At 35.5% G+C, this 217435-nt stretch overlaps 5 protein-coding genes and 4 long non-coding RNA genes across 14 annotated transcripts; 5 read left to right on the forward strand and 4 right to left on the reverse strand.

Moving 5' to 3' along the window:
* The first annotated feature begins 19905 nt into the window (after positions 1-19905).
* Positions 19906-95753, forward strand: LOC121736493 (forkhead box protein P1-B). Of its 3 annotated transcripts, none has more exons than XM_042127715.1 (18): positions 19906-20599; positions 52363-52542; positions 56559-56585; positions 83168-83256; positions 85979-86081; positions 87239-87442; positions 87570-87681; positions 87807-87938; positions 88117-88225; positions 88387-88556; positions 88673-88750; positions 88994-89070; positions 89309-89410; positions 91879-92048; positions 93237-93312; positions 93404-93495; positions 93583-93731; positions 93933-95753. In XM_042127715.1, the coding sequence occupies exons 2-18, from the start codon at positions 52501-52503 to the stop codon at positions 94091-94093; spliced, it is 1893 nt and encodes a 630-aa protein (XP_041983649.1). In that variant the 5' UTR covers positions 19906-20599; positions 52363-52500; the 3' UTR covers positions 94094-95753. The 3 variants fall into 3 exon arrangements, with proteins under 3 accessions (XP_041983649.1, XP_041983651.1, XP_041983650.1); XM_042127717.1 differs by lacking the exon at positions 91879-92048 and adding an exon at positions 89656-89798 and having other exon boundaries at positions 87807-87923; XM_042127716.1 differs by having other exon boundaries at positions 87807-87923.
* Positions 31155-32123, reverse strand: LOC121736752. Its single transcript, XM_042128136.1, has one exon. The coding sequence runs from the start codon at positions 32121-32123 to the stop codon at positions 31155-31157; it is 969 nt and encodes a 322-aa protein (XP_041984070.1).
* LOC121736494 lies at positions 90808-95787 on the reverse strand. The gene is made up of 3 exons (XR_006037029.1): positions 95738-95787; positions 91736-91741; positions 90808-90817 (listed from the first exon to the last, which is right to left on the reverse strand). It is a non-coding gene; the product is annotated as an uncharacterized LOC121736494 (long non-coding RNA).
* Positions 95788-111010: 15223 nt separating this feature from the next.
* Positions 111011-114467, forward strand: LOC121736612 (transcriptional activator cubitus interruptus-like). The gene is made up of 5 exons (XM_042127922.1): positions 111011-111986; positions 112126-112224; positions 112371-112489; positions 113290-113451; positions 114209-114467. The coding sequence occupies exons 1-5, from the start codon at positions 111053-111055 to the stop codon at positions 114437-114439; spliced, it is 1545 nt and encodes a 514-aa protein (XP_041983856.1). The 5' UTR covers positions 111011-111052; the 3' UTR covers positions 114440-114467.
* Positions 114468-118017: 3550 nt separating this feature from the next.
* On the forward strand, positions 118018-124656 carry LOC121736817 (vitellogenin-like). Its single transcript, XM_042128226.1, has 7 exons — positions 118018-118117; positions 118543-120763; positions 120904-121114; positions 121206-122205; positions 122298-123188; positions 123290-123467; positions 123572-124656. The coding sequence occupies exons 1-7, from the start codon at positions 118087-118089 to the stop codon at positions 124392-124394; spliced, it is 5355 nt and encodes a 1784-aa protein (XP_041984160.1). The 5' UTR covers positions 118018-118086; the 3' UTR covers positions 124395-124656.
* A 10925-nt stretch (positions 124657-135581) lies between these two features.
* LOC121736605 lies at positions 135582-142000 on the forward strand. The gene is made up of 3 exons (XR_006037044.1): positions 135582-135592; positions 141127-141136; positions 141945-142000. It is a non-coding gene; the product is annotated as an uncharacterized LOC121736605 (long non-coding RNA).
* Positions 142001-152545: 10545 nt separating this feature from the next.
* LOC121736399 (trehalase-like) lies at positions 152546-212812 on the forward strand. Of its 4 annotated transcripts, none has more exons than XM_042127566.1 (15): positions 152546-152663; positions 175625-175932; positions 182793-182930; positions 183353-183465; positions 185169-185324; positions 186511-186676; positions 187451-187603; positions 188327-188404; positions 188702-188814; positions 189851-190017; positions 191061-191231; positions 192109-192324; positions 192932-193040; positions 195016-195148; positions 212073-212812. In XM_042127566.1, the coding sequence occupies exons 2-15, from the start codon at positions 175859-175861 to the stop codon at positions 212200-212202; spliced, it is 1917 nt and encodes a 638-aa protein (XP_041983500.1). In that variant the 5' UTR covers positions 152546-152663; positions 175625-175858; the 3' UTR covers positions 212203-212812. The 4 variants fall into 4 exon arrangements, with proteins under 4 accessions (XP_041983500.1, XP_041983501.1, XP_041983502.1 ...); XM_042127567.1 differs by having other exon boundaries at positions 195031-195148; XM_042127568.1 differs by lacking the exon at positions 212073-212812 and adding an exon at positions 195948-196026 and having other exon boundaries at positions 195016-195153.
* Positions 176118-198743, reverse strand: LOC121736401. Its single transcript, XR_006037011.1, has 3 exons — positions 198733-198743; positions 190950-190954; positions 176118-176315 (listed from the first exon to the last, which is right to left on the reverse strand). It is a non-coding gene; the product is annotated as an uncharacterized LOC121736401 (long non-coding RNA).
* LOC121736400 lies at positions 206089-208062 on the reverse strand. The gene is made up of 3 exons (XR_006037010.1): positions 207988-208062; positions 206889-207001; positions 206089-206409 (listed from the first exon to the last, which is right to left on the reverse strand). It is a non-coding gene; the product is annotated as an uncharacterized LOC121736400 (long non-coding RNA).
* Positions 212813-217435: the final 4623 nt, after the last annotated feature.

Here is a 217435-nt window from a genome sequence, read left to right on the forward strand (position 1 = left end):
TGATAGATCACTATGTCAATCAGTCAGTCACCTTTGAGTATATATATGTCACAGCCGACTGGTTTAAATAGCCGTTCAATCAAACATCTAGCCCTTTGACTGAACAACGCCATTCAATCACACGTCTAGCTTTTATATTGAATATTTTAAGTCGCTCAAAACGTTCAACACTAAAGGTGATTATAAAGCCGCCGTCTAATTGAAGTAGTTCAGCGCGCACCGCTACGGCGCTAGGTGCGTTTTATTTACAATATGGCGTCAACTAGCAGGTGATTGTTGGTATTTGTGGTTGTTTTTCGGACAGAAAGTAGTTACCTAATAAAAGTTACAAGTGTTATTAAAGAGACAAAAATTGTGGAGGCACATACGAGTGAATTAAAATTTCAACAAATATTCGAGGAGAAATTATGAAATGGATGGACGCAGCCTCCTCCGAAAGGGGGGTTCGGGGGGCACAGCCCCTCGCCAAAACAAAAACAAACCAGTTGGCTAAGCGTCGTCTAGCTGTAGTGTTGAACGTTGTAGTCAACAAGTCGGCTAAACGACGTATAGCCGTGTGATTGAATGGCGTTGTTCAGTCAAAGGGCTAGAGCTGTTTGATTGAACGGCTATTTAAACCAGTCGGCTGCGACATATATATAGATTGGTAATCTCATAAATCATTGCTAGTAGACTGCCACAGACCATAGTTCTATTATGTATACAATAAATAATACAACTAAATACAATACAATATAACTACTTAGGCCAGTATAAATAGTCAGTACTCAAGATGCATCTCGATCTCAAGACACGGTTCAGGCTCTGTGATTGGTTGGCTGTCAAAATTTGGACCAATCACAGAGCCGAACCGCGTCTTGAGACCGAGATGCATCGTGAGTACTGACTATTTATACCGGCCTTAGGGTGGGTTGCACTAACTTACTTTTTAAAGTATAACTGTAACTTTAACTATAACTACAGAGCAAAATGTCAAATTTTGCTCTGTAGTTAGTTTGGTTAAGAGCTCACCTGACCCTAACTTGACTACATACTTTAACCTAGATCTCAAAATCTGTAAGGTCTGGAAAACTGATTTTTTGACACAAGTAACTTCAGTTCATGAAGATTAAATTCTTAAGACGAAAACACGATTACTGAAAAAAATGCTCGATAGTTTCTTTTTTACAAAAAACCTTGTTTTAGACACATTTTTACTTGGATCTTCGAAGTTTGCTGTCTTTTCTTTAATATTTTTTAATATCTAAAAAAAACACTTTTTTCATAATCATTATAGTTCGTCTTTTATTTAAGTAAAACTTAAAACTAACTCGGCGATGATACCGCGCCGTCCTTTTTCACTTGGCTTAATATGAAAGACGGGCGTGAGTGTGAAGAGAGAAGGACGATGTTTGATTTTTAGAGTCAGGAGAGCTCTTAAGGACGCCATATTTAAGGATAACCTTAACCGCTCATTGTTTTCTAATTTTTTTGCGTGAAAATTTACTATGGCTCAGTGTAATAATTGTTAGGTTTAACAAATATTTATCCTGTCGATTCTTACGGATAATTCAATTTTTTATACTCTCAATCCACATAACCATAGCTTTCATAAAAAAATAAACGCATCAGACATCAGTCAAATTCTGCGGTCAAAGTTAAGTTTAAAGTTAAGTAAGCTTTAACTATGACCATAACTTTGACCATAACTGTAAACTTATAACTACGCCTCTGGTGCAAGTCAACCCACTCTTAACTAGGGTTGTTGAGGAAGTGATTATGAGGAAGAGGAGGAGGAAGAGGAATTGTCACGCGCAAATTAAGAGGATGCGGATGAGGAAGCGGAAGAGGAAGTACGTCCATATAGTACAGCGTCTCAATGTGGGCAATAACGCCCCCTTGTGGGCGCTGAATCTAAAGGGGGGTAGTGTGGGACTCAGAAAAAATGGCGGCGTTTTGTAGAGGCTGGGGGGGCTAATATTACCGACAAATTTGTGGCAAATGCCCTTTACTTTAAATTAGGAAAAGAAAGTAGGTGAACCGTGAAACAATGGGGGCGCTAAAACATATTTTGTTCTCAAAGTGGGCAGTGGAGAAAAAAGGCTGGGAACACCTGATTGAACCATTTTCTGGCTGGCTTTGAAGGCTGGGACCATTTTCGATAAAATAAATCAAATTATTAGATTATTCGCAATGCGTGCGTAGCTGCGTACACGCGTAAACAAAACAACGCTTGCTAATAGGTATGTCAAATTAAAACAAACAAGCATGGAACAGCGCGGGTGGCGAGAGGGGAGGTCTCGCTCGCCCGTTCGGTCCGGCATCGCGCTCTGGCGTGTGCGTTGCCGATCGGATACGCGACGCGCATGCGCAGTGAAATTCCTCATAAATTCCTCTTAAATTTTGAGGAAGCGATAGCGGAAGAGGATTTTTGTATTTTTATTTATGAGTATGCGGTAACGGTTGAGGAACCCAAAATATTACGGAACTTCCTCATTATGAGGAAGAGGAAGAGGAATCCTCAGCAACCCTACTCTTAACCAGTTGACTCCGCACTATATTGCATTGCAATTAGTGTAGTGTGTAGTAGACAGTAGTGCCTCCCTATAAAGATAACATTTTGCCTAGAGTAAAAGAGACATAATATTTTATCTGGGGGCACGGCAGTGCCCCAGCCAAGCTTTTTAGCAAAGGCACGGCCGTACCATACTTTTCTCGAAGCGGTTCGCGGCGATTTCACACAATATTATCTACTTAGTATCGTTTTTCGCCTTTTGGATCGAACAAGTATATTTAATTATTATAATCTTATATCTTTAAACGAGCAATTCTTGTATATATATATATATATATATATATATATATATATATATATATATATATATATATATATATATATTTCCACCCCGGAGTTGATATTACGTCCTACATGGCGGTTTTTACCGATGATATTGCGTCCGACTGACTTGTTGCATCCTGTATACGGACGCAAGATTGACAATCTCTCAAATTTAGCCAGAAGTAGTGTTAAGGTTAGTACAATGGCTGGGTGAAATATTGGCATGGACGTTGTTTTGTCACCGGAGTGCTTTTCGGCGTATTTCTTAGTTCCGCTATTTGGCGCGCGAATTTTGGAGGTCGCTACTGTGCGCCGTATATCAGTGGCGTATATTCGATACTTTGTTTACGTATAACACGCCGATAATGAGGATTCCTGTATATAATAAAAGTTTTTATCAATTCTAATGTGGGATTTAATTACGTCCCACAAAACGACATCGTCCCAGAGGAGACGCGGGGGTGACAGAGGCGAGGGGGCGGAGTTCGCACGCGACATGCAAGGGCAATGTTTTTGTTTATATTTTTTGCCGGCCAGCGCGGACGTAATGACGCTTGTGGTATAAATATTGTGTAGTGGGGCGAATATTTGAGAGAGACTAAATTCATGTCTTCGTAGTTGGGTTCAAAACGCCTTCGTAAATTTGATGTAACATTACACATTTCAATGTCTAATTAACTTACGAAAATGCTGCTAAAACTATTTGAAAGTAGAGTTAATATTTCAAAAGTTATTATAAAAAAAAGTACCAAATTATGAAATTTTTGCGTGTCGTTTTGTTACTGCCGCTTACAATTTATTATTTATAAAAAAAATGAGCTAGAAAGGATTAAAAATTTAATGTGAATTTGAAGATAAAGAACTAATAAACTATCCGATACCAACAAATAACACATCAACTTACATTAAATAATTAAAAATTATATTTTTAAAATGTTCATAAAATTCGCGTCATTGTCCTGCGCATTGTTTGTTTTGAATGCCTTGCCGATATACTCAACGTGACGGGTTGAAACCTATTTTGCGATAAAATCTGCTGGCTCACTTGATTTGATCGCAGTGCTTTGGTGTGGATAGAGGTCTTCGTTTTATGCAGGCGAGTCTTTGAAATACGTTCTACAAAAATTTCCAAATAAGACGTCATTTACATTTCTCGATGTGTGCCAACATTTGTCTGTTTTTCACTACTTTTTTTTATACCAAGTTATAAAGGCCCGCAATATTTCTAAGTTCTTAATAATTTTCTTAGTTTTCTTTAGTGTGATTTTAGTGAATTCCTCATTTTCCTGAACGTCTTTTTCCTGAATAGCCCTAAAAACATAATGACGATCATTCAGAATAATGATCAAATCTGTAACTGTATTTCAGGAAAACAGGGACAAATATATCGAATCGATGCAATGTCGATATTACAATTAGGTAGTTATTTGACACATTTTCGAAAAATAGTAGTAGAATAGTAAGAAAAGTAGTAAAAATGTTATCTACACTTCAATATTATAAAGCAGGAGAGGTTGTTTGTTTGTTTGAACGCATTAATCTCAGGAACTACTAGTCCGATTTGAAAAATTCTTTCAGTGTTAGATAGCCCATTTATCGAGGAAGGCTATAAGCAATATTTTATCACGCTAAAAATAATAGGAGCGAAGAAATAGAGGAAAATGTGGAAAAAACGAAGGGAAATTATTTGAAAGGGCTTATTTGAACGCGCTTATCTCAGGAACTACTGGTCCGATTTGAAAAATTATTTCAGTGTTAGATAGCCCATATATTGAGGAAGGCTATAAGGAATATTTTATCACGCCAAGAATAATAGAAGCGAAGAAATAGAGGAAAATGTGGAAAAAACGGGGGGAAATTATTTGAAAGAGAGCTTATTTGAACACACTAATCTCAGGAACTACTGGTCCGATTTGAAAGATTCTTTCAGTGTTAGATAGCCCATTTATCGAGGAAGGCCATAGGCTATATTTTTTTACGCTAAGACTAATAGGAGCTAAGAAATAGAGGAAAAAATGGAAAAAACGGGGGAAATTATTTGAAGGGGCTTATCTCACGAGCTACTGGAGCAATTTTTCTGTTATTTGGTACAGATAACTGATAAGAATTAAGAAATTGACCACGTGAAGGATCATAGGCTATTTTTTGTGCCCTAATTTGTCTGTGAAATATCTAATTTACGCGAGCGAAGCCGCGCGGAACCATTGATAATAAAATATTATTTGAGAATTAATAATAAATAGGTATCAGAATTATTATTAATTAACAGGTGTACATTTTTATTGCAGGTGACTCGAAAAGGTAGAATATATTTTTTTAAAGGCAGATTTTGGCATTAGCTATATTTTAGGAAATACATTTTTATAATAAATCAACACTTTTAGTAACATACAAGTTTTATTGAAAATCCTATTTTTTACTTATAATAATAATAACCCCCACACCAGTTTCGGTGACGGTGGCTGGTTTCATTGAAACCAGGCCAGTTACGCAGGAGTAATTTTATAGTGCCCAAGTGTGTGCGCAGTACACATGAGCACTCTCTATTCCTTTTAACTCACATAATACGTGGGAGAGCCATGCTTCGGCACGAATGGGCCGGCTCGACCGGATAAATACCACGTTCTCACAGAATACCGGCGTAAAACAGCGCTTGCGCTGTGTTTCGCCGAGTGAGTGAGTTTACCGGAGGCCCAATCCCCTACCCTATTCCCATTCCTACCCTCCCCTATTCCCTTCCCTTCCCTACCATCCCCTATTACCCTATTCCCTCTTAAAAGGCCGGCAACGCACATGCAGCTCTTCTGATGCTGCGAGTGTCCATGGGCGACGGAAGTTGCTTTCCATCAGGTGACCCGTTTGCTCGTTTGCCCCCCCTTATTTCAAAAAAAAAAAAAAAAAAAAAAAACATAACCCAGTGGGACGGACGACCGACACGACTGGCGAGAGATGCACAGGACCGACTTTTACATGCCCATCCGTGATCCGACGCATGGATCATCTTACTTGTCAGACCTTATTTTCCTGTTCTGAGTGTCAGACAATCAGGTGATCAGCTTGCAATGTCCTAAGTCCTTACTAAACTTGGAAATAACAATTAACAATATGTTTCCAACGCGGGAATCAAACCTCTGAGTCAAGAGTCACGCTCTGGACCACTGGACAACGGAGGCGTTTATAATAATAATAATAATATAATCAGCACGAATATGGATAAGATTTTTTAAATAATCATTATTCTCAACAAATTGTCAATATTCTAAGTAAACACGTCATTTTCCACAAATTTTGTCATTGTCATGAACAACAGTTTTTACTTAATATTAAATATCTCTTAAATTATTTAATTTTTTTTCGTGACTTTTACAGAAAGGGAATTCTATTTCGGTGTCTTTTAACACCAGTAACATTCAGAGCAATATTTAAGGGTTTTTTAAAAAAACACAATTTTTGGCCTAAAATAACATTTTGAGTAGATAGTAGTAGTAAAATAACAGGCACAATGAAAAGAAGTGCTAGGATACTCTCATTAGTAAGTAAGTATCCCATTAAGTATATTAAAAATAATGAATTGGTAAGTACCTAGTAGGTTTTAATTTATACTTGGTTGTAAATTTAAATTATGGTTATTATCTATAATAGTACCTATTATTTCTGTTTATTTGTTTTGTACAAAAAGAGGACGGTATTTGATTATAATACAAGTTCACAATAATAATAAATTTTTTCGTAAGTAGTAGGTTAACGCGCGCGCGTAAACAAACACGACGCGACGTTGCGTTCTGTGCTGTGATAGTCATAGTCAATCATGGTTGTCGTGATTGATGTAGATCGTTTCGATCGTTTTTTGTATTGTTTATTGTATCAAGTTTGATTAATTTTAAACATTGATTTGATTTGTAATCTAATTTTAATTGCCTGAAATGTAAAATCAGCGATATGCGATCAGTAGTTGGGAAAGGGTCCGGTGGCTTTCACACAGGTTATACTGTACAAACAAAGTATATATATTGTTGTGTAATTTTTGTGTAGTTGTGTAATTTTTTGAGATTTTGGACTGATTTATCTTATTTTTGATAGGTACGTTAATAATTTTTTAAGCGTTTTTATTTTTCTTTTCGACGCCTAAAGGGCCTTTTTTTGAGACTTTTTACTTATAGGTATGTCTGATATGTGATTCTTCAGGTTAATATTTTTCTAAGCATTTTTGTTTTATTTTTTTAACGCCTAAACGGCTAATAACGAATTTCAATTTGTTAAATTTTATCAACTTGTCACGTGGGCAGAGCCACGATTGAAAACTAGTATTGCTTACATACACAAGTTAATTATAGTCAATGTCACAGTAAATTAGCCTCTCAACTGGTCGTTCTTAAAGTTGTTAATTTCTTAAATTACTTTTATGTTCCTATTTCGGTGTATTTGATTTGTCCGACACTTTGATTATTATGACTATGGGTTTATTATTGTACCTTCTTGATTTTAAACAATAAAACTTAAAAATACCTACTACCGAAACAATTGTTTTATTTTGTGTTCATACTTAAGTTCAGAAGAAACACGCTCACATAAATAAAATGCTCCCACATCATATCTATCATAATTATCCTTAATATTTTTTAGTTAGCCTAGCGGACTTACCTAATTATAATTTAAAATTTAATTAATCTATGTAATATAGGGATAACTTGTTTTTAATGTCTGTTATGTACTCCAAGTTATAGAAATAAGTATTTCATTTTAATCGACTTCATAAAGAGGGATGATTCTCTATTCATACATACATATCGTCACTCCTGTCCCTCATTGGGGTAGACAGAGACCACATCACGCAATGAATTTATTGGGATCTATTATATAGGTACCTATGTATATATCGATATAACATATAAGGTTAGGAGGAAGCAACAAACTCAACAGTTTATGGCGTACATACAAAAATAATATACGGTACCGATATAATCTCAAATATAGTAAGGAGTCATTTAATTAGTAGAATGCATGGAATTAATATAGTACAATATACGGTATCAATATATCCATACATTTAAATGGATGTAGGAAAAACGATTAAATGCATGGAACGAATACAAAAATATACAATGTGTCACATGATTTCCATCGAGAACGGAAGCAAAAAACCAGCGAGAATTATTTCAAATTGAATATCTAATTTTCGTACGTAAACAAAATTTCTCGTCGACAATAGAATTCACATGACAGCAATGTAACTATATTCGCACGAATAACAATTAAAAAGTCATTGGAAATGGGAGACGCCATAGGGTTCGACTTTGAAAAGACGCAACAAGTCTTCGGCGATTTAAATATATATATATATATATATATATATATATATATATATATATATATATATATATATATATATATATATATATATATATATATATATATATATATATATATATATATATATATATATATATATATATATAATTGGAATCTCGGAATCGGCTCCAACGATTTTCATGAAATTTAGTAAGTATATAGGGGGATTCGGGGGCGATAAATCGATCTAGCTAGGAATCATTTTTAGAAAATGATTCCTAGCTAGATCCGAGCAAAGCTCGGTCAAATAGCTAGTAATAATTATTGTATATTGTTAATCGTACTTACATAGCATTGTCCTTGACTATTATGTCACTCGCAACATTTTGGCGGTAAACAGAATTTGTACAATTTAGCAAAGGTGTTGCTAGCCAAATCGTGCTAATTTACGAAAACAAGTTTAAATCATCATTATGATAACTCGTTTCCAACTTACGGAAGAATTGTGTAGATAACATAAATAATAACATAAATTCTTAAGTATTTAGCACTTATATTTATAATAATTTATTTTAAGTAGAAGAATGTGTAAACGGAAGGTGTTTTAGCAGGAGAGTAAACCCCCAGGTTACAGGAGACATAAAAATTAAAAAGCCAACTAGGGGTGGTTGTAAAGTATGGCGAATTATTAATAAATCTTAATAAAACCTTTTAGGGTCACAATTACTGTCCTCACTAGCGGCGACCGCGCTTCTTCAAAACCCAATGCCCATCATCCATTTAAGAACTATGAATGAATGACAAACGGCCGCATTCAGAGACATTTAATGGCCTGTTTCACCGCTTCCTGTAAGGTGCCCCATAGGGTTATTTGACAGATTTTCCATACTCCATCCTGTCAAATTAAGTGGTGGATAGCTTTATCAGGAAGCGGTGAAACAGGCCCTTAATGATGATTAAACTTCAATTTAATGTAAAGATTGACAGATAATATATATTGTATGGGGCTTCATTAAATTACACTTAAGTAATTAATATTCGTGTCTGAGTGCGGCAGAGGATTTTTCAAAACTCGCCCCAATTTCACCCACAGAAGATGAAACCCATTGCACGAGGGCCTCGAAAAAAAGCTAATTTAGATATATTTTTGGATACTGGGTAGCGCTTAAAATAAGTTCGTGAATATGTTATGTTACTTTATTGTACTATCAGAGAAGTTGATTCCTAGGCAGATGGGAGACCTACGTAGTTTGGTCGCGTTACGTCAAACCTAGCCGACAGGCGACAGATCACAATTAACATTGAATTTACCATAAAGTTAATATACCTAGCGGAATAGAGAAACAAAGGCCTGAGCAAGAGAGATGTCACTATCAGTAACACTGCGTGGTAAAAAGAGACGTATGATACATGACAGTAGCATTCTTTTTTGACGTCCAGTCGGCACGTGCCGCACGTTGACAATTTAATCTCATAGAATTCATGTTCAATCATGCTTGTGTATATGTACGTACACATATTTTTCACACAGATGAAAACGAATTTCGGTTACGTTTGACAGCTCGAGATTGTTTCTCTATTCCGCTAGGTATATTAACTTTATGGAATTTACATGATCCGACCAAATAGCTTTGGTCTGTCATCTGTCAACTGCCCATGAAGCAACTTCTCTGATAGTACCTAGTTACCTACCTACTCGGTGTACTTTATGACAAATGTCCAAACGAATTCAGCCTCATTGGGACCCAAACCACGGCCATTTTAGCATTCCGCACACACTGTGGCCGTGAAATCGCTAATACAATAAATAAAACTAAAATTTTAGTTCACAGCACACGTTTTTTTTTATGAAATAAGGGGGCAAACGAGCAAACGGGTCACCTGATGGAAAGCAACTTCCGTCGCCCATGGACACTCGCAGCATAAAAAGAGCTGCAGGTGCGTTGCCGGCCTTTTAAGAGGGAATAGGGTAATAGGGGAGGGTAGGGATGGGAAGGGAAGGGAATAGGGTAGGGGATTGGGCCTCTGGTAAACTCACTCACTCGGCGAAACACAGCGCAAGCGCTGTTTCACGCCGGTTTTCTGTGAGAACGTGGTATTTCTCCGGTCGAGCCGGCCCATTCGTGCCGAAGCATGGCTCTCCCACATCTAATGTGATCTCACTCTATATGTGATCATAATATTATATTTTCCACGATCAACCTTTGCGCCCGTAATTCTGTTGCGCTAAAATTCGGTTACCACTTACCACGCGTACACTTTTGATAAAAAGTATCCTATGTCCTTTCCAGGGTTTCAAAGTATAGCTCCATACCAAATTTCAGCAAAATTGGTTCAGCGGTTTGCGCGTAAAGAGGTAACAGACAGACACACTTTCTCATTAAATATAATACTACTAATCCAATGGCTTGCAAATAACGCAAGCTTTTAGGACCTCCAGTCTTTTCTTGGAAAGCATTAGGAATGATTAATTGCTTTATAAAAATGACTATGTTAAAACGCTATGCTACGTGTTTGCATGCCAGCACTATTTTATTTATGTACACACTACACTGTGTACTAAACACTATTGTATTAGAAGTCAGTGGCTCCCAAAGTTTAAGTAGCATACTTCTGGGAGAAAAAATAACGACAACTTCGACAAACGTTGAAGGTCAAAATGGCCCCAAACCTCGATAAGTTTTGTCTTGAACTACGGTCATACAGGGTGCAATTAAACCTTCCTGCCAAATTTTTTCCAGGGTTTAAGTATCATTAGGAGAGTCCATTTAACCAAAAAAAATTGGGTGTATTTTTTTCAATGACATATTTATCCCATTTAAAATCGTTGCAGAAGGGTCACTCGCGGCGCGGGGGAATGCGCTGGGTTACGCGGGGGGAGGCGCGCGCGCGGGGGCACGTCACGCGCGGCTGACGCATCGTGTCCATTAATTGTAGTGTTTTTTAGGATAACTTTCGGAAGCTATTTCATAACATTTTAGTACTAAGTGATTATAAAATAAAAAATACGTGTATTTTTTTTCACATGGATCAATATATTAAAATTTGGCAGGAAGGTTTAATTGCACCCTGTATATACGGTATAAGTATTCATCTTACCGGATATCACCGTGATTTGGTTGTCCCAAATGAAATTGATTCATTGATGGGCCGAACGCTGATTGGTGAAACGAAACGGAAAAACGGTGGACCTACCTAATTTGGTTGGATTGTGCTGTCAGAAAGCTAACATTTATTTTGACATTGCCTGATTAAGAAGTGGAATGGCGTCCACCATCTTCCTATTAATCCATTTCTCTGACGGTACATGGCCTGGTTGTACCCATAAAGTTAATATATCTAGCGGAATAGAGGAACAAAGGCCTGACTCCTGAGCAAGCGAGATGTAACTATCAGTAACACTGCATGGTAAAAAGAGACGTATGATACATGACAGCAGAACCCTTTTTTTGAGGTTCAGTCGGCACTTATCGGCACGTTGACAATTTAATCTTATAGAATTCATGTTCAATCATGCTTGTGTAAGTGTTACATACGTAGGTACACAATATATTTTTACATACAGATGTAAACCAATTTCGGTTTCGTTTGACAGCTCGAGATTGTTGCTCTATTCCGCTAGGTAAGTTGTACCGTTCTCAGTTCCGGTTTTATATTTTTTATGAGTGTAGGCCACTTTATTTCCGCCGCCCCATGTACGTAACCCTGTAGAGCCTTTATAGACGCTGCCGCCCCCTAGGACGCTGCCGCCCCCCTAGGCAGCGGCTTATACCGCCTATTTATGAATGCAGAGCTGACTGTCCTACGTAATGAAATAGATAACCACTTGTGCCATTTATTTTAAATATTATAGCTAGATGTATTTATCTAAATAATTATTTTAAATTTAGCTGTTTACTTCCGCAATATTTGATTTATAAGTACATATAATATTAAAACGGGTTTGGATACTTCATTTAAATTCTAACATGTTTTCGCATGAGTATTTTGTTTGCAAAAAATTTCCTTACGAGGCCTATGTTGCCAAATTTTCCGGTTATTATTACATATTTACTTTAAATTGATGATAACATAATCATAACATTAAGAATTAAGTAGCGGTTATCTTAAGATGCTGAAATATAAAGTTAAAAAATTAAAAGCAACCCAATCAGGAATGAAAAATATTGAACCGATCAAATATCATTGTCTTACAAACTTTCGTAATTTTTTTCAGTACTGAGCGGGTTGACGAAGATCTAAATGAGAGAAATAGTTCACTATTTCTCGTGTTTGCATGCTACGATGCTACGGACAGACACAAACACAGATACGTCAAACTTAAAAAAAAAGTGTAGTTATTAAGTGTATAATAAATATAATTTATAATATGTATGTTACTCTATATTTTACGACCTCTGTGGCTCAGTGGTGAGCGCGTTGGTAGCTCAAGCCGGGGGTCGCGGGTTCGAATCCCGCCGACGGAACAAAAAGTTTTCAATGTTCCCGGGTCTGGATGTGTATTAAATATGTGTATGATATAATAAAAATCTTAAATATATGTATAGTATAAAAGTATTAAATATATTTCCGTTGTCTGGTACCTGTAACACAAGTCCTTTAGGTACTTAGCACGGGGCCAGACTGACGTGGTGTGAAGCGTCCATAGATATTATATTATATATTATATTATACTCATTAAGGTATATATTGTATGGGCCTATGTTGCCTGATATAAATATAACACCCCTATTTAATTTTATTCTCGTCGGGGGCTAATTAGAAAAAAATATTAATTATATTTATTTATTTTTTCTTTACGTAATGTTAAGGTACAGGTTCCTTGGAACAAACTTTTTTTTATTAGTATAAGGCTAATTTTTCGCTTTATTTTGATAAGCCTAACAACAATAATTTTCTCTGTGAAAATTCTCGAATAGCTTCAAGCTATTAAAATCATAGTATGGTAATCAAAATCAAATCCTAGAACAAATAAAAAAAAATGTTCTAGGGAACCTGTACGAGGCCCTACAATTTACATTATGTCAACAAACTATTCAGGGGTAAAGCAATCATTCCTCAAATAAAACTCAATATATTAAAAATTTGAGAGGCACTGCTTTAACATTTAGTATGGTGACCACGTTTTCGGGCATCACGGCGTACATCAAGCGTTTGTAATTGGACACTCGATTATCATTCAAATATTTAACACACCTACCTACATTGGCACCGGTTATATAATACTATACATTTATACCTAATATTATAAATGCGAAAGTGTGTCTGACTGGTACCTCTTCACGCCCAAACCGCTCGGCTCTAACGAATTTGATAAAATTTTGGTATGGAGATGATGCGAGTCTCGGGAAAGGACATAGGATATAATGTACGGTTCCCGCCTGATAAACTTTCTACCGCGCACTGTAAAACTCTGGAACGTACAGCTGTCGGTCACCAGCAGTATTTCCGGACCAATGCGCCTGCAAACCTTTAAGAAAAGAGTGTATTCCCTCTTAAAAGGCCGGGAACGCACCTGCATCTCTTCTGATGTTGCGAGTGTCCATGGGCGGCGATAGTTGCTTTCCATCAGGTGGCCCGTTTGCTCGTTTGCCCCATAATTTTATAAAATAATTAAACAAGCAAAGTCACGACTCATGGATAAAGGATGGTTAAATAAAATCGATTTTTGTGTTTATCTACTGTATGTTTGTTTGTGTAGGCGTTAATCTTATCACGATAATATTGTATTGAACCGAATATGCCAATATGCTATGCTTTTAATAAACATACTGTAAATAAGTACATGAAAAAGTTTATTGTATTGATTTTTAGTAAGAACGAACGATACGATATTGATATTTTCACAAAGGTCTTAAATATATGTCTACTTCAATATTTAAGGATAATCCATACTAATATTATAAATGCGAAAGTATCTCTGTCTGTCTGTCTGTCTCGCTTTCACGCCAAAACTACTGAACCGATTGCAATGAAATTTTGTACACAGTTATTCTAGAGTCTGGGAAAGGACATAGGCTACATTTTGATATGGGAAAATATCTTAATTCCATGAAAATATCGATGAAAATTAATTCGCATTGCGCGTGGCCAGCGCTCATCCCGGGTCCTGGGTTCGAGTCCCGCAGGCGGAACAAAAAGTTTTCAATGTTCCTGGGTCTTGAATGTGTATTAAAATAATATTTCAAAAATCTTAAATATATTTTATGTATAATATTATAAAAAATCCAGAAATATAACGATTAAACAGATGGCGTTTTATTTTTTACTTCATTGTAACATAGAACTAATCATACTTATTAGTTATTATGTTTTTGTTTATAGTTTTTAATACGTTAGAATATTATGTTTCATCACTTGGTATAATAATATTCAATCTATCTTATCTTATAGAACTCTTACCTACTGCATTTCTAATATATTATGTGACAAGTTGACAACGGAAGGCGCTCTAAAATAAAGGAGTTCGAGTGTACCGTGTTGGCCTATATTCCATCCAAAAAATATATCAATGCAATCAACATTTTAATTCTAATATATGAAAACAGATGGCGTTTTATTTTTACTTCATTATTATAACAGAACTAATCATACCTACTTTATTATATATATATTGTTTTTATTCATAACTAGCTGTTGCCCTCTCTGTCTGTCTGCCTGTCTGTCAGTCTCGCTTTCACGCCAAACGCCAAAACTACCGAACCGATTGTAATGAAATTTTGTATACAGATAGTCTAAAGCCTGAGAAAGGACATAGGCTACTTTTTTACTGGAAAAAAGGGTTTGTAAGAGGGTGAAAATGCGTAAATTTGTTCAAATTAAGTTAGTTCCAAAAATTCATAATAGATGGCGCCGTGCGTCTTCTACATCACGCTGACGCTTGCTCAAAAGTCTTTCTATAAGAGGTGGTATCATCTTACATTTGAGTTTCGTTTTTTTTTCGATTGTTATATCTATTCTACGGTATTAAATAACTCAGTGCTTTATCTGTGCAGTGACGTAACCTTAAACCTATCAATGATAAATGGTTAAAGTTGTGTAATTGGGGGGCTAAATAAGCTTTAACATTTGGCATAAAATATAAAGTTTAATATAAAAAAATGAAATACTTATTGTGTGCACACTGCACAGCTGTATTGATATAAGGGGTACCAGGTTTTTTTTTATAAAAGCTTTTGACACAAATTTCTTGAAATCGCGCGCTATAAACTGAAGTCCACGCGGACGAAGTCGCGGGCAACAGCTAGTATTAAAATAAAATAAAAAATTAAAGGGAGCTCCCATACAAAAACACAATTTTTCGCCTATTTTTCCTCTATAACGGTATGGAACATAGAATTAGAACGTATTTTGATATCGTTGGTATGGAACCCTTCGTGCGCGAGTCCGACTCGCACTTGGCCGATTATTTTCATACTCTACAGATATATATTTTCTCTATTGGCGTTATTTAAACATGTATAGAGTATACATCTAAATTCTTAATACATGAAAATAGTGCATTGTATTGGTTTTAAAAAAGCATGCTTGGCGCTTGTACACCATAGAGCTAGTAACCGATAATAATCGAATATAGAGCCACTGCCACGCCACACGGTAAACTTTTTCATAGTGTGAGATATTTCTCTCTTGGCATCGTTTTAACTTACTTCGAAATAGTGTATTGTATTAATTTTTTTAAAGTAAGAACGTCATAGAGTAACCAATTCATTATTATTATCGAATGTAGAGCTACACTACTACATTACAAACTTTTTTATAGTGTGAGAAGTTAGCTACTCTCTTGGCATCGTTATCAAAAGTACCTGGATGACCGAGCTTTGCTCGGTATAGCAAACACTCATTGACTTCGTGTTACTTAATAACGCCATCTGCTGGTCGTTAAAACAATTAGTTGCTCTTAAAATAGTATTATTATTTGCCAATAGATGTCAGGAAGAGTCATATTTATCAGTTTATCGATTATCGATAAAACACGAATAAAAAGACATTTTCTGAAAATGATTCCTAGCTAGATCGATTTATCGCCCCCGAAAGCCCCTATATACTAAATTTCATGAAAATCGTTGGAGCCGATTCCGAGATTCCAATTATTTATATAATATATATATTATATATACAAGAATTGCTCGTTTAAAGATATAAGATACTTACCTTTCTTCTTTTTATACAGGCTAGTATTCCTTTTGAAGAAGCCGCCCTTTGCCAATTCCTAGGACATAATATCTTAAATTACTGTAAGTAATAATAACTTATGGCACCTTCATACCTAATTGGTAAGAAATTGTGACTTAATAAATAAAACATAAGCACACCTTACTGATAAGATACGGAACATGACGCATTGTACTTTCAGTTCTAGGCTGTGACAGACAGACAGAAATATATAAATTGCTGGACTGTCTTTGGATTTTGGAATCGTCGTGTAATAGTAGTACTCACTTAGTAGTTAGTAGTAGTGGTAGTGGTAATTGTAGTAGTAAAAAAAACTCCCACACCGCTTTCGGTGACGGTGGCCGGTTTAATTGAAACCAGGCCAGGTAATTAACGCAGGAGTAATGTATAGTGCCCAAGTGTGTGCGCAGTACACAAGAGCACTCTTTATTCCTTTACTCTCATAACCCAGTGGGACGGAAGACCGACACGACTGGCTAGGAGATCAGGCGCAGGACCGACTTTTTACACGCCCATCCAACGCATGGATCATCTTACTTGTCAGACAATCAGGTGATCAGCCTGCATTGTCCTAACCAAACTTGGAAATAACATGTTTCCAACGCGGGAATCGAACCCACGACCTCCGAGTCAAGAGCCGCGCTCTATACCACTGGACCATAGGTTGTGACAAAACTAAGTTATTTAAATACTTTGGGTAATGTGGTGTGTTCCTTAATAATATGTACATACTTACCTAATTTATTAAAGTACCTACATAATATTATCACTTAGTTTTGTTTCACCCTGTAGTGTAACAATTTTTATGAGTAACACTACACAACACAACAGTAACCACTGCGGGGCTAAAACGGTCACATTTAGCAATTCCTCTCAATCAATTCAGCAAATGAATTGTCAAAACTGTCAAACTGACAAATCAGTGCAAAATCAGTGCAAAAATCTGAAAAATCAGTGCAAAAATACAGAAATGAATTGCAAGCAGAGTTGCATTTTGCGATTTTAGAAAAATGAATCATATTATGATTCATATCATGATTCTTCAAAGCGACCATTTTAGCCCTGCTGATTGTATGTTTGTTAAATTGCATTATATCAGTTAATTTAATATTATTATGTCCTATACTAAATTAATCACTAGGTTAATTTAATAACCGCCATAAAACAGTAGTTACTTAATATTACATAAATACCGCACATTTTTATTAAGTACTAGATTAAGTAAGTACTTACTAGACTGTAGTATGTACAGAAATAGTTGAGATTTAGACGAATTCTGAAAAAGGCACTATTATAGAGTAAGAGTTATTTAATACGTTTTAGTTCATATTATTATTGTTTTTACCTTGGAAGTCGGTTTTAATTATTTGTTAAAAATAATAATAGCTAGTTAATTAATATTAGATAATACTTGTATTAAGTAACAACACAAAATATAAATCCTAATTTATTTTATGGGTGTAGATTTGTGAACACTAATCAGTAGGTTATCAGTTATCACTTATCACCGACGTAGACTTTTCTTTATAATTATAAAAAAAAATTAATAAAGAATAGTACACTATTTAATTTTAAATTCGAATTAAGTAAGTAACTAATTTTAAATGCAAAATAATTAAATCTAAACAATGCCACATTATGGCGCGCGTTTGCAAAACACCTTCGATTTTAAAGTGTACAGTCACAAACAAAAGTGTTATGTTACATTTTTGTTGGATGTGATTTTGGTTTTTTTTTATAATTTTATACTACTTATATTAATAATATAACGTGTTTAGTAAGTACTAATGCAATCATCATATTAGCCTATAGTCGTCCACTGCTGGACATAGGCCTCTCTCAATGAACGCCAAGATGACGCCAATGCAATACAAGGTATAATTTTATTAATATTGTCGATAACGGTTAATAATAAGAGCGTGTCTTTTTTGTTTAAGTAGTAACATTGGAAACTAATAAACACACGTGTCCCACAAGTGTTTGAGTTTGAATATTTGCGGGTAAGGGTTAACGTCTACCATTAGGTTTCAAGGTTAAGGTATTAAGCCGGTTTAGACACGCACAATTTAATTCCTAGGCACACTACAAAATGATAATATTATGCAAATTCACCCTTGCTGTAAAATATTGAAGAGTTTAGGTGTTACGTGCATGTCATCATCACTATCATCATCATTATGAAGTGCTAAGTTGTATAATATTTTTTTTTAAATATTTGCAGGTATTCTAGTATTGTTGTAATTGTAATTTTGCAATGAATACATCAGTTAGTTTACTTTCAGCTTACCTATTATACGTTAAAAATGAGTACAGCATAATAATTATGCCATATCTAATTTGTTTGCTCGTATATTATTTTTGTGCTAAACAGCGTGTATCTCATAGACAATGTGCTGGCCATAACCCCGCGATATTAAAAATAAATCGCGAAGTGTATGGCAACACCGCGTCCGCCCAGCCTGCGTTCCACATTCGAAATAATAATTGTATTAAGGAAACATGAGCGCGGCGCATGTGTTTGTTTGTTTGTTTACCAGTCGGTGACGTCATGTGTTTATTCTCGCGAGTGAGTTGGGCCGCATTTAACCTGAACCATTTCTTTTTTCTTTTTGACAATTTAGAAAAGTTTTTTTTTTGATCTTTTCTTAGGTGTAAGACTAGAAAATGCAGATAAGATGAAAAAGAAAGGATTGTATATTTAACTTGAAAGATCATGCGCAAAATTATACTCTTTGAAAAAAGATGTATAGAGTTTCTAATTTCTATACAAAGAACACATACATATCCTAAAGTCTTATCACTATATTGTTTTGTTACACCTTGTATAATACAAAGTTTGACTTTTATAGGAAAACGAACTTATTTTTTTAATTACTTAATATAAATTTTGTAGTCAAAAATTATAACAAATCAAAGCAAATTGATCTCCTTTTACAATTTTAATGCGTATATTTTGTAAAAATATAATTATTATGAACTTGATTTGTTAAATTTATCAACAGGTAAATTAGGTTCTTTTATATTATTATTATTATTATTATTGGCCTACTGTGTCCCACTGCTGGGCAAAGGCCTCCCCTCTTTTCTTCCATAATTCGCGATATTATACATACTTACTTGGTAAAATTTTGTTTCTTGCTCATAGCACTACTAAGAAAAACTCCAACAATGAGTGAGATAGTACGGAAGCCCTAGAATAATTTCTTTTTTTACCACTTTCAAGATTTTTCGTAAATAAAAATGTTGTTCGTCTTATCAAAATGAAGCTACTCACAAAAAATTAGCTTACTGGTAATAAAAAAAAAATGTTCTAGGGCTCCCGTACTAAGACATTAAAAAGTTTTGTAGGTTGCTAGTTGCTACAAATAATAATTATTGTGCTACTTTTGCAAACTTAAAATAACCCTTATCGTGCAACCTTATTATATTTCAGTGTGAGGTCACTGATAATCTCAAGTTCGCGAATTAAAAAATAAGATTTGCGATTGTGAGGTCGTGGTGCGCGGCGCCCCAGTCGCCCCTTGTTTACACACGCACACAGCGGCGCGCACGCACACACGACCGCGCCCGTCGTGCCGCTTATTTAGGTATATTGTTGTTTATTTTATTCGGCGCTATGCTCTACCACGGGGCGAGCCTTTCGACTCAGTTTTAACGCGCACGTTTTATGAAACGACAACTATGCCTCGATGTTCGCTCGCTGCCGATATTTATTCATATCGGAACCTCTAGCTACGAAAATAGCATCGCGGTAAATAAATTCGCGGTTTTCATTGGTGGCACGGAGTACTGATAATTTTTTAATTTTTTTCGCACACGTTATTTTTTGTCGCCCGCCAGTGTTTTGCAAATCTTACAAGTAGTTAATCATAGTTTATTTATACCGCGCAACGTGTGTTAGTAAAATTGGGGCCTCGTGATTTGTTTTTACAACTACATTGCCAATTTATAGTGATAAACAATATTTGAAATAAAATTTTTAGTTAAACCAGGGATGAAAAACTAAAGCTATAATATTTTGAAGTCTAGTTTGAAAAAAAATTTTTGGCCGTAAGTTGTGACTTGTGAACTATCACTAAAAGTTTCCCTTTAAATCGGTGTATTTTATATAAAATTGTAACTGAAAATTCGCGCGTTTTAAAGTTTGAAATTTAAGTTTGAATTTCGGCGGGAGCGCTCAGAGGTGCTAAGGAGTTCGGGACCGAAAGTTTTAAAAAGTGTTGAGCACACATCAAATACGAGTGTTTTTTCAACGCGTTTTCGAGGCTAAGCGCTAGTTGTTTGAACAAGTGTGTTTTCTAATGGATTTATTTTAAGGTGAGTTTAAATTTACTTGTGTTGGTGTTTGTATTGTTTGCTCTTAGTGTTTTGTGTGTGTGTTCGCCGGTGGCGGGAAACCGAATACCTAGCCGGTTCTATGGCTGTGTGCGTGCACAAACAATGCGTGCGTGTGTGTACTTATTGTCACTTCATGTGAGAGGGGAGACGGAGGGAGCTAGTTGTCATGTATTTAGGCGAAGACGAAACTTTGATGAGTTGACTTTTTAATTTATTATTTATGTGTCTGAACAAACTTAATAATTATTCAAGAAGATACATCGAACAGGCTTTAATTGATGTTTTGTTACTTCTACATTTATTTTCTAAACTTTTCACGATAAGATTGTAGAATTGACAATACGTATTAAGCCGAATTTTATATGATATAGATCTCGTATTACAAATAGATTCTAAATGCATAATATTTTATCTATCGATATGTACCTACATTTGCGGTGCTACTGAGAACACAGTAGCGAAATATATACCTAGCTCAATAGCTCAATGACTTCATAATATTGTTTTTGTGCTGTGTGCTATGTGATTCATATTATCTACAGTACTATCTACTTCAGTTTTTGTAACTGTACGAGGCTACGTCAGGCTTACAACAATCTATGTAGATCATTTCGTTTCACAGCTGAATCACACGTGTTTAAGGACGGAAACTGCAGCCTCGTTGTCGTTTCTTTGCAACCACTTAAACCTTTTTTATATACAGTAAACATATTACATAGATAACGCACTTTTCTTGAGTACTTTATAGAAAATTTCTGGCGAGAAAGAGACGAAGCGCCAAGTCAAAGCAGGATTATTCCATCTCATTTTAGAGTCTAGACAACAGCTAATTCTATGAAGGTGTTCCGTGTTATTCGTTATACTAGCGATAAGATAAGCCAATTTACTACAACTCTTAATGCAATACCTCGAAGTAACTAAATAATTAAAAAAATGACTAAATTAAGCATAAGCACAAAGAAGATTCAAATTTTATGCAATGCGGAAATATTCGTAGAACAAGTTTTTGTTGAATAAAAGATATTCGCAAACGTGTATCATAAATAATTAATTAGGTTAATCCATATTTTTATCAAATCCGCACATGTGATTTTACGGATATATTTAGAATTTTCCTCTTTCCTCCTTATTTTTAAACAAATTTAATATATAAATAATATTACAAATACTCAATAATTTGTATTTACAACCAACATGAATATAGAAATACTCTTGATTTTCAATCAATCACATCAGGAAACGAAGTTCCGGAAGCTAATCTTTTATTACTTACACTATATTATTATATATCTATTATTTTTTGTATTTGCAAACATTAACATTATTTCAAGTATTATTTTGGCTATTAAAACGAATTAATAACAATTCTAAAAAAAAATATTTTTGCCAAACTGCTTTGGACGCGACTGTACCTCGAGTTGTCAATGAGTTGTCAAATTAATAAAAAGTGCAATATAATATTATATTTTTTACTTGTTTTTTATTACTTTTATTTATATAAATTAAAATTGTTATAATTACATTTTTCTAATGTTTAACCTCTCAGCTCGTATGTCTTTTCATTGTTGTAAAAAAAAGCCGTTTAAAATTTATTCAAAAATATTTTTTATCACATTTAAATGTATATATAAGTAATTATTCATATTTGTGAATTTAGATAGAACACATTACAACTACCTACTATCTAAATTTATAGTGTTCGCTGAGCCGTGACTTAGGTTTAATTTAAATTTGTAACTCACAAATTATAATAAAGTTATTAACGATAAAATATCGCAAATGCGAAAGTGTGTCTGTCTGTCACCTCTTCACGTCTTACCCGCTGTCAGCCGCTGTACAGATTTGGCTGAAATTCGGTATGGAGATACTTTGACTCATATAGGATACTTTTTATCTCGGAAAATGTACGGTTCCCGCACGATAAACGTATTTTAGCGCAACGGAGTTGCGGGCGTTTTTTTTACTTATCAGCTACGAATAATAAAAACTACTTATCAAAAATGCCCGTACCGTTTTGAGACTCAAACAATCGGCCGAGAATGCCGCGTCTCTAAAAACGTCATTACACGTTTGTTAGAGTTGGACGCAACATTCTCGTACGATTGTTTGAGTCTCAAAACCGTTTCGAGGTACGGGCCCTGTTCGATAGTTTGCAAAATATATTATTATGTGACGTGAGCTACGTCAACAACTTGTACAGTGTGTAACAAAACTAAGTGATAATACTTTAGGGTGTGTACGTGGTTCCTTGTAGAGAGTTCACTGTGAAAGTAGCAGCGCTCAAAGACCAATTCTTTTCACTCACTTTTACGGGCAAGGGCCCGAGCGTATAAGTTTCCCCATACAAAAGTGAAAAAAAAATTGTTTTTTGGGCGCTGCTACTTTCACAGTGAACTCTCTACAAGGAACCACGTACACACCCTAAAGTATTATCACTTAGTATTGTTACACACTGTATAATATATTATCGAAGTTGAGATATTATTATCACTAGCTATATGACCGAGCTTTGCTCGGTATTCGATAAAACACGAATAAAATGACATTTTCTAAAAATGATTCCTAGCTAGATCGATTTATCGCCCCCGAAACCCCCTATATACTAAATTTCATGAAAATCGTTGGAGCCGATTCCGAGATTCCAATTATATATTTATATACAAGAATTGCTCGTTTAAAGGTATAAGATTAGATCGTATCACACATCATGAGTAAATATTATTTGAATGTCTTTAGGCTTTACAGGTCTTCTTAGGTAATATAAACAAAACATATTTTGTGCCTCGTCTTGTGTTCTGGCATCCTATGCCACTGACCATGATGGTTGAATGGATGAACGAAATTAGATACCAAAAATATAGAAATAAACTGACCTTCGCGGTCCACACATAAAAAAAAATATCATGCAAAGTTTACAAATCAATGAAAAATGTCAATTTTTGTAGCTAATTATCTCTCTGATGTTAGGAGTGAAATTGGTGTAAGCTATTGGAATTTAAGAGGATACCACAGCGGCTAGAGAAATGAAAAAAAAGTACGTGTAATATCTATAGCTGTCTCCCTTACCTCAAGCCTATACCGCAGAACGCGATAGAGACAACTGCAGAAAATCCAGAAAATCAACGATTCGTTGTCCCCTGATTACTTCTCCAAAACTTAACCGATTTAAGTACTTTTTTCATTAAAGATTAAAAAAAGGCTTGAGCTGTGTTCCTATGTTTTGCTTTTTTTGTATAATCTATCCAAATCTGTTTTCTGGACGTTTGAACACAGTGGAAAATCTGGCCATTTTTTTGGGTTTTTGAACGTTCATATCTTATTTAATAATTAAATTATGAAAAGAAGGAAAACATAGGGACATTGTATTAGTGGCCGTAGATATTCAGGAAAAAAATTATAACTCTACTAGCATTATCCAGGGAGGAAACAGGGGACAACGTTTGTATGGAAAAAATGGCGGTGTGGACTCCTCTTAAGAGCTCACCTGACTCTAAAAATCAAACATCGTCCTTCTCTCTTCACACTCACGCCCGTCTTTCATATGCCAGGTGAAAAAGGACGGCGCGGAATCATCGCCGAGTTAGTTTTACTTGAATAAAAGACGAACTGTAATGATTATGAAAAAAGTGTTTTGAGCAAATTTAGGTTTTATCAATACCTTTTTAGATATTAAAAAATATTAAAGAAAAGACAGGAAACTTCGAAGATCCAAGCAAAAATGTGTCTAAAAACAAGGTTTTTTGTAAAAAAGAAACTATCGAGCATTTTTTGAGTAATCGTGTTTTCGTCTTGAGCATTTAATCTTTAAGAACTGAAGTTACTTGTGTCAAATAATCGGTTTTCTAGACCTTACAGATTTTGAGATCTAGGTTAATGTATGTAGTCAAGTTAGGGTCATATGGGCTCTTAATCCTGGAGATGTTTATCGAGACCGAAATTTATTTTAAACGATTAACTAAGTTATAATCTTTGAAAATGCTTGGTCCGCACACAATGGGTCCGGCGCGGCGGTCCGGACGCGGACCGCGGTCCGCCATTTGGTGACCCCTGATATAGAGTATTGTTGAGTAGACGATGTAGTCTTGATTTTGAACTTTAACAAGAGTTTATCTATTCAACACCCACGTTAATTCGTAGATATTTTGACGCAAGTCGCAAGCCAATCTAATCTAATAAAAAGATAATAATCTACAGTTAAAAAATCATTACTTTTTTCTTCTTTAACTACTTATGTACTTACTTAACGACATTAAAATATAAAGTACTTAGATATCAGTAAAGTGCGAGGCAATTGCCAATTACTATGTGCTTCGTCCATGAAATGATCTAGCATGTATTATGAACACCACAAAATTTGCTAAGCAAACCTTTTTTTTCGCTAATTAGTATAATTTACTTAACTATGAATTTTCCTTAAATCCTTGAGTGGAGTTTGTACAACAATATTTACTCTACAAATAAATAACATACCTATTTTAAATAGGTGGGTGTTAACGTAAAACTAAATAGTTTTTGTGGGCGATTTTACTGGCTGACATTAAAAATCGTTGTCTGTCTGCGTGAAGGCTCTACAGCACCTAAAGTAGGTGATAGCGCGATAATATTATGTACTTAGCCTGCGGGGCTAAAATGGTCACATTTAGCAATTCCTCTCAATCAATTCAGCAAATTAATTGTCAAAACTGTCAAACTGACAAATGTCAAATCAGTACAAAAATACAGAAATGAATTGCAAGCAGAGTTGCATCTTGCGATTTTAGAAAAATAAATCATATTATAATTCATATCATGATTCTTCAAAGCGACCATTTTAGCCCCGCAGTAGGTTGACCCGACCTCTTACGGGAACGCCCAATATTTGATCTATCTCTGGTTTGGCCCTACTAGAGATAGGAATAGTTCACATTAGACATTAGATACATATATTTTATGTCAATTCAATGTTAGCTGCGATCGGTTGTATGTCAAACCAGAGATAGATTGAATATTGGGAACGGCCGTTAGTGTCTAAACACTGCACTATGCCGAAGTTCCGCGGTGGAAATTCCGCATGATTACGTCAGCAATGTCAAACGCATGTTGTCAGTTGTGCCAGCGAATTCGTCATTTCATAGGTCATTTTATATTATACTAGAGATCGCCCAATAGTCGAAATTCGACCTTACTTGCAACGATATTAGGACTGCTACCTATATTTTGTAAAAAATATTGATTTCATCATAGTTTTTTTCAATTATTGTCTCTGGGACTCAGCTGATCTCAGACTGGCCGTTTAAGCATTGTCTAATAGTATCTAAAATTAAATAAAAAAAACAATAATCCATTTTCAATTTGTCAACTGGTTGTCAACAGATTTCAACCATAAATAAAAGAGTATAATTCGTATGTATAGGCTTGTCACTCAAAAATCTGTTATTTTTCCTAGTAGTAGTGTCGTAGTGTGTGTAACGTTTTATTTGTTAAAAATATATATTATAAAAGCATAATTTTAAAATAATATTAGCTCGATGCACATTCACCTTCACCATATAAACTATAACAGTGCGAAATTTCATGCACCTACGTTTCCCCATTTTTCGTAAAAATGGTTACAAAGTTTTTCTCTCACGTATATAGACATATATACTAGAAGTCCCGCGCGGCTTCGCCCGCGTAAATTAGGAATTTTACGAAAAACGTACATTTTCCCATAAAAAATAGCTTATATTCTAATACACGTTACGTTGACGTAAATTTTCACGTCACGTCAACGTACCGTGCCGTGTTACCGCACCGTTCCACGTTGACGACGTCGTGACTCGTGACGTGGAGATGTGGACGAGCCGTATGGATGTGTGTGCGGAACCCATACCTATTTTTTATTCGAGAGCTAGTCCAGATTCAGTAAATAGTCTATTTCGTTATCTGGTAATGTTTAGTGTTTACTTTCACAATCTACGCTTTTATCTATTGCTTATCACCATGTTTTAAAACATCACATAACAATGATTCTTGTTTTATACAAACAATGTACTTATTAAATAAATAAAAACTGGGGTTTGCCAAAATATGTTATGACTTATGAGTTACAACTTATTACATAAATTTAAGATTACGAATCTTAATCAAAAGTAGCTTCGCTAAAAAATAAAGGAAATGTACTTAGGTACATGTGGCACTCAGGGACTGCCGCGGTAAAGATATTGCATGGCATTTTTTATCAACTTAATATTCAACTTAACCCATCAATCCCCAAGCGGCACCCGGCTGTCGCACAGGGCTGTAGCTAGAGTCAAATTTGAGGTAGGGCAGCGTCGGTTACAGGTAGGGCGGAAGCAAAAAAAATCGGTCAAGTGCGAGTTGGATTCGTGCACGAAGGGTTTCGTACCGTTATAGATAAAAAATAGGCCAAAATTGTGTTTTTTGTAATTGAGCCCCCTTTAAATATAAATGTTATTTGAATTGTACTTATTATTAATTAATTTAATTATTTATTATTAATTAATTAAGTGATTTCGCAAAAAATGTCCAGTGCCTACTGTTGCCATTAATATCAATATGCAGCAAAAAAGGCCAAAAAACACGAATCCTTAAATATTGATTTTATTTTGTTTTTAGTATTTGTTGTTTTGATTTATCTCTAGGTCAATGATGTATTCAATTCATTCAATAGTTATTCTTAGATATTTTAAAAAAATCTGTTACAAAGCATGATCACTATTATATCTAAGAACTACATATTATTAAATCCTCAATTACGAAGAACAAGCGAACAATATGGTTAAACTTCTGGATGTACTCGTAGCGATCCACGTGTGAGTGAGAGTGAGGAAATAATAATTAATTGTTGGGTTGGGTGATACGAGTCAATAGATACGACTAAAATATATTTAGATTATTATTGTTTCTGCAAACTTATTAAAATAATAATTAATAATAAAATAACATAAAATATTTAAAACAGCTGAATTCTACGATTCGCCATATTATTAAAAATGCGAAGAACTTCGTTCAGATCAACTTTTTTTGTTCTTTTTTTTTCAAAGGCCAGAAATACCATACCAGCCATTTTTTCGTGACCCATTGACAGTCTTTGAGGCCTATTAATCGCAGTTAAAGTTGAAAACGTGGACTCGCACACTGCAGTACTACATCTTTTTTTTTCATTAAGATTATAATTAAATGGACGCATCGCTTCATGTAATCGTGATTCAAATGCCATCTATACACAGAACAAAGAATTATTATCGACGACTTCTGTGGCCCAATGGTTGGGCGTGTGGCAGCTTAATCCGGGGGACGCGGGTTCGAATCCTGCCAACGGAACAAAAAGTTTTTAAAGGTATAATAAAAATCTTAACTATATAATGTATAGTTTATATAAGAATAAAGTATATTTCTGTTGTCTAATACCTGTAATGCAAGTCCTTTAGGTCTTCCTTTTTAGGGTTCCGTACCCAAGGGGTAAAAACGGGACCCTATTACTGAGACTTCGATGTATGTCCGTCTGTCCGTCTGTTTCCAGGCTGTAACTCAAGAACGGTAATAGCTAGAGAAATGAAATTTTCACAGATTATGTATTTCTGTTGCCGCTATAACAACAAATACTAAAAAAAAAAAATTAAATATTTAAGGAGGGCTCCCATACAACAAACGTGATTTTTCTAACATTTTTTGCTTAACTATCAATGATGACAACAGGTAGGCACTTGAAATTTTCACAAAGGCCTTAATAATATATGTAATTTAATAAATAATAATAAAAGTTAAAAAAAAATTAAGGGTTAGGTAGGTAGGTAGGTCCCATACTATTTTTGCTCTATAACGGTACGTGCGCGGTATAACCCTTCGTGCGCGGGTCCGACTCGCACTTGGCCGATTATTGGTATTTTTAAGGTAGGGCATTGTGATTTTAAGGTAGGGCATTGCCCCACTATGCCCCCCCCTAGCTACGGCCCTGCTGTCGCATAACAGTTGAAAATCTATTGTGTCTGCGATACCCATGCAATTATTATAATTCGGCATTTTATATGCGTCCACCCGAACGCGCGGTTTCAAGCAATTATTTCATGTAACCGATTATCGCGCCGTCATCTTTTTCTCTCGCGGTGTAGCCGCCAAACCGCGCGTTTGGGCGGACGCATAAAAATCGAACCATAAACTGAAAAATCTGAGAAATCATAGTTTCAGGCGTAGGCACACTGATAAGCTATCGGCGTTGCGGATACAGTATATGCAAAATCGCAGATGTGACACAGGTGTTTGCGCCCTATTTGATAAGGAACGGGGATTGTAGGTCATTGCCGCTTTCCTGTTGTCTTTCTCCCAAATCTTGGTGATAAGATGTGTTTGGATGATTGGCAACTTTAAAGTGCGTATAAGCTCGAGATAGCTTAGCATAAACGGTAATGAATTTTAAATTTTGTAAACATTTTAAATGACTTTTTGTTAGAATCTATTTTAGTGAATTGGTAAATGTTATTTGTAAGTGCTAAGTTATCCTCATACATAAATATTTTTTGCAGGGATTTTCAACATAGGCACATCTGTAACTTTTTTAATTCTGCGGTAGACGTACATTTTTCCGTAGTAAAAATATTATCTTCATCTTAGATACTAAGTTCTTTCCTATCTTCATAATAGGGAACATGCAAATATAATATGAATTTATGAAAATTTTGCTATTAAAACGTAAAAAAAAATTAAAGGACGGCACTGCAAAGTTAATATTTTACAAAATATTGTTTTTTTTTTTACAAAAAATACGAATTAAAAGTAACTTGAAATGGAACGGATTTCAAAACACCAATCAGCCTTAAGTGACGTCGCATATGATATCCCCGCGTTCCATTTAGCGTTAAAAACGATCAAAATACCTTCATTTTGAGCGTTTGAGTGAACGCTAAATGGAACGCGGAGCATGACAACTTTTTGAGAGCTACGATCAGGTAGGGCCATTATCAATAATTGTCAAACAGTAGTGACGTCCGCGTCATACAGACTATAGATCCGTTATGGCGCCAAAATTTAAATTGACAATTTTAAACCGCACTTTTTCAGTAAATTCCAGTGTTTTAATTTTTTTAATATACTTGTGGTCTTTTCTACATGGAGTTCTTTAAAATATACACAAAAATGGAAATATCGCATCTTCCCTATTATTTGACTTTACGAAAGTTGCTACGAGACGGTTGCTGTTTCTGTGATAAGGTTACATTTAACATAAATAATAATGTCATGCAATTAAACAGTTATTTTAATACACAAATCGTAATTAAGTATGCAGAAGCATTTTCCTTAAATATGTGAATTAAAAAACATTACTAATTTTACGGTTGTAAACATATGACAAAAATTATTTTATGGGTAAAGAATACAGTAAGTATGTAAATTACAAGAATAATGATACTTCAGTTTTTAATGTATAGGTATTATATTAAAATGTAAATAAAACATTATTAATGATAAAATATTTTTAAATACTCGTAAATACGTTTTATAATATTGTGGACTGAATAAATCAGTTTATCCGACTTTAATGACTCCTACACATCTTGAAACTTTTGATCTGCAGTTTAAAATACTTTTATTATAAAAATATTATGCAAAATAATATTTAATTTTTTTTGCTAAAATTACTGTAAATGCCAAAGTGCACCTACTTATGTGACTTTCCTTCTGTATCTTCAAACGTTTAAGCTTATAGAGGTAACAAAACACCACAAGACAGACAGAAAATTGTTTAACCAGTTTGACACAATAATATTTTTTATACTTACTTAAATGAAATTTAATAGTAGTCAGTAGATAGGTACTAAGAACCCTCTCATTACCTCTTAATACTCATCCGGAGATACATTAGTTAATTATAACCTCTAATAAGTATCTCCGGAATCCGGATGAGTACGAGTCGATGAGAGAGTACGATATGAGGAGACAGATGTCTGAGTCTAACCTATTGAATGGGATACACAAAGGAGACATAATAATATTATATTAGTCTTCCTCAACTTAGCAGTTAGCATCGGGAGTTATAACATCCGGGGTATCGCAGGTGTCGCACCGCGAGACTTTATGGCTCCCACACATAACTGCAAATTCGCATCGCATAGCAAATATCTGCGACAAAACTCATACTAAAAATGACATTGCGATGCGATGCGATGCAAATTCGTAGTTTTGGGAGCCCTTATTCTATATTTTTAATTTTTGATATAGCTTTTTTTTTGCCGTTGGGAAATGCTTCATGCATTCCCGACAGCCTGGGGGAGCCGCCTGGATATGTGGGACTCCTCGGGTGCTGCGGTAAGGAGGAGCACCCTTGGCTACCCACTAAAACCCAACGGTGCCTCCTCTCCGCGTGTCGCTGAGCCGCTGGACCCGCGTGAGGCGATAACTGCAGCAGCCCAGACAGCGGCATCTGCTCTACCAGCAGAACCATCCGCGCGGCTTCTGCCGCTTTCTCCGGGAGAGCGGTCCAGGGCTCCGGCCGCTCTTCTACCGGAAGAGCTCGTGCAATAGGCGACGGATTTCCCAATCCATCGCCCGAGCCCTATTATGGCGGGAGTTGACGCTCATGTTGAGCGCGTCTTCGTCCTCCGCGTCTTCTCCTTATTGGGTCAGCAGCTTCATCGGCTTCCCGATTTCTCTCAGCGGCCTCCTTCTGCGTCATGATAGACTCGCAGAAAGTAGAGACCGCCTGCCAGGCTTCTCTCGACCGGACTAGTGCTCTTATTATGTCCGGGAGTGTCAGGTCTGGTCCTATAGCGGCGCAGAGTCCTGCCCGTTGTGCGACCCAGACTGGGCAGGCAACGAGCGTGTGCTGCGCCGTGTCGTCCTCCTCCGTACAGTAATGGCACTGAGGCGTTGGCTCCCGTCTGGCCGTATGATGCAGGTAGTGACCGAAACACCCATGTCCTGTCAGCATCTGCACCATCCGGTAGGAGAGAGTCCCATTACGCTGCGCCACCCAATCCTCCAGTACTGGCTGAATTGCTGCAACAACTCTGTGACCGGCAGTTGGAGATGCCATTTGGTCTTGCCAGGTGCGCATTATCAGCATTCGCGCTTGGCGACGCCATTGGGCTGCCAGATCTGGTGGCACCCGTTCCCCTCTTTCCTTTGCTGCTGCAGTGCGGGAGTAGATTTCCGCATGCACACGGGTTTCCAGGTCCCATGGAGGGGTACCGGCTAATGCAAACGCCGCTTCGGTGGCCACCGTCCGGTAACCGCGAATCATCCGCAGGGCCATTGTTCGCTGCGGACTCCTCAATAAGGCTCTTCTCTGCGCATTGAGATTATCCGCCCAGACAGGAGCCATAGGGGATCGGGGGTCCTTCAATCCATAGAGGGCCATGGATTGAAGGACCCCCGCATAAAGTCTCCTGCAGGCGGATCCCGGACCCCCCAAGTTGGGCAGGAGGCGTCCAAGAACCATGGCCGTCTTTTTTAGCTTTGGTGCCAATCTGCGGAAGTGGGGCGTGAAGGACCACCTGGAGTCTAGGACTAAACCCAGGTACTTCATCTCCCTGCCAATTTTTGATATACCGTTACCATTTGAAAAGTAGAACACAGTTATTCACTGAATATTTTGTACACTTTGGTGTAATTTTGAAAACTTGACTATCAGATATTAGTGAAAATAGCCAAGAACAATTATCAAAAGTATCGAAGCGTAATGAGAACAAAATGATAATAATTTATTATGTTAATAAGTTTTATAATACAAATGCACAAAGAATAAAACATTTGTTTTTTTTATCTATAAAATATTTGTATACTTAGTATTTCTAACCATAGTTATATTACACATTCTTTTAATCGCGAAAAACGGTAGATTTTAATATTTATAAGCTAAGTAGGTATACAAATAGTCTATAATAAAGTAATAAAACAAAAACAAGCGTGTTTCTTGTACGGGCGATGTTAATATGTAAATTATGCTAGACTATTTGTAAGCTGTAGCTATGACAGGTTGCTTAGTAAATATTTTCGTAAAATATTACACTTACTACATCGAAAATATGAGAAAAACAATAAAATATAAGCTGCAAAAATGAAATGAACAATTTTTATAGCAAATTGTTTGAGGCTAGATGGGTTTTAATTTAAATTTTTAAAGCGTTATTAGGTACTTTGTATTTTACATTGAAATTTGAATGTAAATTCCAAATTGTTTCGAATTGTATTACATTTTAGCCCGTATAGGAATCAGGAAGTAGCAGCCAATTTTAAATACTTAATATATTTTAAGCGTCGACAGTTATAATGATGGAAAATTGAAATTGGAAACAGCAATTATTTTATTTTAAAAAAATCGGCCAAGTGCGAGTCGGACTCGCGCACGAAGGGTTCCGTACCGATACAGAGCAAAAATGGACTGAAAATTGTGTTTTTGTATGGGATTAAATTAAATTTTTACTATATTTGAATATTATTATTATTATTAAATATTAAAGTACACATATAAAAAAAGAATGTGTAAAAAATTCAAGTGCCTACCTCTTGCGATTATCGATATAGAGCGAAAAAGGCCGAAAAAATCACGTTTATTGTATGGAAGTGGCCCTTAAATATTAATTTTGTTTTGTTTTTAGTATTTGTTGTTATAGCGGCAACAGATATACACAATCTGTGAAAATTTCAGAAGTCTAGCTATAGCGGTTCTCGAGATACAGCCTGAAGACAGACAGACGAACAGATAGACGGACAGACAACGAAGTCTTATTAATAGGGTCCCGTTTTTACTTTTTACCTTTTGGGTACGGAACCCTAAAAACAAACGTGCACGGTGAAAATGTTAAACCTGATGTCAAACAAAATACGACTACCCCGTGAGTGATCTGTGTTCTGAGAGAAGTAACTGACGAAAGTCATGATTTATTTAATGTTTTTAATTATTGACATTTCCTAAAATATGGTATATTTTAAAAGCTTTTATTTAACTTGCTCTGTATGTAAGTATGTATGTTCGGGTGAAATCTTGGAATTCAATTTTGGAGTAGATATATTTAACCGACCGAGCTGAAATTTTGCAGGCACGTTTAGTTTGGATGACAATACATGATATTGTATGTGACATCACTCTAAATCCAATATGGCCGACCATCCAAGATGGCGAAATAGTTATTTTCTATGCAGTTCTACAATATGGATATTAAATGAAAGGGCTTTTTGAGAGTAACTCGAAAACGAATGTAATGTAATACTACATCCAATATGGCGGCTCATCCAAGATAGAGGTATAGTTATTTTTAATGCACTTCTGCAATATGGATATCAAATGAAAGGGCTCATTGAGAGTAACTTGGAAACAAATGTAATGTCATTCTACATCCAATATGGCGTCTCATTCGAGGTAGGGGGATATAGTTATTTTTAATGCACTTCTGCAATATAGGTATCAAATGAAAGGGCTCATTAAGAGTAACTTAGAAACGAATGTAATGTCATTCTACATCCAATATGGCGTCTCATTCGAGGTAGGGGGATATAGTTATTTTTAATGCACTTCTGCAATATAGGTATCAAATGAAAGGGCTCATTGAGAGTAAATTGAAAAGTCATGTGGTTTACTGTCGTGACGTGTCGTGTCGTGTCGTGTCGTGCCGTGTCGTGTCGTATCGTGTCGTGTCGTGTCGTGTCGTGTCGTGTCGTGTCGTGTCGTGTCGTGTCGTGTCGTGTCGTGTCGTGTCGTGTCGTGTCGTGTCGTGTCGTGCCGTGCCGTGCCGTGCCGTGCCGTGCCGTGCCGTGCCGTGCCGTGGCGTGCCGTGGCGTGCCGTGGCGTGCCGTGGCGTGCCGTGGCGTGCCGTGGCGTGCCGTGGCGTGCCGTGCCGTGCCGTGCCGTGTCGTGTCGTGTCGTATCGTGTCGTGTCGTGTCGTGTCGTGTCGTGTCGTGTCGTGTCGTGTCGTGTCGTGTCGTGTCGTGTCGTGTCGTGTCGTGTCGTGTCGTGTCGTGTCGTGTCGGGTCGTGTCCTATCCTAAATCCGGTCATTTTTGTTAAGTGATATTAAATTTTTTAGTCGTAGAATTAAGTACGGTTCCTTAAAGACTTAAATTAATTCTTGAAACAAAACAAACTACAATCAAGCAGACTTAAGAAATCTAGTCAGAGATTTAACTAAAAAACAAAAAATAAATTATAAGTAGTGTTCGGCCGAAACTGATTTTTCAGCCGAAACCGAAACCGAAACCGAACTTTCAGCCTTACTCTCAGTTTCGGCCGAAACCGAAACCGAAACCGAAACTTGGTAAAACATTTAAAATTACGATTATTTACTGAAATTTATTGATTTTTAACATAAATTACATCTTTTGAAACTAAAGAAAAAGTACCACATTGAATTTTTTTACTTTTTGCGACATTCTTTAAAATAAATATTATTAATCTTAGACTCGAATATGTTTCCTAGAAACTTTTTTGTACTATATTCCTTCTTTTATACGATTCCAAGTAGGTGCAATTTCACCAAAGAAATTGAACGCGCTTAGCACATACTAAACCGGTACTAAACGTATTTAAACACGCTTATATAACACTTAATTGCATTTCACCAACATATTAAAACTAAACACGTTCACAGCAAATCCGATTTTTATCTTCTGAACGCCCAATATTCGAGTTTTAACTTCATAAAACACATTTAAGTCCTGTCAGTGTAGTGTCATGACCGATCGAAAAAAATAGACGAAAAAATTGTTAAGATGACAGTTTTATAAATGCGTTTAGTTAGCTTATTTATCGTTTCTTGCTATTTTGTAAAAAAGAAACAACGTGACAAGGCTCCAAGATGATAAAACCATATAAAAATCATCGCGTGATGTACTTAACGTAAACTTAGGTTCATTAATCGCGATTAAAAGAAGAATGTAAAATCTATTTGAAACAAAACGAGATTTGCGTTGCCATATAAACGTGTTCATTGTTCAATGAGAACTTAGTTTAATGAAACAAAGTTTTAAATATGATTGGTAAAATTTCCCTTAATGTATTACAACGAATGATCACCCTAAAAACAAGAGCAGAAGTTATTTCAAGTCATTTTATTTAGGTGCGATTTCACCTAAGAAATATATCGCGCTTAGTATATACTAAATCGGTTCTAAACGTATAAACGCGTTTGTAGCAGCAAATATCATTTTACCAACATAACGTTCACAGCAAAATCGAATTTTATCTTCAGAACGTCCAATGTTGTACGGACAAACTTCATAAAAGCCGTTAAAGTCCTGTCAGTGTAGTGACATGGCGAATCAAAAATCATAGACGAAAAAAATATCAAGATGACAGTTTTGATAGATGCGTTTGGGTAGTTTATGTATCGTTTCTTGTTTTTCTGTTGATAAAATAACGTAACTAGACTCCAAAATGATAAAACTATGTAAAATCATCGCGTGGCGTCACATAAACTTAGATTTATTAATCATGATTAAGAGAAGATTATAAAATTCATTTATATGGGAAACATGAACACGATCACGGTAGAAGTTCAAAACGAAATTACTAAGCAAACTTGAAGTTGGCGTCACATTTTTTTTACTCCAGAAGGCGTTTTGCCACTAAACCTGAAAAATATACTGAGGGCCGCAAGAGTGAAGCTTACGGGTAAGTGGGCTAGATAAGATTCTAGCAGGGTAGGAATGGTCTAAGAGATTGCGTGTCCATAGTTAAATGTTAATTTTAAATATTTAAATAAAACGCGTGGTAAAAGGAAAAGAGTGAGGCGAGATGATTCACTACATAAATCTCGCAAGATAAAAATATATCCTAAAATCTCACAGTCAAACAAAATTCTTAAGTAAATGAAGTTCATACTCAATTTAATTAATTTATCATAGCATTACTAAATCAATTGTTTGGGAAACATTGTTAAAATAGCACGTAATTTGCCAACAGTTATGTATATTAAATAAGCCTGCGTTTTTTGTAGAAATAAAATTCAATAATATAATTTCGATAACAATAAGTTTAGACAATTTAATCAAAATAAAACGAAGTGCTAATTTTTGATTTGGGAAAAATCTGGAAAACATAATCTCATCATTAAATAAATGGTGCCAAAAGCACGAGTTAACTGCGAAGTTTACCGAACGACGCATAAGTTTCGGCGCGGCCGAAAGTTTCGGCTATATTTTGGCCGAAACCGAAACTAAGGCCGAAACTAGATTTTTTGGCCGAAACTGGCCGAAACCGAAACCGAAACCGAAAGTTCGGTCGTTCACTAATTATAAGCAAAAAACTTTTTGAAAAAAAGCTTTTATTTAAATACTTTAAAAAGAAGAAAATAAATTTCCCCTTAAAAATTTTAACTATTAAGTTATAACCTCAATATATTATACAATTTGCATTATAATAAAAGCTTGTCGCGAGACTTAACAATCTGTCAATATTTAATTACTTACTTTAATAAAATAAAAAATATAATATCAGTTTACTCAGTTAAATTGGCATTTACTAGTTTATTATTAACAAATCACGCGACAAGCTTTTATTATCATGCAAATTGTATAATATATTGAGGTTATAACTTAATAGTTAAAATTTTTAAGGGGAAATTTATTTTCTTCTTTTTAAAGTATTTAAATAAAAGCTTTTTTTCAAAAAGTTTTTTGCTTATAATTTATTTAATATATTTTTATTATGGTCTTAAATTGTTAAAATAAAGAACAAGATGACGCCCGTTATAACTCCGTTGCTCTAAATTTTGTTCATCCCTTAGGTACCGTACACTTTTCCGAGATGAAAAGTATCATATATCCTTTCCCGGTACTCAATAAGTATAATCTTCGTACCAAGTTTAAGCAAATCGGTTTAGCGGTTTGGGCGTGAAAAGGTAGCTAGATACTTTTTCGCCTTTATAATATTAGTAATTTAATATAAGCCTTTAATATTATTAAAAAATATATAATCTTATCTTATCTTATCTATTTAAAGTCTCCAATTATAGAAAAAGTAAAAACAAATCAAAATAAACACCTACAATAAGGACGTTTAAAATGTCTATAATTTTTGCGTTATCTGATATTTCGCGTGTACTATTTACAGTACAAAATTGCGCCTTGCTGATAAACAAAACAACCTAAATAAGCGGCCTCGTACTCCAAATGTATGACTATATCTACACTTCCGACCCCGATTCTATCATTAGTGTTTTAGCCATTTTTAGTTCCATATTTACCTACACCAAAGTGCTACAAATTGGCCAATGGGGGAAATTGGAACTAACGCCATTAACTATAGTGACACTATTAGCTGTCTTATGACTGCAGTCAGGCGTCTTTTGCACGCAGCTAAAATATAGATCTACTACATAAATGAAGCCCGATAAATTCCATTCATCGCGTAGGAACCGTTCACTTTTCAGGATAAAAAGTGTTCTAAGTATGTGCTTTCCGGGACTCAAAGTATCTCCACACCAACAGCAAAAACGGTTCAGTGGTTGGGCGTGAAGAGGTATCAGACAGTAAGACAGATACTCTTTCGCATTTATAATATTATTATACTGTACTCGGCGAAACATGGAGGTAGCGGTCATTGACTCCCTTGTCATTTTCTATATAAACCGCGATTGACAATGGAGTATCTGTACTTCTGTAGCCCTAGCACGGTCACCAGTAGAAATACGAAAGTATGGACAAATTGTGGAGATAAACTTAAGGTAGCGTTCCGATCTTTTTTCGTTCCCAAAAATTCAATTAAAATGCTACTTTATGACAGACTATAGTCCTAAAAATTCAAATAATATCCTACTCTATGACATATACTATAGTCTGTCATAAAGTTGCATTTTAATTGAATTTTTTTCGGTTGCGATTGGCCGCGGTAAAGATCGGAACGGCACCTTTAGTTTATGTCCACAGTTTGTCTATACTTTCGCATTTCTACTAGTGGCCGTGCTAGGGCTACAGATATTGACAATCGTGACTTTGTATAGAAAATGACAAGTTTTTGACAGGGAGTCAATGACCGCTACCGCCATGTTTCGCCGAGTGCAGTATAGTATGGATATGGATGCTGGTTCAAATTTGAGAGACAACTATTTCGCAACCACTTTCGCGAATTCATAAAATATCATAACAACGTAATCCACGCGTTAAAAAAATATTTTGTAAGGATCGTGCAGAAACTATAGGATAATAGTAAATCCGAAAATTAAAATAGATTATTTACTTGTCTAGTAAATAATCTATTTTAATTTTCGGATAGGTAACAGCAGTACGCAGCATCATCCTGGCGCTTGTTCTCTTTATAGGCTAGCAGGGGTTTTTTGGTGCGCGATGACTTTTAGAATTATAATTTCGCCGCATTGTAAAGGTTCGCGCACATTGTGAACGGAGCGCAGCGAGGCGGTTGTACGACCAAGACGTGCGCGATGGGTCAGAAAATTTGTAAAAAATGCGGCCCGCTGTCACTTTTTGGACAGTGGTTGCTTAAAAAGCTAAGGCACTCACCCCATGACAATCATGACAATGTCTTCCAAGTGTCACTTTGCCAGATCTTAAAGATTGCGTCAGTATTGTAGATTTTCATTCCTTCGTTCCTCATTCAAAGTTCAAAATGTCAATGAAACGGAAGTAAGCTAGAAAAAACTATTAAGTATGTACTTAAAAGTAGTTTTAAGACAATGTTTGTTTTATATTTGTCATGTTTTTATAAATATTCGTTATTTATTTAAATGGTCCTTGATCTGCAAATTAAGTTTAGATAAACTGTAAGTCAGGGACTATTCTTATCAGCCAAAAATTTGCACGAGAGGTTTTAAGGTTACGCATCTGTACTAATATTGTATTGAGGAAATGTTTGTTTGTTTCGACCGAAAAGAATTTGAAACTATTGAAAAATGTTTGGACTTTATCCGAAATTTTTGAATTGTCTATTTAATTTATTTATGAAAAAATCGGCCAAGTTTTTCTCGGACTCGCGCACGAAGAGTTCCGTACCGTCATAGAGCAAAAATAGGCCAAAAATTGGGTTTTATGTATGGGTTAAATTTTATTTAAATATTAATTATTAAAGTACACATAATATATTTAAGGCCTTTGTGAAAATTTCAAGTGCCTACCTGTAATTGACATTATTGATATCGAGCAAAAAAGGCTAAAAAAATCATGTTTGTTGTATGGGAGCCCCCCTTAAATATTAATATTATTTTGTTTTTAAAAGCTTTTATTAAACTTGCTCTGTATGTATGTAAGTATGTATGTTCGGGTGAAATTTTGGAACTCAATTTTGAATTAGATATATTTAACCGATTGAGCTGATATTTTGCATGCACGTTTAGTTTGGATGACAATACACGATATTGTATTTGACATCACTCTAAATCCAATATGGCCGACCATCCAAGATGGCGAAATAGTTATTTTCTATGCAGTCCTACAATATGGATATTAAATGAATGGGTTTTTTGAGAGTAAGTCGAAAACCAATGCAATGTCATTCTACATCCAATATGGCGGCTCATCTAAGATAGGAAGTATTTAAATAAAAGTTTTTTTTCAAAAAGTTTTTTGCTTATAATTTATTAGTATTTATTGTTATAGTCTAAGCGATAAGTTGAGAATGACGAAATATAGAGATAAGGGTCATAAAAATACGTGCGATACCTCATAAGATTCGGGAAGACGTCTATAAAAATGTATCGGAAGCGTGTATTAGCACACAAAAAATTGCAAAAGTTTTAAGCAAATTAAGTTGCAAAAAAAGGTATTATGTTTTTTGTTAAAAACTCCGAAACTATTAACATTTAAGAAATTTAAAAAAAAGATTCTTAAAGAAGAGGAAATTTCCATAAAAAAATCCCAACTCCCGGAATTCTATCTCTATTATTTATAATTTAAATTTAACGCTGAAAGTAAGCCTCCGCGCGGCATTTTTAGGTAGCGCGCGTGGCTTCAAAACCGAGCACGTCACACTGATTATTTTTTTAAAGGCATTAAATATTAATTTAAAATTTTCAAAAACTTATGGTGTATTCCGAACACTTCTAAGAATTTGCTCCCGTTGGAAATTCTTTTTAACTTCTTAAATGTTAATAGTTTCGGAGTTTTTAACAAAAATTGTAATACCTTTTTTTTGGCAACCTAATTTGCTTATAACTTTTGCAATTTTTTGTGTGCTAATACACGCTTCCGATACATTTTTCTAGACGTCTTCCCGATTCTAATGAGCTATCGCACGTATTTTTATGACCCTCATCTCTATATTTCGCCATTTTCAACTTATCGCTCTGACTATTATAGCGGCAACAGATATACACAATCTGTGAAAATTTCAGAAGTCTAGCTATAGCGGTTCTTGAGATACAGCTTGGCGACAGAGAGACAGACAGACGGACAGACAACGAAGTCTTAGTAATAGGGTCCCGTTTTTACCCTTTGGGTACGGAACCCTAAAAACAAATTGGAATTCGTCATTGTTTTCTGTCAAAGACGACCTCTGTGGCTCAGTGGTGAGCGTGTTGGTAACTCGAGCCGGGGGTCGCGGGTTCGAATCCCGCCGACGGAACAAAAAGTTTTCAATGTTCTTGGGTCTGGATGTGTATTAAATATGTGTATGATATAATAAAAATCTTAAATATATGTATAGTATAAAAGTACCTATTAAATATATTTCCGTTGTCTGGTACCTGTAACACAAGTCCTTCAGGTATTTAGCAGGGGGCCAGACTGACGTGATGTGAAGCGTCCATAGATATTATTATTATTATTGTTTTCTGTCAAAAGATTATCGGCTACCTTATCACGTAAAAATAGCGATCAACAATCCACTAGCAATGATCGCGCGAGTGATTGCTGGATGTCATGAATGGCACAAACAATCGTGTCATGTACCTACAGTGATCGATTGCAGTCGTATTGTTTTGGCTGACACGTGATACGAAATTGCGATTTGGAGCAATTATCGCGCAATATTTGCTATCGCATTGCTCTCGCAAGATACGTGATACGGGGGCGAAATAAACAAAACTCTTAAGATAATAAAAATATGGTAAACTAGATGAAATGGGAACTTCGTATCACTTACTTCCTAATTGCCTAAAACTAAACTAAACTTTAAAAAAAGGGGAGGTTTCCCTGGACTTCCTCGAACAATTCAGGACTCGAATTATCCAAATCGGTTCTGCCCACATATTTTAGAAGTAAGTTCTGCCATTCTCGAGTTCTAACGAGACTAAGAAAATAATAAAAAAAACCTCAATATGATTTTTGAAGACCTATTCAATATACATAGATACCCCACACGCATAGGTTAGATAAAAAAATAAATATTTTTTGTTTCAGTTGTACCTATGGGTAACCCTAAAATTTTTTATAATTTTTCCATTTTTGTATCAAAATCTTAATGCGTTTCACAGACTACATGACGCACTTACCAAGTTTCAATAGTATAGCTCTTATACTTTCGGAGAAAAGTGGCTGCGCATACGGAGGGACAGACAGACAGACATGACGAATCTATACGGGTTCCGTTTTTTGCCATTTTGGTTACGGAACCCTATAAAGATTATTTATGTAGAGCGCTCATAATATCGTTTATATTATTACAAGTTCTAACTTCTAACATTTAATAGATTTAATTCTAAGAATTAGAATTAAATTATCAAGTGTCTAAACTCGAAACTATATTTCTTAAGTAGTAACAGCTCAGAGACAAAAAAACCTAGTATTCTCTTGTTTAAACAAAATAACTAGTTTTCTAACGAGTTACCTATAGCAGTATGTTATATGTGTAGTCATATGATCTGTACAGATAGCAAAAAAATATACAATTATGAATTTTTAAATTATTAAAATGTAATCAAGCTTTTAAGGAAAGATACACCAGTACCAAACGCTACTTGCTCGCTTGTTTTATATCTAAGTACATGCAAAGATTATTTAAAATAGTACTTAAAAAAATCGGCCAAGTGCGAGTCGGACTCGCGCACGAAGGGTGTCGTACCGTTATAGAGCGAAAGTAGAAAAGACAGACAGACAGTCTTAGTAATAGGGTCCCGTTTATACCTTTAAGGTAGAGAAAGAACCACGTGAGTTTTTGTAACAAAAACAATCCTAACCAATAAATTATTGTATTATTTATTTATTTAACTCTTTATTGCACACAAAAAAAAAACATAAACATACAATTAATATGGAAAGACGACACAAAGGAACTGCTTATTTCTGAAAGAAATCTCTTACAGCAGCCCTACTAAGAGAAACAATGTAAAAGACAGCAGTAGCCCTAGCACGACCACCAGTAGAAATGCGAAAGTATAGACAAACTGTGGACATAAACTAAAGGTGCCGTTCCGATCTTTACTGCGGCCAATCGCGACCGACATAAATTCAATTAAAATGCCACTTTATGACAGACTATAGTATATGTCCATAGAATTTTTAGGACTATAGTCTGTCATAAAGTGGCATTTTAATTGAATTTTTGGGCACTTTATCAGGAAATGGTGAAACATACCCTCAATTTCCTGAGAATACAAGCAAAATGCATGCTTTTTCTGCCGACTCTACCCGCGTAATGTAAAGTTATTAAGAAAGAACAATTTTCCCAACGCTCATTGTTTTTGCTGTTGTTACATCAGCTAGCCTGAATGATGTTTACACAATATACTACCTACTTTTTGCAACTGGCATTTTTTTTTTCAAAAAATTATAATTGCAAAGATTAAATGCAGAATATAAATGAACTTGTTTAGTTTTGGCTAGTGTAATTTATTTGTGTAATGTAAGTAGGTGTATAATGTAAGGCGGTTTATCGCTTATAGACTTTATTACATGGTGATAAAGTTTAAAAGTGCTTAACCGTCTATGTATTCGACTGTACATGTAGTTTTCGCCATGGTACGCTTGGTTTGTGTAGCGAAAAATTGCGCTAAGCGTACTTACTTTACTTATACTGCTAAATGACAGGAATCTACACTATAATACACTAGATGTCCCGCGCGGCTTCGCCCGCGTAAATTAGGAATTTCACAGAAACCGTACATTTTCAAATAAAAATAGCTATAAATACTCCTTTCACGTGGTCTACTCTATATAAGTGCCAAATATATGAAAAGGCTCATAATCATGGGACGATGCATGGTATAATATTATAGTAGTGATGATGATGATGATGAATGTAATTTGCATAGTAGCAAATGCTTTCCGTTCTTAAAACAACACCGAAACTCTCAAACTTGTATCTATAAAGAATCAGGAGTTCTCTCAGCACCTTCCGAACCACGGTATACCAGGTATACCTCGGTGCAAAATCTTACTTGTTTGTAGCATATGCTTAGAATACTTCTCACCAAACCGAAGTCAACACATGTTTCTCCATAAATTTTGAGGAGTTCCCTCGAATACTTATGGATCCTTCATCAGATCACCACTTTTGTGAATATAATACCAAATTGGGATGATACCCTATATACTAAAAGAAAAATTTTGAAAATCGGTTAACAAACGGCGGAGTAATCGTTGAACATAAGAAAACGAACATAACACCTCCCCCATTTTGAAAGTCGGTTAAAATTGTAGCCTGTGTTATTCTGATTTATAAGCTATATTATTGTAAAGTTTCATTACAATCCGTTTAATAGTTTTTGCGTGAAAGAGTAACAAACATCCATACATCCACACATCCACACATCTATACATCCATACAACCAAACAAACTTTCGCCTTTATAATATAAGTAGGATGTAAGACAATATTCTAGGACTAGCTTTTGCCAGACATACACAAAATCCAGTTTTTATATCCAACTGTAAAGCTGAACTTACCTGAGGTAAGAGGTACCAGAATAATATTATTTAAGAACACGAATCCGATTTTTTACTTGCATTGATACGAAGTGCGAAAGAGATGGTTAGATATTAAATAGGCTACACAACGACAGGAGAAATTGGCAATCAGTTAGACATACATATATCGGGAAAGGACATATGATACTTTTTATCTCAGAAAAATGTACGGTTCACTCGCGATAAACGTATTTTGGCGCAACGGAGTTGCGGACGTCAACTAGTATAATGATAACTAGCTATTTGACCGAGCTTTGCTCGGTATTCGATAAAACACGAATAAAATGACATTTTCTAAAAATTATTCCTAGCTAGATCGATTTATCGCCCCCGAAACCCCCTATATACTAAATTTTATGAAAATCGTTGGAGCCGATTCCGAGACCAATTATATGTATATGTTACGCTCAAAGACCGAAATCGCTCAATGAGCGAAAAAATGGCTCACACAGCGAAAAAACAACGTCACAGTGAAACGGCCACGACGCGTTCTGGCAATCACAAAAAGACCATAACGCGAAATTCGTGTCGTGGCTGATATGTTATTCGTTTTTCTTCTTGATTTGTTCTTGATTGATTAATCGTTCATAGGTATGGAAGATTATATTTGAATTACCACGCGTACTACAAAATATTTTTTCTTTTACTAAATCACGGCATAACGTGTTTTTCATTATTATTTGAAAATATCCATAGTTCCATAATATCCGTGTTAATATTATTACTGTCTGTCTGTCTGTCTGGCGCAACGTGTTATTGTTTGTTGTTGTTGTTTTTTTAATATAAGGTAATCTGATCTTAATAAATTATAAAAATTTAGCTTTATTTTTATAATTTAAATATATGTACTACTAGTTGATGCCCGCAACTACGTTGCGCCAGACATACAGTAATAATATTAGTACGTATAGTATGGAATTATGGATATTTTATAAATAATAATGATAAACACGTTATGCAGTGATTTAGTAAAAGAAAAAATATTTTGTAGTACGAGTGGTAATTCAAATATAATCTTCCATACCTATGGACGATTAATCAATCTTGAACAAATCAAGAAAAACGAATAGCATATCAGCCACGACACGAATTTCGCGTTATGGTCTTTTTGTGATTGCCAGAACGCGTCGTGGCCGTTTTCATTAGAGCAACGACGCGAATTTCGCGTCGTCGCTGTTTCACTGTGACCACAAGTAACGCGTTGTGAGCCATTTTTTCGCTCATTGAGCGATTTCGGTCTTTGAGCGTAACATATATATACAAGAATTGCTCGTTTAAAGATATAAGATAAGATAGCTTACTCGTATGTTTTGACCAGAGACATAGATCATGATAAATACCGCATGTGTATGTACTTCGCGTGCCATATCGCGCTCCCAAACGACGAGCAATGCTCGTCTTTCGAAAGTCTGTTCTTCAGTCTGCTATCGGAATCGGACGTCAATCAGAATTTTAATAATGCCTAAATGCCTAAAAGTGCCGTACCGAGCTGTAGAAATTTAAATAAAAACGTTGGCCTAGATAATGGGCACTTTTCTTATCATCGATACGATACAGTAGCTATAAAAAAAGTGGCATGCTCATTTACATAGAAATGGAACGACATGCGGTATCTATCTTAATCTATGTCTGTGGTTTTGACTGAAATGTTCGCTATACAGCACTTGAGAGCAACAAAACTGCCTGTTGAACTCTTCTTAACATAATATTGTGAAACGGGTCCATAGGCAAATTTTAGAAGCCAATATTTTTTATTATGAAAATAGATCAAACCCTTGTGCGTTTAAGTCCTTTGGACCATTGAAAAAAATTGCGAACACAATATACAAGTCGGTCGGCATATCTTTGGTTGATAAAACTGTTTATTATACACAATCTTATCTAATTGTTTATATAATCTGAGTTTGTTCGCGAATAAAGAAGAGATATTTACATAAATATTCGATAACACCGGTTTTTGAACAAATAGTTCACTGGGACATGTCTTAAACGTTATTTCTGACAAAAAATGGAGTGCGGTAGGTAATCTGGTCATACTCATACCACGAGCCTTAGATATTATGTACAAGGCGAATTTTTTTGAAATAATTTTATTTTATAATGTTTTGTGACGTGGTTTAGTCCATAATATAGTAACAACTTACACCCCAAATAAATAAATCTTAGTTACTCAATGAAGACAATATTTTTGCTTAGAATATAATAGTAGGGGAGGGGAAGGTGCTAATTGTGTATTCACTCGAGTCATGGAGACCTAGTAGGTTTTTTACATTAGGTAAAGTGTTTTTTTTATTTTAGCGGTGGGCTCAGAAACGACAGCCATTTTAAAGTTGCGAAAAAGAAAATATATTCAGAAAATTGCTTACCTATTTAGGTAAGTTATAAATATATTTTAGACAACAAGGATCGTTTAGTTTAGTGCAAAATAAAATATCTTCGAAGCTTAGTTAGGAAAACATGAAGCTTTATTTTTTTATATTTTAAAATGTAGGAACATTTTAAACAAGCTTACCTAACCTTTGAATTGTCAGTGCTATAAATGGAAGCTTCTTTGGGGTATATTTAACATTCCCTATCTTAATCTGACTGATCCGATGACATTTCAATATTCAAAAAAAAAAAAATAATAACCCACCACGTGAGAAATCTGATTATACCATGATAACTAGACACATGTCGGAAGCCTATACGGCTATACAAGCTTAATCTGAGACGCTCGAGCTTGTACCGAAATCCCCTCTGCCCCTCCCCAACTTTAAGTTTATTTATACTTAATTGCGAATCATGCTACAGATTCTAGATAAAGCTACTTGTACTATTATCTATTCTGTGATAAAGCCCGAATTCACTGAAAATGTTTTAACACACCTTCTTGAATATAAAATAAAACGGTCAGTAAACACAGGAATTTAATTATGTACGTATCTTAGACACACAGAATAGCGCAAAGTAAATAATTTTAATTGAATATTCAAAGTAAAGTTTACATAGAAATCCGTTATGAACACGTTTGGTAAAACAAATTTTGTCACACTGATCGATAGCCGAAATGCGGCCGGTAAAATATATACTAATATTATAAGTCTGACAGACAGACAGACAGACTTATAATATTAGTATATATTACTTACCACCATACCCAGCTGGGCGTCAAGACGCCCAGCTGGGTATGGTGGTAATTTGAGTCACGGGAAAGGATATACATTATACAGGGTGTAACAAAACTAGGTGATTATACTTAGGGTGGGTTGCACCAGAGGCGTGGTTAAAGTTTAAGTTATGGTCAAAGTTATGGTTATAGTTAAGGCTAACTTTAACTATAACCTTAACTTTGACCACAGAATTTGACAGATGACAGCTGATCCGACAAGGCTCGAAATGAACGTGGGCGGGGGCGCTGCTGGTAAGGAAGAACTGTCAAAAATGACAGCGTTAGTTCCTTTTTTCGCCACGTTCATTCAAAAACTTATCGAGCTCAAGGTTATGGTTAAATATGGCGTCTTTTGCATTGTAGTTATAGTTAAAGTTACAGTTATAGCTAAAGTAAGTAGGTGCAACCCACCCTTATGGGCGTGCATGTTTCCTCGTTCCTGTCCAAAGAGTTCACTGTAAAAGTAGCAGCGCTGAAAGACCATTTTTTTTTTTTTACTTTTGTATGGGAAAATTCGTGCCCATACAAAGGTGGAAAAAAAAATAGTCTTTCGGCGCTGCTACTTTCACAGTGAACTCTACAGAAGGGACCCATACACACCCTAAAGTATTATCACTTAGTTTTGTTACATTCTGTAGAATACTTTTAATAAAAAAATAAAGTGCAGCAGTTCAGGCGTGATAAACTAATTATAGCGCAACTAGTAAAAAATAAAATTAAGTAAAGTAAGCTTATTGAGGTAACCATATTCTATAATAGTAATATTATGAAATGTACGCTACATAGATATATTTTTTAAATAACATCGAGGGAAACAACACACAGGTCAATCAGAGGCATAAGATTCCCTTATTTTTATCCATATCTTTATGAAACAATATTTTATATTAAAATATTGAAGAAATATTAAATCTTAAATCTATGTTAATCTATACTTTATTATATTATTATAAAGCTAGAGAGTTTGTTTGTTTGAACGCGCTAATATCTTAGGAACTACATGGGAACTACTAGTTCGAATCAAAAAAATATTTTTGTATCGGATAGTCTATTTAAGAAGGCTTTTCTCTTGGACTAGGTGTAAGAAACTTTAGACATATATTAGTCTAATTAATAAATAAGAAGAGACTTATTATACTTATTGTAGAATGTAGAGCTTTAAATACAGGTTAATAGAGTATATAACTATTTTAACTTAGTAGAGATTCGTTCATTCTATTTAGAGGATAGAAATTAGAATAACACTTTCCAAATTCTAGTCTCACAAACTTTTTGTTACATAGTTAAAAAGTATAGTACTTTATAACTGTATTAAATTGGTACTCTAGTCTCTACCATGGCCCATGATAGTTTATCTGTGAAGTCTGAACTCTGTACTAAATCTAAAATAATAAATATCGTTTCTCAACTAAACGACATGCCATAAGCATAATGAGTAAAAACCATACGACCTAATGTTACAACACAAAACTACTCAGTTCAGAGGGAATTTATTACCAGCTCAGTCGTGCAAACAACAACACAACATATTGTGTACAAATGAACACATAGCCGGCTGTGAAAACACACACACTAGCCCACATACACACAAAACAAACCAGGAAACGTCTAGCGAAAAACAAACAAGGGTCTTTTGTGTTCTGTAAACAATCGAATGGCCGTATGCAACAGGCGTGACGACGAAAAAATCCTAGTATAGGTTAATTTGGATAGATGGCGCTGCTATAAGTAAGGTAGCTGACGACGTGATGCCGAGATAAAATTGTAGATAGCGCTCTTTAAAATTAAGTATCGTTTTGGTCCTTCGAAACTTAGTATTGATTTTTCAGGTGACGAAAGTCTGAGCTGGACTAAGATTCAATAAAGGATGAGGCATCGACGGATAGGAGATTGATAAAAGTTTTAAGGATTCTTTATCATGTAAAAAGAGCTCGACTTTATCTTGATCGAATGACACACATTCGATCAAATAATCTATAATAGTTAATTCCTTTTTAAATTAGTTTTATAGTTCAAATACATTTTTAGGCCCTGAAATATCTTAGGCCTGACTCGTAAGATATTTTGCCAATGGCATTAAATGGGTGATTATGTAACCTTTTCGCAAACGATTAGAATAATAAACATGTGTGTCTGGTTTTGTTGTTTCCGGACAAACCGTATGCCGTACTCGAATTGCCAAACGGAACATAAAAAATTGGAAGGCATAATATATTAGTAAAGGTTAATTTTGTGCTACATAATATCTTATATCTTTAAACGAGCAATTCTTGTATATAATATATAATTGGAATCTCGGAATCGGCTCCAACGATTTTCATGAAATTTAGTATATAGGGGGTTTCGGGGGCGATAAATCGATCTAGCTAGGAATCATTTTCAGAAAATGTCTTTTTATTCGTGTTTTATCGATAATGGATAAACTGAAAAATATGACTCTTCCTGACATCTATTGGCGAATAATAATACTATTTTGTTAGCAACTAATTGTTTTAACGACCAGCAGATGGCGTTATTAAGTAACACGAAGTCAATGAGTGTTTGCTATACCGAGCAAAGCTCGGTCATCCAGGTACTGTTAATTTAATCGAATAATTCGAAGTTTTTCGTTTGTAGGTATACCTGACCTACGGGTCACGAATCACTGCTGAAAAAAATACAGATTAACACACAACATAAAAACAATAATAATGATATAACATGTCTTACTTAGTTTCGTGGTAGCTGGTAACTTTCAGAAAACTCTGAAAAAATGATCTGCTTTCACTTATTAAGGTTGGGTTGCACCAGAGGCGTGGTTAAAGTTAAAGTTATGGTCAAAGTTATGTTTATAGTTAAGGCTAACTTTAATTTTAACCTTAACTTTGACTACAGAATTTGACATGTATGACAGCTGGTCCGACAAGGCTTGAAATGAACGTGGGCGGGGGCGCTGCTGGTAAAGGAGAACTGTCAAAAGGCGTTTTTGTATGATGACAGCGTTAGTTCCTTTTTTCGCCACGTGCATTTAAAGGCTCCATTTAAAGGCTCCATTTAAGGCGTCCATTTTTAACTTTAACCAAAGATTTGACATTTTGAATTGTAGTTAAAGTTACAGTTATAGTTAAAGTAAGTTGGTGCAACCCACCCTAAGTACCTAGGTATTCCAATAAAATTTTAAGGTTCGTTAAATTATACCGTGGGAGAGCCATGCTTCGGCACGAATGAGTCGGCTTAACCGGGGAAATACCACGGGCTCACAGAAAACCGGCGTGAAACAGCGGCTGCGCTGTGTTTCGCCGAGTAAGTGAGTTTACCGGAGGCCCAATCCCCTACCCTATTCACTTCCTTACCCTTTCCTACCCTCACCTACCCTATTACCTTTTAAAAGGCCGACAAAATGCACCTGCAGCTCTTCTCATGTTGCGAAGGTCTATAGGCGACGGCAGTTGCTTTCCATGGTGACCCGTTTGCTCGTTTGCTCCTTATTTTATATAAAAAAAAACTATAATGAAAACTCATGTTTTTCGTTGTTTTCAATAACCTCACGTAATGTTTTAATTCGATGTCTCTGTGCGATGTTTGTAACTCGGCTGTATTAAATTACGGTTTTGTTTAGAAAATATTGTGCCGTTTCAAAATAAAACAATCCGCTATCGGGTGGCAAGTTCAGAAGGTTCAATTAATCATCATCACCTCCATTAATGCTAAGTACTCACGTACGGTTTTGCTCGATAGTTTTACTCGAAATCGAGCAAAAACCACCGTGTGGACCGCAAAACCCACAGCTCGAAGGCTCGCATCGAGCCAGTTTGAAGGCTCGATTCGAGCCGGCATGACAAATTTTTTGAGTTTTTATTATTCGTAACTAATTTCCTTCGAACTGGAGTAAAAGTATCGAGCAATTTTGAATGTGTGGACGAAAGTCCGAGCCGTGATTTTTACTCTAGGTGACTGCTCGATCAAGCAAAACCGTATGTGAGTACTTACACTTAAACGTTATAAACACCTCCGTCGACACACACACAGAAACGTACGTTTCTGTGTGTGTGTCGACGGAGGTGTTGTGTCAAGTCCAAAGCATTACTTGAAGCTCCCAGACATCGATATCACAATAGACATATAATTCTGTCTACTCTGTCGATATGGAGTAAAATGCTATTGCATAGCTATAGGCTTTGAGCGCGGCGAATGAATAAAGACATTCCGTAACGAAAGAAACCTAACACACCCTCACCCCGACCGGCACGGTGTTTGTGTGCGTGCGACTATTGCATTGGTTGATAAAAAAGCTATGCAATAGTTTTACCGCGGCAGTCCCCGAGTGCTACACGTATTTTATAAATTTAGATTTCTTTCTTTTTTAACGTATCCACTTCATATAATATTTTTGCACCTCATTGCATTCAGCATTTTATGTAGTTTTTAGATTTTGAAAGCAGATGTGATTTGATCCTTAGTTGTAATCATCAACAACCTGCTAACTGCTTGACGATTCCTCCTTTTTAATAAAGTACGATTTTCGCCAAGTTTCTTCTTTTGTTCTGACATCAATAATTCTAATTCTAATTTTTATTTTTATTACATCAATAATAACATTACCAAATATTCCGATTTTAATAGATATGTTATCAGTTATCACGTAATTTAATTTGTGCTAAATTCTATAAGTAATACCTTATACCACATGGTTACTGCTAGAAACTATTTTAAAATATTAAAATATTTAGATGTAACTATTTGTTGGAAATTTCAAGCCATAGAAGAGTTTTGTCAAAAAAGTTTGTATAACATTGGGTTAAATTCATCACGGCAGTCAAGTTTATTATTATTCTCTAATGTTACAGATTGATTTCAAAACATTCGAGACGATCCGCGCCTCAGTCAGAGCTCGGCAGAGGTGCGCCGCAGGGTTCCATACTCGGACCCTCGTTCTTCCACGCGTATACAAGTGACTCAAAGGCTTCAGACAAATCTGAAATTGGATGTGTCATCGCAACGATGTCGAATCCAATATAAATGAAACGGTGGGTTATATAATTTTCTAAAATATATGTAAATAAAAACACGTAAGTCAAGGATACATGTTTTGATGAATAGTTTTTACGATTTCGCATTCATTATTGAAATTTCCGCTTTAGTATTTTAATATTTGTCACTGGATGACCTTGTGAGTCGCCTATTGCCGATATGTGTTTACTCGTTTTTAGCATAGCTTTGAATTAATCATGTGGGTGTCAATATAATTTACATTTATATCTAACTTCAAGTACCGATGTACAGTGTACACCGTTGTTTCTATACTGGCGGGTTAATAATGAAACTATCATACTGATATAATAAAGGCGAAATTGTGTATTTTTAGGTTATTTAAGCTAAAACTACTGGACGAATTTTGAACGCCTCCGTGGTCCAGTGGTTTAGAGCGCGGCTCTTGACTCGGAGGTCGTGGGTTCGATTCCCGCGTTGGAAACATGTTATTTCCAAGTTTGGTTAGGACAATGCAGGCTGATCACCTGATTATCTGACAAGTAAGATGATCCATGCGTCGGATGGGCATGTAAAAAGTCGATCCTGCGCCTGATCTCTCGCCACCGTGTCGGTCTTCCGTCCCACTGGGTTATGAGAATAAAGGAATATAAAGTGCTCTTGTGTACTGCGCACACACTTGGGCACTATAAAGTTGCTCCTGTGAAACTGGCCTGGTTTCAATGAAACCGGCCACCGTCACCGAAACCGGTGTAGGAGTTATTTTATATTTTTTACTGGACGTATTAAGTATTATGTAGTAATTGCCGGAAAGGCTATCCACCAATTAACTTGATAGATAAAGTATGGAGAATCTGTCAAATAAGTTGTGGACAGCCTATCCGGCACTTTATCAGGAAGTAGTGAACAGGCCCTTAGAGTTAAGACGATCTTGTAACATTGTTAGACAAGGGCACATAATGTATATTAGTAGTACCAAACAAGGGTGACTAAACTTGATAAGTTGTTGTATGTTATGACAGGTGGGCATGTATTGTTTATGTACTAACTCACTAGTCTACACCAATATAATAGACCAGCATTTCCCAAAGTGTGGGTCGCGGGTAGATTTTGGGTGGGCCCTGAAACTATAGGACGATTGTCGTACTTACGTACGGTACGTTTTTTAACTGAAATGGGTGTGCTGAGGAGTTTTAGAAAAGGTCCAAGTCCAGCAGTGAACGGCAGTAGGCTGACGATGATGATATGGTCAGCGGCAGCAACATACCGCTTTTTGTCTTCATGACACAAGGTGGGCCGCGAACTTTAAACTTTCTTGTAGATGGGTCGCGGTCTCGACAAGTTTGGGAAACACTGTAATAGACCAATCACATAAAATGCATGGTTCCAGTGGGATTTCTTACCTTGGACCTTATTTAGGCCTTACTTTATTAAAGGAATGGCAACGCACTTGCGATATTGGAGATGAAGATTTCATCAGGCGAAAAGCTCGTTTGTCCTTATTTTAAAAATTAAAACTATACAGGCATATTTTATAAAGCTCTAACCATCTGGCTTACGGCACCGCCTAAACAAATATTGAGCTAAAACACTATGTTCAGTGTTGCCAACTTTTGTTGCCGGATAAAATATGATTTTAAGTGACATTTTAGAAAAATGTGACAAGAAATAATAAAGTAGGTATGTTAAAAAGTGGAACCGAACAATTTTTTTATTGAAAATTGATATATCAGACAAACGTTTTTTTTACTCAAAACTCAGCCTACGATGATTTCCACTTTCCACTTAATTGTGGGAGTAAGAAGAGCTACAAACTCTGAAAAGTACGAGCAGGACTTATTAAGGCCCTGTATTCCCAGAAATGGACGATTTTCAAGATTTAAAAGTGACAGTAGACACAAAAATATAGTAATTTAAATTCTGAAAAAAATATATGTTTTAGTTCAGGATGATCTAACACAGTGGAATTTATATTCCATTACACAATATCATGAACTTCACTCGATAGAAAAAAATCCCAAAGTTACCTCTTCTTTTAACGAAATTTCCATACTATGTCCAAATTATTTGGAATTTTCAGATAATTTTTGCACTGAATTAAAGACAAAGAATATATCTAGGGCGATTCGTTTTTTGACTCCATTTAATTGATGTATAAAAAACGACGATCAAAAAACTATAAAATAGCAGGCGCAAAGGTTCGGCTGGTATGCTTTCAGTCACACACTTTGCGCCTGCTATTTATTGTCTAGTGACAGACAGACGGACAGACAGATCAAAAGTGAAATAATCAGTAATAGTTCGTAACGGTTCAGTCCTGTTCGGTCATTAACAACATAATTGAAGACGTGAGCTATTGTGACGTGAGTTTCGATAAGTGATTGATGATGATAAGATTCGACATTTTGTAACATACGGACATTCACAATTTTTTTCCCTTATAACATTTGGAACAAACCTTGTATAGTCCGTCAAAAAAGTGAAGAAATTAAAAAGTGGCAACATCGTAGTGTCATCCCTTTCAAATCAATCTAAGAAAAAAGGGATGTCACTACGACGCGATGTTGCCACTTTTTAATTTCTTCACTTTCTTGACGGACTTTACTTATCTACTTCATCGCTATTTTTAATGAAATAAGAGGGCAAACGAGCAAACGGGTCACCTGATGGAAAGCAACTTCCGTCGCCCATGGACACTCGCAGCATAAGAAGAGCTGCAGGTGCGTTGCCGGCCGGGAAGGGAATAGGGGAGGCCCTACCCTCCCCTATTCCCTTCTTATCCGGTTTTCTGTGAGAACGTGGTATTTCTCCGGTCGAGCCGGCCCATTCGTGCCGAAGCATGGCTCTCCCACGTATATCCTGGCCTCGCCTGGCTAATATATCGGTATAGATAAAATGCGGTGTTTTATTTAGAATCATTTTCCGGCCCTCAAGCATCTATTTATGCAAAAAAAAACGGCAATTCTTTTACTGTTAATTATTGTGTTCTTCCACTTACGACTTCAATTTTTTTTTGAAGTCATGATTTTTCATATCGATTTGAAACGTTTATTTACAAATTTGTTCGTCGCGCTCTTTTCATTGCTTTTGTTCGATTTCTTTTTTGTTTCAATATTTGCATTAAATTTCAAAACAATACAATATTTTTTAGATTTACACGTCTCGGTACTTGTGTGTTTAGATTATATTTCCAAACAATAGGCGTTGCGTATCAAAATGCTTATAATACTGCCACACTCAGAGACGAACGTTAATAACTTAACTGTTATTAAATTAAGATTTTTTAAATTTTTTTTTTATGATATAAGGGGGCAAACGAGCAAACGGGTCACCTGATGAAAAGCAACTTCCGTTGCCTATGGACACTCGCAGCATCAGAAGAGCTGCAGGTGCGTTGCCGGCCTTTTAAGAGGGAATAGGATAATAGGGGAGGATAGGGATGGGAAGGGAAGGGATTAGGGGAGGGTAGGGAAGGGAATAGGGTAGGGGTTTGGGCCTCCGGTAAACTCACTCACTCGGCGAAACACAGTGCAAGCGCTGTTTCACGCCGGTTTTCTGTGAGAACGTGGTATTTCCATTCGTGCCGAAGCATGGCTCTCCCACGTCTAAACATTGACATAATCCCCATACGTAATCCGTCAAACTATTCATTAAATAAAAGTTTAATGAAGTTTAATGAAGTTTAATCTTTGAGTGCGGACCTAAGATTTTTAATGCATTTATTTTTATATTTGAACTTTAACTTTTTTCCGAATAAAAAGAGGTTTGCTATATTCACCTAAAATTTTTAACAGATTTTATTCACCTAATATTTGCACAAAAATTACTTTAGTAAAAAAGAGATTTTAGGAGCTACGGAAAACGTAGCCCGTAGCACGCTCGTAGCACATCGTAGAGGCATCTACGAAGGGCGGCGTAGAGCCCTATGCCTATAAAATATAAGGAACCGAAAGCCCTCATAAGCTTGCATTGTATTATAATTATTAAGTTCAGTTACTATAAATATTATTGGTTTTTATTTAAATTTAATTAATAATGTTGTGTTTTGTTTCAGACGCCAATGGTGCAAATACCTTCACGGGTAAGTTAATTTAAGTTTTATGAACTAATCGTAATACATTGGATTTTCAAAATAAGTATAGATGTTATAATATAGTAACAGATCAAATGTTTATCATGGTCCATGGAAAATAATTCATACGTACAATTTTTTCTTCAAAAACCAATATTAAATAACTAAGTAATTTAGAGAATTACATTTTTTATATCTTAGCGACATAAAATTTCACATATTTTTTTGCGTAAAATATTTGCAAGTTAATTACTCGTATAATTATTATTATATTTACCATAGTTAGAATATTTTTATTTTTCTGTTTATGCTTGAGTTATTACACTACAAATTCTTAGTTGAAAATTCTAAACATTTGCTAATCAAAATACCGGATTTTGACTTGTAATTATTAATACTACTTATTAAAAATATAAATATTTTATACACATAAAATATACGAGTACTTAGTAATAATTATTAATTGTTATTCTTGATGTTATCTTATAGGCTGTGTATACAGCTAAGATAATGAATATCAATATCCTTATTATGTAACTTTGATTAACTGCATGAACTTGATTGGTATGATAATATGGTCACAATTTTGACATTCCAACTTATTAAAAGTCATTTTAAGAAAAACAAATGTTCGAGAATGACGAGAATGAACGAGATAATTATATTCAAAATAATATAACTTTTTGAGAAAAACTTGAAAAGTTCAGACGTCAAATCTGACCATAAGGGCCGGGACACAAAAACACGATACGACGTCGTGTCGTACCACGACGCGACGCGGCGTCGTTTCACGATGCGACGTCGTGTTGTGGGAATCTACGACAAGCATCGTAAAAAACTACGACACGACACGGTACGACGTCGCGTCGTAGAAACTCACTATGCGTCTTCTTTGAATTTTTAATAACAACTGTCGTGAGTTTCTACGACGCGACGTCGTGCCGTATATTGTAGCACGTCACGATGTAGTTTTTTACCGTGCTCGTCGTGGTTTCCCACGACGTGACGTCGTATCGTGTTTTTGGGTCCCGCCCCTAAGCAATAAATTTCATGTTCAGTAAAGTTGCATAACAAGGGAGAAAGCCTAAATAGAAAATATGCTAAGCTGTATAATGCATAATCTGCAATATATCTGTATAATGAATAATCTAAATTTAGTTTGTTATTATTTTTAGCAATATTCCGGTTTTCGCGGAATATTGCTAAAAATAATAACAAACTAAATTTAAACTATGGATTTCCGCAAAGTAACGCTTGATCCATTAACTAATGAATAATCTATATTGTCAAGTCGTAACTTTAGTGTAAAGGAGCCCATGTTCTTGCCGTATGCCTAAGTTATAAGAAAAAGGATTAAAGGAACTCTAAAAGCTTTACAAAGCTGCCGTTCTTAACCTATTAAGGGTCTGTAAGTTTCTGAATGAATAATTCATTAACTTTTTAATCGTATGTGATAGATTAGGTTTTGTGGTTAACAGGTCAAAATTACTCATAATATTCGTGTTTTTTTATTTATTTTTTAACAAGAAATAATCTACTTACTATTTTTATTGGCGAATAGCAAACAAATCAACAACGGTTTAAAAAAAACTCGAAAAAGAGAATAAACTACAGAAACGCATTTAAGTCAATAATTTATTTGAATAGCAAAAGAGAGGGCGCTACTAGCAGTACTAACTATTAGCACATCCATATTTCCATACTAATATTATAAATGCGAAAGTGTGTCTGTCTGTATGACTGTCTCAGGTCTGTTACATCTTCACGCCCAAACCGCTGAACCGATTTTGCTGACATTTGGCATGGAGATACCTATGAGTCCCGGAAAAGGACATAGGATACTATTTATGTCGGAAAAATGTACGGTTCCCACGCGAGTTGCGGGCAACCTACACATAACCTATATACCATAACCATAAAGTTAATATACCTAGCGGAATAGAGAAACAAAGGCCTGAGCAAGAGAGATGTCACTATCAGTAACACTGCGTGGTAAAAAGAGACGTGTGATACATGACAGCAGCACTCTTTTTTTGACGTCCAGTCGGCACGTGCCGCACGTTGACAATTTAATTTCATAGAAATCATGTTCAATCATGCCTGTGTAAGTGTATACGTATACAAATGTTTCACACAGATGAAAACCAATTTCGGTTACGTTTGACAGCTGCTCGAGATTGTTGCTCTATTCCTCTAGGTATATTAACTTTATGACCATAACCTGTCATCTAGTACATTATATACGAGTACGACAAAATCGGACATGTTGCACACGTCATATCAGAATATTGACAGAAACGTTTTCAAACATCGAACAAAACCTTTGCTGGTGCTGCACTCTAGCGTTCTCTTGAAATTACGAAGCAAAAAGCAAGCATTAAATCTCTCTGAGTATTAGGTCGTTTAGTTCTAATCCCAGAAAAGTTTCTATACCAATATACCTGATTAATCAATATCCATTAAATCGGTCACATCGCTAGAAGAAAGCAGTAAAATTAAGTTTTTATACGCAATAAATCCAAACGCTCTATCAGGGGATTGGCTAAGCAGTTTTTTTACGATTAACCCGGGAAAAACATGATCACATAAAACCACCAGTCAGTCCATTTTACGTTTATTTTCAACCGATTGCGGAAAAAGTGATTACCATCTACATTAGTTACATGTACTCTCGAAGTACCTAATAAAGTTTTCTTTGCCAAAACCTTCACAATAAAAATTCACTCGTCACAAAACAATTGGCAATAGCAATAATTAACTGCTTTCTACGCAAAATAAAAACTAGTCTAAACACACCATGCCGAAGTTCCGCGGCGGAAGTTCGGCGACGACAACGCGACGCATACAATATAACGCGACGGAATTTCGGCATGGTGTGTCATCGGTAATTTAAAATACATCGTAAGTAAGTAGGCGGAATCATGCTGGATTTCCGCCGCGGAAATTCAGCATAGTGTGTTTAGGCAAAATTTGTTCCACGAGTGTACAAAATGTGTACCGAATACATGCACACTTTATTCATGTATTCGGTACACATTTTGTAGACTCGTGGAACAAATTTTATAAATATGCGAAGTGTATCTGTTTGTCTGTTACCTCTTTACGCCCAAACCGCTGAACCGATTTTGTTAAAATATGCCATGGAGATTAGAGTCCCGGGTAAGTAAGTTATTAGGATTATTTTTCCGACCCAAATATCGACCAAAATAATTGCACCATTCGACGTCACGTGGTTACATGGTATTATACTGATAATTTTTTGAAAATTTTCTCTGGTAGTTGCTATATATAAAAGACAAACACGTCAAACTGACAGGTTGAATTCAATTGTGTCTCATGGTGCAATTATATTGGCCGACATTTGGGAGGGAAAAAATATAATCCCCCGAATACCACACGAGCTTCAAAATTATCTGGCATTTCCCTCAAGGTTCCCTGCAAACAAATAAAGTCGTCAAGTTTTTCAGGAAAAATCACTCGCGCTTCGCGCTCGTGATTTTTTTACCTGAAAAACTTGAATCCTTCATTTGTTTGCAACGAACCTATCGGGAAATATCCGATAATTTTGAAGCTCTTGTGGTATTATTAGTGATACTTTTTATTCTGAAAAAAATGTGCGGTTTCCGGGTGATAATCGACTTTAGGACAACGGAGTTACGAGCATCGTCTATAATATAACTTATACAATTCCAATAAGATGCATTTCAAACGATTAGCATTTTCATACAATAGTTTCCTATCAACGTTAATACAGATTTTCTTCTTCGCGTTTCCTTTAGATTGTAGAAAGCTTTGAATGTATATTTCCGTATCCGAGCTAGGTTTAAAGCTACCTACAGTATTATAGTGTAGGAGTTGCGTCTTCGCTTTATTATTCCCAGCTCGCTATCTCCGCCATTAATGAATATAGACCGAGAGCCAAGGAGATAGAATTTGCTGCTTTTTTTTTACATTTTTTTAATGCTAAAGCACAAACACTTGTTTCATCCTGGTATACCTTATTGCTTGTTCAAAGTGAATAATCTATGAAAAACGTTTATACTCCTCGGTAAAAGTACCTAATAGAAAACCAATGTGTACGTAAATATTTTTTCAATTTCTTTATCTTTCCAAATTACAATAAATGAAAAAGGTTATAATTGCGACGACCATATTTTAATTCAGTAAGTATGCTCACTTTATCATGTTAAATTGAGCAAAATAAATTGCTCAAAACATTATAAATATTAGAAAATTAATCATCGTTAGTAGGTAAATACTCGTAACATTAGTAATTGACACCTAATCCTCGTTAATATTTTAAATATGAAAACGTGGATGTTTGTTACGCTTTCACGCAAAAACGACTCGACGAATCATCATGAAACTTTGTACACAATATACTCTTGGGGGTATCAAAATTAACATAATTTTTATTAAAAAAAAAAATTACGAAAAAAATATTGACGTGGATGCGAACGAAGTCGCGGGCAACAGCTAATATAATATACCTAAAGGTTTAACGTATCTATCAAATCACCGAATTGATGTCGATATTTGGCCGCCATATATATCATACATTCTACGATGACAATAAGTATATATACGATAACTGCCCGATTAATTAATATTTTTAATAGCACTTACCTATTTATATAAAAAGAAATTTTAAATTTTGTAAGTCTCGATAAAAGTGAATATTTCCTTAAGTTCAGCCATTATCTTATATATAAAATTCTCGTGTCACAATATTAGGCCGCGTACTCCTCCGAAACGGCTTTACTGATTTTAACCAAATTTTATATGCATACGAGCTTTTGCCCGCGGCTTCGCTCGCGTTAAGAAGTATTATTATAATTATACAAACTTTCATCCCCTATTTTAACCCCTTGGGGTTGGAATTTATCAAAATCCTTTCTTAGCGGATGCTTACGTCATAACATCTACCTGCATGCAAAATTTCAGCCCGATCCGTCCAGTGGTTTGGGCTGTGCGTTGATAGATCACCATGTCAGTCAGTCACCTGTGACTTCATATATATATATATATATATATATATATATATATAGATTCAGTGGGTCTCAGAATGGGCTACTGGGTACTTTTTATATTGATAAGTGCATTTGTTTGTGCGACGGGATAGCGATGGACGTTGCCATGGTGACATACGTCTTATTTAGTCACTTCAATAAAATAATATGGGCGAAAATTGAAATACTTTATATATGGCAAAGAAACGTTTGCCGGGACAGCTAGTTGATTTATAAAATTTGCAATAACGGTTCAGCCGCTAAACCGACGTTAATGACACCGAAATAAGTGATGGGAAGTTCACCAGGTCATCTCGTATAAGTAGCATATTCAATAGCAAAATAGCTCCAAAAATATGGTCATTTTCAGTCTCCTAGACTATAAGGACTGCAGCCTGAATCAATTTCAGTAGGGCGGTCGCTGTACAGCGGCGCTGGGCGTCGCTCCACTGGCCCCGCCCACTCATAAGCACCGAACTTTCACACTGATATAGCGCTCCTATAGCACCTTAATTAAAAATCCTCCACCTTTTTACGGTGGCTTTATTAGATTTGTAATTATGATTTTAATTGTTATTTTGTTATACTTTTACGCTTGAGTTCTATAGAGGACTGAGGAGCTAGGGGCGGAATGATTGATATTGATCAGTAGTTTAATATACTGTTGAATTTTTTAGCTTTAGCTATACATGTTTTCAGTAGATAGTCAAAGACTTGAAAGTTCGAGATATTACGGCACCACTTAAAATATATTTTGATAGCGATAATCTTCATGCAAGAAAAAGTAGAGAATTTTTAACATCCTCACTTTGGCATGCTTTGAAATTGCATTGAAATTATCTACATTTTTAACTACTTGGGATAAATATTGAACACATTATAAATATTATGTTTACTTTTGTTACGGCTATGAAGTTATATCCCTATTTAGGCAACGAAAATACGAGCAATATGACTAGACTTATGACTTATCTGTAACACCTATTCGTACCATATTCTAAGCAAATAAGTAAATTAAAATGTTATTATTCAGATATTATTATCTGATCATAATATTATTAATTGGGTTCCTTATTTTCTTTAAATCATATTTAATCTACAGTAAAGCTTGATACGACTTTATGAATAGTGTGAATTGTAAAACCTTATCAACTTTATAACAAAAACAAGAGAACGAGCTAAGTATGTGATTTTTGACAAAATATTTAATTTATCATTTTATTGTCTAAACTGGAATTCATATTATGTTCCTAATATTTAATTTTACAAGCAAAAATTAAATTCAAGGTGGTATAAATAACAAACTTTGTAATTGTTGAAATATTGATGTGTTAAAATAAAAACTGGGTTAAAAAAAAATGTGTTAAAAAAAAAAGTATTTGTAAACGTACAAAACTTCATGCCTTTGATTTTTAGCTCTATCTTTTTCTTTAAAAAATGTGTTTTAATTCTTGTTTCTATAAGGAAACTTATATACCAATATCTTGTTAGCTATTTAATTAGAAGCAATTATTTAAATTTGTATATTAGCAAAATTTTCGTGAAAAATTCACCACTATAAGGAAGCTATTAGTATTATAACGGCTTTTTGCGTTCGCATACATTTGCCTAACCTGATTTAAAATTAAAAAAAAACGCAATGGCGGGAAGATCGAGGTTCTAAATTCAAATCGCATGGCGAGCGGCGACGCAATCGATAGCTTTAAATCATCGCCTTATAAAAATGTCAATGGCCTACCGTACACTTAGCTTCTGTCACACCGAGGGATAACGGATAGTGGTAATCATTCGTGGTGATCATATAAGGGCGAAAATTTAATTTTGTATGCTTTTTTCCAATGATGAATGAAAAAATATAAAAAAATACTACTATAAATATAAATAATACTATTGTTCCCTTATTTAAGCTACAATAATGTGACGAGAAAATAAACTAAGTATGTAATTAAATGATTTTTTATATAGGGTGAACATGACTTGTGAATAGTGATTGGACAGTTCTAGTCATTGGACAGAGCACACAAACTACCAATTCGCACATTAAAACTCGTCCTACAAAATAATTCATACATCTAAAAATAATTCCTAGAAATTATTTTTATATAACAAAATTTCAAATTATTATGTATCCGCAGCCAAACGTAGGTTTTCGTCTTTTTTTTATGGTCAGTTAAATGAACCTATTCTAATTAGATTTTATAAAAAAGTGATGATAATTAAAAAAATAACCTATTTATTTATGATAAACTTTCTCTACACTTTACTTAATTGAAAGTTTTCGGTGTAATAGGCACCAAGCGCATGCGCAAAAGAAATCGTTCATAATAATTGAAATAAATTTATTTAATGCAACCGAGTCACATCATAATATTATGAAAGCTGATTATTTTATCTTCTGCTATATAATAGCAATTTATAAGCCATATAATATTTTCTTCTATTAATTTTTCTAATGTAAAATATTGTTCTAATTTTGAACTTTCAAGTTGAAAATACAAAATGGCGGCTTTTCCGTTACAGCCGGGAGCTGCGTCGGTATTGCGCCAAAAAATAAATATTTTGCATCGTCAATAACATTTTGCGCTCTCGTCCCCGCGCATGCGTACCTCCATTCGTCCTCTGTCAGAAATATGCAAATTAATCTATAAAAAAGCAATTTAGGAACTCCACTACACTTACACTAGTTTATCTAATCAATCTTTGTGTTTTTCTGTGTTATTGCTATTTTATTTTCCCTCTAATGTTGCTACGACGTGTCGAGGAGGTGTAGCGGCGTCCCTGTCGGCGGGCACGGCGCATGCCCGGTCGCGATGTTTATATTATTTGTATTTGAGCTGTGTATCTCGTAAACTATAACTACCACAGCCGAGCGCCAATACTGAGGGCCAGCGCCGCCCCTCCCCGCCACGTAGTTAAATATTTCTTGCTTATTTCGACCTAGCATTGTTGTTGCCGCCGCGCTCAAGGCTGTTGTGTATTGTTTAGACGCGCGATACTCGACAAATATATTTTTTTGCACCGGCGAAGCGTTACGATAATGTTGTAGTGTATTATTATAATTATTTATATTAAAATGCAGTAAACTGCAGTGTAAATAAATTGCATATGTGACTGCATTTTGCGGAGAACTCATAAGTGGTAATTTTCATCGCTGTTCAGTGTTGGACTTTTGTGTATTGTTTTATTTTGTTTTGTGATTATTTTTTATTGCGTCCATTCGTTTACGGAAATTATTTTAGTTTATCGATCATTTTTGCGTGTTTTATGTATCGACATGCCATCGAATCGTAAGTAAATTAGATTTAATATTTCAGTTTGGAATCGGAACATGCTATTTTAAATAATTGTTTACACAAAAACGCTTAGATTGGACAAAATGTGTTACCGTTTAAATTATAAATGTTCAATTTGGAAACTTTTTATAAAATAGTTGCATAGGTGCGAAAGGAAAAGTGCGTAAAAAGTTTTTTCAAGTTTGGAACTGATGAGCACGTGGCCGGGCGCTCATGTGCTCCGCCAATCAGCGCGTCGCTCATAAGCGGGGGCCAATGGCGCGCTACAGCGCCCGCTCTCACAGCTGATAAGGGACATTTCCCGCGTTTTCCCGTAATCCAACTTTACGAGAAGTTATTTGAAAAAGTGATTTTGCTTGAACCTAAAAACTCTAAACAAATCTTTTTTTTATTGCATCTGCATATTTAGCCGAGAAAAGTTAAAACATCTAGCCGTTTTATCGACAAGGAATGCTATTAGATATAATTTGCATATTAAATACATACTTAATTTTTAACTCTCTTAAGTTAACTGTATTCATAATAGTATATTTCGTAGTCAGTATACGACGTTTATTTTATTACATTCTTAAACATTCTTTAAAAATATCATGTACAAAATAGACAAAAACTTCTGCGGTGTAATTATAAACCAAATTACAAAAATGTAGGTAGGTACTCCATTTAAATGTAAATAAATTTAAATAATTCTCGCATTATGTCCAAATACTGTTTTAGCTTAAAAAATAAAAATAATAGTTATTTGTTAATTTTTGTTACTTAAATATTGTTTTGTACAGAATATTAGTACTTATCCCTTTTTTTATATAATTGTACTGTTTACTACTAATCAAATACTAATAAGTATATAAAAATATTTATTATCAATCCAGCATCACAATAATAACTTATTTAGCTTCATTTATCTGGATTTATTTTTTATGGTTTTTATAAGGCTTTAACCGAAAACTTTTTTTTGCACTTTTAGCAAATATTATTTCTATTGCATAATATGTCCAATAGGCGAAACAATTAATTACGAAACAAGGACAACCTATATGATTAAAGTTTACCTGTTTTCGTACCGTAAACATAGAATTAGAACTTTTGATATCGTTGACCGTAAACATAGGAAATACAACAATAACAGGATGTGACATTTTACCTTTCGTATATCAGTTATCACTACCAAACTGAAATTCAAATACTTAACACTAAAGTCACTTTAGTTCGTACGTTTACAAATTAAGAAGCTTCTGCTGTTTCTTTCAAGACTTCCTATTCGTAACGACGTATGGCTAATGGCTCCCCCAAATTTGAAATACAGCAAACTGAAGGAAAGGTTTTTTTTCTTTATTTAAAGGCCTTACATCGTAAGAGAGTCGGCCATTTGGAAAGGTTTATTATAAGCAAAAGTGTATTTTCGGTTTGCTAAAGATTATCTTAAGAGGTGACCTTATTTTCAAAAACTTATATACTTTTGTTGGTTGGGTGTTATGAAATGAAAGAAATATTACATATTATTATTTGTTTAGTCATAAATATTCACCATCCTCCACAAATGTTGTACTGTTTGGTAGGCATACATATTTTTGTTTATAATCCTACAGTCATAAAAATTATATTAGCTAGTTACCAAATAAGTTTGCTATTTTGGTGATACATAAGGAGACCATGTAGGTACACCATCCTTTGGCAAATAAATCACATAAAAAGAAACACGGATATGAAATTAAAGTTCGATAAGGCTTTAAATCAGCATTTCCCAAAGTGGGCGATAACGCCCCCTTATGGGCGCTGAAGGTCTAAAGGGTGTGTTGGATCCAGAAAAAAAAAATGGGGCGTTGTGTAGAGGCTTGAGGGGTGATTTTATCCGGATGCATTTTAACCTGAAGCAATGGGGGGGGGGGGGGGGGGGTGCTAAAACATAATTTGTTCTCAAAGTGGGCAGTAGACAAAACAAGTTTGGGAACCACTGCTTTAAATGAACGTGGGCGGGAGCGGGAGGTTTTGGTACAGGAGAACTGTCAAAAATGACGTTTTTTGTATGATGACAGCGTTAGTCCCTTTTTTCGCCACGTTCATTTAAAGCCTTGTCGATCTGTAGCTAATTACCTATCACAGTCATTTATACCGTTTATGTCGATGGTTTATGTACCTATCTAGGCGTCGGATGGGCATGTAAAAAGTCGGTCCTGCGCCTGATCTCTCGCCAGTCGTGTCGGTCGACCGTCCCACTGGGTTATGAGAGTGAAGGAATAGAGAGTGCTCTTGTGTACTGCGCACACATTAGGGCACTATAAATTACTCCTGCGTAGCTGGCCTGGTTTCAATGAAACCGGCCACCGTCACCGAAACCGGTGTTGGGGAGCTATTTATGTACCTCCCTAAAATTGAGATCCAACAGTTTTACATTTAGCAATCAATCAGAAATCAAGCAAAAAGCAAAAAAAAAAATCTTAACAACACTAGTTATGTTAGAACAAAATATACTTTAGTATCGTTTGCTGACTTTTCCCGTTGGACTCGTGAAAATTTACACATAATAAAAGTTACTGCTGAGTGTAGCATGTCATTGTCAAAACCACTAAGCAAATAGTAAAAGAAAACAGAAATATAAATACTATATCTCCAAAAATACAGCTGATGTCATCTATGCATAACGGAACTAATAATCGGCCGAGTGTGAGTTGGACTCGCGCATGAAGGGTTCCGTACCATTATAGAGCAAAATTAGGCCAAAAAAAGTGTTTTTACATTTTTATATGGGAACCCCCTTGATTGTTTTTTTTTTAATATTATTATTATCAAATATTAAAATACACATATAACTAAGGACTTTGACAAAAAATCAAGTACCTACCTGTTGTCATTATTGATATAGAGCAAAAATGGCCAAAAAATCACGTTTGTGGTATGGGAAGTATTAATTTTATTTTGTTTTTAGTACTTAATATAATTTTGACTCTCTAGCTATTACCGTTCTTGAGTTAGAGCCTGAAAACAGACAGACAGCCAGAGGGACAGACATCGAAGTCTCAGTAATAGGGTCCCGTTTTTACCCTTTGCGTTCCGTACCCCAAAAAGTGTAAAGTAGTAGGGTTCCTAGTAGGAACTTCCTACCCTAAAACGTGTAATTAAATATTATTTATCATTACAGTATGTTTTATATTTGCATTTTGCAGCAACAATCAACATAATATTGTGTATTTGTCGTCTCAAAATAAAACAGGTACACCGCGGTTTGGTAAATTATTCAATGAGCCTGCGACAAGTGCGCATTCAACTTTAGTCGATTTTTACTTCTTAAAGTTAGTATTTTAACCGAATACGTCTAAAGATGGATTTTAATTTTACCGTGCCCTAGAAATAAACATTTAAGGGTGGGTTGCACCAACTTACTATGACTATAATTTTAACTATTACAACGCAAAATGTCAAATCTTTGGTCAAATTCAATAATGGACGCCATATTGAACGATAACCATAACCGCAAACTTAAGTATACTTATAGTTATCGAAATTTTTTCGTGAAAATTTGGCTCACAGTGTTGTTATAAAAATATTTTTCCTATCGATTTTTACGGATAATTTATTTTTAAGCTGTAACTTTAACAAAAAAATAAACGCTACAGACATCTGTCCAATTCTGTGGTAAAAGTTAAGTTAGCCTTACCTATAACCGTAACTTTGACCGTAACTGTGACTATAACCACGCCTCTGGTGCAACCCACTCTTAGTTTGACACATTTGAGTTCGCAAAAGGTAAAGTACGTCGGGCTGACGAGGGTAGCACAAGGTACATCAAAGCAATTAAGTTTTTTGTTTCTATATTATGTTAACTTTATTTGCAACCAAGTACAAGCTATATCAAAATACTGTATACATTCGTAACTTATAATGTTGCATAACTATTAACTTCTTATCTTTAGCAGTGACGGATTAACCTTTAATCAAATTTAGCAATTGCCTAGGGCATCACGTCTGAGGGGGCACCAGAAGAAGGACAAAAAACATCCGTCCTTAGGGCATCACGTCTCACTCTCACTTCACCAAAAACCTCACCAAAAAAGTGTCTTAAAAAGAACTAATGTTTTTAGGTGGTAAAAGCTTTAAGACAGATTCTAGTTGACATACGGATGGGGGGGGGAGGGGTACACAGGCATGGATTGCTTAGGGCATCAAGTAGTCTTAATCCGTCACTGATCTTTAGGCCCGCAACCGGTTGTTTTTTCCCAAATATCACAAAAAGGTTATATGCGGTCACCAGGCAATTAAATTATGAGAAGTGATTAAAATTGCATAACTAAAATAACTTTAGGCAATTTCAAAAATTATAGAGCATAAAACGTACTATTAATGAGGACGCATTTTAGCCTAGATTACTCTTATCATGACAGCTTTTCAACAAAAAAGTAGACATTAACTTTTAAGCCTTGTAACAACTTTTTTCATTGGCATGGCTTCAGTGGCTGTAGCCATCCAGCCGGTTAACAGTCTAATTTTTAAACAAAATAATTTAGTAGATTAATTAGTGATTGGACAGTACTGGTCATTGGACAGAGCACAAAAACACAATATTTATTACATAGGGTTGCTTTAAAAACTACCTGTTTTTCTTTAAAATCAGGCGTTCCTAAAACAGGCAGTTTTAAAGTAACCATAAATATTATTGTTTTTGTGCTTTGTCCAATGACTGGTACTGTCCAATCACTAGTCATTTACCCTACCATAGTTAGTACCTACCCTATATTCCTCCCCTGACGAGGGAGAGGCATGCTTCGGCACGAATGGGCCGGCTCGACCGGAGAAATACCCCGTTCTCACATAAAACCCGCGTGAAACAGCGCTTGCGCTGTGTTTCGCCGAGTGAGTGAGTTTACCGGAGGCCCAATCCCTTACCCTATTCCCTTCCCTACCCTCCCCTATTCCCTTCCCTTCCCATCCCTATCCTCCTCTATTACCCTATTTAACGTAAGGCATTAATATAATTTAGGCAACGCAGCTCTTCTGATGCTGCGAGTGTCCATGGGCGACGGAAGTTGCTTTCCATCGGGTGACCCGTTTGCTCGTTTGCCCCCTTATTTCGTAAAAAAAAAAAACAATTTTATCGTTTTTCATTTTTTTATCAATTAAGAAATTAAATGGGACGAGTTATCCAATGAGCCTAATGATTTAAGGACGACATAACTAAAACTAATATAATTCAGTATTCAGTATCAAGACATAAGAGACTTTCTTATAGTTGGGGAGGGGATGAGGGGATTTCGGGATAAGCTCGAGCGTGTCAGATTAAGCTTGTATAGGCTTCACAAGCACTGACGAATCAAAGGTTAAGTAAGCCTGTAGGGACATTTTAAAATATAAAAAAATAAAGCTTCATATTTACCTAACTAGGCTTCGCAGATATTTTCTTTTGCACTAAACTAAATGATTTAGTCCTTGTTGTCTAAAATTTATTTATAATTTACCTAAATAAGCAATTTTCTGTTATATGAATAAATTTTCTTTTTCAAAACTTTAAAATGGCTGCAGTTTCTGAACCCACCGCTAAAATAAAAAACGCTCTTATTATTTTTTTATCAGTTTTACCTAGTGTGAACTACTAGGTCTCCATGACGTTCGAGTGACTACACAATTAGCACCTTCCCCTCCCCTACTATGTCATGATACTATTATTAAATTATTAGCCAAGTTTAAATTGTTAAATGGGACGAGTCGTTTTGGGACGAGACTGAATCTGTAGTATTTACGCGAGATGTACGTGTTTATTTGTGGTTTCCGTGCGTGCTGTAAGTATTGTTATTTACGTCAATGAGATAATATCTGATAATGCTCAATTGATATTTATCACGAATTTAAAACGAATTCTTTCTCTCGTATCTTTTGTTTCATCATGAACGTAATATATAAAGCAATGTGAACTACAAGGTTGATCGAATGTGAGGTAATAATTAATAAAAGTTACACTATAAAAATAATATTTTTATTTATGATAAAAATATTATTAATTTAATATCTCTTAACTATAATGCGGTAACGTATAATATGTAGAGAATCATATTTTATAGAGTTCATTTTATTATTTGTATCAATATTTTTGTTGTAATAATGATTTTGAAAAATATTCCGGTCGATATTTTTTTCTAATCATATCTTCATTCTATGGAAAAAATAATCTACAAACGTGAAATTTTGCAGACGCGTTCGTTTCATGATGCTTGGACCCTAAGGCTTAAATAAGAGATCAAAGTTTGTACGCTAGAAATACTATTGTACCTACATCTATTCGTCGACTCATATTTTTTATATTTAGGTCACAGGCTGTGTCACCAAGTACCAACTAAAAAGTAACCGACATATTTTTGCTTATGGATTGTTGTTTGCAATGCAATCCTTAAGCAAAAATAACCGTTTAGGCTCTATATTTTTTTTTAGTTTTAAAATTATGTCACTAGAGTTATCCGTAGAAGGCTTACAGGGGCTAAAACTTAATAATAATAATAATGATTTATTGCATAAATGTGGTACAAAAAGGTCTTACAATATACTTAAAAGACATAAGTATAATACAGATGTAGAGATCTAGGAGCACAGCAAACAATTTAAAAGTGTTTTTTTTTAATCTTATGAAAATTGGCAAAGATATAGAGTTGACCACGGGAGAGGACATAATAGGTATATCATGATAATATAGCCTGCTAAAATTATGTAAATTCCTTTATAATCATAGTCAAACATTTTAGCCAGAAGCCTCTACAATATCGGGTTTTGGTACTTTATTCTTGACTACCGTATCACAATTGTCGGAAACCTATATAAGTATATAAGCTTCAACTATCTTTAAGGCCATTTCTCTAGATGTAGGTAGGGATGAAAGAGACACAAGGCGTCTCTCTTTAGCGGCTGGGCGTGTCACTTTTCAGCGGGCGCCGCCCACAAGCCGCCTAGCCGGCGCTTTTGAGTGGGCAGGGCCGGAGCTTATCATGCGAAAGCTCGAAGCTTTTCATAATTTATAACTTTATTACGCGCTTTTAAAATCAAAGTTTCATTATATATTATTTTACAGCCAATTCTGGACTTTGTTTTATTTATTAACAAGTATCGTTATGAATATAATTATATTTTATTTATATAGAAGCTTAAACAAGTCGAACACATAATGGTAGTACCAAAATGCCGTGTTTTTAATTTAGTATTTTGTTCCATATTGTTTTATTTCATGGATAGGATTAATATTATTAATACTAACAGTTAATTATTTATTTTTGTCTGTAATATGTTACTCGGTTTCGTATAATTGTAGAGCTATAACTGTACTGCCATAGAGTTCATCAATTGTTGTTATATTCAAATTAGAAATACTCGAAATAGTTGTTTATAAAATATTTTTAGTATGTTATATATAATTTGTTTTCTTTTTGAAGAAAACTGATATTAAGAAAGTTAAATTTAAGAGGATTAATAAATAAAATAACAGGACGGAGCGTTTTTTGAAAGATCATGTATTCGCGAGAGAGAACAAAGAGAACATAGAGATCACAAAGACTATTATAGATGCGTACACGTCAAACACCATCAAGATATGCGTTCATTATAAAACATAAAGTAATATTAGGATGCGTTCATATTTCATCACTTTTTGCATTAAGTTATGGTTTACCTAATTCTTGGTTGTATTACTTCGAAGGACCGTTAAGAAAGTCAACCAGTAGGTAGCATAATATAACATGGTATGCAGTATTTTCATCTTTCCCAAATTAAGGAAAGGGGAGACGAAATAGTTCTTATGTCAAAATGCTGTATATTTTCTGGCATGTAAACTTTGATCGCCTTTTTTCCCGGGGGTAATAGGGATGAAATTTTGAAAAAACCCCTTTCTTAGTGGACCTACCTACATTAAAACTTTATTCGCCTAAAAAAAATATTAGGAAAAAAAAGAAAAATAAAACTCACTTGACTCTAACATATTATAACAGAATCATTTAACCTATTTTTGCAAGCCCGAGTGGAGTATAGTATTTTGTAAAAAATGCGTGTGTACTGTGTATGTACATTAGTTGCATAAAGATTTTGCCTAGGTGCGTTGATCTGTCAATCAGCCATTTTGTATGTAAGATACAGTATACATATAAGTAATTATTTATTTATGAATACCTAGAAGGTTGCGGGAAGTTTACGTTATTAGTTATTACAAAACCTAGACGTATCTAGACAATTTGTTAATTAACCTTGTTTTGGCTAGAGAATAATTTGGCCACCTGACGGTCGTGTAGATTGTTCGAACAAGTGACCTACATTGTTTATAATGAAGGTTACATTAAATAATACAAAAAGTAATAAATTTTGGCTTTGAAGTTTTTGGTCTCAGGATTAAGATGTACCTAGTAGTGTCTCATGTTACAAACTTCTTATTTTTTAACGCATTACTAGAACGATAAAGGAGTTACTGTGCTATGTGTACATACCTAAACTAGGTACATATATAGCACATTTCTAATTGGCATCCACGCACCAAAACATCCCAGAGGTCTTTAAGCGAAATAACAAGAAGATGTCATCTTGCTCTAGGTTATTCCGAATTTAGCTCCTAGATTCTTGAATTTAAGACACAGCATCCACATTTGTACCAAGTTTTTATTTTACTATTGGATACTTTAATTATTTTTTAACAGCTACGGTTTTACCCTTCGTTCCATTTCAAACTGAAATACAGGTTTACATACTTACACTGCTAATTTAGTAATTATAGACCTATTTAATTAAATATTGGATTTACTGTCAATTTAAAGATTATTTTCCCTATACAATAATGTTATCTCTTGCATTATGTCACAGATTATTATGGTCCAAACGACGAGGCAAAGCGATACACAAAACTGCATAATATTAAAATGTTATGTCAAAATTGAATACAACATACTACTGGTGTAACAAAACAAAGTGATAATACTTGCGTGCGTATGTCGACTGTGAAAGTAGCAGCCCTAAAAGAGTACCATTTTTTTTCGTTTGGGCATACATAACGCCACGCTGGGGCACTTGTCCATACAAATCACAAAAACTAATCAAATATGGGACACGTACACACCCTATATTATTACATGTCACTTTGTTTTGTTACATCCTGTATGTAAAGTTTCAGTCACCAATACTAAATAGCGTTGAAAATTTCAGACATAATGGTGATAACTAGTGTAAATTTATCATGGGAGTAATATTTGGTGATATATTGTAATTACTGGTGATTAATATTTGGAATATTAGTGAATCGTGTTGGAGAAAAAGGAAGAATCGACGATGTTGTACGCTGTGAGACAGGTAAGCTTTTAGTAAAGGGTTTACACATTAACAGTCCCCCTGCAGGCTCTGGTCGGCAGGCTGCCTGACAGTCATTAACTATGTCCACACATTGCGCTTTCGTCTTCAATTTTCGTCATATTCTTTGTATTCAACTTTCGTTTGGCGCTTTCAATAATTGCGTGCGTCAACGAACGCAACGCCAACATTGTCATTTTTGTTCAGTTGCAGTGTCTATCAGCTTTGTAACATGTGCGATGAGAACGTTCTACTGGGTGGAATATGTGCGGCTTATTTGGTCAAAACTCATAAGAAATTCCAGAAAAAATAGAACTAAGCGATAGTTTTGGGTACGGTCAGAGCGCATGCGTCGCGGGCATGCCTCACGTACGCTGTTGACTGCGCTATGACGCACAAAAAAAGGCAGAGTGTGGACAAAGCTAATGGTATGTAATATCAGAGAAGTTGATTCCAAGGCAACTTTCCCGGCTAGCTCATATTTCCCGGCACTCAAAGAAAGGGCCAGCGGGCCTATCGCCAGCGCTTAGGTATATCCATCCAGACTCAGAGACAATAAACTATTCAGAACGTAAAAGGCATAACAAAGGAATCACTCAGGTTTTGTAAAAGATATAGATAGACGTTAGCGTAAACGTATAGATTCAATGCAAAATTGTAAATATTATAGAGTTCTTATGAGGACTTCCGAGGAATTATAAGAAATATTTCCGAAGTACTTTGCGACAATCGATCTGCAAGGGTCCACTTCTTCTCTCTTCTTCTTCTCAGCCCCTAATTCTTCGGAGCTCGTGCGTGGAGTATGTCACATTTAGCTGCTGAATTTACGCGTAAGCAATTCTTAACTGTAACACCTTTACCCAGTGTTCAATTTCACAAAACAAGCACCATGATTCAGTGTGATTAATTACACAGGCAGGTTAGGTAAATAAAGTTTATCGTTTAATAACATACCTTTGTTATTGTTGCAGTATGCCCACTACAGTATACTTCACATAAAAAGACCAAAACATTGAAACCCAATAACTACCCAAGCAGCAAAACAGTCGAATAAGGATTTTTTTACTCAGCCTTTAATCGTATAAGAGCCGGGTAACCGTTCATAAAACACCTATTTATCGTATAATAGCGGTTATCTCGACTGTTTGGCAATATTTGCTAATGTGTGCTTTAAGGATGTCGAATAAACGTTTACAGCACTATGTTTTAGCCCTTTTACTCCACCTTTTAGCAGATGCTGAATTAGTATGGCTAAAATACTCATTATTCGATCGTTTGATCTCTAACAGTCGTATAATAGCTGTAGAATAGATGATTCGCTGAATTGGGTGCTTTTATACAGCCGTTACTCAGCTATCTTTTATGTTTCTATAAAAGCTCTATAAACGCAATCGAATTGCTTATGGCAACATTGCTGCTGTTACTGCACGCTTACAGACTAACTCTTATAGTAGAATTAAAAACGTTCGTATAGGAGCTGTAGTGTAAATAAGAGCTGTTATACGATATTTACGAAGCGAACCCTAAATCCTGTTATCATGGCGACACCTTGTGCTATAAATGTGGTGACCAGCACTCTTACTCGACTTTTAATGGAATAAGTAAGCTGTAACTGCAACTAGATTATCAATGTGGACAATGGCAGTAAAAAAATATATTTTAAGTAAATTTAATTATATTAATTAGTCTTCAAATTTAAGAAAATAGGCAGCGCATGAATGTTTATGTAAAAATGCCTTTGGGTTTATCAATAAAGCTTGTTGCGCATGATGTTTTGGAGTAGCTACACGAACAGTAAAAATAATCACATATTGATTTCTCAAAAACTTGATAATATAAATAAGGATTGAGATGTAGTTTAATAACTATAATTGTTTTACATTAAATTTATGTAGCACACAAGCTCGCACTCTTTACAGCACTAATTTGTCGAGTAAAAGCATTATATTCGCTGTTATAGAACTAAAAAGGAGAATAAAAGCAATTCGTCTGCTATTATAGCACACTTTATCTGTATAATAGCAAATCAATTGCGTTTATTGAACTAAATATCCTATATACGCATTTTGGTTACTCTTAAAACTCTTTTAGTGTTTTCTACCACTTTTACTCAAATCTTACAGCATCTTTTTGTTGCTTACTCAGCGCTTATTCCACTTTAATAGGACTTTAGTCTGAATAATTTGCGCCTTTTTCGCGTCGAGTAAACGTTTACAGCACTTTTACTCGACTGTTTTAAGAACTTTTATAGAACTTAAAGCGAAAACAAGAACGTGCTCTCGACCATTATAGCACGTCCATTTGCTGCTTGGGTAAACATTCGATTCATCATCATCATCACCGTCCTCTGGCACGAATAGGCTTGACTATACCGCGGCCTTATACAAAAACGGTGTGAAACAAAGTTCGGTTACATAAGAGAATATAAGAGAGTGAGGAATAAGGATTTCTAGGATCAGGCTCTACTCGCAACATCGCAGGATTTCATATTTTCAGTTGCCACTGCTCTGGGTAGTCGTTAAATAGTTTTTTTTTAATGAATTAAGGGGGCAAATGAGCAAACGGGTCACCTGATGGAAAGCAACTTCCGTCGCCCATGGACACACGCAACATCAGAGCTGCAGGTACGTTGCCAGCCTTTCAAGAGGAAATAGGATTATAGGATAGGAGAGGTAAGGAAGGGAATAGGGAAGGGAAGGGTAGGGAATTGGGGCTCCGGTAAACTCACTCACTCGGCGAAACATATCGCAAGCAATGTTTCACGCCTGTTTTCTGTGAGCCCGTGGTATTTCTCCGGTCGAGCCATACAATTGTATACGTTGTGTTTGCTAGAATAAAGAAGTTAGAACTTAGATATCCAAAATGTAATAGGATTTAAAGTAACGCATCTAAATCGCTATGACATGTTAGCGATGCGATGCAATGCAGCCACGGCTGTCACCGTCAAATGATCTGATTCCTATTCTATTCCATTTAATGTTTCGAACTGCAGCTTAGTTTTACCCATAAAGTTAATATACCTAGCGGAATAGAGCAACAATCTCGAGCTGTCAAACGAAACCGAAATTGGTTTCATCTGTGTGTAAAAATATGTGTACGTATACACTTAGGTACACAAGCATGATTGAACATGATTTCTATGAGATTAAATTGTCAACGTGCGGCCCTGGACGTCAAATAAAGAGTGCTGCTGTCATGTATCACACATCTCTTTTTACCACGCATTGTTACTGATAGTGACATCTCTCTTGCTCAGGCCTTTGTTTCTCTATGCCGCTAGGTATATTAACTTTATGGTTTTACCACAATATAAATCCGAAAGAAAATAATCACTGACATAGATTTTTGGGAAAAACTGACAGATTTCCATTGATAGATAAAACAAGTTAAGTTAAGGATCGAACCTGTATGAGCATTAGCTTTGTCCACATTGTGCCTTTTTCTGTTCATCAAGGGCATGCCTTATAGCGCTGTCAACAGCGAACGTGAGGCATGCCCGTGACGCGCGTCAAAATCCACCCGCGTTGAAAGAAAAGTGTCATAGCGCGCGCTACGATTTCAACGCGCGTCACAGGCATGCCTCACGTTCGCTGTTGACAGCGCTATAAGGCATGCCCTTAAGAGGATACACCAGGGGCTAGAGAAATGAAAAAAAAGTACGTGTAATATCTATAGCTGTCTCCCTTACCTCGAGCCTCTACCGCAGAACGCGATAGAGACAACTGCAGAAAATCCAGAAAATCAACGATTCGTTGTCCCCTGATTCCTTCTCCAAAACTTAACCGATCTAAGTACTTTTTTCACTAAAGATTAAAAAAAGGCTTGGGCTGTGTTCCTATGTTTTGCTTTTTTTGTATAATCTAGCCAAATCTGTTTCCTGGACGTTTGAACACAGCAGAAAATCTGGCCATTTTTTTGGGTTTTTGAACGTTCATATCTTATTTAATAATTAAATTATGAAAAAAAAAAAGAAAACATAGGGACATTGTATTAGTGGCCGTAGATATTCAGGAAAAAAATTATAACTCTACTAGCATTATCCAGGGAGGAAACAGGGGACAACGTTTGTATGGAAAAAAGGACGGTGTGGACTCCTCTTAATGAACAGAAAAAGGCACAATGTGGACAAAGCTATTGCAGTTCAGTACAGTTTGGGTACTGTGTTAAAGATTTGCGATTTGACATTCTCCGAAAGGTACCCGACAGTCACGTATTTAAACTATTTACATACGTGCTCCATATAATAATATTATGTTATTGTTTACCGCATGTTCGTGAGCAGTATATCTGATATCTAGCCTTATCTTTCACTGTTTATATTTTGTATAAATTGTAATATGTTTATATTTATTCCTACTTGCTTCTGTTACTAGGAGTGCGAATTAAAAAATAGAGTCGAACCTTGTAGTAAAAATGTGAGTTACTTAATACTTAAGGTACAATTCAGACCGCAAAGCAACGCGCGGATGTACTTCTTTTGTACTGAAGTGACAGATTTCAATTGCGTGAGACGCTTGGTGAGACGTCTTGCAAATCTGTCAATTCAATACAAATTAAGAGGATACACCAGGGGCTAGAGAAATGAAAAAAAGTACGTGTAATATCTATAGCTGTCTCCCTTACCTCAAGCCTATACCGCAGAACGCGATAGAGACAACTGCAGAAAATCCAGAAAATCAACGATTCGTTGTCCCCTGATTCCTTCTCCAAAACTTAACCGATTTAAGTAATTTTTTCACTAAAGATTAAAAAAAAGCTAGAGCTGTGTTCCTATGTTTTGCTTTATTTTGTATAATCTAGCTAAATCTGTCTTCTGGACGTTTAAACACAGCTAAAATTCTGGCCATTTTTTGGGTTTTTGAACGTTCATATCTTATTTAATAATTCGTAGGGACATTGTATTAGTGGCCGTAGATATTCAGGAAAAAAATTATAACTCTACTAGCATTATCCAGGGAGGAAACAGGGGACAACGTTTGTATGGAAAAAAGGGCGGTGTGGACTCCTCTTAAGGTCGCGTTGCGGTCTGAATTGACCCTAAGCCTTCATTGAGTATAATATTACACTGACGATTCCCTGAAGTCTTGGAGTCTTAGCGCTAGTAGACTACGGACAGAATAATTTATCATCAACTTAGATACTAATCTTACTGCTTACAGTTGCTTACGAGTAAAGTTGTAACATTTAGGGCCTGTTTCACCACTTCCTGATAAGTGCCAGATAGGCCATCCGCTACTTAACTTTACAGATACGAGTATGGAGAATGTGTCAAATAAGTTGTGGATAGCCTATCCGGCACTTTATCAGGAAGTGGTGAAACAGGGCCTTAGTTAAAAAACAGTTTTGTAGAGATCATAGCTCAGTGTTCTTAACTTTCAAATTGAATATTTTGATGCATCTTGATCTGATTTCAGTATGGGCGTCTATAATACTTAGTACCCATTTGAATGACACATATTATAATAAACAATAAAGAAATGCAATAGCACATTCATTTAGTATTCGACGTTTCTTTGTAATTGAACCGTATTATAGAGCACTATTAAGTTAGAATAATATAGACTACTAATATATACTGTTATAGGTGTGTTAACTACTGTTTTATAACACTTGGTAAATTAAAAGAGTTAAAGTAATAATATGTATAATCGAGAGCTCCTTCATGTATCATTTGCCTAGCCCAGTTAGTGTGTAAACAGTGGACGGATAGAAAAATAACAGTATGACATAGTTTACATTGAGCACTTGTTGGTCCTATGTTGACTTAGCGACATCATAACACTGTGAGCTCATACGGCAAACATTGACCACAATATAACAATATAGAGTACACCTTCTTCATGCGAGAGTAGGAATGGAGGCGGCAGCAGCTTGAAACTTTAGGCGCGAGTCCGATGTTGTTGGACTCGCGAATGGTAAAAAGTCTTCAATTTGAAATAAAGGACTAAATAGTGATCAGCAGGGCTAAAATTGTCAAAACTGTCAAACTGACAAATGTCAAATCATTACAAAAATACAGAAATGAATTGCACGTGATAACAATATTAAATTGTGATGTCTTTACTAACACTTGTTTTTGTTTTAGGTAAATCAATTTGTAAATTATAATTCACGTAACTGTACCCTTGTTGCTTTACCAGACCTGCATTATACGAGTATGTAGAGCAAAGTCTTTCTAAACCACTCTGACATTGGCAACTCACGGAGCTAGCCATTAAAAAAGAAGAAGAAGAAATGAATTGCAAGCAGAGTTGTATTTTGCGATTTTAGAAAAATGAATCATATTATGATTCATATCATGATTCTTCAAAGCGACCATTTTAGCTCCGCAGTGATTACTGATTAACTAGATTTTAATCCTTGGACCGGGCGTGCTAGGCTCGCCAGATCGCATGTACATAGCGCGAATTCAGGATAAAAAATTAAAACATACGTTACGCGCATCAGAGTTACCTAACTGTATTCAACTTATACTGGGCATGATGTATGAAATTATGATTATACTACGGTCTACGAATTACTATACACTGTTTCTTATTTTACATTAGGGTTGAACAAACTGCGATAAAATATTAAAAAATAAAACTTTTCTCTAAGATGCAATGAGTTTAAAATTTATGCCTGGCCTAAAAAAATACTTAAAATTGGCGATACTTTGTAAAATTTACATCTTACGTTATAAAGTGATTATCATAATAAGTGTTTTAGTATTACGATTGCCAAATAGTGTATCTAAATTTACTTTAAGCAGTAAACTAACCCAATATTTTATTACCTAATTATACACTTAGTGTGTACTCTTAGTGCAAAATTTATTCAATATATTCTTTGCTGTTGTTAAGTGACAAGTGACAACCCTAACTAAAAGCACATAAGCGGCACTCGCCACTCGCCAGACGTAATAAAAATAAGTCAATAGTCAATATGTTAAATACTGAGTGTTGTTGACTTAACGCCCACTTGATACTGGCCGGTCAAAAATCTGACACGATTTTTACTGATTTCAGTACAATAACGCCGTTTGTGCACTACAAGGTTTACCATCTAGCACCGGCGCGGGCAGGCGCGGCGCGGGTGTCCCGACATGTCCCGATTTCTTACGTTTTGATATAGCAAATGTAAAAGTTATGAACGCCGGACATTAAAATTCTGTGTAGTGCACAAACGCCCTTATTAATAGTTTAGAACTGGAACGAGCTATACCAGTTGGGTAACCAATTAGTTTCGCTCGGGGTCCATTTTCGACCTTCGCGGCCCACACAAATTATAAAAAAAATATATAACAAAGGTAAATAAAAACCCATCAATGAGCAAAGTGTCAATTTTTGTTGCATGTTTGGAGTTAAATTGGTGCAAGTTATTGACATTAAGAGGATTCCACACCGCCATTTTTTCCATACAAACGTTGTCCCCTGTTTCCTCCCTGGATAATGCTAGTAGAGTTATAATTTTTTTCCTGAATATCTACGGCCACTAATACAATGTCCCTATGTTTTCTTTTTTTTCATAATTTAATTATTAAATAAGATATGAACGTTCAAAAACCCAAAAAAATGGCCAGATTTTCCACTGTGTTCAAACGTCCAGAAAACAGATTTGGATAGATTATACAAAAAAAGCAAAACATAGGAACACAGCTCAAGCCTTTTTTTAATCTTTAATGAAAAAAGTACTTAAATCGGTTAAGTTTTGGAGAAGGAATCAGGGGACAACGAATCGTTGATTTTCTGGATTTTCTGCAGTTGTCTCTATCGCGTTCTGCGGTATAGGCTTGAGGTAAGGGAGACAGCTATAGATATTACACGTACTTTTTTTTCATTTCTCTAGCCGCTGTGGTATCCTCTTAAATCCTGGAGATGTTCAGCAGTAAGTCGAGATCGAAATTTATATTTAAAGAAGTTCATCTTCGAACATGTTTGGTCCGCACACGATGGGTCGGCGCGGTCCGGATGCGGACCGCGGTCCGCCATTTGGTGACCCCTGCTTTACCATGTTACGTGTGACATTTAATTACGAATCTATTGAACAAGGAGGAGGTTATAAATATGTTCGTCTGAATGTTTTATTAGAATCAAGTCAGTAGTAGTAGGTGCACGGTCTCACAAAATGTGAAGTTCGTTGGTTCACATTTTGTTAAACCGTGCACCTTTGTATATTTTACACTAAGGGTGGGCTGCAGTCTGCACCAACTTACTTTAACTATAAGTAACTGTAACGTTAACTATAACTTTAACTACAATGCAAAATGTCAAATCTTTGACCAAAGTTAAAAATAGACGCCATCAAGACGCCATATTTAACCATAACCATAGAGCTCGACAAGGCTTTAAATGCACGTGGCGAAAAAAGGAACTAACGCTGTCATCAATCATCATACAAAAACGCCACTTTTGATAGTTCTCCTTTACCAGCAGCGCCCCGCCCACGTTCTTATAAAGCCTTGTCGGACCAGCAACGTCTTCTGTTAAAGTCTGTGGTCAAAGTTAAGGTTAAATTAGCCTTAACTATAACCATAACTTTGACCATAACTTTAACTTTAAGTTTTAACCACACCTCTGGTGCAACCCAACCTTAGACTGCTAAAATAATAATTTCCACTAGTTTTGTCTTTAGATTTTATATCGACTTATCGTCAAATTATTAATTTGAGGAAGGGACGTTTCCTTTGAAAACTTTATTGTCCATATTTGCTAAAATACTATAATAATAATACTTACTACACAGAAATACGTAAAATAAAAGAAAAATACGTATGATGATTGATGATACATCAACCGCTATTGCACTTTGATTTGTTTACTGTACCTTATGGGTTAATCAGAAGGATCTCCCAGTGACTAACCTACAAAGTTGTATAATATTTTAAGGATTGTAAAATCTAGTTATACAGTGACTCCAACGAAAATATAAAGCTGTGTACTATCGATGTGATTAAAGATCTGAAGTAATGTAATTGGTATCTTCATAACTAAGTCCACGTTTTTGTTCTCAGGGTCCCGAGCCGGCACTGAACACAAGCCCGGGTGGTGCAGCCAAGCCGCCGCCTCTTAACTCATTCGAACTGGACCGCTGTTTGGACAGGTAAGTCGTAAGCGAAACTGCACTATACGGCGGCGGTAGCAGCAGCGACGCGACACGACGCTAATAAATCTTCTATAGGGAGATCGCAGACGGCACACTTTTTGTGTGATCGAGTCTACGGCGCACATACAGTCTGGCATGGCCGCGCCATGCAGATTGCAGATTGCAGACTGTATCTGCACTCTGACTCGATCACACAAAAAGTGTGCCGTCTGCGATCTCCCTTACAAGTCGAGGCCCACGACTCCGTTGCGCCAAAATTAATTTATCGCGCGGGAAACTACATTTTCCGGGATAAAAAGTATTTTAATATGTTCCACCGAGACTCAAAATATTATACCAGATATTATATATAATACCAAATTTCAGCAAAATCGGTTCAGCGGTTTGTTCGTAAAAGACAGACAGATATACGCACTTTCGCATTTATAATATTATAGTAATATTCTTACTGTAAGAATAAAATAAAATAAATAAATAAAATATCTTTTTATTCAAAATGGGTATCATGATACACTTTTTGAAAGTCGAACGAAGAAACTACGTTGCCTACCACCTTATATAGATAATATGAAAGCACGTACTATGGGAAAGAAGTGTCGCGGGGGTCTACTGCAGAAAGTAACCCTTCAAATACTGTGCTGCCTGGGACAGGTTTTAATTTGTCCGTATTACCCAAAAACTATAATGTATTCTCGCAATGTAGGCGGCTAAATCCAGAACAGCTAAGAAATTATCAGATCTGTGCGTCTAGGACCAGCCGTGTGCGGGTTCCTTACGATATTTTAACATGACTGGCAGACGTAAGAAAGTTATGGAAAATACGTGTTTATTAATGAGTACATAGATATAGAGTCACTTTAAACCTGACCTTATACCACATGTCTCCTCTAGACTGTATTTCACTTGTTTCAATATCATTTGGTTATGGTATACTTTTTCCTCAAAGGCTGATTTTATGACGCAGTGCTTTTACTAACGTCATACAAACACTCACTTTCAATATGTCACTGAGAGTCGAAACGAACTTGTGTCTAAGTTGGAGAATTCATTGGAGAAGGTCTCTGAATGGGGTAGACGTAACTTAGTCCAATTCAACTCCGCCAAGACACAAGTCTGCGCGTTCACCACTAAAAAGTCACCAATGGTCGTTTATCCTCGTTTCGAGGGCACATCTTTAACCATCTCCCCTAGCATTGAGATACTTGGCGTCAACATATCGAGCGAAGTCCAGTTCCGATATCATCTTGAGGGTAAGGCCAAATTAGCCTCGAAGAAGCTCGAAGAAGCAACTCTACAAGGCGCAGGTTCGGCCTCATATGGAATATTGTTCTCATCTCTGGGCAGGGGCGCCAAAATACCAACTGCTCCCTCTGGATCGTATCCAACGAAGGGCTGCTCGAATTGTTGACTGCCATAGTGTTTCAAACAGCTTGGACCCCCTGGAATTACGCCGAGATGTTGCTTCACTCTGCATCCTCTATCGGTTGTATCACGGGGAGTGCTCTGAGGAATTGTTCGGAATCATACCACCTGCAACTTTTCGCTATCGTCCCACGCGAAAAACATACCATCCTCATCACCTTGATGAGTGGCAGTCTTCCACAGTGCGTTTTTCGCGTAACTTTCTGCCGCGCACTGTAAAACTCTGGAATGAACTGTCACCAGCAGTATTTCCGGACCGATACGACCTGCAAACCTTTAAGAAAAGAGCGTATACCCTCTTAAAAGGCCGGCAACGCACCTGCAGCTCTTCTGATGTTGCGAGTGTCCATGGGCGACGGTAGTTGCTTACCATCAGGTGACCCGTTTGCTCGTTTGCCCCCTTATTTAATAAAAAAAAAAAATACCTAGTTCAGCTTTCTTAGGATATGCCCCAGAAGAAGAGTTACTCGGTTGGATTATAGTAGCTCTGTAATATATTTTTCAGGACCTTTATATCGACGATGTAAAAGGTTATCTGATATCTAATGGGACGTTCAGATTCAGCTACAGCCGCTGTTCCTCGCGACTTCTGCGGCAGTAACGACGCTAGTGAACGTATACACTCAGCCCTCTACATTACACATACTCTGCCGCATCGGCCAGCTGCTGCAGTGGCAGCGCTAGTATTTACATTCTCGCGCTGCTCACTTTTCTGCCCGACCGCGACAGGGCTAAATCTAAACGACCCATTAAGTCCAAACCGTCAGTATTTTCGTCACTCTTTGACTCACGCTCACTGTAAATTGTAATCCAACTATATTTTAAATGGAGACTTTTATTTGATTAATGTCTTTATGCTGACGTTCTTAATTAACGACGCCTGCAAGTGACGATCACTCGTAGTTTTACTTCGAGGTTGAAACAGGTGAATTTGTTATAATAACTAAAATCTAAACAGTCCAATGAGTCTTCTTACTATAAAATGTAATAAGTTACAAGTACTGAGTCGATTAACATTAATTGCTTGTACTGATAGCGAGAAGTTAATCTGATCGCACATTTGTCAGCACCGTACGCGCCGTACACGTCGAACGCACCGCATAGTTCACGAAATGCACTTCTCATCATTTCATCCAAAAATCTAGATGTCAAAAATATAATCAATTGGTAGATTGGACATAACGCATCGCAAACGCCATGAAACTTAGCGACGCGTTATTTCAAATTACATACATTTTTTATATCTAACTTCATTCGACAAAGCACTCAGAGGTCATAAATGTGTGTTTTTCTGCAGAGACGAGTCCGGCAGGTGGGGCGAAGCGGCGCGGCGGCGCCGACGCAGCTCCCCACCGAGACGATCGCCACCACGCGAAAATGAACCACTCTCTCTTGCCAGGGTGAGTAATATAGAGTTGTGAATTCCATATGCAAGAACAGCAAGTGTCACACTTGCTGTTCTTGCCATGATTTTTTTTTATATCTATGGAATTTAGAACTTTCCAGAGATATTCAAGATGCAGCTAAACCGCAGAAAGAAGTAGATAGATGTCTATACAGTATTTTTGATAAAAAAGAGGAGATAAAAGATTGAGGTGATAAGCGATAGCCGCCGCCCATAGACACTCATTCACGCTGTCACGACTTGTTCTTAATCAATCGAAACTTAGGTCTCCGTTTACCTCACCCCATTGATATTGTCTCACCCACTGAAACAGAAAATTAAAATTGTTTTTCATTGGTTTTCTGTCAGGTCGTGACATGCCGGATGCCGGACGTTCTCAAAGAGGCTTTTGATAATATGTTTGTCTACAACGGCATGTTATGGATGCTTTTCAAGAAAACAGTCCCATAAAGATTTCCTTAGAATTATGTTCATAGTAACCATTCGTTTATGCCGTTATCGATTACAAATACCATCGCGTTAAAAGCAAATAAATTTATTGAAGCTATAAAATGACGATGAATGTAGAACCAATTTGCTATTTTCCGAACCAAACAGCAATTAATTCTGCTTATCTGACCAATTTTATCAGTTAATAAGTCTAGACAAATAACCAAGCAAATAGTAGAATGTACACAAACGAACATAGCTTAACCAACATTAGAAACGTTTGTTTTAGTTATTAATGTGGGTATACATAATGGAAATATAGTTCGTATATTGTGATTACTTGCGATCCGGTAGATTATAGGTGCTTATCTTTCACATTCTCTTTTAATTTATTCATAGGATTATTATTTTATTTCTTCTATTACATTCTGTTACCTACGTTTACTTTGCTATCACATTAATCTTCACTACGTCAGTCCGTAAGGCTGCGTTTCCACCAGATATGTGTTGCGAGGGATGTGATTTTGAGAACCAATTGAATCGCTTCATTGACATGACCTCGCTTAGCACGACTATGCTATTGGATCTTAAAACCACATCCCTCGCAACAAATCTCTGGTGGAAACGCAGCCATAAAATACACTTTTTCATACTTTTTTCAAACATTTTTTAAATCAATCAATTGCTAACTTCATCAATCAGTTAATCAACGATTGATTTTAGGCGTCGGCACCAACATCCCCATCGGCTGGGTCACCACAATCCAGCCCAGCCCCGGTTTCCCCAGCTGGCAGTAGCACCACACCCAGGTCGCCACTACCGCTGGTAGCTCCCGACCTCCTGGCGATGCAGCTGCTCGACCAGCACTCCCAATTGCAGGCGTTGATGAAACAGCGGTTATTCCACCAGCATCAGATGCAGAAACAGGTATTGTTCATTTATACATCTACATTTATAGGAGCCGATTTCGACCCTGTCAAAACAGTTCTATAGTGAAGTACAAAATCACAGAGGCTTAACACAGTTTCATTATAAATTGTTTTCAATTTTAAAGCACATGTCTTCGGAGGCGGCTAAGCGGCAGTTGGAGCAGTCAAGACTTCAGGAGCAAATCAATCTCAACCTGCTCTCACAGTCTCATCTACAGCCTCCAGATAGCTCACCAGGTAAACTACTATACCAAAGTCTAACTGAACCGTCAACCTTTTCAATCTTATGCGGAACAAAGTGCAGATACCGTGTATTTAGTAGGTTCCAGCAATTTTAGTGTAATTGTTTGTTTTTCATACAGGATCTCTCCAGCAACAGTTGGGAGCTCAACAGCAGCAGCTCGTGCAGCAACTGCAGGCGGTGCAGCGACAGTACCTCATGCACGGACCACTCTCTGTGCCACCTAACGCTCCACCAGGTACGGCAATTAATGGTAATTCTTGTATTTATTCAATACTTGGTGTATTTGTAGATGGTTCTTTATACTATAGCCATGTTTTTAGGGAAATCATAACTGTGGTATATTATGATAGTATAAAGATCATCCGAAATCATCCAAATTGTAAATTCTTTGTGGCTTTTTATTTCATGACGCAACTTCTTCTTCCTAGGTTTGATGCTATGGGGCAATGAGTTGGAGGAGCATCCCCTGTTTGGTCGCGGTGTCTGCAAATGGCCCGGCTGTGATGCATTGGTTGAAGATTTTCAAGCATTCCTCAAGTAATTTTTACTACTTGTCTCTAAAACTTACTACTTGTCTGTTTTTGCCTAAAGCCGAAATCTTTAGACGCTTGCAATTGCATTTGTAATAACGGTAACCATTGACAATTCATCTGTAAAGTGCAATCATTGTCTTCATCATATCTTTAACCATTTCTCAGGCACCTGGAAGGCGCTCACACTCTCGACGACAGATCGGCAGCTCAGGCTCGTGTCCAGATGCAGGTGGTGGCTCAACTGGAACTGCAGCTGCGGCGGGAGCGCGACCGCCTGGCCGCCATGATGCGTCACTTGCATGCTGCTAGAGACCACCATCACAAGCATAACCATGGTAAGTCTTCATCCTTGCTGTGTTTTTGTCTATTTTCTGTATAGTTATGAAATTTTTAGTTTTTTAATTATTTTCTTTTCAATCTTTAGTTTTATGTTTAATTGATATTTTTACAGGTACTGCCAGCGAAGGTGCCTCACCTGGCCCAGTGAGACGTCGTGTTTCTGACAAGTCTGGCGTCGCCATTGCTGGTGGTAAGTTCTCCATAACTTATTTTGTATGAAATTTTTTTGGACTCTCATGAAAAATTACCACTTTCACAATCCATATTACATCCCTCGTATTTTCTCAAAGGTCTTCCGTATATGCTCGAAAGAGCTGGATTAGATGTTCAACAAGGTAACTGTAGATTCTAATGTAATATGACGTATCCTTCTCCTTGCAGTTGTTGGTTAAATAAATCTTGCAGGACCTAACATAATTTTATCGACTTACAGAAATCCAACGCAACCGCGAGTTCTACAAGAGCGCGGATGTTCGGCCTCCATTTACCTACGCCTCTTTGATCCGACAGGTCAGTTCATAGTTTACTCTCTTATCATGCTCCTTTAATACCTTTAAACTCTTCCCACCCTGAACCCCTTAGTCTTCTCACAAAATCTCTTCTAAGCATAGCTTTTAATAAATTGTGAACAATATTTCCATCCACCACAAATCCGTAGTATTTTAGGGATGACAGAATTTTATGCTTAATTTTTATCAGCTTTTGCAAATTAAATATCACCATAATGAAGATTGTCCTATTATTTTAGGCCATCATTGAATCTCCTGACAAGCAGCTCACACTGAACGAGATCTACAACTGGTTCCAAAGCACCTTCTGCTACTTCCGACGAAATGCTGCGACGTGGAAGGTATATTTCGCACCCATTTATCTCTTACATAGTAAATTAAACTGTGAAATAATAATTCCACTTTACATTCAGCCATTGATGTAAAACTGGAGTAAGGTAACCAAATGTTGGCTTTTTATACTTTTTTGTTAAAAAAGATGGGGTAATTCTACCACATTAGTTAATTTAGCTTTAGTGGTAGGTTTGGGGTAATTTGTACCCCATAGTGTTGATTAGGGCATATAACAAGTGACAAGTACAAACAGAATGCGGTGCGCCACAACCTGTCGCTGCACAAGTGCTTCATGCGGGTTGAGAATGTGAAGGGGGCCGTTTGGACCGTGGACGAGGTGGAGTTCTACAAGCGGCGGCCCCAACGCGCCGCGCACGCGCCCCCGCCACTAGCCGGGTACGGCCTGCTGCGATCCAGGCCGCTTCTAATACTCCACTCAATACTCCACTCGATATTCCACTCAATACACACCAATACTCTCCTACACTTACACTTTCAATAATTTAAGCACCTGTAACTTCATATAAACACCTTTCATACGCCACACCAGACTTCTTAAAATACTCTACTCAAATGCCACCAATGCTCTACTTATCACCGCAAAATAAAGGCGAATAAGCACAAAACACCAGGCTGCTTCTAATACTCCACTCAATACACACCAGTCACCAACACGCTACTATACTTACACTATCAACATAAGAACCTGTAATTTCATATTTAAAACACCTTTCATAAGCCACACTAGACTGCTTCAAACACTTTACTCAACGACCTTACTAAAACTTATTAAAGCAAAACAAAGGCGAATAAGCACTAAACACCAGGCTGCTTCTAATACTCCACTCAATACACACCAATATTCTACTCAAGATACACCATACACTATTCAAATTGATTTTGATAAACCATGGACGCATGATCATAAAATATAAAATACCTATAATTCTACTGATGCCGCAATCCAGGCTACACCTAATACTCTACTCAATACAGACAAATGCTCTTATCCATAGCACCGACAGTATCATTAACACTTACGCCAATACACCAGACTTCTTAAAATTCTCTACTCAAATGCGATGCCACCAATTCTCTATCCAAGCTACACCTACACGACCGATGTAAGCATCTTACTAAAAAAGCAATTATAAAAGCAAAATAAAGGCGAATAAGCACAAAACACCTGCTTCCAATACTCTGCTCAAATGTCACCAATACCTTACTCAAGCTACACTTACACTATGGATATCTGCACCTCGACTATCATAAACACGTTAACCACCTACCAAGTCGGTTCTCATCTTATACCTCTACTCATATTGCACAAAAACTCTACTCAAGCTAAAGTCGTTTCGTAAACCAACTATAAAAGACTGCTCTAATACTCTGCTCAAATATTATCTATTACTCTACTCAAGCTACACACTATTAAGTATACTAACAATACTGATGACACTGCAATCCAGGTCAAATTCTAATAACTCTAATGAACCCTAATCAAAAGTACACTAGCGACACAACTGCAAAAATTTTAGCACCGCATGACATTATTAAAACCTCACAACTTAGAGCCTTAAAATTTTCACATAAAAAGGTACACAGAAAATCATTTTACGAATGTGCAATATACGAGTGAACTGGATTAAGAATACTTGAATTAATTTATTCGCCAATTGTAGTGATAAAGTAGCAATCTAAGTGAATCCAAAATCACTTTAAATTATATATAAAAAATTCACACTGAAACATTTCAAACCATAATTTAAAAACAATAACTCAATAAAGGCATACTGAAACAAGGAAGACATGTTACAATAATTCAAGAACAGTGAATTAAATATTAATACAAAATCACGGTCTGTGACAAAATGAAGATAGTCAATTGTCACAAACATTAGTATTTAGTAATAAACATTTTTTACTGTCAAAGGTCTGACTACAATAAATACAATCCTAATAAGTATTAACACATCACAAAGACACACTTTACATATTAATCTTTTTTCTAATCATTTTCTCTCTAATTTGGTTAAGTGTATTAACTCCTACTGTAAAAATACATTTTTATATTTCAGATATAACAACTATTTGTGTAGTCGATTTTAATGGATTGTGAATAATGTTGCAACCGATGGCTATGAAAATTTCCGTTGCAACATTACCTATGAGTTTTTGTATTTTATGGTATTTAGGTTTCATTATATGTGTGTGTTCGTGGATTTTAACGCAAGGATCAATAAGACTTTCTCGCTTGCCTTTTAACCTGGCTCCCTTCGTTTCCTCCCCTCGGGTACAACACAGATCCTGCATGCCATGGTCTACTCTTCCACGACGATCTTAATGTGCTCCTATCATTTTTATCACTGTTACGTAACATAACTCCTCGTTTAAAAGCGATACGGGCACATTGTAAGCAATGGAATCTAGCGGAGTATTCGATTTTTTGAATTTGCTAAAAAGAGATGAATTATAGAATGCGATCCGGACGAACCTGTCGCTCCACAAATGTTTCGTGCGCTACGAGGACGACTTCGGCTCGTTCTGGATGGTGGACGACGCCGAATTTGTGAAAAGACGACATCTGAGTCGAGGGAGGCCGAGAAAGTATGAGCCATCGCCCGGGACCAACGCAGCCCCCCAACAGTAAGGGCGCAGCCGCACTCCAAGCGACCGTCCAACGAAACTATACGCAAAAATTTTATGAATCAGCATCATAATATCTTGATCTTTGCCGAATGCTGAATAATTTTAAACTTTGTATATTTAACTTTCTTGTCATACTTTGTATATTTCTCGAATTCTCTTGTAATCGTTGGGCGATCGTGTCCAAAGCATTTGTATGTTTTAGTAGCGACTGACAGTTATCAAGGATGAGATAACTTTCGGTTTCACATTAGATCGATGTGATCATTTTGTAAAGTGTATCACTCAGTGTAAAATTAGATTGAACCAAAATGGTATGTTTTTGGTTGTAAACAATCATTTTCATAACAAAGAAATAGATTCATTGTGTGTGTTTATTTTTTGATTGTAAAAATCATTAACACATCGTCTACAAAAAATAAACATATCACTTGTTAGAAAAAATATTATCGCAAAGTCATAAGTATTTTGTTTTTGCAAATGTATTAACCGTTGTATTTTAATAACTATCTACTTGATTTGAAGCTTTAACTGATATGTTGCGAATATGTTATAGATATTTTTATTTGTATTTGGTACAAGACATAATCTAAATCGAATACAATTGTTTATGAGATACGAACTGCATGATTTGCACTTTATATCGTTAGGAAGGATCGTCGTTGGATATCCAAGTAAGATTGTTTTTTGGAATCCCATTTACTACTCGCATGATTCCTTTTACAATTTCAAATGTTTTGGTAAGTGTTTCTGCATGAAGCTTAGCATTCGCATTTTCATCGCATGCTAGATAAACTTTTATCTATTTTAACATTTTATACGCTTGCTTTTTTATCTTTTTTATTCTATTTATCTTTTCACTTTTACATACATACATACCCACAATCACAACAATATATACGAACACAACCTAATTGGACTTCATTCAAAATTGTACACTTCACTTTTCCTACACTTACACTATGAACGTCATAAATGTTTAGAAGAGGTTTGAGATGGCAGACAGGGTATGAATTTATACATTTTTATTTTAACGTAGTAAAATATATTTATTTAATCGAAGCCTAATTTTCGAAATTGAAAATAACTTATTTAAAATTTGTTTCTTTTTTTCACCAATATTATTTGTTTCACCATATTATTCATATGTTAGTTTGCAGTGAACTATAATTAAACGTATTTCTACAGATTCATGGGAGCTCAAAGTCCTCCAATGATGACAAGTCCTCATGGATACAGCGAAGCGTTAAAGAGAAATCTGCAGGTAAGAGCAATCTCTTTAAAAAATTGCAACTTAAAAATTGCTCAAATTTATCATTTGCTATCATAACGTGGTAAATAATTTAATTTTACAGGGCATGATGGAGGACTGCAATCTCTCTTATATTTCTGGCGACGACCATATGATGCAGACTGATGATTACGCATCATCACACGAAGAATACAGGTAATTATTCATATCTGAACCTTATAAAATTGTTGTAAATTACTTTAACACTTGTCAGAAAAATATTCGTAAACTTTTTGTTTTTAGTCGTCCACCAATCATGAATGGTTATGGAAACAGCAGCTCGTCCCACGATGTCAAAGCTGAAGATCTGAGTGCAAATGAAGTTCAAGATATCAAACCAAACTTATACAATCTGAAGAATGAAATGCAAGCTTCTGATTACTCCAACAAAGGTACTTATGTAAAACTTGCCCAAATAATTATTTTGTATCAGAAAGAGTTTTCGTATTTCTAATTTCATAAATCTATTCGTATCGATAACTTATAATCTGAAATTATTGACATCAATAGGTTCATTAAAGTTAAAAATGAATAACTTCGTAAAATACCATTAGCTAGTAGAAATCATTTTGAGATATAATACAAATTTTCAGATTACCCGAATTCCAACAAGGAATCGTCCAGCCACCGGCCCAGTGAAACAAGTCACTACAATGAATACAACCGCGAGGACAGATACCGCGCGTCCATGTCCCACAATATCAAAGATGAGGCTGAAAACCTTTCGCTTAACGAGCAGAGATCTGACAAATAAACCAATTGGACAGAGCATCCAAAAAAGAGGCTGAATACACTTCTAAATTCTTTTCGGAGGCTTGTTCTTCCATTGAAGATACCAATAATTTCAACATTGTAACAGCATTTATTTTAAAGAATGCTAATTTTAAGCGAAGTGACCATAGACGTGTTTCAGTCTGTGACTTTGTGTATAGCAATAAAGTGATTTGTGGAAACGAATTTCTTGTGGAATCAGTAGACTAGATTTAGGTCTAATATCACAGTATATAATACAATATTAATATTTACGGGTTTAGCTCTACTTCATGTTATTAGGACGTTTATGTGTTCACTGTTGGAATTTTGTATCGCGAGTTAGGTAACCAAATATTTTTTGTTTATTTTTGCCCGGTTTTATCGGGATTCAAGTATTATAGGTTAAATTTGTTTCTAAGGACATTCTCTAGGTTATAAGTACTAGACTTAGATGAGAGATCAGCATAAACCTTAAAAGGTCCATATCAATATTTAAAATATTATATAATACATGTATAAGAACAATAAGTAGACGTATTGAATATGAATGATTCGATTTGCTTCATGATTTGCGCCTAGCGTTTTAGTTGGAGTGTTTCCTTGAACTCGCTACTTATCAACATTTATGTAATGTGATCTCAATATTTTTTCCACAATTAATTTGCGCATGATTTTACTTCCTCTCTAAATACTTTTTTTAGTACTTGTTTAAATGTTTTTCTGATTTAAATATAATATATTGGAGAATTTCTGTATAATTTTGATTGCTGGACTACAATGATTAAAGTATGTCTAGAAAATCACATATTTTAATTTATGTCACGCTATCGGATTCTTTTGTGGTTTCTGTAATGTCATTTAATTTTCGATGATTAAAATATAATTTAATTTTGTCAAATCTGATTTAGATTGGCCATTAAATTCATTTTGATTTGGGGGGTAGTTGTAAAATAATGCATTTCGTTTTTAGGTTACATAAAACATTGAGTTTGTAGGAATTGATCGATGATCTGAAAGATGTTTAATAGTAGTTTAGCGTGCCATAGGACATGGTATTTGTGATTCTGTGGAATTGTTTTTTAGGTGTAAATATTCGTTTATCGAGCGATGTAAATTGTTTAAGAAATTTAAATCCTAGCCATAAGCGTTTACTTATAAATATTGCATATTAAATCGTTCATGTTGTAGAAAATTTAGAATTAAATATTATAGTAGTAGTAAAATTTTCACTGTATTTCGACGATTTTGTGATTATTTGAAGTTTTTTTATTGGTACACTTAGTGACGAAAGTGTTCATAATAATTATTAAATTTTTATTCTTGTCCTTGTTAAAGTATGGAACAATATTTTCCGACATTATTTGACATTTTTTTTTTGTTGTTAACATAATTTGATTTGCGTAACCATCAAACAGTCGTCACTATAATAACTTATACCAATTTATTCCATAACTAAGGGTGGAAATAATCATATCACAGTTATTATGTACTTATAGAAATAAATAGTACTAATCGACTTTCAAATTTGCATTTAACTTTTAGAATTACGTACTTTCATAATGAAAGTTTTTAGCTGGAGACACAATGTAAAACAAGATCTGATACGCGTTTTAAAGTGAAATCAAACGTTTACGCATGTCGCGACCTACCGGCCTAAGATGCGCAAACGAGAAAATCTCGAGATATCTCACTCTCATTATATTGTCGATAATAACATAATGTCAAAATCATTTTTTGACATTATGTCGCTAGATTTTGACGACAGATCTACACGAGAAAAATGTATGTCATGTTAGGGTCAATAGATATGAAGAGAAAAGCCATCAAACATCGAGAATACGTGTAGACAAAATTTTCTCGTTGGCGTATGCTAGAGGGGCTGGCCTCCTTATAGGAGACATATTTGGCTGTGCATTGTATGTTAATCAACCAAATGGACGGTCAACACTCCAAAAACGTACGTTAAAATGTAACGTACGTCCGTTTGGATGGAAATCCGGAAAGAAAGGACGATACGACCTTCTAAGCTATCTGACTTCGCGTTGGATCTGATCAAGTTTGGCAAATGTGTTTCTAGCTTATTCTGGGTGATCGCACCCAAAACCGATTGCCGAGCACCGTAGAAGCACAAACTGTACTTTAATATTTTATTATAGGTGTCGTTTAATTTATTTTTTTAAACAGAACATGATTTATGTTGTGTTACTGATGCTTTAAATTTGCTTGCAAAGTTATTTTTTTATTAATATTTTTTCAAACTTTTTGTTACGATTGTACTTTTAAGTTGTGTAGTGATGTTAAACAGAAAATTATGTACAGACATGAATGCATTTTTCAAACATGTTTCATTGCTGTGGGTATTTTTTTAACCAACTTCCAATGAGGAGGAGGTTATATTATGTTGGTCTGTATATTATTTTTAAATTGTAAGAATACTAAGTTACGCTTCATAGAGAAACATTTATATTTTTTATTTTGTAACTTAAACTTACTCTTATAATTTTTAATTAAATGGAGTTCTTCATAACCGATGTCTCTGTAAAAGCAGATTTTATTCATAACAATGGAGCATGTTTGAAAAGGAAAACATCCCGAAAAGAAGCCATTAAGTCGTTGTAGAAAATAATTATTTAAAAAAATCAAGCTTAGATTACAAGAAAGAAGCAAAAAGTTCTATACAAAACTGGAGTACATTTTTATTTACACACAATATCTATTATATGCCATTAGATTTTCTTCCTCGTTTAGAGATTATTGGCAATGTAATGTGATGAAAAGAGAGTATAGAAAGAAGAAATCGAGTACAACGACTAAACTTCATATTTTTTTTTGTTTATTCCATACATTTTCAACATTCGCTGTAAAACCAACGGTTTCATATTTTTTGGCCAATTTTGTTGCCTATGTATAACGAAATATTTAGTGCTAGAGATTCTGCCTCAGTGATGTAAGCGGGCAGTACATTTATCAATTGTAAATTATACCTAATTAGTGTTGTAATAAAGCATTACAAGTATAATATCGATATATTTATTTTACATCCCTTAACACCTTCACTGCGGTAAGTAAAATCTTAAACCTTCATCTGGTGCGGCGGCGGGTCAAAGTGTACCCACAATGATTTTTCCGCCAGTGTGTGGTAGGCCTTTATCGACCCACCAGCACAAGGTTAGATTAAATTACTATAACTTTGCGAAAACATAATGTAGGTGTAGGTATAGATTTTGAACTGTTGGAATAATCTCGAGGCTTGAACCCAACTTCTTTAGATTTGATTCGCCCCGCGATCTGCCAAACAGGAAATGAGAAATAAGCCAGGGAAATTGGCGGGTCGATATCGACCTGAACCGCACTAGAAAGTATTTTTAGTAGTGATGGGAAAGACGAAAATAAGGGTATATCGAAAATATTTATATACTTATTTAAATGCCTGTCTTTAAAACACACAGTACAAAGATTTTGTTTGCATCAGCATGCTGATAAGATCTTAAAAAGCACTTTTATTGGTGACGGTACACAAAAAAGGTTTCCGATTACAAAATATCTTGTGATTAGTGTGATTATTACATAAATCATTTTTTAAAAGATATTATCTACACATTGCTAGACGTAGGCAGTACCTAGGCATTGGGCGTATTTTAAATTAACATCTAATTTAATTCAGAGAAACATTTCGGAAATTCTCGCTACAGTATGATTCAGAAACATTTGCTTAACACCCGTCCCAGGGTGATTAATACTATCAGATGATTTCTACTACTCATTTGTCTGTCTGTTGACTACTCATATCCTGTTATGTGCATAAAACGCATCATCTTTTTTAGCAAAATATTTTGGTGGTTCGTCATAGTGCTTAGATAAGATTTAGTACTCAGAATGTAGTTTTCAGCCGGCCTATTCTTGCCGAATACTTATAATATAGCTCTACCACATAACAATAAGTAGTAAATGTTATGCTTCTGAGTACTGTAATAAACTCTTCTTAATTCTCCAAATTTCTTTTTATGAGTAATATCTACGGCTTTTCTCGGTTCGATTTCCGCTATGTTTCTGTTTGTGAAAAACTTGACTTTACGTGGGTACGTCGTACATACTATGCCTGCAAAGTGAAAGTCGCTGCATTGTCAATTATAAATTTTTCTTGACTTTCCTAACATCCTGAAACAGTTTAAGAGATCTCTATATCAATATTTCTGTACCTAATAATTTATAAGAGCAGCAGCCAGCAGTTATAGACTTTTTAAAAGAAGCAAAATGACAAATACCAAGAATCTCTTTGTTATATTCAAATCTATCGACAAAATAATCAATAAACAAATAAGGAGTGATTATTTTTTCATTTGTTCCATCAATACATCGCGTCGCGCTTTGAAGCGCTAGTTTGAGTAATGTCACGAACAAGTGCGCGGTAGGGATGGGTAAGTTGGGTATCGATATCAGCAGGATTTTTATTATTAATATCACTTTTATATTTTAATGGATTATTAATTATTAGATAGGTAGATAAAAATACCTAAGCTTCCATGAACTTGTGAAAATCTCAAACAAAAGTAAATGTAGAGTCAATGTAGTATAATTCAGCTAAAAAAAAACATAAAATATACTTTGCATTACAACTGTTTGTAGAAATTAGTAATATTTCTAATACAGGAGAAATAAAAAATGTAATCAGTATTTTGGAACCCTATAAAAATTGTATAATTCTTTAGGATTTTGATAGAGTATTATAAAAGACCGGTGACGAAACACGTACAAACTCGCTAATTGACCTGTAAGTACTTTTCCTTACATGTGAATAGGCATTTCATTTGCGTGCGAAAACGTCGTTATGGCGCTTGTACTGTGTAAGCTGAAGTTTGCGAGTAAAACACTAGTAGCGTTAGGCTAACAATCTAACAATCGATAATGTGCTATGATGTAACGATGGATTTTATCGATATCGTCACATCCCTATACTTTGACATGTGGCCCCTCAATCATATCGTACGCAACTACAGAACCACTGAACCGACAAAAAATCTAAAATAACTGCTTTTTTAATCCCGATCTGGTTACTGAACTCTGATGTTCGAAAAAAAATACTTTTTTCGAGCACATGTCCCCGAGCGGGTTAAATTTTTTCACTAAAAGTGTCATTTCGATTCGAAATGGAAAGTTAGGGGTTAATTTACTATTCCCAAACGATATTTTATTTTTTTAAATAGAAATAACGACATGTGTCTGTGATTAGGTTTTGTGGAACACGTGGGAGTGAGGTTTTTATAATCTGTTTATTTGTTAGATGATAGTCTGTTGAGTGGTAAAAATTTGAGGCTGGAGGATGGTGCATTCGAATTTTACTAGGGAAAGCGGTAAAATTAAAGAAAAGGACATTGCGAATTTTCGCAGCTGTGTTGTCCCCAAACTCGACTAATCTGCATCTTTCTCTTTTTATTTTCTATTTTTTATTTTTTCAGTCTTTAATATCATTGATTGATTTCTTTGAGAGGTGGTGGAGGTCCTCTGCCATTAGTGCATTTTAATTTTAGTAATTGCAATTTTGTGTACTCATACAATATAATAAGCAAGTATTTTATCACTAACTCAGTTTAAATGTTAAATATTTTGTTAAATAATTATTCAGGTAGGCATTGGCGACAATTTATCTTCCTAGTTATTTACTATTGCTACTCCACTTATATTTTTAAATTCAAGTCTCTATTTTCATATAGCCTACTTTCGTTATTTAAATTACCTTCCGACTATTTCAGATAATAAGCCCAACCAAACCAAAAACCAAAAGCCAAAAAGAAGCAAAAGCGCAAAAATGCTCGCGAAAAACTGTGTCATCTCAAAATAGCAGCGGAGCCTGTATCACCTAGTTTAGCATTTTTATCTATTAATACAGATTAATTAAGTTTAAACACATGTGCTGTATCACGAGGCACTTCAAAACGCGATAACATAAAAAACAAACATCTAGCTTTCAAAGAAAGTTTATTTATACAATATTTTTTCCATGTGCAGTGTGGGTCGTGCGGCACAATTACTCTAACATTATATTTATTTCTGTGCTACACATCTGCGCGTGCGCCTATATCGATACCAGAGATGACCAACTTGCGGCCCGCTTTTGTTTTATCATTTAAAAATTTTTTTCGTTCGAAACTCTCAAGAATAAAACAGTAATTTGAAGACAGTCTGGACAGATCCGCAAGCACTGGTTCCGACTTTATTCAAAAGTCAAAACGAATTTAATACCCCCCACACCGGTTCGATGACGGTGGCTTCATTGAAACCAGGCCATGTACGCGGAGTAATTTTATAGTGCCTATAAGTGTGTGCGCAGTACACGAGAGCACTCTTTATTCCTTTACTCTCATAACCCAGTGGGACGGAAGACCGACACGACTGGCGAGAGATCAGGCGCAGGATCGACTTTTTACATGCCCATCCAACGCATGGATCATCTTACTTGTCAGACAATCAGGACGTGATCAGCCTGCATTGTCCTATCCAAACTTGGAAATAACATGTTTCCAACGCAGGAATCGAACCCACGACCTCCGAGTCAAGAGCCACGCTGTTAACCACTGGACCACGGAGGCGTCAAAACGAATACTTTTATCATATTTATTGATACTTATATTCTACCTTGTTGATTGTAAAACGACAAAATAGGTCTCGATGGTATGTCCTAAATTTTATTTGTTTTGACTCAAAAACTTATAAATAAAAAAAATAGGGATATCATATTTAAGGTAACATTAATAAATAACGATTTTTTCAAATATAAATATAAAAAAAATAGGTCTTAATTTTTTTTACTTGCATTGCGAGTTGCGACCCGAAGATTTAGCTTCTATGGAACAAGAGTGTGTTAATTCTGTGTACCACCGCGATGATCAGTGATTTTCAAACTTTTAATCTTGACTATTTTAAAATGTGCTGTTACATCATCACTGTTTTACTGTGTTTTTGTCAGCTTGCGCGAAAATTTCTACAAAATTGTTATGAAAATGATTTTATTATGCCAAATATCAATATTTTTTGCATTTGCTATTTGCTAAAACATGATAAGCGTTGCGTGATCATGTATTATAAATATAACATTGCATTCTAAATTTTCTATTTCAAAAATAACTTCTCTTGATAATAATTATTATTATTATTAGGTAATCATTATTGTCAACGACAATTAATTCTGTCTCTGAATTTTGGTAATTTTCATGTCCTAACATTAACCCATTGCGGCAAGCTGCAAGCTATTCATTCGTTTGAAAGTTTTTTTCTATAAAATATGTATCATTAATATTATATTCTTATGAAAATAAATGATAAATAAATATGAATTATTCTAACGCCATAGTTCTTAATATAATATAATAATTTTTATTATGTTATTTATATTGTTTAAGTATATTATTTCATATAAGTACCTACTAGCTATTTGACCGAGCTTTGCTTGGTATTTGATAAAACACGAATAAAATGACATTTTCTAAAAACGATTCCTAGCTAGATCGATTTATCGCCCCCGAAACCCCCTATATACTAAATTTCATGAAAATCGTTGGAGCCGATTCCGAGATTGCAATTTTATACTTATATACAAGAATTGCTCGTTTAAAGATACTAGAGATAGCCCAATGGTCGAAATTCGACCTTAGTTTCAACAACATTAGGACTACTACCTATATTTTGTAAAAAAATATTTATTTATCATATTTTTCTCAACTCTTGTCTTTGGGACTCAGCTGATCTCAGACTGGCCGTGTAAGCATTGTCTAATAGTAGCTAGAATTCAATAAAAAAAAACTATAATCCATTTTCAATTTGTTACCTTGTTGTCAACAGACTTCAACCATAAATAAAAGAGTATAATTCGTATGTATAGGCTTGTCACTAAAAAATCTGTCATTTTTCCTGGTGTGTGTGTTGTAGTGTGTGTAATGTTTTATTTGTTAAAAAATGTATGATAAAAGCATAGACTTATGGATAAAAGCATAATTTCAAAATAATATTCGATGCACTCCTTCACCATGTAAACTATAACTGTGCAAAATTTCATTCACCTACGTTTCCCCGTTTTTCGTCAAAAGGGATACAAAGTTTTTGGCTCACGTAATATATAGATAAGATATAATAAGTAATAACATTGCATTCTAAATTTTCTATTTCAAAAATAACTTCTCTTAATAATTATTACTTATTATTAATCATTAATGTCAACGAAAATTAATTCTGTCTCTGAATTTTGGTAATTCTCATGTTCTAACATTAACCCATTGCGGCAAGCTGCAAGCTATTCATTCGTTTGAAAGTTTTTTTCCTATATAATATGTATCATTAATATTATATTCTTATGAAAATAAATCATTTATTTTCTATGAGTGTTCATTTTAGATCTGCTAAAATGAACAATCATAGAAAATAAATATAAATGATAGTAACGCCATAGTTCTTAAATAACTGCATATTTTATTACGTAATTTATTTTGTGTTTATTTATATAATTATTTCGTATAAGTACCTATTTTTAAAAAGTTTGGGAAACATAGTGCAGCGACAAGTGTAAGCATTTCACGTCATATCGTTCCAGATAAACGACAATACATAGCACACATTCATCATTCACTGACTTATTAGTTATTTATGTATCGAAAAAAATTATAATCACAGATGAGCTTTTAAACTTTTCCTGTTATAGAAATAGAAATATTTTCAAAGTCTTATTATTGTTTTATTGATATTTTGAATAACATTTCTCTATATTTTTCCACTCTCAAAGAACTGAAACTGCTATGGTTATAAGCAAGCGAAACTACAACGCTTCTGGTTTTAAGCTTTGATTAAAACGTAGGTTAATGTAAGTTAGTTTACCTACCTTATATCTACTATGTGTGAAGCCATCAAGGTACATCAAAGTACAGTAAACTTTAATGTTCCTACCTTTTCGTGGCTATCCTTAATTTTAGTAATCAATACAAATCAAAAAAATCGGCCAAGTGCGAGTCGGACTCGCGCACGAAGGGTTCCGTACTGTTATAGAGCAAAAATTGACCAAAAATTGTGTTTTTGTATGGGATATATTTATCTTAATTATTTATTTTATTTTAATTTTATTATTAAATTTTAAAGTACGAATATAATTAAATATTTTGTGAATATTTGAAGTGCCTATCTGTTGCCATTATGGATTACGAGCAAAAAAAGCCAAAAAAATCACGTTTGTTGTATGGGAGCCTCCCTTAAATATTAACTTTATTTTGTTTTCAGTATTTTTTGTTACACTTAGCGACAACAGATATACACAATCTGTGAAAATTTCAGAAGTCTAGCTATAGCGGTTCTTGAGATACAGCCTGGAGACAGACAGACAGACGGACAGACATCGAAGTCTCAGTAATAGGATCCCGTTGTTACCCTTTGGGTACGGAATCCTAATAAACGAAGTGACAGGGTATATGATATTATAATTAAGTAATAATTTACCGTGATTTTTTTTTCTACGTTTAAATTAAACTAATTTACCGTGCAAATACAAATTTACATTCTTTCCGTCATGAAAAAATTCCAAGTTTCTAGAAAACACACTTTCCAATTTTACTTTTAGGAAGCTGTTATTTGTAATGCTAGTAATAATTGTATTACTAATTACTTGTCCCGGAAATTAGGGATCAATCAATCAAAGTCTGACGTCCCGATGACTCATGCTGAAGTCTCAAATCAAACGACTTGTCACTTGTAAAATATGGATATTGGTTTTAACATGGAGTCAAGAGTCACGCTCTAAACCACTGGACTACGGAGGCGTTTTTTAAGGGTTCCGTACCCAAAGGGTCAAAATGGGGCCCTATTACTGAGATTTCAATGTCTGTCCGTCTGTCTGTCTGTCTCCAGGCTGTAACTCAAGAACCGCTACAGCTAGACTTCCGATTTTTTTACAGATTATGTATATCTGTTGCCACTATAACAATAAATACTAAAAACAAAATAAAAATAATATTTTAAGGGGGTCTGCCATACAAGAAATGTGATTATTTTGCCCTTTTTTGCTCTATATCAATAATGGCAACAGGTAGGTACTTGAATTTTTCTCAAATCCCTTAGTAATATGTGTACTTTAATATTTAATAATAATATTAAAATAAAATAAAAAAATAAGGGGGCTCCCATACAAAAAACACAATTTTTGGCGTAATTTTGCTCTATAATGGTACGGAACCCTTCGTGCGTGAGTCCAACTCGCACTTGGCCGATTATTTGTTTTACACTTGAGGGGTAAACTGGGTACATAGTGTAAGATGATAAAATGTAATTGTCGGCTAAGCAGCAACCATTAAATCATATCGACGCGCACACGTGTCGCGCAAGTGCGTCCGGATAACACAACATAGTCACCGGCTGCATTCACAATCACTGGCAGGTTAATAAAGAAGATCAATTAAATTTTGTCAAGTCCCTCTTACTTATTAAAAGACACCTTGGGGGTGTGCCAAAATCTTTTCGTTTTCGCTTCGTTACAGAATCGCCGATGAAAGTGTATGAAATTGACATAAGCGTTCGTTAATATGACGTTGACGTTCGACTCGTCTTATGTCAATTCCATACATTTTGATCGGCGATTCTATAACGAAGCGAAAACGAAAAAGTTTCGGCTACTTAAAATATGGCTTTGTGTATAAAGACAATTAGGTACTACTTATGCAATGTTTTATATCGACCCATTCTTATTGAATAGCCTGATTATAAATATCGAGGAGCCAGATAGTGCCCTCGGCCGAGCACTTCTGAAAGCAACGTCTCCCCACTCTATTCGGTATGTGTAATCAAGTCCTGTATTATGGAAAAGCGGCTTTACCAACAAGCACAAAACATTATAAGTACCTAACACAATATTATGTAAGCAGTGCGGATCTCTTCATAAGCAAGAGAGTATAGCAAAATACTGAAGTGCAGTGCAACATTACAATGGTTGAACGACAACACAGCCTTTCTTTAGAAGGAAAATGATAAGATGAACTACCCATGGAAACAAGTAGGAATATGGGCGTAGCCACACTGGGGCAAGCTGGGGCGCTTGCGCCACCCTGGCTCTGACCTATAAGGTGCCTAACTAAACAAAAAAAAAATTATCAACTAACTACAATCATAATACCCGTACAGCTCGACAAGGCTTTAAATGAACGTGGCGAACGAACGCTGCCATTACACAAAAACGTAATTTTTGACAGTTCTCCTTTACCAGCAACGCTCCCGTCGCTTTGGTAGGTTGACTGCTGTCCCACCCTGAGCCCAAGCCTGGCTACGCCCATTAGTAGGAAAGTTATGTTTGTTCACGTAATTTGGTAGTGTCTGGCTATCTGTATGTCCTTTGGTGGAGCTTTATTTTAACTGCTACAAAACGCAACATTACCGTGTAGTATCAATGAATTTCTTGTTGTCGCTAATTTTGTTTGCATGAAAAGTCATTTTGACCGAAGTAATAAGTGGAGGAATTGCACTAAGTAAATAATAATACTGTTTTTGAACGATTTGCACTAATTATATGTTGGCATCGGCAAAAATTATGACGATCATCCATGATCCAGCTAATGTGAATGTTACCTCACATCTTGTTGTTTCTATAAGTGCACTTTCATTTTCTTCCTTTTCTTATTATAACGTTGCATGGTAATTATTAATAAGATACGATCAGAAAACAAATAAGTAACCTTTCAATAACAATACTGTAACAGATGTTAATGTTATATTTTCAAAGACAATTTATGCATTTAAGCCTAAATACAGACTTTTGTATTACCAAATTAAGGCAGAAAATAAAAACATTTTTGCCACCATGTTACACCTCTTCTGAGACCATATTTCAATTTCACGTACAGTACTCCAAAATTAATAATGCGCATGAATGGCCGTGAATAACGACCGTGTTACAAAAGCTACAGGAATATCACGACGAACTTTGACTAATACATGTATCTTAAACGCAATGCAATTAGAAAATGCAATATGGTCTACCGTCGCTCTGGAAATACGACCGTTGCCGAAAAATTTCGAAAACTTCTATACACCTTGGGAACACTGTACAAACCACGCACCTGAAATACAATGGCAGTATACATTCTGTAGTCAATTTTTAGATTGAAAAAATCAGAAAAGCGTTTTCCAAACACTTTTGAAATTATAATACTTACTTACCTGATATCTACTAAAATCCTTTAATAAAATATCTACTTATCTACTCTACTTAACGATAAAATCATTTATTAAGGCTGGCCACATACAGAGGTATTCCGTACCTATTCGATTTCCGAATTCTTTTTCCGTATTCGGAAATCCGAATGCACGGAGTCTGTAGAAAATACGAAAACTGACGTTCGTTTCGCGTTCGCTTTTTACCGAACGGGACGAATTTCGCACATACGTTTCGAGTGCGAGCCAGCGCGTTCGCTCGTGAAGGAAAACGCCCGTTTGCGCTAGTCTCACGGAATCGCATATCGATATTCCATATTAGGAAATCGAATTCGGAAAACGTGTATGCGGTCAGCCCAATACGAAACAACGCAGTCTGACGCAGTGGACTGTTACGTAAGAATTTTCCACGTGGACATGACAGTAGATATTAATGTAAATATAGTGATAGCAACTTTGTTGATGAGTCGTCACTCATCAGTGTTTTTGGGTCACGGATCTAGATTATGACTTGTAAGGCCACAACGGAGGTAGCTTTGGTCTGGCATTGCCTAGGACCTAGGTTCTTTATTTATAATAGATTATATAGGTTTGGTTTTTTATTTATAATAGATTAATTATAAATAAAAAACCAAAAACAACTCTTTTTCTAAATAATGCATATACAATGTGTGTAAAGATTTATAACAAAATACCAGATCACATAAAACACTTGTCTAAAAAACAGTCTATTAGAGAACTAAAAAGAATGCTAATAAATGAATCTTATTATGATGTAAAGGAATTCTTAAACAGTTGACATTAACTTATTTTATTTTATGACAATAGTTTTTAAATTAATTGACATTTTTACTTTATTTAATTTCTTGACATAAATATATAGATTTCTCATTACTCTCATGACATGTTTAATTATTACTAAGTATGTAAAAATTGATTTGAATAGGTATTGTTAGCGTAAAATATATTTTGTATGATTATAATTACTTATATTATAACTTTATGATAATATGTTTAATTATTACTATTATTAATGATGATTGATAACTTATGTATAAAATTGATTTGAATATTTTTAGTGTAAAACATATTTTTGTACATGATTATAATTTAAATATATATTTGCATGCTATTTTATACATAGCTAAAAGTGTTAGATCTTAAGAAAATAACCATTACCACCTACTGTATTCACCACTTTTATAGCAAATAAACGAATTGAATTGAATTGAATTGAATTGAATTGAATTCTAAAAATCTGCCGAAATGTTCCCTTATTTTAGTGGAAGTACTTATGAGTTATACCGGCCGGTCATGGAGGGTGTCCTGTGCTAGACAGATCCGGGATACTCTCCTTTCAACGGGTGATGGAAAAATCCGATGGTTTTAGTGGGTCGACTTCTCGTCGGCCAGTTCCACATCCCCGGGGGCCGGGGTGCTTCAGCTAGGCTCTAAAAAGCTGTCTAAGACTGAACTGCTCCTGCGTGATTAGTTTAGTAGTAGGAATATGATAAAACATTTTTTGATATCTCGTTTACGTATTAGAATTTAGAAGAAAAAAGCCTTAGCCTTAGCCGGCCCCTAGACGATCAATTATATTGTCAATATCACGCTTCAAGTTAATTGAACAGCTCAGATAACGCCGCTGACGATGACATCAGAGCGAAACTTTAAAAATTTATTGAGAAAAAACTAGCCCAAGAATTTGAAAATTATTTAATTTATATTCTTAAAATACCCTATTTTAACGAAAAAAAATATAAAAAGTACATGTGAAATTTTTTTGGAAAATGCCCATTACATTGATGCGCGATGCTCAATATCCCCATCCCTAGACGTTCAATAATTACGCTATGGATACGAGATATTGCGCCATAATATTGCTCGTCTAGGGTCCCACGATACGAACAAGCTAGATAGCTTCAAAAGAGTGTTCACTGTTGGTATTTCAAGTTTTACAAAATGAACTTTACACGCAAGTATCAAAGTTCATATTTGAAATCGTACCTACAAGGTACACTACTAACTGTAACTACCTTCCAACTAATATTTAAGAAGCTCATAACGATTTTCTTAAAGTGTAATAATCGTAAAATAAATATGCCCTTATGCTCATATTATTTGACTAAACGACAGCAAAAAGTAGAGACATCTACTCATAAAGGGTAATAAAAACCTGTAGAACATTTAAATAAAACCAATGGTAATATTTCATTGCCGTCTGAGGCTGAAATAAAAAAGACACATGTCAAACTGACATAAAGATGCGGAGAAATGATGTTCGAAAATTTGAAAATATATTTTTTACTCTACATTTTTTCTATTTGAGGGATAAAATTTTGGTTTAACAAATGAAGAATTTTAAATAGTATTGTATATATTAGAACACAAAAAAGGTTTAGGGTATCGACAACTTATCTGACAGATACTCCATGGAGTACGGTACCTTTCAGATAAGTTGTGGAATGTGGATAGCCTATCCGGCACTTATCAGGAAGTGGTGAAACCATAGGCCCTCTCACTCGACAAAATCATGCTCTAATAAATTTAAATATGTAACATGATGATAATTATTTACTTAATATTTGATTTAAAAAATATTGCTTAGTAATAATAATTGAGATAAGAATATTATTTTGAAAAAGCCAAATGATAAAACATCTAGGTAATGAAAGTATTAAAATTAAGTGATCAATAGATGATTGTTATAAAGAATATCTGGTACATAAACCTTGGGGATTATCTTATAAGAAAGGATTAATTAGAAACAACTGCCAATTATTAATTTTACTTGAAAAATTAACCCCCGTGTGAACTTTCAACACCACTGTTTCAGTCACAAAAAAGGTCCAATTTAGAAAGAAAATGTTTACCTATTAAGCGTGTGAATAGCAAAAACTCAATGAAATGTTATATGGTGACGTAAAAACTACTTATTAGAGCATTATTGGCGCCAAAAGATTGTAAAGAAGGACGATTTCAGCGTCCTGCGTAGAAATCTAAGATAGCCACGCCATAATCCACCTTAAATACGAGGCAATAAAGTTTATACGTGGTTTTCTCGGCGCTATGTAGAGATATTTAAAATTGTAAGAGGCACATGTGTAGTTTTAGGTTTTTGCTATCCCAGTAGCTCCCGTGTTATTCCCAATTGGTGTTCCAATCAGTGTGGACCTGTCCTTAGTGAGTGGATAAGTAAAGTGTCAATTTGACGTCGCGCCATTTTTGTGACGTATCGAGGTGTGAATTTGACAACTTTTTTGGCGGTAAGTATTTTGAAGTGTTTCTAAATTAGAAAGCAATAATTGTTTAATTTTATATTTTGTTGATGCATAAAATATTAAAAACCTAGAGTTTTCTCTAATGAATAACCATTTATAATAACGATGGCAATGGTCATATAAATTCCTTATTTATTGTATTGTGCCTGTGCCTGTGCCTGTGTGTTGGTTCACAACTTGAAACTTTTAGCACTGGTCAAGATACAGTACTAAAAAATCAGTCCAGGAATCGATTAAATATATACTTAATTTAATTTAATAATGATAATGTATTTTGTTATCATTTGTATCCATTATAATACAATTACTTATTGCCTGCAACTTCGTCACACGACTATTTATTTATTGCGCGAGAACAATAAATTTTCCGCGATAAACTTTTCTCTCCGTACCGAATTTCATTTAAAACGGTTCAGTAGCTTAAGTTTCAATCGGACAGACACATTTTCGCGTGTCTAATATTAGTGTATTTTCAATATTTTTTTTGTTTTTTTTTTATACTTACTTAAATCTAATGTTTTATATGTACATGACAAAAATTATTAAATAATTCGTGACGCAAACTACAAACATAAATAACGATATATCATATTATATTTTATTTGTAGTTCCGATAATAGTAACGTACTATGTGCATTCTACGTATTTTTAGGTATTATGAAAATAAAATAAAAATTAATGACAATTTTAACATATTAATATATTTTATTGTATTATTGAACTCCGAAATTATTTTTTAGAGAATCATAAGAATTTATTTACTTAAATTCAATCGTATAAAACAATATTACAACATTTAACTATAATATTGTGATATTGCGTCAACAACTTACCAACGCTCAATTGTTTGACTTAAAGTCCTATAACGGTATAATAACTGTATTTTAAAAAGATAAAACCGACTTCAAAAGTGTACGTAATTGAGAATTAAAACTCTCCAAAACCAGTGAACCGATTTTGATGAAACCTGCACTAAGTTGAATAATACCTATGTACAACAAAAAAGAATAACTGAAATCGGAATGGTAGTTCCAGATATATGCGAACACAATTACACAAACATAAAAACATACATACATACATATTATATATACATACCTAAATACATACATAAATACATACATACTTGTATACACTTTTGAAATTCGGCACATTTGGTCAGACGCTGATGTGAGAACATATTAATTATACGAAAATTGGGAAGTTCTGGAAATATTGCATACATACGCGTCGAATTGATAACCACCTTTTTTTGAAGTCGATTAAAAGAAAACACTTAGAAGTAAGGTAGCCATATTTACAACACGTGTTGCAAAATGTGTAATAACAATTGTAATTAAATTTCAATTCGCAGATGCGACAGCCACGCGAGATGATGCCCGGAGAAAGTTTATTTTTATAATAATAGCAAAACCATATGCGGCGAACCGACCAGGCCACATGTCAATTAATTACACCTAAACCCGGGGATTACTGAACTCTGATAGGCAAATGAACTTGTAGCCATGGCAGACTATGATATCATGGCGTACGACACCGAGCTGTTCCAAGAAAAAAACGATGTAACCGACCTACACGCGTACTACATGTCCCAATTCAATTTGGAAGTAGAAAATTGTAAAGCCAAACCAAAAACCGACAGCTTCAAATACGGCGTGGAAGAAAGCTTCGATTTCGAGGTCATTGAAAATTGGAATACTACAGAAAATGTCAGAAACGATTTAGAAAACACGAACGAAGTAGTCGAATATAATATTAGCGAGCAGAATATCAAAGATGTCCTTTTAGATTTAGATAGTATAGAATTTGACGACAGCAGCTTCAAATCTGATTCATGCGACGGTAAAAATAACAGTGACACAAACTTCGAATCACCTCCAGATTACATAGATGACGAATCCCTAATAGACGAATTGTGTAGGGAAGATGGCGAGTCGTGCCTAACTCCTGAGTTTAATGAAGACTTTTTGAAAATAACTAGTAACGAAGCAAGCCTGCCGTCTATAGAAACGGCGTTTTCAAAGCGGTATTGCAATTACAATAATAAAGAATTCACAGTACAGCAAGACTTTCAAATACAATCAACAGTAGTTCCTACAAATAATGCACCCGTTGTGAGCAGTATAGAGCAATACAGCTATCCCAACAACATTCTGTACAATTTAGACGCTGAAAAGAATTATATTCTACCTGACACACCAACGAGTTGTACAGAATTTAATTTTGAAAGACACGAACGAAAAATATCAGTATGCGATTCAATAGAAAGCGACGTTCAGAGCAATTGTTACTACGATGATAACTCTGAAAATTTCGATGAAGACGATTTATTTATAAATTTGGACGACTTCGGTTTGCAATTTGATAAAGACGAAAGCAGTAATGACAATGTAAGAACTCATTTCCAACACAAGAAGCCTGAAAAGGATAAAACGCAAGGTAAGATAGGTATTCTTAATAAAAAATATAAAAATTCTAACTCTAAGATACATTAAAACAGAAATCTAATGTTTTGAATAGCGTAGAAAAGACTTTTTTCTCGACGTGTTCTCGATAAATCATATTGTTTATGTTTCAGGTGAAAGGGTATGTTTATGGGAGCTGTGTTATGAAAGATATCCTAATCAGAACACCCTGGTGGAGCACATAGAGCGGGCCCACGTTAACACTTATAAAGGTAACATAAATATTTAGATTTTCGAACAATCGTCCATTAGCTTTGTTTATTTTTTTAACTTTTGAAGATAATCGTTAACTTTTTTGTTCGTTTTTGGTGTGTCACTGAACTTTTTCTTATCTTCAATTTTTTTCTTTTTTCTACAGGAGATGAGTTCAGTTGTTTATGGAAAGATTGTGCAAGAGGCCGAAGGCCGTTCAACGCGCGATACAAGCTGCTGATCCACATGAGAGTTCACTCTGGACACAAACCTAATAGATGTCATGTGAGTATTGTAACTATTAAGTAATCGATCTAACTTAACTTAACAAACAATAATGGGATTTAATGGGGAAAATTATTTGTTAATTGAAGCTTGCTGAAGTAAAGCTTGCTATAGTCAGTAGCTCTACCATGAGTTTTTCGATACCGACTACGTAAATTTCTAGTATGGCAAATTTTACAGTGCCTCTAGCGGTTATTTAAGGAACTAAAATCGCCATACTAACTTGTTACGTGAGAGAGCCATGCTTCGGCACGAATGGGTCGGCTCGACAGGAAAAATACCACGTTCTCACAGAAAACCGGCGTGAAACAGCGCTTGCGTTGTGTTTCGCCGAGTGAGTGAGTTTACCGGAGGCCCAATCCCCTACCCTATTCCCTTCCGTACCCTCCCCTTAGATTACCCTATTCCCTCTTAAAAGGCCGACAACGCACCTGCAGCTCTTCTCATGCTGCGAGTGTCCATGGGCGACGGAAGTTACTTTCCATCAGGTGACCCGTTTGCTCGTTTGCCCCCTTATTTCATTAAAAAAAAAAACTAAATATTTACGTAGTCGGTATCGAGTATCGACAAACACTGTCTATAGCTTTAAACTCATGGTAGAGCTACAGTACCATAGCGAGCTTCACTTCGGCAACTAAGTTGACGCTTCTGCAATTCAAATTAATTCACATTATAAACGTACGAGCTACTGTATAAATCGCATAATCAAACATAAAGCTTGATCAAGTAACAAAACTTTAGACCCGTTGCAAGATTTTCGACCGAAAACAAAACACAGCAATAGCCTCAAATGTTTTCAGCATCCCGGCTGCGGTAAAGCCTTCTCCAGGCTAGAAAACCTGAAAATCCACGTTCGCTCGCACACCGGCGAGCGTCCCTACGCCTGCCCAGCGCCGCATTGTAGGAAAGCCTTCTCCAACTCCTCAGACAGAGCCAAGCATCAGAGGACACATTTTAATGCTGTAAGTAATTCATACTTATACGATAGACAATTTTCACCAGAAACACCAGCAGGGAAAATACTTTACCTGCTGGTGTTTCTGGTTGCATAGAGCATGTTTTTTTTTTTTTAATGCAATAAGGGGGCAAACGAACAAACGGGTCACCTGATGGAAAGCAACTGCCGTCGCCCATGGACATTCGCAACATTAGAAGAGCTGCAGATGCGTTGCCGACCTTTTAAGGGAGAATACGCTTTCTAATAGAAGTTTTACAGGATTTTTTAGCTTTTGCTGTTATTAACAGCAAACACCAGCCTAAAGTTTAGAGAAAACTTGATTGTGTGAAGTCAGATTATGTATCATCCACATCATTTATAATTAGGGGGCAGTCAAGCAAACATCGTTTACTTGACTGTCCCCTAATTTTAATAATACCCTTATTCTTAACCCTCGGTTGGCCGCGTGGGGTCTTTAAAAGCCCGTTAGCGAAAACGAGAAAAAACTATATTTAAATTAATCGTAGCAACTCCGCGCTTCAGGTAGCTTCCTAAAAGGAATTATATTTCGATATAATTGCCACTTATGACTTATCTGAACTCGCGTGCATGTATTGTGTATTACAGATATGTTTTTTCACTCTGAGGTCTTTAAAGACCCCTGTTATATCCCAAGCATGGACACCAGTAGAGTGGATGGATGGATGTATGGATGGATGGATGTATTTAGGAAGTGGACAAAAATGTCAAAACGCAGAACTAAACTAAGTTAATTCTTTCAGAGGCCCTACGCATGTGGTGCTGTCGGTTGTGGCAAGCGGTACACCGACCCTTCATCCCTTCGCAAACACGTGAAGTCCCACCCCCACATCAACGTGCCGCGCACCTGCATACCACCCTCCAGGCCGATCAGAAGAGTGGAGGAGCAGCTCGTGCCAAGTTCACCAGCTAAACTCGCCACATTGAGGTGTATCCGGGACAAAATTGCGGTACCAAGGTTACAGAAAATGTAGAGGTTTCGTTTAAAATAATTTCTGTAATTTTTTTACGCAGTAATTGACCAATAATAAAAATCTATAGGAACCGTGCAGATTCTATATGTGGCAGCACTCGTCTGGTAAATATAATAATCAATTCTATTTTTCGGATTTTTCACGTCAATTATAGGTATCATGATCTCTACAATTAACGGAAGAAATCGCAAAAGATGTTATTCGTGTTTGCTAAAATCTAAAATTGCATGCTCAGCAATCGAGTGGAGGCTCATCAGACAAGGAACAAAATAATTAATCTGTATATTTTGGAAACTTCTTAATACTTAATCAGGCTTTACCTATATGTAGAAACATATAGGTATAAATTGCTCAATTTAATAATTGAATTGCTCAAAATTGTTAAATTTTTGCTCAAATTTGTGTTGTAACAAAATAGTAAGTACCTATAGGTTATAAATTATAATAGATAGCTATAAATATTAGTAACGCTGATCGACGCGAGACCAATGTTCTATTTTTATAGATTTATATAGAAAACTACTAGAATATATAGGTAATAAAATGTGGGTACAAGTTAAAATAAAAGACTTTCCCTGACTTTAAGATATTAAGTAATGTTTTGTTATTTAAGATTTTATAAATCCAGTCGTCGATTAGAGAAAAACTCGATCATTATCCTAAAGCTTATCCAGACCAATAATAATATTACCTATAGATGCGAAAGTGTGTCAAACCGCCGCGCGCCGCGCTGAACCGATTTTGCTGTTTGGTATTGGGATACTTTGAGTCCCGGGAAAGGACATAGGATACTTTTTGTCCCGGAAAGTGTACAGTTTCGGCGCGATAAACGCTTAAACGAAATATATTTTTTAAATATTACAGACGTCAAACAAGCAGTAATAGGTCAATGAACGAATAGTTCTCTGTTCACGGCCGGACTATAGTAGGTAGTCTAACTACAGACAACACAACATGTTCTTCCTAATGTTAGTGTATAACACATAGTTATTATTGGACCAAAGATACAATGTAACCAAGTGTAATAAAATTATATTGTATTATTTTAAATATAATAAACGTACAAAATATTTTATTGTTATTTTGTAAAAAATATAATTAGCAACTGGCAACAACTTTTTAATAAAATATATTTTTATAAATGTACAATGAATTTTTAAAACATGAGTTTGTAAAACAAATTAATTTTTGAATATTTTTATAAGAATCCCAAGGGGACATTTTCCATGCACCTATTTTTGCTCAATAATTTTTTTTTGTAAATATTTTTAGTAGATATTTATGTACTTATTAAATTTGTTAAATTAATTATAGATTAGGTATTGATGTTAATTGATTTTGTCATGTCATAACAATCTTGTTTTTTAATTTAGATTTCCATAAAAAATGTTTTTCTTAAACCTTACTAATTGCGATTTAGTAGGTAAAATAGAGGCAAATATCAAAGAAGATAAAATTACTTAATTTTAATAATAATTTTGTAGTTTTAGCGTAATTTTAATTTACAAATATGCATGCTTTCCAAGGTATCTCCTTTTAGTATTCGTAAGCTATGTTCCATTATAAGATCTCTTAAATTGCTCATTTATTTTAAGTAATAGAGGCAGAAACTGCCTTATAATGCTCAGTTTAAATAAATCTTTAAGTATTTTAGAAGTTTGTTTTATTTTAGATTAGCTAATTTATATTAGTGGACAATTTATTATACCTAGACACTAGTTGATGCCTACAACTCAACGAATTCACAGGCATTCACAGAAAAAAGGACATAGGATACTTTATATCCCAGAAAATGTACGCTCCCCGCACGATATTTCTGGGATAGAAAGTATCCTAGGCACGGGCGTACCTAGGTTCTTGGGGGGGGCAAATTACTCAGGTTCTAGGCCAGGGGGGGGGCGCAAATTACGGAGATTCTGGGCCAGGGGGGGGGGGGTCAAATCAGATTTTTTATAAGCTAGGTGTTTATAAAGAATAAAAAAATAATAATTTTTAGTTGTATTGCAAACAAATGGCAAAAATTCGTAATTTTTATAGATGAAAGTACTAGATAATATACTCGTATACGACGAGGTAAATAGTGCTCTCTCAAAAATAGTACATTGGTTTAATGTTAATAACTTACTTTTAAACTCTAAGAAAACCAAATTTACTATTAAATGATGAGAAAATGAATTTGGTTGACTCCACTATATTCTTAGGCATTACATTAGATAGTAAATTACAGTGGGGTCCTCATATTGCTAATCTTGCAGGTAAGCTCAGTTCTGCAGCATATGCAGTCAGAAAAATTAGGGAAATTTCTGATGAAGACACGGCAAGACTAGTTTATTTTAGTTATTTTCACAGTAGAATGTCCTATGGTATCCTTTTATCAATTTTTGTGCTGCAGAAGCGAGCTATACGCTCAATTTATAAAATGTCAGCTTTTGAATCTCTGAGAGAAAAGTTTAAAGAAATTGGTATTCTAACTGTTGCTTCTCAATACATTTTGGATAATGTATTGTACGAGTATGTTAGAAAGAATTTAACTAAATTTAAAACTAAAAGTGATAGTCACGGTAGAAACACTAGAAATAGGCACAAGCTGGAAATACCAGTGATCAGACTTAGCAAAATAAGTAAATCTTTTAAAGGTCAATGTGTACTCCTTTACAATAAAATCCCGGAAAACGTTCAAAATCTATCAATTAATAAATTTAAAAAAGTAATTAAAGAACGTTTGTGTGCCAAAGCCTACTATACGGTCAACGATTTCCTAAACGATAGCACACCTTGGGAGTAGGATGGCTGCTTGCAAGGCTGCTTCTACATTTATTATATGTGACTTACAATTGTGTATTCATATTGTATAGATTAAGTTATTTACATTGTAAATTTTATTTTTTTAAAAGACAAATTTTCCACTTTTTTACTAAAAAGTGGCCCCGTGCGAGTTTCTTACGCCGGTTCTTCTCGCCGGGTTAGTTCCCGATCCTGTGGTAGGCAACATGTAGTTCAACATTCTGAAAATATTTGATTCAAATTTATTCAGAAATAAAACTATTTTTATTTATTTATTTTATTTATATATTATCCCCTTACAAATTTTTACACAGCCAATAACCTTGTCTGCTTGTCTTTGTCCAATGTTATGGAAAAGCCACTTATCAGAATTTCATGGCATACATTTTGCCACAGTAACGTCTTTCCTATTAGTTTTTGTGTTTTAGTTTGAATTAGACTTTATTACCCTTTCATCATTCCTCGTAGACAGGTGCCGAATGTAATAATTTTTATGAGTGTTGGCCACTTTATTTCCGCAACCCTGAAATGTCCTGACGTTTTACTTAACAATGCCGAAGATGGTTCCTTGGTTCATCATGCATCAGTTCCGTATGCATATCTCCTTGTCCCTCGATGCGACACATGTCACTTATCAATGTCAATAACCCTCCTATTTGTGTCTAATTTGCCCTCTGATCCTATCAGATCCTAGGCTTATCGCCGCCCATGACATCAAATTGATACAAAGTAAGCTATCTAGACTTAGGGTCAGACTTTACACGTGTGCCAGGGGGTATATAAGCCCTAGGTCTCTGGTGGATTTTCAGAAGCGTTCTTCTCGAGATACCAATAACATCTGACTGGATTGGGTCCTATTAATCATGAAAGTTTTGGTCTTTGCGGCCATACTCGGTAAGACATTTTCTTTTATTTTAAATTCTTAATTTTCTTTGAGTTTTGTGTTGCTCCATCGTTTTTTCCTAAGTTTATTTCAAAATTGTCTTTGCCGCTAAGCTCCCCATGCTTACTTCGTTTTTAAGGTCTGCTGCTTTACAATAATTTTATTATTTTGCCGTTTCTATAATTTTAGTTACATATATATGTACCTATTTCATATGCATTACATTTCCTTAACTTTTAATAATATTAATTGATAAGTTTTTCAAAATCAACCAATTCTATAAGACTCTACCGCCCGATACATGAAAATGGGAAAAATATATAAGGAAAAATATTTCAACATTGTATACAGTATAAGTAATATTATCCTATAAATCTTTTTCAAGGCATTAGGCTAATAATGTGACAACATTGTCAAAGCAATCGGTTTGTTACAGTGGCCGTTACCTTTGCCAGTAACAAAGGGCTAGAAAATCAAACAAGCGACTCCCAATGGCCGTGGCGAAGCGGATACATCTATAAATACGATGTCGACTCCCGCACCCTCGCCAGCCTGCCCGGCAGCGCAGCCACAGGATATGCATTTAGAGCACGGTTCATCATCCGCGTGAAGGCACCTGGCCAAATTCAAGCCCGTCTTGAGAAGCCAGAGTACGCACAAGTTTACCAGGAGCTGGTAAACAAGGACTACCTTCCGGAGGACTTGAGCTACCAAGCGGTGCAGAATCTCGAGAAACCATTCGAGGTTCGTTTCGAAGGTGGAAGAGTAGTTTCTCTAAATCTTCCCACTTCAGTTCAGCTGCCGCAAGAGAATTTGCTCAAGGGTCTCATCAGTGCTCTTCAAGTAGATCTGTCTACCCACCGCAATGTCCACAGCTCGCATGATACATACGACAGAGAAATCCAGCAAGGCTTGTTCCGCAAGTTCGAAACTGACGTAACTGGTGACTGCGAAACACTTTACACCATATCGCCCGTACCGGCTGAATGGCGACGTGAACTTCCTAACTTCGTTGACCAAGAGGAGCCAATTGAAATAGGAAAAAGCAAGAACTACGGCCACTGCCATGGCCGCGTCGACTACCACTTTGGTGTTCCAACTGGCGCTGAATGGACCGGTAACGCTCATCAAGTATACAAAGATCAACTCATTAAGCGAGCTACTGTATCCAGAATCCTCGCAGGAAAGACTGGTCCCATCTACAAAGCGGAAACCACGAGCACAGTTAACGTACACCCGCAAATGTATGGCAAGCAAAACGCTGAAGTTCTCAGCAAAGTGACACTTCATTTAGTGACATATGAACAGGATAATGAGTCTGAATGGGAAGCGCCCGAGAACTACCGCCAAGTTCAAAGTTTGTTGTACTCATTGACCCATAAGCAAGTGAAGAATTGGGACAGCTCATCTTCGTCATCATCATCGTCCTCTGAATCACATGAGAAACACCACTCTCATTCGCACGCCCATGTTCGCGAACGTCGTTCTGCTAGACCAAAAGTTGTAGCTATAAACAAAGTTGTCGTCAAGCGTGGAAAGGACAGCTCAAGCTCATCAAGCTCTTCAAGTTCTAGTTCTGAATCTGCTTATGTAAATGACGAGATTCCATCCAGCGATGAACCAGCATACGCAGCTTTGTATATGAACCCTCAACCTCACAGTGACAAGAAACAAAACACTATGAATGCTCAGAAACTTCTTCAAGAGTTGGCTCAACTTTTGCAAAACCCGAATAACATGCCGAAAGGAGATTTCCTGTCTAAATTCAACATTCTTGTGCGTGTGATCGCTTCCATGAGCTCCAGTCAGTTGAGCCAACTGACTCACAATATTGAAGTTGTTAAGTCAGCAAATGAAGTCGTACGTGACGATATGTGGATGATCTACAGAGACGCTGTCACTCAAGCTGGAACCCTGCCTGCTTTCAAACAGATCAGAACATGGATACAAAGCAAGAAAATCCAAGGTGAAGCAGCTGCACACGTCGTATCCGTCCTGTCTCAATCACTCCGCTATCCAACGAAAGAAGCTATGTCTCAGTTCTTTGAACTTGCAATGAGCCCAGAGGTTAGAGAGGAAAGCCCTCTTAACACCACACTGCTTATTGCCGCTACAAGGTTTATTAACATGGGTCACGTCGACAATCACACTGCTCATCACCAGTATCCTACTCATATGTACGGTCGCCTGGCTAAGCAACACGATCGTTTCGTCATTGACGATATTTTACCTCGCTTGGCGAAGGAAATGAATGAAGCTATTGAACAAGGTGACAGTCACAAAGCTCAAGTTTACATCAAGGCTATTGGTAACCTTGGCCACCGCGCTATTCTGCAAATCTTCGCACCATACCTAGAAGGCAAAAAGCAAGCAACGACTTACATAAGGGCGAGAATGGTGGAAAACCTGCAGATCCTGGCTCTACAAAAAGACGGACATGCACGTGCAGTGCTTTACAGTATCTTAAGAAACACTGCTGAGCCCTACGAAGTTCGTATTGCAGCTATCCGTAACATCATGATATCAAACCCAAGTGGTGCAATGATGCAAGCCATGGCTGAAATGACACACGATGATCCAAGCATTCAAGTGCGTGCTATGCTGAAATCCGCTATATTGACTACAGCGGAATTGAAGAACTCAAACTACTTTATGCTGTAAGTACCAACTATAATATTACATTATAATTACGCAAAAAAGCAATCATGTTTATTACTGTTCAGTAATTCTTATAAATACTTATAATATTGTGTGGTAAAGATAAGACACCAATGTAAAACTTATATTAATTTTACAGGGCAAGAACGGCTAGGTCTGTCAGAGGAATGCTTACCAAAGAACAGTTTGGACCACAATATTCTGGAAAGAATGTGATGGAGTTTGACAATGATGACAAGTTGGGAATTGTAAGCTTGTACTCGACTGTTGGCAGTGAAGATAGCTTATTCCCCAAGACATTCAAATATACCAAGAAGACCAGGATTGGAGGATGGCAAAAAGTTGATATGGTATGTATAATCACATAGTAACATAATAATAGTTAATATTTCATTTTATAAAACAATCGAATATTATATGCCTCGTTCTATACAATTTTAGTTCGGAGTATCAAGCTCAAGCTCCGAGAGACTGGCTAGCTTGTTGATGGATACATTCATGCAAGTGGTATCTAACAAACAAAGCAAGGACTATGGCAGTGGCCCGAACCACAAATACTCGGCAAGCAAGATCTCAGAAATGCTCCAAATCCAACGCCCAGAGGAAGAGCCCTTGGAAAGTTCTATTTACATGAACCTGCTAGGCCAACAGAGACTGTATACCTTCAATGAAAATGAAATGAACGAAATTGGCAACATGATGAAGCAATATATATCTGAACTATCACAAGGCACAACGAAACATTACACCAATGTCTTGAACCAGAACCAGGTATCGATCATGTTCCCAGTTGCATCTGGTATGCCTTTCATATATAAGTACAAGGAGCCAATCGTAGTACGTGTCAGAGGAAAAGCGATCGGAGAAATTGGAACTTCTGACAAGAATGAGTTCAAGGCCTCAACTGACAGAGAGGTTCACTACACTTATGCTCAGAACTTTGATGGAAGTGTTGGATTCCTGGACACCCTTGGAAACAGAATCGCGACTGTGGGAGTAGTAACAAAACTGCAAATTCATGTTCCTTACAAAATCTCCATACAAGTTCTACCTGATATTGTGAAATTCAGTGTACAACCTCTTGACCCTGAGCAGGATACAACTATTGCCCATTACAGCGTATGGCCTTATGCAGCGAACCAACAAAAAGATTCACTAGCAACAGTTTCTCACGATCCTACCACGAAACTTATCAGCCGACCAAACAAGGTTGTGGCTTTTGATTACAAGTTCGGACAGAAAGTTGGCATGCTCTTCCAAGGACAAGGCTACTCATATTCTGAAGATTACAGGAACATTGCCAAATTATGGAGGTCGGACAACGTTTGGTACAATCTGATCACCGCTCTCAAGCAAAACGATGTTGCTCAGACTCACTACAACTTGAAATATCTTGGAAAGCAGTCTAGGACTAAAGCAGTGAAATTCACAGCCGTCTATGGTGAGTTTATTTTACAAAATATATAATAAGTATTCGAATAGGATTTTACATTAAGAAATCACTTTTTAAAACACTTTTTTTCATGATTTCAGACGTTGTTTACAACCAAAAGCAGGAAGGTCAAATGTCTCCAGTAGCAAGTGAACAGCAGGACGTTTCACCGAACAGCGAAAATCGTCGTGGTCAACTGTTGAAACGCGTTTCTACTGGAATTAACACGTCTAAGTCCCGCGTATTGGATTTGGCTTTAACTTTCGACGGAGCTCAGAAACAGGACTACGTTGCGACGTTTGCATTAGCTCATAGCCCCGTCGACCCTAAGGTGCAATTTGCATTCTTCGCCGGCAGCAACCCCGACCAAACGGGAATGGAGCAAATCAATGTTGTGGGCACGTTCACTAAGCCTTCACAGATATCTCCGCTGAACTTCCCCGAAGCATTGAAACAGAACCCAAAGATGAGCTTCGAAACTGACATCCGATTTGGCTCCAAACAAAACATCAATATCAGGGGTAACGGTGAAAGAAGCCAGCAATACACTGAAACACTACGTAACCATCCATTGGCCAAACAGTGCATTGAACAAGTAGCAAAGGAAAATTATTACCAAGAGGCTTGTCAACAAATGATCATAAGAGCTCATGCGCCTAACAACTTTAGATTCACTGTGTCATACAAGGACTTGAGCAACTCAGTAAGGGGCATATGGACCCAAATGCTTAGAATTTCACAAGGCTGGACTCTCTGGAAGTCTATGGTAGATGTATTGAGGGCTCCACTCGCCGCTGATGGAAAATTAGACATTATCGCTGAGGCCTCATACCCGACAAACACATTAGACTTGAAGCTTAACTCCCAGTTTGGTGAAATGCGCTTCAGAGATATCGCCATTCCACGTGGTAGTGCTTACGCCTTATCCATCTACTGGCCAATCCAGTCCCATGAAAATGTACTAAACTACTTTAGCAGATCTCAATATCTACGTAAGTACTTATTCTTTAAATTATTTTAAAAAATAAGTTAAATTGTTATTTGATATAAAACATCGTATAAAATATGTTCTTACCTTAATTTGTTGTTGCAGCCTATTGTACTGTTGACGGATCCAACGTAAGGACTTTCAGCGGTCGCAGCTATGACTACCCGCTGAGCCGATCATGGCATGTTGTTCTGCAAGATTGGAAACAGAAGGAGCAGGAGCAGTTAGTGGTTTTGGCTAGAAAACCAACGCAGAAGAACTTGGAAGTTTACATCTCATACAGGTAATAATAATTATTATTTAGTTATGGATATCTTGCTACAACAACTCGAACAGACCAAAGTTTTTATGTAATACTTCGAAATCAAAATGCTGCTTTATTTACAGAGCTCCAAGCGGCCAAGACTTAGAAATCGAAGTACAACCGACCCAAGGAAACAATCCCCCGAGTGTGAAAGTACAGACCAGCGCTAACAAGGTTTCCGAAGGTGATCTCACCGTATACTGGGACGGCGAGGCCGAGAGGCCCATCCTCGACTACTACACAGACAAGAGCGGCGTCTGGATCATGAACATCAGGGAAGGCCGTCTCCGCATCATGTACGACGGTGAGCGACTCGTCACTCTAGCCAGCAAGAACCGTAACAACAACCGCGGTATCTGTGGATACATGAGCGGGGAACCTCGCGACGACTTCTTTACGCCAAACGGTCTCGTCGACAAGCCCGAACACTACGGAGCCTCGTACGCCCTCGACGACGGCAACAGCGACCCGCAGACCAGGGAGCTCCAGAACCAAGCTAAGAGCTCAGCGTACCAGCCGCAGCAGAGATTCACAGCTATCCTCCGCTCCGACGAGCAGTGGAGAGCGGGCATGCAATCCTCATCATCGGAGGAGGAGTGGGGATCGCAGGACGTGTACAGGTCCAGGAGCTACCTTAGGGAGCAGGGTCCTTGCAAAGTGCAAAAGCAAGTTCAGTATTACGAGAACTACGGTGAGATCTGTATCTCCACCAAGGCCCTCCCGGCCTGCCAGTCCCACTGCACGGGTGACAACTATAAGGTGCAGGGGGCGCAGATGGTGTGCCGACCGAAGCTAGACCAACAGTTCCAGGCGTACAGGGACCAAATTCGCCAGGGTGGTAACCCTAAGATCAGCGGAGTGCCCCAGCCCAAGCAGTACAGGGTACCCGGATCTTGCAGAGCGTAAACATCACAAACTACAAACCAACGACGAGGCATGTTAACGATAACGAATAAACATAATTTTGTATCATATTATTATAACGTACTTATAGAATATTTCGGCTTTATAGTATTTATGTATCCAAATTTTATATCGTTTGTATATATATTTATTGTTTATGTATTTATTTGTGCTTATTATAGTATTATTATGAAAACTTAGAATAGACATAAGCAGCAAATGAAAAAATACCAAAAAAATAAAGTAACTTAGGAAATATGTTTTGTTTTGAATTTTAAAAACCTCCTCTGTTAAAATACGAGTATATTTTGTTCAACTACTTATTTTAATAAAACTTACTAAATTGCAGAAATCCGAAACGTTCAGTCATGGTTCAGTATTAATAAAAAATAAAAATACTTACTTTATTTTATACCCGAACGTATTAGAGTTCGACAAGGCTTTAAATGAACGTGGGTGACATTGACGGGAGCGCTGCTGGTAAAGGAGAACTGTCAAACACATGTCAAAAATGAGGTTTTTGCATATTATAAGTCTATGGGTTTTTGTATGATAGAAGCGTTTAGTTCCTTTTCTCGCCACGTTCTAATAAAGCCTTGTCGAACTGTAGTCAGGGAGCCGGGTAGGGTTGCCAACTCTCGAAAGGACCAACCCGGGAAAATTGTAGGGGGGGGGGGGGGATTGAGAAAGAACATAGTCTCAGGACAATTTCTCTATTTCAATTTCGTAAGGTAGTCGTTAATCCAAGCGAATTTCTTCGAACAGATTTAAATAGGATTGTCCAATCCAACTTCATCTTACAATTTTTCACTAAGTCAGTTATAAATTATGAAATAATTATCAGTTTTTGAAAAACCGGAGAAATTATCGTTCTCCGGGAGGACGGGAGGTTAAGTATTATTACCGGAGTCTCCCGAGCAATCCGGGAGGGTTGGGAACCCTAGAGCCGGGAGCCCCTAGAACATTTTTTTTTATTACTTACTATAAGTAAAGCTAATTTTTTGTGAGTATCTTCATTTCGTTGAGACAAACAACATTTTAACTGCGAAAAATCTTGAAAGTGGTAGCTACATAACAGAGATAGAAAGGATTTCATACTTTAATTTGATGGTCCTAAAATATGGATTGTTCTATTTGTAGGACAATGTTACTCTTATATTAAATATCTATTATACAAAAAATCTGCTGGTTAGGGTTCCGTTTTAGGGTTCTGTAATCAACAAAACTTGGTTGACTACGGTACCCCAAAAACGGAACCCTGACCAGCTGATTTTATGGAGCTATGGAAAAAATACGAAAATACAAAATTGGGTATAACTCGGGAGAGATGAGAAGAAGAAGAATAATAAATTTATAACAATCAGCTGTTTGTCAAAGTCACTTGTCAATTGTCATGGCGTTCCGCAATAATCCGCGTAGTTCAGTGATTTGTAAAATTTATAAATATTGATTAAGTTTGCCGCATATACATACGAAGGAAATAGTTTTAATTTTATTCACCTCCATCTTCCACTTTGCTTAAATTCATATTTTCAAGCAGTATCAAATAAGACCACAGTTTTGTTTCAAAAGCTTGTGTTTTGTGTGCATATCTCTCGAAAGTCGAGGCCGAAATTGCAGCTTTGGTGAGTCTATTTAATTGAATTGTTTTAAATAAAAGACAAGTACAACTACAAATCTTTTTGATTATAGTTTTAAAACTATGCATATTCTTAGTAAATACTAAGTTAAAAATGATGTCTTTCTCTTTATATGCTTACCTACTTATTAGTTATTTCTTTATATTATTCATCTGAGTATTTGTTTACTTTTTTTATAATTTTCAATATTTTTGTGTCTCCAACCTATGGTAATTTTTCTAAAAACACAGTTATATTTCATACTTCAAGACAAATAACGTATAATATTTCACATCTATTATACCCACAGATTTTTTTCTGTTCTGAGATTGTACCTCTCAATATTGCAGCTATTTTTCTATTTACTAACTGAGAAAATAACCAAATATAGATAACATTAAAATAATATTATGTCCTTTATGTTATTTCTTATTCTTATTCCTTTTTAATTCAATTATATATAAAAATATCAACAAATCTGTAAGAAAATGGCAAATTATACATCTAAATTAAATTATGTAGTGGTGATAGCTAATTATAGGATTTTTACTCCCTTGGCATCCCAAAACGATGTACAGTGTAAACTCCATATAACGTCACTCTATTTAATGACAAACTCTCTAAAACGTCGAAATCAATTGACTTTGGTTGGTTTAGCTGTTCTACCATACAATGATACACTCTACATAACATCACACCCACTCTCAATAGCAACAAAATCACAACGATTGATTAATAAAAAGTACCTTTTAAGTTACTAAAATTTGTTAAAAATGTGCAGCTATGCACGTTTCTTTGTCGCATTGTTATCCTAGCCCGCAATAAACTCGACTTTCGGCATCATGCATTCCGAGTTCCGACCTTTGTAAGAAATTCATTCTTTTGTTTACAAATTGGGATTGCTTGCACGTGTAGGCTGTTTTTGACCATAACTATTAAGAGAAGGAGTCATGTATTATTATCTATCCGTTATCATATTCTCAGTTGAACATAAACTTTTAAACTGTAAATTATGGTTAGTAAAAGAAAATCACTGTATATTGACGAAAAAGTTTAGATTTTTCTTCTCTCCATTTAACGACAACTCTATATAGCGTCATAAAATGCACAGTCCCTTCAGTGTCGTTATATAGAGTTTACACTGTATTATATTATGGTATTATAAAGATATGCAGAGTGATATCTATGAATAATAATATGTCTTGTAATAAACAAAGTAGTATTTGATCTTTAGAACAGACAATCTCTTAAAAGGTGTATTGTATGCTTTATGTTTTAAGTTCTTACAATAAAAAAGAAACACTAAACCAGGAGTCACCAAATGGCAGACCATGGTCCGTATCCGGACCCATTGTGTGCGGACCAAGCATTTTTGATGAACTTTGTTAAAAATAAATTTTGGACTCGACTTACTGATGAACATCTCCAGGATTTAATGTCAATAGCTTGCACCAATTTCTCTTACAACAATCAACAAAAATTGACACTTTAATTAGTAATTAGTAATGAATTGTTATACTTATATAAAATGTGCATTTATAATGAAGTATGAAAAAGCACAATAATTTAGAAGACTTGAAATTTTTTGTTCACATTAACATCAAAATTAATTGAAATGAAGTAGTAAGCAGTAAGCACTGAAATTATATTATAGTGCCTTAAAATTTACTATAGCAATGCTTATATTTTGTTGTATTGCTTTATCTGTTTAGTCTGGTTTTATTTAATTGGTTTATATCTTTTAATTTAGTATAGAACAAAATAGGGCAAAGATTACCAAAACAACAACTTTTAAATCAAATCCCACTAGACAATTTTGAGAACCGGCCATTAAATCATGATCTCAACTCAGAGACCTGAGAACTCAGAGACATTAAATAACTAAAATTTTAATAAAAAAAATCTTATTACTGCAACCACACTCAGAAACGAATATTAATCAAGTATGGTAACCTATTTGCCCCCATACATTAATTTTCTGTCAAACTCTTCATTCAATTGACGTTTACTATGTCTCTGAATGCATTTATTAAATCACTAGCTGTTGCCCGCGACTTCGTCCGCGTGGACTTCAGTTTATAGCGCGCGATGTCAACAAAATTGGTGTCAAAAGCTTTTATAAAAAAACCCTGGTACCCCTTAAATCAATACAGCTGTGCAGTGTGCAAACAATAAGTACTTCATTTTTGTATGTTAAATTTTATATATTATGCCAAATTTTAAAGCTTATTTAGCCCCCCAATTACACAACTTTACCCATAAACTATTTATCATTGATAGGTTTAGCCCCAATTTCACCAATGTCTGTTAGTGTTAACAGCTTGTTAAAATATCCTGTCTTCTCTTTCATTCATATGAGAAACAAAACAGCTAACGTGATACTAATTCGAGCATTAACTTTAACAGTCGTTGGTGAAATTTGGTCTTAAGGTTACGTCACTGCCTGCACAGATAAAGTACTGAGTTATTTAATACCGTAGAATAGATATAACAATCGAAAAAAATCGAGACTTAAATGTAAGATGATACCACCTCTTATAGAAAGACTTTTGAGCAAGCGTCAGCGCGATGTAGAAGACGCACGGCGCCATCTATTATGAATTTTTTGAACAAATTTACGACCCTTACAACCCTTTTTTCCAGTAAAAAAGTAGCCTATGTCCTTTCTCAGGCTTTAGACTATCAGTATACAAAATTTCATTACAATCGGTTCGGTAGTTTTGGCGTTTGGCGTGAAAGCAAGACTGACAGACAGACAGACAGACAGAGATACTTTCGCATTCATAATATTAGTACAGATTATGTGCATACTGCACAGCTGTTTTTGGGTATTTTGATTAATTAAGGGCCGCGCTACACCGGAATGGCAGCGGCGAGGCGAGCACTTTCAGCGCTGCCATTCTGGTGTAGCGCGGCCCTAAGAGGGGTACCACTTACCAGGGTTTTAAAAAGTTTTTAAATTTGACACAAATTTTGTTGACACCGCGCGCTATAAACTAAAGTCCACGCGGACGAAGTCGCGGGCAACAGCTAGTTATGAATAAAAACAATAATATATAATAAAGTAGGTATGATTAGTTCTGTTATAATAATGAAGTAAAATATATCCATCTGTTGAATCGTATTAGAACTAAAATGTTCATTGCATCGCGTCGATATATTTCTGGATTTTTTATAATATTATACATAAAATATATTTAAGATTTTTGAAATATTATTTTAATACACATCCAAGACTTACTTTATAATACTACTTTAGTAGGTATGATTAGTTCTGTTATAATAATGAAGTAAAATATAAAGCGCCATCTGTTTTCATATATTAGAATTAAAATGTTGATTGCATTGATATATTTTCTGGATGGAATATAGGCCAACACAACACACTCGAACTCCTTAGAAATGCAGTAGGAGTTCTATAAGATAAGATAGATTGATTATTATTATAGCAAGTGATAATATTATTAAACATAATATTCTAACGTATTAAAAACTATAAACAAAAACCTAATAACTAATAAGTGTGATTAGTTCTATGTTCCAACGAAGTAAAAAAAAAAGCGCCATCTGTTGAATCGTATTAGAACTAAAATGTTCATTGCATCGCGTCGATATATTTCTGGATTTTTTATAATATTATACATAAAATATATTTAAGATTTTTGAAATATTATTTTAATACACATCCAAGACCCAGGAACATTGAAAACTTTTTGTTCCGCCTGCGGGACTCGAACCCAGGACCCCCGGGATGAGCGCTGGCCACGCGCAATGCGAAGTAATTTTCATCGATATTTTCATGGAAATAAGATATTTTCCCACATCAAAATGTAGCCTATGTCCTTTCTCAGACTCTAGAATAACTGTGTACAAAATTTCATTGCAATCGGTTCAGTAGTTTTGGCGTGAAAGCGAGACAGACAGACAGACAGACAGACAGACAGAGATACTTTCGCATTTATGATATTATAATAATATAATAACTAATAAGTATGATTAGTTCTATGTTCCAACGAAGTAAAAAAAAAGCGCCATCTGTTGAATCGTATTAGAACTAAAATGTTCATTGCATCGCGTCGATATATTTCTGGATTTTTTATAATATTATACATAAAATATATTTAAGATTTTTGAAATATTATTTTAATACACATCCAAGACCCAGGAACATTGAAAACTTTTTGTTCCGCCTGCGGGACTCGAACCCAGGACCCCCGGGATGAGCGCTGGCCACGCGCAATGCGAAGTAATTTTCATCGATATTTTCATGGAAATAAGATATTTTCCCACATCAAAATGTAGCCTATGTCCTTTCTCAGACTCTAGAATAACTGTGTACAAAATTTCATTGCAATCGGTTCAGTAGTTTTGGCGTGAAAGCGAGACAGACAGACAGACAGACAGACAGACAGACAGAGATACTTTCGCATTTATAATATTAGTATAGATAAAAACTCTTTATTTCAATGAAGTGTTTGACAGAATATGTATCCATATACCATACATATTCTGTCAAACACTCCATGCTAATGTCAAAAATTTGCATTTTTAATCAAAATTAGGTAAGTATTAATTAGAAATAAAGGGGCAAACGAGCAAATGGGACACCTGATGGAAAGCAATCTCCGTTGCCCATGGACACTCGCAGCATCAGGAGAGCTGTAGGTACGTTGCCGGACTTTTTAGAGGCAATAGGTTAATAAGGGAGGGTAAATATGGGAAGGGAAGGGAATAGGGTAGGGGATTGGACCAATTAGGACAATACCTGGCTACCGGTCTGCTTTTGTGTATGAAATTTATGTACAACTAAAATTATATTTAGCTGTAATAATATGTTTGTTATTATTAACAATAACCAATTTTTTAATTTTGAAATAATCATTTATTACTTGAAAGTTTTTAATATTTTAGTAGTTCTGAGTTCTGACTGTTATTTAAGTACTAGTAGGAGATCCGGCCATAGAATGACCCTCACCCATCGTATTACGGGATGAAAATGTTTTTTTTATAAAATTAAATACTTATGTTAAAAAATTTATTTACAGGAGGTTGTCTGAAAAATTTGGTGCAAAGTGTAATTAATTAATAATTAAAAAATGATTTTTTTTCAAACATTACACTCATTCCCTTACGCAAAAAACTGTATACTAATCGAAAGTATGTAGCTCATAGAATATGCAAACGCTGGGTTGACTTTTTTTTTCCGGTGCAATTATCAGGTAGGCAGGTATATACAGGTAAATCGATACTAGTAATTTGCAACGATCCAGTTACGCGATAAACCTTATATCAAAATAAAGATAATTTTATTATGAATAGAATGACATAAGGTTGGCTGCAAAAAGTTGGTGCTAAATCCCGGTTGTCGATTTTAAAAAAATGTAAAATTCGTGCGGTTGAATACGTGCGAAAGAGAGGTCCGAGGAATTATTACGTGTACGTTAAGTTTGAATGCGATTTTCTAAATATCACCTTTTACGACTCTCGAGTTTTAACATTTTTTAATATTTTCCAGACTTACGCGCATGTTACTTGCATGGGTCGATAGCCTGTTAAATGTATATTATAGGGATATTAATAACTCAATACCGATAATAAGATCCCTTCACGCTGATAATGCCCGATTCGCGTTAAGAGGGCGACTAACGCAAAAAATCGTCCTTCTCTCTTCACACTCACGCCCGTCTTTCATATGCCAGGTGAAAAAGGAGGACGCGGATTCATTTAAATAAAAAGAAAATTATTTTTTTCCTAATAAATATGTAACATTTAAAAAATCCGCTATGTCAGTTCCTCAATGATAGAATTTTATACAATGTGTTAAAATATTAACTTAGTTTAATGCGCGGTTATGGCAATATATGAAAAATTCGTGAAAATTAGATGCATCTTTGTGATCGAGAAAATTTTAAGATATCGTGTTTTTGCTAGGTCTGATTCTCGGAAATATAATGTAGTACCTATGTCTACAAAATGAAACAATTCGGGACTTATTTTCAAGTATAAAAATGAATTATAAAATCGTCAATTTAGGGTTAGTCGCCCCCATAAGATAGTGATAGGGTATTAGAGCGAGCGAGAGAAATGCGTAGCTCGATTTTTATTCGGCTTTTCTGACATTTCACTAGATTTAGTTTAGTGAAATGACATATCACTAGATTTGTTTAGTAAGAAGACGTAAGAAACAAGAATATTCGGTATCTACCGCGATTTCGTGACATCCCTAGGGATTTCGGGATATCCCTGATATCTTCTTTTCCCTGCGACATATATATATATATATATATATATATATATATATATATATATATATATATATATATATATATATATATATATATATATATATATATATATATATATATATATATATATATATATATATATATATATATATATATATATATATATATATATATATATATATATATATATATACAATCTTTACATATATGTACTACATACATAATTTTATCATTTTGTGCAAAAATGCATTGCCGGATGCTCCGAAATAATGCTCAACACTTACTGTAGTCTATCGCTATCTTCCTCAATTTCACAAACAAAGAGCATGCGTACTCTCTTTCTTTCGACGATTGAGCGGCACACAGCTGCAATGCTGCGTCCTTTTCTATCGCACTGGATACGTTCCTCGGACCTCTCTTTCGCACGTATTCAACCGCACGAATTTTACATTTTTTTTAAATCGACAACCGGGATTTAGCACCAACTTTTTGCAGCCAACCTTATGTCATTCTATTCATAATAAAATTATCTTTATTTTGATATAAGGTTTATCGCGTAACTGGATCGTTGCAAATTACTAGTATCGATTTACCTGTATATACCTGCCTACCTGATAATTGCACCGGAAAAAAAAAGTCAACCCAGCGTTTGCATATTCTATGAGCTACATACTTTCGATTAGTATACAGTTTTTTGCGTAAGGGAATGAGTGTAATGTTTGAAAAAAAATCATTTTTTAATTATTAATTAATTACACTTTGCACCAAATTTTTCAGACAACCTCCTGTAAATAAATTTTTTAACATATTTAATTTTATAAAAAAATCATTTTCATCCCGTAATACGATGGGTGAGGGTCGTTCTATGGCCGGATCTTAGACTATACCTTTATCAAATAAAATCAGTGCATCGTCTGCATTGTTTAAAATATTACATAACCATTAACCATAAGTGAGTAGCATTGATACTCATAGATAATAGTATTATCATATTTGAATTTGATAAAAAAATACATGCAAATATAAATCTGGTTGTGCTTTATCATAAAAAAGTTTGCTATTTCTTAAAGATTTGTACTTATTACTTACATTATCAGGAATATTTCCAACATTTTGTTATCACAAATCATTGATTTTAAATTTGGAGTGCAAGTGAAGATTCCTTCACTCATCATACACATGGACAGCCAGGCAGACGAACAGATGGACACATAGCGAAGTCCCAATAATAGTGTCCCGTTTTCACCATTTGGGAACAGAACCCTTAAAAAACAAAAAATGAATGGTATTAGGTGTTATTGAGGTCATTGTTAAAGGTGCTAACGCACGCATATGCATCAAACTACGCTACTTCGCGTTTTCGTACGTGATTGATTAGTCAACTGGCTGTTTGGTACATGTTTGGTCACGAGCGAATATATATAGGTTTGGTTAGAGGGGTCCCTAATGTATAAAACGGCCAAGTGCGAGTTGTACTCGCCCATGCAGCAAAGCATGTTTAGGAAATCAAATGTAGTTTTTAAAAGGGGTATGGATTTTGGCCGATCTACTTCGCTAAAAGTGTTTTTTCGCGTTCACGAATATTTTTTTCAAAAATGGATAGCTAACATCAATACAAACAAAAAATAATCTTGGACAAAACTATGTAAAGAGTCACATTTCGAAGATATGAGCTGCTAAAGTTTTACCAATTTAAGATATTGCAACTTTGGCAGCTCAAATCTTCGAAATGTGACACCTTACGCGGTTTTGTCCAAGATTATTTTTTGTTTGTATTGATGTTAGCTATCTATTTTTTTTTAAATATTCGTGAACGCGAAAAAACACAATAGCGATACGTAGGGTTGCCAGGTCGCTTAGCCAAAAAGCCGTACAAAGGAGCCAGCTTGGCCGGACATTTGTACAAAAAAGTCCTGCTATCGAGTACTTAGAATCTGAACTCTTATGGCCTGTTTCACCGCTTCCTGATAAGGTGCCCGATAGGGTTATTAGACAGATTTTCCATACTCCATCTGTCAAATTAAGTGGTGGATACCCTTATCAGGAAGCGGTGAAACAGGCCCTTAGTGTAGGAATACGTTCGTAATTTTCTGTTTTATTAAAAACAATTTTACATACAATTTTACATACAATTTTACATTTTATTAGGTTTAAAACCTTCTAAAAATAGTAGATTTTCATATAAAATTATCGATTCAAAGCTCTACAAAAGCCGGACTCCTCTTAATTTTGGCCGGACAAGCAATCAAAAAGCCTGACTGTGTCCTGCTTTATCCGGACGCCTGGCAACCCTAGCGGTACGGTAGGTCGGCCATATTAGTCGACCATATCCTGCGGACCACTGGTTGGGTTGGGTCAGGGCCCAGGGCCGGATTTATATTTTTTATCAGTATGTACGAACTCTGCCGCAATCCGAGGACGCTGCCACCCCTCCTAGGACGCCATAGGACGTTGCACCCATAGGCAATTTCACATGGCCTATACTGATTACTGCCTATACGATATAAATCCAGAGCTGTTTGGGCCTTGAGCATTGTGTGGTCGGGGAAATCAGAATGTGGTAAGTGGTAACACCAACCTGTTTACTCCGGAGTCGGCAGAATGTGTCCGACGCAAAACCGCGACACCGTTGCGTCATTCGTGCGTCACGCCGCGCCTCCGCTGTGGCGGCCAGCCATTGGTTGCACGTGGCCTTCCTCACGTACAGCTGTACCCTGATTCTACTATACTGATGCAGATTCGTACCGCGTTCGATAGAGAACGTTTCCTAGAAGCAAAATGCTCTTTCCACATGCATACGGTTGCGGCACGGTCGCCGTGCCGTACAAAGTAGTAAATATGTATGAGCTACTTAGATAGCTTTCACATGGCACGGCGACCGTGCTGTGACCTGTGTCACTCGTGTTTACCTACGGCACTACAAACGCGGTTCTGGCTCGGTAGCCGTCTTTGCAGTCATGTATGGATGGTATCTGATCTAGATGTGTCGGTAGTGGACATGGACTGTATAGTCGTCGATAGCGGAAACCTCCTTCTTTTCGTACAGCGATACCCTGATACTACTATACTGATACAGCTTCGTCAATGGTTCGATTCGGTCATATCAAACAGCAAAATTGTATCTTGACATGTTAAGATAAAAGAATCGAGGTCCAATAATAGCTGCTTAGGGAATTGTTTTACTTTTGACAGGTTTCTTATACCAAATTCAAATACTTGAAATAACTTAAAACACTTGAAAGTCCTGATAATTGTTATTTTATCTGTCGTATCGATAATATAATAATTAATAATATAGCCCCGTAATAATTAAGAATCGAAATGGCACTTGAAAGTTGTGATAACAATTGCTATTTTATCTTTAGATAATAATAATAATATTATAATAATTAATAAATGTCAAGTGAGCTATGAGTTATGACTAAATAAAGCAGCGTTAAAATTTCTTAATTAAGTACGGTAAGTATATTAATTTTCAGTGGCTATAAGACTTAAAAGTATCCCCAGTATAATTCTTTATGCATAATCATAATTTTATTATAACATAATAAATAACATTAACTATTTATAGTACGGTATAGAATAGAGATGACAAGATGAATAAAGCTTGTTGGCACTTAAACTAAGGACTAAAGTCGGAACTTAAATTAAGCGGCAATATTATTTTATTTTTAATTCTAAATTTTAATAGAATAAGCTGAGTGGAAAATTTTTAAGATATTTGCATAACATTAAACAGGAACCAAATATGAGGAAGTGTTTAAGTTCACGTGTATTAAAATAACCACTTTAATATTGCAATTTAGACTCAAATCACAGAATAGATAATAGTTGCTAAGATAGGATATTTCCACTTAGATAATGATATTAATAATAATATAATCTATTTTAATACATTTTAAGCTTTACTTAACCATTTTTTTAATTAATCAGAATATTATCAAATTAATAAGGGTTGGTTGCACAGTGCACTAACTTACTTTAACAATAACTGTAACTTTAACTATAACTTTAACATTAAATACAATGCAAAATGTCAAATCTTTGGATAAAGTAAAAAATGGACGCCATATTCAACCATAACCATAGAGCTCGACAAGGGTTTAAATGCACGTGGCGAAAAAAGGAACTAACGCTGTCATCATACAAAAACGCCATTTTTGATAGTTCTTATTTACCAGCAGTGCCCCGCCCATGTTCATTTTAAGCTTTGTCGGACCAGGAACGTCTGCTGTCAAATTCTGTGGTCAAAGTTAAGGTTAAAGTTAAATTAGTCTTAACTTTATAACCATAACTTTAACTTTAACCACGCCTCTGGTGCAACCCACCCTAAGTATGTTATTATGTAAAGAAAAGAGTACCTAGCAAGGTTGAAATGGCGAATCGAGGCACAAACCTTCATTTAAAATATCAAAATATTTTCATTCAAAGTGCCTCGTTATTTTGATTATACTTTAGGTACTTACTTACTATGAAAATTTACTGTTTTGGCGGTGCTACTTTCACACATTATACAGGGTACTCATATAAAGTATTTAGTATTATCAGTTTGTTTTGTTACATCCCGTAGATTAGATGGAGTACGAAATTACTCCATCAATCATCAGCCCAACATCATGACAGATTATTAGCTTTTGCGTCATCCGGCCGTCATTAGCAAGTTGAGCTTTAAGATCTTGAACTCAAAGTGCATATTGCCTTGCACCTTTGGGTACTGTCGCGTACAGCCTAACTGGCATCCAAGGTCAAAAGATACGCATTCAAACAATTTTCGTGAGTAAATTTTGCTTTAGGTGTATTTTTTTTATGAAATAAGGGGGCAAACGAGCAAACGGGTCACCTGATGGAAAGCAACTTCCGTCGCCCATGGAAACTCACAGCATCAGAAGAACTGCAGGTGCGTTGCCGGCATTTTAAGAGGGAATAGGGTAATAATATAGTAGTAGTCGAGCGATTGGAGTCCCGCCACAAAGTGAATTTTAGCTCCTTTGTGGTGAGAGTCCCGACGCACCATCTACCGACCTTCGAGAAGGAGGAGTTCTGGCCGATTGGAGTCGTCTACAGGAGGTTCCGAGGACGACTTCCGAACACGTCGCGCCCCACGTCGCAGACAATACGTGTTTAGTGTTTTAGTGTTAGTGTTAGTTTTTAGTATAATTGTATGTATGTTAGTCTATAAGGTATTTATAATATGGGCCAAGACGCCTGAATTAAATAAATAAATAAAAAAATAAAATAAAAATAGAGGAGGTTAGGGATGGGAAGGGAAGCGAATAGGGACCGACGCCACCGCAGGCCAGCCTGGCTTGTAGGCATCCAGTTTATCTTGCCATCTTTTGATCAATTTGCATTCGATAATTTGGACAGCGAAGTTGGCAATCAGAAATATAGATGTGGGGTTTCACAATAAAATATTGCAATTCGCAAGGAACATGGCAATTAGCGATGAGCTATATCAAGTCCCATACGAATTACGAGTACTCTTAAGAGGCCTACTAACCAGCGTTGCCAGACGTCCCGATTTTGGCGGGCGGACGGGCGATTTTTTCATCAAAATTAAATGTTCCGCGCGGGACAGCCTCAGTCCCGCTTTTCGGGGTAATCCCGAACGTAACGTGCAGCGTGCTGAGAAAGAAAGGTACGTAATGAAGATAAGTGTGGGCGGTAGAGGGGTGGATTTTCTTTGACTACTTTTGCTATCTATTGTCACGTAAACGTTATTTTAACGCAAATAAAAAGATAAAAATTAAAAACACTTTTGATTTTATATCTCTTTTACTTTGTCCCGCTTTTGACTGAAGAATCCCGCTTTTTCACTCAAAAAGTTTCAAAGTCCCGACTTGGCACAAAAAAAATCTGGCAACGCTGCTACTAACCCAAAAAATCAAACATCGTCCTTCTCTCTTCACACTCACGCCCGTCTTTCATATATGCCAGGTGAAATTAAAGGACGACGCGGATCGCCAAGTTAGTTTTCTATGAATAAAAGACGAACTATAATGATTATGAAAAAAGTATTTTGAGCAAATTTAGGTTTTATCAATGCCTTTTTAGATATTAAAAAATATTAAAGAAAAGACAGCAAACTTGGAAGGTTCGAGGTTTTTTGTAAAAATAAAACTATCGCGCATTTTTTCAGTAATCGTGTTTTCGTCTTGAGCATTTAATCTTCATGAACTGAAGTTACTTGTGTAAAAAAATCACTTTTCTAGATCTAAAAGGTTTTGATTGAGATTTAGGTTTAAGTATGTAGTCAAGTCAAGGTCAGGTGCATTCTTAATATTTGTGGCATCTCTACATGGCAAAGCAACTTTTGCTGTCTAGTAAAACAATAATCTTAGGTAGCTTTCCGCTCCGTGGGTTTACTTTCGTGTCTTCCATTTTAATAATTATTACCGTAGATCGAAAAAGATACAGATATGGCAGACAACAAAATAATTCCAAGAATATCTAGTACTACAGTTTGTGCGTTCTAAGATGATATGGGTGACGGTTTAATGTTCCTTGCTACGGGTTTTTTTTACAAGAAAACAAAAAAATCAAAATGTAATAAATTATATCCCATCTACAAAAACAAATGTTTCCTATAATTGTTAATGAATAAAAATAAAAATATGCTAACTTATTGCTAATTATTAATAAAAATGCTAACTTATTAATAAAAATTATAAATATTAACTGTGAAATAGGAGTATAAAATTATTGTTACGAAAACATTTGAAAAATGGCATATGCATGAAACGGTACTTATGTCAATAGAGATTGACTCTGTTGAATCGAAATCAAATCGATAAAAAAGGGCGGCCATCTTAAATCGCCGGCACCACTGAAATGTCAGTACGAAATCGATAATTTCGATTGCAATTCCTTTACGAAGTGATTCGATATTTTTTAAATTATCGATTAATTTTTGTTAGGTAACTTCCCTACTATTGTCAATGGAGAATGTTACCTAATTTTGATTATTAGCAGTCCACATTCTGTGTCAAAAATAAAGAATATTAGTGAAAGAATTACTTGAATACGTTAATTAGTTTCCGATTTATAAGCAAAACAAGTTGTAACTATATGACGCGGGCGCCCGGTAACGGTGTGACGTCATAGCACAATTCCGTCGCGCCCCATACAATAAACGTGATTTTTTGCTCTATCTCAATAACGGCAACAGGTAGGCACTTGAAATTTTCACCAAGGCCTTAATTATATGTGTACTTTAATAATTAATAATAATATTGTTACGGTACATGGTATACGGACACGTGGTGCCATCTAGCGACAAACCAGCGAAGCTTACCGAGGGAGCACAGGCAACATAAATCCCCTACTCAATACTAGATGGCATGAGGTGCGCAAGTACATACTCGAACCTTCTAGAAAGGTCCAATGTTTGCTTAAGTGTTTACCGTTTATTTGTTTGCGTGTTTACGTGTTTTAATTTAGACCTTATGACTGAGTCCATAAGGTCTAAATTAAATTCAACTTACTGCGCTTATCGTAAGGACGGCAGTTTTATTGTGGTACATGCTCGAGCCTCCTAGAAAGTTCCCACGGTTGTTTACTTGTTTCCGTTAATCGGGAACTTTCTGGAATTCGTCTCGCCATATAAAAAGCCGCAGGCAGGCCCGGCGAGTCAGTTTAATCTGAGCGATCTTCGAGGCGACAACAAGTGATCAATAGTGAGTGAACCAGTGAAACCTGCGACTTGGCTACGACCTAGGACAGTGATAGTGCTTAGTGATTGGACCTATTGATTAGTGTTTGGACTTAGTGCTAAGTGTTGTGACCTAGTGTTTAGTGCTGTGTTAATAAAGTCTTCAAGAGAGTCACCAGGTCTTTCTCTCCAAATCCTCGATCCCCAGCACGTAACAATATTATAATAAAATAAAAAATTAAGGGTGGCTCCCATACAAAAATCACAATTTTTGGCCCATTTTGCTCTATAATGGTATGTGTATTCATGAGCGAGTCCAATTAGTAAAAAAATACAAATAAATAATCGGCCAAGTGCGAGTCGGACTCGCGCACGAAGAATTCCGTGCCGCCACAGTGATTTTTGTATGGGAGGCCACCTTAAATTTTTATTTTATTTTAATATTATTATTAAATATTAAAGTACACATAATATAATTAAGGCCTTGGTGAAAATTCCAAGTGCCTACCTACCTATTGCCGTAATTGATAAAGAGCAAAAAAAGCTAAAAAATCGCGTTTTATTTATTGATTGAAGAATCAATAAATAATTCCAGCCCGATCCGTCCAGTGGTTTGGGCTGTGCGTTGATAGATCACTATGTCAATCAGTCAGTCAGTCACCTTTGAGTTTTATATATATTGATTTTTTTTAAATGAAATAAGGGGGCAAACGAGCAAACGGGTCACCTGATGGAAAGCAACTTCCGTCGCCCATGGACACACGCAGCATCAGAAGAGCTGCAGGTGCGTTGCCGGCCTTTTGAGAGGGAACAGGGTAATAGGGGAGGGTAAGGATGCGATGGGAAGGGAATAGGGGAGGGTAGGGAAGGGAACAGGGTAGGGGATTGGGCCTTTGGTAAACTCACTCACTAACGGCGAAATACAGCGCAAGCGCTGTTTCACACCGGTTTTCTATGAGAACGTGGTATTTCTCCGGTTGAGCCGGCCCATTCGTGCCGAAGCATGGCTCTCCCACGTATAAAATAGACGACGTCTAAAATAGAGAATATAGTTCATGGAGCAAAATAGGCCAAAAATTGTGATTTTTGTATGAGAGCCCCCCTTAATTTTTTATTTTATTATAATATTATTATTAATTATAAAAGTACACATATAATTAAGACCTTGGTGAAAATTTCAAGTGCCTACCTGTTGCCGTTGTTGAGAAAGAGCAAAAAAGCACGTTTATTGTATGGGGCCCGCGCGGCAGAATTGTGCTATGACGTCACAAGCGGTCTCGGGACTGTAAGCGGGAATCGATATTTTTCGAAACTTTGAATCCCTATAAAATCAAAACTACTAGGTATTTTTGACTGCAACAAAAACTAGTGTATTTGTATACACACAGGCTTTACTGTGACAAAATTTCAAGCAATTTGGCATACCTAGTAACATTCTCCATTATAAATGTGTCACGCATATCATCATAAAACGCACAAACTATAGCTGACCCCGCGAACTTGGTTTCGCTGTTAGAAAGTCGATCCATGCGTAGAACGGGCAAAAACATTCAGTTCTTTGTCAGGCAAATGAATCAATTATTATTAAACCTAGTTATGTGAAACGTGCATTACTCTCTAGGTCTAGACGATTTAGGTGCATAGCAATCATTTTTAATAGTCACGTTTTTCAACGTAAGTATTAGGTTTTTATTATTATGCTTTTGATGATGCAGAACTCGAAAATAGGTTCAAATAAGAAGATGTAGAGTATGTTTGAATTTATAAATATATTTGTCATATTACACATCATTTTTATATCGTAAAAACTATTAAAATGTTATAGTTTAACGCTATACCCCATATCTGAAAGAACAACAGTCTATGGCAGATGTTTACTTCGCACCCTCAAGTGGAAAACGCCGTTAGACGTACCTATCAGAGAATTATCGGCTTGCTTTTAGATCTGTCATAAAATTAATAAATTCCTACTTCATAATATAGTTTTTTTGACAAACTCTATTACTGCAATGTTATCACGCTGGCGGCACCAGCACAGACATTCTTCTTCTTCTTCTTTTATTTACGGCAAACCATCGCTTTTTGCGACATTCTTACGACCGACAAATACGGGCCTTAGAATGTCACTTTGATTGCAGGCTGAATCTCTACAAGACATATCGCACAAGACTATAAAGTTATTATACCTAGCGGAATAGAGCAACAATCTCGAGCTGTCAAACGAAACCGAAATTGGTTTCATCTGTGTGTAAAAATATGTGTACGTATACATTTACACAAGCATGATTGCACAAGATTTCTATGAGATTAAATTGTCAACGTGCGGCACGTGCCGACTGGACGTCAAAAAAAGAGTGCTGCTGTCATGTATCACACGTCTCTTTTTACCACGCAGTGTTTCTGATAGTGACATCTCTCTTGCTCAGGCCTTTGTTTCTCTATTCCGCTAGGTATATTAACTTTATGGATTATATTATATTTTGTGTATACTGTATGTGCTATCTCCTCCGACCTTCGCGTTATATTCCCTGTTAAATTAAAGTTAAGGTGACGCTGCGTTAAAGTAAAAAACCTTGTTGGATATGGTTTAGATTACCTGTTTTCTTTTAAAACCATAAATACATTTCATATAAGCTATGGGCAAATTAAAGTGTATGCTTGAACCAATCTATGTACAAATTTTGGAAGCTTAAATCACTCTCCTCTGTTGGCAAAATAGTAATCCCTTTTTTTAGAGAGGTCTTTTTGATTGATTATTCTGTGTTATAAAATTTGAACACTCGTGCTATGCTATGGGTAATTCAAAGACAAAGACATGATGAATACTAACAATGAACTTTAATTTCCTAGCTTTAGTCATTGCTGAGAAAAATCGATATCGCTACAACCAAATTAAGTGATCATGAAATGCCTCTTAGTGCGGCCGAAGTTTTTTTTTTTAGCATCAGAAGAGCTGCAAGTGCGTTGCCGGCCTTTTAAGAGGGAATAGGGTAATAGGGGAGGGTAGGGAAGGGAAGGGAATAGGTTAGGGGATTGGGCCTCCGGTAAACTCACTCACTCGGCGAAACACAGCGCAAGCGCTGTTTCACGCCGGTTTTCTGTGAGAACGTGGTATTTCTCCGGTCGAGCCGGCCCATTCGTGCAGAAGGCTGGCTCTCCCACGTATACGTATATACGTATTACGAAAAAATACAAAACAGGATAATAAAATACAAAACAGAACTCAAAACCGGAGTTACTCTGATAAAATGTAGAGTAGGTAGTAATTACAAATTATAATACCTAATTAGCATTTACACAAATTCTAACATTTAATTTTAAATGTCAGACTATTTTGGTCGTTTGTTAGTCAAAATGTTCCTGAATTTATAATAAAAGCTATAAATGAAGGCATTACATAATATTCGTATAATTTATAGCTGTTTTTTGTATGAATTTTATAGTTGAAAAATTCAAAATGCGTTGAAATCTTTTACTTAGCAATCTTAACATCAGACTTTGAATTACATACTTGAACAATCATCTCACAATATCCTTAATTTTATCTGTAGTCTAATAATAAATAATAAAATTAAAATAAAATAAATATTTTAGGGGGGCTTCCATACAAAAACACAATATTTCGCCTTTTTTTTTCCTCTATATCTGTACGGAACCCTTCGTGCGCGAGTCCAACTCGCACTTGGCCGATTGTTTATTCTTTATCTTGGTTCTAATTATGTCATAATTTCAAATAATATTATGTGCAATAAATAATATGTATTGCGTGTGCGCCGGAGTGGATGACGTCATAGAGGCTCGGCGCGCCGACCAATCAGCGACCGCCATTCCAGAGGCTCGCCTGCGGCAAAATGGCGTCTGGTTGTGCAATTCTTAGAAACCTGTCTCTAGACTCTAACCAGTCCCTAACCGTACACGAAATTATCAGAACTGTTGCCCTCCACGATTCAACCTCATTTTATCTTCTAACTGGACGTTCTGCCCGGCTCCGCCCGCGTAAATAAAGTGTTTCGCGGGAACTATACATTTTGTAACAAAGTAGCTTATCTGCTTTCCGGTGGTCTATTATTTTCACTTTTGTATGGGCAAGCGCCCCAGCATCACGAGTTTCCCCATACAAAAGTGAAAAAAAATATTGTTCTTTCAGCGCTAGTTTTGTTACATCCTACTTCCTACTAATATTATAAAGGCGAAAGTTTGTTTGGATGTATGGAATATGGATGTATGGATGTGTGGATGTATGGATGTTTGTTACTCTTTCACGCAAAAACTACTGAACGGATTTTAATGAAACTTTACAATAATATAGCTTATACATCAGAATAACACATAGGCTACAATTTTAACCGACTTTCAAAATGGGGGAGGTGTTATGTTCGTTTTCTTATATTCAACGATTACTCCGCCGTTGTTAACCAATTTTCAAAATTTTTCTTTTGGTATATAGGGTATCATCCCAATTTGGTATTATATTCACCAAAGTGGTGATCTGATGAAGGATCCATAAGTAATCGAGGGAACTCCTCAAAACTTATAGGGAAACATGTGGTGACTTCGGTTTCATGAGAAGTATTCTAAGCATATGCTACCAACAAGTAAGATTTTGCACCGAGATATACCTGGTATACCGTGGTTCGGAAGGTGCTGAGAGAACTCCTGATTCTTTATAGATACAAGTTTTGGAGTTTCGGCGTTGTTTTAAGAACAGAAAGCATATGCTACTATGCAAATTACATTCATCAACATCATCTTCATTATCACTACCATATTATACCATACATCGTCCCATGGTTATGAGTTATGACTTATGAGCCTATAATGAGACCCTGTTATTGTTACTTTTCATAGTCTTTTAGAGCGAGACTCGAGTTTGTCAAGCAATAATAATAAAAAAACCTATACCTATCTAATATTATAAACCTGAAGAGTATGTTTGCTTGAACGCGTCAATCTCAGGAACTATAGGTCCGATTTAAAAACTTATCTCAGTGTTAGATAGACCATTTATCGAGTAAGACTATAGGCTATATTATATTATCACGCTAAAACTAATACGACCGAAGAAACTCAGGAAAATGTGGGAAAAACGGGGGAAATATTTTTTATGGGAAAGTGTACGGTTTCTGTAAAATTCCTAATTTACGCGGGCAAAGCCGCGCGGGACATCTACTCTTGTATAAATGTGCCAAAGAACATTAAAATCAGTCTATTACTTCGAGAGATGGTGCAGACATGGTACAGCATTCGTGTGATTTTTTAACCCCTAACGAAAAAGAGGGGTATTCCGTATTATGTTAAACTGTCTATTCGTGTGTGTCTGTCGATAGCATCATAGCCTCCAAACGAGTGTAGTGTAAACCTATTTAGCTCTATTTTTAGTTTGATACTATTATGACCACTTTAGATAGATAAAATTCCACGTTATACCTACCTATTTAAGAGGATACACCAGGGGCTAGAGAAATTTAAAAAAGTACGTGTAATATCTATAGCTGTCTCCCTTACCTCAAGCCTATACCGCAGAACGCGATAGAGACAACTGCAGAAAATCCAGAAAATCAACAATTCGTTGTCCCCTGATTCCTTCTCCAAAACTTAACCGATTTAAGTAATTTTTTCATTAAAGATTTAAGAAATACTTGAGCTGTGTTCCTATGTTTTATTTTTTTGTATAATCTAGCTAAATCTGTTTTCTGGATGTTTGAACACAGCGGAAAATCTGGCCATTTTTTTGGGTTTTTGAACGTTCATATCTTATTTAATAATTAAATTATGAAAAAATAGAAAACATAGGGATATTGTATTAGTGGCCGTAGATATTCAGGAAAAAAATTATAACTCTACTAGCATTATCCAGGGAGGAAACAGGGGACAACGTTTGTATGGAAAAAAGGGCGGTGTGGACTCCTCTTAAAGGGATTGTGGAATCCGCAATCTCTTTAAACTACTACAGACTATGATGCCACATTATTACGCAATAACTATATCGTTTATTTTTTATCAAAGGCACGTACGCAGTTTATCTCTATTCGCTCATTTTCCACTTGCTATCGAATTACAACTGATTCCTTATCAGTTGTAATCTCGACAAAGTTTCCGCTATTGTTGTGTCCTATCCATAAAGATAATGTAGCGGAGTAGAGCAACAATCTCGAGCTGTCAAACGAAACCGAAATTGATTTACATCTGTGTGAAAAATATGTATACGTATGCACTTACACAAGCATCTTTCTATGAGATTAAATTGTCAACGTGCCGATAAGTGCCGACTGGACGTCAAAAAAAGAGTTCTGCTGTCATGCACCAGATTTCTCTTTTTACCACGCAGTGTTACTCATAGTGACATCTCTCTTGCTCAGGCCTTTGTTTCTCTATTCCGCTAGGTACTTATATAAGTATTAAATTTATGGTCCTATCATGTATATTATTATTTAATACTAGCCTACTAGGGAGTAGTGTCCCGCCCCGGTTGCACCGTACATTTTTTCCGCAATCGTTCGCATTGTATCCCCATGCCAAATTTCAGCTGTTTTGCTGAAATTTGGCGGTTCAGTGGGTGGAAATTTGGGTGTGGAGAGGTCAGACAGACAGACACACTGAACACTTGAAAATACAAGTAGAACACAGAACCTCCTCCATTTTTTCATCTGTACGTACGTGCGTCCAATCTCGTACGTGTGTGGCGGGCGCCATATTTTTAAATCAAACGAATTATGGTCAATTAAAATGACATCAACACTTATGAACAATAATTGTAGAGATTCTTCTGCTCTATTTATACATTGTATTAATTGCTCCTGATGTAGACTAGATGGAACGATGATGTTTAAACTTTGAAGGCTCGTTAAAAATTAAAGTAAACGTTAAAATCCCTTCTATTGGCCTTGAAATCCTATGTTTTTAAATATTATGTCAAACATCCGTAGGTCGAACAAAAAGCGACGGGGATAACGGTAAAATTGTGATAGTAAAAGCTTATTTGAATTTTTGTACTCATTTCAGTACTATTCTGGGCTTGTACCACGAAACCGCTTTGAGACTCAAACAATCGAAAGAGAATGCCGCATCCTAATCTAACAAACGTGTAATGACGTTGTTAGAGCAGGACGCGGCATTCTCGTACGATTATTTGAGTCTCAAAACGGTTTCGTAGTAGGCCTACGGAATATAGCTTAAGTTGCCAATTTTCATCAAATAAAGAGTTTTCAGCAATAAGGACCCATCACATATTATTCAGCATTAAAATCACATAATTTTGCAACACTAACTAATATTTCATCATGGTATTGGTTATAAGGATAATGGGGTTATTTTGGCCACAGATTAGTCACAGTTTGGTTACACGCCCATTTCTTGATACTACTACTCTACTACTCTACTACTCATGACGCTGCAAAAGTTTGTGTTGGTCATCCTAAAAATTTTTATCATTTCATGACACGAAAATAATAAAAATTATGATTGATTGAAGAATTGGTTGAATTTTATAGTTTTCTCAATCATATATTTTAATTTATTTATTACTATTTAACTTGCTGTCCCGGTGAACTTCGTGTCACTTTAAAACCACCCCTGGACTTCTACGAATATTTTAAGACTAAAATCAGCCCAAACCGTCCAGCTGTTTTCGAGTTTTAGCGCGACTAACACATTTGAAAATCCATTTTTTTATATATAGATGTTTATTGTTCAAAAATGACGCCTAACCTATCCGATTTGATTTTAATTATTCAGGTCGCGTTGTAAATTACATAGATTTCTAAATGAAAAAAGTTAAACATTATTCTTCTGAGATCCACTATGCAATTGTTATCTGTGCTAAGACGTAAATTCCCGAAGGAACATCACCCCCAACTCAATTAATTTATGCCCGGAAAAGAAGAATTGTAAGGTGATTCTTATCCCAATTAATGCTCTGGACTGATGGGACCGATATGTCCGTGGCTAAAGTCACGTCTGCCATGTAAGTGGGCCGTTAGCAGGGCACTGGGTAAACAGACCGGACGAAAGTGAAGGTAAAAAGTTGTCAGTAGGCCCCCACAGGCCACACTAGACGTTAGTAGATGTGAGCTATTGCGATATTGTCTATTGCGGACTAGCTCTCTTACTAATAAAAATAAACTATATACGGTCTGATCGTCTGTTTCTGGCATATTGATTCTACCACTAGCTAAAATGAGCTTTGTGATGGACCTGGATCCCAGAAGGATAAGACATAACTTACTCTCTGATGGATGAAACCATAGGTTCTTAGTAGTGCCTCGTGTACTTAGAATACCTGCGAATTTGTGCAGCTCTACGTGTGATGAGATGATACTTTTTCAGAATAATATTCTACAAATTATATTTAAATATAAGACATAACAAAATAAGTAAAGTGAGACTAATTTTTAGTCCACTTTGGCACCTGGTACCTGACCAGGTATTCTAAGTACACGAGGCACTACTAATAACCTATGGTTTCATCCATCAGAGAGTAAGTTATGTCTTATACTTCTGGGATCCAGGTCTATGAGGGCTCGCGTCGTCATACCTTGAGTCTTGACTGACTTTTTTTTTTATTAAAAAAGGGGGCAAACGAGCAAACGGGTCACCTGATGGAAAGCAACTATCGTCGCCCATGGAAACTCGCAGCATCAGAAGAGCTGCAGGTGCGTTGCCGGCTTTTTAAGAGGGAATAGGCTAATAGGGGGGGGTAGGGATGGGAAGGGAAGGGAATAGGGGAGGGTAAGGAAGGGAATAGGGTAGGGGATTGGGCCTCTGGTAAACTCACTCACTCGGCGAAACACTGGGCAAGCGCTGCTTCACGCCATTTTTCTGTGAGAACGTGGTATTTCTCCGGTCGAGCCGGCCCATTCGTGCCGAAGCATGGCTCTCCCACGTATTAATGATGACCTGATGATGACACATCTACTTATAAATTAAAATTACTATGTTAAAACACAAATCAAGACACGTGATAGCAACAATCTCGAGCTGTCAAACGACACCAAAATTGGTTTCATCTGTGTGTAAAAATATGTGTACGTATACACTTACACAAGCATGATTGAACATGAATTTTATGAGATTAACCGTTTCCGTGCGGATGTTACCTATAGGCATCACGGGTAGCTTTTCTGTATAGCGGGTGACGCCCGAGAGGAGATAAAATGTTTACCTGTAAAACTATGATAAAATTACATTTTTCAGAGGTTTCCCCTCAATGAAAGTGGCTTTATTTGTCACGTATTTTACGTGTACAGTGTTAGTTTTAGGAAATTGCATAAAAACTTACACTTCAGGAGACCTAAACATTTTATAAATAAATAACGCCAACACCAGCAAAATCTCACATCAACATCATTTATTCTTATAACTAACTAGCAGCCCGCCCCTGCTTCGCACGGGTATGAAACAAACATTTCTAAAGTTGGTGGTGTTATTAACCCGGCGAGAGTGTGGTAAGATGGTAGTCTTAGTGTCTACCCACTAAAAAATTGTGGGTGCTCCGCTTTCACTCCACTGTCGAGTAAAAGAGTTTTCAATGCGAACTACCCTGCCAAAATGAACCTTTATTTTATTAACCTAAGTTGAGTAATATTTGTATCTAAGGTTTATGTTGCCCTCAACTTCGTTGCGATTTACATTATAAAATAGAAATTTATAATATATTATTTAGTATGGATGCATTTAAAAATACAAAAGAGTGGCAATTATAAAAATAAACAAGGTAAGAACTGAAAAAAAAAGAAACACAGGGGTCCATAGGAAGAACATTTTATATTTTGTGCGTTAGCAAAAACTTCGCTAGCAAGTAACAACAGAAGAAGTATAGTAACTATGCCTGTTAAGTGTTAAGTGCTACTTTATATTGCGGCCTCTACAGTCTAAACCACAGTTTGCGTAGTCTGCGTAGTAAATTGATGCCTAGTTATAAACTAACTGCTTGTTACTGTCACCTCCTGATTGAAGTTTCAAGACCAAAGGCCGTTTATTAGGTTAAGGAGAAATGTTTGCAAAACTTTTGCGAATATTTATATTTAATCCTATGATAAATATGTTTTTCGTCAAGAACATTTGAAAAAATGTCTCCTAGACAGATTGCAGTGACTGTGCCTAGATACCAAGTGTAATAATAATAACTCCCACACCGGTTTCGGTGACGGTGGCCGGCTTCATTGGAACCAGGCCAGTTACGCAGGAGTAATTTTATAGTGCCCAAGTGTGTGCGCAGTACACAAGAGCACTCTCTATTCCTTTTAATCTCATAACCCAGTGGGACAGACGACCGACACGACTGGCGAGAGATCAGTAGGGTAAGCACGAACTACTATCGAAAAAACATTCGTATGGTGCAGGACCGACTTTTTACATACCCATCCGACGCATGGATCATCTTACTTGTCAGACAATCAGGTGATCAGCCTGCATTGTCCTAACCAAACTTGGAAATAACACGTTTCCAACGCGGTGTATCGAACCCACGACCTCCGAGTCAAGAGCCACGCTCTAAACCACTGGACCAAGTGTGCGCAGTACACAAGAGTACTCTCTTGAGACTTCTGGGTTTTAAAAGGAAAAGGAAGTAAGTAAGAAGGGAGACTAAACTTCCTTCTACTTTTGTAACCCAGAGGGGGTTACGAAATCGATGGGACTGGCGAAAAATCTGGCGCAGTCCGACTCTTTATTGTCAATCGTGATAAGCCTGTAACAGACTTTGGTAACAATATTTTTGTTACTTTCATCTCAAAAATCGACAGACATATAATATATGCACAGATGGTCAAGGGTAGGGCTCAAAAAGTTGATGATTATTAGATTGATTACTTTTATAAAAAGTTGTTTACTTGCGAATTGCAATGTTCACAGTATGTTGGAGAGGCAAATCACTATATGCTATGATAACTATTCTAATTACTTACATGCAACTACACATATAGTTATGTAATCTTGCTTAGATGGATATTGTCCGCGCCTTCGTTGCACCAAAATTCGTTTATCGCGTGAAAACTGGACATAGTATCTCCAATCCAAATTTGAAGAGGTAATAGACAAACCCACTATTGCATTTATAATATTTGTATGTATTGTAAATAAAACAGGTATAAAAATGGAGCCCTGAGATAGTTTATATGTAAATTGTTGCAACTATCAACGATTTGCATATCATTTATAGCATATAAGCAGGTTATTAACATTGCTTATTCCTTTTATATATATTTTAATAATCGTTACAATATAATATAAAAAAGATTAATGATAAACACACGTAAGTATTAAAATCGGATTCCAATTTGAACGCCTTGCTGAAACTCGAGAACACTAGAAGCATATTGTACCTTCCTAGTGTTTCGACTGTCCATGGAGTGCCGCTACTGCCATCAAGTATATACCATCAAGTGATGCGTCTGATTATTTCCTGTTTCATAAAGGCTACGTTTTCAAGACAAAACTCATCAAGAGCCTAGCGCAATTTGAAACACTATATGGGTAAACAACTAACAGAAATGCAAATTCAGATCTACTTGGAGTCTCGCGCAGACAGCTGACTTATTCAAATCGGCGTATGCCCTATTTACCTTACCACGTGTCTCAAGAATTCGATAAACAAGTTATAAATAACTCGAATATCCATACAAATGCGAAATTGCATGTCTGTCCGTCTGCTAACTCTCCATGCGCGGAACAGATTCTGAAAATGCTTAGTAATACTTTGTAACCTGAGGAATATATTTGAAATTTCACACGCGTTAATGTACTTTGAAACCTAGAGATTTTTTTTAAATTTCGCACGTGATAATCGAATTTCTACAGAACAAAGTTGATAAGTAATGCTGAAATTATCGAAGCCAAAGACTTAGCAGCAAAAGAAATGGAATTTGAACGCAACAAACCACATCATGTGATCGTGTTCCTGACCAATCACAGCGGAGGACTGTAGACGCACCCACCGGCCTCAGAGAATACAGCGCTTCACAAAAACCAGCTGATTCTGCACCCAATTCATTAAAGCCGTTCAAGCGCAATGTTGACGAAGTAATTAAAGTATAATTTATTCGTGTGCTCTGAATTATAGAAACAGAACTGATAAGATAATGCGTTGTCGCTTTTCTTGTTATGGAAAAATATGTATTGCCAATTTTACAGTCAGCGAACTGTGAAATAATCGTTCTAATAGATTTTTTAACTCTAGATACAGTTTTAGACAAACCCGGCAATGAAGAAAATATACTGCTTTTACTACTACTGACATATTCTTCAAATTTGTGCAGTAGAAGCATTTAACATTGCTTGGTCATTTTTGATTGTAACAAGTAGCATCTCCTACGCATTCAATTTGAAAATTAAAATTGCAATATAATAGATATAATGGAAGTCCTAGTTTTTAAACAAAAGGATCATAACTCGATACGAGTTGTCGAAACAAAAAAAAGAAAGTAATTTAATCCCAACAAACATGTAGAGCCAGGAATATAAATTCAGCGTACCGCCAATTGTCATAATCGTGCAATGGTCCCCCAAACCAAATTGGCAGTAAACGCAATCGACAAAGTGTTATACTATAGTCTGTGATATCCGTCACACACGCTCGGTTGTCAACGTCACTTTCCTCCGTCGATGTGTGCGTGCCAAATGCGAATACAATACACCGCAAAACAATTTTTTCCACAGTTGATACAAGACCGTCACTGCGGACGGACGTGTAGCAGTTCTGTTGAGTTCCTCGTAACTTGTGCGCTAGTATCGTGTTGGATTAGTTCGTACCTAGCACTCGGTGAGTACGTTTTTTATCATTGATCTCGTTCCGTACAAAAATATTCTTGGCAGAGCTTGCCCTACCCTTGAAATATGACGATTATGTAGCAATATTCGATAATTGTATTCATCAATATAGGTAGAGTATATGCGTTGCTTTTTTCAGCAGTCTTCGGACAAGTTGCTAGGTCAATTTATTCCGCGCGCATGGTCAATGCTATTGCAAAGCATGTTTCATAATGGATTGCAAAGTGACGGGTTTTAATTGAATTTCTCGATTCAAGAACATACTCTGTAACAATCGTTTTTGCATCTAGTCTACTTCGATTTCCGTAGTCGGCTCAGGTGGAATGTGAACACGATCGGTCACCTTGACTTTTATTAAGATGCTTCTATGCCAGTATAAACGGTTGCAGGAAGATGCCTATTTCTTTATCAGGATTACTTTATCTTCGTCTAATTATGTTTATGTCTCAACTAAATTTTAGCACCTTTTGTGTAGTTTATTCGGAAAAGGAGTTCTCAATTACGTATTTTTATTATAATATGTATTTAAATGTTTCTTGACAAAAAATGTTTATCTTAAAAAATGCAAATGTTACATAGAATTGATTTTATTAAACGCTTGAAGTGCTCTGAAAACTCCATTTATAAAAATAGTAAAAAATGTTTTTTTAAGTAACCGCAAAAAGTAGTGATAATAATGCTCATTGTTGTAATAGGTAAGTACATTAATATCTATATCTATTACAATTTTTGATCCTGTTGGGATTTTCGTCTTTTAAAAATTAATTTTGAAAAATTATGAAATTATATTTTCTGTCCAGTTTAAATTCTTTTTTTTCTGCAAAGAAAACTAAAATAAATAATTAAAGTTAAAATTATCATTTTTTTTATTGCACGATTTAATATTTTTCTTGTTTATACTCGTATATATTATTAATTAAATACGTTAAAATATAGCTTCAATTATTATTTTATGTTCTTATTGTGTAATTTGTTTTATGTCGTGTACACGGCCGTTCGGTATTTGGCAAAAGTCACTGTTGTATTTTGGGATAACTCACGCTTCATAAGTTTTACAAATGTATGGTCTCCAACAATCATGTCTTTGGCATGAAATAATTGTTACATTTGTACTCCACTTTCAATATTCATCATCTTCCTTATCCTTGACTTAAAACTGGCTTCATATCAGCATTTATCATCTATCATAGACTTCACGTGGGTCTATTTTTAGTTCAGCCAATACGTTGTCTCTGATAACAAATGCAATCTCCTTTTTAGTTCATTCAATGTCTTCGAGTGCAAATTAGAAGCAATGTGATTAAAAATGATATAACGTGTTGCGCAAATATATAATCGTATATGTCTAATCACATTATGCAAATCTGCTGTAGGTGCTGTAACTCTTTCATAAGTTTCGTTACCCGTTGTTCAAAGGTCATGAACTAGAAATGCTCTTGAGCTGAGGTTACTTAAAGGCTCTCTTTTAGGGTGAAGCCAAACGAGCGTAATTTTGTGAGTCGTGAGTCGCAGAATTTCTGCCGCGTAAATATCTTTTCATGCAAATCATGACTCACAAAATTACGCTCGTGTCATCAAACAGGACTTTTGTATGAAACTGAATGCAGCAGAATATCTGCCAGCCGAAATTCTGCGACTCACAACTCACAAAATACGCTCGTTTGGCTTCACCCTTAAGATGTAAGAAACTGGGTGTAGTCTGTAGAAATAATCGCCGAAAATCGTGGTGAATATTTATCAAAATTTCATTGTTGCAGTAAACGTAGCTATATTGCTACTTGAAAAGTAACTCCTTGCTGTCTGGCAATTTGTAATATTATTCACGGTTGGTTGGAACGTATTGCAAGTATTATAGGCGTGTCAACAGCGCATTTTTAATATCGTTAAGAAACACAATATGAATATTGTATTAACGAGTCAGACCAATAAAATTCTATTTATGATCCCGATCTGCAGATTCATCACGTCATGATCCTTGATTGAATAAGCAAACAAAACGTCACACATCATCAAATTTTCCGTCCGGAGTCCGCCGGACGTGTCTTCTGCGACGTGGATGAGATTTCAGCGTAACCTCATCCACGTCACGTCATCATGATATCTTTTGCATAGTCTTCTTTGATAAGAGCTATCACTATTGCAAAGTTTGATATAAGATTTCTTCGTCTGATTAGTGTAATAGTAGCCAGTTTAAACATGGCATTGACATAGCTTGTTGCTTTCAATTTTCTGTCTTTCTTTTCAACTGGTTTTATAAATATGTTGTCTATTTTAAAATTCTCATTTTTTTGTATGTTTCATTTGTGAGTTTCATTTGTCTTCCCTTTGTGTTAGTATCTACAACATTTAAGTAAATAATTAACTGTTCTGTAAAATTTTTGATTGCATCACAATATTTGTTATCATGTAATGTAATAAGATGTGAAACTGTCGTGAACGGCAGTTTTTATTGCGTGGATCCAGATCAAACCTGTACAAAGTACATGTTGCCAGCGAATCACTGCAGTTTACATTTCAATTTACTACGTCCTTCTGTAAATATTTACATAGTATATAGGTATGACACTAGCAGTGCGATAATATTCAGAAGACAACCAAGCAACAGGACTAACAGCTGTTAAGTATTGTTTAGCTTAGTATAGCTTCTACTCGTTTGGTTGATCCGTTATGAAGAAATATTAAGATTTGTTTTGATTTATCAACTCTGTAAAAATATGATTGAAAGTAAAGAGAGAAAAACGGAAACGGTTCCGTGAAATTAAAATAAATTGAGTTTCTATAGGAAGTTAAGAATGTACTTAGATAACTAAAATTTTAATAATTTTGACAGAATATAGCAAAAACAGTTTCAGTCCTCAATTTAGGCATCAGACAGTTTATAAATAGATGGAAATCGCGCAAGAGAATGTTTGTGTGGGCAGACAATAACAGGAAAATCTAATTAGAGTTGACGTCCTTAGATAGTCATACGAGTACTATGAGTCTTGTACCCGCTTGAAAAATGAACAGAAAGGTATAAATTACTAAGAAGTTAGCGAAAAAAGTTTTTTTTTTTGGTAAGACTCCGAGTAACAAGATTAAACATAAAATTTATTTCTTTTAAGTTATTAAATTTTTTTGCAATGTAACCAAAAAAAGGTAACACTGTGATAAATAATGTACTAAAGTACTAATACTTTAGCAAATTAAGGTTTAAGAGTGGGACAAAAATAATGGCGTGAAATTGAAACGAAAAATTTGGAAACTCTAATCCCCAATTTCGTCACTAAAAAAATTTCTTCCATATTGTATAAAATTGATTTTTTTTAATAATATTAACCAGTAACTATGATTTATAAAGTTATCTATTATAAAGATTGCAATAAAATGCAGTTCTACGTTATATAATACACTTTGCATCATAATTATCTCCTATGTTTTTTGCTTGTAATAACTAATAACATAAGATAATAATATATTTTTTTCCACTACAGGTGTAGAAGTACTTGTACTTTTGAGTGTACTTGTAAGAATACCTGCCTTGTGTCTACTAACTATTTTTTTTTACCTGTCGCTGCTAAAAAAAGTGTTTGCAGGATCTGCAGGAAAAAAATAATTTTAAGATTCCATGCAAATCTATGTAAATATAGTTGGTCGTGGTCGGTGGTTGGTCTCCTTTTCTGTTTAGTCTTATCATCTTTCAAACTTTTTTTTTCTTTTTGACTTTAATACAGTTTCGACAGCAATTATATTGCAATATTTATGTTCAATAGGTCAAACTTGTTATTATTTATTTAACCTTTTTGACATATTGTCCCTCGGTCAACACGTTCAAAGATCGTCTCCGGTAGGAAGTGTTCTTTGATAAGTTTATTTATTACTATTATTATGTTTTGTACTGTTATATTTCCTTTCTAACTAAATTCTGATTTATTTCATCGTGGTGGTTTTATTATTAGAAAACATTTGAGTTTTTTTTTTGGTATTGTTACTGTCGATTTCGGCTTGGAGCCTAATCAATGCAATGAAATCTTTTTTGAAATAATATTTAAAGTTATAGATAAAGTAGGAATCCTTTAAAAGCATCATATCAATAAAGGATCAAGCCAATCAGTGCAAATTATGTAAACATCATTTGATAATAAAATCTTATCTGATTATAACAAAATCACAGTTACATTAAACTTTTATTATTTACGATATTGACCGTAATCTCATATTATGCAAAATCACTTCAATATTTTACATTGTTCGCGGTAAAATGTAGCCTATTTCCTTCCCGGTGGTCAACTCTGTCTGGGACAGTTGTTTCCGAGCTTTATTCAATGCAAATAAACAAATGTTTTACAACCATCGCTGTACTACCATTGGCATTATCCTAGCAAATTGCAATCTAACGTCGTACATGACAAAACATTTTCGCATAGTCGTTCTATTGTAGTCCAATAATATAATCGAAGACTGTTCGTCGGCTAGTTGCAAGTATGTGACATATGTACCGTCCAGGAAATCGTCATTATCTGTGAGAATTATTACAATATTTTATATTAGCTGCCTTGGCTTAGCACGCGTGCGAAGACTAGATGAAATAAAACTTTTTCTCGTACAACACAGCTTTCAGAAATATTACATACTAGTTATCTTAAAATTCCATAAAAATCTGATAAAACAGTTTAAATTATCTAAGCGAACATACAACCGAAGCGATTTCATTTTTCTCTAGTCAAGAAAATTAAATTAGGAATGTGACATTCAGGAGTACACCGATAAGCTAAATTTTATTCTCCTCGGCTATACGAACACAATTATTATACAAGGAAAACGGACCACGTGGTGCGGCGTGCGAATCAAACGACACGTGACTGACTATCAGTATGCCTTTTAGCGTTCACTCATGTCTTGATTGTTACCAATGATATTCTACTTATACAGATATGTTACGTCCATACTATTTTCCGGCTTAAATCTCTTCCGAACAATTTTCAAATTCAAAATTGCGAACATTGACAAATTTGACAGATAAGTGAAACAAAAGATACGAAAAACCATTTACATAAAAGAGACAGTTCTATTTTTAAACGTCGAATCGTATCGCTGTCTCTTTCTTCGCCTGAGCTATGACGAAAATTTATTTTTTTCCAGATTGTTCGAAAAAATAATTGAAAATGTAAATAATCGAGGTATTTATTGCAATCAAGACATGTGGTAAGAGATTCCATGTGTTTTGTTTGCTTTCGAGCCATAATTGGTACATTTTCTAAACACGCACGACGTCATTTTCAATTTATTTAGGTAAGACAGGACGCGGCACGTTCGTGACTGTACTCGATGCAGACTAAATAACAGGGCCTCTATCATGAGCTCTTAAAGCCAGCCAGAATACTGACTGGCTCGCATTTTGGTACCATGACCTCTATTTTCCAGCCAGTCAGTGGTCACGTGGCACAAAACTCACTTCTCCATTGTTAACTGAGTAATAATTTCGTATCATTTGGTATCATGACAACACTTCTGACATAAGCTCGCTTGCTTTTACGTCAAATACAGCAATTCAATAAACACCAACCAACGAGTAGCTTTTACTGAATAGTTTACATTTTAGTAATTTTATTTATTAATATTACATACTTTTTAGTCTTAAATTATATTGCTATTTAGTTGGTTAGTTACTTAATAAGTTATATTTTAGTCTGTAGCATATATTTTAGTGAAAATAATTCGTTATTAAAACCAAAAAACTTAACATTCGAAGTGTCCAAATTTTTGGAAAACGATTAAGTATTCTCAAGTTAATCACGAACTGATACATAAGTAAAGACGTAGAGACATTAGTAATCCATTTAGTGTTAGTGAGGTTTCAGAATAATAACATAAGTGAGGTGTAGTATACCTATATGTCTAGTCAACAATAAGGTTTGCATTTGTGCGATGAGCTAAGACTGCATTGATTTAGTACACAAGAAACACATACAAGGTATAAGGAACACAAGTGTTGTGTATAATTACTGTAAAACAAGTATGAATTTTCACCAAAAACCTACAGGTACAATCTTATAGTTGCATTGTAGGTTTTTGTGTTATTTCACAAACTATTTCCTTGTAAACCTGAAGTATTTTGGTATATGCATGATAAACACTGCACCAAAGAGGTAAATAATTCAATATTACTTACTTTTAACAAGAATTTTCAGAACACAACCTTTTAACCTTTAGATGTATGTATAACATGCTCCGGATAAACATTGACACACCTAAACTACTAGAAAAGTTAAATAATTGATATGATATTATCAATCCCAATTAGAAACCCAATTAGCTAAATTCTCATATGAGCACTTTTTCATTTATAACATCTTCTCTTGACGACAATATGGTATTATATGATGGGAATAGTGTAAATCACTAAATTTTACTCAAAAACAAAAACCTACATTATAGTACTTTTCCAAAAAAGACTTACTTAATAAGAATTGCATAACAAACATATGGAACTTATTGTTCATAAAACATAATATTATCATAGGAACATATATTATTATGTATTACCAAAAATACTTTTGTACTTACCTCAATAATAATAATAAGTATTAGTTTTATATTAAATTAAAACTTACTATGTACTTCTTAGGAACCTATCTTAGGAGCATTTCGTACAATCTTTTGATTGCAGTAGGTCTTTGTGTTATTTCACAAACTATTTCCTTGTAAACCATGCATGATAAACGCTGCACCAAAGAGGTAAATTCAAAGGTATTACTTTCTCAATAACAAGAATTTTGAGAACACAACCTTTGAAACTTTAGATTCATGTATATTCACGAATAAATATTGACACACACACATACACCTAAACTACTAGAAAAGTTAAATCATTGATAATATAAAATCCAAATTAGCTAAATTTTCATATGCACTTTTTCATTTATAACTTCTCTTGACTACAATATGATATACTTAATATACAATGGGAATAGTCACTAAAACTCAAAAATATAATCCTACATTACTTATAGTACTTTTTCCAAAAAGACATAACAAAAATTGCATAACAAACATACTTATTGTTCATAAAACATAATATTTTCATTGGAACTTATATTATTATTACCAAAAATTCTTTTGTACCTCAATAATAATAATATTAGTTTTATATTACTTATTACATTAAAATTTAAAATACATGAGGACTTTAGTAAGTCCTCATGTATTATACATTTTAAAAAGATGTGGTCGTTTTAGGGACCTATCAGACAGAGTGGTCACGCGTTGAAGCATTTGCGTTGGAGCAGTCAGTGTGTGACTAAGGAGCAATTCTAACACATTCAGAACTCCTCCTGGGTGAGTATATAGAGATACTCACACGGGAGGCATTCTACAACATAATACAACACAAAGAACACAAAACCCTTGACCGCTCTCTGTCTGAGATATCCCAGGCAATTTCCCATAGTTGCAACTTGCAATGCAGTTTCTAATTGTTATTGGTTTGCCAAATAAAAGTCTGAAATTATAATATTGTTTTTATCTTTCATCAAAAGTTGGTATTTGAACTCCTTTAATAATAATAAATTAATATTTACACAAGGGATATTTGATTCATCTTCTTTGATTTTAAGTGACAAGACCTTGTTTAAGATTTCCGCTGTATAAATATTTTTATAAGTATAATATAAAAGAGATTTAACACTTGCCTATCTGATACTAGGTTGATAATAAGGTGTAAGACAAATGTAGTACCTATTGATGAAAGCTGTGTATGAATATGTATCTAAGGTAGGTATATTTAAGTGAGAAAATAAATGAAAAAACATTTAAAAACGAGTATTTATTAAATTTCTTTTAATTAAAGCTTTTGAGTGAATATATATTATCTTCCTAGGACTTCGTCATCATTACACTTGCAATTCTTTATTATAAAATGTAGTACTTATAGTATCTCAGTGTTAGCAATCATCCTTTATCCTGAAAAATATTTGGTTCAGCGTACACAGTACTAATAATGTAAAATGCCTTACAAGGCACAAAAAAGGGATTATTAAACTTATAAATTGCCTGTTTATGTTACAATAATACCTATTTGAAAGCTCAAAAAAACGTAGGTGTTCAAGAATGAGTTCAAGTTCAACAAACTATGTTCAACTCATGACATCAACTCTGTTGTAATGCATGTAATTGTAATCCACAAGTTTGATGCATTTCTAAGACTTTTTCATGGTAGATTATTTAGCGTAGGTATCAAGTAGGTATAGGATATAATAAACTTATCAATTTCTTGCTTAAAACATAATCTCTATAAACCTAATAACAATATCCAATTATCTTTTTTTTTTGTCTCCTTCTTCTTCTCTTTTTTAATTGCCGACTCAGTTAGTTGCCAATGTCAGAGAATTCTTTCTCCTCTAGATCGCCATGCTTGTGATAATATAAACATGAAGGAGTGTTATTTTCTCAGTGTTTTCATAAAGGGCTTATAAAATACAAAAAAATATAAATAAAACCATTTACACATTTATAATAATTACCTTTAAATACAATAAATCGGTGCAAAAGTAACTATTCCTACATTGACCACGTTTTATATTAGAAAATAGTATATTTTATAATAAAAAATATTAATCTTTTTTTAAACTATATTTTCATCTTGATTTACAATTTTTCCGTTAGTCGTTATGGCTAAGCCATTTCAATTCCTAAAAAAAAAACAATTCCGTTAGTCAAATTTGACGTTCGTGTTTGACATTTCTTAATCCAGTTCAGAGACAAATATTACAGGTTAAAACCATTGAGAAGTAAAAGTGCACATGATACGGAAACATAACCATTCACTTTACAACTGTTTACATACCTGCACGGATTAGCTCAGGTTTTGACAAAGTTAATGATAGGGGGGCTGACGGCCCAATTGGGCCGTATTTGAATCTTCACAACGCGTGCGGTAGTAACATATCTGTTTTGAGTTTTTCATCATTGATTGTTACCATATGAATGTTCATCGAAGCTGTGATTAAAGAAGAAAGATATCCATACTTAATATTATAAATACGAAAGTGTGTCTGTCTGTTACCGCTTCATGCCTAAACCGCTGAACCGATTTTGCTGTTTGGTATAGTTATACTTTGACGTCCTCTTCAAAATATTATGATACTTTTGATCTGGAAAAAATGTACGGTTACCGCGCGATAACAAATTTTGTGGGTATCGGAGTTGCTGGCGTCATCTAGTTTGATAATATTTTACTATTCTAGGCGCTAGCCTTCTTTGCAAAACACCAAATATGTAGAGCGAATAGAAACGTTTGTCTAATTGTTATTCGCGTGGATTTCGCTGAAAGTAGACTTTATAATGTAGTTATTCAGTTTGTAAATCTACTAATGAGGAGCAAATTTCTCAAATGAGAGGCAATGATGAAAGAACTGTAATAAAACCGGCCAAGTGCGAGTCGAGCTTGGAAGAGGCGCGGAAGCCCCATTGACTAGTAACTAGATAAACAGTACAGCAGTTACTATTTATTGATATCGAGCAAAAATTGAATAAAAATAACATGAATTAGAAAGAAATAGCTTTCTTTCATAACAACATTATGCTGACATCATTCGTTTATCCATAGAAATCTATTCCACTATACGAAGGGCACCCTCGGAAGGTCACGTACATGGTCACGGGCGAGTCAATGACCTCCCACTGCGCCGAATTATTCGAAGTTTCAATACTTTAGCGCTACTAGTAGTAACTAACTAGTAGTAAACGATATGAAGTATTTATAGTAAGTTAGTAACTAGTAGTAACTAGTTACTATAAATACTTCATATCGTTTTAATGTGATTAAAAAAAAAAATAATTAAAAAAAAAACTTTTGCTGCTGCCTGGTAAAGTTAGATTATAATTATAAGTATTCAATTGTTATGCGGCACCCTGGTTCCGCTTGGGAGTTGATGGGTCTAGTTACTCCCGTAGTAGTAGCGACTTTGCTCTTTCGATTTACGTTATCCATCAAGAGGATTCCACACCGCCGTTTTTCCATACAAACGCTGTCCCCTGTTTCCTCCCTGGATAATGCCGATAGAGTTATGTTTTTTTCCTGAATATCTATGGCCACTATTAGCATGTCCCTATGTTTTCTTTTTTTTCATAATTTTATTATTAAAAAAGATAAGAACGTCCAAAAACCCAAAAAAATGGCAAGATTTTCCTCTGTGTTCAAACACCCAGAAAACAAAACTGGCTAAAATATACAAGAAAAGTAACACATAGGAACACAGCTCAAGCCTTGCTTTAATTCTTAATGAAAAAAGTACTTAAATCGGTTAAGTTTAGAAGAAGGAATCAGCGGACAACGAATCGAAGATTTTCTGTTCTTTTATTAGAACTTTTGTCGTATTGTCTCTATCGCGCTCTGCGGTGGGAGACTTGAGATTGGTGAGACAGCAATACATTTTCAAATACCTATTTTCAATTCTTTTATTAGAACTTTTAAAGAAAATGTATTATTGTATATATTGTATTATGTATTATTGTAGCGCGACAGAGACAATACGACAAAAGTTCTAATAAAAGAACAGAAAATCTTCGATTCGTTGTCCGCTGATTCCTTCTCCAAAACTTAACCGATTTTAGTACTTTTTTCATTAAGTATTAAAGCAAGGCTTGAACTGTGTTCCTATGTTTTATTTTTTTTGTATATTCTAGCCAGTTTTGTTTTCTGGGTGTTGGAACACAGAGGAAAATCTGGCCATTTTTTTGGGTTTTTGGACGTTCTTATCTTTTTTTATAATAAAACTATGAAAAATAAAGAAAACATAGGGACATGCTAATAGTGGCCATAGATATTCAGGAAAAAAATCACAACTCTACCGACATTATCCAGGGAGGAAACAGGGGACAACGTTTGTATGGAAAAAAGGCGGTGTGGACTCCTCTTAAGGTTTCAGAACTATAATGGTTCACCAATAACATGTTTGTCTTAATATTCTTTTAGCTTGAAGTGTTGTTCCAGTTTCAGATCTTCCATAATTATTAATAGTTTTATTGTAGTTGGTACTTGTCTAGGTAATCAGGATTTAAGATACAGGAGTTTTCCACTTCATTGCAGGAGCTTAATTCTAAATCAGTGTTCATGTTTTGTTAAATATTTTTTTACCTATAGATCCACGTTTCTTTAAATATAAAGCCTAGCCTAGACGTTTTAAATAGTTCACTGTCTATAAAAACTGGTATTCTATTTTAGATATTTTCCACTATTGGATGGTTAGCAATTCCGGGTTCTGTTTTTGAAAGGTTACAGAATAATAATAAAGTGTTAAGATGTTAGACCGGTTTAACAAATTTAGCAATGATTAATTTAAAATTCATGATAGGCACAGAGTTTTCCTATTCGATCTGTGACTATTATCAAGATTTCCCAAATCTACTAAAACCGTCTTTATATCTTACCACCGTGGGAAAAGTAATGGTTAAAAATGTAGAGGTTAAAATAAATATATTTCATACCAGGACTGGGCCTCTATCATGAGCTCTTAAATCCATTCACTTTACGTCGATATACAGTCAGATAAGGACGTAAAAAGAATGGATTTAAGAGCTTATGATAGAGGCCCTGGTCTGCTTAGCGTGGTTGAAAAACTGTACTACCTCCTTTCTTTTATCTATTCTAATACAAATAATTCCTATTTATGTTTAAACTATCACATTTCAATCACGCGCTGTTCTCGTGACAAAAATATATTGAGGTGTATTTGATTAAGGAGGTAAATGACTTCTTATTAATCTGCAATCGTATAAAACATAAATAGTCTCTTTTGACGTATTTCTTTGAACGTAGAAGTACCCCACATTAATAATACTAGCTATTTGACCGAGATTTGCTCGGTATTCGATAAAACACGAATAAAATGACGTTTTCTAAAAATTATTCTTAGCTAGATCGATTTATCGCCTCCGAAACCCCCTATTTACTAAATTTCAGGAAAATCGTTGGAGCCGATTCCGAGATTCCAATTATATACAGGGTGTAACAAAAATAAGTGATAATACTTTAGGGTGTGTACGTGTTCCTTGTAGAGAGTTCACTGTGAAAGACGCAGCACTGAATGACGAAAAATTTTTTTCACTTTTGTATGGGCAAGGGCCCGACCATCACGAGTTTCCCCATACAAAAGTGAAAAAAAATTTTGGTCTTTCAGCGCTGCTACTTTCACAGTGAACTCTCTACAAGGAACACGTACACACCCTAAAGTATTATCACTTATTTTTGTTACAACCTGTATATATACAAGAATTGCACGTTTAAAGATATAAGATATTATTTTAAGTTACTATAATATTATTGAAATGACGAGTCAACTCTTATAATATATTTTATAGTTTTGTGTCTTCAATACTCTTGCATGAAAAGCTGCTTATGTTAAAAATATTTTCTACTAATTCTTTTTGTTGCCATTAAAATGATATATCTTAATGTTATGTAAAGTTACTGATAAAAAGAGGGGACAATCTTTTCCTCAATTTCTTTCCTTAACTGCCTTGAGCGAAAGTATAAAACACAAATGATAACCTTGGCCTTAGACTGTTACGTGGTTTACGCAAAGAAAAAAGAGTGTTTATGCAAAGAAACCAAAGAAATATACGATTATTTACAGATTTTGCGGATAAAACACCAACAAAGTTTCTATCCAGATCTGCGCATATTTTTTGTGATAACTCTGGAAAAAACTGCTTATGTGCCAAGCGTCTACATTTAAAAGCAGTTGTTGGGAAAAACTTGAGGTAACAGACCAAAAAATGTATTTATTGTATTATTATATCATGTAGAATCAATGTGAAAAAAACTAGAGTGTCTCGGTCATCAAACTGTAGAGTATAGATTCTGCGATAAAACCAACAATGAACAAACCTTGAAAGTCTGCGTTGTTGAGTGCTTGCGCTTTCATTGTAATACTTTCTGACTGCTATATACTGTTGCTCAAACTTGATAAGTGTTCTGGATTTAGTCAAACTAAAATTAATTTCCTGTAGATTTTTTTTCGAATCCTTAGTCATGAAATATTACAGCTAACCTATTATCAGAAGAATCGTTTAGGTACTTAGAGACAATTTTGTGGTAAATGGTCATTCTTCACATTTTACTTACAGACCAATATCCTAACGGATAAGTTTAAAGTCAACATTTTTAAAACTAGCGCCCCGCCCCGGCTTCGCACGGGTATAAAATATATTATAGCCTATGTCACTGAAAAAATGATTAAAATCGATTCAGTAGTTTTGATTTTAAATAATTTATATTCATTATCATTACTACCCGTGGCCCGCATTGGTCGGTACTGCCGCAAAAGCTACGTCCCGCAATTTTTAAATCTGTAATATCTTCGGAAATATTCATTTAAAATTTAAATCATAATAATATTATGCTGTAGAGGGCCATAATCAATAATGTATTTAAAGTATTTAATTTAATAAGGATTATTGCCGTATTGGTTAAAATCGCTTCGAAAATTAGCCATTATTTGAAGTTAAAAGTAAATGACAAAAAATGTTATTATGGGATATGCATAAGAGATATACATATACCATCGCGGAGTTTTCTGTAGACCTTTTCAATGTGTACAATACTTATATTCAGATACCCTTCCCGCGAGTGCACCCCCGCATTGGTGGCGCTACCAATTCGCCGCCACTTCGAATAGGGCGTAAATCGCAATATTTTAATTTCGCCATAACTTCTAAACCAAACGTCCAATTTTAATCATTCGAAACCAATATAATCTACATAGACTGTACTTAGTGATGAAATAATTTATTTTGATGAGGATTATTAGCATGAGTAAAATAAATGCGTTTAAATGTAGTCCAAAAAAAAGATTTTTAAATAAAAAAATGGTTGTTGTGCCTCACTTGACATAGATAGGTATAGTGTGTCGCGGACTTTTTTGTAGATATTTATAAGATCTACATTTACTTTGAACATTGTATAGTTCTATCTTTTATAGTTTAGGCAGCGTACGCAAAATAAGAAAATTTTCTGGTTGTTTCCGAAAAACTGAAATATCTTACGGAACCCTATATTTTCCAAAATAAAAAGTAGCCTATGTTACTCGTAAATAATGTAGCTTTCGAATGGTGAAAGAATTTTTAAAATCGGTCCAGTAGTTTTTGAGCCTATTCATTACAATTAAACAAACAAACAAACAAAGTTTACCTCTTTATAATAATATTAGTATAGATATGCGCGATTTTGGTGTCTTAAAAATCTTATAGGTACTTTGTTGTTCTTCCCACTTTTAAACGTAACGTCAATTAAAATTTGCAAATGTATGCTATAATTGTGGCAACAATAACAGCAATTCGCATCATTTACGTTATATCTTTGACGTCATTATGCTTTACTTGAATTTCATTAAATATTTCAAAGTCTACTACAGACACAAGTCTGCGATAATTTAGATTTGCTACGTATATTAATTACTATATCAGTTTCTAATGATGAATTAGTACTGATAAATGATTCCTTTGCTATGATAATATTTTGGCAAGATTTATAGTCATCCATACTAATATTATAAATACGAAAGTGTGTCTGGCTGTTTGTAACGATTTTGATGGGTATGCAGACACTTTAAGTGCCGAGAAAGGACATAGAATTCCGCCCGATTAACTTAGTCCGGCGAAACAGAGTCACGAGCATTATCTAGTTCCTTCAAAAGTTCAACCTGAATCATCGTAAAAGTGTCATTCCTGACCCTGAGTAAAACGTTTAAGTATCTGTTAAAATCCCTCATTGACGTCTGACATTGTCAGCAAATACTTGTTTGTAATTGCTGAACTAAATATAACTGAAATACCCGAAGTCATTGAAACACAGCAGCTGGCAGATGACATTGCCAATCGGTAACCTATACATGTTAGTATAGATGCCATTCACGAAGTGAACACTCCCACTGAAGATGTGACGACTAAATAATTTATGGTTATTATTAAATTGCATATTCGTACAGTTATTAATGTCAAATAAATCTTCACTGATAATACCAGAGGAAGAAAATTGCTGTTAGCTTATTAGTATTTCAAAACAAGCTGTTAGTCCTTTCTTGTTACTTTTACTAATATGGTTTAGGACTGCTTTTATATTTTGTATCGTTTTAGAGGATCAACTGAATGTAAAATGTAATCAGATTCTATTTTGGAGATTAAATCCTTAAACAATTGTAATCGTTTATCTATTCCTAATTCCACATGTTATTTTAACTGACCGCAACAATAATCTTTAATCTAATCGCAACAATAATCTTTAATATACTTAATAGTGTATGCCATAATTCGCTATCGGATTTTATTTTAAGCGAAGCATTCAACTACCAGCTATTCGATACCGTGGGAAAATCGTAAAATTTCGTATAATTTTAACAAAGGACAAGTCGTCTTATAAGTGATATGTAATATTAACCATCTAAATATTTATGTAGTTGCTTCATATGATCCTTTTTGGATTTAACAATGTAACATAATGATATATTTTTGTATTCCCACTTTATATCGTTTACGATGTGAAATCTTGAACAATGGTCAATGTATCCTAATTATATCTTCCTTTTACTTGTAACTATCTTCATCGCTTTGATAATATAATATATAATTTTATCTGAGATGCCAATTTTAATATTACATTACGTTTAGGTTAAATTTTGATCAATGTGACTAATTTAAGTTGTTAACTTGACTTTCCTGATTGCAATTTACCAATTCAATGGCATGATTATTTCAATTCTCTGGCATCTCCCCAATCGACACTCAATTGGCATGCCAGAGATCATTCGATTGACGTCACGTGGGTGTGCCTACGTTGGATGAAAGCCCGTGACCAGCCCATGCTGTGGGTAGATGGCACGTGATTATCGACAACGTCAGGACAATTAATTCCTCATTATCCACTTGCACGTATTACATTAACATCTGCAATCATTAACTCTTTATGGCAATTGTATTTTTTCTGCTGGCTCAAGGCTGAATTTTTACAACGGTTAAAAAATCTTAATGTTTTTAAAATATAATACGTTTTTTTTTTATTTCCTCGGTGCAGATGCATCAATTGATTAATTATTCGAAGTGGTAGGATAAAAAAATATCATTCTTATAGCCTTGACCTTATTCAAAAAAATTAAACTGATGTTTGTACCTACTCATTTATTGGACTTCCTACTCCAGCAGAGTCCAGATATTTTATGCTGGCCTATAAATAGTTTGGGAATACTATGAACTACAAAGTATTTTTGGCAATTTCTTCAAAAAGTTAAGCGCGTGGATTTTAAATGACATCGGATTATATTATCTATATATTAATAGGTGAGCCAAAAACTTTGTATCCCTTTTGACGAAAAACGGGGAAACGTAGGTGAATGAAATTTTGCACAGTTATAGTTTACATAGTGAAGGAGTGCATCGGCTAAAATTATTTTGAAATAAAGCCTTTACTCATATATTTTTAACAAATAAAACATTACACACACTACAACACACACACTAGGAAAAATGACAGATTTTTGAGTGACAAGCCTATACATACGAATTATACTCTTTTATTAATGGTTGAAGTCTGTTGACAACAAGTTGACAAATTGAAAATGGATTATAGTTTTTTTTTATTGAATCTTAGCTACTATTAGACAATGCTACACGGCCAGTCTGAGATCAGCTGAGTCCCAGAGACAAGAGTTGAAAAAAAATTATGATAAAGTCAATATTTTTTTACAAAATATAGATAGTAGTCATAATGTCGTTGAGACTAAGGTCGAATTTCGACCATTGGGCGATCTCTAGTATTTTTTAACTTGTAAAAATGCCAAGTGTTTCAATATATTATTTTAAGCAGCTTCACTCTTCATTGTAATAAAACGCACTGAAAAAATATTACTTACCTTCAGTCTATACGAGTATAACTCTCATTACGCTTTTCAAAATAATATAACTGTACTTTTTTAAGACTTCCACTTCAATCCTATTCTTATTTTCTCTATCAACAGTACCCTGATTCACGAATCTCATCAATTCTCTAGAGTCCTAGTGTCGATTCAAAGTTCGTGGAATTTTCTGAGACGGGTGTTGCGATTTGCGCTTCAGAATCGGCGAGGCAAGGTTGAGCAGAGGTAACCTGTAATCTTCCAATTGAGACATCAATTGACTGACGGCGCGACGGAAGCTCACACTTTGCTGTTCCGTGTTCATTTTGTTACACAATGACATTTATGTGACTAAGTAAATACAATATTATTATACATTATACTTTAGTCAAAATTAGCATAATTTCTTGATCGCGAAATTGTTATTACTAAAAGTTTTATATTCACCTTGAACTTTTGTATCTTGTTTTACAAGTTTTTAGACTGTCTACACTTTAGCTTCACGTGTGCCTGTGTTCTGATTTTGAACATTGAGGAAATTCTCCTCTAACTTTATTTTACTTCTTTTCATCGCCTTCATGCATTATGTCTCTTCTTTTATGACGTAGATCCTGTTGTTCGCTAGCATTGTGATTGTCTCATAAACAAATGACCATAATTTCGGTGTCATTAATACCAATCATTGGCTGGAGATGTCACAGGGTGATGTGAATGCTCGAACATCCTGTGTTTAGTGTACAGTCCTCTCCATAGCTTGTTTCTTTCGTTTACTTCACAGCAGTGTACGCGATTCCGCTATTAGAATTACCATACACGGTTATTCCCTTTTTAACGGGCAAAACACACAAGCAATCCAGCATCTGTCAAGACTGGCAACACAGGCTTCCTTCAACTTAGTAATCTCTGCTTCAACTTGACAGTTGACACTTCCTTCATGAAACCACCCCTGCCGGGGTGCAACATTTTCTTTTATTCAACGTAATAACCTTTTTTATATATATTATACTTTTACATCTTAACGTCTAATACAGTCCACAAGTAATTAACACAAACAGCTGTGTTTATAAAATTATTGGGACTTCTGCCCTAGCAGACAAATGGCAAGCGATTATCGTAAACGCTAATAAAATGTATGCGATTTGACATAAGTCATCGCTTCGCTAGCGAATACTAATGTCAAATCCTACACATGTTGATTTTACGTAGAGTAATTATTAAAAATTGTTTAGGATCTACTCTTTTTTTATTATAGGGCTGTGATGCTTCTCTCATTTCCTGTATTTTATATGTTTTATAAATTTTTATTCCCTAAAATCTAGCATTATGAATATAAATTTTTAGCAATATCTGTAGCCGTATGTACTGAGATTATTCCATTAGGTAGCCATTATAAATGACATCTGCATTAGATAGGACGAGTGATGTGACGACTCGGTAAATATTTGGAAATTAATTGCTCTCATTCAAGCTGACTGATTCATTATCATGTATCGTTATCGTCAATGGTGTTTTAGTTTTCTCTTTATTTTACCACTACACCAAAAGTTTTTTCCGAAGAGTCACCCTTGTCGCGGCTAAGTCTGCGAGACCTACATCCATACTGCATACATAATATTGTGATATGTATTCTAACGGTTGTAATTAATTTTTACGTATCCCGTAGTAAGATAGATCTGGATTAATTCTATACTTTTATAAATATTTAATGTAAATAACAATATCTTTTATTCCTAATTGAAATACACAACTGGGATTAGTAATGTGTTTTACACATCATCTAAAACAACATTAACCTTTGCACGTCAAAACTGGCACTTTGTGTGGCTACCTGTTACTAGGTACTGCAGACAATATTAGTCATAACGATAATGCCTACTCTACTGAAATTCGAAGCGCAACACAAGACTGAGTTAGGGCCGGGACACAAACACGTTACGACGTCGTGTCGTACCACGATACGGCGTCGTTTCACGATGCCACGTCGCGTCGTGGGAATCTACGACGAGCATCGTAAAAAACTACGTCGTGATATCGTAACGGCACGACGCCGTTACGAAATTAACTGCGACCCTGCATTGTATCGACGCGTCGATACAATGCAGGGTCGCAGTTAATTTCTTTGAATTTTGAATAACACGCATCGTGAGTTTCTACGACGCGACGTCGTGCCGTGTACACGTTACGATGTCACGACGTAGTTTTTTACGATGCTGGTCGTAGATTCCCACGACGCGACGCCGCATCGTGGTAAGACACGACGTCGTATCGTGTTTATGTATCCCGGCCCTTAGCCAATGTCGCGTCGTTCATTTTTGTTGTAGAGTGTAGACTTAAGAAAACATTAGACTTCAGATAAAGCTAGGGCTGCCATCCGTCCGGATTTCCTCGCATTTGTCCTAGTTTGAAGGGCGTCCGTGGACCGGCCGGGTGAAATCCGGACACTTTTGTTGAGAGAAATCCAACTTTTTAGTCATGCAAGCAATAAAAGATAAAAACTAGCTAAGCATACACGGTTTCTTGTTTGACCAAAATCAAGTACGATTTTAAGGACTAATCAGATTTTTGCAAATTTTGGTTGGAAAAGAAAAATGTTTAGCCAAAACTGATAAGACGTAATCGTAAATTATTTTTAACGATTGTCCGGGGAATGGGAAATAACTAAAATTCTTTCAAATGTCCGGGATTTATGTCGTACTTGACCAGCGACGGCAATTTAGGTGATGGCAGGCCTAGATAAAGTCATGTCGCCAAAAGGCGAAGAATTAATATTGTTTTTTATTTTTCCATTTGGATCTTGACTTTTTGAGAATAGTAGTATGAAAGTATAATAATATAAAAGGCTTGCCGTGGTAAGACTAGGTTACCACTTCTCGTTCTTGGCTTTATAGGAGTTGCAGTGGTGGAACTGCGGTGGTGGGCCAATGTCCGTTTAAAAAACCTATGTTATGAGATAATGATGTATGGTATGAGAGGTGAGACCTTGGTCCAAATTCCCATGCAAATCACTCCAGCATACAATGAAAAACAGTATGTAGACGGTAATTTGCATACTGATGGATGCATTATATGAAATTCAATTTCCCAACTAAAAATCTAATGGAGAAAAAAATAGTTATTTATCTTTAAAAGTACCTAACTTAATTTGTGTAAAAACACTAAAGTCTAACGGCCGTTCCCAATATTAGATCTATCTCTGGTTTTGCCCTACCAGAGATATGAATAGCTCACAATTGACATAAAATATATGTCTCTAATGTCTAATGTGAGCTATTCCTATCTCTAGTAGGGCAAAACCAGAGATAGATCAAATATTGGGAACGACCGTATCTGTTACGGCCGTTCCCAATTTAAGCATAGCAGTTTAAGTTATGTTATAAAAGTACTTTTGCAGATGAATTCATAATCAAAATTCATTTTTCAAAGTTTTGAATCGGAATAAACACTATAATAAGTTAAAATGTTACTCTATTTTATCCCAAAATCGCTTACTCTATTAGGTAACCCTAAACTCACGTGTATAGACTATTTATAGAGTGACAATACAACGTGCGCAAAATGCACCGTCACCATTCTATAGTAACATACATCCATTGTATTTATAACGTGCTGACTGCATAATGTGATCTGAGATTTTATCGTTGAGATAGAGAAAAATTTAAGGTTTGTTTTTACTTTTTCATAATTTTTAATTCAGGCAAAAAATTTATAATTCATGTTCCAAAGAAAAAAACCTTCGCTATTCCCTACGAATAATAAAAACTAACGAAGAGTAACTCTGTCAAAAAACATGCTCCAAAATACTTGTCAAAAAAGTGTACCTTAGGTACACATTTCAATACATTTGCAATATTCAGGTGACCTTGAGTGGTACTAGGCTGACGTTACATGACAGATCAAAAGGAACCAAATTTAAAACGGTAATAGTATGAGAGTTATGTTTCCTTAGTTTTTATTATTCGTAGGCTATTCCCAATATGTTTTCTCATTGTCATAATATCTTTTTAGTTTTAAGTAAACTTAGTTAACTTACTTTACTTGCTGAAAATGTACACCTACTTGTTCCTACATAATTAAGTAAATGCATAATTTTATGCAACGATAACAAAGATATTTATATGCGCTTGGTTTTATATGTTTTTATGTTAGAATATAAAAATTTGTAGCTATAAAAATATTTAATGGTCCCAAAAACATCACCTTTAAAAGTAAATATTTAACCGCTGTTAAAATTATATATTCAGGCTCTATTATTTTCAAAGACCCAAAAAAAAGAAATGTTAGGGTCAACTCAACCGCAACGCGACGCGTAGATGCATTTCTAAAATTGCTTTGAATTGACAGTTTTTTTTTATAAAATAAGGGGTGCAACTTGCATACGACCAAACGGGTCACCTGAAGGAAAGCAACTACCGTCGCCCATAGACACTCGCAACATTAGAAGAGCTGCAGGTGCACAAGTAACTTCAGTTCATGAAGACTCGATAGTTTTATGTGCCAAGCAAAAATGCTTGGATCTTCTAAGTTTGTTGTTTTTCCTTAATTATTTTTTAATATCAAAAAAGGCATTGATAAAACCTAAATTTGCTCAAAATACTTTTTTCATAATCACTATAGTTCGTCTTTTGTTCATGATAGAAAACTAACTTGGCGATGATTCCGCGTCGTCCTTTTTCACCTGGCATATGAAAGACGGGCGTGAGTATGAAGAGAGAAGGACGATGTTTGATTTTTTGGGTTAGTAGGCCTCTTCAAAAGCTTCTTCAGCAGTAGTAGCAAAATGATTTTAACTCGATTCTTGCTGAGTCTCGATTTTTCGAATCGATATCCAACGGGAATTGTGATTCACCCTGTCGAAGGCTGTTAGACATTTATTCTCAAAGGACGCATATAAATCTGTCCTTATTATGATCGTCGTCTTGAAATATTGATCGATGAATACTTTTATGACTGTAAGGGTGAAGCCAAACGAGCGTAATTACTAATTTGTGAGTTGTGAGTCGCAGAATTTCGGTCGCGTAAATATCTTTTCATACAAATAATGACTCACAAAATTACGCTCGTGTGAATAAAACAGGACTTTTGTATGAAACTGAATGCAGCATAATTTCTGCCAGCCGAAATTCTGCGACTCACACCTCACAAATTGCGCTCGTTTGGCTTCACCCTAAGTGTCTAAACACACTAGACCGAAAATACGCGATGAAGATCGGCATGATTACGCCTGCAATGTATTTTTGTGTCTAAACACGGTAGGCCGAAAATACGCGGCCGAAGTTCACGGTTGATTACGCCTGCAATGTATTTTAAATTACCGATGACACACCATGCCGAAATTACGTCGCGTTATATCGTATACGTAGCGCATTGCTGACGTAATCATGCCGAACTTTGGTCGCGTATTTTCGGCCTAGTGTGTTTAGACACTTACAGTAATAGCTCCCACACCGGTTTCGGTGACGGTGGCCGGTTTCATTGAAACCAGGCCAGCTACGCAGGAGTAATTTATAGTGCCCAAGTGTGTGCGCAGTACACAAGAGCACTCTCTATTCCTTTACTCTCATAACCCAGTGGGACGGAAGACCGACACGACTGGCGAGAGATCAGGCGCAGGACCGACTTTTTACATGCCCATCCGACGCATGGATCATCTTACTTGTCAGACAATCAGGTGATCAGTCTGCATTGTCCTAACCAAACTTGGAAATAACATGTTTCCAACGCGGGAATCGAACCCACGACCTCCGAGTCAAGAGCCGCGCTCTATACCACTAGACCACGGAGGCGTTATCTTACAGTATATCTATACCTATACGTCACTTACAGTATATCTATACCTATAAGTCTACTTTTCTATACTTTTAGATTCAGTTAGGTTTTCTTTGTTTATTGGTTCATCCTGATATGGGATGTGTGTAACCTTTCAATTGTTATTTTATAACGTCTTTGCCAATCAAACATTGGTTACTTATTTTTACAGTCCATAAACCTGAAACTGTAACAAAAACCTATGTATGCCCGCAATGTCTATTTTAAAAGAATTCTAACCTAGTTCAAACCAAATATTCTGACTTTTTTCTTTTTTTTTCAGATTTTGGGCACAAGAGTGTCTATGGTTGCTGATAGTTCGTGACAATATCGTCCAGAATGCTCGGCCAACCTTTCAGAAGGAAGCCATTCAAGATCCTCGCCACGTATCTCAACACGTAAAAAACTATACTCCAAATTAAAAAAAAAAACAATCAGTGATAACAGTGATATATTAAGTTCCTTTATTTATTAAAAAAGTGATATTAGTTAAGTGTTGTGCCATAGGTAATTGACAATGTATGTGATAATTCTGCTCGTTTTGGGCGCGGTGGCCGCCAACAGGAGTTATCTACCTCCAACTTGTGATAGGTAAGTTTCATCTGCTTTATGGATTTAGGGCGACCGCACATTGGAGACCCGACAGTTTTTAGACAGACTATCGCATAATAAAATGTACTAGACGCGCACATTTGAAACAAAACGTCTCATAGACAAAATTGTCTAATGCGTACAAGAACTGCACGGCGACAAGTCTGACTAACGACTGTCGGCTTCCTTTTGAAATGTACACATCAACGACAAAACAATCAAGCGGTGTACCTAGTCTGATGTATGCGTTGCGTCATCGTAGACAAAACAGTTTCGTCTTGGTATGCGCCGCGTGGTAGACACAACTGTTTTTCTTTAATCGTAAAGCTGACTCGTCTATGTGAAACAAGATTGTCTAAAAACTGTCGTGTCTCTAATGTGCGCTCTCTCAACGCTTACTAGATGACCCGGTTGTCGTAGCACTTCTCTCCTAATGTAAACCTTCCCTGGATCGACCTCTGTGGCTCAGTGGGTGAGCGTGTTGGTAGCTCAAGCCGGGGGTCGCGGGTTCGAATCCTGCCGACGGAACAAAATGTTTTCGAAGTTCCTGGGTCATGGATGTGCATTAAATATGTGTATCATGATTCATGTTATAATAAAATTTTTAAATATAATATTATATACTATAGTATAAAAGTATTAAATATATTATATTTCCGTTGTCTGGTACCTGTAACACAAGTCCATCAGGTACTTACCACGGGGCCAGACTGACGTGGTGTAAAGCGTCCATACACTTCATATATATATTATTATTATACTTACCTATTATTTCTACGAATATTTCAAGACCAAAATTGGCCAAATCGGTTCAGTGGTTTATGAATTATGCGTGAAAAGGCGACAGATAGGCAGATATGCCTTTGCATACCTACTACATATTATGACTAGCTAAAAGCCGAGCTTTGTGAGGGCTCGCGTCGTCACACCTTGACTGACTGATGATGACACATCTAAAAATAAAAAACCTTAACTGATTGATGATAACACATCTACATGTTTGTATTAGTGCTATTAAAGTATATAATAAACTTCCTGACAGATTTAAAGATTTGAAATTAATTAATTTTAAAACTCAAATAACGAAGTGGCTATTAGAAAACTCTTTTTATAAACTTGACGAATACATGAAATATGTTGAAGAGATAAAATAGATTACTATATTATTTTATTTCAATTTCTTATTAACAATGACATTATTTTAATTTTTTCCATCATGATTAGTTATTCGACAATATTTTTTATTTCTTTTATCTTTTACATATTTCTTTTAAATTATTATTATTGGTGTACAGCGTTTAATTTTATATCAATTTTAACAGTGATTTTATAATATATTGTATTTATTACTTAGTTAATTTTATGTAATTTTATAATTTTATATAATAAATTGCACGCCATTGTAATGGCAAGAATGTACTGAAACTTTCATTATTTATTAAAAGACCATGATTATGTACTACATTCTGGCAATAAAGGAGTTTGATTTGATTTGATTTGATTTGATTTGATACATATAAATAAAAATTACTAAGTATGTTAAAACACAAATCAATAGGCGTGATAGTTAAGTGGGATGTACTAGGGCTCGCTTCACTCGCCATGATTAATAACGATTATGACCTACATTCTAGTAGATACATTCTACCCAAAAACTCACTACATACTAAGTTACATCTATACATCTATACATACATATAAATAAAATTGGAGTGTCTGTTTGTAATATTGAAAGAACCGTTTTTTACTACATGCATATGAATCTATATACGATACATACACGAAAACAACATTTTTTACCATTTTTGTCTGTATGTCTGTCTGTCTGTCTGTCTGTTCCGGCTAATCTCTGAAACGGCTGAAGCTATTTTGCCGAAACTTTTTTTTGGTAGATAGCTGATGTAGTAAGGTGTAACTTAGGCTACTTTTTAACCGACTTCCAAAAAGGAGGAGGTTATATTTTACTTTTTTCATATTTGTTAGCGGACTATCCATCTTTATTCTTTGTTATTATACTACTATAATATGTTGACGCGGACGAAGTCGCGGGCAACAGCTAGTTCGAACATAAGAACTGTTCGATTCAAGTTGAGAGAAATTCTGTTGAACCAAGAAACTTCAAACCGATTAACGGCCGTTCCCAATATTTGATCTATCTCTGGTTTTGCCCTACTAGAGATAGGAATAGCTCACAATTGACATAAAATATATGTCTCTAATGCCTAATGAGAGCTATTCCTATCTCTAGTAGGACAAAACCAGAGATAGATCAAATATTGGGAACGGCCGTAAGATTATATAAATATTCAAGATTGTCTTGTTTAAAGTAGAAGATTATAGGCAAAGGGAAGCAATACCGATGGAAACAGCCAGGAAGTAATAAAAACTCTGTACCCCAAGTTCACGTGATAACAAGTGATAAACACACTAAATAGTATCACACGGCTTGTACACCAGCGTCAGAGATTGATGATACTAATGAAGTAATGACTGGTCTTCCATCATTTCCATGTTTTTCACCGCTAAAAATAAACGCGGTGATATTTTTAACTAGTTATTTTAGATATTGAAAGATTTATGAGATCTGCAGTAGTTAGAATGTTGAAATTGAAACTTGTAAGTTGCTTATAATTTTTTGTAGGTTTTGCAATGATTGATGCTAAAGAATGCAGCGTTGTCCAAAATATTTGCCTGCCTCTGCTGCTCTTTTTCACTTCTGCCGACACTCTAGAAGCGCTACCAAAAAAGTTTTCAAATGATTATGTGAAGAAAACACGCTCCCCTACCCTATTTCCTTCCCTACCCTTCCCTTCCCTTCCTTACCCTCCCCTATTCCCTCTTAAAACAACGCACCTGCAGCTCTTCTGATGTTGCGAGTGTCCATGGGTGACGGAAGTTGCTTTTCATCAGGTGACCCCTTTGCTCGTTTGCCCCCTTATTTCATAAAAAAACGAACGTTATTGTAATTTTTCGGGTATCGAACAGAACGTAGAGATCCCTGATATTTTCCAAGTCTGGTAGAGTAGGGTAAGCCAAGGACTTGCTGCAGTGGGCTTGATCGTTTCCCGCAACTTTGCCATAAAAGGAGTAAAGCTCCATGTGGGTTTCATTTGGTACTTGGTAGACTCCCGCGTCTGTAGAGTCCTACATACCGAACCAAGGACGCTCTTTGGAATAAATTATGTCCTAACAATAGTTATCCGCCTGTTTGTCTGTAGATAGCGATCAGGGAACACATTGTGGTGACAGAGAGATGATACCGGAAGTGCTGGCCTTGCTCCCCGTGCCAACTGCCAACTACATTGGCCGTCATCGGGGTTCAGCTTATCGTGTAGAGGGCGTTGTGTACTAAGTTCACCCAAGCAGTGATCAGTAGGGCATGCACGAATTTGTCACCAGCAGTATTACTGGACCTATACGACCTGCAAATGTTCAAGAAGAGAGCGTATTCCCTCTTAAAAAGCCGGCAACGCACCTGCAGCTCTTCTATTGTTGCGGGTGTCCATGGGTGATGGTAGTAGCTTTTCATCAGGTGACCCGTTTGATCGTTTGCAAAAAAAGTAGGAGTAGGTTACTACTTGGTTCTACTAGGCACATGACATGACTCTAATATTTTATTGGCGAATGTTTGTGCGTGTGTACGTTTGTTACTTCACGTCTAATGACTGAAGCGATTTTAATATTTGGTAATGATACCCTGGATTGACACATAGACTAAGTTTTGCTGCGGGAATATGTTATAATATCACTTTTTTTTGGTAAAACGCGGGTGACCGCCGCTAGTTAATAGGGGAGAACCCAAACACGGCAGTACCCAAAAATAAGTTCGCGAAAAGTCCTAGAAAATTTCGACTTCGTCCACCACCACAGGTACACAGTAAATAACATCATACACTACATAATATATATTATGTATACTACGAATAATAAAAACTAAGGAAAAGTAACTCCGTCAAAAAACATGCTCCACAATACTTGTCAAAAAAGTGTACCTTAGGTACACATTTCAATACATTTGCAATATTTAGGTGACCTTGAGCGGTACTAGGCTGACGTTATTATATGACAGATCAAAAGGAACCAAATTTAAAACGGTAATAGTATGGGAGTTACGATTCCTTAGTTTTTATTATTCGTACTATGTATAGTACATATTGAAAGTAACTTATGAGCAGAAATTGTTATTTTTAATCTGAAAATTAACTGTGGGTTAAAATTATTTTAACAGGATCAAAAATATAACATCTGCATATCGTCATAATCATCATAATAATAAATTTGAAGTAACTTTGTAAAAACTAGCGATATCCAGTTCGTGTGAGAAAATAACATAATAGGTGTTCAAGATTAAGATACTTTGAAATTATCTATTTTTATCATATTCTAGTCTCAGACAATAGAAGATCTACAAAAAATCCCATTTAATTCCCAAACATCCAGAATACCTACTGCTGATGGCATTGTATTTGAGAAAAATGTACATTTAATACTTATAGAATTGTGGTAAAAATTACTTTACATCAGTAAATATTGAGGAAACTTGGTCGTTTTCCTGTTAAAAGAGGTCTCAATCAATTCTTACCTATCTGGAAATATGAGGTTCTGTTTACAAAATTATAATACATAATATACCTAATACTAGAATATTAATATGAAATCAATCGGCGATAACCGAGTAAATAAAAAAAAATATGTCTAAAGTCTCCCGTAAATATCTAATAGCTTTAAAATACTATGTCCAAAGTCTCCCAAATTGCATTTAATTAACCCCCGACAAAAAAGAGGGGTGTTATAATAAGTTTGATGCGTCTGTCTGTCTGTCTGTTTGTCTGTGTGTGTATCTGTCCGTGGCATCGTAGCATCCAAACGGGTGAACCGATTTTGATCTAGTTTTTTTTGTTTCAAACAATGACATGATCGAGAGTGTTCTTAGCTATAATTCATCATCATCAGCCTGCTCAGTGCTGGACAATCAGGGTTTATCTGGTTCATGAAAGGCCGTTAGCAACTTGTAGTCGTTTGATGGGTTTTATATTTCATTCTAGTTCGTGACATTGTGAATATACAATAAACGTATACACATGATAATGGTAAGTTGACCTGGCGCTGCAGCATCATCTGGTAATCAATAGGATATCCAACTCCTCGCCAACTTAGAGCAGAGGTTTCGTGTTTGGGCTCATTTTAATTGCGACAACCAGTAAGAAGTAAATAAAGTATAAACAGTAAATATGGAGCCTATTACTGAGTCTTCGATGTCTGTCCGTCTGTCTGTCTCAAGGCTGTATCTTAAGAACCGCTATAGCTAGACTTCTGAAATTTTCACAGATTGTGTATTTCTGGTGCCGCTATAACAACAAATACTATAAACAAAATAAAGGAAATATTTAAGGGGGACTCCCAAACATTAAGCCACTTGAAATTTACAGAAAATCCTTAATTATATACGTACTTTAATATTTGATAATAAAATTGAAATAAAATAAATAATTAAGGGGGGCTCCTATACAAAAACACAATACTTTTCCCCTCCTTTCGCTCTATAACAGTTTACAGTACGGAACCCTTCGTGCGCGAGTCCGACTCGCACTTGGCCTATTTTTTCTTGTGTATTTCTTTTAGGTTTCCATACCCAGAGGGTAAAACGGAACCCTATTACTAGACTTCATTGTCTGTCCGCTATCCGTCTGTCTGTCTGTCTGTCTGTCTATCTGTCTCTTGGATGTATCTCATGCATCTAGCGACTATCATATAAATTATAAACTTTCACCTTATTTTTAAGTTTCCGTACCCAAGGGGTAAAAACGGGACCCTATTACTGAGACTTCGATGTTTGTCCGTCTGTCCGTCTCTCCATCTGTCTGTATGTCTATCTGTCTCTAAGATGCATCTCAAGAACGGCAGAACTAGAGAGTTGAAATTTTCATCGATTATGTATTTCTGTATGATAAAATAATGTATGATAAAAGCATAATTTCAAAACAATATTAGCTGGATGCACTTCTTCACCACATAAACTACAACTGTGCAAAATTTAATGCTCCTTCGTTTCCGCTTTTTTCGTCAAAAGGGATACAAAGTTTTTCGCTCGCGTTTAATTTTTTTTAATTTATATATTTAAATCTGGCATCTTGGCCCATATTATATATACCTTATAGACTAACATACATAACATATAAACTAAAGCTAACACTAAGCACTAAAAAAAAGTTAGAGAAAAAAAAATCGAACTCATGATTTAGTGACAAATTGGCTTTCAAATATTATTTTTCTCTAACTTTTGAAAAAAAAAAATTCTCTGGCTTCATACTAATCTGACCTATACTTCACGGGAAAATCGTTACAACTTCTAAACTATCTGACTTAGAGCATTGAAGTAAAGAATTTATTTATGATAAAAACCTCCTCTATCTCTTTAAAATAAAAAAGAACCAGTTTAATGTGCTAGATTTTTCACAAAAAGCCATTATTTAAAAAATACACAATTTATTTTCTTAAAGTTTGGTTGTTCTATGTTTAATTCCACGAAATTTATAACATATTGCCTGTGTAAGCGTAGTCCACAAGCTTAGCTATCAAATGAGACCTTTTTTATCTTCATAGGATATTTACATGAGAAGTACTGGTCAGATTAGTGTGAAAGCCCGAGAAAAACTAAAATGGGCTGCCATTTTACAACCGTGAGAGAGAGATAAAATTTGAGGACCGATTTGTCGATAAAATATGCCATAGATCATGACATTAAAGGATCGGACACCGGTGTCGGAACACAGTGTATATTATAGATACAAGTATAATACTCTCTATCTATCTATAGGACTTTACCTACTGTATCTAAAGTCCTCATATCTCTTTTCCAGTTTAATATATTGCCATGGGCCGCTGCTGGACACGGTGCAGATGGCGGGGCTGTACAACGACTCCAAAACCTTCGTGGACATGAAGATTAAGCTCTCCCCCAACATCACCATGGAACACTTCGACGACATGATGAGGAGGTATTCAGTTATTTAAGATAACAAAGTGGTTGTTGGAAGTTTAGGTTTAAGGTTGGTTGATGATGCAAGTGTAGATTGCAGTAATTAATATTTCACGAGTGCTTGAAAATTGGCTCTCGCATATCTTTGGAAACGCCATATAAAATTATTTATGGTTAATGGCTCAATTAATGTACGAATGCTCCGGAATTTATCAAACTAGACATAAGGTGGTGTTTGCTCGCATCTCCTCACTTCCTTTTCACTTTGGGTTATGATTGATTATCTTGATTGCCATAATAGTCCACAGTATGCTCAATCGGCGTCAATCATGGGCATAGATCCATAGGCAATAACTAACATAGAGCGGATTCATGACTACAGAACTAAAGTTTAACTCAACATCAGAAATCAGAATGTAACAGAAAAATTGTGCTTTCCAGAACGAGTCGTCTACCAACCAAAGCGGATATCCAGGAGTTTGTGGACCAGAACTTCGACCCGGCGGGCTCCGAGTTCGAGGACTGGACGCCCACTGACTGGAAAGATAATCCTGGTAAATACCTGCTACCTTACTCCCAACAGAATCAGAACCGAATTGAGACTCGAATCAGCTCGATCCCAAAGCTTTTGCTACTTCCGACATATGTAACACTAGCGCTAAATCGTACTGCGGCTCAATTTGGAACTAATTCGGTCTCAATTGCATTTCCCACCTGACAGCTATACTAGCGCACGATCGCGCTGCGGCTCAATTTGGAACTAATTCGATTTCAACGGTTTTTTCCCACCTGACAGCTATACTAGCGCACGATCTTTCTGCGGCTCAATTTGAAACTAATCAGTCTCGTTAGTAAAAATCGTATCAGTTTTAGTTGTAAGGTAGCTGTGTAAAATTCAAAACATCGGTCGTGTATAGCTTAAATCTATCATCATCATCGAACTATTTACTTTGAAAGTGTACTTTCAAAGTAAATAGTTCGATGTAAAAAAAGTCGAATGAAATTCAGTCGGGCCGAACTTCTGGTCGAAAGTACCTATTTCGGCGTCAGGCCTTGTACCACGAAACTGTTTTGAGACTCAAATAATCGGACAAGAACGCCGCGTCCTGCTCTAACAACGTCATTTCACATTTGTTAGAGTAGGACGTGGCATTTTCGTACGATTGTTTGAGTCTCAAAGCGGTTTCGTGGTACGGCCCCTGAAACGGCTCAATAATTCGGCCGAAACATAAAACATTGGTATTTGACGTTCGGAGTAGACCACCTAACTCTTACACCGGCAGGATGATTGATGAGTGATGACTTGAAAATTGCGACAAGCAAGCAGCAGGAGTTTGACAACAGATCTGCTGTCAAACGCTTGTTCTTTACCTGTTCAAAATTTGTAATCATCTTTCCGATGTGTATATTTTTGAGATAATAAGAGAAAAAGAAGTAATTTTAATTAAAATGTGTAAAGTAATTAATCCGTCGTTGTCATTTACTCTTGGCATTGGACCCTACATCCATCATGTATGACACATCTGTTCCGACTGCGGGTCAAGAACTGATAACACGACAATCAATTAACGGAATCAATTTGTATAATAACCGGGAAGTGTCTTGTTTATGTTATTGTTCACCTGCGAATTCCTTTTTTTTAAACACCGTCCAACACCGTCGACAGAAATGACGTCACTGCTGTGTAAATCTAACATTAATACAGCTTCGATCGAGTCCTATAAAATTGCAAAATTGTATTCTCAAAAACTTCAAACTTTCAAACTAAACGATTAAAATGATAATAAAAAGTTTTACAGAATAAACTGTGACAATCAATCCATTATCATAGCGTAAGACGGTAGCTGCAGTCACCTGATAGTAAATATTAAACAATTGTTTACACCTAGATGTCTGTGGTCAGTGTCACTTGTCATATGATATTAAAACCACAACAATTAGGATTATCTACACTTGCTATACGTAACCTCTTTTATAGGAATTCCAGTCATTATGCCAACTGTCAAGGGTCGCTACTCCGCGCGCAAGCTCTGAGATCAGGCTCAAAAGCACTAGACCACTAGAAAAAACACTTAGCCCGCAACATTTTTGGCAAATCCTCGGGGCTCGTGCAATTGGTTTCGATTAAATTGGAATTCCAAGTTAACGATTCTCGTATTTTTAAATGACTTTCAAGAAAAAGAAGGTTAAAATTTTGGCATGCAATATTCATTTGTTTTCTCTTTTATCTTTATTAACGTTTTTCCATTTTTTCCAGCATTCCTCCAAAGGATTAAGGATCCCTCTCTTCACGAATGGGCTTCTGACCTCAACCGGCTGTGGCTGGAGTTGGGCAGGAAGATGAAGAAGGACGTGAAGGACAACCAGGACCTCTATTCCATCATATACGTGGACAACCCCGTTATTGTGCCAGGTTGGTTAGCTTTTTGGTTGTAGTTGGATCTAATGAATATCGTGTCAAATAGGCATATTATCATGGCACATGACAGCTATATCGTGACATATGACAGCAGTTTGACACGATAGACCAATGGAATGGTGGCAAATACAATTTCAACAATCGTCATTTCTATGATCGACGTCGATGGTGAATAACATGCAATATGCATAGACTGTCTACAAACGAGCGGCAACTAACCTGATGAGAATTTTAATTAAACAATTATTTATTATGTGCTATTTTATGTACTAAAGTTAAGTTCGACGTGTTTGTTAATTATTTATTATTGTTATGTTTGTTTGAAAGCTGATGTCATCGAGAGTTTAGCTACTTCATCATTAGCTCGCTCAATATTTATTACCATAACATCCATATCCTCTGAATATTTTATGGCTATCGTCGGCTAGTAATACTCTGAATATCACAAAAGATGCGAATGCATTGCCGGTCTTTACGCCTCGCGCTGCGAAACGCGAAATATCTGCGAAACAGGAATAGAGCGAGATGCCATATAACGCATTGCCGTGTGGCGAGTGAGACAACAAATCGGTTCGCCGCTGTTCGCGTTTCGCAGCGTCGTTTCGCAGAGGCGTAAAGAGGTAATTCGCTCCTTCCTTAAGGCGAGGATAAACCCCAATTTGTTATTCCGTGACTCCCGGTTTACCTAGTTCCAATATAATAATAAATATGTAAAAAATATGAGATGTAAAGCACAATATTTAAAATACCTTAAACCATAAACATTTTAATAAAACGTAATACTTTGGCTTTAATTAATTTACAAACTCACCTCCGACAAAAATCCATTTCATCGAAATATAAGTATTAACTAGGAAAATATATACATTTTATCTGAATAAATTGTTAGTAAATATATATTAAAATCTTGTGAACCGAGCAATTTTGTTTCTTTAATATTTATTTCCAAAGATATTTAAAAAAAACGTGAAAAATAGAGAAGATCCGCCCCTAGTAACTACAGTTTTATGCTAAGCTAAAATGAATCTTATTGCGATGCGTATACGCTTGGTCTTTGGTTGTGTGCAAGGTTATCGTTTTGGATTGAGATTGATCCCCGCCTTAAAGGTCAGACCGTTATAGTTTAAAGCACCGCTGTCGATAGTCACACCAACATTTTAACTTTAGTTTCTCTTTCTAGGCGGTCGTTTCCGCGAGTTCTACTACTGGGACTCGTACTGGATCATCAAGGGTCTGCTGCTGTCCGAGATGCGGTCTACAGCCCGGGGGATGGTCTCCAACTTCCTGTCTATTGTGGACCGCTTCGGGCATATACCTAATGGCGGCAGAATTTATTATATTATGAGGTAAACGATCAAATGATAGTTTTGGCTTTTTACTAACATGGATTCAAAAGTTGATTTATTTTTAAGTAAATGTCAGATCTACGTAATTTGGTCGAGTTAAGTGGAACTCAGCCGACCGACATCGACAACATAACCCAAATCATGGGCGTACCCAGGTTCTGGGCCGGAGGGGGGGGGGGGGGGGGGGGGGGGGCAAATTAATTATAAGCTAGGTGTTTATGAAGAATAAAAAATTCATAATTTTTAGTTGTAAAAAAATTGTATCTGAAAACAAATGGCAAAAATTAGCTTTCTTAATTTTTAATTTTTATAGACAAAAGTACTAGATAATATAGTTAGTAGGGACTTCAACATGATCCAGCTGGGGGGCGGCTGCCCGATTTAAGTATTTTTTTCATTAAAGAGATTAAAGGAAGGGTTAAGCTGTGTTCCTATGTTTTTTTTTTTGGAAAATCTAGCCAAATCTGTTTTCTGGATGTTTGAACATAGCGGAGCGTAATATTTTTGGGTTTTTGAACGTTCATATCTTATTTAATAATTAAATTATGACAAAAAAAGAAAACATATGGACATTGTATTAGTTTATCCAGGGAGGAAACAGGGGACAACGTTTGTATGGAAAAAAGGGCGGTGTGGACTCCTCTTAAATTTGGTTTTCTGTAAATTTGTTATATCTTCCCGTTAAAACAGCCCGAAACTATTCCACGATTTTTTATAAACATCATTTACATAATTTATCGTATGATGCTTAATTTTGTCTTTTTCCCATTCCAGATCACAGCCGCCGCTCCTGATTCCCATGGTGAAACTGCTAATGGACGACTCCTTTGACATAGAGTATCTGAGGCAGCACATACACACGATGGACAGGGAGTTCGAACACTGGATGACGAACCATACCGTGGAAGTGGAATATAATAATCACAAGTAAGTATTAACTACGGCTCAGGGTCAGTTTGCATCGCAACGTGAGTCGTCGATGCCAAGCGATGTAATTCAAAACTTAACTTCTACATAAGAAGATATGTACTATCAGAGAATTTGATTCCTATGCAAATCGGGGATCTAAGTAGTTTGGTTGCGTTACGTCAAACCCAGCTGACAGATCACAATTAACATTGAATTGACATATTCGACCAAATAACGTTAGTCTGTCAATTGCATAGGAATCAACTTCCTCGATGGTACATTGAATTGGCTACGGCTAGGCGACGCCTCGCTTACGGCTCGCCGATCGCTGTCGCCTTCCGAGGCGAGGCAATTACGTTACGGTTCCGCTTAGTGTGCGTTGCAGCATGGAGGTTCATACAAACAATATTGAACGGCTCGAGGCGATACGGTGCCGATCCCTTTCCGAGTTGATATGTGTGCTGTGACCTTAAACTGAACCTTACGCCTACTTTAAAACTATTTGTTTCATTTGCTTATAATTATATTTCTTAAAATATTCATATTTATATTATAGTCTGTCAAAAAAGTGAAGAAATCAAAAAGTGGCAACATCGTAGTGTCATCCCTTTTTTCTTAGATTGGTTTGAAAGGGATGACACTACGATGTTGCCACTTTTTAATTTATTTACTTTTTTGACTGACTATAGACTTAAGATTGACGTAAGACACTTATTGATAGATTTTGTGATATTTTTGCAGATACAACCTGTTCCGATATATCGACCAGTCCAGAGGACCCAGGCCGGAGAGTTACAAAGAAGATATTGACGTTGCCAAGTAAGTAGTTATGTATTATCCATACTAATATTACAAATGCGAAAGTGTGTCTATCTGCTACCTCTGAGGCAATTGATAAAAATAAGTTTGGGAGAAACTAGTATATAGGTAGGTAAGTAATACTAGTAGAAGTCCCAGTAATTTAGCCTAAAGATAAAGATAAGCATATAGGGTTAAAACCCAAAAAAAAATTACGGTTCCCGCGAGAAACAAATATCATGGAAACAGAAATAAAAAGCTATTTTTAATAGCTTATTGACATCTACTCAGATCTTATAAAATTGTCAATAATTTCAGACATTTTGAGACGCAAGACAAGAAAGAAGAACTTTACGCAGAGTTGAAGGCGGCCGCTGAGTCTGGGTGGGATTTCTCCTCAAGATGGTTCATATTAAACGGAACCAATAAAGGTAATTAATATGTCGGTCTGTCTGTGTCTTGTAAACGATAGATTAATGTAGAGTGTGATCAATGGATAGTGTTTCAAAAGATCATGTATGTTTTTATGTATGTTTGTGTCTTGTAAAATATAATTAAATCTGTAAAATTATTTGAAAAGATCATGTATGTTTTTATGTATGTTTGTGTCTTGTAAAATATAGTTAAATCTGTAAAATTATTTGAAAAGATCATGTATGTTTGCAGTGAGAAATGGTATGTGGTTCATATTTTTATAAATTAAACAGAAACCCTAATAGAACAATATTGAAACTTACACAAAATATGTTTGAATAACACACTGACAGGCCGCCATACATTTACAATGTCACAAGGATCCTTTGGTGCATGGCAATAATAAAATAAAAGTATCGCCGCCATCTATTACAGTTTCACTAAACAGACAGATTTTCAAAACTACCCCTTCTATAATGTCATCTAAGTGTTTAAACACACTATGCCAAATTTGTGTGTCGGAAGTTCGGCTTGATTCCGCCTGCAATGTACTATCAGAGAAGTTGATTCCTATTCAAATCGGGGACCTAAGTAGTTTGGTTGCGTTACGTGATACGTCAAACCCAGCTGACAGATCACAATTAACATTGAATTGACATATTCGACCAAATAAAGGTCTGTCAATTGCATAGGAATCAACTTCCTCGATGGTACATATTTTAAATCACCGATGACACACCACACCGAAATTCCGTCGCGTTATATTGTATGCGTTTGACATTGCTGACGTAATCATGCGGAATTTCTGCCGCGGAACTTCAGCATAGTGTGTTTAGACACTTAGTACCATTGGAAGAAAAAGTTGATTCATAGGTAAGAGGCCCACAGTATGAATCAACTTCTCTATTAGTATTATTATTATATTATTATCTATAGTACCATTGGTATTGGTTTCATATCCACGACCGGAGTCAATATCCTTGTAGAACTGTTCACTTAACAGTGCTCAGTAGTTATTTAGATTATTATTAACATTTTAATGCATATTTCCAGGCAACCTAACCAACTTGAAGACTCGTTCTATCATCCCAGTGGACTTGAACGCGTTCATGTGCTGGAACGCGCAACTGATGACGGAGTTCCACACGCGACTGAACAACGACGCCAAAGCCAGCTACTACAGGAACGTACATGCTCAACTCATGGAGGCCATTGAGGATGTGAGTTACTAGAATGAGGGGCAAGGAGCGCTATGTAGCCGTAGGGTCTATCGCACAGAAATAAATCAAGATAGAACGGTGACGCACGTGCGTTGCTAAGGAATCGATCGTGTCAATTTTTGCTTTGCATTTAGTTAGAACAAATAATTTACCTGTGCAAAGAAATACCTCCTTTTGACCGATTCACTTTCGTACTTCTGTTTTTACAATTAGACACTGCGCAATGAGGCATTTTTGCACAACCGCTCGGGTGTAATCAAGTCGAGACGTGCGCGCTGACTAAATGAACGTTCAACGAGCCGTTCTATCTTGATTTATTTCTGTGGTCTATCGTGTCAAACAGCTGTCAACTGTTTACGTCAACGTAACGTGAAAATGCACGTCACGACGACGCAACGTTGCATGTCGCCGTGCCTTGCAAAAGTCTACCTATTGTGCATTAACTAGGGTATGTTATTCGAATAGAAAAAATGTACGGTACGGCAACGTCACCGTAAAACTGCACGTCACGTCACGACATGGCCCGATCCGTTGCGCTTGTTTTTTGTTCTTTGTTAGAGAAACAAAGGCCTGAGCAAGAGTGATGTCACTATCAGTAACACTGCGTGGTAAAAAGAGACGTGTCATACATGACAGCAGCACTCTTTTTTTGACGTCCAGTCGGCACGTGCCGCACGTTGACAATTTAATCTCATAGAATTCATGTTCAATCATGCTTGTGTAAGTGTTTAACCAATTTTGGTTACGTTTGACAGCTCGAGATTGTTGCTCTATTCCGCTAGGTATATTAACTTTATGGTTACCTCAAATCTAACTTTGCTGTCAAAATGACCGAATCTAAGTTTTCAAATATTTATAAAATTAAATAAAATATATTTTTATTCAAAATGGGTATCATGATACACTTTTTAAAAGTCGAACGAAGAAACTACGTTGCCTACCACCGGTTCGGGAACCACCCCGCCGAGAAGTTTGGTCCGACAAAGATAGATAGTTTCAATTAAAAGGTAATATATTAGTGCTAATGCTTCTTGCTTTTTCAGGTGCTTTGGCACGAAGACGTCGGCGCGTGGCTGGACTTCAGCCTGGAGTCAGGCAGACGACGCGACTACTTCTATCCCACTAACGTCGCGCCTCTATGGACCGGCTCCTTCGATAGGGCGAGAAAGGAGTACTACGTGAATAGGGTCATTAATTATCTGGATAAAGTTAAGGTGAGATGTTGGTTTTGGTATAGATATAACATATCACAGAAAACCGGCGTGAAACAGCGCTTCCGCTGTGTTTCGCCGAGTGAGTGAGTTTACCGGAGGCCCAATCCCCTACCCTTTTCCTTTCCCTACCCTCCCCTATTTCTTTCCGTACCCTCCCCTATTCCCTTCCGTACCCTCCCCTATTCCCTTCCCTACCCTCCCCTATTACCCCTTAAAAGGCCGGCAACGCACCTGCAGCTCTTCTGATGCTGCGAGTGTCCATGGGCGACGGAAGTTACTTTCCATCAGGTGACCCGTTTGCTCGTTTGCCCCTTTATTTCATTTTAAAAAATCTATTAGGTATAGTCCGGTCGCGGAAAATGTAGAAATTCGTACTTACATAGCTAAGGAGCTATTTTGCTCACGTTAAAATGGTCGTGAGCTAAGATAACAAATGTAAGAGATAACTAGCGATGAACTGGTGCACGAATATTATTAGCACTTTGCGACCTTATTTTAGTGAAGGTAGGGGAAGGTGCAGTTGAGATACAGCTACCCTACCACATGTGTTATAATAGCTTTTTCCTTTTTAAACAAAATAATAGTATACAATTTAAAAATAATGAAGCTTTTTTAATTACTGTCTAAAATACTAGTATATTTGAAATGTTAAACAAAATAGACACAGCTATTAGTTTAAACATAATCGTCAATAAAGAAATATTTATTCATAAATGGACTTGCATAATTTGGTCGGACTAATTTTTTGACATAGTCTAACCAAATTACTAGTCTAGGTCCGCCATTGCCAACGATTCAATTTTTCTGACATTCAAATGCGCTCTTCGTTTATTACACGTTTTATTATTATTATTATACCAAAATATGTTTTTCCCAGGTGGACATATTCGAGGGTGGTATTCCCACGACTTTCGAGCACTCGGGCGAGCAGTGGGACTACCCCAACGCGTGGCCCCCACTCCAGTACATGGTGGTGATGGGACTGGCGGAAACTGGCCTCGTCGACGCCATGAGACTGGCCAACGAAATGGCCACGAAATGGGTCAGGTCGAACTATGAGGTGTGGAGGCAGAAGACCGCTATGTTGGAGAAGGTTAGCTTTTTTTTCTTTGAAATAAGATAAGAGAGAAGAATTGTAATAAATTCTTCCTACTCCTATTATCTTCTGATTAATTTCGTTCCGGGTCCCAAGACAGCTTTAGCATGTCCCTCGGGCTCCCTGAGATTATATCGAAGGGTTTTCGTAGTTTGATACCGCTGTCAATCCTGGCGACACAGGAGATACAGTGGTGGGAATGTGTGCGAGTGAATAAGGCCATAGGTCAATGGTCGTATTTCTTTCTATGTCGCCACCATACTTTATAACTATCGAGGGACAAATGCATAACCCTCTTAAACTAGCCCAATTTTTGGGGTAACAGCTTTGGTTTAACATATTGTCGTCATATTTTGAGGCTTGTTAGCCGTACTCTAAAAAGTATTTCCCTTTATTGTCGTCGTATTTATTTTCGTCGTATTTATAATACCTTTTTCGTACTCTAAATCCTTTTCTCTACTTTCGCGCATTGTCAAAATTATTACCCAACACCTTACTGCATTGATTTTTTTTAAATAATAAATAAATTTTAAATCCAATAAATAATAAAAAATAATTTAAATCTGCCAAGTAAATTGTAAAAATACTTTTTATATACTTACAGTACGACGCTACAATTTTCGGTGGTTTCGGCGGTGGTGGCGAATACGTGGTGCAGACTGGCTTCGGCTGGTCGAATGGCGTCATCATGGCACTTCTCAACAGATATGGAGGTATGAGTCCTTATTTACTAGGAAATTCTTTGGTTATAGAATGAAAATCAATCTTATGTCACGAGGGATAGGATTGTTTTTGCAATGGTAATAGTGTGCTAACACCTAAGTTTAGTTCTTCTTTCTAGTTCAATTAATCTTTAGTTTACTTGAGCGAACATGTCCAGTTCCATAAAACGTGGTTACCAGGAACGAAGTTTTTTTTTAAATATTTTGGTCTTGACCACGGAGTCAACGGCCAAGTCTCAAATATATTTAAAATATCAGCATACATACTTGGCTAATAGATATAAAAATGCCACTTTCAACATCATTTCAGAACATTTTCCATCTCTTTCATTCTTGATTTTCTAATCTAAGTTACCATCAATTGTTTTAATGTAGCTATAAATTAATTTCCTTTATAAGTTATAGAAGCTATAAAGGAATTATTTATTAAAATGAAAGTTAAATTCATTTGTAATTGTCCTTCAAAACAGTTTTTAAAATTACTTTCTTTTCATATTTTTATTATTGGCAACATTCAGTCGATCAGCTGGGTACGTTTTTATTTCAACATCAATGTTACTTACTTTGTATTCGATGTTTTGTGTATTGATTCAATTTTTTTAACAAAATTATATTTTTTTCGGCTGCACATTATGCATGATACCACAAAAATTATTTTTAATATGTTTTTAGAATAATTATCTATATAAATTATTAAATTTATAACTTTTGTTCGAAATACATTCTAAATAACAGTATTTTATATTTAACAAATGAATTGTAATTTTACAGAAGGCTCTATTTAAGTTAATTATTTTTTATTATTATATCTACTTACTGAACACTATATTATATTTTATTAGCACTACCAGGCACTACTAATAATAAACGTAATATTTATAGAGTATTTGCAAGTATTTATGCTACAGCTGCCTTCTCTTTTCTAATATTTTTTGTATTTTATTATTATAGTCGTAACTTAGATTTTCTTAGGGTTAAAACGTGAATAATGGATGTTATATGTAGTATGCTAGTATGTTGCTAGTCGTTATTATACTATAATTTAAGATTATTTTATATGTTGTACAGCCAGCAAAGAAAGTTTTTAAATAAAGCAACATTATCTCTTTACGATTGTAACAAAGTTTCTTTGCTGGCAAATTTTGTTATCAAATAAGTGCAACGACTATTATTTATAACTTACAAAAGCTATTAAATGAATGACAACTAACTTTCTATATTTATCTTGCACTTATTTATTATTTTCTTAATATAATATTATGTACTTGCTATCAGTGGGCTATATTTGGGTTTTGTGGCATGTGGTTATGGTTAGCACGTAGTGCGTTCTAGAATGTATAATGTAGTGTGACATCTAACTCTAGAGGTAATGGCAATGGTAGTGTAAATATTATTTGTCTGTGTATAGAATATTGGTTAGTTTTATACCCTACTTCCTTTATGTGAATGATCCTTGTTTTCCTAATTTATATCCAGCAGTGTTCAATTTTCTCCAATTCTCTCAAGAATTAGTACTTTTGTTATATTTTTATATTTAACATCCAATCCGTTTTTTTTTTCTCAAGAACGATTTATTTCTCCGGTCTCTTGGTATTTTACTGAAGTTATTTCTCCTCTAGACATCTTGAATAGATGAAAATCAGATAACGAAGTATCCACGGTACCCCTTTTTACCCTGAAATGGGTTCTAATAATTATTCACTACCATCCAATTTTGCGGGGGGGGGGGGGGGGGGGGGGGTATTAAACAAACCCAATTCCAATAACCAAATTAACCACTAACTCGAGTAACTCCCTGACATATCACGTTGAACAACTCATAACTTGAGTGACCACGTCTCCTAATGACCCGATTAACTCCTTGAGTGACCACGATATACCCATAACTTGCCCTTCAACGACCACGTCTCCTAACCGCCCACAAAGCCCAAGCCCACTGGTCGGCTGACCGGTGGTTGTTTGACAGAAACTATCTCGGTAGCCGAGGCGTTCGGCTCGGGGGCGGAGTCCGGCGCGGTGTACGGCGCGCACGTCGGCGCGGGGGGCGTGGCCACGGCGGTGCTCGTCGTGATCGCGAGCGTCGCAGCCGGCGCGCTAGGGTGAGGTGAGTGATCACGTTGGTTTTATTAATTTTATTTTAAATAGTAACTGGCTGACCCGGCCGTCGTCCTGTTGGACGCCCCAGGTATCGCTGGAGAGATGCTGTTGAGGCTGACCTGCGTGACCTTCGATTCAGTAACCGGCAGGAAGTAGCGTAGGACAGGGCTCAATGGCGGAAGCTCATTTCGGAGGCCAAGATCCACTTTGGGTCGCTGAGCCAGCGCGATTAGTTAGTTAGTTTGACCCGGCAAACGTTGTTTTGTCATATAAATTATTTCTAGTATCAATATAAATTAAGTAGATGAAAACCTATTCGCAGGCCTATGTACCATCGAGTAAATTGATTCCTAGGCAGTTGACAGAGCAATGTCATTTAGTCGGATCATGTCAATTCAATGTTAATTGTGATTTGTCGGCTGGGTTTGTCGTTAAACGCGACCAAACTACGTAGGTCCCCCATCTACATAGGTATCAACTCCTCTGATAGTGCATATAAAATCGCGCACAAACACTGTGACACGAGAATTTCATATATTTAGATTGTTACGTTGACGTAAAGTTAATAATGGAAGTTTTCATCCCGAAAAATGTACGGTAACCGCAAAAATGTAACGACGAAACGGAATGGCGCAACGGAGTTGTCGTCGTCTAGTCAAAAATAAAATTATAGTACTTAGAGGATTTTTCGGTGAATAGAATATAATTTTATTCGTAAAAATAAATTTTCTAACAGCTTCAGTCCAATATTTTTTTCTTGTAGGTGTGAAACTATCTAACATTATGTTTCTTTTGTTACAGGATCATTTTGGTGTTACTTAAATATTTGATGCGGTATCAAGTAAGAACATTCCATTATTATACAAAAAAATGCATTTGAATATTATTAATCAGGGGCCGTACCACGAAACCGTTTTGAGACTCAAACAATCGTACGAGAATGCCGTGTCCCACTCTAACAAACGTGAAATGACGTTGTTAGAGCAGGACGCGGCATTCTCGTCCGATTGTTTGAGTCTCAAAACGGTTTCGTAGTAGGCCTACAGGACCATATACTACAAGCAGTATAGCGAGCTTCTTGAATATTAGAAACATGCTTTTATATGACAATTAAATGGCCATAAGTCAATAATACCAGGTATGGAATTTTGGCCTAGATCTTACAAGTTGAGTCCTGATTATATTACTATCCCCTTACTGATAAAAAAATCCACACTATTAAGACTTTATTGTTAAAAATGTTCTGTCCTTGCCTTAGACGTAAGAATAGTCACTTAAGAGATAAGGACATAACACGGTAACACTCTACGGTCTACCGGAAAGGTCCACCTGTGCAGGTATGCCTGCGCACTGGGCCGGTGTCAGTCGAAAGAACTGATTTCCGGTTTTGCGCCGGTCGCCTGCGCAGATCCAAAAAACTGCACAGGTCTATTCCCACACACATTCGGGTCTACCTGCGCAGGTATACCTGCACAGGTGGACCTCTCCGGTAGACCGTACCGTGTATGGCATTATAATATTACATTATGGTACATTACAATGACGTCTGTATTGCAAAGTGTGCATCTTTTATTAGTAAGGACGTTATTGTAGTACAAATTGTTAATAAATTCTTGCTGATTGTACACAAGGAACTAATTTTATGTGTACAGTTAAGCCAGAAAAGTTAATAAGTAAATTTATTTATTAATAAGTATTAAATTTAATTTATGGGTGAAGGATAAATAAGAGTTATTTAAATGCATTTTTATTCCTATTTAAATTCTATTCTATTCCTAGTTAAGTACAAGTATTATTATAATTATTCTGTATACTGTTCTATTTTGCGTTGTTTTTAGGTTGTGAATACTAGATTAATGTAGTTTAGTTGACTTAACTAATCGATATCTGCTATATTTTAGTTATTTAGTTTGTAGCTAATGTATATTAGACAGTAGAGTTGTGGCTTTATACACAATATTTTACTGAATGTATACAAATATATTATCTATTTTATGATACAACTGAATAAAATATTATTTCATTTCCTTTAATGTTTGCAAATCTTTATCTGTAATTGATTTTTTCATTGAAAGTCAATCTCACGCTGCAAAATCGTGTTCATTTTACGGATCAATTCATATCACTTTTTTGCGCAGTGCAATATATTTTTATTATTTTGCCATACCAAATACAGAGATTTTCATGGTTAAAATATATTATTATATCTTTAAAAATAGTTATTAACTTTACAATTGGATTTTTTATTTATACTTTTAACTTATAGGCGTCATTGAAAGTCAATCTCACGCTGCAGAATCGACTTCATTTCACGGATCAATTCATGACATGTTTTTTTTTATTGCGCAGTGCAATATATTTTATTATTTCGTCATACTAAATAAAGAGATATTCATTCAAAATATATTATTGTAGCGTTAAAAACCGTTTTTTTTTTAAATAAGTACTCGAAATAAGATTTGTTGTACCACCAGAGAAATTTATTCATAGGCAGAATGCAGACCTACTGTATATAGTCGCGTTATGACTTATGTCAAATCAATGTAAGCCGTAATCGAGCCGCTAGACTGGACGTAATCCAACCAAGTTACATAGGCATAATCAATTTCTATAATAGTATATAAAAAAACGAGCTTTTGCCCGCGGCTTCGCTCGCGTTAAGAATATTATTATATACAAACTTTCATCCCCTATTTGAACCCCTTGGGGTTGGAATTTATCAAAATCCTTTCTTAGCGAATGCCTACGTCATAACATCTACCTGCATGCCAAATTTCAGCCCGATCCGTCCAGTGGTTTGGGCTGTGCGTTGATAGATCACTATGTCAATCAGTCAGTCAGTCACCTTTGAGTTTTATATATATAGATCTTATATATCCCAAAAAAAATTCTAGTTACTATAAAAATTCTAATATATAAAATAGGTCTCTTATACTCTTGATCGATGCCCGCCATTTTGGAACGCTCATATTCCTTCATGGTCAGAGTGCTTTCGCGCGTTCACATAATAATTCAAGTATAAAAGGATTTAGGTCCAACACGCTTTTAAAATATCTTGAAGTCTAGAGCTAACCCTGAGTTATACTCGAGTGTACTTTCATATAATCGTGACTGAATAATATGTCGTTTTAGCGGCTCAAGTGAAATAAATATATCTTTTTACTTTTGTGTGTACTTGTACTTTCGCGTTTTGAGAATGGGATTTTTATAGATATTCTAAGGGTGGGTTACACCAGAGGCGTGGTTATAGTTACAGTTATGGTCAAAGTTATGGTTATTTATAGTTAAGGCTAACTTTAACTTTAACCTTAACTTTGACCACAGAATTTGACAGATGACAGCTGGTCCGACAAGGCTTTAAATGAAAGTAGGCGGGGGCGGCTGCTGGCAAAGGAGAACTGTCAAAAAGGCGTTTTTGATGACAGCGTTAGTTCCTTTTTTCGCTACGTTTATTTAAAGCCTTGTCGAGCTCGAGGTTATCGTTAAATATGGCTCCATTATTGACTTTAACCAAAGATTTGACATTTTGCATTGTAGTTAAATTTACAGTTAAGTATAGTTAAAGTAAACAGTTGGTGCAACCCACCCTAAGTTATATTTTGTCAAAGAGTTATCTTATTATCTGAACTTTAATTCCTTAATAGGAATGCTTAGACCCTATTTCAACAACAACTGTTAAAGTTAACGATCCAATTAATATGATTTTACCTCTTTCGTTTTTCGTATGAATGAAAGAGAAGACATGACATTTTAACAATCTGTAAAGACTAACCGACGTTTGTGAAATTTGGCCTTAGAGTCATATTATATCAGACCAATACAGTTCCTGAAATTAGCACGTACAAACAAACAGACTCTACAGCTTTTTAATATTCTTATAGAAATATATTTTGGGCTAGTCAAGGCTTATTAGTTATTAGCCCCTCCAATATATCTGTTTATTCCTTATCTATCAGTAAAAATGATCTATATATTCATGGTATAACAAAACTTAGTGATATTAGAGTGTGAACATGTCCCTTGCATGGAGTTCACTGTAAAAGTAGCAGCCCTTAAAAGAGTAAAAAAATTGTTGTGATTTGTTTTTTGACAAGCGCGCCAGCGCGACGAACTTTTCCATACAAAACCTTTAAAAAAGTTACTTTTTCAGCGCTGCTACTTTCACAGTGTATTCCATACAGGGGACTCATACACACCCTAAAATGTCACTATATTTAGTTACACCTTGTATAATTCAATGAAAATGACGTAACGAATCCCTCAATTAGTATAAATCCGGTGGCAGGAACTCTCGATCGTCTTAACCACGTCCGGGTTCTATTTATACATAGCCTTGTCCGAGACCTGGGATAGAGTAAATTGATTGTTCTAGATGATAATCTAGATTACGGTCTAGAATCTTCGCGAGATTTCTAACGCGAGCATAGGAAATATCCTCGGAGGAAATATCAGGAAATATAAAAATAGTTTGTCCATTCTAGGTCCAAGGCATCGTCCTTAGATATTATAGTTAACATTTTTCGAAGTCATACATAAATAACAATAGGAAATAAAGTAATAAGTCAATACTTATTCTACTATTCTGTAACAATAGAGTATAAAGTGTTTGTTTATCCTTATTCTACTATTCTGTAATGATTCGTCTATTATTTTATATTACACACGGAGCTGCTCGCCAGTTCTGTTATACTTGAACTTGGCTCGAGACGCTAGCGTGTCTAGATGTAAACTTATGTAAATCTAGATGTAAATCACATACCTTGGTTTGAGGATACTAATTTTACAAACAATAATAATTGCAATTTACAAACGTTAAACTAGTATTAGATGGAGAAAAAGACATTATGTTGTACAAACGTTTATTCATAACCACTCTATCATGAAGAACTTTACAATACAGTGTAATTTCAGTACATAATACTATTAAATGTTTCAATAGGAATGACGTAGTACATCCTACAGCATTGTTATTTCATCGGCTATACTATAATGGTCACTGGTCATAGCACATTCAAGGACGTTCCTAGTACTCTATGGTACGGATTTTATTCTTACTTTGCACCTAAAGTTACTTTTTTCAGTCAATTTTTGTAGTTACATTTGAATCGAATCAAAAATGTCATCGATAAATTAATTGAAAAAGTATGGACCTAGTACGTTACCTTGAGGCACACCAATCAAATTTGGCCCAAAAATATTGAAATACTTACGAAGGTAAAAGTTGTGTACCTTGGATGACACAAAACATATGAGTTAGTTCAATAAAAATATTTATAATGGAAAATAACGAATTTTGTGTTGATACAAATCCTATCTATAAAATTATCTTGTTTAGAAATGGCTTAGTAAATACTCTAGTAATACTTGTACAAATATGTTTTCGTGACTTACTTTGTGAAGGTTATCTTCTAGTCTTCTTATACTATAATATTATACTCAAACATTCTTAACCCATTGCCTGCCACTGAAAATTGTTGCGACGTTTATACGTTAAAATTTTTCAAGTGTGACGTTTTTGTATCGAATAATAAAATTTTATTACATTTACAGAATGCTAGCGTTAATAGTAATAAAAAACAAGGGTGCAATCAGACAGACAGCTAGAAGGATAAGTCTAAGGGCTAGTTACCGAAAATAAGGTATTTACGTTGCGTTGTTAACAGCGCTATATTTGAGTTTTCGCCTTCGTGTTGGCTTTAAATTACTAAAAACTCAAAAAACTACCATTGTACAGTAGTTCCTGAAGTTTGTAAATGCTTTTTCGTTATTCAAATAATGCTTTCACTCTAAACAAGTCTACGTTGTCTCACAAATGTGTTTTAATCGTATTTAGAATTTTTCTTTTTGTATATTTGACTAAGTCTAAACTAGATTTAACATCTTATATTTTTTGTTTATTAACACCAGATAAATATGCAAAACTTTGCTCCAGTTGCAAGGCAATTTTTCTTGCGTAAAACTCTACATTATTCCCATTTTTCTCAGTTCAGCTAAAAATAAATTTTAAACCGGTTTCATCTATTACGCAGTGGCAGTGTTTACAGGAAAAATGCGATTCTTCCAAGCCCTCATTAGTACTAAGGTGTAATCTTACCGTGGTTTCTTCAAGTTGTTACTGATTCTAATGGTGTAATTTACTACATCCTTTGCAAATAGCGTCTTAAAAACATTTAGTTGTTACTGTTATTATTATTATTATTATCAGCCTACAGTGTCCCACTGCTGGGCAAAGGCCTCCCCTCTCTCTTTCCAAAGTTCACGATCCTGTGAAGTTGTTGGCCACTCTTTATCAAACGCATCTAGTTCGTCGCGCCACCTTTTCTTGGGTCGGCCTCTGTTACGCCGACCATTCGGTAGCCACTCCGAAACTAGACGCGCCCACCTGTCCGGGTGCATACGGGAAACGTGCCCTGCCCAGCTCCACTTAAGGCTAGCTGCCTTTCTGCCTACGTCAACGAGCTTCGTTTGGGAACGCAGGGTGGTATTCCGGACGCGGTCAATCCTTTTTATACCTAGAATGCTGCGTTCCATAGCTCGTTGGCAAACTCCGAGTCGGGACTTCTGTGAAGCTGTCAAAGACCAGGACTGGGCACCGTAGGTCAGAATAGGCAAGATACACATGTCCACGAGTTTACGTTTTAGGCATATTGGTAGGTCCCCTTTCATCAGATGTTTCATTGACCAAAAGCTTCTCCATGCCTTCTCAACACGTTGGTCTATTTCTTTGTCTTGCCTGTTATAAAAAGATATTAGTTGGCCTAGATAAACGTACTCGTCGACATAGTGTATCTCCTCCCCATCCACTTTGACTCTACGTTTCGTGCTATTTGACATGAGCTTGGTCTTTGTTCGATTCATTTGAAGTCCCGCCTCGAGGCTCGCCATGCTGAGGTCGTCTAGCATTGACTGTAGGGTTTGAGCTGAAGTGGCAAACAGAACTATGTCATCGGCGAAGCGAAGGTTTGTTAACCTTTTCTTGCCGATAACAACACCTTTGTCTCCCCAGCCAATTGAGACTTTCTGAAAAACCTCCTCTAAGGCGCTCGTAAAAAGGCGTGGAGAAATTGGGTCACCCTGTTTAACACCCCTCTCGATAGAAAATCTTGGGCCTGCAGATTGTAATTTAATGGCGGCTGTACTTCTTCGGTAAATTGTTTTAAGCAAGTCTACGTAAATAGGTTCAATACCCTGTTTGTTGAGAGCTGAAAAGATGCTTTTATGATATATGCTGTCAAAAGCTTTATTAAAGTCGATAAAGGCTAAATATAATGGGAGGTTAAATTCTTGACACTTTTCTATAATTTGATTTAAAGTATGGATGTGATCCGTAGTTGAGAAACCAGGCCGAAAGCCGGCTTGTTCAGGAGGCTGGTGATAATCTAACTGACAGTCTATGCGATTCTGTATTATTTTTATGAAAATTTTATATATATGTGATACTAAACTAATAGGTCTATAATTTGATATGTCGGGTTTATCTCCTTTTTTATGTAGAAGTATTATGTTGGAACTACAAAACTGGTCGGGAAGAGTGCCTTTTTTTAAGATTCTATTAAAAAGGTTGCATAAATGTGGAAGAATAATTGGTTCACAAATTTTCAGGGTTTCTGAGGTAATACCATCTTCTCCTGGGCTTCTATTATACTTTAAGCTGAGAATGACTTTGTGTATTTCTTGTTCTGATATTAATGGAACTGTATCAGGGCAGGTGTAATTAATATTTTCAAATATTTTTGTGCTGTCGCTGTATAGATTTTTATAAAATTTAGTACTAATTTCCATTACTTTTTCTCTACTTCTTTGTTTTTTTCCTTGTTCGTCTTTTAAATAGCTTATCCAAAATTTTCTGTGGTTTACTCCATTTTTTGCAACTCTTAATGAAGTATTTTGCTCTAAAGCGTTTTTAACTATTAAAGTATTTAGTTTTCTTAGGTCTTGTCTGATTTTTCGCTTAACTATTTTATCAACATTATTATATTCTATTGTACCTTTCTGCAAATTGGATCTTTCATTGATTAATTTTAAAGTCTCTTCAGTTAACTTCTTGTGTTTGGTGTGGGAATATTTTATTTTATTATTAGCTATTGCGATACTGTCTTTAATGTTTTTATATATTACTTCTGTGTCCTTTTCTTCTATATTTAGGCCATTAAATGAATTTTGAAGATGAAGGTTAAATTTTTCTTTATTAGCGATAAGGTTATCTTTTGTGTGTCTTTTATGACTGCGAAATAAAATGGAGCGTTGGAATTTGAAGTTAAATCTGAGTTTAGCTCTTATGGGTCTATGGTCGGAACTGAATTTGAATGTGTTTATTGTGCTTACGTCAGAAACAATATGTCTTTGAGAGGATAATATGAAATCTATTTCGTTTTTTGTATTGTTATTTGGCGACACCCATGTCCAGCGTCTCTGTGGTTTTTTGGGAAAGTGACTATTCATGATTTTCATGTTTTGGCCAAATGCAAATTGGATAAGCCGACTTCCCCTTTCGTTTCGGGTACCAATACCATAAGGACCTATCGTATCGGCATTATCCAACTGCTGCTTTTGACCAATTTTTGCATTAAAATCACCGATAACCAGTTTCCAAGTACCTGGATTTTCAGTGCAAGCCATATTCAGAACATCATAAAATTCTTCAATTTCTTCATCTGGATGCGTGCTTGTAGGTGCGTAAGCCTGTATAATTGTAATTTGTTTGTCTGACGTGATTTTTAATTTTAAAACTGCGATTCTCTCAGAGTAGCCGATAAACTCTGATATGTTATCTTTCCACTTTTTAGATACCATAAAACCCACACCGTATTGCCCCTGGGTTTCACCGTAGTAATAAAATATTGCATTGTCCCTTTCTTCGGTAGACTCGCCTTTTCTCCTGACTTCAGAGAGTCCTAAAATGTCCCAGTTGATGTGTAGTAAGGCATTTTCCATTTCTACGAGTCGAGCGTCTTCCTTTAGTGTTCTAGCATTAAACGTCAAAATGTTTAGAGTATCGGTGTCCTTTTTGGAGTAAGCCAAAGTCGTCGAACGGTCAGAGCATCTCGCCCGGAGATTCTTCGCACCCCTAACCCCAGCGCCAGGTCGACCCCCGTCCTGGTCTCCCCGGCATCTGGAGTTGCCGGGAACTTGGGGCCTGTGTCTGTGAACTTGTGCCATGATAAGAAGGGGGATGGACTATATGGTTAAACCATATAACCCGCCGCGCTTGTCCAATGCGTGTTGGCGGGGGGGTTTTCGCCAGAGCCTCGTTCGTTGATCAGCAGGGTATACCACGTGCAGGTGAGGTTGGCTTGGGCTCCTAAGGTGTAAGATGGGCCCCTTATACCCCAACTGTTATATAACAATAATAATTAATGTTATATTTCTTCTGTGTACATGTAAAAATAATTATATAATACTTTTTAGAGTATACTTACCCCATAATAATATTATCGGTTGAACTATAATTAGTTCAACCGATAATATTACTAAATATACTCTCCAAATATTCGTTTTGTGGCTATCAATGTTCAGCAAAATCCGTTCAGCAGATTTTGCGTGAAGAGGTAACAGACAGACAGACGCACTTTCGCATTTATAATCTTAGAATGGATTGATAATTAGCAATATTTCCAATGTCATTCGTTCAGGGCATCTGGAAGGTTGGCAAATGTTTGCGAGTCGTGATTGTGGTGCAGGAAATGTTCGCGACAAGTGCGATCTTATCAGTTGTTCTTTGTTCAAACAACACTTGTTTGTGCAGTTGTTTGCTGTGCATCGGCTCTGTTGTGTTATTACTTAATAGCCCGGGCGCGCACTAGCAGGCAGGCCGCAACGGCCAGGCCGCGGCGGCCATCGAAAGTATGGTGTGGCCGCAGGTCGCGTTGCGGCCAGGTGCGACGTATGGCGGTTTCATACGAAGGTATCGACCTCGATGGCCGCCGCGGCTTGGCCGCCGCGGCTTGGCCGCTAGTGCGCGCCCGGGCTTAGGTACATTACAATTTGCAATACACTTTAACTGCTAGATAACGCCCGAAACCGTTTTTCGTTCCGTTGCGCCAAAATTCGTTTATCGCGCGGGAACCGTACATTTTTTCACGATAAAAAGTATCCTATGTCCTTTTCCGGGACTCAAAGTATCTCCATACCAAAATTCAGCAAAATCAGCGGTTTGGCCGTGAAGAGGTAACAGACAGACAGCACAGACAGACAGACGTTTCGCATTTATAATATTAATGTGGATACTATATTCTACTACAATATTATTAGGGAGTCGACGAATAGGGATACATTTAGAAAAAGGCCTAATACAGAGTTTCTTTCAGTCGTGAACGAATTAAAGGTTTTCTCTCTTTCTATGGGTAAAGAGTACTAAATACGCGCGTCGGCGTAAAGAGATTGTGATATAATGTAGCGTTAGGCCTTTTTCAAAATGTCTTTACGACGTCCAGACTTACCGTGCTTATGATCCAACTCAGGCGTGACTGACCACAAATATTATGATCTTGGTAAATTTTTTGACTCATCTTGTGGTTGGGAGTTCGGACCATACAACACAATACACAGAACTACCACATACTATGAATCAGTTTTATAAGTGCGGTCTGCAAAAGATACTTCTATCACAGAATATACAGGGTGTAACAAAAATAAGTGATAATACTTAAGGGTGTGTACGTGTTCCTTGTAGAGAGTTCACTGTGAAAGTAGCAGCGCTGAAAGACCAATTTTTTTTTCACTTTTGTATCTAACTCTCTAACTCGTGACGCTCGGGCCTTTGCCCATACAAAAGTGAAAAAAAAATTCGTCTTTCAGCACTGCTACTTTCACAGTGAACTCTCTACAAGGAACACGTACACACCCTAAAGTATTATCACTTATTTTTGTTACACCCTGTATATTAGTAGTACCAACTACCAAATTCTATGACGTAATGGGAAATTTTGAAATAAAACGCAAGTCCGTAAAATAGTTTAATACGAAATCGAAAATAGTATCAAAATTCAAAGCTCTACAATTTTATATTTATATCCGAAATATGATATGTAATTTTCTAAAAACAATCATTTAAATATAGTATTTCTCTATTGTATAGTCGTGAGAATTTATATGATGGTTATCATATAAATTCTCACACAGACATTGTTGCTGTCATATAAAAAGAGCAAAATCTCGTAAACCTACCCTGATTATCATGACCTTAGCTTTTGAACCAATATTATTAACTTATCAAGTGTTTAAGGCTTCGTAGCATACATTCGGTTTGCAGGAAAGAGGAATTCTGTAACAATAATATTTTAATTATTAAACGCTGTGGTATAGTTTTTAACCGACTTCCAAAAAGGAGGAGGTTATATGTTCGGCTGTGGATATTTTGGTGTTTATAATATATTCTACGTTAATTTTGATCAATTAACGTAGAATATATTTTATAAACATAGGAAGATAGGATTGCTTTTGGAGAAAGATGGGATAGCCTTAGGGGTTAGGGCTAAATATCTGATGTATGTAATATATTTTTTTAATTTTAAGTAAGTATTAAGAATCATAAGTAACCTGTCAGATAATACAAATTTCAAAGTTCACTGTGTTTTATCGTCTCGTAACTCGGTTTTGTTGTTTTTATGATTAGGTAGTAAGTTCTTCTCACACGATAAACACAGGTTCAATGGAAAATAAATCTTTATCTACATTTCATGTCGTGTTTTGTTATGCGAACTATCTTTATGACGGCTGTAAAAAAGTTATGAAAATACTTACCCTCTGAATCTTATCTTAGAAGTTATAGACGAAATATTCATTATTCAGAAATCTACGAAGTACTGCAGTCTGCAGCTACCCTAACTCTTAAGCCTCACTTGTACTCATCCGATCTGCAAAAGAAATAATAAACTTTTATTTGTATACTTAACATAGTAGGTTTTTTAAATTTAATCCTTCGATCGTGGATTCTTGGAAATCTATCGTTATTCTATTATGTCTCGCTCACCGGTGAGCTTATGGGGCTTGATGGGTTAATAGGTATAACAATAATTACTGGAATTCATAATGACAATATTAATAATTAAAACTACATGTTTAAACTACAAATTTCGTTGCGTGGAAATGTTTGACTCGCTAGAAAGGCACCATCTGTCGCAATAGAAATTATCCTATGTTTCCCGGGACTGAATTTATATTCAGAATTGATTTTCCTGAATTTTCCTTAATTTGAGTTAAGAGTTATAATATACTCTTAACTAAAATTCAGCAAAATCGGTTCAGTGATTAAAGCGTCAGAGGCCACAAACTTAAAATACTTTCGCATTTAATTTGTTTCATTACTTAGATTTTGAAATAATCAATAAAAATCTTATATCTTTAAACGAGCAATTCTTGTATATATATATATATATATATATATATATATATATATATATATATATATATATATATATATATATATATATATATATATATATAATTGGAATCTCGGAAGCGGCTCCAACGATTTTCATTAAATTTAGTATATAGGTGGTTTCGGGGGCGATAAATCGATCTAGCTAGGAATCATTTTTAGAAAATGTCATTTAATTCGTGTTTTATCGAATACCGAGCAAAGCTCGGTCTATAGCTAGTATTATATTATGTGTAATAATCGAATAATAATATAAATTAATAAAAAATTATATACAAAATGATTTAAAAAAACCCAGTATGTTCCAATTGAATTGTATTTTTTTTTGTCGTTGTTGAAAATAATCACAACTAGTGTTTTTCAAATTTAACTTTTACTTTTAAAATGTAAAGTCACTGTTAACAAGACGAATAATACAAAAATAATGTTGACATTCATACATGAATAATAAAAAGGACTCACGTGCGTCGCGGCCGGCAATTCCAATCCTAGTGATTGCTTGTCATAATTCTCACATCGCGCTGCGCGTGCGCACCTTGTTACCTGTACAGGATGCCCACGTTTACGCCTCATTATATTTTTAAATATACAGCGTGTTCTAATGGAAAAAAATGTTTTCTAGTAAAAAGCGGAGTTTCTATGTTTGACGCTACATTTTATTTAAAAAATATTTTAATAACATGGGATTGTTTTATTTTGAAAAAAAAAATTAGAAAATTTTGGTGTTATTCGGTTTCCAAAAAGCTGATGTTTCTATGTTTGACTCTAATTCTCTACGTAAGTATTTAAAAATATATATATGTTGTGCTGTTTTAATAAAAAAGTAATATCAACCGATTCTAAAAATAAAGGAGGTGGAATTTCCATACGTTACTCTACAATCACATCTCTACATATTTTTAGTACACAGTCAAGATTTTTTTCGAATATCCGTTACTGACTTTTTAGCCTTTTAAAGTGCATAAAAACATCAGAAAAGTTTTTAATTTAATTAAAATCTCGTTGATCGTAAAGTTTATATAACTTCAGGTACCTAGTTGTCAATGTCACTTCAATGTTAAATAAATTGCAATTAATCGCTAATAACTTTTTAATCAATCTTATAATAATTAGCTACCTACTTGTTTTTTACGAGTTTATTCCTGCGAATAATAGACGCAATAGAATCTAGTAACTGAGTCAAAAATGATTCCAAGAAATACACTCCTAGATAATGCATTTCGTGAAAAATTATTTCAGTTGATTATCTTACTAGGGTCAGTCTGATAATTTTTATTGTCCTGCAGTAACTGTAGCCATATTCAAGCGGTCAAAAGTATGAGAGTTAGGGGCTGTTTCACCACTTCCTGATAAGTGCCGGATAGGCTATCCACCCCTTAACTTGACAGATAGAGTATGGAGCATCTGTCAAATAAGTTGTGAATAGCCTATCCGGCACGTTATCAGAAAGTGGTGAGACAGGCCCTAACTCTTCTATACAGTTTTATCTTTCGAAGATATCAATTTTTGAATCAGTTATCTACTAATATATTACGCAAAAGCCCAAGCAGAGAACGCTAATATCTTAGCTAATAGCACATTGCACACACAGAAAAAGTCTGACCAAAATCCAACATGTTGCACACGTCATGTCAAAACGTTGCAATATTATATCCTAATTATAATAATAATAATAATATCTATGGACGCTTTAGGTACACCACGTCAGTCTAGCCCCGTGCTAAGTACCTGAAGGACTTGTGTTACGGGTACCAGACAACGGAAATATATTTAATACTTTTATAGTTATAAGTACATATATTTAAGATTTTTATTATGTGATACACATATTTAATACACATCCATGACCGTTCCGTTGGCGGGATTCGAACCCGCGACCCCCGGCTTGAGCTACCAACAGCCCACCAACTGAGCCACAGAGGTCGTCAAATTAATATTATTATTAAGTACTTGCTGGTTGGTTATGAGTTTATTCTCTGGTTTGGTTCTGGCTGTAAAGATACGATTATCTATGGATCAACCTTCATAATAACTATCATTGTACGTCTCGTCCATTCACATATGTACTATCAGAGAAGTTGATTCCTAGGCGGATGGGGGACCAACGTAGTTTGGTCGCATTACGTCAAACTCAGCTGACAGATCATAATTGACATGATCCGACCAAATGACGTTGGTCTGTCAACTGCTTAGGAATCAATTTCCTCAAAATATCAATATTGAGGTACCATACCTCAATATTGATATGCATTAAAATATCAGTATTGACTATTGAGTGTATATTATGACTTCCGATGTTAAGATGTTGAAGGCTGTATTACATTTTCTAAGAACTTGGCAATACGGATTTAATCAATTCATGGTCGTCTTCAAGTGAATAATATCTTCATACTATTAGGCGGTAGTATCTAGTTTTGAGAGAGAAATAATCGGCCAAGTGCGAGTTGGACTCGCGCACCAAGGGTTCCGTATCATTATAGAGCAAAATTAGGCCAAATTTTGTGTTTTTTGTATGGAGCCCCTCTTAATTTTTTATTGTATATCAATTATATTGTTATTAAATATTAAAGTACACATAAAACTAAGGATTGTGTGAAAAATGCAAATACATACCTGTTTATTGATGTAGAGCAAAAAAGGTCATATAGATCACGTTTGTGGTATGGGGGATCCCATACCATATACCTTAAATTAGTTTTATTTTGTTTTTAGTATTTGTTGTTATAGCAGCAACAGATATACATAATCTGTGAAAATTTCAACTCTCTAGCTATTACCGTTCTAGAGTTACAGCCTGGAGACATACAGACGGACAAACGGACAGACAATGAAGTCTTAGTAATAGGGTCCCGTTTTTACCCTTTGGGTACGGTACCCTAAAACACTAACCCACTTTTATGCCATAAAGCCACGCATTTTAAGATATTTTATTACTTTGAACCCCTAGCAAACTCAAAATTATGAAAGACTAGATGACGCCCGCAACTCAGTTGCGTCAAAATTCTTTTATCGCGTGAAAACCGTACATTTTTCCGGGACAGAAAGTATTATATGTCCTTTCCCGGGATTCAAAGTATCTCTATACCAAATTTTAGTAACATCGGTTCAGTGGTTTGGGCGTGAAGAAGTAACAAACATGCACACAAACTCACAAACTTTTGCCTTTAATATTAGTAGGATAGAGTTAAATTTTAGTCAATAAAATCTTAGAAACTGGGTAACAGCCCAGTTTCTAAGATTTTATTGACTAAAATTTAACTATTCAGCTTTTGATTGGCTAGCGAGTAGCGTCATTAACATTGACCAATCAACAACACTATTCAAGAGATAACTCCGCGCCGGTCAAAAAACACTCAGGAACCCTAAATTATTTGGTTAGAAACTACGAATAATAAAGGAAACGTAACTCCCATAGTACTATTACCGCTTTTTTGGCTCCTTTCGAACTTTCATTTCATGTATGATGTAACGTCAGCCTGATACCGCTGAAGGCCACATAAATATTGAAAATGTGTACCTTGGTACACATTTTTGACAAGTATTGTAGAATATGTTTTTTGACGGAGTTACTTATTCTTAGTTTTTATTATTCGTACGTAGGTTAGAAATTACATCGCAATAACAGCAAAATTATAATCACCTCCATATGAGCAGGTAATGCCCTCTGCATATGAATAAACAAACATACGGGCAAATTAATCTGTTCGGCCTTCGTCACACAAAGGATTCCATTATGTGTTCCAAATGAAACAATGTACAGTCGGGGAAACTGATGTTTAGCTACCCGTGTTTGTGTTATGTCATCCACGGTTGCTCCTTTGGAAATAATAATAGTTGGCTGAGCGTACAGTTTCTCAGAATGTACTTTCAGTTGTTACTTATAAAAACTTGCAAACCTATCTGCTAATTCTATGTACTAAGTTTGTAAACGGAACGATTTTGACGGAGCAATGTTTTAATTTAAACTTATGTAGAATAAAATTCGAAAAACCACTTTTACCGAATCTCTCAGGACTCTTAGTATAGGTATGCGGCCACAAATGCTAACAGTGGATTCTCAGATCACCAGAGACTTAATATTTGCTTAAGAAACTGCAAAATTATCAATTTTATCAACAACTATTATATTCCCTGACTTTGTCTGTAAAACTTGATCAGGGGCCGTACCACGAAACTGTTTAGAGACTCAAACAATTGAACGAGAATGCCGCGTCCTGCTCAAACATGTTAGAGTAGGACGCGGCATTATCGTTCGATTGTTTGAGTCTCAAAACAGGTGCCGTACCACGAAACCGTTTTGAGACTCAAACAATCATACGAGAATGCCGCGTCCCACTCTAACAAACGTGAAATGACGTTGTTAGAGCAGGACGCGGCATTCTCGTCTGATTGTTTGAGTCCCAAAACAATTTCGTAGTAGGCCTGCAGTTTCGTGGCACGGCCCCAGTTTAGACAACAATAATGTATTTACCTTTAACTACTCAGTACTCACCTAAGGTACCCTTCATCTTACATTTGTAAACTAATATATTTTTTCTTTTTTCCAGACTTATCGTTTATAGAAAAAGGCGAGGGGACTACTTCACACCGCTAACGATCGGCGAAGACATCAAACTGCTGGGCCGAAGACCGTACACCGAACTGAAGAACATCAACGGGTCATCGAGAGTACGATGAAAGACCACATGGATACTTAGACAGGTTGCATTCGATAGTTTTGAGCGAAATTAGAATGTGTGGGATTCGATAAGTGACATGGCGCTTGCAATGTGCTAGGTCATTTAACGCAATCCTCTTTCTATTTTTGAATCTGACGTCGAAATTGTAGAATGCAATTTTTAAGGCTTCGAATAGGTATTTCATATCGATTTAGAATTCGCTCTGCAAACGGAAGACTATTATAAACGAGAAAATAAAAAAGTTTTGGGTAGTTAACAGAATCTAAAGTTGTCTTACATTAACTAACTATTATAAAAAATACAATCATTATTTGTAAATGAGAAAAGGACAAGTATGTAGGTATAACTCTTTCATGTTCCTTTTTTGCCCGTCAAACAGCTTTTCTAGCGTATAAGACAAGGACAGAAATATGGATTAGTTATTGTTCTTCGTTTATTTAAAGTTTGGGAGCTTAAGCTACTCAAAAGTTTAAGCCGTTTCAATATTCAACCGCTACCGTACTACATATTATCGTCGACTTAGTTATAAAAATGTGTAACTCCATTGCAATGAACTTAGCAAAAAGAAAGTGTTTATTTTTAACAATGCAGGAGAATTGTTTTCTGAATTTAATGGGGATTGTCTATTTTTTTTTTAATTTTGCTCATTACAAAAACATTTCGAGGAATAAGGTCAGTGACCGTTTTTCTGTATATAAACGAAAAAAATACCCATTAGTAACTTATATTTTTGAACAAATATGTTTAACCTTTGTTTGACCTTCAATGGCGTTAAATTAGCAATAAATTCGACCAACATTATGTTTCGAACTTTTGGTAAGCTTCTCGTATCAGCTTTCACATAATGAGAACTTGCATTTGACGAACCAGTCATTATAAGATTGAAATGAAAAACATACTGCAGAGGTCAATTATTGACCGCCGATGATGACGTCAGAGCGAAACTTTAAAAATTTATTGAGAAAAAACTAGTCAATGAATTTCAAAATTATTTAATTTATATTCTTAAAATACTCTATTTTAACGAAAAAAAATATAAAAAGTACATGTGATTTTTTTTTGGACAATGCCCATTGTTGACGATATTATGTTAAAGTGGCGTAAAATTTTCAAATTCGATATGCAAGTGTATTCGATCAATCATTATCGACATATCGTTTCTGACATTATCCAAATGTAACCCCACGTGACAAATAGCAATGATTTATACGATTATTTTAAGTGTAAATATAAATCTTACATTTTAAAAATTTAACATTATTGTTGAATTCCTTTGTTATCTGATATATGAGCATATAAACATGCTGAATAATCAAAGGCTCATTGAAATAAATTATATATTTTCCCATCTAACAATTCTACTAAGTGATACTTTTCGTGGTAGTCAGATTTGGTGGTATCTTTATATAGTGTGCTCCTAAACTTCAAACAGTATACTGGCCAGTATCATCTGACGTCTTGATTACTTTCGGAACACACACCTGACAGTATTAAAAATTTAATGTTTGAATATTCGCCAATTTTTTCTAAAGTTTTGAATTCCGAAGGCCATTTTATATCGGCAGTAATACTGCGTGTGATTCTGATGTAAAAATGTGGCAAATTATAACGTTTACTTTTCTAGGGAACCGTGCCATTTTGTTTACCAATAAAATATGTCGCCACTCGCCGTTGTATTACGACCGTTTTATTACGGCACCCCTTTATTAAGTAGTAAGAACAAGGAACAAGGAGATGAGGCATTTTAGACAAGACGTTTTCTTTATCGTTTCGAATCGCCGATCAAAATGTATGGAATTGACATTAGACGAGTCGAACGTCAACTTCATATTATCGGACGCTTATGCCGATTTCATACATTTTGATCGGTGATTCTATAAAGAAGCGATAAAGAAAAGGTCTCGGCTAAAGGGTCTGGATTAATTATTATCCAAGTAGTGTCGTTTATATGCTCCAGACTATTATACAAAGCGGGTCCCAAAGATGCGCAAAGAACCATTGCTATTGTTTTGGTGTTGGCAGGATAGCCGATTTTGGTGAAACTTTTATCTTGGTTAATGCTCATTTAGGCTCACTAGGTAATGCTACGCTGTGATCTTCAGAGAGAATGAATTTCCCGCCGGCGGGTGAAATTTTGAATTACTTGTCTATTCTAGAAGATTTCAACCTGACGCAATTAGAATGGGTTGAAAAACTGACGCGAGTAAAAAATGGGTTGAAATTTTTTTTTAAAATTAATAATATATTATCCTTAATACGTTTTTTAATACCCGGTTTCTTAGGTTCTGACAGAAGTTTATTTATTCGATAGCGTTGTTGATATGTTAATAGTTAGTAATTAATTTGACGTTAGCCAATCAAAAGACAAGCGAGTAATTTAAAATTTAGTAGTTATATATTTTTAGCAATATTGCTTGCAATAATAATAATTGTATTAAATTTTAAGCTATGGATTTCCGCAAAGTAACCCTTGCTTCTATTAACTAATTAACAAGCGAATAGTTATACTTCTGTCAAAAAAAAACTCAGAAACTATAGTTAGGGCATAATTAAATCAATTATACGGTTTAACGTAAATAAAATGTTAGTTTTCTTATTTATTTTAATAGAATAGACAAGCAATTTAAAGTACATTATTATGACCTCACAAATTAGTAGGTATCCAGATTATGTTAATCCAAAAATATTTTTATTTTTCGACGATTTTTTTCGATGAAATCGATATGAGCTTAGTTTAAATCGATCGGAATCGATTTAAAACATAATACTCTGTGGACAAATCGACTAGTTTAAAATCTTACGTAAGCAAAATATGGTCTTCACTCGAACGAAATTTTCTCGCTGAATACAGTCTCAACTTGAGTAAATAACAGTGAAAAAAGCTATTTTGTTATTTAGAGACGACAAGCCTTATTATATATAATCAGAGCCCCTTGCCAACACGTTTTTTTCATCGCTTCTTCATCAGAATGTATGGAATTGACATGACACGAGTCAAATGTCGACTTTATAATTATCGAATGCTTATGTCAATTCCATACAATTCGATCGCCGATTCTATTATAAAGAAGCGATAAAGAAAATGAATTGACTAGGAGCTTTGTTAAGAATAAGCTTAAAGTGCTTCAACGATTGAACATTTTAAACTAGTCGACTAGGCATTCAATTAAATTTCAGTCGAACTGTATTTTAGTGGAGCGAGTGACATCAGTATATGTGCTGTGAATTTTGAACTCTATGTATATAGTAGTGTAAGCGGTTTTAGTTTGGCTTGTATAGATTTACACCTAGTAAAATTTGTTGCGGTTTGACTACAAACATACGAAAAATGTATATACAGGATATACAAACTAATTTTTAGTATATACAGTATATACTAAAAGTATCCTGACGGTGAGGACAGTTAACAGTTTTTTCAGCTAGTCACATATTTGGAAGTCTGGTAAATATTTTGATATAAACAATTATTTTTTTGGGTTAATTTTTTTTCCTAGTTTGATCAAATACAATAATGATATTCAGAATTATTAAGTGTTGATAGAATGTAATACGTAAATATCTAATTACTGAAAAAGAGACATTTCTTTTACAGATGAAATTTCTGTAGCCCTGATTAATGACGTCATTATGACGCAACCGTGTCAACCAGCTGAGTCTACAGATATATTTTAGCCTGTATATTATGTGGCATGTCTACAGAATTATAAGTGACACTGAATATTTAAAGAATGATATTGTTATCTCATATAAGATTAAAATATATTTTGTTAGCGGAATTTGAGTTACAGTTAATTCTTAGCTAAATTAAAGAGGACGCATGATATATCGCAAGGGATTAACAATAACAGTGGGATTAAGTTTGTTTATGGTCAAACCGTAGCAATCGCTCATATTGCTAGGTATTTTATGTAACATTAATTAAATTATTTAAATGTTATAATAGCAAATGAAATGGTGTCAGTTTAGTCAATACTTACTACTCTGGCTATTTGAAATCATATTTAATTCTTTGTATATTTCATATTGTGACAATCTGTACAATTATTTATTTTTTGTTATATTTTACTTTTGTCTATAAATACGTTATACTTACAATATACTATTTGTTTTAAACAATTTCATGATGAGGTAGGTTATAAAATATGACATGAAATTATGTGCACAATTTGTTTAAACCATAGTAAATGTTTTGTCATTTATGATTTAAAAGGTCTTTAAAGTAGTCTAAACATTTCGGTGATCAAATATTGTGATTTGTGATATGAACAAAAAACAATTATTAATTTGTGATTACTTTTTTCACTAAAACTAAGCTCGCCAAAATGCAAAAAATAATTTTGTTTTAAATAGCGGTGTATAATTTGAAAGATTTTACTTGTTAAAGACTTCAGAAATATACACAGATGGCACTTAGGTCCAAACCATGAAGCGAACCACAAAATTTTATATGTATTGTCTCTCGACTATATTTTATGACTAGGCTCATGGTTTGGACCTTAACTTTGAGTATTTGACACTGATACATATATGTTTCGATACTGGTATCTGTTTGCGTTGGAAAAAATTGCATCTCGACATTTATGACACGGACGGAATATCTGTAGACTATTCACGAAGACGTCATTGTGACGTGGCCGAGTCTACAGAAATGTTCTGTAGACAATGCGTTTTTTAACGCGAACGAACTACAGTGATTTGTGAATAGTGAGTTAGTGAATAGGTATTACCAAGTATTAACTAGTTTTTAATTAGTTTTAAGTAGACAATTCTAATTGTGACTTGTAAATAGGTTTTGTGCTTGCATTTATGAGGATGTGGTTTCAAATAGTCAATGTACTGTCGATTTCACTGTACTAATATTTGTTAAACCTGCGCTTGTATGGCATAAAAATATTTTAATCTTTGAAGCCTAAGTGATACATTGCATCAGAGAAATTAAAAAGGAATGTTTTTATTTCATTGAAAAAGCTATGTTTATGTGTAGATTTAATCAAATATTTGTTTAAAACTAGCGTGAATTTGATACGTAAGTATATATTAATTTATTTTTTATGTAATACAAGTGAAATCGACATTTTTTAAACTCATTTAGGACAAGGATATCAGCTGTTATTTGATTTTGTAGACTATTTATTGTATTTAATTTTACGCCATCTCAAATCTCGTAATATTTGTATATTAATTCTTTCAGAAATAAAAAATATGAAACAACAATGTTTTTATTAATTATA

The sequence above is a fragment of the Aricia agestis genome, chromosome 19 (assembly GCF_905147365.1).
Source record: "Aricia agestis chromosome 19, ilAriAges1.1, whole genome shotgun sequence".
Taxonomy (NCBI): domain Eukaryota; kingdom Metazoa; phylum Arthropoda; class Insecta; order Lepidoptera; family Lycaenidae; genus Aricia; species Aricia agestis.

Coding starts and splice junctions, on each gene's coding strand:
- LOC121736752 (XM_042128136.1), bottom strand. CDS start 32,123: ATGAAGTACCTGGGTTTAGTCCTAGACTCCAGGTGGTCCTTCACGCCC.
- LOC121736493 (XM_042127715.1), top strand. CDS start 52,501: ATGTGTCATCGCAACGATGTCGAATCCAATATAAATGAAACG. Junction 88,557..88,672: donor CCATCACAAGCATAACCATG/GTAAGTCTTCAT, acceptor ATATTTTTACAG/GTACTGCCAGCGAAGGTGCC. Junction 93,313..93,403: donor CGTTAAAGAGAAATCTGCAG/GTAAGAGCAATC, acceptor TTAATTTTACAG/GGCATGATGGAGGACTGCAA.
- LOC121736612 (XM_042127922.1), top strand. CDS start 111,053: ATGGCAGACTATGATATCATGGCGTACGACACCGAGCTGTTCCAAGAA. Junction 112,225..112,370: donor CCACGTTAACACTTATAAAG/GTAACATAAATA, acceptor TTTTTTCTACAG/GAGATGAGTTCAGTTGTTTA. Junction 112,490..113,289: donor ACAAACCTAATAGATGTCAT/GTGAGTATTGTA, acceptor AAATGTTTTCAG/CATCCCGGCTGCGGTAAAGC.
- LOC121736817 (XM_042128226.1), top strand. CDS start 118,087: ATGAAAGTTTTGGTCTTTGCGGCCATACTCG. Junction 118,118..118,542: donor GGTCTTTGCGGCCATACTCG/GTAAGACATTTT, acceptor GGTTTGTTACAG/TGGCCGTTACCTTTGCCAGT. Junction 122,206..122,297: donor GAAATTCACAGCCGTCTATG/GTGAGTTTATTT, acceptor TCATGATTTCAG/ACGTTGTTTACAACCAAAAG.
- LOC121736399 (XM_042127566.1), top strand. CDS start 175,859: ATGTATGTGATAATTCTGCTCGTTTTGGGCGCGGTGGCCGCCAACAGG. Junction 183,466..185,168: donor TGACTGGAAAGATAATCCTG/GTAAATACCTGC, acceptor CATTTTTTCCAG/CATTCCTCCAAAGGATTAAG. Junction 188,405..188,701: donor GAAGATATTGACGTTGCCAA/GTAAGTAGTTAT, acceptor CAATAATTTCAG/ACATTTTGAGACGCAAGACA.